Source organism: Notamacropus eugenii, chromosome 4, assembly GCF_028372415.1.
Source record: "Notamacropus eugenii isolate mMacEug1 chromosome 4, mMacEug1.pri_v2, whole genome shotgun sequence".
Classification (NCBI taxonomy): domain Eukaryota; kingdom Metazoa; phylum Chordata; class Mammalia; order Diprotodontia; family Macropodidae; genus Notamacropus; species Notamacropus eugenii.
This window is the reverse complement of record NC_092875.1, coordinates 120,998,405-121,253,432: the sequence shown is the minus strand read 5'-3', so window position 1 is coordinate 121,253,432 and position 255,028 is coordinate 120,998,405. Positions and strand designations below refer to the sequence as shown.

Below are 255,028 nucleotides of genomic sequence, written 5' to 3'. Positions count from 1 at the left end.
TGATACTTCTTAGCTGTGTGACCCTGGTCAAGTCACTTAAACCCAGTTTGCCTCAGTTTCCTCATCTGCAGAATGACCTGGAGAAGGAAATGGCAAACCATTCCAGTATCTTTACCAAGAAAATGGGGTCAGGAAGGGTCAGACACAACTGAAAAAAGACTGAACAGCAAAGTGGGAGTGATGATAGCACCTACTTCCCAGCACTGCTATGAGCATCAAATGAGGTAATATTCATAAAAAGCACAGTGCCTATCAGTAAATTATTAGCTAATATTATTAATAATGTTACTTATTGTTATCATATTACTCTTCCTTTGGAGAGTCTGATCAAAACCATAAGCATTTATTGACTTCTTACCATATGCCCAATGCTGTGCTAAGGGCTGGAGATGTAGATATAACCAGATAATCCCTGCCCTCAAGAAGCTTCCATTTTAATAGTGGAAATAATGCATAAAAGAAAGCTGAAGAGGGAAGAGGAGAAGGGGAGAGGAGGGAGTACCTGGCACAAGAGCAAGGCAGAGAAGGTCTAGAGAGTCAGGAGTGGAGCCCAGAGAAGAATGAAGATATGACTGGTGGTCTGGATGCTTCTGGTGTCCTGAATGTTCCTGTAATGAGACTTTTTTGTGATTTTATTTTGTCATGTGTAATGAGGGATAAGGAAGATTAGATTTGATCTCTATGGATTACATCAGGTTCTATGTCTTATGTAAATGTAACTAGACTTCTAGACAAACTTGGGGTGGAAGGAGACATGATTACAGATTGGCAAAAAAAAAAATGTATAATATGGGGCTATACACCTACCTGTGTGAGGGATGGCACTGATGCCAGTGCTTCTTGAGAAAGATATACAAAAACACAAGTGGTTCTAGAAACCCTCTGGATAAGAAAATGAAGTAGAAATGTAGAGGAAGCTGGTTCTTCAACATGTTCCTGATTTCCTCCTTGCCTCCCAATTGACTGTCAAAATGGACTCTCTGGGTAAGATTGTTTTGATCTGAGAAGTCATCTCCCTCCCAGCGACAGACCTTGTTTTTGTGCATTTTCTAATATATTCTAATGTATATAACTTCTCCAAGTTATGATAGGGGAGAGCCTTCCTTTGGGGCTGTGGGGTTTACTGGCTAGATGTCCTGATGCAAAATGAAGGCAGTAGAACCAGGAAAACATTGTACACAGTGATAGCAATATTGTAAGGATGGATGACCAACTGTGAAAGACTTCCCTATTCTTGGCAATACAATAATCTAAGACAATTCTGAAAGTCATGATGAAAAAAATGCTATCCAGGAAGGAGCCAAGATGGCAGAGTAGAAAGGCACATATACTCTAGCACTTCCCCCACAGCCCACAAAACACCTGTAAAAAAATGGCCCTCAACAAATTCTAGAGCAGTAGAAGCCACAGAACAACAGAGTGAAAGAGGTTTCCAGCCAAAGGTAACCTGGACGGCCAACAGGTAAGGTCTATCTCACAGAATGCTGAGCTGAGCAGAGCCCAGCTCTGGCCTCAAGGCACTGGGAGGAACAGGACCTGAACAGACCTACAGGGCAGAATTTCTAGCAGACAGTGTCCCAGATCCCTCAACTCACAAGCAACACAGAAAGCTTCAAAGGTCAGAGTGGGAGGACTTTCCCAGCTGGGAGAGAGGGGAACAGAGATCACCCAGCATTGGTTCTAGGCAGCGGTAGCAGCAGGCAGCAGGCCTGCTGTCCATTGTCCAGGCAGCTCAGCTTAAAGCCTCTGGTGGAATTGAGCAGCTGATCTGAACCTCAGCCCTCAGTGATAGCCCCACCCCACCCAAAGCCCCTGGGGTAGTTGAGCAGGTGATCTGAATCTCAGCCTTGAGCATGGTACTGGGGAAAGGAAAAGCACTAGGACCCTCCTCTTGACAAAGGATTCAGAAGTCAAGTAACTGGCTGGGAAAATGCTCAAAAAAGGGGAAAAAAATAAGACCATAGAAGGTTACTTTCTTGGTGAACAGGTGTCTCCTTCCATCCTTTTGGATGGGGAAGAACAAGGCATACTGTCAGAGGAAGTCAAGGCCTCTGCCTCCAGTACCTCCAAAATGAATATGAAATGGGCTTAGACCATAGAAGAGCTTGAAAAGCATGTCAGCTGCCTGCTAAAGGAGAACCAAAAAAATGCTAAAGAAAATAACACCTTTAAAAAGAGGCTAACTCAATTGGAAAAAGAGGTCCAAAAAGCCAATGAAGAGAGGGAGGCTTTAAAAAGCAGAATTAGCCAAATGGAAAAGAAGGTTCAAAAGTTCACTGAACAAAACAGTTATTTAAAAGAAAGACTGGAGTTCAAGGAAGTTAATGACTATGAGATAAAACAATAAGTTAGAAAACAAAACCAAAAGTTTGAAAAAATAGAAGATAATGTGAAATATCTCATTGGAAAAACAACTGACCTGGAAAATAGATCCAGGAGAGACAATTTAAAAATTATGGCATTACCTGAAAGCCATGATCAAAAAAGAGCCTAGACATCATCTTCTATGAAATTATCAAGGAAACTGCCCTGATATTCTAGAACCAGAGGGCAAAATAAATATTGAAAGAATCTACTGATCACCTCTTGAAAGAGACCCAAAGAGAGAAACTCCTAGGAACATTGTGGCCAAATTTCAAAGTTCTCAGGTCCAGGAGAAAATATTGCAAGCAGCTAGAAAGAAACAATTCAAGTATTGCAGAAATACAATCAGGATAACACAGGATCTGGCAGCTTCTACATTAAGGGATGGAAGGGCTTGGAATAGGATATTCTGGAAGTCAAAGGAACTGGGATTAAAACCAAGAATCACCTACCCAGCAAAACTGAGTATAATATTTCAAGGGAATAAATGGTCATTCAGTGAAATAGAGGACTTTCAAGCATTCATGATGAACAGACCAGCATTGAATAGAAAATCTGACTTTCAAACATAAGAATCAAGAGAAGCATGAAAAGGTAAACAGGAAAGAGAAATCATAAAAGACTTTCTAAAGCTGAACTGTTTACATTCCTACATGGAAAGATAATATTTGTAACTCTTCAGACTTTTCTCAGTACTTGGGTAGGTGGAGGGATTACACACACACACACACACACACACACACACAGTACAGGTTGAGTTGAATCAGAAGAGATGATATCCATAAAATTAAAATAAAATAAAATAAAATAAAAATTAAGGAGTAAAGGAGGAAAATACTTGGAGGAGAAAGGGAGAAATGAAATGGGGCAGGCTATAACTTGTAAAAGAGATAAGAAAAATCTTGTTCAATGGAGGAGAAAAGGGAGAAGGTGAGAGGGGGAAAAGTGAAGCTTACCCTCTTCACATATGGCTTAAGGAGGGAATAACATGCTCACTAAATTTGGTATGAAAATCTATCTTACACTACAGGAAGGTAGGGGAGGAGGGGACAAGTGGGGTGAGGGGGATGATAGAAGGAAGGGCAAATGGAAGAAGGAAGTAACTGGAAGTAAACACTTTTGGGAAGAGACAAGGTCAAATGAGAGAGGAAAGGGGGGATAGGGTAGAGGGCAATATAGTTAGTATTACACAACATGATTATTATGGAAGTCTTTTGCAAAATGAAACATATATAGCCTCTATTGAATTGTTTGCCTTCTCAGGGGGGATGGGGAGGGAGGGAGGGAGAAAATTCAAAGTATTAGAAATGACTGTTGAGAATTATTATTGCATATAACTGGGAAATATGAAACACAGGTAATGAAGTATAGAAATTTATCTTGCCCTACAAGAAAAGAGAGAAGATGGAGATAAGGGAAGGGTGGGGTGTGATAGAAGGGAAGGTACACTGAGGGAATGGGGAATCAGAATGCAAGGTATTGCGGGATGGGGGAGGGGAGAGATGGGGAGAAAAATTGGAACTTAAAATTCTGTGGAAATGAATGTCAAAATCTAAAAATAAATAAATACAATAAAAAAAAATGCTATCCACCACCAGAGAAAGAACTGACAGAATCTGAATGCAGATTGAAGCATACTTTTTTTACTTTATTTTTCATGGGGTTTCTGTTTTCTGTTCACAACATAATATGGAAATATATTTTGCATGATTGTACATATATAACCTATATCAAATTTGCTTAACATTTCACAGAGTGGGGCAGGGAAGAAGAGAGCTCAAACTCTAAAAAAAAAATGTTAGAAATTGTTTGTACATGTAGTTGGGCAAAAAATAAAATACTTAAAGAAAAGAGAATCCAAAAGATAACATTCCATGGGTGGAAATATCCTATCAAAGGAACTCTAGTCTCTGACCTATGCTCAGAAAAGGAAAAGAAAAGGCAGAAGACAGCCAGGAACTCAAAGTCCATAAATTCTCTGCTCCAGATATCCAGACAAACATAGACCATCATTTGCTTCTCCTTCTGGGTCACTCATACTGTTCCTTATGATATGATTATGGGAATAATAAGGCCTTTCTCACATTCCCCTCACTGCATTCCATTCTGTAAGTCAAAGGTGAAAAATAGTGTGCAAAAAGAGCTATTGTAATCCCCCTTTTACAAATGAGAAAATTGAGGTTCATAGAGGTCATGAGCAGCCAGGTAGCACAGTGGATAGAGGGCCAGACTTGGATTCAGGAAGACTCATTTTCCTGACTTCAAATCTGGTCTCAAACACACACTACCTGTGTGGCCCTGGGAAAATCACTTGCCCCTGTTTGCCTCAGTTACTCATCTGTAAAATGAGCTGGAGAAGGAAATGGCAAACCACTCCAGTATCTTTGCCAAGAAAATCCCAAATGGGGACACGAAGAGTCAAACACAACTGAAATGACTGAACAACAAAAAAGGTCATACAGCTAGCTATTGGGTCAGAATCTGGATTTGAAGTCAGTTTTCTCCTGACTGTAAGTCAGCACTTTATTCAGTCTGTCATGGCTTTAGATAAATGATATCTTGAGAAAGCCAAAAATTCTATTTTACCTATTTAATTTTTAACACTTTAAAATACCAATTAGGTCATCTTAAGACTAAAAGGCACTATAATGGTCCCTTGGTTTACATTCTGTGTGCCAGGCACTGTGCTAAGCTCTTTACCAATGTCTCATTTGGTCCTCCAAGCCACCATGCCTGGTAGAGGCTAGCATCCCATAGACTTAGAGCGCTTCCTTCTAAATTTCCCTGAACAGGAATTACAATCCCAGGTGGGACTGCAACTTAACCTGTGTTTGCCTCAGTTTCCTCAACTATGAAATGGGGATAATAGCATCTACCTTGCATGTTAGATTTGAGGACCAAATTCCCTTGACTCACTTCATAAATTGGCCTATTCACAGAATGGGCATTGCCTCACTCTAAGGGAGACCTGGGAAAGACCTTAGCTTAAAAAGGCCAAGGTCTCCCACTGTATCCTGGGCCATCTCCAGTCATCCTGATTCATATCTGGCCACGGGACCCAAATGGTTCCGGAGGTGAAAGTGAGGCTGGTTACCTTGTACAGCTCTCTCTCACTTGAATCCAAGTCAATTGCTAGTCATGTCATCATCTTCTTGATCTCATGGTCCTCTTCAAGAATGAAGGACAAACCACACAAGGCACATAGTTAGTGCTATATAAATGTCTCAAGTTAATCTTGGTGGTGCCTGTGACAAGAGCAATAAAACCTGACAGGCCTGTAGCCAGGGCTGAAGTTGCAGATGAATGAAGAGAAGGGACAAAACCAGTGGGAATCCCTATAGGTGCTGGGAAAGAGGTCAGGAGAGGGCTGTCCTTCCTTACATTCAAGTGTTGCCTAGATCTCCTGGACAAAGGGAATGGTTTGTCATTAGCCTTGCAGTCCTCTGTCAAGTTGAAAGCCTTTCTGAGTCTCTGTAAACATAATTTGTTCCTTAATTCTTCTTGGAATGGAAGTCATACATTTCATGCATATCATATATGAGTCAGTGGAGAATTCCAGACACAGGAAGTTAATCCTCTATACAGGAAAAACTCTGCAGCATGATAAATAAAATACCAGACTCAAATCTGTTTTCAGTCATTCAGTAGCTGTGTTACTCAAGGCAAGTCACTCTCACTTGAGGCAATCCTCTCAAATTTGCAAGGTGGAAAGAAGGTGCTAACCTGAGCTAGTACACACAAATATACTCACACACAAGAGGAAAATGCTTGATCCTGTCATTCAGGACCCTCCATCTCTGGCATTAACACACACACATACACACACGATGATTACAGTGGTCACTAATTTTGTATTGGGGCAGCTGGATGGCAAAGAAAATAGAGTGCCAGGCCCGGATTCAAGGAAAACTCATCTTCCTGAGTTCAAATATGACCGCAGAGACTTACTAGCTGTGTGAGCATGGGCAAGTCACTTAACCTTGTTTGCCTCAGTTTCCTTATCTTTAAAATGATCTGGAGAAGGAAATGGCAAACCACTCTTGTATCTTTACCAAGAAAACCACAAGTAGCGTCATGAAGAGTCGGGCACCAAAAGTGACTGAAATTTTGTATAACCTTCTCCCAGCTCTGGGCTTTTGCATAGACCATGCCCCCTGCCTAGAATGACCCTCCACTTTCCATCCCCATTGGTGTCTCTTCCCTGAGGAGCTACTTCTGCCGGCATAGCTCCAGTACCAGTTTATCCATTCAGTCTTTCCTCATTAATGTTCCCTTCATCCTCAGATCTCAGGCTTCTTTCATCCCTCCCATTAACTTGGTTATGTTCTAACTCATATGGTCATTATTTGGGTAGATATTTTAGCTCTCATCTAAACTATAAGTTCCTTGAGAACAGGAACTAGCTTTTTTTATCTTTGCATTTCTCCATCCACTCCACCTCCCCACCAACATTTTGTATAGTATATTACACCTACTGGGTGCATAAATGTTAACTAGATCAACAGATAGATGGATACAGATAGACAGAAGGGAGATGTAGTCTTGCTCCAGGATCAGAGACTCATCTTTTAGAGTGAAAGTTGGGATCAGGATCCTCAAAACTTACACCTGAAACACCAGTAAGACAGACTCTGCCTTCAAGGAGTGGGATAGATGGTTGTTCTTTTGTTTTTGTCTTTCACAAACAAAAAATGCAGCTAAATTTAGGAAGGAAACTGTTAACCCTGGGGAAAACATCTTTGCAGCTAGTTTCTCTGATAAAACTCTCCTTTCCAAGATATATAAGACATTTTTTTCAAATGCATATAAATAAAGCATTCCCAATTGATAAATGGTTAAAGAATGTGAATAAACAATTCTCAAGAGAAACACCTATAACATATCAATAGCCATAAGAAAAAATGCTGCATATCACTAAAAGTTAGTGAAATGCAAATTAAGGCATCTCTAAGATTCCATCTCATACCCCTCAGATTGACAAAAAAGGAAAGTGACAAATGTTGGAGGGAGTATAGGAAAAGAGGCACATTGATGACCAGTTGGTGAAGCTGTTTATCAGTCCAGTGATTCCAAGAAACAATTCGGAACTATGCCCCAAAAGTCACCAAACTGTGTACACTTTTAACCCACAATACCTCTACTAGGTCCATATGTACAAAATTATTTATAGCGACATATTTATAGTGGAGTTTATAGAAACTCCACTCCCACTTTAATTTTTTTGGTTAGGGTTAGTTGGGAAATGGCTACCTAAATTATGGTGTACTGGTGGAATGGAATACTATTCCTCAAGAAATTATGAATAGGATCGTTTCAAAGAAAGCTGAACAGAGTAAAGTGAGAAGAACCAGGAGAACAGTTAATACAGTAACAACATTAAAAAGACAAGCAACTTTGAAAGATTTTAGAAGTCTGATAAATGCAGTTCCGGAAGATTGATGATGAAGTGTGTTATCTACCTCCTGACTGAGAGGTCCCCGGGTCAAATATACGTTTTTGAACATGGCTCCTATGGGAATTGAATTCACTTGATTATGGTATGCATATTTTTGCATGTTTTTTTTCCTTTTAAATTGGGTAGAGATGAGAGAGGAAAAAATGAAACACAAATATATGAAATGAAATATAATGAAAAATAAAATGAAAAAAAAGAATTATAAAAAATTGACCTGGAGCTGAGGAGGTGACTAGAAATAATTTCTTGAACTTCCTGCAAGGTATTTCCTTCAATATCTGACTGTGTATTATATTATGTACTTTAAAGTTTAAATTATTAAAGTAGTTTATTGAAAAAAAGCTTTCTAATAGGGAGAGATAGCATATAAAGAAGTTCTGGTTATGGCTAGAGATATCCTGGAGATGTAGAATTGTGTTTTATGTCCTTTTTTATCCTAACACCCAGGGTGGTTCCAAGGGTGGAGTCAATGGAGGAGGAAAGATGTTAGCTTGAGTGGAGGGAACATGGCTAGAGATACCCAGGATAAATACTTATTGCAATAAAGTGAATTAACACAATCAATTGACTAAGGGCCAGAAGACCCAAAATATAGATTCACTTTCAACTCTAACTAGCTATGTAACAAAAGTTGTGTTATTCAGTCTCATCAGATTCTTCATGAATCTGGGATTTTCTTGGTAAAGATACTGGTTTGCCATTTCCCTCTCCAGCTCATTTTACAGATGAGGAAACTGAGGCAAATAGGGTTAAGTGACTTACCCAGAGTCATACAGCTCGTAAGTGTCTGAGTCCAGATTTGAACTCAGGAAGGTGAGTCTTCCTGACTGCAGGCCTGGCACTCTATGCACTATGGTGCCACCTAGCTGCTGCAAGACGTGTGCTGTTGTCCCTCCTTCCTTTATGAAGATAAACAGTGGCAACATGGGGTGATGTCTTGACTCCTGCATGAATTGGATTTAAGTGAAACAGAGCTGCACAAAGTCATCAGCCCCACTCTCTCTTCCAGAGTAACCGAAGTCCAGTGGTATGCGTCTTTGATGTCTGCAAACTCTCACCACTCCCCAGCACCTGCTTCAGCCATCTTCATGGACGTTGTAACATACTGTTCTCATCCACATGTTCTGCCAGGAGAAGTCTTCAAATGCTTGGGGTAGACAGCCTCCCCCCTAACTAACAGATGGGTCTGAAGCCCATCAGTTACCCTCAACCTGCTTTAGCCTGTCTGTGGAGATGGTTTCCCAGGGTGTGGTTGCTGCATATACTATGCCTTGGAGCCACAAGTGACAGTTGCATGATAGGTGGACACCAAATGTGGATAAGCAGCCCTAAAAAGGTCTTGATTGTCATCACATCAGAGGTGCTAATTCTCCCTGAACACCCCATACACCTCCTGTGTTAGGACAAAACTATAGCCCCAAATAAGTGACTATTAAGTCAGCCGTGAGTTTTAGTCTAATGTGTGATATAACTGCACACAAGCTTACCCCTGGATGGGAAACTTCACAGACAGAAATGTTACTACGCTGTTGAATAGAAAAAATGCACAGGACTGATCTTAGGCAAAAGGCTCAACAACTTGTTTGAGGACAAATAATGATGAGGACAATAATACCTGTATTGACTTCTTCATAAAGTTTTTATTAGGATTACATGAGACAGCAGTAGGTAGAAGGATGAACCTTGTGGAGACTCATCTTCCTGAGTTCAAATCTGGCCTCAGATACTTACTAGCTTTGTGATCCTAGGCAAGTCACTTCACCCTGTTTGCCTCACTCGGTCTCCTCATCTGTAAAATTGATTGGGGAAGGAAATGGCAAACCACTCCAGTATCTTTGCCAAGAACACTGCAAGTGGAGCCATGAAGAGTTGAACGTGATTGAATAGGAACAATGATGGGGACTTAACGTGTGATTTTACTGGCATAGAAAACTCCCTCTATCAACACAGGTTGAGAGCTTCTCTGCAATTCATCTTCTCAGAAAGTTACCTAGAGCACTGAGAGGTTATGATATATGCCCAAGGTTACAGAGCTGTGGCTGAGGTGGGATTTGAACTTATATCTTCCTGGCTTTGAGGCCAACTCGCTCTCCCTCAACTACAGCATGCTGCCTCTCCTTTAATCTAGGCAAAATGCTACGTAAACATTAAGATACCTTATAAGCTCATGATAATACTTGGATATCAAGAGATGGTATGTTGTCATTCATAGGGACTTGGTTTCAAAATCAGGAAAACTTGAGTTCAAATCTCACCCCTACCACATAATGGCTGTGTGACTCGGCAAAATATTCAACTTTTCAGTGCCTCTGACAACTCAGTAAGATTTTTAAATTTCAGGGAAAGTGCCAAGCTGTATTAGTTAGAGATGTTTCACTTTTGGAGATCCTTACACTGAAGAAATCACAGATTTGAGAGAGAGAGACAGAGAGAGAGACAGAGAGAGACAGAGAGAGAGAGACAGGGAGAGAGAGACAGAGAGACAGAGAGAGACAGAGAGACAGAGAGAGACAGAGAGACAGACAGAGAGAGAGACAGAGAGAGAGACTGAGTAAATGTCATCTACTCTGAAAGGAAGGCTTTAGGTAGCTGGAAAAGAATTGAATCCCAAGGGCCGTACTAGGCTCAGAAAAAGACTTGAACAAAGACATTAAGGCAGGAGTAGTTAGGGCACGTGTGGGGGACAGTGAGGAGTGAGGGTGGGGAGCGGTAGTAGAGAGGTTACCTCCCGCAGGCCTTAGGGAGAACACTCCTCTCACACACTGGCTCTTGACATTCCACCCTCTCTCCTGACACTTTGCCCTGGAGACATCCCCGCCCTGCTCCTCCTGAATCTGTGAGAACTTGCACAGAATACTAAGTCATGGCACTGTTTTTTCAGACTTACTACAGTTCTGCAATGCCTTCAGAAGGGTCTTTCAAGAGACTGTGAAACCCCAAGGTTCAGGTAATTCATCTCAGGCTTCAGGGAGATTAAAATATGAAATGAAAGGGAAGGCTTAATGTAATTACATGGAAAACACCATAGCAGAGACACGGACAACTTCGTGTACAATTTTCCACACTCCCTAGTTGTCCTGAATCCCAGATTTGCAGGGGTTGGTGGCCCTGCCATCTTTTCTGCTTTTCTTCCCTCCCTGGCCTCTGGAGTAGACAGTGTTTCCACAATCAGGACAGCAGAGGGGTTGATCTGTGGAGTCAGAAGGCGGCTGCTGCTGCCAGTATTGTTCATGAGGGCACCAGGCTTTTGTCCTCATCTCTGCTTTTCAGAATTCCTGGTTTCCATGCATGAATAGCTTAGGTCCCACTTCCTACCTCCTCAGTTATTACTGTAATGTGGGGTAAACTGGCGAGTAAGTACAGGTATTCCCCACCTGATTTCAGTTCAAGCATTTATGTGGAAACTTGGGGGAGAGGCAATTTCCATCCATGGTGAGTCAGGGGCATTTCCTATGTGATGATGAAAAGTTTTCTAATTGGCTGTGGAACTGAAAGAACTGATGACTTAGGAGCTGCTGGCCAGAAACTAAGCAGACACACAGAAGAGGTGATTTACTCCTTTCTCACTGTCCTTGGAAGCAGTGACAAAGCAGAACTGCTAAGCTGTAAGGAAGGTCAGATGGAGGCTGCCTTTTCTTCTGCTTTGCCACAAGACCTGACGACATGGCTACACCTATTTCTTCTTTCTTTCTTCTTCTTCTTCCTCCTCCTCCCTCCTCCTTCTTCTTCCTCTTCTTCTTCTTTCCTCTATATACAGGTGCCATCTACTGAGTTCAGGAGATAGAGATCCCATAAAGTGTTCTACTGGTGACCAGAGAGGTGGTAGCAGTAGCCACAGGATTCAGGAGGTCACTGAACAGCCATCTTGAGATGGATATGCCCAGACAGTGACCTTGTGAGCACAGTAAAGTCTGAAAAAACAGCAGTCTTCAGCAGCCTACCACAGCAGCACTAAGCCTGGTGAAGAGCCAGTATAGCAGCCAAGTGACCAGCCTGACCTAGCCCAGCAGCAGATTAATCCATCTATCTATACTAGATCCTACAAGGAGCAAGCCCAATTGAGTCTCCCATCCAGTGGAGATGCTGTACCCTGTGGAAAACCAGTCCAACTGAGCATCAGAGCAATAGCTATTATAAATGCCACTTTCTATACAGAATTTCATGAAGACTCCATGAAGGGAAGAAAGGAGCTCCAGGGCCAGAAGTCAAGAAGCACCCCTTTGCCACATGTATTCTCTACATATGCTCCTCAATACTACTATATTTTGAGTTTGAAACCAATCTCCCCAGGGACCTTGTAGGTGCAAAAATGGGATATACCACCACCACCTCACATTGGGGGGGAATATTTTGTATCATTTATTCTTGCTATACCTTCTCAGTAAATCTCTTCTAAAAGTTAATGGGATCTAGCTGACTAATTAGTAATGGGGAACACACCAATGGGGGTTCATAAACTTCATATATACATACATCCCCACATACATACATATTAGTGCCAGTGAGAGTTGGGAGCAGTGAGGGGACTTGAGCCCAGAGGTGGTATTCTATTACTGTCTTTGTTTTTTGAAATAATTTTGTATATATAATGGGGCTGTTCTCTGATTCTTTTGGACTAGTATACCTCCAATGAAGCTGGACATATACTTTGTCCTCCCTGCTGAAATGACCCAGCAACTCTTTGTTGGTGGTTCCTGTGACTGGGCTACTATGTTGCACATGGTTGACCACTGATATTAGAAGTTGTTCCCTCTGTGGTTTGTAAGAGTTTCTGAGGAGAAATTGCTCTATCTCTTCTGGTATACGTCTGGCTCTTTCTCTCCATTGGACTTTTAACCATCCCATCTTTCCTCCACCCAGGGACACTGACTGCTATACATAAATGGAAGCAGGAAAATGTACTAGCCTAGGTGGTCCTGCACCCCTGGCCACCATCCTCTTCCTTTCTGTTTCTTCCTTGAATATAATTTGTGACCAGAGACCATCAATTCTATTGAAAACAACACTTTCCCACCCCTAGCAGTGGCCCCATGGGTTGAAAATTTTAAGAGTTCTGGAGTTGAATCCCAGCTGGCCATTAGGGGTGATTTCTGAAACAGCACCACTCTTCAAGGGAGGGAAGAAACACCACTAGTAGGGTTCACAGTCACAGAATTTAAGAACTGGAAAGGATTTCAACTACTTTCTAGTCTAACAATCCAACTCTAATCAGATGGAATCCCCACTACAACATGTCTCAAAAGTAGACATTCAGACCTTGCTTGAAGACTTCTAAGGACGGGGAACCCACCACCTCTTCAAATAACCCATATTACTTTTGGATAGTTCTCATTGATAGAAAATTTTTCCTAATATCAAGCCTATATTTGTCTCTTAGTAACTTCCACCATTGCCCTTCTTTCTACTTGCAGGGGTGGTGGTGGTGGAGTGGATAGAGCACCAATGCAGGAGTCAGGAGGACCTGAGTTCAAATCTCACCTCAGACACTTGACACTCACTAGCTCTGTGACCTTGGGCAGGTCACTTAACCACAACTGCCTCATCCTGGGTCATTTCCAGTCATCCTGAGGAATATCTGGTCACTGGATTCAGATGGCTCTGGAGGAGAAGTGAGGCTGGTGACCTGCACAGCCCTTCCTCACTCAAAGACAAGTGCAAGTCATGTCATTATTTCTCTGATGGCATGGTCTTCTTCAGCAATGAAGGACAAACACACACCTGCCTGGGGCCAAATAAAACAAGTATAATCCCTCTTCTAAATGACATCCCTTCAAATACTTGAACACAGCTGTCCTACTTCCCCATCCTCCATCTCCAGAGCCTTCTCTTCTCTAGGCTAATCACTACCTTCATATGTCATGGATTCAAAGCCCTCCACCAGCCTAGAGTCATTCCTGTGGACACTTTGCAGACTATTAATGTCCCTTTTTGAAAATTCTTTTTTTTAACTTTTAGTTCCAAATTTCCTCTCTCTAATCTCTCCTCTACCCATTAGCAATAAGATGCCTATTATACATGTAAAGTGATACAAAACAATTCCCTATATGCCATGTTGCCAAAAAAAAGCAAAAAAAAGTGGGGAAACGCTTTAATCTGCATTGAGAGTTCATCAGTTGTCTCTCTGGAGGTGGATAGCATCTTGTTATCATGAATCCTCTGGAAGAGTCATGGATCATTGTACTGATCAGAGTAGCTGTCTTCTGCAGTTGATTAAGTTACAATGTTGCTGTTCTGCTCACTTCACTTTGCGTTAGTTCGTATGTCTTATCAGATTTTTCTGAAATATCCCTTTTGTCATTTCTTTCAACACAATAGTATTCCATCACAATGACATGCCACAATTTTTTCAGTCATCCTCCAATTGATGAACATCCCCTCACTGTCTAATTCTTTGTATTAATGTCTTTGATCATGGTGCCCCAAACTAAACATCATATTCTAAGTGAGGTCTATTGAGGGAAAAGTACAATAGGAGTAGACTATTACTTCCATATTTCCAGGAGATGTGACTCAATTAATGGAGTCCAAGATTGAATTAGCTTTTATGGTTGCCACATCACACTATTGACTCACGTTGAACTGGAAGAACACTAAAACTAAAAGACGTTTTGCTTACAACTTGCTTTCTATCTACACCTCTCTCATGCTGTACTTGTAAAGTTGATTTTTTTTATGCCCAAGTGTAAGATTTTACATTTATTCTTCTTGAATTTCATCATATTAGGTTCAGCCCAGTGTTCTAGCCTGTCAAGATTCTTTTGGATCCTGAATCAATCTTTCACAGTGTTTACTTTAATATCAAAAATATTAAACAACATAAGGCCCAAGCCAGGAGCTCTGGACTTTATGAGTTTCTTGGCAGATTCACTAAAATGCAAAATATATTTGGCAGTCCCATAAAGGGCCTTTACTTTTTGAAGGCAGTATGGCTATTTGAGAAGTTCTGTGTCTGTATTTTTCATGCATATTTTGAATTTTGGGGGGTTCTAAATATGTTCTGTGGCAGAAGAAATTGTTGGCTGTCCAATTCTTGATATTTAATGTACGTTGAGTTTGTAGATATAGGCAATACATGTTATTAGGGTGCGTCCCCAAGAAATTTTCTTTTTCTTTTTTTAAGGTTGAACTTTTATTGAACAATCATAAACAATGTTATTTTTATTTATCAAATTAAAGAAATAGAAACAGCTAAGCTGTTTTAAAAATGTTAGTCAAACTTTACCTAAAAATACAAACAAAAAACAAGACACAAAATATCAATTTTCTTGGAGAAACTAGGGTATTTCTGGGTACCTCTTGGCATTCCCTGTAGATATTTAAGATTTGACACCTTTTTCTAGAAAGAACCGTGTTACCGACTTTTGTAGTAGATCCTGTAGTAGACATGTGCCATGACTAGGTTTTTTAAACAATTCGCTTGAGTTATTCTGAGGTGGGAGAGATGATCCACTACCTTTGGGGGTCAGGTGCCCTGCAATGAATACTGGTCTACTTGAGCCCAAAGATGGAGTCCCTGGTGGGACGGGGCCCCTGATCTGTGAGTGACATATATGCTTTGTTTTTATTTATTTGTGTGCATATTGACTTCCCTAAGTAGAAGGTAAGCACCTTAAGGACAGAGATGGTCTCACTATTTAGTTTTTGTATTCCTGATGCCTAGCATAATATCATGTACACATCAACTGATAAGCATTTAAGTGTCTGCTATGTGCCTGGTACTCTGCCAGGTGCTCAGGCTAAAAAACCGAAATGAATGAAACCCTGCCCTCAAAAAGCTTACCTTCTGTAGGAAATAACATGTACACACAACATAAATACAAAGTTATTTGGGAGTGGAAGCCCAGAACCCATACATGTCTTTGATATTTTCTTTGATGTCTTTCCTTTGGTGATTTCATTCACTTCCATGAATGTTTCACCTTTGCAGATGAATCCCAAATCTATGTCTCCACCACCAACCTTTCCCAAATTTCTAATGACTTACTGTATATTTCTAGATGTCCTGCTAGCATCTCAAATCCAACATATCTAGTGCAAAACAGAATTCCTAGCTGCCCTCCAAAATCTTTCCTTTCCCCAGTTTCTTTTTCATGTGTTGATAGTGTCACAATCTCTCAGCTACTCGGTCTCATGACTAAAGTCATCTCTGAGTCTTCCCTCTCCCTTGCCCCTCATAACCCTCTACGCAGTTGTCAGGTTCTGTGGATTCTTCTTGCATCTGTTCTCTCCTCTTGATCAGATCTTCTTGTGGACATTATGAGAGATTCCAGACTAGGTCTTCTTGCCTCCAGTCTATTCCCACGTGCTTCCCCACTATTCATGGACTAATCTTAATGCACTGTATTTATCTCATTACTTTGCTAATCAAAGAACTTTATTGACTTACAATATTGCCTATAAAATAAAATACACACTCTTGATCTTGGCATTTAAGGTTATGTACAATCTGTTTCCATCTTACCCTTCTGGCCTGATCTCATCATATTCTTCATGTATACACTATGGTCTGGTCAAGACAGATTGCTCTTTTCCCCTCATTCTCATTCTGCCTTCTTGTTGTTTAGTCATGGATGACCTGTTATGACTTCATTTTGGGTTTTCTTAGCAAAAATACTGGAGTAGTTTGCCATTCTCCATCTCATTTTACAGATGAGGAAACTGAGGCAAATAGGATGAAGTGACTTGCCCAGGGTCACACAGTGTCTGTAAGTACCTGAAGTGACTAGTAAGTGTCTGAAGCCCGATCTGAACTCAGGAACATGTCTTCCTGACTCCAAGCCCAGCACTCTATCCACCACACCATCTAGCTTCCCCATTCTGCCATTTACCATCTCTTTGTTCATGTGGTCCCCCCATGCCTGGACATTTCTCTTGTAGTTATCTCACATACCTTTGTACTGATGTTACTCTTTTCTATCATGTTATTTGTGTATATATAGTCCCTTTCTAGTAGAATGTAAGTTACATGAAGACAGGGTTATGTCTGTCTTTGTGTCCCCAGCACCTAGCCATATAATAAGTACTCAATTAATATTTGTTGAGCCAATAAATGAGTGAATCCTTAGACTGCCTCATTTTGTAGACAAGCACATTATAATTGGCTGAGGAGGGAGAGGTGAGATTTCCATATGCTAAGACCCAAGTGATTTTCCCTTTGTGTCTCTCTGCTTCCTATGTTGTGTGTGTTACTGGGGGAATATGACATTCTAGTCTTTGCTTAGAGCTGCCTGAGGTCTTTGGCATGATGAACATAATAAAAAGGTTGAGTGAGGATGATTTTATGTTACAAGATCCACAAATGTACCTAACACTATTATTTTTCCTTTTTTCTTAGTCATCCTTATATCAATGGTCATTGGGAAATGTGACATTCTGCTTAACTTCACAATGGGCACCAAGCAATTGGACCCTGTGTGCATGACCTATTTTCAATAATGTTTATGAGGGTGGGGGAGGTTTGGAAAATTCTCTCCAGTGCCAGTTCTGGGCTTCTCTGTCTCTCCCTACTTTAATATATTGGTTAACATTAGTTATGTCATTAGATATTTGTGGTTTCTTTCCTCCTTCGTGACGTGATTCACTGAGAATTTATTATATCTTATACAGACCTACATCTTTTAATGTAATTCATTGCTTCCACTAACACATGGCATTAGATGAAACAATGTTACAGGGGAGTAGTTGATATCATAAGAATGCTAAAAATGGGAAATGTATTTCTAGGCAGTTAGGTGCAGAGTGCTGGGTCTGGAGTCAGAAACACCTGAGTTCAAATTTGGCCTCAGACACTTACTATCTGTGTGACCCTGGGCAAGTCACTTAACCCTGTTTGCCTCAGTTTCCTCATCTATAAAATGAGCTGGAGAAGGACACGACAAACCATCCAGTATCTTTGCCAAGAAAACCTCAAATGGGGTCACAAAGAGTCGGACATGACTGAAAACAACTGAAAAGCAATATATCAACACTAGTTATAAGCTCTTATAGGCAGAGGAGTCTGATGGGAGATGGGCCAGACTAGCCAATGTTCTTCAGCAAAACAAAGCCAGCTGGAGCATGCATGATAGCTGGCAGGAACCTTGGGGGTCATCTAGTCCAATCCTAATATGGAGAGTGGAGATATTTTACTCCCCTTCCCACGACCATATGTTCTAGATAAACTGGCCTTCCGTCTGTTCCTCACACATTCTACTCTGTCTCCCAACTCTGTGCCTTTGCATCAGCTGTCTCTCATGCCTGGCATGTTCTTCCTACCACCTCTGATTCATAGAATTCTTCACTCCCTTCAAAATGCGCATCAAGTACCCTCTTCTTCTATAAAACCTTTCCTGATCCCCCCAACTGCTAGTGCCCTCTCTCCCCAACTCCCTTGTGCACAACTATCATATATTTAATTTATACTTATTCTGTACTGATTTATCCTGAATCTCTTTATATACAGAGGGTGTCCCAAAAGCCTTAGAATAGTTTTAAGCCTATAGATAAGCTTAAGCTTATCTATAGTCATATGGAAAAAATGCTCTAAATCACTATTGATTAGAGAAATGCAAATCAAAACAACTCTGAGGTACCACATCATACCTATCAGATTGGCTAACATGAAAAAACAGGCAAATGATAAATGTTGGAGAAGATGTGGGAAAATTGGAACACTAATTCATTGTTGGTGGAGTTGTGAACTATTATGGAGAGCAATTTGGAATCATGTCCAAAGGGCTATAAAAACTGTGCATACCCTTTGACCCAGCAATACCACAACTAGGTCTGTATCCCAAAGAGATCATACCAATGGGAAAAAAACCCACATGTACAAAAATATTCATAGCAGCTAAGAACTGGAAATTGAGGGTATGTCCATCAATTGAGGAATGGCTGAACAAGTTGTGGTATATGAATGTAATGGAATACTATTGTGCTATAAGAAATGGCGAGCAGGAAGACTTCAGAAAAACCTGGAAAGACTTGATGCCAAGTGAAGCGAGCAGAACCAGGAAAACATTATACATAATAGTCACAGTATACGAGGATTGATTTTTGGTGAACTTAGCCCTTCTCAGCAAGGCAAAGACCTAACACATTTCCAAAGGACTCATACAAAATGCCACCCATATTCAGAGAAAGAACTATGGAATTGGAAAGCACAATGAAGCAGATTATTTTCTATGTTTTGTTTTGTTTTTCTCATGGTTTCTCCCATTGGCTATAATTCTTCTATGCAACATAAGCAATGTGAAAATGTGTTTAATGGGAATGTATGTGTAGAGCCCATATAAGATTGCATGCCTTCCTGGAGAGGGAGGAGGAGAAAATTTAAAAATTATGGAAGTGAATATTGAAAACTGAAAAATAAATTTGGAAAAAAATATAGCTCTTTTCGTGGTGATTAAGAATTGGAGACTGAGGACATGCCTATCAATTGGGGAACGGCTGAACAAGTTGTGGTATATGCATGTAATAGAATACTATTGTTCCATAAATGATGAGCAGGTGGACTTCAGAAAAACCTGGACTTATATGAACTGATGCTGAGTGAAGTGAGCAGAACCAAAGAACACTATACACAGTAAGAGTCACATTATATGATGACTTTGATCTTTTTCACAATGCAACGACCTTAAACAACTCCTGACAGAAGACTCCTGATAGAAAATGCTGTCCACATGCAGAGAAAGAACTTTGGGATCTGAATGCAGATTGAACCAGACTATTTGCTCTCTTTTTTTGTTTCTTCTTTCCCCTGGTTTCTCCCATTGGTTCTAATTCTTCTTTACAGTATAACTAATGTGAAAATGTTTAATATGAATGTATATGTAGAGCCTATATCAGATTGCATGCTGTGTTGAGGAGGGGTGGGGGAAGAAGGGGAGAAAACTTAGAATACAAAATCTGATGGAAGTGAATGTTGAAAACTATATATTTTTTTAAAAAATATCTTAAGCATTAATGACTTAAATCTGCACTAAGACTTTTGGGACACCCTGTGTGTACATGTTCCCTTCCTCCTCCTCCTCCTCCCTCCCTCCCTCCCCGCAAAAAAACCCTATAAGTTTGTTAAGTGTAGGGATTGTTTAATTTTTGTCTTTGTTTCACTGACTCCTACCCCAGTGCCTGGCATATAATGGATGCTTAAGGAAGGCTTGACTGATTTGTGTATGAATCCGATTTCCTTTACTAGGGTGTAAGCTTCTTGAGGGCAAGGATGAAGCTTCATTTATCATTTATTTTCAAAGAGAACCGTGACATCAGGGAAGTGATTCCACAAAATGCAAGTGAATTGGACTTAAGTGAAGGAGGGCTGTGCAAAGTCACCAGCCTCACTTTTCCTCCAGAGCCGTCAGGGTCCAATGACAAGATATAGATCAAGACAGTTGGAGATGGCCCCCATTTATCATTATACCTTCTCCCAGAACACTGGAATCAGGGAAGCAGAAGGGGTCTTAGAGATTAGCCAGTCCAAAACACCCAGATGAGAAGAGAGGTGATCTCATTTATCAGAGGGGTAATCTCATCTATCCAAGGCCACTCCTAGTAAAGGGCAAAGTCAGGATTTAAATCCAGGTCTTCCAACCACCAAATCCAGTGTTCTTTCCACTCTAGTGAGATGCCCAGGGCTCTAAGCATAATGGCCACTTAATAAACATCTACTGACTGTCCAATGAATCAGCCCATTAATACCTGTCAGTGACAGCTGGATTTGTAACAAAGGCCCGGGGGCTCTGGACTCAGAGATTGCCAGGCAAGTTGTGCAATAAGAGTTTGAAAGCAGGACTTGCTGCAAGTTTGGAGGAACAAGACAGAGGAGAGGAAATCATTCCATTACTAACGCTGACAGAGAAATGAAGACAGATTCACCCCTTTGCCCGCTGGGTAGGGTGTATGCCCTTTATTTGCAGATAAGGAAATCACTTGGCTCCAGATTTACGATCTGGAGCATTGTTTAAATGCATTGCTTAAATTCACTTCCTGGACCTGTGTGTGAGAGGGTTGCACGTCAGTACGTTCACCTGCAAGCCCTAGGAGTTTGTCTGCTCCCAGGCCACACATACATGCTAATTTTCAGCCCCTCCTTTTCTTCTTTCACTCCTGCCTGATCCTGCCTGGCCCCCACAGTGAACTCCAGAACTCTCTTTGCATGGGACCCAGTTGGAGAGTTTCAGTCTCCTTTGTCAAACCCTCAGCCTTTTGAGGAAAAATCTCGTTCTCTAAGTTAGAAGAATGCACAGGTCAAGACCCATGGGCAAGATCAAGAAACGCCTTCAAGAGGTTAAGAACCAATGGAGCCCGTTGGCCAAGGTTGATTTCAATCACAGTGAAAGTGCCAGGTTGGCCATGGATGCCCTTCTGGATGGTGGCCCAGAGTCATACCAGAATGCCTTGAGCAAAGAAGGGGAGGTGGACTTCCTGTCCTCTGTGGAAGCTCAGTATATTCAGGACAATGCCAAGATGCCCTATTGCACCAAGGAACCCCCCTTGGAGGGAGAGCCGGGTCTGAAGGTGAATGACTGCAGTTCTCTCCAGTCTGGTACCTATTTCCCCATGTTGTCTGAGGGCAGTGAGCCAGCCCTGCTACAGAGCTGGAGTGAGGCTGAGAAGCCTTACCTGAAGGAGAAGTCCAGTGCCACCGTGTACTTCCAGACAGACAAGCACAACAACATCAGAGACCTTATCCGCCGCTGCATCAGCAGGACCAGTCAGGTAGACAGGAGCCCAAGGGGGCCGGGCAGGGAGGCCAAGGACAGGGTATGGGGCTGGGGCTTAAAACTGGTGTCAGGTCCACTTCATACAGAACCCTGCTGATGCCTGCAGCTTCAGTCTCTTGCTATCAGTTCAGCTTGGTCTCTGACTGCTGAGGCTTCTCCTGGTAAGCTGTTCTCTTGACCTGATAAAGTATAAACTTCTGAGGGCAGGAATAGTTTCTTTTTTTTTTTTTTTTAAATTTCCTGTGCCTGGCACACAGTAGACACTTGTTTAATTGGTCTTAGTTGGTTGACTAGCCTAGGGGTCCTCCCTTTGTTTAATGGGGTAGCAGTAAAAGAATGCCACTACAAAAGCACTACAAATCAAATCTGTAGTACTTTGGACGCCCACAAAATACTTTATACGTATTGTACAATTTGACCCTCACAGTAGCCTTTGAGGGAGGCGCTGTGAATAGGAACATCCTCGATTTCTGACTGGAAGGGACTTTGGCAGTAACAGAGGCAAGGCAGGAGCTAAGGCCCCAGGGGAAGTGACTTGCACAAGGTCACACAGAAAGTAAGTGACAGAGGCAGGATTCTAACCCAGGTCCTCTGATGCCAAATCCAATATTCTTTCCATTGTGTGACAGGAAGCCGAGGCCCTGTGATTTACAGCTCATAGGATTTGAAACGTAGAGGAGAACCTTAGAGATCATTATTACAAACCCCATGTTTTACAGATGAGAAAACTAAGTCCTGGAGAAATTAAAGTCATATACCTAGTAAGTAGCAGAACCTGCACTTAGACCCAGGTCCTCTGAGTCTTTTTCAGGATAACACACTAGAGATTCAGATTAGAAAAATTATCCTTTTATGCTGAGTTAGTCCAAAGCCACATTCCCCCAAATTGTGGCTGGGATGTAAGAGCAGGTCTTGGATCCCAGAAGACCTGGGTTCAGTTTTGCCTCTGTCACTGAATGACTGTGTGACCCTGGGCAATTCACTTAAATTCTCTGGACCTCAGTTTCCCCATCTTTAGAATGGGGATAATGATGGCATCTGTTTCCCAGCATTGTTGCGATGATCAACTGAGACAGTATTTGTAAGGTGTTTTGCAAACCCTAAAGTGCTATACAAACGCTAGCTACAATTATGAGGTATCCACACTTGAGCAAGTCACTTCACTTCCCTAGCCTTAGTTTCCCCCAAAATAGAGAGGTTAATACTTGTGATACCTCACAGTCCTCGTGAAGATGAGGAGAGAGGATTGAAAGCACTTTGTCCACCTTACAGAAACATCAGCTGTTATTTATATATACACACATATGCATATACACACACGTGTGCATATGTGTATACAAGATATATGCATATACACATAACAGTGCACTTAAATACATATACATACATGCACATACATATAACACATACATATACACCTATAGACTCATACATGGATGTGCATATAACACACACATGTACACATGTACACATAAAACACATATAAACACACGCATATGTGCACATACACATACCTATACAACGTAAAAATATAGACATACACATGCATAGACATATATGTCTATGTCTCTCTCTCTCTCTCTCTGTATATATATATATATATATATATATATATATATATATATATATATATATATATATATATATATACACCTATACGTGTGTGTGTCTGTACTAAACCCTCTGAAGACCCAAAAGAATAACTGCTCTGATGGTGGCATTTCAAGACACCATGACAGGCAGGGGGGATGTCACTTGAGAAAAGTCATCCCTCTCAAATCACTAGACATCAGCAGCTGCTCACTGCTGGGGCCAGGTATGCACCCTGCCCTGTGCCCCGACATCCTGTCTATGGAATTAGTGATGTCAAGGTGACTGTCAGCTCCTTAAGGCAGGGACTGTCTTTTGTCTCTTTTTTTTGTATCCCTGATGCTTAGCATAGTGCCTGGCACATCCATAGTAGATGCTTAATGTTTACTGATTGATGGTTGTCCTTCCACATAAATCTAAACGAATATGATTCTGGAGAGAGTCAAAAGACAATCATTTCACTGGGTCCATTCGTGAAATATGTTTGTCCTTTTTAAAAAGGATGGGTCATTCTACATGTCTTTGCCTTTCCCTCCTGACTTTGTCCTTTGCCTGTCTGTGTGTCTCTGCTAACACTGGTGTAGAAATTGGTTTTAGGACTGGAAGGAGCCTTAGAAATCTTCTGGTCTGAGCCCCGCCCTTTAAATGATTGAATGAGGTTTACAGTAACTCCTGGGAAGCAGATTTGCTTCTTTGTCCCTTACGATGGTCTTTACAGATTGGTTTCTATGCTGAGGTAGGTCAGTCTTAGGTCTGAGCTCTCTCTCAGGGCAAATATTTGAAACCATTAAGGTCCTTCAGTTTTCTCATCTGTAAAATGGGTACCAAAGTACCTAAATCAGAAGGCTGCTGGGAGGCTCAAATGAGATCAAGTTGGGTTTTGCCAACCTTAAAATGCAATATAAAAGTCAGTTATTTGTTCATTATTAGAGAAGCTAGCTTAGAGGATCTGGAGGGGCGGGGGAATGGTAATGGAAGGTGGCTATTTGGCTTGTCAAGGCACCATAGTTTATCTCAGCTGTGTCTTATGTTTCTGTGACCATACAATTCGGTGCTGATGGATGAATACAAGAGTGATTCACTTGGGAGAATCTGGACCTGGGAGTCAAGAGGCTGACCTGAGGTTTGAGCTCTGGCTGTCACTAACTTTCTTGTATAACCTTGACCAAGTGCTTTAACCTTTCAAGGGCTCAGTTTCCTCATCTGTAAAATGGGGACTAAAAATCTTGTGGCACTGTGGGTGGTGATGAGAGAAGTACCTTAGGGAGACTTAGGCTCAGTAGGAGGACTTAGCAAACTGGATTTGGAGACCCAGGACCTGACTTTGAATAATGGCTCTGCTAATTATCATTCTTTAAGATTTGCAAATAATTTTACAGAAATGATAAAATTTTTTCCTCACAACAACTCTGCCAAGCAAAGCCATGCTTTTCAAAAGTGAGCTTTTCCTGATTTCTCTTCCTTACAGCTCCCAACCTGAACCTACTAGTGTTTGTAAAAGCAAGTACCCCGGCATACACAGGAGGGACTACTTCTTAGATCTGCTTTTCTGAAAGGAAAGGCAACTTTTGAGGGGTTAACAATCACTTTCACCAAGCACATATATATCATTCATCTAGTTCAGGGGGAAAAAGTCAGCACCCTGAACTTCAGAGAAACTACAAAGAAATAATCAACAACAGACAGGGCTTCCAATGGTCTTAGCATAAGCAATGCATACATCACAGATCAACGGACAGATCCAACTGTCTAACCATTACATACATACAGTTACCAGAGAAAGAAGCACCAACATCTGGGTTTTCAAAACTGGGGGGCTTCTGAGAGGCTTCCCAGAGTCTCATTTGGCCAAACAAACACTTCCAATGAGGAAGCCCCAAAGTAAAACCTCACCTCAGGGTATTTATACATTTTCAGAGCCAGAGGCCATCACAACCCTTAAGAACCCGTGCCTCATTAGAAAATTAACATAAGTTGTGGGCCTCCCCTAATCAAGCTTCCCTTAATGGGCAGGCCCATTAATGGGTGGGGAAGATCTTTAACTCTCTGATTGACATTGCAGTATCTTACCCTCTAAGCTGGTTTTCCTTCTACTCTATCACAGCATGTATCTTTATATAAATTTGTTAAGCTCCTTGATGGCAGGGATGGTTTTTTTTCTTCTTTCCATCCCCAGCTCTTTCTTGTTGTCCAGTTGTTTTCAGCCATGCCCAACTCTTCATGACCCCATGTGGGGTTTTCTTGACAAAGATACTGAAGTGGTTTGGAGCTCATTTTGCAGATGAGGAAACTGAGGCCCACAGGGTTAAATGACTTGCCCAGGGTCACACAGCTAGTTAGTGCTGAGGTCAGATTTGAACTCATGAAGATGAGTCTTCCTGACTCCAGGTCAGTTATGCCACCTTGCTGCCCTATCCCTAGCTCTCAGGTCTTGATAAATGCTTATTGATCCATTGATAGGTGCTATCATTATCCCCATTTTACTAGTGAGGAAACTGAGGCTCCCAGAAATTAGCTTGTTTTCACAGGTTGCAGAGTTAGTGTCTCAGGTAGAATTTTAACCCATGCCTTCCTGACTCCAAGTGAAGTGCTTTGACCACTACATTACCCTAGGCAAGTCTGTACCTATCTAGGTCTCAGTTTCCTGGTCTGTTGGATGAGTGGAGTAGACAACCTTCCAATTTTAAATCTCTGTGGTGGCCTATCACTGGAGGTGTTCAAATGGAGACTGATTGGCCACTTTGGGGTAATGCTGTGGAGGTAATTCTTGTTTAAGTTAGATCACATGAGGTCCTCCCAAATCTTCAATTCTGTGGAATAGAAGCATGGAATAGGGACTAGGAGCTGTGACTTCATCAGTTCGGGGGACTCCCAGGTGAGGAACCTCCCTCCACCAATGTAACTTCTTTGCAGCTCACAGCCTTAGAGAGCTGCCTAGGCCCTGTGGGAAGCCCTGGGAATACAGACGGAGGCAAACAATAGTCCCTGCCCTCAGGAGGTTCACAGTCTAAGGAAGGGGGGAAGGGGGGGCAATGATATATAAACAATCATGTATACTCAAGGGAAATACAGGATAAATTGGGGACAGTCCCAGAGGGAAGGATCAGAACAGGGGATTAGCTGGGATGTGAAAGAAGTCAGGGAATCCAAAAGGAAGAGATGAGGAGGGAGAACATCACAGTAAAGAGGGGCAGCCACATAAAATGCCCAGAGTCAGGAGGTGGAATGTGATTTGCTCCATGTCACTCTGGGTCACAGAACCAGAGGCCAGATTGGAACCCAGGTCTTCCTGATTCCCAAGCAGGTTCTTTCCACTCAGCAGCCACAATCCTCAAATGCTCTAGAAATGTAAGTCATTCTTATTGCTGTGCTCCCAAGGGCTGGCAGCATGGTATCAATACCAATCACTCAAAAAGCCCTGAATCCAGGTCTTCGGGCAGACCCTCCCTCTTCCTTACTGCGCTCCAACAAAAAGGGACTTTCTGCCCCCTGGGAAGACCTCTGAGGGGGCACCTATGGGCAGAAGAAGGGGCCCTTCTCTGTCTGACCCAAAGGCCAGTTGTGACTGCCCCTTGAACTTACCCAGAGCCTTGTTTATCTGGTCCCCTTGCACACTGTAACCCAGACACATCGACTGGCCTCCTGGCTAGTCCCTCATCTGCCAACTCCAGGAGTTTCCCCCTGCTGTCTCCCCACGGCCAGAACACTCTCCCTGCCCATTTCTGGGCTTCCTTCCAGCCTCAACTAAAAGCCCTCCTTCTGCAGCCAGCCTTTCCCAGCCTACCTTAACCTTAATGTCTCCGCTTTGCCATTACCCCCAGTTCATTCCAGGGGCATCATTTCTCCAGAGCTGCTCTCATGCTGCGCTCCTGTGCTCTAGTCAGCAAGGCCTGTCTTCTTGCCTTTCTTTGTATACCCAACTCTTAGCAGAATGTCTGGCTCCCAGCAGGCATTTCATAAATGCTTGTTGCCTTGACGACAGGAAGCAGGACCTCTGGTCACCTAGAGGGCAGAATCAGAGGGCACAGTCATGAGTGGGAAAACGTCCTGGAACCAGCTTTCTTCTGTCACAGCCGCAGAGCATTGCTGAGCTGGCATCGGCCTGGTGCCAACTGCCCAAGGGCAACTCAGCCAGGAGGTTACAAAATACCTCAGAGGAAACTAATGGAATCTTATGAATAATCTGTTGAGCTCTTAAAGAGCAATGGTGTCTTTGACGAGCAGAAGGCAAGGCCAGAGAGCCCCCATACCTACAGAAGAGCCAGATCCTCAAAGTGCCAGAAGGGCAAGGTTCCATGGGGAGATTCCTGGGAATTAGAAAGCACCCACACACATATCCCAAGTCCCCTTCCTGGTCTGAAGTACGCACCTCCTTGGCCTCAAGTAATACCAACTGATTCAAGTGTGTGTGGGGCATAATAATGAGAACTTTCATTTTTATTTTTTTAATCATATTTTTCCTTAACTACATGGGGTGTTTTGGGTGTTGTGTTTTCTTTTGCTAAGCAATTGGTTTTAAATGACTTGGAAGTCTGTAGTTAGGAAGCCCTGAGTTCAAATTGAGTCTCAAACCCTTTCCATGCTGTATGACCCTGGGCAAGTCTTAAACTTTAACCCTTTTTGCCTCATCTGTAAGATGAGCTGAAGAAAGAAATGGCAAACCACTCCAGTATCTCGGCCAAGAAAACCTCAGAGGGGGTCAGGGAGAGTTGGACATGACCGAAATGACTGGGCAACAAAAGAAAATACACACTGTGTGTGTACCTTTTAATGTCCTTCACAATGTAGCCCTAACTTACCTTTTAACTTTATTTTACAGGGTGTTCTAAAAGTGTTGGAGCCATTTTAAGCCTTAATGGGTTAAAGATTTTTAGGACATCTTGTATGTTAACTCTCCTTCCCTCCCTCCACAGTTGCACCAAAATGACCTTCTTACATGTCTTTGCCCAGAGAATTTCCTAAGTTTCAAATCCCCTCCCACCTCATCTCTGCCTTTTAGTAATCAATGCCCTATTTATGATTTATGAGACTTTTCCTGATCCCTCTGGCTATTAGTGCCATCCTCCTTCTCTCCCCACCCTAATTATCAAGTGTTTATTGTTATCCATTTTGTTTCTTGCATTTGAACCTATCATCCCTCCCATAGAACGTCTTGATGTTGTCCTGTGTGTGCCTACCAACGTATCCTTGCCTGTGATTGGTTGTCATTTCTTACAAAGTGAGTTCTGCCCTTCTGCCCCTACCTGTATGCATGGTCTATGCAGGGGTAGGGAACCTTCCGCCTTGAGGCCACATGCGGCCCTCTAGGTCCTTGAATGTGACCCTTTAACTGAATCCATACTTCACAGAACAAATCCTCTTAATAAAAGGATTTATTCTGAAAAACTTGGACTCCATCCAAAGGCTGCACCCAAGGACCTACAAGGCCACATGTGGCATTGAGGCTGCAGGTTTCCCAATGTTCTCTTCTACATTCTTGTCCTTTGACATGGTTTTCATTTTTGACACTGACCCCTACAGAGGCAGCAGAGCAGTGCCAATGAAAAACATGCCCCAGAACAGGAGGAAGAAAGTTGGAGGATACGCAAAAGAGACAAGGGGAGAAGGGAAGGGGAGGTAGAAAAGGAGGAGCTCCAGGGGAAGCTGGAGAGGGCGTGGAGAAGTAGACGGGCATCAGCAACTGCCCCAATGGCATTGGCAGTGTCAGCTCAGACTTAACCCAACCGGACCACTTCTGCTCCCTCCAGAAGCAGCCAATGAGTCCATTTCTGACATAACAAGGAAATCAAATGCAATCAGGAGGTACCTGGGGAGTCTTCAGTTTGGGGTCCCATGAATCCCATAACGGTGATGTTTTCGTGGTTGGTTATCTGGCAACAAACTGTCCCCCATCCATCTCCCAGGGCCTTCTCCCAGGTATGTCCAACTCATGTTGCAGAGACTCCCTAAAACAGTTATTCCAATATTAACAGAGCTTGAAGGTTTACAATCTCATTTGATCCTCATAACAACCCTAGGAAGTCAGTGCTATTATTACTCCCATTTACCAATAAAGCAATGGAAATGAAATGACTTGTCCAGGGTCACCTGGTAAGTATCTGAGGCCGAATTGGAACTTAGGTCTTATGGACTACAGGCTCCAGGCTCCATCCACGGCAATGCTGGTAGCATGGGCTGAGTGTTATTTCAAGCCACCTACCACTCTTCTCTTATACAGAATTAAAACTCCTTCTTCCTCCATTCATTAGTTACCACGTTATCAACTTGTTTAATTTTGAACTAGTCAACCTTCACTAGGTGTCTTCTATCTGTATATGTCCCTGGATCTGCTGGGGTTGCCAACAACTTCCATCAGGTGAACATGTTTAGGTGACATCACTGGTGGAGTATTCACCCTTAGTCTTGAGTCATGGTCATAAAAATCATCATTGTTTTAGTTGTATGGACACAATGAACATATGTTAAACAGAGAAGTTATAACTTTTAAAAAATGCCTTTGCATACATCAACAGAGAGAATTTATATACCTCTAAGGTTCACAAAGCTCTTATGCACACATATACATATGTGTGTACGTATAATTATATACATTTATATATTTAGATGTGTATATATATTTATATATCTATATGTACATATACATTTGTATGTACATTATATATACATGTGTACATATATTTATATACATTTATATAATTAGATGTGTATATATACATATACATTTGCATTTGTACATGTATATATACATTTACGTGTGTGTATACACACACATTTATTATCTCATTTGATCCTCACCAACAACTCTGAGAGGGGATGGTTTATCTTTATCTTGCAGATGAGTAAACTGAGGCAGACCAGGGGTAAGTGAAGTATCTGAGGCAGGAGGATTTGAAGTCAGTCTCTCTGACTGAAGCCCAGTGCTCTATCCAGCACCCTCCCAAGCTGCCTCTGACATTACCTAGGTAACTTGAGCCAATTCATTTCTTGATTTCTCTGAGCTTGTCTTCTTTGCAGCAAAAGAGAAATAGTAAACCTTGTATTCTCTACCTCCCAAGACTGTTGTGAAACAAGTATTTCAGGGAAACCATGAAGCACTCCAAATGGGGGCAGCATTTTGAGGGGGCTAGGGGGTGAGTTGGACCTGGAGTCAGGTAGACCCATGTTCAAATCCTGTCTTAGACACTGGATGTGTGACCCTGGGCAAGTCACTTACCTCCTCTAAGCCTCAGTTCCTCATCTGTAAAATGGGGATAATCATAGCCCTACCTACCTGGGTTGTTGTGAGAATTAAATGAGAGAATATAAAGAGTTTTGCAAACCTTGGAGCTATATAAATGCTAGCTATGGAGATATCTCTTTCCTGTGTGCAATAATACCACTCAATAATCCTACCATGTATTTAGGGCAAGTCTAATATCCCTTTTTATAGATGGAGAAGTTAGAAGACCTGCCCAACATCACACAATTAATAGCAGAGCTAAGGTCAAAATTCAATTCTGTTTAATTCAATAACCATTTATTAAACCCCTAATATATGTTAAGCATGGTACTAGGTTTATATTAAGAAAACAATAAAACAGTCTTTGATCCCAAGGAGCTTCTTGCCCTCCCCGCACCTCCAACCCTAACTAAGGAGAAATACATACACAGATAAATAAATACACAATGTATGCAATCAATCAATTCATATTTATTAAGTACCTACTATGTACCAGGCACTGGGGATAAAGGCAGTCCCTGCCTTCAAGGAGCTCTGGTTTAAGTGTGAATGGGCACTACCAAATGCCCCTGAGCCTTTCCCCATTTCGATACATTTAGCCATCAAAGTAATTTTCTTGAAATGTAGGTGTAACTATGTCAGTCTCCTGCTCTCCACGCCCATTCAATAAACAGTGGTTCCCTATCACCTCCAGGATAAAATACAAAAATTGTCTGACATTCAAAGCACTTCATAACCTAGTCTTCTCCTGCCTTTCCAGACTTTCTCACACCTTTCTCCCTTGTCCATTCTCTTCAGTCCAATGGCACTGACCTCCTGGCTGTTCCATGGAACCAGGCACTCCATCTTTGGGCTCCAGGAATTCTCTCTGGCTCTCCCCCCATGCCTGGAGTATGCTCTCTCACCTGCTCTGACCACTGACTTCCCTGGCTTCCTTCAAATTCCAACTAAAATCCCACCTTCTATGGGTAACTTTTCCCAGTTCCCCTGAACTCCAGTGCCTTCCCTCTGTTAATTTCCTAGTTACCTTGTATATAGCTTGGTATATATGTATGTGTGTGTTTGTATGTATGTAAGTATTTGTCTGCCTATTGTCTCCTCCATCAGATGGAGGAAGGCAGGGATTGTCTTCTGCTTATTTTTGTATCCCTAGCCTTAGCACAGTTCCTGACACGTAGTAGGGGTTTAATAAGTGCTAATGACTGATGGACTGATTCCGAAGAGCCTCTTCTCCTTGGATAGGGAGGCAGTGGACTGTCACAGGAAAAGCAGTGCACTTGGTCTCACAAGATGTTGAGTTCAAGTCCTGATGGTCATTTATTTACACATTAGGCAAGTGACTTAGCTTCTCTGGGCTTCAGTCTCCTCATCTGTAAAATGGAAATAATTAATAATAATGATAACTACTCTACCTTCCAGGATTGTGTGAGAATTATGCAATCATATATTTGAATTTGAATAAATGCAATTTAAATAAATGTTGGTAAACTTTACAGCACAAACTGTGCCTCCCTTCACTTATGGCTCCTGTTTCTGCCTTGGCCTTTATAGGCTTCCTCCTTTAGATTTAGAGGTGGAAGGAATCTCAGGGTTCCTCTAGTCCAGCCTCTTCAGGGTAAACTGAGACTCAGAAAGGCTAAGAGATTTGCCCACAGTCACACAGCTTCTAGGTATCTGAGGCAGAATTAGAACCCAGATTTTTTTTGACGCCAAGTTCAGCATTCTAGCCACTATACCACCACATCTCTCCAAATTTAGAGCGTAAACCCCTTAGAAAAGGGTTAGGCCCAGGAAAGGAGGGACCTAAGGAGTCCCCAATGGCCTAGGATTCTAAATGTCCAATAACCAAGTCTGGGCTGTTCCTTCTCTGTGCCATCTCACCAACCACAAGCTAAAGGCAAAGGAGATAAGGATTTGAATAACCCCATTTGTGTTCTCAGCTCTTTCTGTGGGCTAATGGGGCTTGGGATCAGAAAATATTTTTGCACAGACAGATCCTGTTTGGTTCCAGTAGAATATTCTAGGGTCAATTTGGGACCATTTTGGCGCTGGGCTCCTTTAGACATACCATAATCCAGGCCCATAGGGACCATCTAGCCTAACCCCATTTTACAAATGAGACAAAACTGACTGCCAACGCAATGGAAAAGCCAGGAAGTGTGAGGCCTAGGTCCTGTTGAGCAATGTGGTGTGGGTGGGGAAAAGGGAAGGTCAGAAGAGGTGAAAGAGTCCTTTTAGCTTTGTGCACTATAAATGTGGGCTATCATTAGGCTATTATTCCTCACCTTGACATCTACCTTGAGTTATATTCACCTGGGAAAAGTGGAGAGAAATCCCAATAATCTGGAAACCCGTCTGCATGAGCCCCATGGCACATAGTGGCTCTATGGGCCACTTTTCCAAATCTGTACGATTCTAACAGATCCCTGGAGTTCATGACTGACTGGGACACTTGTGTTTGTTGTTGCTCCTATAGCCATCATTCCAGCCTGCTCTCTGAGCAGATCCTAGCTTGACTTAGAAAGCTCTATCATTTTTCCAAGAGAAAGCTACTTTCTTCATCCAGTATTCTCCTAGAAGCCCCTCCCTTCCTGACTTCATTCCCTTCCTTCTTCCCTCCCTTCCTTCTTTTCTTCCTCCCTCCCCTTTCCCCTTCTGTAATGTTAATGGGATTTAAGATCTTCCCTGCACATTAAAAGGTCTCACATGGAGACCATTAAGGGGAACTTGCTTTGGGGAGGCTTGATTAAAGGAAGGCTTTCATACCTTTTGCTAATTTCTAATCAGGCACTGAGTCATACTCTGAGTTGGTATTTTACTTTGTGGGTTCTCTTATCAGAAGGATCTTTTCTTTCCCTGGTCGAGACCCTGAGTAGCCATATGTTCAGACCCCTGACTGCTCAGATCATAAAGGCTCTCCAGATCCAGGGATGTATGTAAGGTGTATAGCAATATCGCTTTGATTCAGGAAGTCAGAGCCCTGCCTGTTGGTCTTTATCTCTCTGCTTGTTTTTTCTCTGCCTGTATTTTCTCTGAAGTTCAGGGTGCTGACTTTTTCCCTGAACTAGTGAATGTAAAGAAGATTGTTGACTCCTTAAAAGTTGCTTTTCCTTAAGAAACACAGTTCCAAAAACTTGTGACAATAGCAGGTCATCCTGGGTATGCTAGGGAGCTTGCTGTTATATCTCCCTCCCTCCCTCCTTCCCTTTTTCCCTCCCTCTTTCCCTTTCTTCCTCCTTCTCCTTTCTCCCTTCCTTCTTTCCTTCCTCCCTTCTTTCTTTCCTCCTTCCCTTCCCCCCTCCCTCCTTCCTTTCTTTCCTTCCTTCCTTCCCTCTCTCCCTTATTTCTTTCACTTTTTGTCACTTTATTGTACTTTTGTCATCTGTAAAATGAAAGGAAATTGGACTAATGAACTCCAAGGTCCCTTCTAGTTCTAAATTTATGATCCTATAATCCCATCTATCCCCTAGGTATTATCAGATTGGGTGTGGCTGCTGTTTTTCCATCTTTGCTGTCCCAGCTTCTACTGCAGGGGTTTGCACAACTTAGGAGCTGCTTAGTAAATGGCTGTTGAATTAAATTAAGTTGAATGATGTTGTTGGGGAAGGAGTCTCTCCAGTCCTCTCTGCATTGGGACCCCAGCTAGACCAGGCCTACCCCAAACCCAACAAAATTGACCGAAACCAGAACCAGTGCAGAACTGCAATAAGGCAAACGTCCTACCCTGAGTCCTCTAGTGAGGGGTCTTGTCTGCCCTGACCCAGGTCCTGGTCATCCTAATGGATGTATTCACGGATACAGAGATCTTCTGTGATGTGCTGGAGGCTGCCAACAAACGGGGTGTATTTGTCTGCGTGCTCCTTGACCAGTGTGGTGTGAAGCTCTTTCGAGAGATGTGTGACAAGGCTGAAATCCTAGACAGTCATCTGAAGGTAGGAAGGGCCTCAAAAGGGGCCTGCTGGCTCTGAACCTTCAATACTCTGTCCCCTGAAAGGGAGCATTCCAGGGTCAGACATGGGTTCCAAAAAAAGGAAAAAAAACTAAGAAAGAAACAATGCAGATAGCCCTGCATTGAAGGATCTTCTCCTTGAATAAAACAGGTCCTCTCTCTGTTGAAGATTTATTTTTGCAGTTACAGTGAAAATCAACAGTAACTGTTTCTCTTTCCCTCCCAGCTTGATTTAGTTATTTTTTTTCTTTTGCTCCTTAAAGGGGCCATTCCTTGACTACTTCTTAAAGAGGCCTATTCGCTGAATGGGTGCTACCTCACCCTCAATGAGTACCTCAATAGGCCTTAGCCTAAAAAGGCCAAGGTCTCCCATTGCATCCTGGGCTGTCTCCAGTCATCCTGATGAATATCTGGTCACTGGATCCAGATGGCTCTGGAGGAGAAGTGAGGCTGGTGACCTGCACAGCCCTCCCTCACTCAAAACAAAGTCAAGTGCAAGTCATGCCATTCTTTCTCTGATGGCATGGTCTTCTTTGAAAATGAAGGACGAATACAATATTTTTGCAGTCAACAATCAGTAGGGGACCCTCTTACATTTTTTCTTGGGAGCCCCGAATATAAATTTGCATGGTTCGCTGCATGTAGTAGGTGCTCAATAAATGTTTCTTGAATGAATAGCCAAATGCCATCAATGAATGTTACAGAAATATTTGTTGGATATTTAGAGGAGCCCTCAAAAAATGGGTATATTACAGAAATGTACCCCTCTTCTCCAAAGGAACTTGTTTGGTAAAATGTCTTGGTGACTTCACAGGCCAAGTGAGTTCTGGTACACTCATCATCTTGAGAGAATCAATGGTCATTCAACAAACCATCCATCTATCCATTCATTTGTTCACCAAGCATTTATAAAGGTACTAAAGGTACTACTTTGCACAAGGAATCATGATCCTCATACCCAGCATATAGTTGATAAGACTTGGAACTATTTCCTCAAAATTTCTCTTTCCTACACCCTCAAATTTTGACTTAATACCAGTTATTTAGAAGCCATAGAAGGCATTAAAGCAATCATACATTATTATGTCTGGAAGAATTTGGATATAAACTGAGGTCTCCTGACTCCTCAAGCAGGGCTCTTTCCATTACATCAAGTTTGCTTGACAAATGGTATCCTAATCTTATAAATTTTATAGAAAGATTAGAGGAAGGAAAAAAAGACCCTGGCAGAGACTTTATCAATAATTAACTCCAACTTCTTCACTTTAAAAATGAGGAAATTGAGGCCTAAATTCACATAGTGACTTGCCCAAGGTCTCGCCACTAGCTATTGGTGGTTACTTTCTTAGCCTTTCTAGTGTTTCAGGTACAATGCCAGGAAATAGTAGGCGATTAGAGTTGGACAGTGGTCACACTCAGGATGTGAAGTTGTGTCCTGTCATGTATCTAGGACATTCTTCCCCACTACACATGGACCACAGTGTGGTTCCCAGGTGCCAGACTAGACACAATAATAATAAGGAGCATTTCTAAGCGCTCTAAGATTTGCAAAGCACTTTTCAGATATTAACTCTTGATCCTCACAACATCTTAAGGAGGTAGACACTTTTATTATTCCCATTGTACAGATGAAAAAACTGAGACAGGCAGGGTATAAGTAACCTGCCCAGGATAATACAGCTAATAAGCATCTGAAGCAGGATTTGAACTCAGGTCTATGCTGACTCCAGCTCTAGCATCCTGCCCACCATACCCCTTGGCTACCTGCTTCAATGATGTGATCTCTAATGCCCTTTAAATTTGACTTTTTATTAAAATTAGGATATTTGAGAACATCTAGTTCAACCTCCTCAGAGAGTCACAGAATCTCCAAACTGGAAAGCATCCTCCCCAGTAACCTACCATCCAGTCTTTGCTTAAAGACCTCCGGGGATAGTGAACTCACTACCTTAGGAGGCAGCCCATTCCATCTTTGGATAGCTCTGACATTAAGCCTAAATCAAATTCTATCCATTGCTCCTCCTTCTGTCCTGGGGGTCAATCAGTACAAATTTAAGTCTTTTGCTGGTAAGACAGGCTTTAAATTCCTGAAGGGAGCTATCATGTGCCCCCTCCCAAGTCTCCTTGAGTTAAAATTTAGCCTGAAGCTTCTTCTCCAGCTAATTATCCCAATGCCTTTCATTCAATCCTTACCTAGCATGAACTTGGGGCCCTATCTGGATGTTCTCTGGACATTCTCCAGATGACTAATGCTCTTTATAAGATGTCATAGCTGAAATTGAACACTAAAAGAAACTGAGCCCCCAGGAAGTGAAGCTATTTCCCCAAACTCAAATAGACAGTAAAAGGGAGAGCTTGTATTCACACCCATCCCCTCTAATTTCACATCTGGTGTTCTTTCCACTACATCATTTGGTGGCTTTTAGATTTGAGATTTTCATGAGAACTAAGGGATCATTCAATTATATCTTGAAATTCCTTCTAACAGAACATTTCAGTTCGGAGCGTGGAAGGAGAAACCTACTGTGCCAAGTCTGGCAAGAAGTTCTCAGGACAAATCCAGGAAAAGTTCATCATCTCTGATTGGAGATATGTCCTCACTGGATCATACAGGTGAGACCTATTACCTAGCATCCTCATCTTCTGTTGGGGGGTGAACCAGTGATGAGCCCAAACACACATTGAGCTAGGGGGACCAAGAAGCAGAAGCCAAAGGGAAGAGCATTCCTGGCATGGATGGCAAGTTGTGTACAGGGAACAGAAAGTAAGCCAGTTTTGCTAGAACAGGGAGTGCATGAGGGGGAGGAAGGTGAAATCAGTCTGTAAGGCTTACCTGGAGCCAGGTTGTAAAGGACTTTAAATGCCAAACAGAAGAGTTTTTATTTGATCCTAGAGGCGATAGGGAGCCATTGGAGCTTCTAGAGCAGGGGAGTGTCATAGTCAGACCTGAGCTTTAGGAATATCAGTTTGGCAGCTTTATGGAAGCTTGATGAAAGCACAATTGGGGGGCTACTACAGTAGTCTCAGGGAAGGAAGATGAGGGTCTGAACTAGGGTGGGAGCATGCCTCTTTAATCACTGCCTCTCTCCCTCTAGTTTTCAAAAATTTCCTTATTTATCGGCTCCTTCCTTGCTCTCTACAAACATACGCAGATTTTCTCCTTCATTTGGCTCTCCTCAAACTATGTTTCTAACTCTCTCTTCCCTTTCATAGCCAAACTCCTAGAAAAAGCTTCCTATAGTCTTTGGGACAACTGCCTCACTTCCCACTCTTTTCTATCAAATCTTTGTAACATCAGGCTTCCAACTCTGCTATTCATCTCAAACAGTTCCATCCAAGGTCTTCAATGTCCTTTACTTAGTCCTTATCCTTTCTGATCACCCTGTAGTACTTGGCTCTGTTGGTTTCCCTTTCCTCCTATATTCTCTCTCATTTCATGCTCCGAGGAAAAGAAACAAAATCATTCTGAGTCATGGCCACTTCTTAGGGTCAGTTCTACCCCTTAGTCAATTGCCCATAATTGTGACTGACTTAAGCGAAATATATATTAAGCATTCACTGTATGCTCAGTCTCATGGAAATTAAAAAAAAAAAACAACCAGCCATATGACCTAGTCCTTGACCTCAAGGAGTGTGCTGTCTAGAGACCCTCAGCACATACAGGACATAACTGGGAAAAAAATGCTACAAAGAAGTAACTGAGCATCAGATTGTGAGATACAGACTAGAATTTTAGTGAATGGATAATCATTGTGGGTCAGGGTTTAACAGGAAAGGAAGAGGATAACCTTGAACAGGAGAAGGAACATGAACCCAAACCATGAGATCTCCACGCCTATATCAGCTTGGCTTGGACAACTGGAAATGTTCCATTTTCCCTCTTAAGCCCTTTTATTTGCCCCACCTGTAAACCACCTGTCGAGATGGGATCATTGATAAGAAGGTCCTGGGACTACTGACACATTAGGGCATTATGGCAGATGCCAGCACTCATTTTCCCAAGTTGGACCCATAAAGAAGACCACAGCAGTAGGATGAAGTGACTCCTTAAGATGGTGGGAGGAGGGCCCTGGGGGCTCAGGCCAGGTAGGCTGCCAGGGAGATGAAGAGACAAAGTCACAAGCAGGGCCAGCCTCTACAAGTAGTGGCTGTTGTTACAAATCAGATGACAATCTTTTTCATGTGTTTTGCATAGAGAAGACTGGAAATACACATCCCACATTAAAAAACAACACAAACCCAGTCAGGGACAGCAGTCAGCCAGTATTTCCTGGGCCCCTTCTGTAGGGCCAGGTCTATGCTGGGCTTGGGAGCAGATAGAGAAGGTCTATAAACAGAGACCCCACCCTGCCAGGCTACGTTCTGGCTGGAGAAAGGAATCTTTCACGATGAAATGGATGCCAAGGATGTGAGACAGTATAGAAAAGTGCTGGACTTGGCAGTGGCCCTGGTGAGTGTGGAGAAGTTCCAACATGGCGCTCCATGTTGTTGTTGTTGTTGTTCAGTCATGTCTGAACCTTCAGGACCCCCTCTGGGGTGTTCTTGGCAAAGATACCGGAGGGCTTTGTCACATCCTCCCCAGCTTATTGTACAGATGAGGACACTGAGGCGAGCAGGGTGAAGTGACTTGCCCAGGGTCACACAGCTAGTAAGCATCTGAGGCCAGATCTGAACTCAGGAAGATGAGTCTTTCTGACTCCAGGCTCAACACTCTATCCAGCCAGCACCACCTAACTGCCCTACACAACCCTGGGAAGGAAGTGCTATTACTATCATCCCCGTTCTGCATATGAGGAAACTGAGATAGAGGTTACATGATTTCCCCAGAGTCACACTGCTAGTGCTTCTAGTAGGGTCTGAGGTCACAACTGAACTCACAAGTCCAGTGCTCTTAGCTATGGTGCTGCCTCGCCACCATTTTGCTCAAGGCCAGTCCTGGGTTAAAGAAATAACATCACAGAAAATGTTGAAAGGTCAAAGAGGAGACATCAAGAAAACAGGAGACCAAGTAAAGAACAGTTTCTGCTCAGTGACTCCCCCTCCCTTCCCGCAAAGACCCTGTTCCAACTGCCATGTGCAGTTCAAACTAACAGTTGGAATTGGAATTCAAAATTCTGTTGACTGGTCCTAACGGAGCCGGAATTCTCTGGTCTGTAGCTGCTACTTGTGAATCTGGGTCAGAGTCATTCCTACTCAGTGACCAGAGGGCACCCATCTTGCTATTCAAGCATTTTGGTTTCACTGAGACCTAAAAGGCATTTTGCTCTGGATTTATTTTCTCTTCATTTTCATCATCCCTGGTGTATTTTAAGGGGAAATGGAATCCACATGTTTCTAATTTATAGGCACTTCACTCATCTCAAATGCATCTGGGAAGGTCTCTAACCAAAGGGCCCTCATGTGGTGGTCCCTCTGCCTTTTTCTGCCTTTTGTTCATTTAGTGGAGATCAAGAAATGGTGAATCTTCATCACCTCAAAAGGTGGCAACTGCAGGAGGAAGCCTGCAAACTGGGAGATCTGCACTCAACCCAAACTTGATCCGAGCATTTCCTGGGCCCATATTTCTAAGACTGAAGGGAGTGGGCCTGTCCCTTGAGGTTGTGAGACTGAACCCAGGCACGGTCCAAATAGCTAATTTTGAAGTGAGCGTAACAGCAGAAAGAAACATGGGACAAAGAAAATCTTTCTCTCTGCAGATTCCCTTTCCAAATCCTTATTTCTATGCAAATGTTTTCCTCTTGGGACTCCAACCTTCTCTCTTGGCTAGGGAGAAGAGAGGGAGCCTGGGTCCAGCTGGAAAAACTTGACATTTATTGTGACTCAGGAAAGAAATAAACAATCAAGTGATCCTTCCCTCTCCCTTCCTCCCCTCCTCAGGAATTCTTACATCCCAGAAATATGACATGGGGATCAAATCTAGAATGCTTTACTCATTACTAGACCAAAGTTGCTGAATTCTTTTTGAAAATTATTTTTTCCTTGCCCAATATTTCTTAATACCAGAGCTTTGCCTCAAAGTTAGCAATTAGGCAAATGCTTTCAAGAAACTTTTGCAAGTTCCTGAGACAGACTAAGGGCTGTGGCATGAAAGTCTAGAGTGAAGTGATCCTAATGGAAAGAAATACAAATTCCCAAACCCAGCCCACCAAGATGGGGTGAGAGGTTTCCCCCGAGGCCTGGGAACACTGAGATTTGGAAATGCACTAATGAAATGATGTGGAGATAAAAGGCTAAATACAAGTTCCCACTATCATCAAGCATAATGAAGGGCAGTGATCCGAGGTGATTTCAGCATGAGGAAGCCCAGCTGCAGCCCCAGTTTCATATGGATTTATGATTCTCCTCCTCTTCAGTGCCTGGGGGCTCCCTTTCCTCCCCTCCCCTCTCTTTCCCTCCCACCCAGAGCTGTTTATAAAAGACTTAGGGCGAAGGGATTGTTTCATGGAAATTCAAGTTGGGTCTACTCTGGGATGCACAGGGGTCTGCCAGATCTGCTTCTCACACAGGGGCAGAATCTTTAAAAGACTTTGCTCTGTGTGGGCTCCACTCAAGTGGAAACACATTGTAGGCTGATTTCTGCCCCCTCCCTCACATTCCCCCGTCTTTTAGGGAAATCGACAGGCCTCAAACCCATGGGTGAGATGGGGGATGTCCTGCCCACACATGTGAAGACTTCCTGAGGCAGAATGAGTAGAAGAGAACAATTTGTCCCAAGGATCAAGAAGGCAGCTGAGGGAAGTACTGTGGGGTGCTAAGGGATTCATCAGCCATTGAAGATACTAAGGTCAACCACTGCACCCTGGGCCATCACCAACTGTCCTGACTTTTGTCTTGTCACTGGACTTCTTTGACTCTGGAAGAGAGAGTGAGGCTGACAACTTTGTGCAACCTTGCCTCACTTAAATCCAATTCACTTTCAAGTCAAGAAACCACCTCATGTCACTGGTCCTCTTCAAAAAATGAAGGACGAACAACAACTCAGGCTTGAGGTGCTTCTTTAGGGAAGGTGATTCTTGATGGACTCCCTTTATATTAAACTCGTCAAATATCCATTTCCCTCCCTCCCCACTAGGTCATGGGGTCAGGCTTTTCATTTGAACCCTCAAATGACTTTTGTTCCAAAGAGGACAGTTGTGGGAATCTTTGTCTGTGGATTTGTTTTGAAATTCCCAGTGGAAGATCTAGGGGCACCATCTTTAGAAGAATAAATCCTCAGCCCATGCTTGAAAAGGAGAAGCATGTTTGATTTTGTTACTGCTGATTCTCATCAGGGTAATTGTTGCTGTGGTTATAATCTCTGGCAGCAGTAGTAACAACAGCTCTTTGGAATAAGACATGAATCTAGCTGACAAACCTTATTAGCCACACAATGGCCCACTGGCTTTACCCATTACGGGGAACCAGATATTATCTTAGATTCACAAACCACCACTGTTTCAAGAGATTTGTTTCCAGTCTGGCCATGGCCAAATTATCCTTCACCAACATGAGCTTCCCTGTCTTTAACTTTAGGATGATCTTCACAAAGGTCATTGCATCCTTGAAACATATAAATTGGGTCAGCAGTTAATGGAAAGACTTGGAGTTGAGAAGACCTGAATTCAAAACCTACTTGTTACTTATCAGCAGTTTGACCATAGCCAAGACATTTAACCTCTCTCTGCCTATTTTCTTATCTGTAAAATGGGGATAATAATAGCACCTACCTTCCAGGGTCTTTTGAAAGACAAAATGAGATACTTGTGAAGTCTTATTCAAATCTTAAAACACTATATACATGCTAGCAATCATTATTAGAAAATCGCTAAAATGAAGCACTTACTTAAAATAAAAATCACAGATATGATCATTTAACAAATTATGTCAACCCCGTTCTCTGTTCTCCCTTTCCATTCTCCCCCCACCCCACACAAGGGAACCCAGAAAACTGCAGATAGAAGACTGGATCTTGGCAAGAATGCCCTTTTTAAGCTAGACACAGAGGGATGAGGATGAAGGCATCTTTGCCTAAGGAGGAGTGAAGATACATGGATAGGGGTTTGGAAGCGGGACGAAAGCCGCTTGAAGTCTTATTTTTACTATCATGATTAAGGACTCTTTCAATAAACTCCTAAAGAACCTAAGAACATAAATAATATCACCGATAGCCCACCCAGCAGTCTTTCTCTGACCATGGCAGCAAAGGATGGTTCCTTTCCAAACCAGATGGGAGCTAACCTCAAAGACTGGGGCGACCCCTAGCCACATACAAGGTCTCAGAGTTAATTTTAAATGAACTAGGGAGATGCCATAGTCTTCCAGGTAAAATATAAACTCCTTTAAGGTCAGGGATTGTGTCCTTCCATTGTTGTATCCCTAGCCCCTAGGAAGATACCTGGCATAGTGTAGGCATTGAATATTTGTTTAAATATCTTTTGGCATATTAGCTGTTTAGGCTGTGGCGCTTTTTAAGTTTTTTAAGAGGGAGAATATTTAGGATGTTCTCTCTCCTAAGCCCTGAGGACATGGGAAACCCCCTTCATCATACATATGTATGTATGTATGTATATACATATACATGAGAAGGTTTGATCAGTCATCAAAGGCATCTGTCTTGGCTTGTTAAATGAAACAAGGCCATGGAATAACCTCCTCTACTCTGGCAGGCTTTAGACACACCTAGTTCAATAATGGAGTGTGGGTCAAGAACTGGATGTTCCAAATGGCCTAGGAAGACTAAATTTAAAATACAAGAAAGAACATTAGAATTCTAGTGATTTTTTTTAACTTTCTACTATATATACAACCTTCTTCATATTCCTTTTCCTAGATTTAGAGCTGAAAGGGAAATTAAAGGCCAGTTACTACCACCTCTCACTTTTTTTTGGTATATTTTAAATATAACACAATAGCAACCAAACTGCCCTGTTTGTCTTGGTTTGCTTCTGAACTTTGCTCTGTTCTTTTCTTAAAGTTTTATTCATGCTCCTTAAGTTTCTTCCTTAGGGCAGAGGGCATCTCTATCACTACCTAAAAACCTCTGCCACCCAAAGAGAAGACTGTGACAAATATAACTGGGTAAAACAAATGGATGCATTGGCTGTATCTGAAAATATGTGTCTTATTCTCTATCTATTCTCTCCATCACCTTTCTGCCAAGAGCTAGGAAACATGCTACATCATGAGCCTCCCAAAGTCCTAACTGGTCACTGCATTGATTAGAGTTCTGAAGTCTTTCAAGTTTTCAGCTTCAATATGAGAGTCATCCAAACAGTTCTGGTTCTGCTCACCCTGCTCTGCTCTTGTGCTTGTACAAGCCTTTCCAGGTTTCTTGGAAACAGCCTCTTTTGTAATTTCTTATGGCATAATACTATTCCATTACATCCAATCCTCTCACTTTACACATGAGGAAACTGAGGCTCAAATGACTTGTCCACAGTCAGTGGTGAAGGGCATAAGCAGGACTCCAAAACGATCCCTACAGCGTACCATCCCAGTGCTGTCAGGAAGTAACTAGCCAATCATCATCTGGAACATGTGTTGTGGATTTCTAGGTTGATGCTAAATAGTAATAGCTAACTTTTATACAGTGGTTTAAGGTCTGCAAAGTGCTTTACATCCTTTGATTTGATTTCCACCATAGCTCCATGAGCTAGGTGGTATTAGCCCCATTTTATAGAGGAAGAAATTGAGTCTGAAAGAGGATAGGTGATCTGCCCAGGTTGTAAGGCAGGATCTGACTCCAAGCCTAATGTCTTACAGCTTCAGCCTAGGATCAGCACTGCACTGGGATCCTGCTCCCCTTTTCCCCTGATTTGACCTGATGGAACCGGAGAACAGAGTGTGGCTCAAAACTGTGGTGATAGTGAGGGTAGAAGTCTGGTAATAGTAGTAATGCAAGTTTAGCTCACCTGACCTTTTAAAGATTTTTAAAGGCTCATCTCCATCTTCCCCTAGCAAGCAGGCTGAGGGAAAGGAAAGGAAAGGAGAGAGGGAGAAAGAAAGGGAAGGAAGAAGGAAGGGAGAAATGGAGGTACAGAAGTAAGAAAGGAGGAGGAAGGAAGGAAGGGAGGGAGGGAGGGAGTCATTTTGCTTGGCTCCTACAGATTGAGTTAAAGAGCTCTCACATAATAGGAAGTCATAAAAATGTACTCTTGGGTAAGGTACCTAGTACCCTCTGTCTGGATTTAAATATAACCTTTTTAAAAACACTGCCATGGAAATCTACAGCATTTAAATGGGGAGGTGTGAACCTGTTCCTTTTTCAAACAGAAGGACAAACAAGCTGACTTCTGAGTGAGATCCTCCCTTTTCTTCCCAACCACCCTCCTCACTTGGGAGGCCAAGATCTTCTTCCACAGTCATTTTACCACCTCCCAGGGAGAGTGAGTAACTGCATTCTGGAAACACTTTGTTTCTTTTGTATCCATTGGGTCTTGTGTCACCTGGTACTGCCCCTGCCAGGTGACAAGGTGAAAGGGGAGGGAGGGCAGATATTTACAGATCAGGGGACGAAAATGTCAAGGAGGTCATCCAGGGGGGTAAGGAGGCTGGGCTTAGAGTCCCACCTGACTCTTCCTGCCCAAAGCTGTCTTCAAGGTACGTCGTGTGGTTAGTCTTGGGCTGAGGACCAGGAAGCCAGAGAAGACACAGCCAACATGTTTTTCTCTGATACTGTAACTGCAACAGCTGAAACTATTTTCCGAGGCCACCCCCCCCCCCCCTCCGCCCCAACCCCTTATGTAAGGTGGGACTGAACTGATAGAAATGGGAGGGCCACTTCATGGAAAGGTTGACTGACAACCCTCAAGCCTGGCCTTCTTCTTGCCAGTCTGTGAGGTTAGTTCTAAAATCCAGCAATGTTTGCTGATTCAGAGCTGCCTCTCCCTCCCACTCCCACACTGTCTCACAAACTTTTTTGTTCTCTCTGTCTCTGTCTCTCTTTCTCTTACCTTCTAGTTTCTCATGGCTCTGTGGCCAAGTCCACCGAAACTTCCTCTCCAAGTTCACAGGCCAGGCCGTGGAGCTGTTTGAGGAGGAGTTCCGCCACCTGTACTCTTCCTCTAAACCTGTGATGGGCCAGCAATCCCCTGGGCTGGTCAGGCCCCTCCAGCTGAGGGGAGGGTCCAAGCTCCCTCAGGACAGCTTCACTGAAAGCAGCTGTCCATCTAGTGACCACACAACCTCTGAACCCTTCAGCAACCCATCTACAAGCAGCAATCCCCACCACCAGTCTCATGCTGTATCTTCAGGGCCAAGTAGCCCCTCCACTCCAACCCCTCCACTTCCCAGGGTCCATTCCTTCCAGAATGGAAGGAATTATGTCCCCTGGGCACCTCAGTCTCCCCAGGCCAGCTACCAGTCAAGGCATTTTGTCACTGACTGCCCTATGGGCCTCTACAGCAATCTCAATGTCTACAGTAGGCCTGGAAGGCTGCGACTAGAGGAGTTGGGTCTAGGGGCCAGGCTAGCTCCTGGGTGGAGACCCTTTTCCAAACTTCACCAGGTGTCTGAATAGTCCCCTGAATACCAACTAGGGTGGGGACTGAGTTCTCCTGTATTCCTGGTAGTAGGACATTCTTCTTTTGGCCCTATATTCCCAGGCCTTGGACCCTACCTGAAAGGCTAATGGGATCTGATAAAGCCTTCAATGGAGGTATTACCTTGGGAAAAAGTTCCTGCAGAGATTTAATGACTCTCAGACAAATTCACCTCCAACCCCCTTACTCTCCCTTGGTCCCTGGCATTGCTTGATAGTCCCAATTCAGATGTGCTAAGCATATTCCAGGCCTCAGTTTGATTCAACAAACATTTATTGAAAACCCCCAGACCCTGAGACCACCACCGAGGTTGCAAAGACAAAAATAGTGAAAATCACCTCTGACCTCCCAGGGCTTATGTTTCCTGGGAGGGTTTGTTTTGAGGATGGGAGGTGATACACCACTTGATAATGGTGGAATTGGTCTCCTGCCCCCAGCTGCCCTATGACTGTCCAATCCTGAGCATTCAAGAAGAAAAATGCCCATGACTGGAAATCCAAAGCAGCATATGTAGGATTCTAGGAGATCTGAAATGGCCAACCTACTGCTGTCATAAACACAATTCAGGAGCATGAAGTTGGAGTACCCCTGAGAAACTAGGTTATAGGCAAGGTAATTTAGGGTCCAGGTCCCAGCAACTGTGTCCTTAAGCTGCCTGCCATTCTTAGATAATTTCAAGTATTAACCCTGAGAAATCAGTATGTGGTCTAGACAAAGGTTTACCAAGGGTTCAGGAGGGTTCAGGGTTGGTTTGGGTCAGAAGGTATACCAACTTTGAGAGGGGTTGATCCTAGGGGCTGGAGTGGTTACAGCTAAGGTGTCAGGGGACCCTATTATGCTACCACGATTCCTGTATAGACAATGCTATGATGAGAACCATGGGAAGGGAGAGGGGAGGGAAATGTCTCTACACATGAACTGCTGGAAGTACATAAAAGTGAGCATCTATCCACATCCTTCAGCGATGGCTGATGAATTGGCCATGTGGAAATGTCACTTCTGGATGTTCAGGAGCAGCTCCTTGGAAATGACTTCCTTGCTTGCCAACCCTGCCTCAAATCCCAACCTCCTCAACTCAGTTTGCTCTGGCCAGTTTCCTCTCAACCAGCAGTCAATAAACAGATCCTACCACTCAGAGCCTGAAAGCACTTTGTGCTGAGGCCAAGTGCCAAGGCCTTGGTGTCTTTTATTAGAGACACCATCCCTGGGGGCATAAGCCACAGTTTCCTATCACTGTTTACACAATGTTCCGGCCTCCATTTTAGGGAAGGCTGATGAATACCCTAACTCTCTTTTGTCTTGCATTTTCTTCTCTTTTCTAACAACAGTCATTCAAATGCTGATGGATCACTTGAATATGGATGTTTTCCCCATCAGAGCTTTGATAACTATCATCATAGCTGATGGAGTGAAAGTTGGATACTGGATTTCACAAAGATCATCTTAATGGGGTTGGTCCCACTGTCTCTGACAACACAGATGGGAAATCAGTGAAGCCCACACTGGCCATAAGGATTAGAAAAAGACTTTAAAAATCACTAAATTTGATCCATCAAGCTTACTCCTGGGCATTTATCCTAAGGTGGTCAAAGATAAGAAAGAAAGGTCTGACATACATCAAAATATTCATAACAATACTTTTGTATGTGTATGTGCACGCACATGTGTGCGTGTGTGTATGTGTGTGTCCGACAGCAAAGAAGGGGTGGGGTGGGGGGAGAAATGCACATGAGCTGGGGTAATGATTATACAAACTGTAGTATTGTAATATCATGGAATATTATTGTTCTATAAAAATAGACAAATATAAGGATCTCAGAGAAACAAGGGAAGACTTGTATGAACTGATGCAGAGTAAAGTAAGCAGAGTCAGAAACACAGTATACAGGAGAACTATAATATAAATGAAAACAACACCAAAAGACAACCAAACTCAAGATTAATTGAAATGACCAACTGAGGTCTTGGAGAACACGCTTCCCTCTATGCCTTCAGAAGTGGTTATTCTGTTGGTCTGGACTCCTTAACAGGTTTCCTTCATTTAAAAGGAGGGTTCAGTGGTAGGGGTTGGAGGTACAGTAGGAAATTACTGGGGTATAAAAAACAAAAAGCACCAATGTAACTTTTTACAATAGATACTCAATACAATCAACTTCACTGAGTTTAAGTCCTTCTCTTCCTGCTTGCCCTGTACTTCCTTTATACCCAAACATCCACCTTACACCCCAATCCTGGTTCAAAGCTATTTTGTCCTATGAAAATTTATTATTCATCTGCTATTAAGTCAGACTTCACCTCCTGGCACCCACAAACTATATCTGTATTACCTGAAGCCTTAGCAGGGCTGAATTCCTGAGGACCACACACACCTAGTTGCCTAATCCTGTGGCGGTTACTGAGGGGCAGTGGAACATCTTATTTTATCAAGCCCATGCACAGCTTCCTTATTCTCAGCTTGCTTCTTCAGAGTGGCAGGACTGTCCCATATATAGCAGAGATGAGTCCCGTACAGAGGCTCACTCCATTTTCCCTTGATCCTAGGAGCTGTTTGATGTAGAGAAGCTGTCACTCACTTTCACAGCTTCCTTCTGAAGAGCATGTGTCAGAAAAATGCCATGGAGAAACTAAATATTTCAGACACACGAATTTAAGCATCAATACAAACTTTTGTCTATCTACAAGACATGCTTACAGAGGGTTTCTAATAATGATTTCTCAGGTGAGGATATATAATAGAACAATGATAAACCAAGGCCAAAGCCCTGAAGAAAAGTGGGGAGAAAATTCTCTGTAGGTCCTTTCTTAATTTGGAGAGGAAGGAATCTATGGCAGTCCATCCTAGGTCATTGAAGTAGTTATCAGAATTCAAAGGTTTCATGACTTTTTTTCATCAGATTGAACAAAGAATGAATGTTCAGGGCATTGAGACTTTATTATGGGATGTTTTAACTCACACAAAAGAAAATTTGGCTAATAGTGACAACTCAAAGGCAGAAACACAGAGAAGGTGTTACAAGGGAAGGGTATAATCTGGAAGTCACAGGCAGCTCCACGTTAGAGCCATGACCAACCTCCCCAAAGCATGCCAGCAGCCAGGACCTATAAACCAAGGCATAGAAGGGATATCACCAAGGTGCTCAAGTTTTCTAGGGAAGGGGAAGGTCTCCCTTGAGGGCATCTAATCAGTTTTCTAATGTAATATTTCTAATGTAACAAGATAGGTGCTACTGGGGACTGAATAGTATATGGAATATTGGATGGCTGTGCTTCCAGAATGGAAGAGAAGATTCAGGAGGAGGGAAGGAAATTTCCCTGGAAGAGGCAGCATGGCATAAATCCCATAGGCATCAAATCCCAGAGGAGGAACTTTAGATTAGCAAATCTACCCATCAATAAGCTGACTATATCACAGAAAACTGGGTATGCATACCCTTATTGCCAACAGGGTGATTATTAAATTTTAAAATTCCAATAAAACAGGTCAGGAAGTGAATTTATGCTGAGTATGGGTTTCAGCACTCAAAAACTGAGTCTTGGGTTGTGTTGGCATGGCAGGAGAAATGGAAAAAAAAATTAAAGAATTAGAATATTTGGCTACATGTAGAGAAAGGTTCTTTGGCACACTTCTTATCCAGCCTTTGCATCCCTTCCCCATGCATCTGTACTATCAGAGATATGTTCATAAAGAGGTCTCTAATTTAGTTTATAATCAGCCTTCATGAAGAGAGTATCCCTCACACATACTTGGATTTCATCTTTGGTCAGTAATATCTTTCACCACTCCCTTGACTTAAAGTGACTTGTTACTTGGTTTGCCTCGGCTGAAGAGGAACTCTAGATCTAGAGTTTTGGTGAACCTTGTTTTCATTCACCCTGCTTTGATATTGTAAATCCATGTAATATGTCTTCATAGTACTCAAAGAGTACAATAGAGAATCCTGTGGTCAACCAGGTGGGGGCCGGGGAAGAGAAGACCCTGGATCAACACCAAAGCCGTTATTACTTGGTACCCACCACCTCCCTCACCCAATGGAAACCAAATTTGATGGAGACTTCTAAATAGCCTCCAATGAATTTAATAGGCCCCCATTCCCTCATGATAAAGATGGAGGAACAGAGCCACCAGAGATTTCCCTAGTTTGTGAATGGTTTTATGAGAAGTCTTGGAATTTCCCAAGACTGAAATCACCTTCTTGGTGGGTAGTGTCAGCAATCTTACCCCATTACTGTGTGGTAGGTTTAACTGGTTACTACCGAACCTAAAAGGGGAATTATCTTAGCAACCCTTAAGAAGGGTCAAAGGAATTGGAACATAAACGGGGGCACTCATTCTTCAAAAAATATGTATTTCAAATTTTTGGGTCCCTCAGTCTACCTAGCAGGATCACACCTTGAAAAAGGTTACCTGCTAATTGCTGTTTCAATTTAAAAGAAGAATGAGCCTCTTTTGGAGTTCCCCTCAATCAAAGTCTTCAAGCAAAGGCTGGATGTCCACTAGTCAAGTATATATTGTAGAAAGGATTCTTTAGGGGCATGGATTGCACTATATGACCTGTGAGGACCCTTCCAACTCTGAAATTCTATGTAAATTAGAAATATGCATAAGCCAATTTGTGAAGTACATTATGTAGAAGAATGGAAGAGGAAAGTGAAAATTTCAATTCAGCCTTTGTGGTCTATGACAAGGGCCTGGAAGCCTCATCTTTCCTCCCTGGATTTCCAATTGAGCTGCTCCTCATCTAAGGGATATTGGGGAATTCCAAAAAGAGAGCCACTGGTCTAATCCTTTGGGAAATTTACTCTGCTTCTGGTGTCAATGTCTGTCCCAGTACATTGGAGTAGTTTGGGGATTTAAAGGCTTCCAAAAAGAAGCTGGCCTTTTGTGAATGCTTAAAGGACCAAGGCTTTATTCTCACACATTTTTATTCATATGAGAGGGCTTGACTTAAGGAGATAGCTGAGGACAAAAACACAGGGGTAGGGGCAACAAGAGATGAATACAAAGGCAACAAGCAAAACCCCCAAACTGGGGGCAGGAAAAGGGATACCAGGACACTCCAAATGGGGCAGCTTAATGATGGAGGCTGTTCAATGACATAGCTGAGCACCATGGATTTTATAGGGAGGTCTAGCAAGTTTAATTGATTTCCTATCTCTGATGTCACAGGTAGAAAGGCAATAGGTATTGTCAAGGAATGCATTTCCAGAGTGGAATTTTCTAGGCATAGAAGATTCCAGAAAAGGGCAATGATACTTCCAGCAACAGGTAGTAGGATGGTGATGATAGTGCCTACCACAGAGACAGCTTGCCATAAGGTGGGACAGACTCCCAAAAAGAGAGGTTTGGGGTAATTTTACAGGCGTTTCCTAACTGAATGGCCAGAGTTTCCCACATCAAGCAGACTGCTTGCTGACCACATTCTGAACAAGTTCTCTGAAAGCCCTACACTTTTTTCCAGTATAACTGAAGCACTAGACTAGAGACATATCTTGTATCTCTGCTGAAAAACCTCCCAAGTCTTCTAGATTGGCAGCATGCCAACAGAGAACATTTCTGATGGCTGTTCCTCCATAATGGGATCTATAAAGGAAGAGACTCAGATGTTTTGTTCTTGCCATTTTTCTATTAAATGTCAACATAATTCTTCTTCCTAAGAAGGCTAAGGTGTATGGCTCTGTTGAATAGGAAGGCAAATAGAGAAATACTAGAAGGGGGACACCTAATTGGGGCGCAACATATAGGAATAATTGACAACTTAATCCTTTCCTTCCTTCAATCTCTGTCTTTCCATAACTAAGGATATAAACAGAAGGTGTGGAGAGGGTTCAGAGGGCTGCGGGAATGGAATGGGAACAGTTGACAGATAGTTGCTCATGTATCTTAATTATCAAAATGACATGGAAAAGTAGAGAAGGGTAGGTTTTGAGGACACTGTGACAGCAACATCATCAAATACACTTACAAAAGCACCTGGACCAAACTGGCCTCTCCCTGCCAGGTCTTCCATTTACAGTGGCTGCTGTGAGCATGTAAACACCCAGTAGGCTGCTGCAGAGCTGTTACAAAGATGACCTCTCAGACTCTGCCCTTGGTAGCCACTCCCCAGCTCCTGCCCTCTGTTCTAGGTGTTGCACTTTGAGGCTTCTATTGAAAAGGGGACAACCAAAAGAGGGAGAGTGAGGTATTAAAACCACACTATACAAGACTCAATGAAAAGAATGGTGGATATTTAAGCAAGACTTAAAGAGGCCATCAGAGCTCTCCTTCTGGAAAAGAGACTTGACTTATTCTGCTGGTTCCCAGATAACAGAAATAGGGGGGAGAAGTTGCAAGGAAGTAAATGGGTTAAAAATAAAGAATTGTCTAACAATGGTGGCTTGTCCAAACATCAATGGGCATCTTAGGTGGGCAGGAGGGAGACTGGTACAATTCAAGGTCTTCAGGGAGAAAGCCTGGATCATTGCTTCTCAAGGATATTGGAGAGGATAGTTATGCTCCAGGTGGCCTTGGAGCGGCTCCCTTCTAAAGCTACAATTCTAAAAGGGCTAGAAAAGAAGACCTATTACTGGGTGACTCCTTTCCCACTATAAAATGTTTTAGAAAGCAGTCCTGAGTAAATTAAATAAATATTGCCTGGAGAAAATTTCAGTGGACTGAGAGACACTTTGGGGTGCTCCCTCCATAGAGCCTCTAGACCAGTGGAGAGTGATGAATGTTCAAGAGCTACAACACCACAGCACTGAGGGAGAAAGGGCACATACCATCATAGGTACTAGGAGCCAACATGGAATTAAGGAGAGTGATCTGCTTTGAAGAAAGTGTGTGAACTCAGGGGGCTAGAAAAAGGCATCAAATAAATGCTTCAGAAAAAGAGGCACCCTTGTCTGGAGCTTTCCAATGGGCAGTGCTGGAGAATTTGTTCCCTGGAAATGGGAGTAAGTGGCATCATCTTGGGAGAGCTTCTGAATGAGAATAGGCAGAAGGAGAAAAAGAAGGCTAACATAAAGAACCTTCCAACAAACCACCTCCATCTTCTGAAAACTGAGGAGAGCTGAACTAAGCAGAACTTCAGTGAGGATCAACCAACAGCATCTCCAAAAGCAGTCCAGGGTGCAGTGCCTAAGCAACCTGATCTAGAGAAAAACTGTGAGACTGAAGGTTTCTGGGGGAAGGGTTGCTTGTTGGTGAGTATTGATATTTTTTATTGGCTCTCACAAGAGGACTATGGACTTCTATTAACCTCTAAACCTAGTACTATTTGGAGCCTAATGAATCCATGTACTTGTGTAAGAAACAAAAGAAGGAATTCTGTTTCCACAGAATTAAAAACTACACACAGCTTTGCAGGAATGATAACAGGATATAAGTCAGAAGTAACAGGTTCTAATCAGAGCTGTGACCTAGCAGAACCAGACTTCTGATTAAGTAAGAGGTCAGAAGCTCTCATGAATGCTTAATGAGCTGTTTGAGGGGGAATATGTCAAGGAGAAGAACAGAAGAGATGGTTCAGGAAGTTGCATCTAGACAACGGGGGAAAAAGGTGAAAATTCAAATTGGGATCAGGGCATAAATAGCCTTGCATTTGTTTGTCTGAGCAAGGGCACTCTATTAGGGAGTTCCATTCACAAGGAATGTAAAGCAAATGTAAAATAAAATAAGAGCTTTCCTGACTTCACAAAAAGTATTGTACTTTCTAGGATGAGCGCACTTCTCACACTTGTAAGGGAAGTCAGCAACTCTACGTCAGATGGGAGCCAAACAGTGAAGTCCCTGGATCATCTGGGGAGGGAGCACTAAAAGGTTTCCCAAAGTTTACCCAGGCCCTTCAGGTCGGGAAGGGAACTTCTGACACATGATCTAGACCTGGTTTGAAGAAAAAAATAGGGACTATTTGCCTGAAAAGGTGAAGGCTATGAAAAAAGATCGCATAACAATGGTCTTTCCACATGAAGGACCAGGACCTTCAACTCTACAGATCAGGAAAATATTTAAACTATCATTTAGTTTAATTTAGATATAAGGATTTTCACATAGTGAGAACTACTGAGCACTAATATGGGTTACTGAAGTTTGGGAATCTCCCTTTTTGGAAGTCTTTAAAAAGATATCCAATTCTCTTCTGCTTGAGGCAGATTAACACAGCCCTTCTTGGAGGTAGGAGAGGGGTTACATGACTTAACATCCCTGTTGGTCTTATGGCCCTCCTTCTCAGAATGGAACTTCCCTGTGTGAAAGTTCACCTCAGGTTTATTTAGGTGCACTGAATGAACCCATGAGGAAAATATTGACGTATTTAGCCTTTGGTGTTCGAATAAGAGTCTGAGCCTATTTCCTTATAAATGGTTTCAAGCTACTGGCTGAGGAAACAAGAAGGTGGTCTGGCACACTGAGTTCACTGCTTTGAAGGCAATATAGATAAATGTAGTGTGCAGCCTGGAATCCCCTAGCACCCTCTCAAGCTCACTCAGCCATATACATCATATCCAGTATCACGGATGAATCATTCCATTGGAGCACTATTATCTACAAAAGAGAAAAAAAAAGTCTGGTTGTTAGTAGTATTTTCCTCCCAACACACAAGACCTGGGCTTACATGTCTTCAGCTGGTGATTTTGAAGATTCCATTACTCCTTAGATCACAAGTGGAATCCAGAAGGGGAAGTATCTTGCTCATAATAGGTGCTTAATATTGATTACTGATATCATATTTTATTGATTGGCTAAAGGGCCAGAAATATGATTTGGTCCTGCAGAGAAGGTCCTTCACCACTATAAAAGGTGCTGAATTTAGGAATGGGTAAGAACTAAAGGAAAACAGTTTCTTGTCTGTTGGTGAGTATGCCCCCCACTGCCAACATTCTCAGGGCTACAAATAAGGTTGAAATTCAAGCTGGCCTAGATTCAGGCCATTACAGGAATGCCTCCAACTGAACATGTCTATCTTTTCTCTCAAACTTATTACTCTTCTCCCCATGCCTCAAACTTCATCATCATCTTTGACTCTTATATGATGCAATACAAAGATTACGAGATTTTAGAGACCCTGGTTTGAATCCTGGTTCAGCTACTTATTACCTGTGTGACCTCAGTGAAGTCACCTACTGCTTTTGGCTGAAGGGGGAGGGTTAGACAAGATAACCCTCAAAGGTCCCTTCCAACTCTAAATCTATAATCCTATGATCCTTCTGTCCTGCCCCATGTCCAATCAGTTACCAAGTCTTGTCAACTCTACCTCTTGCATTGACTCCCATTGCCATCATCCTAGTACAACCTGTTGCCTTTCTTCTAGACTATTTCAATATCCTAACTGGGCTCCTTGCCTGTGCCTCTTCCTTTGTAAACTATAATTTAATAGATCTGTAGAGTTATCAGTATGGACACTCCCTTCATCCTAACAGAACTGTATAAACAGCAACCCCTCTATGCCTTCTCATCCTATGCAATCCTTGTCCATGTTCCTCCAGACATCCTCCCTCAAGGAGCCAGTCAGTGCACTGGATCATCTGTAAGTAACTGTGGACACTTGGGCTGGCACCCCTTGCCTCTGCTACATGACTGAGCTGATTCTTTTTAGAATCACACGCCTCAGGATGTGGTGGTGGTAGTCACTATTTTCTCTGTCCCTCTTGCACATGACTACCTGCTTAATCTTCCTAATGCACAGCCCTGATTATATTCAAAAACCTACAAAGACTCCTTTCTTGTCTTAAAGACATGGTAGAGTTCACTTAGTTTAAACACATCCATGTTTTACTCATTGGACCCATTCCTGCTAACTAGCATCCTATACCTCTTCTCTTTTTGGGGGCCAAACTCATTGAGAAGGCCATCTACAATCACTGCCTCTATTTTCTTTCTTTCCACTCTCTTCACTCTCTGGCTGGATGCAATTCATCTGAAATTGCACTCTCCAAAGTATGTACCTCTTAATTGACAAATTTAATGACTTTTCTCAATCTTCATTCTTCTTAACACTTCTGCAGATTTTGACACTATCGATCATCCTTTTCTCTTTCATGACACTGTGTCTTCTAGTTTTTCTCCTATATGACCGTTTCTTATCTGTCTCTTTTACTGGACCTTCATCTGGGCCATGTCCACTAAATGTGGGTGTCCCCCCAAAACTGTGTCCTTGGCCCTTTTCTTCCTCTATACAATTTTTCTTGTTGACCTTGTCATCTCCCAAAGATTCAATGATCTCTAAGTGGATAATTCTCAGATCTATTTCTCTGATCCTGACCTCCAATCTCTCATCTCCAGCTGCCAAATGGACATCTTGAAACACGTGTCTCACAGACATCCCAAACTCATCACATCCAAAGTTGAACTCTTTATCTCTCCCTCAAAACTCTTCCAAACTTCCATTATTCAATTGTTGCTCAGTCCTGTTGACTGTACCTTAGCAATATCTCCTGAATATGTCCCTTTTTCTCCTCTGACACTGCTACCACCCTGGTACTGGCATTCATCACCTCACACCTAGAATATAGCAACAGGCAGCTTGCTGGTCTCCCTGCCTCAAGTCTCTCCCCACTTGGCAAGTCCACTTAGTTGTCAAAGTGATCTTCCTAAAGCATAGGTCTATTTCACCCCTCTATCCAAATAATCTCCAATAGCTCCCTATTATCTTCAAGATCAAACATAAAATTATCTGTTTGGCTTTTGAAGTTCTTCATAACCAGACCTCTTACCCACCTTATTCCAATGACTCTCACATCCTTATTTCACCCAACTCTGATTTCACTGCTTGTCCTTCCTGCCTAATGTGCTCTCCTTCCTCATCTTGAGCTTTTTCCAATTCTCATCTAAAATTCCACCTTCTTCAAGAAGCCTTTCCCAGTCCTTCTTAACACCAGTGCCTTCCTCCTTGAGATTTTCTCCAGTTTATCCAGTATATGTCCTGATTGTACAGAATCATCTCCCCTGGTTAGAAACTCTTTGGGGGGAAGAGCTTATTTTTTCCTTTCTTTGAATCCCCAATCCTTAGCCCAGTGACTGGCATTTGGAAGGTACTTAACAAATGCTTCTTCACTTGATTCTAAACCTTTTTTGTTGTTGTTTACATAAATTGGTCCAAACTTTTTAATTCCACATCATGCAAGGCCCACCATGAGGAAGACTCCACCTACCTTCCCAGTCTTTTATCATGCTACTCCTTCCTAGTCAAACAAGACTACCCAACATTTCCAGAATACTAGTCTACTTCATATCATTCACTTGGAATAGCCCCTCTCTCTAAACATAGCTGCCTGTTGAAATCCCACTGATCCTTCCAAGGCTAAATTTAAATATGACTTTCATTAGGAATCCATCCCTCTAAAATTATGGAAGAGCTTGTGAAAGGATGGTTTGAGAATCCTAAATAAGGGAAGTAGTGGTAGTCATTAGGCGCTAGAATGGGTTCACTATGTATAAAACATGCTAGATTAAGCCTATCTGATTTTTTTTTGGCAGAATTACTAGACTGGTACAAGAAAAATACCATAGACAACACACCTGCATATTTTAATTAGGAATCTGACAACTTCTTATACTACACTGAAAAGATGGAGATTTGACATGAATGATGAGTTCAGAAGCAACTGAACAAACACATCCAAAGAATTCTTATGAAGGGACTCACAGTTGCCTGGAGAGTGGCCTTTGGCAAAGGGCCTCAAGAGTTGGTGTTGGGGGTGGGGCGCAGAGCCAAGATGGCAGAGTAACAGCACACACTTTTTAGAGAGTTGCTCCCAAAGCCAGCCAAATACTTGTAAAAAATGGCTCTAAACAAATTCTGAAGCTGGAGAACCCACAGAATGATGGAATGAAGCAAATCTCCAGCCCACGAAAGCCTGAAAGGTCACTGGAAGTATCTATCACACCACACTGGGAGCAAAGTGCAGTCCAATGTGGGACAATGTGGCACAGATAGGACCTAAGCATGCCTTGGAGAGACTGAATCTCTCACATCTGTGGTGGGTTCCAGACTTTATGATCCCAAAATGCTGAGGATAAATTGGAAGATCAGTGGGAAAAGCCTGTGGGACCAGTGCAGGAGAGTGGAGTGGTCCAGCCTCAGCCCTGGGGCGATTGAGGGGGAAGGGGGCTGAGGAATCTGAGGCAGCCACAGCAGCAGCAGCAGGGGCAGCTACAACCACTGTTTCTAGAGCTCTAGGCCCACAGATTGTGGGGGGATCGGGTGGCTGACAGTATACCTCCCACCCCCACTGGAAGTGGAAAACTTCCTTGGCAAAGAGCTCAAAAGTCAAATAAATGGCTGGGGAAATGAGCAAAAACCGGAAAAAGAATCAGACTATAGAATCTTACTTTGATGACAAGGAAGACCAAAGCATGCAACCAGAAGAAAAAAAGGTCAAAGTTTCTTCATCAAAAGCCTCCAAGAAAAATATGAATTGGTCTCAGGCCATGGAAGAGCTCAAAAAGGATTTTGAAAATCAAATAAGAGAAGTAGAGCAAAAACTGGGAAGAGAAATGAGAGTGATGCAAGAAAATCATGAAAAATGAGTCAACTGCTTGCTAAAGGAGAGCCAAAAAAATGCTGGAGAAAAAACAGAATAATCCAAATGGCAAAAGAGAACCCAAAAGCCAATGAGGAGAAGAAAGCCCTAAAAAGCAGAATTGGCCAGATGGGAAAGGAGATCCAAAAGTTCACTGAAGAAAATAGTTCCTTAAAGATTAGAACGGAGCAGTGGAAGCTAATGACTTTATGAAAAATCAAGAAATTATAAAACAAAACCAAAGGAATGAAAAAATAACAGACAATGTGAAATATCTCATTGGAAAAACAACTGACCTGGAAAATAGATCCAGGAGAGGCAATTTTAAAATTATGGAACTATCTGAAAGCCATGATTAAAAAGAGTCTAGACACCATCTTTCATGAAATTATCAAGGAAAACTGCCCTGATGTAAAATAAATATTGAAAGAATTCACTGATCCCCTCCTGAAAGAGATCTGAAAATAAAAACTCCTAAGAATATTGTAGCCAAATTCCAGAGTTCCCAGGTCAAGGAGAAAATACTGCCAGCAGCCAGAAAGAAACAATTCAAGTACTGTGGAAATACAATTAGGATGACACAAGATCTAGCAGCTTCTACATTAAGGGATCGAAGGGCTTGGAATAAGATATTCCAGAAGTCAAAGGAGCTAGGACTAAAACCAAGAATCACCCACCCAGCAGATTAGTATATATGCTACTTTGTATAATACTTCATGGGAAAAAATGGTCATTCAATGAAATCGAGGACTTTCAAGCATTCTTGATGAAAAGACCAGAGCTGAACAGAAAATCTGACTTTCAAACACAAGAATCAAGAGAAGCATGAAAGAGTAAACAGGAAGGAGAATTTATAAGCGACTTACTAAAGTTGAACTGTTTACATTCCTACATGGAAGGATAACATTTGTAACGCTTGAGACTTTTCTCAGTATTTGGGTAGTTGGAGGGATTATATACATATAGACAGAGGGCACAAAGTGAGTTGAATAGGAAGGAATGACATCTAAAAAATAAGTGGTGAGAGAGGAATATGTTGGGAGGAGAAAGGGAGAAATGAAATGTGGCAAATTATCTCAGAAAAGAGTCAAGAAAAAGCTTTTTCAGTGAGGGAAAAGGGGGGAGGTGAGAGGGGAAAAGTGAAGCTTACTCTCATCACATTTGGCTTAAGGACAGAATAACAGGTACACTCAATTTGGTATGAAAATCTATCTTACACTACAGGAAAGTAGGAAAGAAGGGGATAAGTGGGGTAAGGGGGGGATGACAGAAGGGAGGGCAAATGGGAGGAGGGGGTAATTAGAAGTAAACACTTTCGGGGAAAGACAAGGTCAAAAGAGAGAATAAATGGGGAGCAGGATAGGATGGAGGGAAATAGTCTTTCACAACATGACTTTTATGCAAGTCTTTCGCATAACTACATATGTATAACCTGTATTGAATTGCATGCCTTCTCAGTGGGGATGGGTGGGGAGGGAGAAAGGGAGAGAAGTTGGAACTCAAAGTTTTAAAAACGAATGTTAAAAATTATTTTTACATGCAACTGGGAAATAAGAAATACGGTAATGGGGTATAGAAATCTATTTTGGCCAACAAGAAAATAGAGGAGATGAGGATAAGAGAAGGGAAGGGGTGTGACAGAAAGGAGGGCAGATAGGGGAAAGAATGCATGGTATCTTGGGGTAGGGGGAGGGAAGAGATGGGGAGAAAATTTGGAACTCAACATCTTGCGGAAATGAATGTTGAAAACTAAAAATACATAAATTTTAAAAAATAGTTGGCGTTCAGTCCTAATCTGTTCACCATTTTTATTGACTTGGATGAATCTGAAGGTAGAATTTCTCTGAAGTACTTGCATCCTTGGCAGCATCTGGTTGGGAACCATGAAATTTGTTTCTTTTCCCCCAATACTCATGCCATCTCTGAGATTTCCTCATCACCTCACAGGAATGGTGCTTAAAATTCAGCTCTTTATCCTCAAGTTCTACCAGCTCCTCCTGGTCCACCATGGCACGATTTTACTCTCATGTGCTTTCTTTCTACATTTTCCCACCCTAGGCAACATCTACTTTTTTCTATTATCTTTCTCCCTGGTCTCTGGATGTAGCTGTCACAAAGTACATGGGCTCATGCACATTTATTTGACCAGTTGTCCAGTGATAATGTCAAGCAGTAGGATAGCCAAAAGGATACATATGAATATCATGACACCATAAGATTCCAGCAATTATAAGTTAAGAAAGTAGAGTAATACTTTATCACAAAGGCTATGTTTCTATGATACTTTTTCAGAAACTTCATTATCAGAAATAAAAATAAGACACTGGAATGCAATCCAGGCTATCAAGTAGGGGTATGAAAAATGTTATTAAAAACAAAAATAGCATCAAATAGGCTAGAAAACAGAAGTTTCTTGTCTTCGGGACCCAGATGCTGGTATAGTTGGGGGAAGAGAAAGAGACCTTAGAAGGAAGAAGCCTCAACTGTGGAAGGGCATGGTGGGCTCTAGTCATAGTTCTTCTAGCCCCAGAATTTCCCAGGAATAAACTTCTAGCAGCTGCCCCCCATCAATCCTTCCTCTTCCCCTAGCCCTACCCACTCCTCCAAGAACAATGATCCTTAGTCACTTTGAAATAAAGCTTCTTAATCTTTTTTTTTTTATTATTTCACGGACCCTTTGCACAGTCTGGAGAAGCCTTCGGACCCCTTCTCAGAAATGTTTCTAAATGCATAACATAAAATACATGGTTGCAGAAAAAAACAATTGTATTAAAAAAAATTATCAAAATATTTTACAAGTTCCCGTATACCAGAGGTCAGGAAGTCCTGTCCTACAAAGGATCAAATCAGGTTTATTTTCAGGAGCAGCTTTAAGGGCAGGGCCTACAGGGATTTTAGAAAACCTCCCCTTGCCCTGAAAATATCTCTTATTAACTTATTTAATGAGGCAAATCAATTTATAGAGATGAGACTTATAATGCAAAAAACAAAAACAAACCTCACTCTAGGGAGTAATCAGTTAATGAACAAGTATAGATACCACCTACACCTTCCCTGCTTTGATGGGGAATAGGGAATTGGGTGTCTGAAGTAGAGCTGAAGCACCCAAACCGAGGGGGGAAGACAAAGATGGATTTTCCTCAGACCTGGCCTGTTTATATTCAACTGCCTAGAAATGGAAGCAATGCAGAAAGATGTTTTGTCTGCTTCTCATGATTTATAAGGCTTTTTTGTCTAACACAATTCTATCATAAAAAGTGCTCCAGTCTTGTGTGGCTGAAAGAAATCCTAAAGATGATAATCTTACAACGGTTTTCAATGTTGTGTTTCAGTTTCCCTCACTCAATGTTTCCTGGTTTGCTGAAGCCTAGGATCTTAAGCAATGCAGACCACCAAACTGCTGGCGAGGGCACAGGAACAGTTTTGAAAGAGCCTGCTGTCCAGAGGTCTTTTCTGAGTACAATAATGAAGATTAAAGATACTTCACAAAAACAAGCAGGGACATTTGCAGTAGAAGAAATTAAGTAATGCCTTGTCATGATCCTTCCAGACTTGGGCAGTACTGGGCACTGTCAGTTAACTCACTGGTGCCGAATAGTGAATTTTCTCAAAGTTTTCCATGAAGGGCTTAAAATTCAATACTTAATACAAGTTGAAAGTTCTAAAACAAACAAAAAAGGACATGAAGTACAACAGAAATAATCTTGGGGAGAGCTACTTTACAAAAAAGATAAAAAACCAAGTTAATTTGTTATGTTTCATTTTGTGTCACAGTCCCAGACGAAATAAAAAAAGATAATCCAGAACAAGATTTTTTGGTGTGATTTGTTTTAATGGACTGCTAAGGCGAGATGTGTATCTTTGTGTGAAACAGATTTTCAAAGGGACATAAATGGTCTTTGACCTTTCTGAACCATTTGTCTTCAAATTCTTTGGAAGACGAGATTACCAGGGCAGTCAAGGCTTCAGAGCCTACACATTTCACCTCTGCATGAACTTCGTCTTTTATTTTTTCTGGAATGAGGTCTTCTCTCATAACCTGCAGCAGAAAAAAAAAAAAAAATACCCACACATTCCCTATAAAACAGGCAGCAGGCAGACACAGGAGAGAAGAGAATGTGAGCTACTGGTTTAAATACTTCCAAATGGGAGCAGAAATGGGGACATTTCCAACCAAAGATGTTCATTCTTTTGTACTGATGGAAAGGTCCCTTTTTAGTTCCACAATGTTCTTGTTTACATCTCAACCTCACCTCCCCTGGCAAAGGGCCATTAAAATGGACCAGACCAGTACCAGGATTCAATTCTCATAGAATAACAGTCTAATCTTTTTGTATCAAGCACCTTCTGCTGATAGAAATACAATTCAGGGTCCTTCTCATACGCAGTCAAACCACGGGAAAAGCACTGATGGGAAGAATCTTGTTGCTTTTTGAGATTAAAATTTATTCTCAGGTGTTATTCTGTTAGGAGGTCAAAACGTGTAAGTGCTAGGGAGACAGCAACCCCTCCCAAGTAACTGCTGAACCCATGACAAGTGAAAAACAAGAGGCACAAGGGGATAATGTATATAATTAGGGGAAAGGAAAACAACAACAGCTATAATGAGGACACTCTACTGCTCCCTACTGGAGAGAAACAGGTCCACCCAAATGCTATATGGTCATGCCTTCAAAACTCTGGGTTGGATTTTAGAACACCTTCTCTGTAGGGCCTTTGTTGCAAAGGTAGTTAGTGGGAAAAAAAAACCTAGCCATAAAGTCACAGCTGTTGACTGATATATTTAAATTTGCTACAATGTGCAAAGAGAAATCTTAAACCATTTCATATCCTATGGAATCAACCAAGCTAAGCAACAGCAAGTAAAAAAAAAAAAAAAATTTTTAATTACCTTAATATATTCAATAAGCAGCTGTAAAACGAATGAAAATTCTAAAATAACAGTTGCATAAGCAACTCATTAAGAGAAATCCTTCAAATGACCTTAAACTATTATTTGAAGCAAAAGCAAGTGCAGGTGACCACCAGTGACTTTGTTTTAGTGAACGTCTAAATCCAGTATTAAATAATAATTTTCCCCTTCTAAAGAATGGGAGGTGAAGTACCACTTTTTAAGAAATCTTTGGAGAACTACAAGATGGTTTCTGCCTTCAAAAAGTTTAGAATCTAGTTTGGAAAACAAAATAAGCCTGCTCTTATACACAGACTCTCAAACTTTCCAGCTCATCCCTTTTACATATGCCCCAATAAACCCTTCCCATCCACTACCACTGACTCAAACACACCCCAACCTACACAAATCCCTAAGGATGCCCATGACCATACAGCTTCAACCTCAAGCCTTCCCCTCTCTCCTCCTCACCCAACCCCAAGAGAAATAACCAAAGTCTCTGATGACTAAGGGAAAATATTCATATGTGAAGCAAGGAGCTGGAGTAGATGATTCTATCAGGCCCCTTCCACCTTTAAGATATTCTGAGTCTACACCCCCCCCCCCCAACACACACAATATAAGTCAGCATATGCTAAATGCCAAATGAGTGGTATGGACAGTTAGTGCTGGAAATCACAGAGGAAGTAGAAATTACTGTGGGCTAAAGTTGTCAGGGAAAGTTTCATGGAAAAGATGAAGCTTGAAATGAACTGTGAAGACCAGGTTGGCTTCTGATATGTAGAGGTAAAGCTGGAAACCTACCAAAGGGAATGGCAATCAAGGGCCACAGAGAAGAAGGTATGAAGCACATCTGGGAAATCTATGGATTAATCTGTTGTGGGTAACATGTATGAGGAAAGTAGTAAGGAAACCAGGCAAGCACTGGATTTGGTGGTGAGGTAGGGCTTTGTTCCTGCAGATGATGAGAAGCCAATACAAGTTTTTTCAAAGGAAAGTAACTTGACCAACATGATCTTTTAAAAGATTCATTTGGAACAGTTTTCAGAATGGATTAAGCGCAGGGAGACTGCATATTATAACACATATATACATATGTTACAGGATGTTTTTATATATACATATATAAGAATAATAGGCTATTATAATAATCTAAGTAAGAGATATGAGGACCCAGATTAGGGAACAGGAGTCATGAAAATGGAAAAAAATGTCTGAGGAAGACAGACATTGGAAACAATTCATAATAATCCTTCATAAGAAGAAAAGCTCCACAATGACTGATTGGATAAAGGTGAGCAGACTACAGGAGAAAGCAGAGAGGACTCTGCAGTGCTAATAAGCTTGGGTGGCAGGAGATGCAAGGAAGCCAGGAGAAAGGCACACTTGTCTTTCATTCACTCAATACTACTGATCACCTACTATGTGCAAGGCACCGTCAGGGATATATCCTGGGGACGTCAGTTTGAAAAATTCTTACATTTAAAGTGATGGTGAGACATCCAAAAGGGAATGTCCTGCAGACAAAGCCAGAGGCAGTATGTTGAGGGATGACGGCTGAAGATGCTAGAGTTTGAGCTTTGTAAAACAACATGTAACAGGGAGGAGCAGAAAGCTGAACTCTGTGGACAGGAATCCTCAGGGCCCATATGGAAGGAAAGGAGGCTTGGTCTACTTACTTCAGCGATAAAAACAACAATAAAATAATTGACTTGCATACAGTGCTCTGAAGTCTGGAAGATGCTCCACACGCATTCTCTCATGTGAGATGACAACAGTCCTATCATTCATTATCGACTACAAAGACCACCACCACTTACTGAGAGCTTGCTCTTGTTCCCTCCTCGTCTCATGTCCTTTGGATACTTCTGCCATTATCTCCTCCTCCACTCTAATCTCACGAGGCGGTAGCCCTTCTCCCTGTACAAGTGATCCCACTCCATCCAGGCTCCTCCAGCAGGCTGCCCCCATCATGCCCCATCTCTCAGTCTTCTGTCTGCTCCCTCCTGCTTCCCCTATCCTCAGAAAACCCTCACGTGATCAACTTGTGTCCCAGATAGCTGTCACCACGCCTCTCTCCTCCCCTGTGCAGCTAAACACCTTGAAAAGGCCTTCTACAGTCCGTGTCTCCCCTTCCCTTCCTCTCATTCTCTTACTCCCCACACTCCAACTTCATCACTCAAACAAAACTGCTCTCTCCAAAATTACCAATGATCTCTTAATTACTAAAGCCTTTTTTCAATCCTCATCTTTACTGGTTTCTCTGCAACCTTTGACCCTGATGATCATGCTCTTTGCCCCATATCCTCTTCTTCAGATTTTCGCAACACTAGTCTCTCCTGGTCTCCTCCAACCTGCCTGACCACTCCTTATAATTCTTCTTTGCTGGATCTTTGCCTAGGTTATACTGGCTATGGCAAGTATCCCTCAAGCTGCTGTTCTGGGCTCTCTTCTCCCTCTATACTATTTTACTTGGCAATCTCAACAGCTACCATGGATTCAATTATCTCTATGCTGATAATTTTCAAATAGAATTATCCAGCTGTAACTAACCTCCATACTCACATTATCTTGGAACAGGATATCCCCTAGACAACCTAAACTCAACACGTCTAAAATTAAACTCATATTCTCCCCAAATTCTGTCCTCTCTCCCCAAGTTCCCTATTAACAGCATTCTTGAACACAACCTAAGCATTATTTTCAACTCTTCATTCTCTCTCCTCACCCCCCCACTTCCCCATATCCAATCTGCTGCCAAGACCTGTGCATTTTAACTTTGTGACATCTTTTTACGCTCCTAACTCCCTTCTCTGCCACTGTCCATACCCTGATGGGAGCCATCATCATCTCGGGCCTGGACTACACCAAGTCTGCTCATTGGTTTCTCTGTCTCAAGTCTCTCCCCACTCTAGTTCATCCTCTACTTGACTATCAAATTAATCTTCCTTCTTAAAGCTCAGGTTTGATCATGTCATCTCTCTATTCAATAAACTCCAGGAGCTCTGTATCACATCCAAGATTAAATATAAAATCCTCTGGGGTTCCAATCCTTCATAACCTGACCCCTTACCTAGCTTTCCAGTCTCTCAGAACTTAGTCACCCTGCATCCCTTGTGACCCAGTGATACTGGCTGCTCCTCCAACAAGACACCATTTTTAGACTCCACACATTTTCACCAGCTTTCCTCCATGCTTGAAATTCTCTTGCTCATCATCTCTTCCACACTTCACAAAGAATGTTTTCTGATCCCTCATAATGTTGGTGCCTTCCTCCCTTGTTGATGACTTCCAACTTACTCTATCTAGATCTTGTTTGTACATAGCAGTTCTTGAGTTGTCTCTCCCATTAGTCTGTGTATTCTTGGTGAGGAGACTGTCTCTTGCCTTTCTTTGAATCTCTACCATTTAGAACAGTATCTGGCACACAGCAAGTGCTTAAAAATGCTGACTCATTGACTGACCAAAGCAACTATGGCTCTTTAGCCTGGAAAAGAGAATACTTGGAAATGGGCCGAAGACTCCCTTCACTTGATCTAGTGGATGCTGTCCGAGGAAGACAAAACATAACATCCACAGCACTTCTGTTATATGGCATGGAAGTGGGAGACCCATGCCCCTCAAAGCAACTTCTTATTCCAGTACAAGTGAGAAAGGTGGATAACTTGTATCATTAGGAAAAGAGAAGCTAAGCACTAGATATGAGATGTACTAGATATAATGCACTGCTAGAGAGGAAGGGCAGCAGTGAAGAGGTAGATTTCTGTTCACTGTAAGGAAAATGTTTCTAACAAGAGCTGTCTACAAATGCAACACACTGCTTCATGAGCATAAAGAACCAACCCGTTTCCATCTGTTCATCCTGTAGGGAAAACATAAGCCTGAATTGGGGGCAAGGTCAGTCTAGTTGGCTTCCAATGCTCTTTCAGTGAGGACTGTCAGTGAAATTTACAAACTGTATTTCAGTCAATGGTCTCTGATGCTATTTTCCCAGACTTGTTCTGGAACTACCAAGATGGCAAGCTTTGCAGGACAGCCTGGGTCAGAGCAATAGAGGTAAACTGACAAGAGAAGGCTCCTTTCTGGAACTGAAATGATTGTGAGACACCTGTACTTCTCTCCCAAGGAGACCCCTTTACAACCCAATGAAGAGCAGCTGCCCCCATGTCAGGTGGACACTCACCTCAGAAATCAGCAGTAATGTTTCTTCTTCAAAGCCAAATCCTTTCAGTCTATCTTCAATTTCCTCCTGAGCCTTGAAATTCTTCTCTAAAGCAAAAGATGTTTGCTGAGACTGAGTGAGCTGAAGCAAAAGCCTGAAAACCACAATTGGTCAACAGACAGGTCAGAGGTTCTCTAAGGGGGGGGGGGAGCACAAAGAGTTCATTTATACTTTTAGGGAGTAAATCTGTTGTTGAGTGTTCCTTAGGAATCACCATCACGGGAATAGATGGATAGGTTAGATCTGAATGGTTTCCTACAGCTGCTTTTTCTCTTTTACTTTGCTGGCTGGCCTTGTAGAGTCACTGCCTCTAAACTGGATACACTATCATCTATCAGTGATACTATTTAATGGGGTAAATACTCTTACAAGAGCTCATTGCTATTTGGAAATAACATGGATTAATACCTATGAATTTAAGTAGTGTATTTATTTTCTAATATAGAAACCAGGATTGAAGAGAGCCCAACCCTATAAACTAAGAAACTCTGAATGTTCTAGGCTTGGCTCTGTGGAGGTAATATAGAATTTGCTAAGCAGATATATACTCCCTATAAAGTTCTTCAGTCTGTGTTTTTTCGTTTTTTGTTTTTAAATACTTCTGACTTCTTTTAGTTTTTTTTTTAAAAAGTATATTCTTGGATAATAACATAAATCTAAGAAGCAGTGTTTCTTTGCTCATAAAATGCACAAGTACCTAATTATCTTTTTTCTTCTGAATTTATATTATTTTAAGGAGACCAGAGGCTTGAATTCCCAAGGGATGGATCCTCTGACTCCTCTGTAGAGTGAGCTAAGTAAGGGTGATCTATTCCCATTATTGTGGATACAAATGACGAGAGCTGAGCATTTAATTTTCTTAAAAGAAGAGCACATACTAAAAAGAATTGCCTCCTCATAAAAACAATCCTTCATCTGCCTTCTCAAAGCCACTCTCAGCTGTATAATAGGATAAATTTGACAATCAGTTTTCTTTTCTCAATTTTCACAGATTTATCTCAGAGAGCAAGACAAGCTGCATTTTCTAGGCAGCTTATCCTTTCATTCTTATGGATCAAAATAACACTGGTGGTGTGATCTGTATAACAGAGGAGCATTTTACTCTCCCCCTTTCTCCTAAAACTAAACTGAATGTTCTTTTGAAGCTTTGCACTGATTAGAGCTAAAGCAAAAGTCTGAAAATCACAATGTGTTGACTGACAGGTATATACTTATAATGCAGAACAGAAAAGTCTTTCTCTGACAGTATTATCCTGCCCTTTTTCATTCATCCTTAGCTTACCTGGCTCTGACAAATGAGGCACAAGCCTTTATTTGAGTCTCTGCCCATACTGCGGGTGCCCAGGACTGAAATGCCAGATGAAAGGAGGTCTCTGGTGCCATAGGTCGCACATCACTAACAGAGTTTTCACTTTTCTGGATACAGCTACTACTTGTTCCCACAGAAAACCCAGAGTCTCCATTCAAAGTTTTGGAAAAATATAGAGAAGGCTCTTTTTTTGGTGAGGGGAAGAGGGCTTTGAATTCTTGGTCACTTAAGGTAAAACTGTTTTCTTTCTGAGATGAAGTAAATGAAGCTGAGAGAGCTAGTCCAAGACTCAGGTAAGCTTCTGCAAGCTTAGTCCAATTCCAAGGGTTAAAATGATGCAAAGAAATCAGTTTTTGTAGGCATAGTACTGTTTTCTCTATGTTTTTCAGACTTGAATAAATAGTGAGCTCAAGATAGAGCACAGTAGTTAAATGGTCACTGTTAGTGGCTCCACTGCCCTGAAAACCAAAAGATTAAAAACATTAAATTGCAGAATAGGCTTGAAACTGATAAACCGAGGCACATTTTTCCATGTAATAATATCAATCCATAATAATGAGCAGTCAAAATTTACAGGAAATTAAGTTACACATATTTCAACCATCCTACAGCATTTTTTTTTAAAGCTACAAGCTTATATGCTAGACAGCAGAATATTCACCAGCTTCCCCACATGTCCTAATGTCAGGAGAAGCCATGCAATAACTAGCATTAGTAACTTGAAGAAATTTAGTACTAGAAGTTGATTACAATTATGGCTTACAGTTTCAATTTCTACTATAATTCTTATCGATCAAAGCCTGATTTCTTGCAGACTTGGCCTAATTTCAGACCGTGGGTCACCGGTTACTTTGCACGGCTGTATTAAAACATAAATGGTTAATTCCTTGAGGATTTGAGCATATTTTAGTTTAAATTCTACTAGGCTTGCACTTCTTAAGCAGGAGAGCCCTGAAGCTCTCAGTGCTTCCCGATGCATGATAATTGAATCCAAATGACTTCCTGAGTAACAGTTATTGAGGTCAATTATTCTTGGCCAGAGATAGGACTGCTTGGCCTCCCCCAAAACACAAATTCTCTCCTAAGTTAGCCAACAGAAGGTCTTTCTAAGTTGGGGCTATCGCTTGATACCATAGCAGCTCCCATCTCTGCCTATGGGGGAAAATAAAAACTCTCTTCTTCTGTGATAAAGAAAATCTAAGCTATGAAGGTATGGATATCTGGCTGCAGTTACCTTTATATTGATCTTAGGTCTTAGAAATGGAGCTGGCTTTAAAGGTCCCCTTGTCATACTCTCACCCATAAAATGTGCATTGAAAAAGCAAAGCTGTGTAGGTAAGTAAAAGACCCAAGAGGTCTAAATTATGGATGTATGGGAAGATATCATTTTAAACTAGCTCCCTATGCCAGAGCATTCATTATTCTGGAATTCCAATCATGCCCTCCTCATATATAGTATGTGTACAATGAAGGAAGGCACCATAATCCTAGTACCCTGACACCAACAAGATGAGTCAGACCACACTTTGACCAGGAACTGAGCTCAATGATGTGGATACAAAGAAAGGAAAACCCTTAAAGACTTTGCATTCAGAATGGAAGGCTACATATAAATAAATATGTACATACAGGATATACACAAATTTGACAGAAAGTAATCTCAGAAGGTGCAAGCAATACAGGGGACTGAATAAGGATTCCTGCTGAACTTAGCACCAAAGGAAGTCAGGAATTGGTGAGAAGGGAGAACATTTAAGGGATGGCAGACAATCAGTACAAAGGCATGAAGGTGGGAGATGGTGTATTGTGTACAAGAAGCAGTAAGTAGATCAGTATAGACATAACAGGTCAGTATAGACAGACTACAGCCTGCACAGAGAGGTCAAAAAGGACCAGACTGTGAAGGGCTTTAAATGCCAGAGAAGTTTATACTGGATACTGGAGGTAAAAGGGAGACCCGGGAGATGATGAGGTCATACCTGCCCTTTAGCAGCTGGGCAGAGTGGAGAAGAATCTCAAGTTAGGGAGACACATTATAAGGTTATTGCAATGGACGAGCGATAAGTGAATGGAGAAAGATATATTAAAAACTGTCGTGAAGGTAGAAATAACAAGACTTGACAACAGATATGGGGTGAGCGGAGTTAAGGAACCAAGGATGACAAGAAGGTGGTGAGCCTGGATAACTGGGAGGATGGTGGTGCCTTCAACAGTAACACAAAAGTTAGGAAGAGGGGAAGGTTTGAGGCGGGAAATGAGTTCTACTTTGGACCTATTGAGCCTTCAAGACAGCCAGTTGAAGATCTGGGATTCATTTTCATAACTATGTTAATTGAAGCCATGAGCAATGATGAGATCACCAACCAAGACAGTACCGAAGAAGAGAAGATTGAGGACACAGCCCTGCACTCCACCCATGGATAGTGGGTGGGCAGAAGAAACAAAACTAGCATATGTATAATGTTTTCTACCTTTCAACACACTCCCATGCGCACCAAGCTTTCTGTGTGCATAAAGCATAACTAATTCTGATAGATTTTGGGTAAATTACTCTCTGAAAGGTTATATATTCCACTAGATGATATGGATACTTCATGGCTCTTAGTAATCCTACGAGTTGTACACTTTCTTGGAAAAATATTTGTGTACATAGAAAGTATAACATTTCCTGACAGTAGCTTACTTATCCCACCTCACTAATTAAAGCTCTTCAAAGTTCACTGGCACTAAGCACTTATAAAAACATCTAATTATATGTTGAATAGCAAAAACTTAAGTTTATTGTAAATCTTATCTAGAAATCAACAAATGAAGCTTTGTAAAAGGAAGATAAACAGGAGGTAGAGTGTCAAAATCTTACAACCTGATAGCCTTTATTAATACAATCAAGGTACTGAACTACCCCTACAGAATGTTAAAAAGGTCAGGAATTAAGGAGTAGCTTGCAACCAATGCAAAAAATAATAAAAGAGATTAAGAAATAGCAAACTGAAAAGGTCAGCATGTGCCAGTGCAACAGAGAATTCTGGGACAAAAGCAAAAAGAGTACCACAAAAAGAGATGGTTTGGAAGAAATAAGTAAATAAGAAGTAAAAATTGAAGAGAAAGGATTTGACCAAAGATGGCCAACTGGGCAGCATCTGCTGTCATATTCTGTACTCTTTCCAATTCACCAACTATCACTTAGCATAGAGCCTGGTGAGAAGTGACCATGAAGACTGACATTCCTGACATGGGTATCAGATTCTGGGTGGTCTTCTACCTACAGGGTGGCTGCTACCTAACGCGGACCAACCTTACACTGCCTTGATGCCAAGTGATCCAATGGAAAGAACCTCAGATCTGGAATGAGGAGACTTCAGTTTGAATTCTCCCTCCTCATCTGCAAAATGACAGGTTAAACCAGCCAACCATAAGAGCCTTGCCTCTTTTAACATCCTGAACAGTCCCTTGCTCCTATTTCTCTTCTCAATTCCAGGACTGCTGCAAGTGCTAGACATGGGCAGTCTAAGCATGAGAAAAAACTGGAATGGGCAAGTATTGACTGAAGGATAGAAAGGGAAATTTGGTAAGAGACTTGAAGAATGATGAGGGTGAGGAGCAGCTAGAAAGAAGGAAAAGGAAAAGACAAAGCAGTCTGCTTATCTGCAGGCTGATGCTTACATGACCAACATTCAGTGGACAAAGCAGACTAGGTTCCAACTTAAAATTAGCCCACAATTAACACAGACTTTAAAAGCTCAAGACACAGATGTTTTCCATATTTTGGAGTAAATCATTTGATCTAAGGTACTACCAAAACTTCCTCTGCCTCCAGAAGCTAAGATCTACACAGTAAACAAAACACAAAACCATTACCAGGGAATGGTTTAAAATTTCTTATTAATGAAGAAATAGGAGGGTTAAATCTGCAAGCAAACATCATGCTAATTTCAGGCCTGTTAAACTTGTCACAGTTATGATACCTAGTCCAAAAATCACAGCAATGTTTTCTCATGAACCTCTGGTGAAGGAGAAACAAAAGGACATCTATAAAATATTAAGTACTATTCTATCCTGTTAAATTTATTTAATCTCTAGACTCTAGATTATACACCAAAAGTAGTATTAAATCAGCCATAAATGTCTTAAAACCAAAATTGCACATAGAACTGTAAATTCAACAAACTTTTATTCAACATTCACATTAAATATAAGTCAAGAGTTATTTTGCCCCATTCACAGTTTTATTTAGGAATGTAGGGTAAGCTATACTTTGTGGGAGTGTTTGCTTTTAATGAGGGAAGTAGCTCGGCAAAGAAAAGGTTTTCAGAGAACTGAGGATTTTCAACATGATTCAGAAAAAAATGTTAAATGGAAACAATGGTATTTTGGGATTAAAATTCAACATAAAATCCTACAGTCCAAAACCCACACATTTCACTAACAAGGCATTTTCAGGAAACCGACTCATCAATTCTGGAGAAGGACTTAGGAAAGACATGAAAATGACTACATACAATACTCACCAATTTCTCAGCAATCTCCAGAGCTTCCATATGCCTTCCTAGGTGAATTAAACATCGAGCCTGCCCTTCTTGGACATCTCTTCTCATGGCAAAGTTGGTAGGTGACAACAGTTCAAAGCAGCTTGAGTACTCCTGAAGTGCTTTCTATGTAAGTATTTGTTTAAAAATTTTTTAAAAAAAAAAGGTATTGCAGAAAAGAACCTAGTAAAAGGCTGGTTGGTTTGTATGTTGTTGGGGTTTTTTGGCTGGGGTGAGTGTGCAGAGAGCAAAGTGTCACATCATTTTCATGTGACACTACCTCCATCCCTTTCTCCCACTCCAATTTGAAAGATAGTAAAAGTCCAAGGTTTAAAACACATAGGATGTCAGCTCTAATGGTTATTGGAGAAGGGATTGGAAAGAACACCTTGTTAGCATAGGGAAGACAGGGCTCCTCTATCTTTTGACTGTGCTTTACCACTAGAATACATCCATCTGTGCTGGAGGCACTCCTGCATTTGTGAGATGCAGACAGTCATGAAGTAACAAGAAGAACCAATTATATGTGGAGTTGGCTGCAGAAGACTAAGACCACTGAGAAACACCCAGATAAGGACTGGGATTCTAAGAACAAAAATACTTTACGAGAGGCAAATTTTGCTTTTGCACATACCAATCTTACACATTTTAGACATATAAACCTGTTAAATTTCCCAAAAGCATGGTTCCCCATAAAGTAATGATTTTCATTGGCTAGGAGATATGTACCTGAAATTCTTGTTGCCGGTATGCCAAGTCTCCTCTAAATTTCTTGATGGTGAGTATTTCAACTTCATCCTTGTTTTCTGTTTCCTCATAAAACCACTAGAAAACAAAAAATTTCACATTATAGAGTAAAACCATCAATTGTACCAACCACTTAAAAGAAAATATAACTTACAAAACTTAAAAAAAATAGTTTTTCAGACTAAGATTCACAAGAAAACATTAAGCTTTTATCTGAAGTCAAAGGCAAACAAGCATACAAATATATTGGTAGCCACTAAGTTAAAGAAACTTGGTACAAAACTATATATTCACCAGATACCAAGGCTTTGGGCTTATAGCATCTTCAGTAAAGGAACAGCCTATGGTTTTGGAGTGGATGAAGAGAGAAGGAGCAGGGTTGGCAGAAATCTGAGGGAAGGAGGCAATAAAGAACAATACAAGAAGGATTTGATTTGGATATTTTAGACAGGATTTCAGATTGGCATAAGGAACTTCCAGTGAGGAAACTGTCTACCAGTACAGATCAGCACTGATACAGAGTCTTCCAGAGCTGCCCTGGAGGGAATGAGAAATCAAGCAGCTTGTCCAAAGGACCAATGTGTGTCAGACGTAGGACTTCACTCTACCCACTACTCTATGGCTACTTCTGATACAAAATAAAAAACAGTAGGTAGTGCCATGGTGCACAGAGTACTGAGCCTGGAGTTAGGAAGATCTGAGTTCAAATCCAGCCTCAGACTCTTATGAGTTATATGACCCTAAGCAAGTCACTTAATCTCTGTTTGCCTTGATCCACTAGAGAAAGAAATGAAAGTATTCTTGCCAAGAAAAGCCCATGGACAGTATAGTACATAGGGTTACGAAGAGTTGGACTCAGGTGAATGACTGATCAACAACAGGAGGCTGAAGGAAGGAGAAAGATAAAAATTAGAATGGAACTGTTTTTAACTTCAGTCTCATACCAAAAGCTCCTGGGCTGAAAAAATCTGATAAACACAGGTTTTAAATATTTTATTTCTACTGAGCCAAAATTCACTTAGCCCTAGGACATTCCCTTTAACTGAAAGGCAATGTTGCTTTATTTTCATATCTCCCGGATCCTATACCTATGTTGAGGGTCCTAGCTCATCCAACTGAACAGGTAATTTTCCCTAGGCCAGGTGTGGGAAGCCTGTGGCCCTCTAGATCAAGTATGGCCCGTTAAATTCGTTCAGTCAAAAGGCTGCATTTGAGGACCTAGAGGGCCACAGGTTCACTACCCTGGCACATGCAATTTCCACAAGCGGAAATGTTCAATTCAGTAGAATCAAGGTAGCCCCCAAACTGGAAACAAAGGGGTACCCACCTACTGCAGAACTGCTAAACAAATTATGGTATATGAAAGGAATGAAATATATTGCATTCTATTTATGTCATATTCAAGTCATATGTAATATAGTGGAATTCTTTACATTATTCATATCATACAATGATGACAATATTATTTTAAAAAAAAACTTTGAAAGACTTTGCAACTCTGATCAAACTACAATTCCCTTAAATGGCAATTATCCTTAAGTATCCAGTCTTACTTCTAATTCCAGCATAAATACAAACTTTCAAAACAAATAGCTTGTGTACTAATAGAATTGTTTTCCCTTCCAATTTAAAGTCTACAAAACTATGAAGATTCACCTAAATTCTCTCTCTCTCTCTCTGTCTCTCTCTCTCTCTCTCTCACACACACACACACACACAACCACAAAAACCTAGCACTAAAGTTAGCCAGGGAAAATACATGGAAAGGACACTAGTGAACAGAAGGGGATGAAAAGATCTATAAGATGTCTAGAGAACAATTCAAAAATATGTATCTACAATGTATGCAGTACATTGTACTATGGAAAAAAACCACTGGATTTTAAGTTGGAAAACTTGGGCTGGAATCCTAGTTCTGTGAACCTTCAGAAAACCCCTTTGCTGGGTCTCAGTTTCCTCATCTGTAAAATAGAAGAGTAGCCTAGATCAGTGGTTCTCAAGACCCCTTTACACTCTTAAAAACTGAGGACCCCACCGAAAAGCTTTTGTTTTATATGGGTTATAGCTATCAATATTTACAGTATTAGAAATTAAAATAGTATTTTTATTAATTTAATGAAATAATGTAACTTAAATAGAATTATTAATGATATCAATAATATCAGTATTATTATGAAAATAGTTTTGACTTTTGAGGACCCCATAACAAGGGCTAGGGGATCCGAGCTTGTATGGCTTCTATGATAATCTCTGAAATCCCTTGCAGCTTTAAATTCAACAATCCGACAATATTTGTGGGATAAGTGGGGATTTTGCTGAAAGGAGGGCTTGGGGCCACTTGTGAAGTTGAATACCAGAGGATTTTGTATTTTGAGTCTGGAGACAAGAGGGAGCTACTGGTGTGCGTGTGCGTGTGCGTGTGAGTGAGAGAGACAGAGACAGACAGAGAGACAGAGGCAGAGACAGAGACAGAGAGAGATTACTGGATTTGGGGGAACATCCTCCCTTCAGGACTTTCTACCTGGCTAATCTCCTTAATTCTTAAAAAACAAACAAAAAACCCAAAAAAAAACCTCTCACGTGATCCCTTCATCTTGTCAATCTACCTGGCCTTTGTCTTCCTTTTACAACAAAACTTCTAGAAAAAGCTGTCTACACTTTTACTACCACTTCCTCACCTCCCACTTAAGTCTCAGCCTCAACACTTGGACTGATGACAACAGCATCTGGTCATTACTCATCTCGTTATTGCTTAACCCCAAGATGTTTCTTTCCTCTGTTCTCCTGAACCCCAGTGCAACCTCTGATGCTGCTGACAGATCCTGCCTTCTGGATAGTCTAAGTCTAGCTTCCCTGGCTTTCTGTGCCACTGCCTAGCCTGCTTCTCCTACTTTTCTGATTCTTCTCAGTCTCGTTCATGAAACTATTATCCATCGCCTTCACATTAGAAGGGCTGGAGTCCAGGGCCGGAGTCCTCTTCATCTTTCTCTACATTCTCCTTTGGTGAACTTATCAGCTCCTACAGGTTCAAATATTATTTTTTTTGCAGATTAATTCCAAGTCTACATATCAAGCCCCCATCTCTCTCTTGCTTTTCAGTCCCCAATAACCAACTTTCTCTATTGGGCACCACCAGAATGTCCCATAGGTCTCTTAAACTCATAATAACCCAAAAGAGGCCCTATCATCTTACTCTAAATCCAATCCTATTTCTAATTCTCTACCTACATTGCCCCATAAACCCTTCCCTGCTCCTGTCGTCTCAGTACAGAGGACACCACCATGCTCCTAGTACCCAGGCTCACAACCTAGGAGTCATACTGGACTCCTCAGTGTCTCTCAGAATCCATATCCAACCGTTGCCAAGACTTGTTCATTTCCCCTTTGCAATATGTCGTGAATACGCTCCTTTCTCTCCTCTGACACTGCAAAATCCTCTGGCATTCTGAGCTTTTCATAACATAGCTCTCTCCTATCTTTGCAGTCTTCTTATACCTTAATTCCCCCATAGGTATTCTTGGATCCACTGACACTGGCCTCTCGCGGCTCTGGCCATTTTCTCTGGCTGTCCCCCATCCCTGGAAAACTCTCCCTCCCCATCTCCGTCTCTTGGCTTCTTTGGCTTGCTCCAAGTCCCATCTTCTACAAGAAGCCCTTCCCAGGCCCTCCTAGTGTTAGTGCCTTCCCTCTTTTAACTACTTCCCATTTATCCTGTTTGCACTTATTTGTTTGCTTGTTTCCCCCATTAAGCTGTGAGCTCCTGGAGGGCAGGACTGTCTTTGGCTTCTTTTTGTATACTTAGTACAGTGCCTGGCACTGTACATTTAATAAATGCTTATTGGCTGACTACTTCCCCCCAGGGCATAACCATTCTTCTGGGTGCCCAAGCTTGCAACGTGGGCATCCTCTCTTGACTTTCGCTGTAATCACTCAGGTACTAGGCAATTTGATTGCACCTGCTCAACATCTCATCCATCTCACATCCATATCCTTCTCTGTACACACACTAACCGGTCTTCCTGGTCCAAACACTCCTCACTTCTCTCCTGCTTTGCTCCAATAACCCCCCCGCTGGCCTCTCTATCATCTTCTGTCTTCTCCAAACCATCCTCCATAAAGCAATAAAACTGATATTCCTAAGGTCCCATCCCCATGCCCCTTTTCAGATCCTTGTTATGTGTTGCCTTTCCCCATGAAAAGGTCAGATCACTAGGAGAGCAGAGAGTGGACTATATTTTTGTTGGTTCAGTCACTTTTGCTATCATGTATGTTTTGAAAACATGACTTTGTTCCGACTCGGTTGATATTTCAGGAAACATTTTATATATGTATTCTCCTTTAAGAAACATGGAGAATGCTGAAAACTGCCCAGCTTCATAGTGACTCACAATCTGCACCCCTTTGTATCCCCACTTCCACAAGCAAACCTTAGGTCTTTGTTGGGTAAAAGGCCAAGCTTACCATGTATCTTCTGAGGTAGTGGAAGCATGAACAAAGAAGGGCTAGTCCTCACAAACCCCCTCCCCAGGCCTAGGGATTCAACCTTCCCAACCTGCACATATATAACACCCCTTACTAGTTTTTAAAATTAAATTCCCGTCTTTTTTTATGTCACAGACTCTGTGCCCCAAGCCCACTTTCCCCATAAGCTCTGTGGGTTTTACTGCACAATGCGACATGGGGTAGTGATTCTGAGTATTCCTAAATCCCACCATTTAGCAGAACTCCCAGGGATCAGCACAGTGCTTGGCACCCAGGGAGCATTTAAGTCATGCTTGCTTCTCGGTTGCCTTTAGGACAAAACACACATTCCGTGGAGCATTTAAGTCTTTTGGGATCCAGCTCCAGATCATCCTTCCAGGCCAATGATACCCTATTCTTTTTCACACACTTTTCCTATCCAGTCAAACTGGCCGAGCTGTTCTTCAGGTAGAACATCTCATCTCCCGCCTCCACGCCTTTGCACGAGCAGGCCCCACACGTTTGCTCTCCCTCCCCACCTCCACCTCTGGAAACCACTCGCATCCGAGGGGGTCTTCCTGAGCAATCTTCAATCACTTGACTTTCACTGTGCGAACCCACCTTGCATCTCCGTCTGGCCGAGACCCGCGCCCCGCCCCATCCCCGCGCCAGGCAAACAGCAGGCGATCCCTAAGTGCCAGCGGCTGGCCGGACTGGTCCGTGGGGGACGTCCCGGGAAGAGGCAGGGGCTCGCGGGCGCCGCGGGGCGCTTCTCACCTGGGGCTCGCACCGCTTGGCGCTGTAGACCGGCAAGGGTTCGAGCTCCCGCGACCGCGGCCACTCCTCAAACACCGAGTCCTCGAACTCGCCGCCCAGCACCGGAAAGAGAGAGTCCGGCTCCATGGCCCGAGCTCATCCGGCCCCAGACAGGAGGCGAGGAAGGGGTAGGAGAGAAGAGGTAGAGGGAGGGGGCAGGAGAGACGCACATGCGCAGAGCCCCTCCAGTCCAGTCCTCGCGCCCCGCCTTCCTCCCCGAAGCCACCGCCGGGCATGCTGGGAGTTGTAGTCCCGCGCCACGCCGTTTTCACTCGGAAGCGAAGGGGTGGCGCTGGGCTCCGTGTCCTAAGTCAGGTCGCTCGTAGGGTTACAGATTCAGAGCCCACGGACGGCTCAGTGTGTGAGGGGGATCCAGCTTTAACACCTCCGCCCCAGAAGGCGCAGGCACGTAGGAAGCTGCTGGGGGGCAGGCCCGACCCGGGCCGTCCCCCCTCCCCCCAATCCTAGATCCCCTTGGGTCCGGCCTCCTCCCTCGTGGGCGCCCCGAAGTCCGAGCTCTCTGATGGCCAAATCCCGCGGCCTCCTCCCAGCCCTCACCCTGGACCCCAGTGACTTGGCCTCCAGGTCATCTGCCCCCCTCCCTCAACCAGAGGGACGTTTCCAGGCGGCTGCTGCCCTGCGGTTGCAGCCAGCGTTGGTGAAGGTGCGGTGCCAGCTGCGGCAGCCCCTTCAGCGGTTACCGGGAGCCTATGACATGACGTTTACCTTTTCTAAGATATGGCCAGGGCCTCCACTTCCTGTTTATTTCTGGGTGACCCCTGGCTAGCTCTGACGGCGGGTACACGGAGGCCCCTCTCCGGGGAGCTTTGCCCGCTGCTTCTGCCCTAACTCATTTCGCCGTTTCAGGGTTTAGATACCAGGTCAGTCAGTTCAGTACTGAAATAAACTAATCTCCTGTGGCACCTTTCGGTAAAGCGTAGTTTGTTTCTTGTAGTCGCCCGGTCTGAGCTCCCGGGGGCTCCTGATGAGGTTGGGGGTACAAAGTGAAGTCGCCTGGAGCGGATCCCCCTCACACCGTTCCGGCCAAGTGTCAGAGCTTGTTGTAAAGTAACGGGATCTGGCCAAGTTCCTAGGGATGAGGATGGTGCTGATGGACCTGGGCGGGCCAGATGCAGGGGGGAAAGGCAAGTCCGATAAACTCCTCAGGTGATCTAGGCTGAGGCAGAATAGATTTTTGTTCCAAAAGCCAAGGGAGTGATGGGGCCATGGGACCTGGACCCCTAAAGGGAAGAAACCGTGTCTTTGAAAGCCACCCAGCCCCTGAATTTTCCCATGCGTTTCAGTAGCCAATGTCATCATCTGTGAAGTGAGCTGGAGAAGGAACCACTCCACTATCTCTCCAGCATCTCTGCCAAGAAAACCCCAAAGGGGGCCCCAAGAAGTCAGACACAAAGCCAATGATCCAACAACAACTTTCCGACTCCAGACTCCAGCATGGTGACATCCTTGATCAGTCAGTTTTCCAGGTCAGTTGTTTTTGAGATGGATACCATCCATTTTTTTCTATTTTTAAAACAAAGGCACTCCTCTGACTTTAATATTTCTTGTTGCTTCATGGAGTCATTAACTTCATTTGGCCCATTCTAATTTTTAGGGAGTTTGTTACTTAGGTAATGTTTTATACTTCTTGTGCAAAGTTATCAGCTCCCTTTCCAAGTCTTTCCTCCCTGGTTCTCTTGGCTTCTCTAATTCTTCCCTGCAGCACTCTTATTTCCCTTTTATTTTTAACCTTAACAAAATTCTTGCTTCATTTCTCCTATGAATTCTAATTGCTCTGGTATACAAACCTTTCTTTGAAGTTTTACTTCTAGGTGTTTGGGGAGTTTTCTCCTGGATTTGTATCTTGAGCATGCCTGGCATCATAATGGTGATCTTTTTTGTTTGTTTCTTTTACTCATTTTTCCAACCTTTTTTCCATGATTGGGACTTTGAGTTAATGCCAAACTCTGAGGACTTCGGGTCAAATAAACTGCTGCGTTCTTTTGTGGTCCTGACCTATTCTATCTGGCGTCGGGTTGTGGGGTTGAACTACAGAACTCCAAGTCTGTTCTGCTCCCAGCATCTGACTTGCAGACCCTACCTCCTCTTGGTTTGCAGGGGTAGGGAACCTGAGGCCTCAAGGTGTAGCCTTCTAGTCCTTGGGTGCAGCCTTCTGACTGAGTCCAAGCTTTACAGAACAAAGCCTTTTATTAAAGGAATATGTTCTGTGAAGTTTGGATTCAGTCAAAGGGCTGCAAATGAGGACCTAGAGGGGCACATGTGACTTCAAGGCTGAAGGTTCCCCTACCCTGGTGTAGATGACAGAGGTACAGCCTTTGTTCTGCTTCTGGGACCTGGACCTAAGATCTCCTCTCCTGGGTTAAAATGACAGCATTCTTTCTTCTCCCAGGGTTAGAGTGTCAGTCTTGTGGCCTACTAATGTTCGAGGGGTCCGAGTCTGAGATTCCTTCACCTAAGTGACAGCACCTGCACTGGGTGGCTAAGGCATAGATTGACGATCACCTCTATGGCTTGAGTCTTTGCTTGAGGGCTGAGTACAACTTCCCTTCTCTAGGTTTAATACCACACTGCTGTCTGTAGGACGCTGGGAGCCAGCTGGATTGTTAAATTTTCATTGTGAGCATTTAAACTGTGGAGATTGACAACTGCTACAAATCAGGGCTGAATTTATCATTATGTTGATTTCTAGACTTAAGAAAGTGGAGAGAATAAGGCAGGTTAAACTTAAAAAGTGTGTTACGTATGTATTTTCCCCCCAGAGAGCTCCTTGTTAGACATTTACCAACACACCCACTCCTGTAGTGATGTGACCATGTATTTCAGGGGGTTGAGTCCAACATACTTGTTCCTCCATCTGGGATCAGTTACAGTATCACTGCATCCCTATTCTGATTCTGAGTTCAGGCTGCACAATCCAAACGCATCTGCCCCATGGTTTCTACTCCCATTACTTGCTTATTTTGATATTGTGCTAGAAAAAATGGCCTATTGTGGTTTCTCCTTAGTTCCTATCTACTCTCCTGAGATCTCTGTTGGAATATTTGTATGAGGTAGGGAGAAAGGGGAAGGGGATGTAGGTTATGTCATTTTTTCTCATTCTACCTTACTCATAAGTCTCATGCAATCTTTTAAGTGCTGCATTAGTTTATGATTTTTAAAAATCTGCGTCTCATGCCTTTTTCTGGTGCAAATACAAACTCTTGAAGGTGTGGGTCTCAACTTCCCCTTTTATCAGCAGTGTATCTCAGCATCTTTCATGGTGCTGACACACAATATTTACTATTTTTTTCTTAAATGGTATTAAGTACTTCAACATCAAATAGCCAAAACAAACCACACTTTTGCCCAGTTATGTACAAACTGAAACAATGGAATCTGGTTAATATTTTGGCTTTTTAGAGTAATTCCTCTTTAAATAATTAAAACAAACCATTCAAAAATGTACTTTGAAATATCTCTAATAACAGTGAAAGTCATCAACTTTGTTCTCTGTACTGAAATTGTGACAGTTTTTCCTTACTGGCTAGACATAACAGAAGAAACATTAATATGCTACAAAACTTTTAAACTAGTAACCAATCCTGGAAATAATCTGGGCCTCGAAGGAAGCCCAAGGAAACTAGGAGGCAGAGATGAGGAGGGAGAGAATTTCAGGCATGGGAGATGGCCAAAGAAAATGCTTAGAGTCAGAAGATGGAGCATCTTTTTTGAGGAAGGCCAGTGTTACTGAATTACGGAGTAAGTGGAGATGACTAAAATGTAAGAAGACTGGAAAGGTAAGAAGGGACTAGGTGATGAAGGGCTTTCAAAGTCAGAGGATTTTATATTTGGTACTGAACATCATAGAAAACTACTGGAGTTTATTGGGTAGGGGAGTGACATGGTCAGACCTTTACTTAGGAAGATTATTTTGGCAGCTAAGGGGAGGATGGATTAGAGGGGGAAGAGCCTTGAAGAGAGACTAATCAGCAAGTTACTCAATAGTCCAAGCATGAGGTGATGAGTTTGCAGAGGAAGCATATGTGAGAAATGCTATAAACTGATTTGAGAATAATTAGCAGAAGTGATCACTGAATCCATGGGAGCAGAGATCACCTAGAGAAACAGAATAGATTAGAGAGACCAAGACACTATGGGACACTCAGTTAGTGGGACATGACCTGGATGAAGGTCCAGCAAAGGAGACTGAGGAGTAGATAGGCAGGAGCACCAGGAGAGGATAATGTCATGAAAACCTTGAGATAAGAGGGTGTTAAGGAGAAGAGGATAACAATAGTGTTAAAACTGAGAGTATGATAGAGGGAGCAATCTGCTGCAGAAAATGGGATGTATGGTGGAGGTGTTTGCTGTGGCAAGGACAGAGACTGTCTTATGTGAGGCAGACACACTGAGGTGGATATAATCATAGAGGACATCTGGGAGACGTGAGTTTAGGAGAAGAGGAGAATAGGAAGCTCTTGGCAAATGACCTCATTTTTTTTCTGCGAAATATGAAGCAAGATCTTCCGTTGAAATGGTGGGGGAAAGGGTTGTTGTGAGAGGTTTAAAAAAAAAAAAAGATGAGAAATAGACATTTGGAACAGACTCTTTGGAGAGTGGGATGGCAAATCAGTTAGGAACAGACTGCCTTACTATTATATATATATATAATAGACTGAGAGAATATAAATTTGTGGTGGGTTTTGTGAGTTCCATACAGCAGCACAGGAGTAGAAATAGGCTGATGATGAGAGCTGGGAGTTGGCAAGGCATTCTTGTCAACAGAAAAAAGAAGCATGTGACTCATGAAGAGAACAGTCTGGAACTGAGCAGGCTCACCAAGAGGCTGAGCTAGGGAAGGGAGAGTAAAGATGATGCAGCCAGTGAAGGGGTGGGGGACAGGCTAAGAACAGGAGAGAGGTCATGGTAAGGGTGAACAGCAAGGTTAGGCATGGCAAGGCACAGGGAAAAATGGGATGATAAAAGATTATGATAATATGAACATTTTGGAGTTGGTGAACAAGGAAATGGAATTCTCATACACCATGATCATAGCAGGGGTATGGCCAACTCTGTATGCAATTGAACTAGAGTAGAAGAGGTTATGAAAACTGAGTAGGCTGAGGAACTGGGAAGTTAAGTTATTTAAGTAAATATGACTGAAAACAAGTCAGCAATTAACCACTTCATTTTTAAAAGTAAATTATATTTAATGTCCAACACACGCATTTCTGACTTGTGCAAGAAAGTGGGGTAGATATCTCTTGTGTCTCCTCTTTAGGGCTAAGTTGTGCAATTGTACAATTTCAGAGAACCGTTTCTATCATTCTTTCATGTTTGTAGTCATTACATATATTATTTTCCTGGTTATACTTACTTTTGCATCAATTCACAAATCTCATGCTTGCCTGTATTCATCACACTGAGCATTTAAAATGCAGCAATATTCTATATAATATACCACAACTTGTTTATTCTCAAATGGACAAGCATTTACTTTATTTCCAGTTCTTTGCCATTTTAAAAGATGCTGCTGAGTCTCTTGGTTTACAAATGGCCTTATTAAATTCAAATTTTCTTTTTTTATTAGCAACCTGACAAACATCAACAGACATTACATTTCCCTATACAAGAAAAAAAACCCAAAACAAAAAAAGAGAACTGTGTATGAAACTGTGAATCTCCACTAAATTCAGCTTGATTTTTCTTGTATGTTTATTTCCAGTTTAGCATGGTAGTTCCGAAATTCCCCTTCTGCATTTTAATTTCCTTTTGTTCTTTTCTGCTTAATTTTTAACAATTCATTAATGATCATTTCCTTTTCTTCCTTTAGTATTACTGTTACCTCCAAATCCCCCAAAAAAGTCCTCCTGTGTAGCAAACTAAGTACAGTCATGTAAAACAAGCTCTCACATTGGTCATGTCTGAAAATGTATGTTTCATTCTGCACCTCTAGTCCAGATGTGGGAAGCATGTCTTCTGGAATCATGATTGATCACTGCATGAATCAAAAGTTCTTCAGCTTTTCACAGTTGCCTTGATCTACAGTGTTATAGTTGCATAAATTGTCTTGGTTCTGTTCACATCACTCTGCAGCAATTCATATAATTCCCTTCAAATTTCTCTGAATCCATCCCCCTTTTTACTTTTATGGGACAATAATTTTTTATTATATTCACATATTATAATCTGTTCACTTATTCCTGTTTGTTTTCATTAGAAACTTTTTATCACTGACCTCCGTGGCATATACTCTTAGCAATACTCTTCTAGTTTTTAAAGCTGTCTTCTTTTTCAAATTGTCTTCTATTTCTTTAACCAATCATATGCTGTATGTATGCTCCACATCAGAGTGCAACTCTTTGGTAGCAAGAACTTTTTTAATTTTTTTTTTTAACAAAGTGCCTATGGTAGAATTAAATTTAAAGGAAAAACACTTTAAGGAGCACTTGTTGAAGGGTTGCACAATCCTTTCACAGAACAAAACGAACAAAAAACCCTGCTACAATTATGGATTGGATCCATTTTTGTATACTAGATGACAGTTGGTATAGAATGAACACCTTTACCTGATTGTAATCATAACCAAAGGTTTTCCAGCTTTCTAAAAACTCACAGGCTTGGGTTTATGTTCTTTGGGATACCTTTGAGAAATCAGCATTCCCCCTAAGTCAATTAAGAGAGTAGCATGTTAAATTTGTTTAAAAAACCTAAACCACCCAACACAGGTACAACTCATCATCCTTTCCCTAAAACATTCCCTTAGACACCAATTTCTCTGTTTGTTGAAGGTATTATGACTCTCAAATACATTTGACACTGATTTTTCTCATTGCCCACATCTAATTCAATTCAATAAACACTAAGTCTCTTTGTGCAAAGCACTGGGGATTCTAATATGAAAAAAGCTCCTATGGAATCCCTGTGTGCAATCTAAAAGGGGAATACAGAAGGAAGATTAAGACGTTTACACAAGTAAGCACAGCACTTTATGGAGTGATCTAAGGGCAAAAGAGGGGCTTAGACGAAGCCTTATAATGTGGGGAAGGGACCACTTTTAGCTGGTGCATATGAAGCCAAAAACTTTTTATGCCCTTGGGAGCAGGCTGTTGGGGCTTTGAGATCTGAGCAAGATGGGCCCTCCTTTCAGTGCCCATCTGTGCTTTCTCCTCCTACAAGATGCTGGTCCATATCTTCCTATGGACTGGGATAGAACAGTGGTAATGGAGGAAAGCAGAAGTGCTAAGAACCATAGTTTTTATATAAACATGACCTTAACTGTTGGTACTCAAAATGTGGGATCTTTGCCCAGTGACCAGTGAAAAGACATTCATCTAGAAAAATTGAACACTTCCCACAGATCAATTTAGAATTCTTCTCTAGATCTCAACATTATGCGGGAATCAGTGTGTCACTTGGGATGTCCTTTAACATGACCAGCCCACATCCTTTTCTGATCATAGATTTTCTGGATGATGATCTTTTGTGCTTCACAGTTACTCTCTGATGCCTCATCATACTGTGGAGTGACTGTGGGTTCTAAATTATCATGCCAGTAAAAGTCAAGATTTGGTAGGTTCTGTCATGCCAGAAATATTGAGTAGAGTTCCCCAGATTGTCTGATTTACAAGAGTCAGGTTAGGTACGGAAAGGCTCACCACTAGTAGGGTAGCCCTCTGGGAACTCATAAAAAAAAAGTACAAAAAGCCCTCCCCACCTTCCTCATTCCTCTGTTACACTGCAATGTCAGTTCTTCAGAAACAACTATTTACAACTACATGGTATGACTGGAAGAATAGTGATGATTTTAAGATGTTCATAGGTAAAATGGAAATTTTTTAAATTTCACATGTGTAATGGTATCATGTCTTGCCTTCTCAATGGTTGGGGGAATGGCTGGAAAGAGGGAAAAAATTTGGAACTCAACATTTTAAAAAAATGAATGCAAAAAATAATAAAAAGTGAATTAAAATTTTAAAATGTTGTTAATATTGGGCTTTTGTCCCAATCAGTGGTTTAGGATTGTTGAAAAGGCTATGCAATTTCTCAAATATAATTCAGTCTACTTTTCCCCCCATATTCCCATGGCCCCAAATCATGATTCATCTATAGCACCTGTCCAAGTATATGCACTAATGGACAATCATATAATGGGCTGCCATCAAATTACAAGCCACTTTCTAGACAAATTACTTATTTAGGTTTTCCTATGTGGATTGTTAAACTGTTCTCTTTTGAATGGTCATGAATTTTTTGTGAGAAAGCTTGAGAAGTAATATCAAAGTCAAATAGAAATGGGAACCACATAATAAATAGAAATGGGAACCATAATAAGAGCCACATTTGACTTAGAAAACCATTTATATTTTATTGTATTTTCATTAATTGTGTTAAATGTCTTAATTACATTTTAATCTAGTTCAGGATGTACTCAAGAATGTTGTAGGCCACATAAGGGCTGCAGGGCTGTATATTTGATACCACCGCTCCAGAGTACTGTGGGGCTTAATGCACTCAGTACAGTATACAGGGGACTTCAACATCTGTAAGATATCTGCCTCCTCCAATGACTCTACACTGGATATTGTCCCTAAGAGTGAACAGCTTCCTGCTTTATGCCGTACTTGATATACATAATCATAAATTGATTAAAGTTATCTTTGTGGTTGCATTTATCAGGAAATTTTTATTATCTTAACATATTCATGATATATCTTGTTGGAGAGGAGGGTTTTAAGACTGCATTTTGTTGTACTCAGGCTTTTTATCAGAAATAAACATGGCAGAATCTTTGCATTCTCTGCATCTTTTAATCAGTTGTATGACTGAAAATATGATCTGCAAAAAAAATACTGGTTGTTTCCTTGTCATATTTTTATCAAGGATTCCTTAATGTATATTTATGAGAATGGTCTTCATGTACGTCCTCTCTAGTGCCTTCTGGAGGTGGGGTGGTAATAATTCTGCCCATGATTTTTCCCACTCACTGTGTTCTCTTCAATCATAGACCCTGAAACTTATTTCTTAAGGCTTTTAAAACTGCATTGTTCTCAGCACAGATCTCTTCTCTATAGACCTGGTCTGACTCAACTGCTCTTCTTGTCTTCATTTTCCACTTCCTAATTCAATGTATCAGGGACTGGGATGTTAAGACTACAGATGTGGTAGAGTTAGAAACTGTCATCAATGATGAAAAGAAATGCTGACAAATCCATTCCATATTTCATCTCTTTGCAGTTTAATCTATTAATGCTATTTGGATGAGATAGTTTAGCTGCATGTCAGGCCAAACTTTTTCCAGAACCACCTGTGATTGGTTAAAGGGAACTCCCAAATAAGAATTGCCTTGCTACCACCATTGCAGGAGCTATAAGAAGGTTAAATGATTAGCCCAGGATCATGTAGCTAGTATAGGTTGAACTGAAACCCAGGTCTCCCTGGCTTTGAGTCTGAGTTCTTTTATCCCCTGTGCCATGATGCCTCTCATAGGGACTTAATGTTAGTTGAACTGAATAAATATTCTTAACTGACCAGGAGAGGATATAACATATATAACCTCTGAAACTGAATAGAGAGTTAGAAGTAACCTCAGCTGCCACTTACTTAAATCTGTATCTTAAAGCAAAATTCCCATCAAGCTGTCATATAGCCTTTATTTGAAGACTTTTAGTTAGGGAGAATTTGCTATCCCTTGAAGGCAGACTTTTATTTTTCATAATTCTGGTTATTAGGAAGTTTTTTTTTTATTTTCTAGTATTCTGTCTAAATCTGCCTCTTTAACTTCTACCCATTGCCTCCCAGTACTGCCCTCTGGGGCCAGTACTTTTCTCTTTTCAGGAAAAAAATAAACAAAGCTCTCTACTAAATTACTTACACACACTTAAAAACTACTAAGGATGGTTCAAATTTTAGGATACTAAGGGATTTTGTTTTGCTTTTAAATTTTTGGCTTAAGAAAATGGAAAAAAAATCACTGAAAGAACTAACTGCTAACTGCTGACTTTTATTATGTATGCAGACACATTTCAGCTAGGTGACTTTTTTTCTTTTGCTCTGCTAAATAATTATGTTGAAAAGCTAGCAAACATCAGAGCAATATCAAATGTTGAGCCTGTAAAGGACATGGGGCTGGAAAAAATAATTATTTACAACTATGTAGAATTAACGTTATTGAAATGGAAACAACAAATATGTTCAAAGGCTTAATTTTACAGTACTTGAAGCAGAACTCACTGCAGCAAGTGAAAACATTAAAAAAACCCTGCTGTCAAACAGAACTCAGACTACATTTAGCAAAGGTTAAAAAAGGAGCAATTTAATTATTACAGTTTACAGAGTGCTCTATGAAGTTATTAAAAAGTGAAAAAAAATAGTGCATTAAATTGCTGCAGTCTTTACATCGTAAAAATAAAAGTTAACAGTAGTATGAAAAAAGCCATCCACAAAGCCAGAAGTCTGTAGTGAACAGATCACCTAAATTGTAGTATTTTGGAAATACTTATAAAGCCATATTTAAAAAATAAAAAATAACCATTTATAAAAACGAAAGCAGCATGCATATCCAAGGCTCTTCCATAACTTTCTCTTAGTTGACAAATGTTTGTTAAAAATCAAAAGCTTAATGATCATCATTCATTAAATTAGGTAAAACAAACTAGCCAAGCCCACTAGGTCTGGTCACTCAGAAAAGCATTTTAAGAACAAAAAACTCAACTAAACTTTTCTTCCATAAAGACAGCACATTTTTTAAAATGGTCCTATAGTCACAAACAAAAGTGTCCCCCTAAATAGGAATGAAAAGCACCAGTCTTTGCAAATAAGTTAATATGAACTTTCAGTCTCTTGATGTGGCAAAATAGTTAATTCTACAATAATTTGAAAGGAAAAGCTAGCTTTTAAATGGCTAATGATACTTATTACTTTAGGAATTTTTTCTATAGCCACTGAAATTGTTATAGAAGGTAGAATTTGACTGGGAATTCTAGAAAATTCTGGACTGATGCATTATCTGTACATTATTTTACATTATTGTTAAAAAAAAACACTCATTACGCATGTATGTACTACATAATGCTTTTTCACATTTTTGGTACAAAGTTTATTTCAGAGATTCTCTCTGTAAATTCTTATGCCGGCTTTTCCCCGTCTTCAGTACATCATTTTCTTTAGTTTAATGAAAAGCAAAATCAGCCTTTTATTAAAGTAGAAACAGGAGTATTACAGATATTAATAGTAGCATCCAATGATGTCTTCAACTTGAAAAAGCCAATAACATAGGCCCTGTGGTTTAGGGATCAAAATGTATAAATATGCTGCATTTTTATTTACGTATAAGTTGTACAAGCACATGCACAACTTTTAACATTAGTGCAGAGCCTGATAAATAAGACACAGAAATAAATGTTTTTTCTTTTTTTGTTTCCAACTGTTTCTAAGAACTTTTACTCTGTAAAATGTTTGGTCACTCAAAGCTATAAGCTTAATCACATATCAAAGAACACAGGCAATAAAGCCCATCTTACTAGAACATACAGTATTAAGCTGGACAAAATGATAAGAGGACAAAATCTAGTGGTCACTTAATTCCCTCAAAAAAGCCTAAGAAACAGAATGTTTCCATCCTGTATCTGAATAAAAATGTACTGTATTAAAATCTGAATTTTTACAAGTTCTTTTAATCAGTGTTCTATTTACAGTGCAGAACTTCCGCCAACTGCAGTAGTTTAACTTTGGCACAACACTAAGTTCCATTCCTCTCGAGTATTCAATCCTATGTTATGAGAATGTGTATATGTCCAAAAATATTCTCAGTTTCATAAAAGATTAGGCCCATTCACAGTAAATCAGATATCTTGATTTCAAGAATTGAGTCCCCTTCACCACTGTAGGTAACTATAAAGGAAAAACATAAGACTGAAAAAGTCAAGAAAAAAGTGTTAGTCAAAACCATAACTGAATTTTTCTTAAAGCACTTTAAACATGATAACTATAGGAAAAACTGACTAAAAGTTAATATATCCTTTATTCTTTCTGGTTATTACTGAAATTACTTGCTACCCACAGTTTATAAAATGCATTAGATTTCATGCATAGCTAATATATGTATAAACTGTAGATATATATGTACCTTGTATATAACTTTTACTTATATGAGTAGGGCCTGTAATAATTTATCAATGATTAGTTAAAAAAAGAGGAGATTCTTTTTATTTACATGCTTTGTGACATGTATGCATAAATGTATGTGTGTATGTATATATATATATGGGGGGGCATTGTGGAACATAGGTACTGGTATGCTTTTTTATCTGCAAGGCTCACATACACATGTATGTATATATAAGTATGTGTGTGTACACATACACACATATATATACACACACATATATATACACACATATATATGTGTATATAGGTATATACAAGTGTACTTCCCTTTATGCCTTCTGGTATGATTAATCCATATTTTTACTACACTAACAGAATTGGCTATTTAACACAAAATTGTGATGTGTCCTTTTTTAAAGTGAAAAATTCTCTTATAATGTTATGTTTTGTAAATTCAGATTTATTTTAGAAGGTACCAACTTATATCTACATGGCACATAAACATACATACAATATACATATGTTTTTTGAAAACGTATAGGGTTGTCATGTGAATTTTCTGAATAAAATTAGTATTATTATATTTACCATGCAACATAAATACTGCCCATGCAAACTCGCTAAAGTAACATTATGCTTCAGAATAGTGCAGAGTTTCATGTTTTCAGTAGATTTCAACCCCTTCCTAAAAAGTACTGCAGGGTCTAAGATAAAGAAATCAACAGCAGCAATTCAGATGATTTATTTTGGCTGCATACATATTTTTTCTTTTTTAGAAATATGGGAAAAGAAAGGCTGTTAAAAGCATTTTGTGCATCTAGAGCAGAAGCAGGATGGCTTAAATATTTCTATAAAAAGGCAAAGGGAACTTTAGGATTAATCTATCCAAAATGTTTAAGTTATTACTTATAATGCTTATGTTATGCTTTATAATCAGAAATGGAGTTTATATTATTTAATAATGTAGTTGCATTTTTAGTTTCATCTGTTTTCATGGTTAAAAGTATGTTAAATTTTAAAAACTAGAAAAGGGACTGTTCAGTACTTGTAGATGGAATGCTTATGAATCTGGGAATAACATGAAAAGCAAGGGTAAAAAGGGGGAGAATATGCTAAGGAAAGAGACAACTATGTATACATGTATCATGTGTATGAGAGTGAGAAAAAGATCTTTTTCCTCCCCTACTTTATTCTGAAAACATTACAATATTATCAGACAGCATAATGCTACTTTATGTGAATGTCCAACTGTAGTCCTTGGTATTGATACACTAACATATTTCACAATTGCTATATCATTTTAAAATTGCATTTCTATCTTTGAAATAAATGAAATGTTTCAAAATATTAAGAAAAACTGAAAGACCTATTATAACTATATAGATGAATATTGACAGTGGCAACCTTTAAGCATCTATATTTCTAACCTGAAATAAATTTTCCGACTTAAAACTGCAGAAAAGTTATAAACAACTGAATTTTGTAGGGGAAACAGAATTTGGGAAAAATTCTTAAAGTTCTTCAAAAAATTCAAAGTTTTATTGGTCATGGGGCATTTCATTCTATGAGGTTCTGAGTTCACAGCTGGGCAAAGCCTTCATCTGGAGAGATAAGAGGACAAAAAGCACTGGAGCCAAAAGGCTCCAAGGCTCCAAGTTTCTGCTCTGTAATTTCCCAGGTGATTCAACACCTGCAAGCTTCGATCGCATCCGCAATACGAGAATAATAATAAGGCCTTACTTCCTAGGATCTTCACAAAAAAAAGTATTCTAAGCTGCTACACATTATATAAGTGTGAACTCTTCTTATGAGACTTTTAACCTGGTACTCTAGAGATTCCATTACAAAGAGAATTCCAAGTACTGATCTCCAAGACACCATGAACATTCTACTCAGCACTTCTTAAACTGTGGGTCCACAATGCTGAAGGAGTCATGAGTGGAAAAAGTTTAAGAAGCCCTGAAGTATAGACAATCAAAAACAAAACTGCCTAATCAAACATAAATTCTGATATGGAATGGAATAGGTCTGTCGGTTTTTAATTGAAGTGGTTACTAAACTAATCATCTTAACTTCTTAACTAAAAGGCTAATAAGTTTAGTGGGTGGAGGGAAAGCAACAGTTAAGAGTTCAGTAAAACCTGAATCACAGTAAGAAAAAAATAAACAAATACCCATTTTCACCTAGTTTCCTAAAACTGAGCAATTCTCACCCCTGCAGTTATTCTTTCCTTCGGATATACTTTTCCCCTTCTTTTTAGTTTTCGTTTTTGAATTCTTTCCTTAAATAGGCAAAAAATGAAGCTTTAGTGAAGGGTGAGTTGCAAAAAAAAAAAAAAAAAAAAAAAAAGGAAAACACATCTTAGTATTTCTAGTTTTGATCAAGTCCCCTCCCCCAAAAGAGTGGGTAAAAATCTAAAACAATTAAAATATATTTACATTTAATATTCAATATTATGGGAAAATTCAATATGGGAAAAGATGTACTTTTGAACAATATATACCACTGAATGGCACTGGGACCATTAATTGTGGACAGAATAGAAAACGCTCAGTCTTGGTATGAGAATAAGCATATTCTTTTTAGCTAATATGGGAACAAAATACTTATTGGCCATGCTAACAGAATCCGATCCCTTCATTAGATGAAGAAAAAGTAACCCTAGAAGCTGTTACATCTCAAAGTCATTTAAACAAAATAACATTTCCAAATGTATATAGCTGAAATGTGCATATACGCGTATTTAAAAAAAACTTACATTTTAATCATCTGATTTAGAGAGTTTCCGCTTAACGTGCCGTGGGGGCTCCCAGGTGTCACTGTCATCTGTTTCTTCATCATCTTCTTCCTGATCATCTATTATCTCTTCATCATCTTCATTCTCCTCAAACAGTTCTATTCCTAACTCAGATCTTCTTTGTCTTTCTGCAAACCACTCTCTGACCTGCTCATAACCCATATGTGATTTGGCAACAAGTTCATCAAGGTCTTGCTCATTAAGAAATTTGTGCTTCATATAATAATCCTTAAGTATTGCAGTTCCAGTTTTAAATTTTATGAGTGATGGTCCACGGTCCCAGTTGTTTATCCTTTTGCTTCCTCTAGGCCTCCCACGAGGTCTTCCCCTGCCTCTTCCCTTTGGTCTTCCTCTCCCCCTTCTCCTAAAGGAAGCCTGTCCATTCATACTATTTGAACTGGCACTCTGATAGTAATAGTACCATTTTAAATTCCCATTTTTCCAAGCGTATCGTGTATCTCCAAACCAACTAACAATATCTGTTCTAGCAAGCCCACTTTCCTCAGCCAGCTTGTCATATTCTTCTGGTGATGGCCACTGTGTTCGAACAAATGCACTTTTAAGTATGTGCAACTGCTCTGGTGATTTTTTACACACTTTGTTTGTGGTGGTCACTGACTTAGGTGCTGCAGATTCATCCTGAGGAGAAGCTTCTCCAGCTTCTTCTTTGGAACTACCTGGATTGCTTTCATCTATTTCTGTTTTCTCTTCCTTTGAAGTTTTGGATTTCTTCCTCTCTGTAAACCAGGCATCAATTTCTCTCCTGGTTAGTTTGGTTTGTGCTCTTAACCTGTTCAATTCTTCATCAGTAAGTATAGGGTTATTGAGGAAACTTGCTTGGAGGACGCGCAACTGCTCTGAAGTTTTCTCTTTAAATTTTTGTGGAGTAAAGTCAGGGAAAGAATTCCCTAGTTGTTTAGGCTGTGGAGCAACAACTGTTGGGGATTCTGCAGTCTCATCACTGGAGTCAATAACAATAGGGGTACAAGCTTCACTGTTGAGATGAACACACTGATTACTCTTCGAATTTCTCTGATTATACCTTGTGTCACTAAACCACTTTTTGATTTCGCCTTTAGTCAGGCCTGTTATTTTCATAAGCCTGATCACCTCCGAGTCATGAGGAAACTGATTTTTAAGGTAGCTAACTTTTAATTCTGCCAGCTGTTCTTTTGTCTTTTTTGCCCGGATACCAAATGAATCAGGATTCACCAATGCAGTTTCATGCTTGATTAACTGAGGAGTTGGGGTTGGGGTTGGGACTGGGGCTGAGGCTGGGGCTGAGGTTGGGGCTGGGGTTGATGCTGGCACTTGCGCTGGGGCTGAGGCTGGAGTTGCAGCTACTGGTTTTGTTTCTGCAATAGGCTGAGCACTGTGCACCTGACTTTTCTGCATATGAGTTTGATTTGGAACTCCTGCAACTGTCAAAGCTATAGGTGTTGTTACTGGCAACTGGTTAGTGCCAGCTACTTGTGTAAGGACCAAACCCGGCTGACCAACTATTTGGCATGTCTGCAAAATGGAAGGTAATCCATTACTAGCTGCTGAAATGTGTGTAGGAATCACTGTTATTGTTTGTGGTACAGTATGTACTGTTCCATTGAATTGTTTTCTCCTTGCCTCCTCTACTTCCTCCGGAGTCCAACTAACACCATGTTTCAGTCGCTGGGCTGAAAACCATATCTTGATCTGTTCCTCTGTATATTTTGCTTGAGCAGATAGAACGGTAATTTCAGACATTGTTGGATAAGGAAATTTGTTGTAGGTGTTGAGCAAAAGGGGATTGTTATCCAAAGCAGCATTATAGGTGGGAATGCTGTTAAGAGGGATTAAAACTTTAGGAATCAAGTTAGAATTCTGCTGAGCTGATACAGCTGCTGTTATCACCTGTGCTAGCCCAGGTTGAAGAACTGCTGCTGGAGTAACTACTGTGTTCGTGGTATTTGGATGTATACTATTTACAATAGAAGTACTTGTATTAGACTCAGATGCTGATGAAGTTGGATTTTTTACTACTTCTTCATGACCTGATTTAGTTTCATTCTCTTTCTCTTCTGGAATGTCTTCAGAGTTATGGAAAACTGCAATCCGTTTATTTTCTACTTTATTTTTCATCATTTTCATTATAGGAGTTTTGCTGATAGAAATCCCTGATGAGGGAGCTTCTATAGGTTCTACCTGATCTGAATTCTCCTCTTTAACAAAACTACCATCAAAAGTCAGATCATTAATTGTTTGCTCAAAGATTGTCTGATTATTTCGTTTCACCATAGTCAGCTTAAAATTCTCTTCTCCAGGATGATATTTCAAATTATGCTCTGAAAGCGCATCATATCTTTTGGTAAGAAAATTGCATTCAACACAAACATAAGATGAATTTAACACTATATTGGGATGCTCTGAATCTACATGAAAGGTAAACATGTTAAGATCTGGCGTTTGAAAAGTACAGTATTTACATTCATAGCCACCTTCAACTTTTTTATTTTGTTGATTGTCAGAATCTACAAGTTCTTGAACATCTTCATCACTTGAGACACTTTCTGCTGCTGCATTTTCTATTGGTGTAAGTACAGGGGGACCTTCATCCAAGTCTGATATCAATTCTAGGTCTGGATCCTGTTCACTGGCAAGGACCATGCAAGGTGTTGTTGATTTTCTTTTGCTTGCCATCCTATTTTTGTGGGGAAAATCTTTGTGATTACAAAGCAGTGAAGATCAAACTCCTTCAGTTATCTTCATTTGAAAAAAATGGCTTGTGGTTCTGTAAGTCCATCCCATTTGCAACTTTTTCATAGTGCAATCAAGAAAATAGCTTGTAGTTGGTAGGTGGAAAGCTGAGTTGCTGAAACTTCTGAAGCAAACATCCAATCACCTATATAAAAGAAAAACAAAAAAGTAAAACAAGTTTTACAGTAAATGATTATTTTTTTAAATGAAGTACATTAACACTACAGAAATCAGCTATAAAACACAGACAAAAACCAGAAACTATCAGTAATCATCATGTTTATAATAGCTGACATAGCACTTTAAGATTTGCAAATATATAATAACATATATATGTATATATATATATATGTTCAAATTTGATCCTTTGAGAAAATTTAAGCAAAATGGTTATCATAAAGTTTATACAATGTATTAGCGATGATGTACTTTCTTCAGAGGCAAACTCCTTTGGGGCCTCATTCGGAGTCCATCTGTCAAACTTGTTAGAATTTTGTAAAAATTTTATAAGAGTCAACTGGCTTCCTAGACCAAATAATAGGGTAGAGGAATATGAAGACACACAGACAGCAAATCAAATTATACCTGACTGTGAGGAAAAAGATTTAAAAAGTTTAAAAAAAAAACTAGCCATCACTCAGAAAGCTGAATCTAAGGTCCTTAAACAGAGGGAAAAATAGCTTCTCCATACCTCAAAAGGCCCTAAAGTAGAACACAGCAAAATACAAAGATGTTCATATTAACCACATTGAAGATTGTTAAGAACTTCAACAGTCTCTTTGGCTTTTTAATTGGAAAGGAAATCTGAGAAAAAGATTATTTCTATTTAAGTCTATAAATCTTATATTACACAGCTTGCTTTTCTTCTATGCAAAAGTGGATATTTAATTTATTATTTAAAAAACACATGTTTCTATATTAGTCATGCTGTAAAAGAATAAACAAATAAAAATGAAAAATAAAGAAAATGAAATAGTATGTTTAGATCTGCATTTAAACCCTGGATGCGGATAGTATTTTTCACCTATCTTTTGGAACTGACTTGGTCACTGTATTGCTGAGAACAGTTAAGTTATTCAGTTGATCACTGTACAGTATTATTGTTACTATGTATAATATTCTCCTGGTTTTGCTTGCTTCACTTTGCATCAGTTTGTCTAAGTCTTTCCAGGTTTTTCTGAAATCATCCTGCTCATTATTTCTAATAGCACAATAGTATTCCATTACTATCATATACCATAACTTGTTTAGCTATTCCCCAACTGATGGGCATCTCCTCAATTTCCAATTCTTTGCCAACACAAAAAGAGCTGACATATAAATATTTTTGTACAAATAGGTCCTTTTCCCCCTTTTAAAAATATCTTTGGGATACAGACCTAGTAGTGGTATTCATAGCTTGCTTTTTGAAGAAAAATGTAATAAATTAAACATGTTACTTTCAAGGCTGTCCTGCTTGTTTGTATTTTCTTCTGAATGTGCTTTTGTTCTCTTCTGAGAATTTTATTTTAAATGTTTCAGTGACTCTTGGAGTGCAACTCTTGCTTTTATTCACACTTCAATATTGTCCCCATTCAAAAGAGAAGACCCTTGTAACAAATAAGCATAGTCATGTAAAATCAATCCACACATTGTTCCTGTCTAAAAATGTACTTCTTTTTCTGTATCCTGAATCCATCTACTCTGTCAGGAGTAATTTTATTTATCATGTATCCTCTCAAGTTATGACTGGTCAATGCACTGATCCGAGTTCTTAAGTTTTTTAAAACTTCTTCTTTACAATGTTTTTTGTTACTGTCTTGGTTCTGTTCATTTAAGTCTGCATCAGATAATATCTTTTTCCAGATTTTTGTCATTTTCTTACTGTGAAATAATATTCCATTACATTCATATATTATAATTTTTTTAGCTATTCCCCAATTATTAGGCACCCTCCTTTATTTCTTCTTCTTTGCTACTTTAAAAGAGTACCTTAAATATTTCCATACATATGGGTACAGAGAGAAAACCACTCCAACAGATTGTTACAGACATTGTCAGATGAGATCACTGTATCGTAGTTTCAGGGGTTTTATTTTTTGTTTAATTTTCTTTGTTACAGGTCAGTTCAATTAGGAAGTGGTGGGGGGAAGGTACTAAGCAAAAGAAGTCTCTGAGGAAAATGAATGTCACCAAATTTACGTACGCAATGCACTAAAAGCTCAAGTACTTTCTTTAGGGGAGAACTCCTCAGGCCCTTATTCAGAGCCCATTTACCAAACTCTGCCAAGAGGTGGGAGTTATGTTTCCTTATCTGTTCTCCAGAATCATTACTGGCTTTTCACTTATGGCAAGTTTGGGTTCCTTAAAGTGGTTTTATCCATTACAATATAGTGGTCATTAGGCATATTATTCTCCTGGTTCCTTCTGCATCAGTTTAGACAAATTGTCCCATGTTTCTCTGAATTCCTCATATCTGTCATTTCTTCCAAACCAATAACATTCCCTTCTTTCAGTGCCCTGGGTTTTCCTCCCAGCAATTCACCCACAGATGGATATTTACTTGGTTTCTAGTTCTTTGCAACTACACATGTGCATAAGTACAGAAGGAATAGTAAGTATTTTCAGAAATGACTGTGATGTAACAAGAGAGCTTTTTGTGAATATGTAGAGAACAGGTGATATTAAACCTCTTCTTTTGGGGTATTAAAGTGGTACAGTGATCAGAGGAATGCTATATAGTTACACAGATTTTAGCTGAGCATTTTATTGTTTTATTCATGGGGAGAAAATGGAGAGATGTAAGCCAGACAAAAGTATAATGAGATGAATTAGAAAGTCTATAGAAAATAGCCTCTGAGGCAGGAAGATCTAGATTGGGAGATCTAGATTCAAGTTGTGCCTATGACCTCTACTGGGACTATGAGACCCTGGGCAAGTCATTCAGTCTCTCCATGCACTAGGCAGAAGTGTCAAACTCAAACAGAAATGGATCCCTTAGGTCACAGATTGACCTAGAAAAACATATAAACATGATCTGTGTTATACTGTATTTTTATTTATTTTGTTAAACATTTCCCAATTATGTTTTAATCTGTTTGGTAGCTACTTTGACACCTCTGCTCTAGGCAACTATGCAAGACTTTAAGTTGCAGAGAAGGTACCAATCCACAATGGTAGAGAGAGACAGAAATTCCCTATGCCAGTGAAATTACAGGCCCAATCCCTATCCCTATCCAAGGACTGAGATGAATAACTAGTCTCAGAGAGTGGTCATTAATAGTCCATTTCAATTCAGAATGTCTCCAGTAGAATGCCTCAGGAATCTGTGCTTGAATCCATATTAATATGTTTATAAATAACTTGCATAAGGGCACACAGAAAGCATCTTTATCAAACTTACAGATGACACAAGGCTTAGGTGAGATAGTTAACATGATAGATGACAGGATTTTAAAAAATCTAGGTAAGCTGTACAACTAGGCTAAATAAAAAAAATTAAGATTTAATAGGGATAAATGTAAAGTTTTATACTTCAGTTTAAGAAACTGACTTCATACATATAAGACAGGTAAGATGTAGTTAAAAAGCAGTTTATATTTAAAAAACCCCCAGAGAGTTTTAATGAACTGTTAGTTCAATATGAGTATACTGTGTGATATACAACCAAAAAAACCCTCAAAATCCCTAATGTAACCTTGGGCCATACTGAGAGGCAGTGTCCAGATATAAAGAGATGACAGTCCTGTCCTGTTCAGATCACATCTGGAGTACTGTCAGTGCTAGAGTACTAAATGTCACATTTTAGAAAGAACAATGGTAAGCCAAAAAGCATCCAGAAGGTTTTTAAGTCTAGGTAATATAAAGACTGGTTGAAGGAAATGGGGATGTTTAGCCTTGGGAAGAGAAGGCTCAGCAAGGGTATGATAGTATAATAGTAATCGCTAACATCTATATAGTGCTTCCTACATGCCAGGCATTGTGCACAGATATCTGCACACTGTGACGTGGAAGAGGAATTAGACCTGCTCTCCTTGGCAAAGCTAGGGCCAACAGAAGGAAGTTGTAAAACAGCAAATTTTGGCTTGACATTAGGTAAAGTTTTCTAACAATTAGAGATGTTCAAAACTAGAATGGGCTTCCTCTAGAAGCAATGGGTAACCCATCACTGGACATCTTCAAGCAAAAGTTAAATGCACATATGCAGCAAAAATGTACTGCAGCAAAAATGCTTTTCTGGCCAACACTGTTTCCAATAATGAAATCCTGTGATTCTGTGAAACCGTGGTTAAAAATCACCTCATTTTCTAGTTAGGGCTCCTTACTTTTCAACACTTTTGCTTGTAGATCATTATTTTAGATGGAGCTGAATATATAAAGAAAGATTACTATTGAAGGGAAAGATAAATTAAAACACGTGGAAAAAACATGGGGAAAGTTCATCAGTCAGTCAAGAAGCATTTATTAAATGCCTACTATATGTCAGGAATTGTGCTAATTGTGGAGAATACAAAGAAAGGAAAAAAGTTAATGCTCCCAAGGTATTCACAGTCTAACAGATAGCATACAAACAAATATGTATAAATACATCATGTACAGGATAAAAAGAAAATAATCAACAGAGGGAAAGCACTATTCTGTACATGGTGGAATTTCAGCTGAGACTTGAAGGAAACCAGGAAGCAGGGATGAGGCAGGAGAGGGTTCCAGACATGGGGGACAGCCAGAGAAAATGCCCAGAGCTGAGAAATGGAGTGTCTTGTTTGAAGAATAGCAAGGAGGCCAGTGTCACTGGACTGAAGAGTACATTGGATAGGGAATGGGGAGGTGTAAAAAGGTATAAGAAGACTGGAAACATAGAGAGGGCTAAGCCCTGAAAACCAAACATATTTTTTGAAAGACATTATCAAGAGTAAGGATTTGTGGGAAAAGCAGGTTCACTAAATTAATTATATAAGAGAATTTAAGTTAGAAGATATACAGTTCTATTATTATGGGCCATTTGCTGAGTCATGGAAATTGGAAATACTTTCATCAGTGAATTTTTACTTACAATGGAATTTGTAACATACAGTACATATTGTAACATAAAATTTATTAAAATAACTCTAAAATATGACTTGTGACTATGCATTATAGGAGATATTTTACTAAAAGCTGATGCAATGGGGGATAATTAGAGAAAATTCTCATCACTTTGATGAGTTCCCCCCACTTCCAATCAGCTTGACCTGCAGAGGAGCTAGAAATGCACTTTAACCACTTGCTGAGACATGCTCTCTAACCCCTGCCTCAAAGGTGACAAGGATGTCCCTGACTGGTTCCCCGGTGACTGTGAGTGGCTCTTTTTGATTGGTTGACTAAGGTCTAGGAAGCCAGACTCTTCTTGGAGGAACCAGTTTATGGTCTAAGAGAGAGCTTATCTAATTCTTTTCCCTGCTTGGACTTCCAGGAAGAGTACAGCAAGAGGGAGGGAGTTTTCTCCCATCCTCCCCTAAGAATACCTGGTATCCTTAGATCTACAGTTCCTGGATGCCATCTTTAGTCTGCTTCCTCTTCTGAGCACAGGAGAGAAGGCCTAAAAATTCTGATAACAGATTTTTCCAATCTTGGGGCTACCTAATGGGGAAATCTGAGCTAGAAAGTCCTAATCCTGTGAGTCTGAGAGAGGTGGTGCAGGCTGCCCAGATAGAGATTTCCTTAACAGTGCCCTTCTCAGAGGAAAAATAGATTGCCAACAGGAGGACATTATAGCTGAATGATTAAAATGGGGCCATAGCCAGGAAGAGAACCTGACTCCTCTGCTGTCAGAGTCCCATGAGTGAATCTGGTCCATATTCCTCAACATTACTTATATTCTTAGGAAAGGCCCTGGATCACAAGGTACAACTATTCAACCCTAAAGGTAGAGAAAATAAGTTTGTCTGCTTCTGGGGCCAAAATTAAGCAAATACCTTTAGTTGAGTAGTCCCAGATAGCTCCTACCACAGGTTATACATGGTATTTCTTTTGACTAGCCTGTGGTTTATCATGATTGAGATAAAACAATTAGCTTACAGTAATTCCCCTAATTTGGTCAGCCTCAAGGAAAGCCTGGAAATGATACAATAACTAGCAATCCTTAAGATCATAAATTCCTTAAGAGCAGGGAGCATGTTTTATTTCTCTTTATGTTTCCCCAGAATTTAACAGTCGTGCACATTATAAGCATTTAATAAATATTTTGTTGAATGAATGTGTTAAGAACATATGAAAACAGGTTGACTTAAGAAGGAAACAAATATTCATTAAGTACTTACTATATGTGCCAGGCCCTTTACTAATATTATCTCATATGATCCTCACAATAAGCCTGGGAGGTAGTTGCCATTTTACAGGTAAGAAAATTGAGACAGAAAGGTTGCATGATTTGTCCAGGGTCTCACAGCCAGTGTGTGAAGCTGCATTTGAATTCAGGTTTTCCTGACTCTAGGCCCAGCCCTCTATCCAATGTACCATCTCACTACCTCTCTTTAGAGGAGAATAAATAGCATAGTATGACTAAGAACCCAACATATCTTAATCTCAAATTTGCTTAACATAACCATAACAGTTGATAGTCCTATGACAGTCAAAAAAATTCATGCATCTCTAAGAAATGATAATGCAGTCACTGAAAATTCTCTTCTTCTGATTAATACACTTAACTTTTCTGGGATGAAGTTTTTTCATTTATAACAGAAGTTGAACTAATGATCCCTAAGGACCTCTCAGCTCTGAATCCTGTGGTTGCTCAGAAATTAACTGCTGCCTATACCTATAATAAAGTCTTGGTCATTAGCTTTAAACACCAGGAAGTACTAGCAAAGGAGAGGTCCTCAAATCTTGGACACTGCAGGAACATTACTAGAGAAAGAGAATCACACAATTATATAATCAGTTAGAAAGAACCTTAGTAAGTAAATTAGTAAGGATCTGGCTACACAAGTATCTAAATCATGAATTCTATCTACAATATCCCCATAACATGGTCACAGAGGCCACCTCTACTTTGATGATATCCAGTAAATAAGAATACACTACCCCCAAGACAAATGATTCCATTTTTTTGGTCGTGACTGTAAGGAAGTTTTTATTTTACCTACCACTCAACCTTTTTTTTGAAGCCCTCCAGTGATGGGCTACCCATTAACTTCTAATGCAACCAATTCTACTTCAGGACAACTATAATTCTTAGTAAATTTTTCTTTACTTGTGGTCCACCAAATCTGCCTCTCTGCAACTTATATGTACTTCTGCTGTCTGGGGACAAAGAAAACAAAGTCTAATCCCTCTTCCACATGATAACCTTTCAAATATTTGAACACCAGAATCATTCCTACCCCCACCCTCTCACTTAAGTCTTCCTTTTTCTAAATTAAACACACCCAGTTCCTTCAACTGATCCATGTATAATGTAGTTTTCAGTCCCCTAACCATCTCGATACATTGCTTTTGAAATCCTCTAGATTTTCACTGATCTTTCTAAAATGTGGCACCCAGCCCACAATAAGATCACTGACCTTGAGCTGGAGAGTTAAAAATAATTGACTATTATTATATTATATATATATATACATATATAGAATATATTATACAATAGGAAGTGAGGAATATGAGACAATCAAAGAAATGGGGAGATTTTATGAACTAATGTACACTGAAGCAAGCAGACTCAGAAGTCCAGATAAAATGACTATAAATATATATATATACATATATATATGAAACCATAACAAAAAATATGATCACTAAAAGAAATCCAAATTGAACAAATGAAAAACCAAAGAATGTCTTAGAGACTACATAATAAAATACATCTCTCTTCTGGTGACAGGCAGGTAAGTGGTGGGAGGGAGGGAAGGGAGACCAACCAGGGCAGAATGTTAGATATATTGTCAAATGAGGCCATTATACTAGGTGTTCTAATTAGCTGTTTTTCTTTGTTACAAGGGAGAATTCAATTGAGTGGGCCAAGGGAGGGTTTTTCCCACAAGAAATAACTGTGACACAGAGACAAATGGCACCAAAAAATTTTTTTAAAAATAAGGGGCCTAGACCTAGAAACAACATTCCAAATAATGAGTTGACCATGAAAGAGTAAAATGCGCAACTATCACTTCCATCCTTCTGAATACACTTCCAATAAAACAGCCCAGGATCATGTTAGCTTTTCTGGATGTGACATCACTGACTCTTATTAAGCCTGAAGTACGTAAGAACCCTTATATCTTTTCCATATGACCTACTTTCTATCAATGTCTCTCCCAAACTGTATTTATGTAGTTGTTTTTTTGAACCCAAGTACCAGACAAGTTCTATTCCATGTGTCGTATTTTAGAAAGAAAACTGAAACAAATCCATGATGTGGAAAGACAGGAAACCATGCTATTCACAACTCATCATCTTTTCCTTTAAACATGCCCTTCTTCAAACTTCCCTATTTCCTATTGAAGGCACCATCAATCTTCCACTAAGTAGTCTTTAAGGTTCATAACCACAGTACTTATCCTTGACTCCTGACTCTCCTTCACCCCACATATCCAAACAGTTGCTAAATCTTGCCATTTCACCTGCACTCCATCACTTACATCTGACTCTTCTTTCTACTCTTATAGGACTTGTTCAGATCTTCATGACCTTTTGCCTACATTATTTCAACATCTCCCTAAATAGTCTATCTGCCTTAAGTCTTCCCCTACATGGGTTTATCTTCCACTGACCTGCCAAAATTATTTTTCTAATTGCTGATCTGACCATGTCACTTCAATCCTCAATAAAATCGAGTAGCTCCCGTTCACAACCTTGCCTACCTGTCTTGTCTTTTGTGATCTAGCCACACTAGCCTTCTCATAGTTTCTCAGACATGGTATTCCAATCTGGTCTTCATGCCTCCAAGGCCTGAAAAGCACTCCCTCCTCCCCTGTGATTCATAGATTCCCTCTCTTCCTTCCAGACGCAGCTCTTGCACTACCTTTCTTTCTATATGAAACCTTCCCCAATCCCTCCAATTGCTAGTGCTGTCCCTCACTACATTCAGGCTTCAGAAGCCCTACCTTCTTTCAAAGCTTAGCTCAAGTGCCAATTCCTACATGGCATATCCAGCTGTTTGTTCTCCACCCAAAATTATCTTGTATTTACTTGTTTCCCCCAATAAAATGTAAGATCCTTAATATTAATAGGGATTGTTTGAGTTCTGTCTTTGTATCCTTAATACTTGACATAGTGCAGGTTATTAATAGACACAATAAATAAATTCCTATTGATTGACTTATTTGGGGGAACATGCTAACTATTTTCATATGCTTAAAATGCTGTTATGTGCACAAGCTATTTCAGACTTGTTCTACTTTGCTCCAGAGGGTAGAAAAAGGAACTACAGGTAAAAGTTTGAAGAGAAGGCTTATCTCCCTGCAATCTGAGGTACCTCTTCTCTTTCCAAGAATGCCTTAAAGATCATACAACAGTAACCACAGATCAGAAGTCATTACCACAATGTCTTTCATTAATGGGAGAATCTAGTCCCAGGGATATGAGCTCTGTGACAGTGGTTATCTTTTTACATATTGTGGATTTCGATTTCCTATTGACCACTTCTGTTCTATACTTCACAAATTAAAAACCATTCTCCTTGGTGGAAGAAAACACAGGCAAAGTAGTCTGTCAGTTCTGCTTTTCTGTCTTTGGTTATCTTCCCATTCACATCAAGAAGGTATCCTATTCAATTCAATTCCCTTCCTTGATCATCTTGCCTTTTTCCCTCAAAGCTTAAAATACTACCTTAAAAATAATTTTTAATATTCTCTGCAGGTCTCAAATCATACTCACCCTTAGTCTTCCTGAAACTAGTCTTACAGAACCTTTTCACATTTTTTGTCCTAATTCCTGATCCTTTCTTCCCTTTTATAAATCCTTTCAAAATCTGAATTCAGTGATCAACTCTATCTCTCCAGCCATATCCATCTCTGAAGACACCTCTACTTCTTATCAGAATCAACTGTAACAGTGTCACCAGAATTCCATTCTTGACAATATCTCATCATTCTTTGAGTCAGTTTCCCTTTCAGTCTTAGGCTATGGAGTCCTATCTATTCTATCTTTAAACTCTCTTAAGTCCATGCTTCCAAACTCTAAGAGACACATCAAATTATGCAGTATTCTCTTATCTATCACAAAATTCTAAGATGTACAATCAGGGCCTTTTGTCTTTTTCACCCACCCTGACCTTATAAAAGGTTATTTCCTTAACCTAAGACAGAAATTACCAACAAAGCAAGAATTTATCTACTTTTAGCAGAGAGAGGACACCGGCAGAGATCTGGATAGCTGAAGTCACAACCGTATCAACCTTTCATTCCCGACAATCTGCAACAGGAACTCACCTTCTACTAGTCTAGAAACCTATGCTTCCATCATGATATAACCATTTTGTCAATATGAAAACTTTTCCTACTATTTTTTTGCCTTCTCTCTTTCCTCCTCATTAATCTGCCTGCCCCTTTCTTTTCTCATTTCATAGGTATGACCTAACAGTACCCACAGCTGTTTAACTATTTATTCATTTTGGTTGCAATTTCGACAAAAGAAGTTGCAGTTGTAAACCAGAGAAGGGTTTTAGTGGAGAGGAGAAAGCATAAGGAAAAGCAGCAGAAGTAACCTATCTGCAAATACTATTTCTGCAATATGGTGTAAAGAGCATTGGTCTTAAAATTAGAAGATCTACATTCAAATTCTAATGTTAAAATCTAGTATTGGCGTATCCTAGGCAAGTCATATTCCTTCTTCCTACCTAAATTCATCCATCTAATATTTAGATTTGTGTTATCTACGCCTCAAACAGCTGATGAGGAAGGCACTTCATAAATCTCAAACTATTTGATAAATGTGATTAGTTATTATTCCCTTAATAAAAAAGTAAGATACCAATTCTGTGAAAGTCTGGAATTCTACTAATGTATAGCTCCAATGTCTTTTTTTGTGATAACACTGCAGTGGGGCAAAGGGCAAGAAAGCTGCCAGGTACAAATAGTTACTGGATGACAGCAATGAGACGTCATATCTGTGGCCTTGCTTTGCTCTAATAATTTAATAGATTAGCTAAAAACAACTCTCAATATTCAATTCAAAGATTTTTACACTATTCACCCATGTGTTTAAAGATCAACTACATTCCAGCATAGATAGGTGATACTGTAGTTACAAAATGCTTAGATTTAGATATATCAGTAAATGGAAAATGTTTACTTTAAAAAATATATTTGAAATGTAATTCCTCCACTAGAGTAATACTTTAACGTCTCACCCTGACATGGAGGTGACTCTTGGTATGCAAAAGTAATGTCAAGAATGCAAGTCCTGGCAGATCCTACCAAGCTGGAAAGGCCTCAAATATGGGCCTGACAAGAGACTATACATCTGTTACCCAAGATAGCCTAACTAAGTTTGGGAAGGTTGATCATCAATTAGGTCACTTGGCCATTTTTCACTTTTTTAGCTGCAGAAACGTACATAGACCTCCTACTAAGGTGTAACATGACTGTGATCAGCAGCAATAGAGCAAGTACTCATAGGAATGAAATCACAATATATGTCCTTGAAATAAATAGGTGTTGATATATTTACTTTCAAAATCATTTTTTGATTTCCTCCTAAAAGTGAACAACATTATAAATAGAACAGAATATTATCAATGTCATTTATTTGATTCATGCTGGGGTGGCACTTTAAAGTATAGGCATTCCCCTTTGCCCATAACATTGCCTCCCAAATAATGTCATTTTGTAGAAACGTCATTAATACATTATAAGCAAAGTCTATTCTTCAGGCTCACAAAAGCAGGGCGTTATAACACAGAACAAGATGGCAGTTCTTTCCCACCTGTCTCCAGGATTCCCTCTGACTGGTTGTACATTCAAGTTTAGCTGGTCAGAAAACAGTTGCTGAAGCATGACAAGGTAAAAGCAGCAAACCACAAGGAATAGATAGTTGAGAAGGTCTCCCTATATTTTAGCTCCTCAAAGGAATCACCCCTTTTCCATAGTACCTGGCCTGAAATTTGCGGAGAGTCTCTAGGGATCCTGATAGGAAGAAAGAAAGAAATTCTTCCCTATTGGGGGGAGGGTCCAACCTATCATCAACAGTGAGTGGGAATGGCTTTAAATGACATAACTGAAAATTGGGAGTGGTTAAAGAAGCAGGGATGGAATAGGCATAAACCTGTAGAGATGTGACAGGGCCATGGAGAAATTTATATGAACTGATATAGAGGAAAGACAGCAGTCACCACAAAAACAATATAGATAAGAAGTGCAATAATGTACAAAAAAAAAAATCAGCACTAAAAGGGAATTGAACTCAGATAATTGTAATCTTGGTCCTGGAGAACAGGTGTGAAACATACTTCCTTCCTCTAGACAGAGAGAGAGGAAGCCAGAACATTTCACATACTATCAGACACAGTTGCTTTGATAGTTGCTTTTCTTTTAATTGTCTTTGGGAGAAAAGAAGACACTATGGTGATAAGGTATAATGGGAAATAACTGACATAAAAAACAAAAGGTATCATTAAAACTTTTTTAATATAGAAAAACCCCTTTCAACTCTGTATCTATAAATCTATGAAGCAGCACAGTGCAAACATCTCCCCTACACTAGACCTGGACTGAAATCATGTATTCATGGCCACCTTTATCCCATAGACCAACTGAAAAAGCCCTGAGTTTCTGGGGTAGGGGAATGGGAAGCATTATAAAAAAATTATTTAGTCTCAGATCTCTGTATATAGCTTAAAACTTTATGATGTGAATTTTGGCTACGTAAGAATATGTGACATGTTTACAATACTGTTTTTGTGGAACTCTGCGTTTTGTCATTTTGCCCTTTGTATTTGCACAAATCTAATTAACATACTATAAGTTAAACTTTAATTCTATCCTATATAGCAGTATTCATTATAACATAAAGAAGTGCATTTATTCAAGAAACATTAAGTGCCTGTGTACACAGAACTGCAGCCAGTCAGTGAAAAAGATACTAAGTTTAGACAATTCCTGCCCTCAGGAAGTTTAGTCTAAAAAAGGTATGGTGGCTCTGTGGATACAGTGTTAGACTGAGAGGCAGGAAGACTTGGGTTTAAAGCCTGCCTCAGACACTTAATAGTTGTTTGGCTGTTGGCAAGTCAATGAACTTTTCTGAGCCTAAATTTCTTCATCTGTAAAAACAAAATGGGGATAACAGCACCTCCTTCCCAAGGCTGTTGTGAGGATCAAATGAAACAACAGATGTAAAACACTTTGCAAAACAAGTGCTATATAAATGCTAGCTATTATTATTAAAACACAGACAGCTATCATATGGCAATACTACTTGCCAATTAACCTCTCAGGAGACTCAGTGTCCTCACTACAAGATGAGGATAATATTTATACTACCTAGTTGTTATAGGGCTGTTGTGAGGAAAGCACTTTGAAAACCTTAAAGTGCCATATCAATTGTTATTAATAATGATAATTATACTATTTTACTATTACACGAGTACTAGAAAAAGTTGAGAATAAAATTGCTATGTAAGGACTAAGGAGAACAGTAATTATCAAAAGGGGAAAATCAAGAAAAGCTTTATGCAAGAAATATAATTTTCAGTTGGATTTTAGATGATAGATAAGAATTCAACAGGCAAAGAAAAAAAGAAGATCATCCAGTAAAGAGAACAATATGAACAAGAACATGATGGAGAAAAAGTCAAAAACTATGTTCTGGGACTAAAGAATAATCAAATTTGGTTGGAGCATAAATGCGTGGAGGGTCAGAGGAAACATAGTACCAAACTGTGAAAAGTCTTGAATGTCATAGTAGGCCACCGAAGAATCCTAAGCAGAAGTGACAAACTTGTAGAACATGAGCTTCTTGAGGGCAGGGACTATCGCATTTCTGTCTCATATACACAGAACCTACTACAGTGCCTGGCACATGATAGATGCTTAATAAATACTTGTTTAACTGAGCCATATCTCTGCCTAAAGAAAATTAATCTGACATCACCATCAGTAATGCAAGTGAAAATAGTCAGGAAAATCTATTAGGAGGCTCTTAATAATAGTCACGATTATAATAATGGGAAAGAAAAGCAGATGGATGTGTACAGAATTGATAGGATTTGATAAATTATTAGAAATAAGAGGACAGTGGAGTCAAAGGTAACTCCAAGGCTTCAAACATGGGACTATGTGAATGGTGGTGTCATAGACAGAAACAGAAGGAAAAGCATATTTAAGGGGAACGAAAAAGGATCTGAGAAGAAAATCTAGGATGTGGTATTAATAAAACAGGATTTCACTTTTAGGATCATGACATAAGATACAAAAATGACCAGGAATTGTATATATCTAACAAGGGCCTAGAGACTGGATAATCTGATTAAAGTTTTAAATTAAAAGAGACTCAGAAAAAGAAGGGAAAAACATACTCAGATATAAATTACTAATAAACCAGATACCAGACAGCAGTAAGTATGAAATAGAAATACCAGTAATTTACATGGAAATGATGATGTTAATCAAACAATGATACCTCAGATGTCAACATACTATATAGCTCTATTCACATAAAAAATAGATTTAAATGTGAAGAGGTAAGTATAACCTCATTAGGTATGCTTGAAACTATACAGGCTATTACTAGAATATGACTTATTACTAGAAAGAGTACACCTCATTCAAAGGACACTGTACATCAAGATCACAGGATAATAGTTTTAAAGTTGAGAGCTTGCAGCTAACAAGCCAATGGTCCAAACCATACCCCAAAATGAAATCTCATGATAATATATCTAATAATCCATCCTTTGTTTCAAGTCTTCTAAGGAAGAATCACCCACCATTTGTCAAGATAACTCGTTCTTTTTTGGGTCACCTCTAACTGTTAAGAAGTTTTCTCTGAAATCAAGTCCAACTTTGCTAATGTAACATTTTAACATCTGTTCTTGGTTCTGCCCTCTGGGATCAAACATAACAAGTCAAATCCTTCCTTTATACAACAGCCTTTCACATATGGTTGTTAACCGTTATGGTCTTCCTAAGTTTTCTCTTCTCCAAGATAAATATCCTCTGTTCCAAGGAACAAAGACTAAGGGCCATTTCACTATACTGGTTTTCCTCCCCTGGTCTCTAGCTTATCAATATCCTCAAACTGTGAGGCTAAAATTGATACTTTAGATGAGATCAGATCAAGCCAAATAGCAAGAGTACCTATCACCTCCTCATTCCTGGAAACTGAACCTTTCTTAATGCATTTCAAAATCAAAATAGCTTTTTAGATGCCATATGACATTTCTCACTTGGTGAGCTTCCAGTCAACTAAAACTTACAGCTCTTTCTTTGTACTGCTCTAGCCACACCTTTCCCATCCTGCATAGTGAAGCTGTTATTTTTAATATCCAAAAGCAAAGTTTTACATTTATTCCAAATGAATTTCATCTTATTAGATTCAGTCAAATGTTTCAGCTAGTCAAGGTCTTTTTGAATCTTTTCTGTTATCTGCTGTGCTAACTATCCCCTCAGCTTGGGGCTATCTGCTTAATAAGCATGCCATCCAGGCCTTTATCCAAGTCACTGATAAAAATATTTAATAGTACAAAGTAGATCCAAATGATGCAGAAGATAAAATGGACAAATATGATTACACAAAACACCCCCCCCCCCAAAAAAAATCAATGCCTTTAAAATTAGAAAGGAAACAGTTAATTGGGAAAAATCTCCGAAGAAAGTTTGTCTGATATCTTGGACACTTAAGGAACTGATTCAAATATATAAGAAAAAGAGCAATTCCTCAATAGATAAAAGGTCAAATAATATAAAGAGACAGTTTTCGGAGGAAGAAATTTGAGCTATCAATAGTCATTAGAAAAAAAAATTCCAAGTCACTAACAAGCTGAGAAAGGCCCATTAAAACAGGTTTTTGTCTCACAACTATCAGATTGGCAAAGATGATAAAAAAGAAAATGACAGTTGTTGGAAAGGCTTCAGTGTACATTAATACACTGTGGGTGGAGTTGTGAACTGGCCCAGCCATTCTGGAAAGCAATTTTGGCACAGGCCTCCTAAAGTCATTAAACAGTAGTTGACTTTGACTTAACAGTACTACTATTAGGCCAATACCTCAAAGAGATTAAAAAAAAATCCCAAATATTATTTTTTTTAAAAAACAGAGGACTTGGAACTCAGAAGACCTGAATTTGAATCCCTTTTACTAATTTACTAATCCCCATTTACTAACTGTATAACCCAGAATTGGACATCATACTCCAAAGTGTCTAACCAGTAGAGAGTAGAAGGGTACTATATTTCTTTTGTTCTGAATATTATGTCTCTATTAATATGTAATCTGCACTCATTTTAATTTTTTTGGCTGCCATTTCACACTGATAACATATTGAGTAGAGTCTACTAACACAGAAATCTTTTTCACATGAACTGTTATCCACCTTGTACCTCACCCATTTTATATTTAATGCAGTCATTTTCCTAATCCAAGTGTAGACTTTATACATTTATCCCTATTAAATTCATGTCATTAGATTCAGTCCACCATTTTAGTTTGTGAAGATCTTTGCAGATCTAGTATGTTACCCCTCTCCCAGAAAATTTTAGAGGCATGCCATCTCTACTCCTGTAACCTAAGAAAAAAAAAAACTAGAACAAAATGTGTATTTGGCCTGAAGACTAGAAGACCTGGGCAGGGAGCAAGTGAAGGGATATCTGCAAAGTATTCATGTAGACTTGACAGGTTTAGATATGTTCTTCTTGGCCTCAGAGGGCAGCACTAGGAGCACTGGGTGGAAACTGTAGAAATTAGGTATTGTGTTTGATAAAAGGATGAGACTGATTAACATTTAAAGCTATCTGGAAATGGAATGAGCAGTAAACAGAGAGATACAAGAGTTTAAAAAAATGTATAATCCAACTGCACTGGCCTACTTGCTATTTCTTGCATAAATAATCCATCTCCCATTTTCATGCCTTTTACAGGCTATCCCCCATATCTGAAATGCTCTCCATCTCCTCACCTCCACTTTGTGGCATGCTTCCATGTCTACCTTCAAGACTAACTTCAAATCTTACCTTCTTTAGAAGGACTTTTCTAGGCTGCCTTCCCCTGAAGGTCACTTTCTATCTACTCCACATATAATTTGTATGTATGAAAATGTTTGCATGTTGTATCTCTCATTAAAATGGGAGCTCCCTGAAGGCAGAAAATATCTTCTGCTTTTCTTTGCATTCCCAGTGCTTAGCATAATACCCAGCACACAACAGTAACTCCTCAATAAATGCTTGCTAAAAAATAATAAGTTGAACATTACAAAGTCAAAGATAAGTCCTCAAGGCACCCCATGAAAGATATCCCTCTAGGTTCACATTGATCCATTAATCACTACTTTCTTTGTGTAATCATTCAAGTAGTTCAGATCTACCTTCTAACCATAATTCAGTGAAGTACCGAGTCAGTTCCAAAATTCAATCATCAACTGATCCTGTAGGTCTATTTTTTCTCTCAAGAGTTATAACTCAGGGCAATAGATATCTTAAACTAATATCTTGTCACAAGAACCCATGTTTGGGGGCCCTTAAGTAAAAGCCCCTAACCCAAACAATCCAAAGGATCAAAAACACTGTACTCATCCTACCACAGTAATAATGTAGTATTATACTACATTAATGGGGTAATTTCATCCAGATATACCTGATCTCATCATGCAAAAGACCTAACTCCCTCCTCAAAAGGGGAATCCATCTGAGATCATAGTATTGGAAAGCATCTTAAGAGTCTTGCAACATCACTGTATTATATCTGGAGAAACTGAGGACCACAATTTGAAACCAGGTCCTCAGATTCCAAATTAAGTTCTCTTTTCCTTCATATCAAACTACCCCCTTTTTCTGCAAATGCATCCCACTTGTATGTGCCTCACTGAGCAAAACAGGTGGTGATTTCTGTTGTGCAAAGCAGTCAGTCACATGGGAAAATGTAGGATTGTTTTTTTGTGGTTCTGTGTCTAGTATCATGTAAGTCACTAAAATCAGATTTGTGCAACCTATATCCAGGCCAAGGACTGCTTTAGAAAGATTAAAGGAGTGTTGCAATCCCTCAGTATAATACTGTGACCTTAGTCCTTAGTAGCCCCTTTCTTCATTACAAACCTAGACTGATCCCAGGGATAGGACATCGTTACACTGTAGCAGTGGATATTTTGACAAAAATAATCTATTTCCTTGCCTGTGCCATATGCCCCCTCCTACCTACCTACCTGGAGACAGTACAAAAGTTTCTCTCTGAAAGAACCTAGCTTCTGGTAAATGGCCTACCCATTTACCTTATGTTTAAATGCAACTAATTTCCCAATTTTGGTCAACACTCTTGTCCATACTGCATGCCAAGAGCCACTTTTTCTCCTGTGTATTATGCCCAGAGCAGTGGCCAAATGGAAGAGAATCAGATTTCCATTACTTTAGTTAACATCAAATGACTGGCCTGTCTTAAGAATTAATTTAAAAAATTCTGCTTTAACACCTTCACCACTTCCACTCAGAACACATCAACAGAATTCTATCCTTGGCTTTTCTAACCCTTCCCATCACCATACAAGCAGTATAAAAGAGTTAAAAGCTGCTCAGTCAGATATATAAACTATCCTAGCTGCTGCATTCACCACCAGCCACCATCCAATCCCAAGTAAATCCCTGCAAAATGGTAATCAAGTCTGGCTATTGACCTGAAACCCCTCTGCTTACTAACCCTCCCCTAAGAGAGAAGTCAGGCACACTTGGTTCTTCAGTATAAAGGAAGTAGTGAATTTGAGGGTCTTTTGAATCCCTAACAATGTCTCTCAGTCAATCAGGCAGTCAGACAACAAGCATTTGTTACCTGTGTGCCAGCAACTGTGATAACTTCTAGGGATATACAGGCAAAAGCAAAAGCAAAATCCACTCTCAAGAAGCATATATTCTAATGGAAAAATATGTGAACGTTTAGATACATAAACATATGTACAGAATATATAAAGGTAATCTTAAAAGGGAAGGCATGAGCAGCAGGAGAACCCCCCCTCCACCCCCTACAAAAAATGAGTCATAAAGTAAAGCAGGAAAACTAAGGAGCTCTTATGAGAGGGCAGAACATTTCAGGCATAAAGGACAACCTTTATGTCTCTGTCAAAGACAGAGATAGAGATATGTATCTACCTAGTTTTCTTCCAATCACTGCTTTGGATTTAGTTCTCTAACAACCCCTTCCCCATGCCATGCTCTCCTCTCCAGTAATGACTAATGGTTAGGGCAGGACTGACAGGGACGCCTCTAGTACTTAGAAAGGTTATGCACTGGACAAGCACAAATGGGAGCCCACTAAGAATCTTGGCCATACCTAATAAATGTCTCCAATTTTCAGTATCTGCATAAAATATGACAACCAATGGAGACCCACAGAAACTAGAGGACGATGCCCAGACTTCACTGCTAATACAGCTTTGGAGTATTAACAGAAGCATAAATGATCCAAGGCCATGAATGTACCTAAGAATGGCCTATGGATCCTCAGTATGGAAATTCAGTTTATCAGCTATAATAACTCATAGTTCCTATAAAACTGATCTTGCCTTGTCTGACCCCAACCATTCTTTGTTGAAAATGCAGCAATCATATCCCCAGTAAAACCACTGCTTCAGCAAAAACTTGGTGCCTGCTATACTGTCCTACGCTGCACAAGTATTGCCCCTAATCCTACAATACTGGGAAGCTGACCCTAATAATTTCTTTAAATGATAATGGGAAAGTAGAAGAAAGGCAGAACTACTGCTGGACTCTCTGAACTCTTCCTTCAGGGGAACTATTATCTCTAACATACCATTTTTCTAACATATGATCAAGTTGACACATGTATGTATATATTTACACATATGTGTATTTAGGTAAACATGTGGCTAGAAATGTAAAGTTAGAAACATATATTTCTAACTACACATATATCCAACATTACTACAGTAATAAGTGTATATGGTGAAATATTAGTCCTAGAGTGAAAATCCTTACCATTATTAGAAAGTATCAAATTAAAAATTGTGGTATGTTTGAGTGTTACTGCAAAATTTGTGATAAAAATAAAATTTTCCTGCTTCTTTCAAGAAGGTGAGTTAAGTCTACCACAAAAATATATATATATAAATATATATATATATATATATATATATATATATATATATATATATATATATATAGTATCCCAGGTCTGACTCAGATTATCTGCAAAAGTGCAAAGAAACCACTTGCCTATGCGTTAGTAATTCCTAAATTCCAAAGCATAACATTTACATACTTTACCAGGGGTCATAAAGTTTAATTACTTTCAAGTTAAAAGTTATCAGTATCAATAAAGTCAAACAAGGTAAAACTCTTTTTCATTTTAGGGAAAAGATGAAAGCAGATCTTTAATATACCACTAAACAAATTCCTGTCTTATATGTTATAGGAACCTAAAAAATGTTTGCTAAATCATTGTAGTTTTAGGAGCTGAATTAAAGTATTTTGTAAATATACTAAATAACATTGTTTATAATGGCTGATTAACCAATATCTCCTAAAGAAGTTAGTGAATTAACAGATTAAGTCAAATTCTGATAATATGTAATACAAAAAATTATTTTGAAATTTATTTTTTTAAAAACTTACATGTTTTATTAAATATTTTGATTTAGGTAACTGTAAGAGAAACAAAACAACAACAAGCTTTAGCTTAATCTCTTGCTATCAGGGTATATATTTTGAGGAACTCTCTCTCCCGCTGTTTACTTTAAAAGTGTTCTTAATGAGTAAGCACAAGTAATCACAGTAAAATTTGATTACAGCAATTTATATTTGCATCAAGATATTAATAGTATGACATATTTTAAGTGTATTTTGAAATAATAGTTTATTTTAAAATCAAGTAACCAGTACCTTCATTGCTTTTAAAGTTATGAAAATACTTTTTAAATAAAGCTTTAATTACATACCAGCTCTGAGAACTTTGAAAGATTTGATCACCTACAGTATTAATCTCCTTAGGCTATAAATTAAGTATATAAATATCTAACATTCCCATTCCAAAACCAAGGAACACATACTTGCCATATTTTCTCCAGTACTCTATCCTTTGAAGAAGTAGGGAATGCCTTCCAGTTAGAAGAGTTTAGCTCAAGCCATTACTAACTACAAACGCCAAATTAGCCATGCACCTTTTCCTACAAAAAGAATAAAGACAGTTAGGTCCTGATATATTTCAAGTGTGTTTTTCATTCATGTAAGTTATATACAGAAGTTAGCAAAACTTTACAGGAGAGGTCCAGGCTTTTGCTAAAAAGAAACAGACCTTTTAAATTTCCTCATGAAAAACATCAGAATAATTACCTACAAGGCCAAAACTAACAGAATAATAGGTACACACTGTTTACAAATTTATAAGATTATATAATAAAGTGATGTAAAGCCACCAAATAAAATGTCTATTATGATGCAGTTTCCATAATGTGAATATTCTTGTAGTTAAGCAGTCGTTTTCAAACTTGCTTGTTACATGTTATTTGTGTAGTATAATTTTGGAAATTAAGATGCAAAGATTAACTTTTTAAAAATCTGGGTAGAATTTTAAAATTTAACAATAACTTTGGTGTAATGGGAAAACATTGGATTTGGAATCACTGGAACTGGGTTCAAATCCTAATCCTGCTTCTTTTTACCTGTTTGGCCTTAGCTTCTCTGAATCTGTCTCCTCATAAGTAAAAAATTAGATTATCCTCCACTGTTTCTAAAAACTATGATCCAAAAAACTAGATTATCTCCAAAGTTTCTAAAAGCTATGATCCAAAAAACTAGATTATCTCCAAAGTTTCTAAACGCTATGATCCTATGAATCTTTGCTAAAATTGGATACAGTATGTTTAGATTATGATTTTGGAAGTGTGTGTATTTAAACAAGCCAATATTCTTACCATAACACACCAGTGTGGATTATTTTAAAGTTAAGTTGTTGTTGCAGTCGTTTTTATTAGTGCTAAATCACATAAGCCAACAGTCCAAATTAAACAGGAAACCAGTGGTACCCAGTGATATCTCGTCCAATGGCAGATGGTGACAGTCTTAAGGAAACCACCTATTTATTTCTGCTAGAAAACTAGTAGCAAATGGCTTTATGATGATCATACCTTAAAACGAAGCATCCAAATATTTGTTGGATGAGCATTATCATCATTCCATCTAATAAATTGGAACTTTTTTCTCAGAAAAGGAAAAGATTTTTTCCAAAAATATGATGTATAAACCAGAGTATTTAAGATTTCAGAGGAATATAATATTTCAAATTATTTTCTCACCCTCACAGTAATTAAAAATCATATTTTAAAGTGTATATAAAATTGGATTTGTTTTTCATATGTAAGTCAGAGGTCTATCATATAGCAAGATAATTCTCCAAGACACATAATTTGTGCTTGTCAGGGAGCTTCCTCAGATATAGCAAACAAGTCTATATGACTTTTTTTCAAGTCATATAATGACAATTCTATTCATAGTTCTTACTATATATCATTCTGAACAGCATTTAATACTAACAATTAAGAATTATGTTGCACCATGACTAATATGAAAATGTGTTTAATAAGAATGTATGTGTAGGACCCATCTAAGATTGCATACCGTCTCAAGGAAGGAGGAGAAAGGGAGAGGAAGAAAATTTAAGACTTATGGAAGTGATTGTTGAAAACTGAAAACAAATAAATTAATTAAATTTAAAAAAAAGAATTGTGTTACACTCAGGAGAAAATAAACAGCATTTCCTGGTAGGTTCAGTGGATTACATTTTTGTCTATGGAATGTTTTTTAATTCTACAGATTCCATTTGATACTTTCTTGCTGTTACTCTTTAGCCTTCAACAGGATATGAACTAGAGATATTGATGGCAAGAGTTGCCAAATTTTAAATGTGTTCCAAAATGAATAATTGATATTGTAGAAAATCAGTGGTCTATTAGATTATGTTTTCAAATTGCACAGCATTTGCAAAATGCTTCACACAACAAGAGAATAATTAAAAACAGGGGAAGATGCTGGGGTGAATTTATACGGATGTTTCCACTGGTTCAAAATGTTGGTTTTGTTCAGTTTTTTTGAGTACTTTAATACTTTAGATGATAAAAATGATCAGACCTATCTGATATTACATTGATTCCTAAAACTAGCATCAATAATGCATTCTGGAACATCTTCTAAATTACCAAAGTAAATTTTTAAAAGCTGCTTTAAGATTTCTAAAATTTTAGTCATCTTTTTAATACACTTGAGAAAGTGTTTAAAAAAACTAAAAAATGGAATGTTACTGACATCTAATAGATGAATTTTAAGTATAGGAATTAACTGCACCGTTCCCATTTACATGAACAGCATTTCAGAACTATAATGGATGTTATAGATCATGCTATTTAACCTACTAAATTAAGGTTACATTGATTCTGGAAATCTGAGATTTCCAGAGTGTTGATAGAATGAGTTGAAAAGTTCTCTGAATAACCCAAAAAAGAGACTTCTTAAGTTTGCTGAAAATAAGTACCATACATAAATGAATCAGTGGTAAAACAAATTTTGTTTTTCATTTCATGTTATTACCATACAATATTACACCCAGTCAATGTTAACAACTAGAGACTAATGGATAATTATTTTCTCAGTGAAAGACAGAAGAGTTATTCTGTACTCCCTTCTTCAGGCTTTTTCTTGAAATGCATATTTTCTCTACAACTTTTTAAGTGTCATTTCACAAAACTAACAAGAAATCTCATATGAATATCAACAATAATGAGGAGAAAATGTTCTGAATTTTTTATTTTTTATTATGGCTTTGTTTAGGTATGGGTCACATTTTCCACAAACTTTTAAGAGGGCCTGTTGGGTTATACAAAGAACTTCAAAGGAGTACATCTGGGAAGGAGCAAAATACACAGAGACAAGAAAAGTATTTAGAGACAACAGTACCATCCCACAATCCCTTGTCCCAGTCACCAAAAGTTGAGGTGGAAAAACCACAGGAGAAAAAAAAGAGAGAACAAAAATGCCACATAGGAAATGTTCTGGTGCCAAACTTTAATAAACATGTTAAAACATTAATGATTTTCAAGACAAGTGCAAATCTATCATAGTATAAGAACATACAACTGCAATATTTTCCCCCAAATAATACTGTTTTCTTGATTTTGAAAGGCTTAGAATTATTTATCATGCCATCCTTTAAGCAATTTGAAATTAAATATATTCAAAACTATGAATATCACTGCTTCTGTGTAAGATAACTTTCAATAATTCATTTGACTGCCTAGGATAAAATTCAGTGTCAGCTGGCTTATACAGAGTTCTTTTCCAAGTCACATTAGTCCAGAGGCACTGAACACTGCTTTTTTTTTTTCTACAGAGCCTGATTTAGGATATTTGAGTTTTACAAAACTGATTTTATTCCCTCAGTCATACTGTAAAATAGACAAAATGCTACTGAGATAACATTTCCCTAAAAAACAAAAAAGCAATCACATACAAATTGATACCTATTTATTTTTCAAATAATTAGCTATAAAATATGGAAATCTCCAGGAAAAATTCTGTTTCTATCCTATTAAATCAGTTGCGTTAGTTATGTAAACCTAAGTGTTCATGATTGCATATGTAAATATAACTAAACCAACAATCACAAGAAAACATCTATTAATAATCTTACAGAAATATCTACTCTTATTTGAAGTCTCATAGAATACTCTTAACAATGACATGCAATTTGCAAAAATTCTGACATAAAATTGTATACTGACTTTATGATTTTAAGAAAAATCAGAAGCTCAACAATAACAGTGAAGCACTCTTACTACAAAGAGTGCTGAAGAAGATGCTTCTAATACTGAAATGAAGCTTGTGCTAATCATGAAAAACTAGCTTTTAAAACAGACTCACCACTTTAGCCTAAAATTTTCAGCACTTCCCAAATTCAAGTAAAGTATTTTATTCCAAATTTCCAATAAACCCTGAAACATTTATTGTGGTATTAATGTGGTAAGTGATTAGTTTACTAATAGAGAAAAAGAATGTACCAGCACTACTGTTTGAGTAGAGCACTTATTCTAAACTTTACTTATAATAAACATTATTCCTCTGTTTCTCCTTTTTATACTAATACAGTATAAAAACATAAAACATTAAAACACTTTGCTTTCACATGTTAAAATATGTAATAAAAGAGAGAAACACCCAATACAATCCATCACTTGTGAACTATTATGCTACTAAAACTGAAACTCTCTCCATTTTGAATGTATATATCTTTTACTTTTCAATGAAAATGTTAAATATAAAATAATTGTTCCATTATTAATACATTAGAATAATTGGCCCCCAAATCTAATGAAATGATAAAGTTCAGCTGCAACAGGAAGAAATCTACTAATGAGTGTTCCCCACCACAATCACATTTGCATTTTCCGTATTAGCATATTTTCATACCATCTGGCAATGGTGCTGCTCCTGGGTCTGCCCATCTTAATCTATTAAGAACCGAATATTAAACTAGAGATATATGAACCTTTCCAAAACTGAAGAACAGAACACACTCACAATGTTTTTTTTGAAAACTCTGCAATTATGGATTGTTCCATAATAATAATTGAAATTTATAAAGATACTTTTAACGTAAGAACTTAAAAGCTCCCGTAATTGGAGAACAGCTTAAGAAATCTGCATGAATCACAGCTGGCATTAGCTATTGATTCTTTAGCTTCATTCCTTAAAGCATTTGGTGAGAGACTGCTGACATAGAAAAGAAACTGATGAATGAAATAGTATTTTATATTTAAAGGATTCATAAAATTTAATTCTTGTTTTATATACACATTTACTTAACCCTGGAAAGGCAGGGAGAAAGAGAACAGAACATGGAGTGAAGAAATCAGTTTGAATGCCCTTTCTTTTTCATTTCATTAACTTATAATTGTCTTTGACAGCCCATATACAATTCTTTAGTTTAACATCAGTGACACAATTACTCTTTGAGAAATCAAATGTCTGGATTAATCTATTACCACTATCGTTCAACATCCACTCATCCTCACCTCCAGCCAAACAGTTTGTGAATAATTCTCTTGGAAAAAAGACATCTCATTCTCCTGGACATAATGTAACACTATCAGTGGATTTGAGCAGGAAGTGAGAAGGGGAGAAAACACAAAACCGTACCAAACAGGTCTAAAAACACCAAACATATCAACCATCCCTGAGGTTGTCTGCAGGAAGCTTCTTTCTCCACAAAGAAATAAGCCACCCACTGCTCGTCTCCTCCTCCTTTCTTGGCCCCAACTGAGACCTTCTTCCAGGGAATTTCAGGGTTCCTAACCCTGATATTTACCCAAAGATACATTTCACTCTAAGTAGCTCCTCCCTGACAGGGAGCATTTCATTTCTCACACAACTCCTCACACTGCATCCTCCGCCGTCACGCCCCTCCCCAAAGAGCAAACCTGGGGTGTCTGGAGGGGACACAAGGGCAGTTTACAGCCCTGTTAACGCTGCCCTGCTCCCCGTCCATCGCCGCCCTGACCACTTGGGCATCTGGCACCGCTCCCTCACCAAATACACGCTGTCTCCTAGAGAAGCCACCGGAGAAGCGGTGTGCCCATGCCTGCTGTAAGAAGGGCTGAAGTACTCTGACACAGGTCCTGACAGGACCTCAAGCCCTCCAGTCTCCCATCTGTGGGACCCCACCGCACCCTGGAGGATGGGGCTTCTGCCGTGCCCCGTCCCTCTCCATCCTCGCAATGCTGCCCTTCCCTCCCCTTCTCCCCGGGGCGTGAGGAGGCTGGGTACTTCCCCACACCCCCCCTTCAGCGTCCTGCCCTTCAGACTCCCCAGCATCCCCAGGGAGGGCAGGAGCCCGTGTCCTGCTCTCCCCTCCTCCTGTCACCCCCGCAGAGAGGAGAAGGCTCCATCCCCATCACCCCAGGGGAGGGAGGGAAAGAGGCTCGGTCTCCTCGCCCTCCGGGAGAGGGCAGGAATCTCCGTCCTCCCCTCACGATCCTTCCCATCACCCCCGGGGAGAGAAGGAGGCCCTGTTCGCTCCGCCCTCCCCGCCCCCAGTCCCGGGCGGCCCGGCCTCGAGCCTCCTCCCGCTAGCTACGAGGACGCTGGTTCTCTCTCCCCTTCCCGGAGCCCCCGGCAGCCCCAAGGGGTGAGTAGTAAGAATGGCTATTGCCCCGGGGCCGGGTGAGCGGGCGGCCCTCGCCCTCCGCCCGAGCGCCGCTACCTGGAGGGGCCGCCGCCGCCTCGGTGCCCTGGTCCCCCGCCGTAGCCGCCGCCGCCGCCGCCGCCGCCGCCAGGGGCTCGGGCTCTCCTCACGGCCCCGCCGCCGCCGCCATCTTGCATTTCAAACCAGCTGCACTTTTCAGGGACTCAACTCTGACCTGTGAACTCTAAACCCGGAACCATTCTGCGGGCCAGAGCAGGACCTCACATACTCCCGGGGCCCCGCCAGCCCGGGCGTCCCCGCGGCCCCCGACGGGAGGGGGCACGGGGAAGGAGGGGGGCACCGAGTTCGTGGTCCTGGGGCTCGAGACGCGGCGCGCAAGCGCGCGCAGGGATGCGGGCTGGCGGCCCGAGGGAGGACCCGCGCGCCGCGCGCGCCCCCCACTCCGCTCCGCACACCCAGTCCAGCCGGGGGCTCTGCTGGGGGAGCGCTGCGCCCGACTGTTTGACACACCGCAGGAGGAGCAAGCCCCGCCCCCCTGTCAATGCAAGTCCCGCCTCCTCTTGCGTCACCGCGTCATCGAGCCCATCGGCCACGCCCCCGTCCCCACGTGTTCCATTCAATTTCCCAGTCCCTCACGCTGCTTTTTGCCACCTCTCGGGGCCTCGTAGTTCTCCCCTTCCCGCCAAGTAGTACGGAGGCGCAAATCCGCTCCCCGATTTCGCAGCCAATAGCGTTCCACCCCACAAAGAACAACACAAGTCAATTCGATTCTTCAATTGCTTCCTCAGAGGAGGGAAGGGAAATCTGAATTGCCATAGTTAAAAACTCTCTCCCTGCCCCTGAAACGTGTATGAAGCAAGGGGTCCTCCAGAGACGGCCGGTGCGAGGCACACACGTGCAACACACGCGCGCCTCGCACCCCGGCAGCTCTCCCATTCACTTTGGTGGAAGGGGACGGTGCGCACTCGGGTACCGCCGGGGCTGTCCTCCTGGTGTTGGGTTGGTTTTTTCTTTAGGTTCAGTCTGCCCAAGCTCTCCTCACCTCTGCCAGCCGCTCTCGTTCCCCTGAGCCCTCCGAAGTTTGCTGAGAGACTGACAGGGGAAGCTCACAGCCCACCCCCAAAAGATGGCAGGACTGCAGGATCGTTGTTCACGTTTACTTGCCAAGTTACTGGATGATTTCCATTCCAGCAGAGTTCTTTATGATCATTGTTTTCCTCTTAAACCCTTATAGACCCTCGAGTTAGCAGCACACGTTAAGGTCAGCTGCTCAGAGGTCACCACTCCTGCTAAATTGTTGTGTCTTTGTGACGTTCGGCAAGTCATTGAGAATTCATTGGAAATTGATTCCAGTATCTGTAAAATGAGGCTGGCGGTAATTAGGGGTGGTAAGGTGGTAAGATCGTGAAGCTCTACAGCTGAGAGGGACCTCAGAAGTCATCTCTTTCAATCCCCTCATTTTACAGATAAGGAAACTGAGGCCAGGGTGATTAAGAAGTTTTCCTTCATCAAGCAGTTAGCACTAGAAGCAGGTTTAAACCAAAGACCTCCGAAGTCAGAGCCTGTGCTTATTCCACTCTACCAAGATGGTTCTGTTTCAATGGCAGGTTAGATTCCTTTTCTTTTTTGTATACTGAAGTTGCATACATAACAGATATAAGCCAGCTTTGCTCTGGTCCCAAACCGCATCACACTCTTCACATAGTTATCCAGGTATTTTCTTCAGGGTTTTTCTCCAGTGCCACTTCTTATCAGAAGCCTTTTCTAATCCCCCTCCCCAGGAGCTAGGAAACTCCCCCTGCTATTATATTGTATTTACTTCATATGAATTTTGCATTTGTTTTTCAGTGTGAACATTGTTAGTTGGAGAAAATGGACCACAGTCACAAAGAATAAGTAAGCATGAAGGGATTGACAGTCTGCATTATTGGAAAAATTCTTCAGTCTATGTGATCATAGACCATAGATATGGTATTGTAGTATACAGCCTTTCCAGTACTTAGCACTACTCCATAATTAGGTATTTAATAAGTGCTTGTTGCCTTGACTTTCCTCCAATGAATTGTATGCTCCATGAGGGCAGGGACAATTTCATTTGTTTTTATATCTTTAGTACCTAGTACAGCACCTGGCTATACATAGTAGACACCTAAATGCTTGTTGAATGGATGAAGAGGGCAGCCTGGAAGAGGTAAAGAAATAACAAAGAAACAATATAAAGGTAGAAGGAAGAGAAGCAAATTTTCCTCAGTGATAATACGCTTAGAACGATGGAATGACTAAGCCTCCGATTTTTTGTTTTTTCATTTTAGCCTCAGTTAGTGATCCCTTTTCTTCTGCAGCCCAGTGTCAGCCTTCATGATTCCAGTGCCAAACCACAGGGACTGGAGCGATAACTGGTTCTCCTTCCCTAGGGACTGTCCATAAAAATCACATTGAGATTAGCATCTTAAACCGATTGCCAATTTTTTGGTATGTTGGCACAAGTCAAGACTGTCATAATCACTACTCAAAAAAACTGGCTGTTACAGACCCAAGCAATATGAATATATGTTTAGCATAGCAGATTGTGCCAGCCCACATAAATCTGGTTTCAGATCATGCTTCAGAGTAACTTGTTTTTATTAAAATCAACTCATTTGTAAAAATTGTAAATATGTCTGAATTCAACAGCTGCGTGGCTACAAAAGTAAGGAATTTTAATCAGCAGATTGGCACATTGGGAGAGTCTAGAAATTTTTACATATAACTACTGGTTAAAACCATACCCCCTCCTTGGTTGATTGTTGTTCTTCATGCTAGAAAAGGACCAAAGTGATATCACTATGTCCAGGTTAAGGCATAGGTTGTCCAACTGTGGCTTATCAGACCGATACAAGTTTGAAAGGCTCTACCACAGATCAGACACAAATAATCCATATTTGGATAGACAAACAACATTTTACAGATATAAGAAACTGAGGCCCAAAGAGATAAATATGACTTACCTAAGGTCATAGAGACCCATTATAGAAGAGATATCTGGTCATATGACTTTAGTATATTTTAATATAGAAAACAGACAAGTTTTCAGAGACTACAAAACCAGAACTAAACACTGTGCTTGGTGCTAACTAGTGACAAGAGATCATTCAATAAGTTTTAAAAAGCAGTCTTGTTGCTGTTTATAGCCTGTTCTTCTTCTTTAGTGGTGAAGATGATTATGAGGAAGATTTGCTTTAGTGAAAAGCTTCCCAAACTTATTTGGCCTATCACTTCCTTTTCAAAGAAAAAAATTTACTTAGCACCTCTCTAGAAATCTACTTTCTCTAACCCTTTAACTTTCAAATAAAATTGTATCATTTCAAAAAATATAATTTTTTAAAATGACATCTTAAATTTAATAATTATTGTAAAGTTGTGGGTTTTTTCCTGCACTAAAATTTTGATGACACAGTATTGCATCATGTGGCCATACGGTACTGTATTGTAAAACAAGTCATTACATGTTCCTCCCGATGGGTGCTGGACTTCCCAGCAATGCTCAACATGCTTGCCTGCCAACACTTGCTTGCTAAAACCTGTCATCGGACTTGATCACTGATCATATATAACTTGCATTTTATGTTTTTTTGGGAAATAATGTAATCACTATGACTTTAATTCTGTTACACAATAGGTGAAATGTACAGTTTTTCAAAATTTTCTTCTTTTCTTTCCTTATGCTTCTACCACCCCCTTATTTTTATTCAACCCCCCCAATTGCACCTGAGGCTACTACCATAAACCCCCATTGTTTCAGTAACCCCTTGAGGCTGGTATAGCCAGCTTTGGAAACGTATGCTTTAATGTGACTAGAGATTGTCTGACATCTTTATGGACTGAAGGGCAAATAGTATATGTGTCCCTTGCTGATATTGACATCCCAAGTAACTCACTCCAAGTAATTAATTCCTTTTTGAGAGCCTGCTAACTCTACAAGACTTTTCTGAATTAATTTTCCTTTTAAGCTAACCTGCTTGTCCTAGTGAAGGGTTAGTTTGGACTTAGATTTGTATTATTTTGTGTTGAAAGGGTTGAAAGGGAAAATTTGAAGTGTCCTATGTGCTATGAGGGCCATTTGAAATTTTTTTGTCTGGATCACCACTTGGAATGTCCTATATGTTGCAGAGATCATTAGTGAAATTTCAGACACTCTAAGTGCTTTAGCAACTCAGAGGAATGTATACCTTCAGGAATCAACCTAGTTTATGTACCTGGGTCAAGAGCAGGGGGCCTCCCCTTAGTGGGAAAAGAAGAGAACGAGTTACAAAAGCCAAATTCTTCCTAAAAAGCTTTCCTCCAATAAGGTATCTCCCATGCATATGTCAAAATGTCAAAATCATATAAGATTGTTTGGAAGGGGTAAAGGGAGGGGAGGGAAGGGGAGAGTAAGGTGGGGAAGGGAAACAGCATTTATGTAGTGACTACTATCTATCAGGTACTGTGCTAAGCCCTTTTTACAAATATTATCTTATTGATCATCACAGGAGAAGAAGAGGTGTCATTATTATGTACCTATGAAAATAAAGTATTATTACCTGCTTGTGAATTAGGTGTTATTATTATCCCCATTTTACAGTTGAGGAAACTGGGACAAACAGAGATAAGTGATTTGCCCAGAGTCACACAAATAGTAAATGTATGAACTTGTCTTTGAACTCAGGTCTTCCTGACTTAGAACTAGAGCCCTATCCATCACGTCACCAGCTGCTGTTGAAAGGACAGAGATAACTTTGTTCCATGATCATTTGATTATTAAGGCATAAAGCAATGAGACGTTTCTCAAAAACTGTTATGGAGGATAGCCAATGCAGAGTCAAGATTGCAGAAGGATTTTCTATAGGCAATGACGTTCTGCAGATGATTTATAGATGACATTATGCTGATTGCATTGGGTCCCAGAACATGCAGAAGCTGCTTAATGAGATTCATAAGCTTTTCCATACTGGAAAAACCAAGTGGACATAGAACTCTAATTTTCCATATTATGAAATAGAGTTATATGGACAGTCCATAGAGTTCATCAATCAACACATACATCTTTGGACAGACACTGAAAGTAGATAGTGAGCTGGGCCCAGAATAAGGAGAGAGGGATGAATTGTCTTTGAGAAATCACAGTTTTTTGAATGTATCCAAGTTTCTCTCTGAATTAAAGGCTCCTCTTTCTGATATTAATATCCTTCTAATTGTGACACTGCATGGAATACCATAGCTTCCACAATGATGAAGCTGAGGATTACCTAAACGGGAAAGAGAAGTACATAGGGAGAATGAGAAGACTACGTTACTAATTACTACATTACTAATGAGGAATTAATTACATAGGAAAAGTAGTATAATTAATGCCATCACTAAAATATATAATCACAAAGATGGCCCACTCTCATGGTATATCAAAGATATTATCAGTAGACAGAATATCTGCTCCAGGTCAAGAGAATGTGAGTAAAGTCCTTAACATATTAGGCAGACCCTAATGGTTGATTTTTTAAAATTACTATCATAATTTTTACTATATTGTCAAGGTGCTCACGTGTATAATTAGAATTTATCCAATTGTTTAAGTCTGTATTTTGTAAATAGTATTTTATAGTTACTTTTGTAAGATGGGTTTGCTCCGGTACAAGTGTTTGAAAGCCAATTCTGTTACATCGTATCATACCCAGAGGTTTCTGCTACACTGTAGGAGTTGAAGGAGTCCCTGTTTTTCTACTGTTTACTTAAGTCCTCATTGATTGCGCTAATTACTTTTTAAAAAATATGCTTTGATCTGTATTCAGACACCATCAGTTCTTCCTCTGGGGATAGATAGCATTTTTCATCACAAGTCCTTCAGAGCTGTCTTGGATCATTGTATTACTGAGAAGAGCTAAGTCATTCACAGCTGATCATCTTACAATATTGCTGTTACTTTGTACACAATACATTTCACTTTGCATCAGCCCATGCAAGTCTTTCTAAGTTTTTCTGAGAGCATCCTGCTCACCATTTCTTTTAGTACAGTAGTATTCCATCATAACCAGATGCCACAACTTGTTCAGGCATTCCTCAATTGATGGGCATCCCCTCAATTTCTAGTTCTTTATCCCAGAAAAGAGTTACTACAAATATTTTTGTACATATAGGTCCTTTTCCTTTTTGTTTTTTATTTCAGATACAGACCTAGTAGTGGTATTGCTAGATCAAAGGGTATGCATGGTTTTATAGCTCTTTATGCATAGTTCCAAATTGCTCTACAGAATGGTTGAATCCATTCACAACTATACCAACAATGCATTAAGATCTCATTTTCCCCGTATGTTCCCCAACGTGGGACACTTACCTTTTTTGCCCTATAAGCCAATCTAATAAGTATGATACTTCAGAATTGTTTTAATTTGCATATCTCCAATCAATAGTGAGTAAGAGTATTTTTATATGGCTATAGATAGCTTTGATTACTTCATCTATAAATTATATCTTTTGATCATTTATCAATTGGGGAATGGCTCTTATTTTTATAAATTTGACTCAGTTCCCTATATGTTTGAGAAATGAGGCCTTTATCTGAGAAAATTGCTTCACATTTTTTTCATAGTTACAAACTATATTTCTCTCCATCCTATTGCCCCTCCCCATTTATTCTATTCTCTCTCTCCTTTTACCCTGTCCCTCCTCAAAAGTGTTTTGCCTCTGACTACCTCCTCCCCTCAATCTTCCCTTCCTTCTATCCCCCCTCCCTTCTCTTATCCCCTTCCTCTCTAAATTTCCTGTAGGATAAGATAGATTTCTATACCCAATTGTATGTGTATGTTATTCCCATTTTGAGTCAATTCTATGAAAGAAAGTTTCACTCATCTGCCTTTAACCTCTTTCCCCCCCCTTCCCTTCCACTGTAAAAACTTTTTCTTGCCTCTTTTATGTGATATAATTTATCCCATTCTACCTCTCTCTTTCCTTATCCCAGTATATTCCTCTCTTATCCCTTAATTTTATTTTTAGATATGATTCCTTCATATTCAACTCACACCTGTACCCTCTGTCTATATATACTCCTTCTAACTACCCTAATAATGACAAAGGTTTATGAGTTACAAATATCATCCTCCTATGTAGGAATGTAAACAGTTTAAACTTATTAAGTCCCTTATGATTTTGCTTTCCTGTTTACCTTTTTATGCTTCTCTTGAGTCTTGTGTTTGAAAGTAAAATTTTCTATTCTGCTCTGGTCTTTTCATCAAAAAATGTCCAATGAATGCCCATTTTTTTCTCCCTGAGTGATTATACTGCTTTGCTCAGTAGATGATTCTTGGTTGTAATTCTAGCTCCTTTGCCCTCCTGAATATAATATTCTAAGCCCTTTGATCCTTCAATGTAGAAGCTACTTAATCTTGTGTTTTCCTGACTCCATGATACTTGAATTGTTTCTTTCTGGCTGCTTGCATTATTTTCTCCTTGGCCTGAAAGTTCTGGAATTTGGCTATAATATTCCTGGGGTTTGGGATCTCTTTCACAGGGTGATCAGTGGATTCTTTCAATTTTTATTTTGCCCTCTGGTTCTAGAATATCAGGGCAGTTTTTCTTGATATTTTCTTGAAAGATGACATCTAGGTTCCTCTTTTATTCATGGCTTTCAGGTAATTTTTAAATTATCTTATTTCAAGATAATTTTAAAATTATCTTTCCTGGATCTATTCTCCACATCAGTTGTTTTTCCAATGAGATATTTCACACTGACCTCTATTTTTTCATTCTTTTGATTTTGTTTTATTGTTTCCTGATTTCTCACAAAGTCATTAGCTTTCATTTGTTCCATTCTAATTTTTAAAGAATTATTTTCTTCAGTGAGCTTTTGGACCTTGTTTTCCATTTGGTCAGTTCTGTTTTTTTAAGGCATTCTGTTCCTCATTGGTTTTTGGGAACTCTTTTTACCATTTGGCCTAGTCTGTTTTTTAAGATGTTATTTTCTTTAGTATTTCTTTGTGTCCCTTTTAGCAAGATATTGACTCTTTTCTCATGACTTTCCTGCATCACTATCTTTTCCCTTCCCAATTTTTCCTCTACTTCTCTTACTTGATTTTCAAAATCCTTTTTGAGCTCTTCCATGGCCTGAGGTCAATTCATATTTTTCTTGGAGGCTTTGGATATGGGAGCTTTGGTGTTGTTGTCTTCTTCTTCTGAATATGTGTTTTGATCTTCCTTGTCATCATAGTAACTTTCTATAGTCAGAGGATTTTTCATTGTTTGCTCATTTCCCCAGCCTATTACTTGACTTTTAACTCTTAGTTAAAGTAGGGCTCTGCTTCCAGGATAGGTGCACTGTCCCAAGCTCCACAGGTTTTGTGTTGCTGTTTTCAGAGATATTTCTAGGGACCTATAAGTTTTTAGTTCTTCCAAGGTATTATAATCTAATGAGAGGTATTTACTATTCTCCTCTTCTGTGAGTGACCACAAGTATTCTTCTTCCTTGGAACTGTGAGGAGCCCCCCCCCCCCCCCCACACACACACACACTGTGGCCACTAACCCTGCTGTACTAGTGCTCCCCCTTGTCCTGGTACTGCTACCCAGGACTACAACCCAGATCTGAGTATGGACAAAGCAAGAGAATCCTGCCTCAGTATTAGTAAACAGAACTCTGCATCTCCTTCTGACCAGTTGTTCAACCCCTTGCCATCTGTGGGATGAGAGCTCCAAAAGCAGCCATTGCCACTGCTGCTTCTGCTGCTAAATCAGTTTTTCCCAAGATCTGCTCCTGGTTTGCTGTGGCTGGGGTTATGCTGGAGTGGCCTGTGCTAGACTGTGCTCCACTTTCACTGAGGTACAACAGATCTTTCCTGCTGACCCTCCAAGTCATCTTGGGCTGGAAATTTGTTTCTCTTCATCTTTTTGTGGGTTCTGCTGCTCTAGAATTTGTTTAGAATCATTTTAGAAAGGTATTTAGAGGAGTTTGGGGGAGAACTCAGGTGAATTCCTGCCTTTACTGTACCATCTTAGCTCTGCCTGCCTAATGGTTGATTTTATAGGGAGACATGGATAATATTTGCACCTGATGGGCAAGCATGGATGGGATGTAATATGCATTATTAGTGGGGATTTTCACATCAATATGATCACAGATCCATTGGCTCATTAGTGATGATGGGATTATATTATTACATAGATTTAGAGCTGAAAAGGACTGTTTCATGTTGCAGATGAGTAAAGTGAGGGCCACAAAGTTTAAATAACAACTAAAATCACACAGGAAAGAAGTGGCAGATCTGGAAGTTGAATTCAAGTCCCCAAATTCTTAAGTTAGATGTCCTCTTTCCATTGTATCCCATTTCTTCTCAAGGTGTTTAAAAAATTAGTAGCTGTAGCACCAACACGATATACACAGCACCTATGGCAGCCATGAATATGTTGGTGCAATTCTGAGTTGTGAAATACAACAAACTCCCCATGTGGAAGGCAGAACCAAAACATTTATTCAGATATCAGAAAGCCAAATCCCAGCACCAGAAAGCCAAACCCATCGTAGTGACAAAGAAATCTATACACAATAACAATGCAAAGGGCAACACCATCCCCAAGCCTTCCCTCTCTTAGGCTTTCCACAAATCAGCTCCCATAAACAAATAACAAACAGTCTCCCTTAAACAAAATCACAAACAAGCTCTCTCACTCACACTAGCCAGCTGCCTTTCCCAGCTCTGATTGCTCTCTTAACTTCCTCTCAGCTCTGCTCTAGCTCTGCCTCTTCCTGTTTCACCCTTCCTGCTCTACCCCTTCCTGTTCTATGTGACTTAGACTCATGTGACCAAGGCTTCCATGGAATTTAAGCAGGACACACGGGCCTATTAATGGATGGGAAAGATCTTCCCATTAAGAAGCAAAATTACATTAACAATAAGCAAAACTGCATTATCAATACAGTAGCCTATATAAATAGTGAACCAATGTTGTAACTCAGTGCATATTACATTAAAACATATTGTACAAATTTATAGTTTAACAATTACTGTAGCATATTGCCTGTTTCTCCAAATCCCCTCACTATTAAATATTTTATATATATATACATATGTGTATGTATAAATATATTATGTATTTTTATATACATTGTATAGTGACTCCAATGTACCAGGCACTCTGCTAAACACTTTTGACAAATATTATCTTATTTGATCCTCACACTATACTAGTACTCCTCAGAAATATACACACACACACATATACATAGCACTATTCCTCCACAAATTGTCAACTCATTTTCCAAATCTGCCTTGCCTATCTGATGAAAATCAGGACAGTACCATTGATGACCACTCTATGCTTGGAATCCCCCATGGTTTTTAATTCAGAGAGCTCATAAAGGGAGATCCCACTCATCTCTTTGTGCCCCATTTTAATCAATCTCAATGCTTCAGGCACTATTTATGGTAGTAACCATTCTCTAGAAGTAAATCCGGCAAATATATGTTGAATGTCTTTCATATGTACAGCCTTGTATTAGTCACTGAAGATAAAGATGCATAAGATATGGTCCCTGACTATAAGGAGCTAACATTCCAACAGGGGAAATGGAGTGTGTGCATAATAACTATACTGCTAATACTGCCAAAACCAAAATACTGCTAAAATCCAGTACATTCTTCAAGTTCTGGCACAAATTCCGCATTCGTCTTTGAAACCTTCTTAACTAAATGTGGTTTCTACAATTAACCCATGCAATCAGAAGAAGAGAGAGTATCAATGAACTGAGAGTAACAAGCCTGAAGGATCTTGCAAGATGATGAGATTTCTTAATGATGAGTTTGCTAGGGGACTAGTGTAGAAGCCAAGCAAATTCAAAGCAAACATCCTATTGTCAGAGGACTGATAATGATCTATCTATGGATATCCTGACAGAGAAATGGTGGATTCAAGATGTAGAATGAGACATACATTTTTGGCTAACATAGGAATTTGCTTTGCTTGATCATGCAATTTACCACAAGGCTTTTGTTTTTCTTTTCTTCTCTCTTTCAAATCAGGGGTAGGTGGGAGAGAAAAAAATCTGGGCTTATTAATTGAAAAATAATTTTTTTAAGTTGAAAGAAATCACATTCCTATGTGCCCCATCTACCTTTTGTCTCTTCTCTTTCTGCAAGATTACTCTGTTTAAAAATGTTCAGGAAGCTTCTTACTGGGTAGCCATTTTTGTTAGGCAGGATCTGAGTGATTATCCTTTATATGACATCTGTGGGGGGAAGATGAAGAAGGAACCTGAGAATTAGCAAGCAGGATCTAATTTACATTCCCCCCACCATGAGGTGGAAAAATAGGCTTAAAAATAATAACCTTAAAAAGAAGACACCAGGCAGGCAAGACAGGGTTCTCCATCTAAAATACGTAACTGGAATTACAGGGTAGTTACAGGGTATTTACATAGGGTGGTACTTATTTTCTTTCCTAAATAGCTGATGTGAAAGCGTGAGCCTTGTCATTTTTAAACTGCATGATTTTCCTAAATATTCACCACAGTAAACAGCCATAATTAAGATTCATCACCCGTAATCAGATTCCAAATTATTTTGTGAATACATTATCTATGCCAATGAACCTTCCCCCACCCTCTAGTCAGTCTTCAAACCAGCAGAAGTTTCACAACAGGCCTTTAAACCAATACTCGCTCTCTCACAATGCCTACATGTCCAGGATATCATTTTGAACTTTCTTTGATCCATTAACTGTTTTAATCACGTACATTCAGAGCACTTAAACAAAAGTGCTGTCTGAAGGTAGAAGTACTCCAAGCGCCCTCACACTGCATGTTAAGTGCTTTTCTCTGAATCAGAGCCAGAGAGCAGTCATTGACACAGCAACTGTTTTCATGTAGGGATTTCATCTCCCAACCTTTGCTCACTCAAAATGCAAAACCAAAAGAATTCAGCTTTCTCATTTTTCCCCCTTAAGAAAATGTAATGAAAAGAGAATGCAGCAATCTACCAGGAATGAAAGAACAAAAGAGGTTAACCATGACAAGAAACTGTAAAATGAGTGAGGTGAAAGGGACTAAGACGCCCCATTATGGTATTAAAGAAGTGAGTGTTGGGTCAGCGTGAGACCCATTGCCCATTGCCCATTGCCTTAAAGGTAGCCCATTGCCTTTCCACTTTAGAGGCTTCATTCAGAGAAACAGCCTGCCATGGTGGAGAGAGGGCTGGCTTCAAGGCAGGAAGACTTAGGATCAGGTCCTGTCCCTGACACATTTTCAACGGGACCATAGACAAATTACAACCTCTTGGTGCCTTAGGCAGCCCTGTAAAACTATACATTTTGGAAGAAGTGCCAATTTCCAGTTCTGTTACAGATGAAACAATAAAACAAAACACATTTAGTTTAATAAATGCTTGTTGATTGATGGTTTGGTCCAAATGTAATGAGTGTATCTCGTACTTTTCAAATTTTGTTGGTTTTTGGGGTTTTTTTTTTGCAGATTCTCAAAACATGCACTCACCATCTGTCAGGTTAAAATGAAAAACTGTCTAATACACATGAATGCTTAGCAAATTGGTAGACTGTATCTGGGCTGCCCCTCTTGTTTTCTAACTAAATAATTTTAACTCTCTTCATGTGGGGCATTTAACACTGAAAAATATAATTTGTTTAATTTGTCAGTGATAAACTATGCTTGTACTTAATCTTCTCAGGTCTAGCTTTTTTTTTTTTTTTTGTGCAAATAATTCAACAAGTATTTATTACTCTCCTACTTTGTGCCTAGAACTGTGATAAGATACCAATACAAATAGTCATACTTGATTTTTTTAATCTCTGTTTCTGTTGTATACTCTTTTATGGGTGGGAATTGGAGCCATGATTTAATTGGTGTGTAGTTACCAACTGGGAAAGCTCCTCTATCAATGTAGATCAGCAACTGTTCTGAAATCTGTAGTCTTTGAGAACGTGTACCTAGGTATTAATTGGTTTGTCTGGGGTCACTCAGGCAGTAGTGGACAGAAGGGGAATTTGAACCCTGTCTTTCCTAAGTTAAGGCTTTCTTTCTATTCACTTTGCCACCCAGAATTTAGATTTAGTAATTTGTATTAATTTTGTATTCTACGTATACTTGTATGTATACCCATCTCCCCCATTAGAAAGTAAGCTCCATGAGGGTAGGAATTTTTTTTTACTCTTACTTTGTATCCTATACAGTGCCTGTGACATCATACGCACTTAATAACAAATGCTTGTTGATTCATTGATATGCTGACTACTTTTGTAGATGTGACCTAGTTAATCCCTTTTGGGTGGACTGTTGGCATAAGCCAGATTTAAGCTTTGTTTAAGATACTGCTCCCAGAGTTCCACTATAGTGTCATGTAGTGAGTATGACAAGATCTGGATTCCCCCTTTTCAAGGTCAGGATTCCCCAAGACCTGAACTAGGTTAGGGTGAAGGAGCCCAGGGCTGGGGACCCTTAGTGAGAGAGGGAGTCCTTACTGTCTGTGCCAGGAGATTTTTGCACTGAATTATTCTAAACTGTTTAAAAATCTTCTACACAAAGGGTTTGGAACCCATTTGTTAAAACCATGAAAATGGAACACCCTCTGAGAAGATGGAAATTCATGAGCCAAATTTAAACAAGAACCTTTGCCTAATTAATGGATGGGACAGAAAAAAGAGAGACATGATTTATTAAGGATACCCAGTGCTACACTTCTTGCTATTAGAACTATGTATCTTTGTAAGAAATGGTTTTTAGTTATGATAGCCATTAAAACCAACCAAGTACCAAAATAAAATTGAATGTCAAATCAAATCTTCAAATTACTATATCACAAAATGTTAAATCAAGACTTTCAAAAAATAATGAATTTCAATCCCATTGCTCTCATTAGAAATAGAATTACCAATAGTTTTAGTGAGAGGGGAAAAAAAGGTTTTTTTTATACCATTAATAAATAAAAATGAGAACTTCCTCCTAAGAGTTGTCTATAGAAATGAAATCACTCATCTAGTACCTAACCTTAATAAATAAAATAATTATTTAAAAAGTGTTCATTTCATCCTTTTAAAAGTTTTATGTTTTGTGAATATTTTACAGAAAAGATGAGTACAGTGGTGCATGTGATGGATACAGTAGTGCATGTATATAAATAAATTATATGTGAGAGGGAGAGATGTGACATTCCCTCTGCCACCAGTTCAGTGGTTGTAGTCATATGTGATCAAGTTTTTTTTTTTTATTTAGTATTTTATTTTCCCCCAGTCACATGCAAAAACAATTTTTAACATTCGTTTTTAAAACTTTGAGTTCCAAATTCTCTTCCTTCTTCCCTCCTCATCTCTTCCATCCTCCTCCCCTCGCATTGGGAAGGCAAGCAATTTGAGATACGTTATACATGTGTAATCATGCAAAACATATCCATGATAGCATGATCAAGTTTTAAGGAATCTGTGTTCTAATTCCTCTAGGAAGTACAAACCCTCCTGTAATTGAGTCAAGAAGAGTACAATATGATTGGCCAAGAAAACAAATTAGTCATGCCTCTAGGGACTTTAAATTGCTAAACCGTGAAGAGCTCAGGAAAGCAAGGTTCAGCTGTTGTGGAGTGAGACCTCCCTCCCCTCCTTTCCCTGCCCTGCCTCCCTCCTCCCCCATCCCGCCCCGAGGATGGGACATTTCGCTCTCCTTGCGCTCATCAGTAGAGATCTAGGTAGTGGCGTCTAGCAGCTGAGCGGAAGATGGCAAATAGTGGGAGACATTGCAAGCTGGAAGCTACCTGTGGAAGAGACTTCTGCAAAGGAGGTGAGAGGAGGGGATTTCTCTTCTATCCCCTCCCCATACACATCATCTCCGTAGTTTTTAAGCGGACCTACTAGAACAGTAGGAGTCACTGGATTCAATGAGGCGCACAGGCACACGCTCCTGGCTCCAGTGGGGGGAAGCAACTTTAAGAACTGTGACCCCGACAACTGAGAGGGGCACACCCTGGAGAACAGGCTGAGCTTTGTTTAAGATACTGCTCCCAGAGTTCCACTATAGTGTCATGTAGTGAGTATGACAAGATCTGGATTCCCCATAGAAATGCTACATTCAAAGGAAGTCGCATAAAGATTCTACGACGGAGAAAGCACTTCTCAATTTGCATCATTAGGATTTGCGAATTGCCCGATTGCCTCACTACCGGCTGTTTTATGTTTGAGCCCACTCATCCGACGAATGATGCGTATTTGTGGCAGCATGTACTGGATTTACGGGAAGAATGTCTTTTAACTATTGTTCTTGACACGCCATTTTAGTAATTTTGCTAAGAACTAATTGATTCTACTGGATTGACTCTTAATGGGAGGTTTACTGTTGGGAGCTCATGAGCTATAAGAATAGGGGCATAGCCCCACCTCGTTAGAAGAGCTGTTCATTTATAAGTAAATATGTACACATATGTATGTAGATAGTACATACAATATTTTATGGATATGAGTGAAAAAGTTGCATAGTCCTCATTTTATCCTGCTTCCTTGGACTTAAGAAGAGAAATTTGTGATATGAATCTTTTTATTATCCAGGACCATTTTTAGGTGAACGCTTTCCCTGCACTCAGTTTCTTATAATTTTATGTTTGTTGTATGTTGTTATAGTCAGTTGTGTCTGACTCTTCATGACCCTATTTGGTTTTTTGGGGGGTTTATTGGGGCAGGGCAAAGGTATTGTAATGACTTGCCATTTCATTCTCTAGTTCGTTTTACAGATGAGGAAACTTGAGTTAATTGACTTGGCCAGGGTAACATAGTTAATGTGTCTAAGTCCAGATTTAAACTCAGGAAGATGAGTCTTTCTGATTGCCAGTCTAGCACCAACTAGTGCAATTTAAGGTATAACAAATCAACCCCAAGAAAAAAGGGAATTAGCTTCCAATCAAACCCCAGACCCACTCTGCCCTGGAGTTTTTCTTTATTCAGTCTCTGATAGGCCATACTTCATAGGTTTGTGGTTTAAGGAAGGTTAATTGTCTTTCTGTACTCTAACATGGTCAGGCCACATCTGCAATAATGTTTGCACTTCTGGACATTGGATTTTGGGAAGGGAATAGAAAAGATGGAACATGTCAGAAGAAGGCAACTAGGATGATAAGAAGACTAGAAATCCTATATGATCAGTTGAAGGAAATAAGAATGTTTGGCCCAGAGGGAGGGAACAAGCATTTATTAAGCGCTTACTTATGTGGTAGGTGCTCTACAAATGTCATCTCATTTGATCCTCATGACGGCCCTGTGAGGCAGGTGCTGTTATTACTCCTGTTTTGCCGTTGAGGAAACTGAGGCAAACAGAGGTTAAGTGACTTGCCCAGAGTCACACAGCTAGTAACTGTCTGAGGCTTACTTGAATTGAGATCTTCCTGATTCCAGATCCAGTGCTCTATCCATTATATCACCTAGCTGCCTAATCACACATGGAAAACCACTTATTAAATGAAGGTTTTTAGAAGATCTAAGGGCTGTTTATTTCTTAGAACTTTTTGTCTCTTCTGACAGCATAGGAGAAAAAATAAGTTGTCTTTGGGATTGAGGGGCGTTTTTGTTTATATCATGGTCAAAGCAAATCATTACTCATCACTAACCTAGTAATGAGCCTCTCCATAACTTAGATATACTGGTCTTTGAACAGCAAATGAAATCTGCCATTAGGTTAGTACTGGAAGCTTTTGCAGCCTATGAAACCTGTTGGAGTTTGCACTAACCTGGCATCTATGCATAGCCTTTGAAAATCCAGGATCACTTCCATGCTAGGATGTGGGAATCTCAGGTACTTTGGGTTAGGGAAGACGTTGACAGCCTTGAGTGTAGCTAGAGAAATTGATGGTCTAGTTGGTGAAGATAGGTTGAAAAAACTGGGGATCTTTATTTAGCTTGGAAGAAGGAAGACTTAGGAGGTTAGAGAAAGGGCACATGATAGCTTCAAGAATTTTTATGGCTAACATATGGAAAAGGGGGATTAGACTTTGTCCTGCTTTGCCTTGGAGGGTAGAACTAGGGTAGAAGCTGTAGTCAGCTTCTAGTTAGGTGTAAGAGAAATTGGGGCTATCTGAAAGTGGAGTCACTTACATGTTAAACTAGTGGATTTCTAGGCTTGGCCTCTGAGGTCACTTCCAACCCTGAGGAACTGTAATTCTGATATATACTGCATCAGTTATATCTTATGTGCTAGTGTGAACTATGCCAGAGGAGTGCTGAAGCCAGCAATGGTGAGAGCTGATTGTTAAATTTCCAGTGTGAGCATTTACACCTCAGGAATTGGTTACAAATTAGGGCTTGGTTTACTGATTTATTATTGTTTATTGTCTAAACTTAATAAAGCATGTAAAAATGTTGACAATGCAGATTAAACTTAAAAGTGTGTCTCATACGTATTTTTTTCAGTCATTTGTTATACATTTACCAGCACATTCCAGCAGATGTCAACTGAAATCTGGAAACATTCCTCTAAACTCAGTTTTCAGTTGCTTGCTCATTCATACCCAATGTTCCATCAGAACTGATATTGTATTTGTGAAATCAATGAGTTCCAATTTCTATCTTTGTCCCTCTACACCCTCTAGTGGAGGTGCTAACAAGCAACAAAAGAGAGAGAGAGAGAGAGAGAGAGAGAGAGAGAGAGAGAGAGAGAGAGAGAGAGAGAGAGAGAGAGAGAAGAAAGAAAGAAAGGAAGGAAGGAAGAAAGAAAGAAAGATAGAAAGAAAGGGAGGGAGGGAGGGAGGAAGGCAAAAAAAGGGAGAGAGAGAGACAGAAGGGAAGAAAAAGAAAGGTAAAGCTGGCAGAATTTTAGGATGATGAGTGCATTGATAGCTCCACCCTGAATAATAAAGTATTAACAGTATCTACAGAAATGCTGTGATGAAAAAGGTGTGAGGTAGAGCTGAGAACTTTGAAAGGCTATGTACAAAACATAAAGTATTTATTAAAGCTAGAATCCCAAGGATTCCTCTTTCATCTGAATGAATGGAATCACTCACTGTTAGAGCTCTAGAGCACCTAGTATCATCCACTCGTTTGATAGGTGAAGAAACTAAAGTCTAGTGAAAGAAATGTCTTGCCAGGATCACATAGTTATTAGGTAGAAGAGATTTAAAACAAAGTGACAGCTAGGTGGCACAGCGACTTGAATGTTGGATTTTGAGTCAGGTAAACCTGATTTTGAATTCTGCCTCAGGCACATTTAGCTGTATAACCCTGGGCAAGTAACTCTTCCTTATTAGATTTTGTTTCTTTTTGTATCCCTAGCTCTTAGATCAGTGCTTAGAACATAGTAGGTGCTTAATAAATGTTTACTAGCAGCTAATTGGCACAGTGGATAGAGTATTGAGCCTGAAGTCAGGAATCTCACTTCAGACACTTACTAGCTGCGTGACCCTGGGCAAGTCACTTAACTCCGCTTCTCTTTCCCCATCTGCAAAATGAACTGGAGAAGGAAATGGAAAACCACTCCACTATCTTTGCCAAGAAAACCCCAAATGGGGTCATGAAGAGTTGGAAAGGACAGAAAAATGACTGAACAGAATTAATGTTTTTTGACTGACAGATTCAGTGACACTGGCCTCTTCTAAGTTCTCTTCCCTTATTTAGACATTCAGTTCAGTTCATTTTTCAGTCTGACAAGAGTCTTCCCCATTTTACAGATGAGGAAACTGAGAAATTAGGTGACTAGACATAGCCCTCATTTTAGAGATAAGAAAACTGAGATTCTTTTTGGAACCTTCAACTTGTCCAAGATCACACAAGTAGTGTCAGAGGTGGGATTTGAACCCAGGTGCTCTGATGCCAGTGTTCCTTCCATGATGCCATTCAGAACTTATAACAAGGGGCAGTGGATAGAGCACCCACCCTGGAGGCAGGTTCACTTCTGATCCTTTAACCTTGATTGCCTCAAGAACAAACAAAACCCCCAGAACTAATGACCCCATGAGGTTTCCCCCAAAAAATTAGGAAAGAAAACCTGGGATTGCCATATTAGTACAACTATTTTATGAAAGACTACACAGCAGCATGGATCGATTTATACTAATAATTAAGACCTGTCAATGCATTATGCAAAGGATAGCAACTCATTAGTCTTTGAAGTTATGGACATGAGCACTGCCACTGTCCATTTGCAAACACATTAAACAACACATGCACATCTAAGTTTTCTGACTCATTCTATAGTGTCATATTGCTTTCAACAAACATCCTAAACTATTCATAACTCTTGAGGTAGCTTGATGATACACTAGGTAGAGTTCTGGGCCTGGAGTCAGGAAAACCTGAATTCAAATTTGGCCTCAGATATTTACTAGCTGTGTGACCCTGGGCAAGTCGCTTAATGTTAAGGCAGTGCCTGATACATAGTAGGTACTTAATAAATGGTTATTTTTCTTCCTTCCTTCCCTTCCTCTTTCCTTCATTTTTTCCCTACAGCATAATGTGTGCCTGTCTTTCTACAAACTCATCAACACTGAATTTTGTTATTTTTAATTCTTTGTGGACTTATTGTAAGGAACTATCTCAGCGTTGTTTTAATTAACATTTCTTTGATTAAAGAGTTTTAACAGTTTTTCAGGCTGTTACTGGTAACAAGATATGCCTTTTCCGATCTTTAACCACTTACCTGTTAAGTAACAGAACATGCTCTTCTATTTTTCTTTCAATTCTTTATAGATTTTTGATGTCAGATTTTATGAGAAATAACTATGGCAAACATTTTCCCCCTCTGGTTTTTTTCCTTTTTATTCTGGATGCATTGCTGTTATGTTGTATGAAAACTAATAATAAAAACCATCTATTTTGTAAAATCCTGTAGATTCTTCCATCTATTGAATAGATGCTTTTTTCCTTTCCTCTTCCCAAAAGAATATCATTCTGTTTTTGAAAAATTATTTAAAATATATATGGAATCTGTTGGATCCTATTATATGGAATTAAGATCTAATTTCATTATTATTGTTTCTTTTGCCATGCTGCTTGCTATTCAATTCCTCAAACAATTTATACTGAATAATTACTTTCCCCAATTTTGTTTTATGATTGGGATTCATCAAACACTAAATTAACATATACCTTTGATCCTAGTTCTTTATGATCTACTTTATTCTAGTCATGTGTTTTTCTGTTAAAAAAACACAGCACTAACTAGTTTGAACAATTATTCTTGATTGTATGATTTTATGGTTTTTCATTTTTCCCCCTTATATTCTAATTCCTCTTCTTATTTTCACCTATTCATTCCTCTATAGAAAAATTTAAAATTCAATTCAACAAACATTTATTTATTAAGCTCCTACTTGACAAAGCACCATGTAAGACCCAGGAAATCCAAAATAGACACCTAAACCATTTGTGCCCTCAGGGAGTTTATATTCTGCTAGAGGAATATAGCACATATACTTAAAAAAGGTAATTGGAGAGAACTGAGTCTTGATAATCACAAATGTGAAAAAGCTTCACAAAGAAAGTAGCACTTGAGCTGAGTCTTGAAAGAAGATAAGGATTCTGAGAGGGAGATTTGAGGAGGGAATTGTGTTACATATTCAGTGTGCCTTTTCATTTTCTCAGAAGCTGAAGATTCTATGTGCTTTCTTTTCCAGTATGACCTCCTTGAAAGCAGGGATTGGTTTTTTTCTATTTGAATCTCTAGCATTCCATAAATGAAAGGAATCTTAACTATAATACTGTTGTTCATCTGTTTTCAAAGAGGACCAATAACTTCACAGGGTAATGTCTTAACTTGGGTGTGAATTGGATTTGAGTGAATCAGAGTTGCACAAAGCCATCAGCCTCTCTCTTTACCAGAGTCATGGAAGTCTAGTGGCAAGACAAAAGTCAGGATGATGGCCCTGGATGCAGTGGATGACCTTGACATTCCATGTCTAACCAAGCTCTAGACATTCCACGGCACCTGCTTCAGCTGCCTTCATGACGTTTGTAACAAATTATTCTCATCAGTCCATTCTGCCTGGAAGTCTTCACATGCTTGTGGTAGATGTCCCCCTAACTCACAAATGGGTTTGAAGCCTGTCAGTTACCCTTAACCTGGTTAAGCCCATCTACCAGGGTATGGCCACTATGCATGCTACAGCTTCTTAGAGCCAAAGGTGAGAGTTGCTCAGAAGGTAGATGAGAAGCCCTGAAAAGGGCTCAGCAAGCTTTCACACAATGGGTGCAAGTCCTCCCTGAACACCCCATTATAATACAGCTGACAAGTGGTCATCTATCCTCTGTTTGAAGACCTCCAAGGATGGGGGAACCCCTCGATCATTCAAGGTAGCCCCTTCGACTTTTGACTATCACTATGATCAGAGTTTTTCCCTATATCAAGCTAAAATTGACCTCTTTTCAACTTTCATCTATTGTTCTTGGTTCCCTCTCTTTAGGTCAAACAGAACAAGTCTAGCCTTTCATATATTTGAAGTTATCTTCCATCTCCTTCCATATTCCACAAATCTTTTCTTCTCCAGGCTGTCCCCAGTGCCTTCAACTATTCTTTTGTGATATAGACTCAGGGCCCTTCACCATCCTGCCCTCCCTCCTCTGGACCTCCAGCTTATCAATGTCCTTCTTAATTTTGGTACCCAGAATTGAACAATGTGCTTCAGATGAGATCTGAGTGGAAACTATCACCTCCTTATTCCTGGAAACTATGCCTCTTTTAATACTACCCAAGATCACATTAGATTTTTGGCTGCCACATTACACTGCTGACTCCCACACTGATTTTTCAATCCACTAAAATTCCTAGGTCTTTAAAAAAATACATTTTTATTGTGACCTTAACAATAAATTATCAACAAACACAAAAATTTCAATATACAAAGAATACAAAAGGACATTGCACAGGAAACTGAATTTGGTTAAATTGTTTTTTAAGGAAGTATGTATTGTTAAAGGGACCAACAGAATTTTTGTTTTCTCTCTGCACTTGTTTTCCTCTGTGTATTAAAAAAAAATGTTTAACTGCCAGTCTGTTTGTTCTGACTGTTAGCAGCAGTCTTGATTCTTTTTCTAGAGCAGGTAGATGGCACAGTGGAGAGAGTGCCAGACCTGGAGTCAAGGAAGACTCCTCTTCCTGAGTTCAAATCTAGCCTCAGATACTTAATGGCTATGTGATCATGGGCAAGTTACTTAATCCTATTTGTCTCAGTTTCCACATCTGAAAATGAGCTGGAGAAGAAAATGTGAAATTACTCGACCAGTATCTTTGCCAAGAAAGCCTCCCAAGGAGTCATGAAGAGTTGGGCATCATTGAGCAACAATTCTTTTTCTAGGATCATACCACTTTCATATTCATCCTTGTGTTGAGGATGGCCTTCAGTCTTCTATATATTTATTTCCTTTTAAAATCTAAGGTGGTTGTTGAGTGTCCTTTGAATCTACACTGGACTAGTAAAAAAAATCCCCCTTTTCTTCTCATTGAAATTGTTTCCCTTTGTGTTTGCTAACTTCATTTTTGAGCATCTACTGTCCTTCCAGGGCTGACTTGCCTTATAGCATTTTAGTTATCTAAACCTTAGACTTTATCTATCTTCTCTTTGAACCCTTTGAAATACACTTTCCCCAAATCTAGAGTGAATATCAGACTCTGCTTTGATTTCCTTATCTGTCACAGACCCTACAAGGGAATGGTCACTTCCTCCCAAGGTTCTTATGGTTTCTACTCCAGCAACTAGATCTTCGTTGTTAGTAAGACATAATCAAAGCAGAATTTCCCTTTGTTGATAGACAGTAGGCTCCCTGAGGTAAGTTAAGGAGCTTTTGGCTCAGAGGGAGCTCCACTGGATATCTGGACAACTAAAGTTCCCCATCGCTGCTACATCATGCCTCTGTGTCAGCCTTCTGATCTGTTATCCTATTTCCCCTTTCTTTCTAGGTAGTCTCTGGCATACTCCAATACTTTTTCTCCTTCCATTAACTTTCACTCAGATATTCTTGTCGTGCTTCTCCCCTCTGGTTCCTGGCCTTGCTAGCATTAAGATACCTTCCCCCCCATAAACAGATCCTGTCCGCCTTGCTGCCCTTTATTAAATTAAGAATTCCTACCCAGAAATACTGGTGAGGTCAAATTTGCCTCCTAGATCTAGTAACTAATTCTTGTTGCTTTTTGTCTAAACTTTGGGCATATGTGTACAGACATTTGAGGCCATGGGTGGTTTATTTCATGTATCATTTCCTATGAACTTCTGGGTGCAATCGTTATTCTCTTTCCTTCATTGTAGTTACTATGTATCTAGCTTGAGGGACATAGAGAAATAATCTCTCAGTAGTTACTATGTATCTAGCTTGAGGGACATAGAGAAATAATCTCTCACTCCTCTAATCTTTTTAAAGACATTTTGATAAATTTGCAAGACATGGCAAATATGTTACTAGCTTTTGTTTGGTGCACTCCATCTCTGACCAGGAATCTGTCATCTATTCTAGATATAGCTTGCCTTTGGGGAAAAAAGACTTGGAGGAGGAGGAGGAACCAATTTTGATTTACAGGCATTCCCTGCCCTTTCTTTGGAAGAAAAAAAAGTTATGGGAGAAAGACAGAGAACCATAGAGGCAGGTAGTATGCTTAGAGACAAGCTAGGTGGAGGAAAGGCCACTGCAGTCTCTTCCTTCTGTTTCTTGGCAGGATATTTTTTGGAGGAATCTCCAATTTTTTTTTTAAAGGAAGACTAGAGTGAGCCTGGTGTCAAAGTTGACCCCCTCCCCCAAGTCTTTATGTCTAAAGGCATACTATATGCATATATTAATCCATGGTTCAAAATCCTCACATACCTTTATGCCTGCTATTTACTTAACCACATTACTTTTTCTTTTGTGCATTCCTTGCTTTCAATGGGCAACAACGAGGAAAACACAACCAGCTTCCCATGGTCTTTTATCTTCTTACCCAAGATTTCATAATTATTGGCAATGCCTTCTATGTTCCATCTGGCAGTATCATTTGTGCACAAGTGAATCACCTTATGTCTTGGACAGACACATGCCCCAAGAAGACAACTGACCTCTTTGTTGTAATCAGTTCAACAAATAACTTTCTTTTTATCTCTGAGCATGTAATACTGCTGTTCAGTTCTTTCTCTAACCTTTATTGGACAGATGATCTTCAGTTCAACCATATGATTCTTTGACTAATCAGTCAATAAGCATTTGTCAAGCACTTGTTTTAATAAGCACAAGCCACTTTGCTAAGTACTAGGAGTACAAAAAAAAGCAAAAACAGCCCCAGTCACACACACACACACACACACACACACACACACTACACAAAGTGGCTGTAGAGAGAAAGGCACCTCTTTGGAGAAGTACATTATTTCTCTTCAAAATATCCAAGTTTCCTCCTCTTTAAGAAAAGCCTCAACTCCATTTTTTTGCATTTTGGAATATTGTATGCCAACCTCCTGCGATCCCCATCCTGTGTTTGTTTGGGGTTTTGTTTTTTTTTTTGGTAATGAGCATAATCTTGTGTAATACTGTGGTTCCTTGGTGCTTAAAATTCTTTCTAGATGCTTGCATCTATTTTCTCTTTAACTTGGAAGCTCTGGATTTTGGTTGTTATATTCCTTGGTGTTTTCAGTTTGGAGCATCTTTCAAGAGGTGATCCATGGATTCATTCTGTCTTCACTTTGCCCTCCTATTCTAATAGATCTGGGCAGTTTTCTTTTATGATTTCAAGTGTGGTATCCAGTTTTTTCCACTCCTTGGTTGTAATATTTATGGAGTCGCATGCTTAAATTCTCTCTTCTGAATCTGTTTTTCAAGTCAGATTTTTTTCAATACCTCATATTACTTTTTATGTTTTCAGTTGTTTAAAGTCATTGAAATATTTCTTGTAGTCATATAGAGTTGAATCCTCATTGCTCTAGTCTGCTTTTTTAAGGAGTTCATTACTTAGGTAAAGTTTTACACTTTGTGTTTTGAAATATTCATAAACAGCTTTTATTTCAGTTCCAATTTTTAAATTTCTTCCATTCATTCTTATAGCATCTGTGACCAAGATATTTTTCCTCTGTGTTCGTTGAGTTACTCTGTCAGGGTTTATCATATGGGTCCCTCTTAACTTGTGGTATTTCTTGTTTTTAAAATTTAAATTTTTAAAAAATTTACTCAGTTATCTTGAAGTTTTTCTACCAGGGATTGACCTTCTTTCTTCAGTGTAATTAAGAAGGGCTACCCTCTTAGCCTCTTCCAGTTTGGGGCTTTTTTTTTTTTTTTTAAGATGGAGGTGTTTATTTCTCTAGCTCAGTAAGTTTACTCTCTTATTCTTTTCAAGAGTGTCAGAAGGCTGGATTTTTCTACATTTCTTCTTGTGATCAAATCTGATACTGGGTCCTGGTAGATGTGGGTCTTCGAATAGTTGGGTCCCACTTTAGTCACTTAACTAGCTGTATTATCCTGACATAATTATCAGATATCCAAGAAGAAAAGGATTCATGCACAAAAGTAATTTTAGCATTTTTATTATAGCAAAAAATTGGAAACAAAGGCTGAATGCCTGTTAAATGGAGAAATGCTAAATTATAGAATAAGAATGGAATAACAGAATATTGTGCTACGAGAAAGAGTTGTCTTCACAGTAGCCTTAGAAGACTTAATATCTAGCATGTATACAATAGGTTTGTAAAGAACTTTACAAATCTCATTTTGTCCTCAAGTCTGGGTGTTAGTACCAATACTATCTTTTTTATAGACTAAGGAATTTATGTGGCTTGTCCTAGTTAAGTGCCTGAGGCCATATTTGAACCCAGGTGTAGTATGCTCCTCATGGTACCATCTCTGATGTCGTGAAGTAAGCAGAGCCAAAACAATCTATACAATAACATGATAAAAACTTGGATAGAAAATTAATCAGGAAAAAAAAAGGAATGCTCTGTAGGTATTTAGATACACTTGAAATTAGACATAAATTTGTAATGGACCTAGCTGGCAGGGTAATATGACTTCTAGAATAAAATACAAAATTTAACTTATGCTGACATTTAATATCCCCAAAATCTACTTTGTACCTACTTTGAAAAATCTCACCTATGCACATTCTCTTCTAGTTAAACTGGCCTCCTACTCCTCTCATCACAAAATTCCATGTATTCCCTATGTACAAGTAGTTTTCCATGCCTGGAGTGCACTGCTTTCTCGTCTGCCCTCTCAGAATTGCCTACACAAGGCCTTTCCTGATATTCTACAATTACCCGTATATAGTTTGCATTTTCTTCTCTGTCTACGTGTGCCTTCCCCACCGCCCTCGTAGAATGTAAACCACATTGAGGGCATTTTGGTCTCCATCCCAGTTCCAACACCACACCTCACACATATAGATACTCTAATTGGAAGTGATAGTTTCTTTCTAAAAATAGATTCTTTAATTGCTTAGTGCCATATTCTGTCTTGAGAAAATTCTGTTTCTGGTGCTACTATTCACATTGTTTCAGAATATTTTTTGTCTTTTTTGTTTCAATACATAAATATATATATTTTACTATGGTGTGGCAAAACTTTCTCAGTTTTTGAAAGTCGTCCCCCTTCATTTGAGGACCTCTAGTAGTCTGATTTCTTTTTGACATCTCGATCATGAATTTTAAAAGGAATAGTGAGAAAAGAGCCCCTTTGTAACCTACTACTTTATTCATCTTTTTGTAACTGCCCCATTGCCCCCAATCATTATCTTTAATATTATGCTTAAAATACCAAAGACATAAAAGCAAAACTCACACTGATTGTCAACTTGCAAGATTTATTACGCAAACTATACATAAAAATGAAGTGGTAAAGTTACAAAATATGTACCTGGAAAAGTAATAATTTATATATAAAATTTCACAGTACAAGCAAAATATTTATATTCAGGTACATACATTTTTTTTGGGGAAAACCTTTTCAGCTCTATAATACTGCTTTTAAAGCTGGTTATATAAATTAAGGCAGTAACAACTGATTTAAAGGTGATGCCCTGGTTTCTAGAAGGCTTTAAGAATCACCAGGTAGTTCAAATATGATATCCGAAGGAATGAAAGGCAGTATAACGTTGACCATTACGTAAAGAGTGACTAAAAAAGTTCAAATGACTCTCTCCTTACACAGAATAGCTTTACTAAAACTTACTTTCCTTACCCCCACAAAAACATCCAACACTACGCTACTCTGAACAATTTCAAAGCTTCTCACGGAAGCATCTTTGGGGATTACATTTTCAAAAAGTGAATATGCACTGCAGTATTTTAACCATTTAAAGATGCCCAGGAAATTTATTTTTGGTATAATACAAAATATCAAAATGTATAACATTTATACAACTGTATACAACAAAGTATCTTTATATGATGATGTCTAAACACAAATTTTGAAGGCCGCAAGCTTAATTTCAAATCTAACTCTCATGTTTTTTAAAAACATCAAAAATGTGGTTATCAATACAAAACATGACAAAGGTAAATACATAAGAAAATGTAAACATGGATATTTATAAAACCTAAATTAGAATTATGAAAATGCATATTTTACAAATATCTTAATTTTTGTGTTCAAGTTTAAAACTGTTGTAAAGCCTTTTGCCTCTTTTATATTCAGAGCTTTACCACAAAGCCTAAGCTTGAACATTAGTTCTTGGGTAATGAGGCAAAGAAAGGAGAGTAAAGAATGCAGAAGATGACAGAGATAAAAAAATACTAAAAAATGACAGAACAGAGGTCAATAATAGGCCACAGTGCAGCATTATATTTCTATTTAATTTACACTATTAAGGAAAAGAAAGGATAAAATTAACAGTGCCAAATGTAACCTGGGGAAATTTTAGATGCTGGCAACAGATCCGTTATTTAATGGATTTCCACCTTCAAATACTCTTACGACAAAAAGGCCGTAAATCTAGTGAACAATTAATGGCCTCTGACAAAGAAAGAAACAACTTTAATAGACCAGCAGAGTACTTGGAGTTTAAACATTACAGCATTAAATATTAAACAGTTTTGCTGTGACTTAGACTGTTTAACACTTGTCAAAATCAAATTTAAACATCCACCTCACACATACAAAATTAAAAGCAGTTTAAATATTTTATTTAGCAGTATTCTAATAATAATATAGCTTAAATATGTGGGAATTCAATTTTGCATTACCTATGCAGAGATAACAAAAGTGAACAAAATAAGATGTCAATTTGAAGAAAGCTGAACTTCACAACTTCACGATTTGGAACAATGAAAGTTTTTGATTTCTTGCTCCATTTTCTAGAGGATTAAGAGACAGAAAAAACAGTTAAGTTTAATGCTATTATTTTGAATCCAAGATTGATCATCTGATACCAGAGTCAAAAAGTTTTAAAGAATATTATGCCAAAATCTGTCTATTTACAGTAAATAAATACTTCACATTTACTAGTGCCCAAATTTTTCAAGATAACTCTTGTCAGGAAAAACCCCCCCAACAAAATTATAGCAATGACTTCATATAACTAGATTATCACAACCTTATCCACTATCACACAGAAGAGGCCACCCCGAAACCTTTCAAAGCGGTCACTGCTTCCTCAGATTGAAAAAAGGTTTCATTAAAAATTCTGATATTGTGATGGACGGCTCACTTCTTACAGAGGGAGGACCTGTAGCTGACAGACGAATCACAGCACTTCTAAGAAGACAAAGTGGAGGGCTGCAACAGCCTTGAAACAGTTCTATACGTAAGAAGTAGGCGGGGCTTCTCAAAAGCAAAAGTGAGGACTATTGTTATTATACAAGGGAAGTCTGGTGATTCTGAGACTGGACTAAAATGTGTCTCAAGTACCTTCTAAAGCTGAGACTGTAATTCAAGATAATCATCCTGTTCACATTTAAATGAATAAAAATTTTCAATGTTTATTACATATGCTGTCTCATTTGATCATCATAAAAACCTTATAAGGTGGGTGCTATTACTATCACCATTTTACAAAGGAGGAGCCAGAGTTAAAACAGGATAAATCACTTTTAGCAAAACTGAAGACCTCATTCTCCAAGTATGATGATTATTCAATTAAATCATCAAAATGAAAATGAAAAAGACATGTTTTAACTTACAATAAAACCAGGAGAAAGCTAGTCTACTTACAGAACTTGAGGAATGGAGTAAAATTATAATATGTATCTTTCAAATATCTGCAGTAACTCAAACTATTAAAATATTTCTAAGCAGAGTTACTGTCAGACCTGCTGTAATCATGGTAATGCTTACTTACATTTGGCAATTTATTTGCATGTCAACAATCGTGCTAAATTTTCCTCTTAGCAAGGTAAAAAATATTGTCTCCTATTAATATTTTTGCAAACTCTATAAAATGTCAAGAAAAACTTTAGTCAAGCTCAGGTCAAATAACTGCCAATTCTAAACTGAGTTTTTTGTTGTATTTTAAAAATTGAAAGTATTTCTGAAATCCAAAGAAAGCAAAGCATAAAAATTGTACTTGTTCTATCTATATGATTATTTTGGAATTTATAGTTTTAAAAAAAGGTTTAATTCCCAATTTGTAATTTGATTGTGTAAGACACATTGTCAGGGTTGTGACTGGATGGATAAGCTTTGAGGTCATGACGGTAGATCACGATGGTTCCAAATATCAATTGTAAAATGTAAATAATAACTCACCTGAATTAGATGTGTCTTGTCATAGTCTTTGCGATGCTGATAAATGCACTGGCTAATTATTGCATACAATTTTTCCAACTGAAATATATTATACTCTTGACTTTTCTTAATGGTAATCTTCAAAAGATTCTAAAAAGAAGAGATGTATTAAATATTTATCTGTGTTTGTGTGTAAGGAAGGAATTTTCATTCAATTAAAAAAATGACACTATGCTGGGAATACAAAAACCCATTCCCTCTAGAAGTTTACATTCTAATGTAAATGTATAGTTTACCTCTTTTTAAATGCAAAATTTACATATTTAATGAAAATAACCTTTGCAAACTGAGATATCCTTTGACTTTTCAAATCTCATATTCCAATTCTTATGAAGACAACTCTTAACATTCATTTTTAAAAACTTTTGAGTTCCACAATTACAAAACACTTTTCACATAAATCAGATCTAAATAACTGGAAAAATTGTCAGTTGCTCATGGGTAGGTCAAGCTAATATAATAAAAATAACAATTCTACCCAAATTAAATTACTTATTTAGTGCCATACCAAGCAAACTACCAAAAAATTATTTTATAGAGCTAAAAAAAACAACAACAAAGTTCACCTGGAAGAACAAAAAGTCTAGAATATCAAGGGAATTAATTAAAAGAAATGCAAGGAAGGTGGCCTACCTGTACCAGATCTTAAATTGTATTATAAAGCAGCAATCATCAGAACTACTTGGTACTGGCTAAGAAGCAGAGTGGTGATCAGTGGAATAGGTTAGGTACGCAAGACAGAACAGTCAATAAGTACAGCAATCTACTATTTGGTAAACTCAAAGACTCCAGATTCTGAGATAAGAACTCACTTTCACAAAAAATGCTGGGAAAATTGGAAAATAGTATGGCAGAAATTAGGCCTTACATCTTACACTCTATATTAAGAAAAAGTCAAAATGGGTACATGATTTAGTTATAAACACTGATAACTATAAGCAAAGTAGGAGAGCAAGGAATAGTTTACCTGTCAGATCTATGGAGAAGGGAAGAATTTATGACCAAACTACACAGACAACACCATGAAATGCAAAGTGGATGATTCTGATTACATTAGACTGAAAAGTTTTTAAAGCCAATACAACCAAGATTAGTTGGGAAGGAGAAGTCTGGGAAACAATTTTTATAACCAGTGTCTCTGATAAAATCCTCATTTCTAAAATATATAGAGATGCGTTAAATTTATAATACAAGTCATTCTCCAACTGATAAATGGTCAAAGGATATGAACAGGAAGTTTTCAGGGAAAGAAATTAAAGCTGTCTATAGTCACTTGAAAAAATGTTCTAAATCACTACTGATTAGAGAAGTGCAAAACTACTCTGAGGTACCACAACATACCTATCAGATTGACTAACGTGACAAAACAGGAAAATGATGTTGGAGAAAATGGGAGAAAACAGGGACACTAATGCAATGGAACTCCACTAATATGAAACTGTGAACTGATCCAACCATTCTGTAGAGCAATTTGGAAATAAAAATGTGCATATATCCTTTCTGATCCACCAAGACCAAGGAAAGGACCCACATGTACAAAAATATTTATAGCGGATCCTGTGGTGGCAAAGAATTGGAAACTGAGGGGACGTCCCGCAACTGGGGAATGGCTGAACAATTTGTAGAATTTGAATGTAATGGAACACTACTGTGCTATAAGAAATGATGAGCTGGCAGACTTCAGAAAAACCTGGAAAGACTTACATGAAGTGAAGCTGAGTGAAGTGAGCAGAACCAGGAGAACACTGTACATAGTGATAATATTTAATATAATTTTTGGACTTTAGTAAGGGCTAAAGCTTGAATTAAGAAGAGTCTGGACCTAATAGTCTCTTTTGTTGTCTTGAGTAAACTCAGAGAATGCCTCAAGGAAGCAAATGGGATTGACTTAGTAATTTCCTTAGGACACCCTTTTATGGCATGTTAGTGATAAGGAAAAACACAGATGTCCTGGGTCATAATTTCAATTGAAACTTTGTTAAAGGTACCCTTTCGTATGTCAGTAGGATGCCTGCCATCAGAGTGGTGGATTTTCTCCTTATTGTATGTCATAGAGACAAATGCTACAGGGAGGAAGTTTACCCAGCTTGGAACTGACACTACTTTGTTAGTTGTCTTGTCTTGCAAAATTTACAATTTGTTCAAGTAAGAGAGTTCCTTTCTCATGGCAAAATGTATTTAAGTCAGTCGATTTCTGTACTGAGTCAGTCAGATAATCTCTGGCTCCATAATATTATATAACTGTTACTTTACAGGGAACTGTTTAATTAATTAAATCTTAAAATGTATGCATTTAGCCTGTTGCCTTTTCTTTAACCAGAGTTTTCAGATTAACAATGGTAAGTCACATCATGCGGATGACTGTCCTTGATAAAGATCTAAGACAACTCCAAGATGGAAGCATGCTATTTACTCTCGTTTTCTTTTCTTGTTTTGTTTCTTCTTTCTCATGGTTCCTTCCCATTAGTTCTAATTCTTCTTTACATGACTAATGTGAAAATATATTTAATACTAAAGTATAAGTAGAGTCTACATTAGAGTTCCAAATTCTTCCCTTTCCTTCTTCCTTACCCCTTTTTACTGAGAAGGCAAGCAGTTTGATATAGGTTATACACGTGTAGTCACACAAAACATATCTATAATAGTCATGTTGTGCTATCTATGTATTTCAAGGGTTCAAATCTGCTACAAAGAACCCGTTTTACTTTGTCCATTCTATGTTTCTAAATAGACTCTCACTTCCCTTTCTGATTTCTTTTTATGAGCTCTGTCTTAAGTACTATCTATATTTCTTCTAATTCTTTCATTTTTCTGCTAAACCATTATGGGCCATGTAGTTCCACTATAATTTCTGATTATCTTGCTCTTCCTGTTATCAGAGATTTGGGTCAACTTAAGTTTAACTGTATAATATTTAATTTCTTGGGGGAAGAGGAAAAGAACAAGTAATTACTAAGTATCTACTTACTCTGTGTCAGGTACTGTGCTAAGCACTTCATAACTATTACCTTACTTTTATGCCTCATTTTCTTCACAGATAAAATAGCAATAATAGTACTTACCCCACAAAGATTTTGTGAAGATTAATTGAGATTACATGTAAACAAACCTTAAGGTACTATAATGCTAGTTATTATTATAGTTTAGAGGCCTTCCAGATCATTTAGTATAATCTCCAGCAGACAAGATCATCTGACTTGGCCAAATTGTAGAGGGAGTGAAGTGGCAGAGTGGGAAAGCAAGTCCAAATCCTCTGAACTCCCATCTACAAATCTGTGACCCTCGACCTAATGAAGAGGTGGGACTTTAAGAATAAGTAGGCATTAGAAAGGCAGAAAACACTGGAAACGGTATTTTTGGAGAAAAAGCAAAAACAATGCTCACAATGCAAGGAATGTGCTGTGTAGCAATGGTGATCAGATAAAATCCAGCTGCACTGGAGGCAGTTTTTTAGGGAGCAGCTACAGGGAAGGATGTGGTTATCCCTTGGAAGGGAATGATATAAAAGTGGTATTTTGGAAGATTAATATTGACAGCAATATGTTAGTACAGGTAGAAGAGAAGGAAGACTGTAGTTAGGAAGAACATTTAGAAGATTCTGGTATTAATGTAGGCATGAGATTATTAAAAAGGTGGTGAGATGCAAAGTATGGGGTTAGATCTCATGATCGATGACTAAAGAGTCAAAATGTCTCTTAAATTTTGAGCCTTGTGTGACAGAGAAGGGTATCATTCAAACAGAGAAGTTAAGAGGGGAAGCTGACTTTAGGCTACAGGATCAATGATTTAGAGCTGGAAGTAATTTCAGGTCACTTAGTCTGTCTATTACACCTTCATTTCACAGGTGAACAAACAGGGGGTGAGAACTTAAGTGACTTACTTATTGTAACAGTAACAAGTGGAAAATGTAGCATTCAAACCCAAATCCAGCATTCTTTCTACTGCACCACAATGATTTTTATTCAGTTTAAAATAAGCCGAATTAGATGTTGTTCAGTCATGTCTGATTCTTTGTGATCCCATTTGGGGTTTTCTTGGCAAAGATACCAGAATGGTTTTCCATTTCCTTCTCATTTTACAGATAAGGAAACTGAGGCAAACAAGGTTAAATGACTTCCTCATACAGCTAGTAAATGTCTGAAGTCAGATTTGAATGCAGGGAGATGAATCTTCCTAATTCCAGGCCCAGCACTCTATCACTTCACCACCATGTTGGGATGCTAAAATGGGAATAATTCGAAGAAGTTAAGAGTTGTAGTACTGGAGATTAAGAAAGAAGTCAGGGAGAAAGATTGGGTGTCACCTATCTCATCAACAGTGTGTCAAATATTAAATTGAAGCCAAAGGCAATAAGGGTGGCCAAGGAAAACTATTGGATTCTGAAGGTCATTAATAAAGGAGGAGATCCTTAAAATTCCACTGTAGAAGAAAGCCAAACTAAGGGGTCAGAGGCAGTTAAGGATATAACAGGTAGCAAGGAAATAGAGGCAGTGGGTACAGAATACATATTTGCTAAGTTTCATGTGAACTGAAGAAACAGAACAAGAGCCTGATAGGGAAGGGGAAAAAAAGGAGAGACAAACCCTATATAAATCTGAAAAAATAGCAGAAAAGACCAACAGGAGGATAAAAACTGAAAAAGCTGGAGAAGGGATAAATGATAGATCCCATAGAATGCTAAAGGGAATGAAATTTTATCACGTTTATAAAATGGAATCTAAAAGAAAGCTAAGTGCTAACATTTTAAAAATTATTTGTACATTAGCATTTAAAAATGGTTATTTACATACTTTTAGCTGTTCATGGTCCACAATAAGTGGGGGTATGGGTTCAGAAAGAATTGCCAAAGCCTTCTCAACACTGATGAGCTGCTGTTGCTCAACTTGGGAACGTCTGGCTCGAGTCATCCTAAGAACACAGGTTTCTAAAAACATCAATTAAATAACTGTCATTTAATGCAGAGATATGTGGAAATTAAACATCTAAGTTCAAATTCATACATTATTTATTAAGCAACTGTATGCAGAATACTGTACTAAGTGACAGGAGAGATATCAAGTTCAAATATAATACTGTTTCTGTCTCCATGGTACAGTCTAGTAGGGAGGTAAAATATTGATAACACACAGTAGTTATGAGTACATGCTAAATAAGTATACTAGAAAAGTATGTACAAATAGAGGGGAAGGAAGGGAACAAGCACCAGGAAAAGGGAACAATATAAACAAAGAAACAAAAGAGAAAGTGTAAAAGTATAGGGTAAGTAGGGGGACTACTCTGGCTGAAGTATGTGGAGGGAAGTAATTTGAGTTAAAGATGGGAAAGTAAGGAAGTGTCCAGCTAGAAAACTTGCAATGGAGTCAGTCAAGATTTTTGAATACAATTATCAGATCTACAGAGAAGATTATTCTGGTAGCAGTAAAGAAGGATTAGGAGAGAGAGGAAGATGAAAGTAGACTGGAGAAAAGAAAAGGAAATTTGAATAAGTGAATTATTCAGCATTCAAGAGAAATTGCAAGACACAATGGAATAGTACTTTTTAAACACAAAATAACATCCTACAAACTTGAACCTAGTAGATTCAACACAAGAGAAACACCTCATAATCAGGAAATTTGTTCTCCAAGACTGAATCAACCTTGAGATTCACTCCTAGGTAATCATTTCCCTCTGTTCCTATGGATGGGAGACAAGCTCATCCCCCATTAAGGAGGTACCCAGGCCAGCTATCTTTTTATTTCCCTACTCCTTTCAACTTTTTCATCATGCCTCTGTAACAGATACCTCCCCTTCCCACCGAGTCTGCTTCCTTTGTGTGTCATCTTCCTCTATAGGATTCTGGACTCCTTAAGGGCAGGGACTTTATTTTTTGTATCTCCAGAGCTTAGCATAGTGCCTGGCACATAGTTTGCGTTTAATAAATGTCTTACTGGTTGACTGGCATTTGAGGAATGAATGCCTACAAAAGTTTAAAAGGAAAAGCAGAGGTGATCAGATTACTTAACTTGAAAAATCAATAACTCAATCGGCACATTTACTAAGCACCGATGTAACTGGTAGTGTGCTAGATGCTAGTGAGAAAAATGTACACACAATAAACAATCCCTACTCTCTGGGCGCTTGTTCTAATTGGGAAGATATTAAGTACAATAGAAATATTCACAGCATAAATATAAAGTGAATAAATACCAATGTATACAGAATAATTAAGGAGGGCACCAGTAGTTAGTGAGATCAGGAAAGGTTTCATGGAGATGATACCTGAGCTGCATCATTAAGAAAAAGGTGAAGGTCAGGGGGAAATACATTCCAAGCTTGAGGGATAGCCAGTGCGAAGGCACAGAGATGGGAGATGGAGTGCCACACATATAAAAACAGAATGAAAGCCAATCTGGTTAAACTGCAGAACACAGGATGGGAAGCAACATCCAATGAGGCTGGAAAAAATAGCTGGGGTCAGGCTATGTAGGACTTTAGAATACAGAGAATTTAATAGGTTATTCTAGCAAGCCACTAGAACTGGATAGAAAGTATCACAGTCAGAACAATGTTTAAAGAAAATTACTGTGACAGCAGTGGCATTAGATAAAGTGGTAACTATATGAGTGAAGAGGAATTTGATGCAAAAGAAATTGTCAAAGGTAGAAATGGCAAGATTTGGCAACTGAATACAAGAGGTAAAGGAGAATAAATGAGTATATAAGACAGGACTAAATAATTACAGTCGTTTATAAATTAAAAAAAAAAATCTATGGGATTAAAAAAAGAACATTTTCATCACCCAAGAATAAAAAAGGACCTAAGGATCTATAGATTTAAGGCGAATTTAAACAATCAGAATAAGTGAAAGGGGATTAAATTCACTAACTACTTATATCAAGTTAATATCTTTTGTAGGCAAGAATACAAAGTAGGTAAGTATAAGTTAAGAGAGAGCAGGGAGTGGATTTACAATTCTACCAATTCCTTAGGATAGTTTCTATAAGTCTCTCAATAAGTGATAGAAAGAGAAGGAAAACACTAGGAAACAACATTCTTATAGTAAAGGTGTATGTCTGCAGTAAGAGATAGGGATTTAATAATTGGCTTCACAAGGAAAGGAATTTTCACATTAGTGAACCACTTTCTCTGGACAAGGATTGTACCTCCTTGAACAGCATTCCATCTAAAGGAAGGGAATTTAAGTTGCCAAGAGACACCAACACCCTGACTGATAGAAGATGTGGTACCAGAGATAAGCTAACATGGTATTAGGATCAGAAACTGATCATGGAAAGCAAAAAGGGAAGGATAGGAGACTGAGATCAACTACAACCACACAACACTTATTCTATGGAACGCTACCAGCATTTATGATCTATTATTTCTCAGAGTGAGTCTTAGAGGACAAGAACTCACTATGCTGACAAAAATTGCCAGGAAAACAGGAAATAGTTTGGCAGAAATTAGGTACAGATCAACATCTTACACCATATACCAAGATAAGGTTAAAATGGGTACATGATTTAGGGTGATACAAAAGAAAATTATGGGAGCATGGAATAGTTTACCTGTCAAATCTATGGATAAGAGAAGAACTGATGACTAGCATTACGGAATGTAAAATGGCTAATTTTGATTACATCAAATTTAAAAGGTTTTGTACAAACAAAAGCAACGCAGCTAAGGTTAGAAGGAAAGCAGATAACGGGGAAAAAAACTTTTACTGCAAGTTTCTCTGATAAAGGTTTCATTATAAGACTGAGTCATTCCCCAATTGATAAATGGTCAAGAGAGAAGCAGTTTTCAGAAGAAACCAAAACTATCTATAGTGACATTAAAAAATGCTCTAAATCATTGATTAGAGAAATGCAAATTAAAACAACTTTGAGGCAGCACCTTGCACTTATCAGATTGGCTAATACAACATACAAGAAAAATGACAAATATTGGAGAGGATGTGGAAAAAATTGGTACGCTGATGCATTGTTGGTGGAGCTGTGAAATGCTTCAACCATTCTGGAAGGCAATTTGTAACTATGCACAAAAGGCTATAAAACTACATACCTTTTGACCCAGCAATGACACTACTAGGTCTGTATGTCAAAAAGATTAAAGGGGAAAAAAAAAAGGAAAAGATTTATAAGGAGATTCAAGAAAATTGGAAGGGAAGAGAAATAAGGACAAAGCAAAACTTCTTAGAAAAGGGTTAGAAAAATAATAAGAAAGTTATTTAATAAAACTTGGATAGCAGATTAGATTTTGAATCACTTGCTTGACCTGGATGGAAAAAGAGAAGGGACAAAAAGAATGCATGAAATAGAGTTAGAAAGACAAATTAATCTCAGTAAATTAAAAGCTTGGTACAGGACAGGCAAAAGGAGAAATGAAGGTGGGGACGGGACAAGTTAGTTAATCAACAAATATTTAATAAGGAACCACTAATACCAGACACTATGCTAAGTACTGGGATACAAAGAAAAGCAAAATGTAGTGATTGCTCAAGGAGCTCTGTAATGAAGGAGACATGTAAAATCTGTACAAGATATATACAGAAAAAATGGGAAATAATAAACAGAAGATATTAGAATTCAGGGGAATGGGGAAAGGATTCCTGGTAAAGGTGAGAGTTTAGCTAGAAGTTGAAGAACGCAAGGAGGGAGCACATTCCAGGCATGGAGGATAAACACCAAAGGATTTTATATGACAGGGGTGTGTCTGTGTGTGTGTGTGTGTCTGTCTGTGTGTCTCCAACCTACGCTTTCAGGTAGGGCAACTTGAATCCTAGCAACTGTTACAGACCCTGGAGTCGGGAAAGACCCGAGTCTCATGCTGAAAGATTTTCTATTACTCCAGTCAAGCTCTCTCCAAGCTTTAATTTCTCCTTGCCTCTAAGGTCCCTTGAGGATCTGAAATCTATAATCCTATAAACTACAACAGAAACTTAGTTTTAGGTTTATAAATCACTTTCCTCACAAAAATGTAGACATAAAAAGTAATAGCATTAACACACTATTTTATTTTGTTTGAAGCAACTTTGATATATTAGTTGTTCAAACAAATACTGCCTTGTCTGAAATCATACTTTGTATTATTTCTGCCTTTTAAAATTTACTAAAGACTTCTTTATGATGAAATATGTGACATTTTTGTGAGAGCTATGAGTACTTGGAGACAAGTTTATTTCATTTTTTCATATGTTAATCCTTTCTAGCTTTAATAAAATGGATCAGATGTGTGAATTCTTTCTTGTGAATTTTATTGTGTAAGATCTGTCACATTCTGATACAGAATCTTAAATTATTTATAAAGGAATTGGAGACATGTAGGTTATATGATAATTAGATGGATACAGAACTGGCTGAATGGTCAGACAATGTAGTCATTAGTGGTTTAATGTAAAAGGAGTATGTTTATAGACGTATAGTTTTTCTATAGGTAACAATGAAGATTATCAATATGATTAATATCAATATTATTCAGAATGAATCCAAAATTTTCTTCCTTTATAAAAATAAGTATACTTTAAAAAACAAACCATTAAACTTATTCTTGACCTACTAGTAGTAGATAAAAGAAAAAGGCATTGTTGCTTAACAAAATAGTTAAAAGATTAAGTTTGGTAAAGTGAATTTAATGTGAATAATTCAATACTGGAATAATCATCGTAACTTCATAGCTGAATTTATTTTGTGGGGAAATTGCTGACTCTTTCTTAATTATGAGTCATTTTGCCTGAATCAACTATTTAATACTCTAAAACGTTAATTGGTATTTTCACCACAGAAATAAAATGGACGAAGTATATGTGAAATCACATCTTTTTCATTTCAGAATTCTTGGAGTCAAGGAGACCTGAGTTCAAATTCAACTTCAGGCACTCACTAGTTGTGTGACCTTGGGTAAGTCCCTTTAATCTGTTTGGCTCATCTGTAAAATGAGGATGACAACACCTAACTTCCAGGGCTAGTGTGGGAGTTGGGAGATGGCATGTTTTGTGTGAGGAAAGGCTTCCAGGATTATATGATAGAATAATTGCAAAGCACTTAGCTCAATGCCTAGCACACAGAAAGTGCTACATAAATGCTAATTATTGTTACTAGCAGATAGAGCACTGGGCCTGGAGGCAGGAAGCCCTGAGTTCAAATCCAGCCTCACCCACTAAATAGCTGTGTAAACCCTGGGATAGTCATTTAATCTCTACTCATTTTCCTTAACTGTAAACTGAGGACAGTAATAGCATGTACTTCCTAAGGCTGCTGTGAGGATTAAATGAGATAATATTTGTAGAGTGCTTAATATGGTATCTGGCATAAAGTAGGTGCTTAATATTCGTTTCTTCCCTTTCTTGGCTATTCCTGTTTTTGCTCTTAGTATCTTAAGAAGGGGCAGCTAGGTGGCGAAGTGGACATAGCACTGGACTTGGAATCAGAAAGCCTCATTTTCATGAGTTTAAATCTTGCTTTAGACACTTACTGTGTCTAAGAACACTTACCGTAGGCAAGTCACTTAAACTCTCTTTGGTACTAGAGCTTAAGGAAATGGTAAATCACTCCAGTATCTTTGCCAAGAAAATCCCATGGAGAGAGAGGTCCATGCAGCCATGAAGTTGGACTTAACTGAAATGACTGAACAACAACTTCTAATATCAGAATTACTGAACTGGGAGATCTGGGGAATACTCATTTTAAAATCTTTTTTTATTATGCCATTAACTTCCTTTATTAATTTACCATATCATATGATGCATATAAGTGAAACTGTCTGCTAATTATTTTTCTTTTTCACTATTATCTCACTTGTTTTTTAATTTTCATAATTTAAAAATGCTTAAATGGAAAACAACTTACCCTTTGCCTCAACATCTTCAGAATATTCTGTAATTTGACAGTTAGTAATTTCTCCATTGCAAGTTATCCTGTCTTTTCTCAATTCTGTATTTATTGCAGTCTTCTTAGTTTCCTTTTCAGGCTCACACACAATAATATCACAATGACTTTTATTTTCCATCTCAATTTTATTTTCAGAACCATTGTGCTGCTTTTCATTTTCTTCCATTGAAGACTCTCCTGTGACTTCAGCCTCATTATGATCTATACTAGTATCATGATTTTCTTGATCTCCATCACTTTCATTTTTGTCATCTTCTGTATTTCTGCTATCTTCTTTGGTTTGAGAAATCTTCCTTCTTTTTTTAATGGTGCCAAAGTACCATTTACTCTTTCTTCGAATCTTTTTCTTGGATGGAGCTAACAAAGACAAAAATGGGCATTAAAATAAAGCCATTGGCAAATATCAACTATTTTCCTCCAAGTCTAGACTGTCTCATCTACTCTCCATGGCAAAACTAGGAGTAAAGAAAGTAATCAAGTCACTTTACAAATAGAATTTTAATAATGTAATAGTAGAAAGATATCACTATGTGGGGTCCCACAATTATGTATATGAATGAATACTAAACATTTAATGAAAGGTAAGATGATATAGTTGATAAAAAGGTGGTCTTGATGTCAGGAGTGCATGTATTTAAGTCTTCTGGTGTGAAATAGCACAATTTGTTGCCCTAGACAACTTTAAGAATATAAATGGCAAAGAAGGTGCTCATTTGCCTTGGTAGAGGAATTTCTCACTAGGAGCTCCTTATACAAATAAAATCACAGTTCCCGCCCAAGGATCAAAACCAAACCAAACTTCTTCCAGCCACAACATCTAATAGCATGAAAGAACTTTAACTTAGAATATGACTTATGTTTCCAAATGGAATGGCTCCAAAGCTGATGAATCTCTTGCTACACCCAGCAGCCCCATTTCCTCCTCCAGCTCATCGTGAACTCCTATCCATCACTCTCATTCCTTATAGACATTCCTCCTTACAGCTTCTAGTCCCCATACCTACCATTACCACTCATCTCTGGCAGCTTCAGGCAACAACTTCTAACATGTATCTAACTAAATGGTTTAGTCAAGGTAGATAATTACATATCACTGTGAATGAATCTGAAAACTGGTTTTTATGCACTTTGATAACAATTGTTCATTATAATTAGTTTCCTTTGTAATTCTATGTTTTACACATTTAAAATATTATTCTGAGTTAAGAACCTCTGCTTAGGATAAACTGGAGTACTTTATTCCTTGACTTGACAGTTTTCAGTGTCTCCCCTGTGCTTTTTGTCCCCCATACCCAACACCTTCACATTTTACCTGTTATGATCTCAGATTAGTATAGGCCTGATCATGACATCTTTCTATTCAAACTCTAGTTGCTCCCTATTGCTTCTGGGATCAAATATGAAATCCTATTTGGTATTCAAAGCTTGTCACAATCCATCCTGTCCTACCTTTACAGTCCTAACACACTTTACTCCCTGACATGTGCTCTTCAATCTAGGGAAACCAGCCTCCTGGCTGTTCCACAAACAAGACACTTCTGTGGATTTTCTTTTGTTGTCCCCTACTGTCAAAGGTGCTTTCCTTCCTCATCTGTGCCTCCCAGTTTTATCTAACCTTCTATAGGAAGTCTTGCCTAATTTCCCTTAGTATTCCCTCTTATTTATTTCCCATCTTGGACATAGCTGATTTATACATATCTGTTTATTATCTCCTCTATTAGATTGTGAGTTCCTTTGCGGTTTGTCATTTTCCTTTCTTTGTACCCACAGTGCCTGGTAGACAGCATGTGCTTAATAAATGTTGATTCAATAACTGATTGGGAACCACCTTCCCTGATCTTCCCAGCTAGATGTGACCATTCTGCCTTGAATCTTTTCCATTATTTTATCCAAGTTCTTTTATGTAGTTATTCCTCTGATTTATATTGCACAGATCTCAACATCTACTACTGCATTGAGTAATTTAAGTGTCGGAACTACATTTTCTTGAATTCAAGTACAGATAGGCTGGTGTGCTACTATATCATCTCTAGGGGAAAGAGAAACTATAATGAGGCCATTATTTTTATTTAAATTCAGCAAGTATTTACTGAACACTTAGAAATATTCTGCTTTAAATGTTGTTTCTGATTTATGTGTTGCATTTTAAAACATCTTAAACTGCATGTTTCTTTTAGGATGTTAAAAAAAAAGACAAAAAGAGAAAAAATCCAAGAGTCTTTACCATTATAAAGTGAAGGAGTACTACAGGCTACAGGGGCATTGAGCATCTTCAGCTTTTCACTCTGTTCTGGGTCTGATCTTTTACCATCAACAGAAGTTGTGCTTTGCTTTGGCATCACATGATAGTAAGATGGTGCATATTTGGAAGAGCTGCAACCTAATTAAAAGAAAGAAATCAGGACCTTCAGCACTTTAACGCCAAGGAATATTCACAGCACCAAGAGCAACTATGAATATGCCTGCATAGTATATAAAGTATAACAGACTCTCCATATAGAAGGCAGAAGAAAAACATTTATTCAGATACCAGAAAGCCAAATTCATCACAGTACCCAAAACATCAATACACATTAGCACTGCAGGGGACAAAGCCATTCCCAAGTCTCCCAGCCCCCTTGCTGGGGCCTTTCCACAAACACAAGCCTATCTGTATCTGCCTGTATCCTCTCCTCCACCCTCACTGCTCTCACCAGCTTCCTCCAAGTTCTTCTCCACCCTTCCTGTTCTACTCAGTCAGCAAGCTCCTCCCACCACATGTAACTTAGACTTCCATGTGATTTAAAGCAAGTCACATGGATCTATAAATGAATGGGAAAGATCTTCCCATTTAAATTACCATTATAGGGACTAGAAAACTACCTAAAACCTTATTAGTGCATTTTTCTGATATAAAAAAAATTTCTTACCTCTCTTTTTTCGAGACTCCTGAATTTCTTCACATAGCTGTTCAAAATCTTCATCAAGCTCTTCTTTAATTATTGCATAGGCAGTATCTCTTAGAGTACAGGCTCTGTGTCTGATAAGTCGATCTGAAAAGTAAAGACAATCTTTAGTACTGCTTTCTATTTTTATTATTCACCAAGATCAAAATCTACTTGGATGATTTATTTCTGAACACTACTTAATTTATGGAATTTCACCTGGCCATGTCATGGGGTAAAGGACAGGTGTCAAAAATATCTGTCAATAAAATTTTAATAAATTTTAGAATGATGAATTTCCGCATTTTACTGTGAAAATACTAACCTCCTTAAATCTACTTTATCTTCATTTTCCCCCTATTTAGATATATCAATTTCAAAACTGAATGACCAAAGATTCAAATCCACTAAAAAAAAGTGAAAGCTAGAGAGTGTGTATGTACATGGAGTGAGGGTGTGGGAGAACTAAACTGTACCTACAACCTCTATGAACTTAAATCCTGAAATTCCTCTTTATAATTTTCTACTGTCTACGTATCTTTTCTGCTTCAGTTTTCTAATCTATTTTTCATCCTCAGTCCCTTTCATCTGATTCAGGACATGGCCAGGCCAGCTCTACCTTCACTTTATTCATTTCAGTCTTAACTCTAGATTTAAACAGATGAACCATGCACATGCAATGTGCTTTATCCTTGAATTATTCCACTATGCATTGCTCTAATTTCAACTTTGGGTCACCAACAGTATCTGCCTTTTTCTGGGTTGTGAAATAGATGGACTGTTACTCTTTGTTAAGAGGACCAAAATAACATTACTGTGTTAGAGTCAAGGTACAGTATGTTCAACTGTGGCTAATTAGACCAGTAAGAGCTCAGAAAGTTCTACCATAGGTTGGGCACAAATAGTCCATATGAATGTTTGGGGTGGAGATGTCTCTTAATTTGTGCATCTCACATTTTTTTGGAGCCACTACAATTATGCAATTGTATACCCAGAACTACAGTTAAACCCAGCACCTTCTTTGATGCAAGAGTACCATGCTCAGTGGTCCTTTGCCACTATCTCCCGGGTCATACAATTGCCAAAGTTCTTTATAAGGACCTTGAGAATGCCTTTGCATCGCTTCTTCTGACCACCATGTGAGCACCTTCCTTGTGTGACTTCCCCATAAAATTGTCTTTTTGGCAAATGTATGTTTGGTATTTGAACAACGTGGCCATTCCATCAGTTGCACTCTCTACAGAAGAGTTTGAATGCTTGGCAGTTTAGCTCAAGAAAGAACCTCAGTATCTAATACCTTACCTTGCCAGGAAATCTTTAGAATTTTCCTAAGACAATTCAAATGGAAGCAATTTAGTTTCCTGGCATGGCACAGGTGTACTGACCAGGTTCCACAGGCATTCAACTATGAGGTCAGGACAACGACTCTGTAGACCTTCTGTTTCATAGGCAGTCTAAAATCTCTTCTATCCCACATTTTCCTTCAGAGCCTCCCGAACAATAAGCTACCTCTGGCAATGCATGCACCAACCTCATTATCAATGTGTATACCCCTGAAAAATATACTGCCAAGATAAGAGAATGTCCACAGTATTCAAAACTTCCCCATTTGCTGTAACCAACAGTTCCATGCATGGATGGATGGTGTGATGCTGGCTAATGGAACACCTGTTTTTTCTTGGTGTTGTCAGGCCAAAATTAGCACAAGCATCAGAGAATCTATCCATATTCTGCTACATCTCAACTTCAGAGGTTGCACTGAGTGTGTAATCATCTGTGAACAAACAATCATGCACCAACTCTCCCTCCACTTTAGTCTTGGCTTGTGGCCTTTTCAAGTTAAGTAGATTACCATCAGTGTGATAGCTGACCTTGATGCTATGTTCTTCCTCACTGAAGGCATGTGACAATATTCTTGAAAATTTGCTAAAAAGGATGGGAGCAAGCCTTGCTTCACTCCATTGAAGATTGGGAAAGCTCAAGAACATCATACATTATCCACAACCTGGGCAAACCTGCTGTCATGAAACTAATGTACGATACTGATGAACTTGGGGGGGGCCCAAGATGGCGGAGTAGAAAGATACACATATGCTAGCTCTGAACCCATAGCCCATAAAATATCTGTAAAGAAGAACTCCCAACAAATTCTGGAGCAGCGGGAGCCACAGAACAACAGAGTGGAGATTTCTGTTCCAGAGAGCCCTAAAAAACAGACACCAAAGGTCTGTCGTGCACCGGACCCAGAGCAGAGCCCAGCCCTGCCTTGGCCGCGCGGCACCGAGATCAGCAGATCCCAGCAGGCTTCAGGGACGGAATCTCCAGTGTCTGCACAGGTCCCTCCACCTACAGGTGCCAGGGGTGAGTGAGAGAGTCTTTTTGGCTCGCCGAAAGGGGAGTGGGGTATCTCCATGGCTTGAGGCCCCTCAGGAGGCAGCAGCAGACAGGGGCTCCCGCAGCAGGCAGGAGCCCACATTCATTGCTGAAGGTCTCCACATAAACCCCCTGAGGGAACAGAGCCCCAAGTGGTGGCCCTGCCCCTACCTGAGCACCTGAACTTAATCTCACACTGAATAGCAGCCCCACCCCTGCCAAAAGCCCTGAGGCTGGGAAGCAGCACTTGAATTTCAGACCCCAAGCGCTGGCTGGGTGGATCTGGAGGTGAGGTGGGTGTGGAGAGGGCACTCAGAAGTCAAGTCACTGGCTGGGAAATGCCCAGAAAAGGGAAAAAAAATAAGACCATAGAAGATTACTTTCTTGGTGAACAGATATCTCCTCCCATCCTTTCAGATGAGGAAGAACAATGCTTACCATCAGGGAAAGACACAGAAGTCAAGGCTTCTGTATCCCAAACATCCAGAATAAATATTCAATGGGCTCAGGCCATGGAAGAGCTCAAAAAGGATTTTGAAAATCAAGTTAGAGAGGTGGAGGAAAAGCTGGGAAGAGAAATGAGAGATGCAAAACAAACATGTAAAGCAGGTCAACACCTTGCTAAAGGAGACCCAAAAAATGCTGAAGAAAATAACACCTTGAAAAACAGGCTAACTCAAGTGGCAAAAGAGGGTCAAAAAGCCAATGAGGAGAAGAATGCTTTCAAAAGCAGAATTAGCCAAATGGAAAAGGAGGTTCAAAAGCTCACTGAAGAAAATAGTTCTTTCAAAATTAGAATGGAACAGATGGAGGCTAATGACTTTATGAGAAACCAAGAAATCACAAAATAAAACCAAAAGAATGAAAAAATGGAAGATAATGTGAAATATCTCATTGGAAAAACAACTGACCTGGAAAATAGATCCAGGAGAGACAACTTAAAAATTATGGGACTACCTGAAAGCCTTGATCAAAAAAAGAGCCTAGACCTCATTTTTCATGAAATTGTCAAGGAAAACTGCCCTGAGATTCTAGAACCAGAGGGCAAAATAAGTATTCAAGGAATCCACCAATCACCTCCTGAAAGAGATCCAAAAAGAGAAACTCCTAGGAACATTGTGGCCAAATTCCAGAGTTCCCTGGTCAAGGAGAAAATATTGCAGGCAGCTAGAAAGAAACAATTCAAGTATTGTGGAAATACAATCAGGATAACACAAGATCTAGCAGCTTCTACATTAAGAGACTGAAGGGCATGGAATAGGATATTCCAGAAGTCAAAGGAACTAGGACTAAAACCAAGAATCACCTACCCAGCAAAACTGAGTATAATACTTCAGGGGAAAAAAATGGTCGTTCAATGAAACAGAGGACTTTCAAGCATTCTTGATGAAAAGACCAGAGCTGAAAAGAAAATTTGACTTTCAAATACAAGAATGAAGAGAAGCATGAAAAGGTAAACAGCAAAGAGAAGTCATAAGGGACTTACTAAAGTTGAACTGTTTACATTCCTACATGGAAAGACAATATTTGTAACTCTTGAAACTTTTCAGTATCTGGGTACTGGGTGGGATTACACACACACACATAGAGACAGTGCACAGAGTGAATTGAAGAGGATGGGATTATATCTTAAAAAAATGAAATCAAGCAGTGAAAGAGAAATATATTGGGAGGAGAAAGGGAGAAATGGAATAGGGCAAATTATCTCTCATAAAAGAGGCAAGCAAAAGACTTATTAGTGGAGGGATAAAGACGGGAGGTGAGAGAAAAACATGAAGTTTACTCTCATCACATTCCACTAAAGGACCTATCTTACAATACAGGAAAGTGGGGGAGAAGGGGATTAGCAGGGTGGGGGGGATGATGGAAGGGAGGGCAATGGGAGGAGGGAGCAATTTGAAGTCAACACTTGGGGAGGGAACAGGATCAAAAGAGAGAATAGAAGCAATGAGGGGCAGGACAGGATGGAGGGAAATAAAGTTAGTCTTACACAACACGACTATTATGGAAGTCATTTGCAAAAACTACACATATATGGCCTATATTGAATTGCTTGCCTTCCAAAGGGAATGGGTGGGGAGGGAGGGAGGTAAAGAAGTTGGAACTCAAAGTGTTAGGAACAACTGTTGAGTACTGTTCTTGCCACTGGGAGATAAGAAATACAGGTAAAGGGGTATAGAAAGTTATCTGGCCCTACAGGACAAAAGAGAAGATGGAGACAAGGGCAGAGAGGGATGACAGAAGAGAGAGCACATTGGTGATAGGGGCAATTAGAATGCTTGGTGTTTTGGGGTGGGGGGAGGGGACAAAAGGGGAGAAAATTTGGAACCCAAAATTTTGTGAAAATGAATGTTAAAAGTTAAATAAAATAAATAAATACTGATGAACTTCTCCAGGCACCTGAATTTTGCCTTAATATTCCATAAGCCCTCACGACTGGCAGTATCAAAGGCCTTGGGCAGGTTCATGAATGTTGAGTAGAGACCTCTGTTCTGCACCTAGCATTTCTCCTGGAGTTACTGGGCAGCAAACACCATATTGACCATTGCTCAGCCCTTTCTGAAGCCTCATTGCCTCTTGGGTAGATGACCATCTTCCCAGGTGAAAGATAAGAACTCTGGCAAGAATCTTGCTAGCACTAAGGAAAATAGACTCCACCCTGTGATTGTCACAAGAGAACATATTTCCTTTTCCTTTACTGAGGTGACAATAGAGGAGGCATCCTTGAAATCTTTGGGGATATCTCCTCTTGCCATACAGCCCAGAAAATTGTCAGCTTTTGAATGAGCAGCAGACCCCAGGGCCTTGTAAATTTCAGCTGGAAAAGAATCCCTACTAGAAACTTTGCCACATGAGAAGAGCCTAATGGCATTCAAAAACTCTTCCTCAGATGGAAATTCAGCCAGAGAGGGATTGACTTCAACTTGAGGTATATGGTCAATGCCTTTAGCACTGATTGACGACAGTCTGTTGAGAATACCTTTTTTTTTCTTATTTATTTATTTTATTTAACTTTTAACATTCATTTTCACAAAATTTTGGGTTCCAAATTTTTTCCCCTTTTGTCCCCTCCCCCCACCCCAAAACACCAAGCATTCTAATTGCCCCTATCACCAATGTGCTCTCTCTTCTGTCATCCCTCTCTGCCCTTGTCTCCATCTTCTCTTTTGTCCTGTAGGGCCAGATAACTTTCTATACCCCTTTACCTGTATTTCTTATCTCCCAGTGGCAAGAACAGTACTCAACAGTTGTTCCTAACACTTTGAGTTCCAACTTCTTTACCTCCCTCCCTCCCCACCCATTCCCTTTGGAAGGCAAGCAATTCAATATAGGCCATATATGTGTAGTTTTTGCAAATGACTTCCATAATAGTCGTGTTGTGTAAGACTAACTTTATTTCCCTCCATCCTGTCCTGCCCCTCATTGCTTCTATTCTCTCTTTTGATCCTGTTCCCTCCCCAAGTGTTGACTTCAAATTGCTCCCTCCTCCCATTGCCCTCCCTTCCATCATCCCCCCCACCCTGCTTATCCCCTTCTCCCCCACTTTCCTGTATTGTAAGATAGGTTTTCATACCAGAATGAGTGTACATTTTATTCCTTCCTTTAGTGGAATGTGATTAGAGTAAACTTCATGTTTTTCTCTCACCTCCCGTCTTTATCCCTCCACTAATAAGTCTTTTGCTTGCCTCTTTTATGAGAGATAATTTGCCCTATTCCATTTCTCCCTTTCTCCTCCCAATATATTTCTCTTTCACTGCTTGATTTCATTTTTTTAAGATATAATCCCATCCTCTTCAATTCACTCTGTGCACTGTCTCTATGTGTGTGTGTGTAATCCCACCCAGTACCCAGATACTGAAAAGTTTCAAGAGTTACAAATATTGTCTTTCCATGTAGGAATGTAAACAGTTCAACTTTAGTAAGTCCCTTATGACTTCTCTTTGCTGTTTACCTTTTCATGCTTCTCTTCATTCTTGTATTTGAAAGTCAAATTTTCTTTTCAGCTCTGGTCTTTTCATCAAGAATGCTTGAAAGTCCTCTGTTTCATTGAACGACCATTTTTTTCCCCTGAAGTATTATACTCAGTTTTGCTGGGTAGGTGATTCTTGGTTTTAGTCCTAGTTCCTTTGACTTCTGGAATATCCTATTCCATGCCCTTCAGTCTCTTAATGTAGAAGCTGCTAGATCTTGTGTTATCCTGATTGTATTTCCACAATACTTGAATTGTTTCTTTCTAGCTGCCTGCAATATTTTCTCCTTGACCAGGGAACTCTGGAATTTGGCCACAATGTTCCTAGGAGTTTCTCTTTTTGGATCTCTTTCAGGAGGTGATTGGTGGATTCCTTGAATACTTATTTTGCCCTCTGGTTCTAGAATCTCAGGGCAGTTTTCCTTGACAATTTCATGAAAAATGAGGTCTAGGCTCTTTTTTTGATCAAGGCTTTCAGGTAGTCCCATAATTTTTAAGTTGTCTCTCCTGGATCTATTTTCCAGGTCAGTTGTTTTTCCAATGAGATATTTCACATTATCTTCCATTTTTTCATTCTTTTGGTTTTATTTTGTGATTTCTTGGTTTCTCATAAAGTCATTAGCCTCCATCTGTTCCATTCTAATTTTGAAAGAACTATTTTCTTCAGTGAGCTTTTGAACCTCCTTTTCCATTTGGCTAATTCTGCTTTTGAAAGCATTCTTCTCCTCATTGGCTTTTTGACCCTCTTTTGCCACTTGAGTTAGCCTGTTTTTCAAGGTGTTATTTTCTTCAGCATTTTTTGGGTCTCCTTTAGCAAGGTGTTGACCTGCTTTACATGCTTGTTTTGCATCTCTCATTTCTCTTCCCAGCTTTTCCTCCACCTCTCTAACTTGATTTTCAAAATCCTTTTTGAGCTCTTCCATGGCCTGAGCCCATTGAGTGGGCTGGGATACAGAAGCCTTGACTTCTGTGTCTTTCCCTGATGGTAAGCATTGTTCTTCCTCATCAGAAAGGAAGGGAGGAAATGCCTGTTCGCCAAGAAAGTAACCTTCTATAGTCTTATTTCTTTTACCTTTTCTGGGCATTTTCCCAGCCAGTGACTTGCCTTCTGAATATTCACTTCACACCCACTTGGCCTCCAGATCCACCCAGCCAGCGCTTGGGGTCTGAGATTCAAATGCTGCTCTCCAGCCTCAGGGCTTTTGGTGGGGGTGGGGCTGCTATTCAGTGTGAGATTAAGTTCAGGTGCTCAGGTGGGGGCAGGGCCGCCTCATGGCCTCAGTTCCCTCAGGGGGTTTATGCAGAGACCTTCAACAATGGATCTGAGCTCCTGCCTGCTTGGGGAGCCCCAGTCTGCTCCCGCCTCAGCTGCTGCCTCCCGAGGGGGCCTGAGTTATGGAGGCACCTCACTCCCCTCTCGACCCGCCAAAGAGACCCTCTCATCGACCCCCGTCACCTGTGGGTGGAGGGACCCGCGCGGCCGCTGGAGATTCCGTCCTTGAAGCCTGCTCGGATCTGCTCCTCTCGGTGCCCGCTCAGCCACTGCAGGGCCAGAATTCGCCTGGGGTTCTTTTTTACAGATGTTCTATGGGCTGTGGGTTCGGAGCTATGTGTATGTGCGTCTTCCTACTCTGCCATCTTGGCTCTGCCCCTCTGTTGAGAATACTGTGGAAGTATTTAGCCCATCTCTCCAGGATCATGTCCTCACACATCAATGTGTGGTTCCATCAGCACTGAGTAGTTGAGAAGCACCATAGATCTTTGGCCCATACATAGCCTATTACTATCAGTGTAAAACTGAATTTCATCTACCTTTTTACTGAGCCAAGAATCCTGCTTCTCTCTAAGCTTTGCTTGTATCTTACTTTTGATGGAGTTAAATGCAGTCTTCTTAGAGATGGATGAACTATATTGCTGATAAACCCTATGGAGTTGTCATTTTTCATTTAATAGGTTCTCAATTTCCCTATCACTTTTATCAAACCGGTCTTGATGTTTGTGAATGTTCTGACCTAGATGAGTAAATGCAGTTCTGTACACCAAATCTCTAAAAACTGCACTTCTTTTTCTCTCCACTGTTGGATGTGCTGGCACAGCTTTCTCTCCAAGTTAGCAATGAACTACTCCCACTCAGAGAAGCACTCTGGTCTATTGACTTTAAGTCTTCTGATAGTTGTCTTGCCTTGGGGCTGCAGTTTTTACTGAATGGGAATATTTAGCTTGGAGAGGATAAGTCTATGATTGGTCTAGCACTCTGAGCCACACACTGCCTTCATCACTCTCACATCCTGTATGCTGTGAGGGTGCATCCACAAAGTTTTACCGCATTTAGATGTAAATGGAAGACTGTGTTGGTAATGAGATCACGAGATACAAGTCTTCAGTAGTAAGTGACCATTGTGTTGCTGATTCCATTCCTCCCAAAGACTCCCTGCTATGTCTGGTAATCTGTGCCTGCTCTTGCACTAAAGTCACTCAGAATTATAAGCTTATCTTCTAACAATGGTCTCCAGGTCTTCATAAAAATTTTTCTCTGATCTCAGCAGCATTCATTATGATGGGAGCATATGCACTGATGATGATACATTTTCCTGCAAGTGCCAATTACATTGTTAAGAGTCTGTTGTTCACTCCTTTTGGTAGGCCTATGAACTTGTTGACTAGATTAGTTTTGATTTCAAATTTGGTACTATTTTCATAGCACTCCTCATTTCAATAATCACTCCAAAAAAACTCATGTCCAGCCTCAACTTTAGTAAGCCGGACTTCATTTGCCAGCCTTGTTTCATTCAGGGCTGCTATTTGGATGCAGTACTTGCTGAGTTCTCTCACAATAGCTGTTCATCTTTCAGATCCACTGGATTTTTCTGTTGTCCATAAATGTGCACATTCCATATACTGATGGCAAGGGGAATCATCTTTGCACAAGTTTTTATACACATTTTTGTGTTTTGATCACATGGGGGGATCCACACTTTCTGCAGTAAACAGGGAAGATTTGGTAAAGCAGATAATTTTTAGGGCACCTTTTCTAGCCCCTTTTGCTACTCAGACACCCAAGGGGCTGTCCAATCCTACTGCTGCTTCAATTCAGTGAGAAGATGACTCTATGACCTGGGCCGCCTGTGTGCAAGGTTGTGATCACAGCTCCCAATATATCTGCACCTACTTTCTCACTTGCCTGTCATCAAAGGACGTTAAGATGGGTAAAAATGGTAAAATGGTATGGGTGATAATGTTTTGATTCATGCATAAATTGGACTAAGGCAGAGTCGCAAGAAGTTGTTGGTCTCACTCTCTTCCAGAGTCCTAAGTCCAATAGCAAGACAAAGTCAAGATGACTGATGATGGCTTGGGATACAGTGGATGACTTTGATATCTTTGATGTCTAATCACCCTATAAGCACTCCACAGCACCTGCTTCTGCAACCTCCATGGTTATTGGAATAAACTGTTCTCATCTGCCCATTCCACCAGGGGAAGTCTTCAGGTGCTTGGGGTAGACGTCCTCTCAACTCACCAATAGGTTTAAGACCCCTTGGTTACTTTACAGGTGAATGTGAGGAAGCCATGCTAAATAGGTTCATTACAAATTCATGCTATTAAATTTCAACTGGACAATGAGAAACAATCCTTTTATCTTTCTCTATCACTACTTCCTATAGCAGGTTTTTCAAATCTTTTCCTCAGTTCTCTAAGGCCACTCCTACTCCATCTTAGCAGATAACTTTACCAAAAAAGAAGCCATACATGTGAACTTCCTCATTTCTCCAGACCTAAAAACCCTTCCTCATGTTAATCCATCCCCTCAATCTTTGCTTCAATCTCTAACAAAGAGGTGGCATTTTTCCTAGCCACAACTCTCTTTCATATAAGTCTTTGATTGCATCATCCCTTTGCAGTCTTTTCTAGGAATTAGCCCCTTTCATCTCCTCCTGAATCTTCTCAATCGAGCAACTTTTCCCGTTGGATAGACACATAATCAGGTTTCCTGTCTTTAAACTTTCATGTGATGAGACATTCCTTCAAGTTATTACCTCCTAGCCCTTGTCTCTTTACTGACAAACTCCAGTAAAGAATCTACAATAGCTGCTTTCTCACTCCCTGCTCACTTCTCAGCCCCTTGATATCTGCCTTTTGAATCTACTGAAATTTCTCTCAAATGTTACTAATTATCTTTTAACTGTTAAACTCCATAGACTTTCCTCAATCTTCATCCTTCCGATCTTTTTGCAGCTTTTTTCCTGTTATCTACTCCCTCTAGACAGTCTTTTGTCCCATGGCTTATACGACAAAGAGCTCTTCTGATTCTGGCTCTCCTACTATCTGACTGGTCATGCTTTCTTTAATCCCTTTGACCAGATCATCAATGTCCCATCAGCCAAGTGCCAATGTCCCCAGATGCTCTTTTTCTCTCTAAATGTACCTTGACTTGATCAAGTTGACAATTATTTTTACAGAAATGACTGAGGTCTAGCTATTCAGCTTGAATCTATCTCTAGAGTTATACAGTCAGCTTCCTTCCATACTTCCCCTCAACACCTCTAATTCTTCATGTACATATTCCCCCCTTTTCCCTGAGTCTCCTTCCCACTTACCTAACCATCTCAGTAAGGCAGGTTCAGGAAGTTCAGAGACATCCTGTACTTATTTCTCTTCCTTCACACTACATGTCAATCAGATGCTAGGTCTTATTACTGAAACTCTGAATATATCTCTGTCCTTCTCCCTATACCATTTTAATTCAGGATCTTTACCAGTTCTCACTTGGACTATTGTAATTAACTTTCAATTATCTCCGTTTCATCTTTTCCCTCTCAAATGAATCTTCTACGTAGCTGCCAAAATAATTCTAAGGCAGAGAAGACCACGTAGTTCTCTTGCTCAAGAATGGTTCAGTAGTCTCCTAATAGCTCTAGGATAAAATGCAAACTCCTAAGTCTAGTACCTAAAAATCTTTTGCAGTTTTGACTCCAGCCTCCCTTTCTCTACCTTTATTTCATATTACTCTCTCAAATGGAACTACTAAGTGTTACTTGAATTTGACATTCCTTCTCCTGCCTCTGGGCACTCACCCAGTCTCCCATGCTTAGAATACAGGATTCCTCTTTTACTCTGGCTCTCTGAATACTTATTTTCAATCAATTGTTGACTCAAATGCTCTCCTTCTCCACAAAATTTTCTTAGTGTTTTTTCACTCCTTAAATGGATTTTCTTCCCCACCTATGCTGAATTCTCTTAGTGGAATGTAAGTTCCTTGAGGGCAAAGAGATTCACTTTTGTATCCCAAAGTGTCTTAAATGCAGTTAAATGTTTAATAAATGTTGAACTGAATTAAAATATCCTCATTTTAAATTTTAACTAACAAAAATAAAATTTCAAACAGCGCACGGTCATAAATGGTGTCTTATTTATCCTAAATTATTTTTAAGGGGAAAAACACTCACCTCCAGGATCTCTGTCAGGGTTATACTCTAAGGCATTACTACAGATGAGATCAATATCTCTCAGGTAATCCTTCACAGTCAGATATTTATGTAGATCAATCTTACTGATAACTAACGATAGGTCCATTGGTTGCTTTATTACAGTGACATAATCAGGAACCTACAAATGAAACAATACCTCTAGTAAACTCATCACTGGGTAGAAGCAGTTTTACCTTAAGACAGCTATATGATTAAAATCTACATTTAAATCTGGGTTACCTATCCAAACTGACTTTCAATTTCCCCCAAGAATGTTCTGCTTCCATCAAACTGTTTTTCTTATTGTCATTTTCAAACATGTTTTTTCCTGTCTGTGGGCTTTGGCCTGTGTTGCTTTGTCCACCCCCTCCATTTTCTATAATTCAAAGTTCACTCATCTTTCAAGGCTACATCTGAAGAATTCTTTGAACTATTAATATGCAGCAGGGCATACAAATTAGCATCTAATTGCTGAAGAATTATTTAAAAATAAATTCTTCCTTGAACTACTATCTATGCTTAATGAAGTCAGAATCCTCATCTTATTTTCTTCTGAATATCAAAGACTGCCGAGATAGTCAAATAGTTAAAAATATTAAAATATCAAAGTTTTCTCAAACTATTACCATATTTTCACTGTGTCCAACCAAGTACGTACTATCAAATTCAGACAAGTGACCTGAGCAATTATGAATATATTATTAGATTTAAACATATTCTAAAACTTCAAGGACCCACAATTTCACTGGAGTGGATAAAACCTTGACCCTTTTGGTCTTAAGCTTAACTAAATTTATTTAGGCTGATTCTCAGCCAGATAAAGAGTTCTTATTACTGGACTTGTATCTGGATATTTTCCAGCTCCCCATATTCTATGGCATACATGGCATATATTCTATGGCAGTGATATTGAAAAAACAGTATGAACTAGGATCCATGAGCCACTGAAGTGGGACTCTGGATCAGAAAATGAAAAAAGGACATGATTACTACTTTTATAGACCTTTGAAAAAAGCACCCTTAGCTTTATATTGTATAAGCTCATGTTAAGGTCCACTATTCTAAATAAGGATGCATATCTACATTTCTAAGAGGATTTATCTGTTGAACTAAAACCATACCTCATCAGGATCAACTGGCTTGGTAAATACTCTGAAGCGTTTGTCAATAGCGAGTCTATGAGTAACATTTCTTAAGAAAATTCTAAGTTCACGAAATGTATCCTCCTCTTGCTCTTCAAGTCGTTTTACTTCCTCTGCTGTCAAGGGTTTTGGCTCAGGTGGTGGAGCTACTGGTAGGACCTCGAGTGCCTGTAAAACTTCAAATGAACCAAATATTTTAGAAAATAACCTTTGCTTCTCACCTCCTGATACTAAATCATAAACCAGGAGCCAGAAACTTATGTGTAACAAAAGAAGTATACAGTCACAGTTTAAATATAATATGGGATAAAAATGGTATTAATTTTTAAAATGTACTGATAAACATTTTACCTAGCAAGTGCATAATTAAGGGAATATTTCCGGGGAAACTACAAAATCAAAATTTATGCTGATATGAAATAACGGTGGCATAAGAGCTAAGAGATAATGGAAGAAATGGGAGACAATAAATAACTGCAGCTCTTTCAACCAACCCTCATATGCTTGAGGGCCAATTACTACAACAGCTGTCCATATTCAGAAAATCTCCATACTTAATTGCATTGTAGGATAGATACTAACCTGCCTTTTTTTTGGATGCAGGAGGCTTAGCAGCTTGATTCAGAATTAAATCCTCAAAAAATTTTGTTCTTTCTTCGCCACTAGGTAATTGGACATTGTAAACCTCCCCATAATCACTAATAAATAATTCTTGTACCTAAAAAAAAAATGGAGAAATATAGTTTTGTAAACTAAAGTCAGTGTAAACTTATATTTTTACAGTGCTTTAAAGGTTTGTGGAAGTGCTTTAAAATCCTGTGATCCTCATAACAATTCTGAAACAGGTGCTAATTATTATCTTTTTCATTAGATGTGGAAACTAAGATTCAGATATTAAAAAGCTGGTGTAGGCTCACAGAGCTATTAAAGTGCCTGAGATGGGAGTGAACTCAAGTCTACCTTGACCTCAAGTTCACGTCTCTATCCATTACTATGTAGCAACATATACAGCAGTAGGATATAATACACTCATTTATGCAACTGGTGAGTCAACATAGCAGGAAGACTGTTTTTAACCTACAAAGCTAAAAAATTACAGCCAACGACGATGCATTTTAATGAGCAGTAAAAGGTAATTATGTTCACACTAAGCAACAGTTTAGCTTTTTTAACACGGATTAACAACCTTTTAAACCAAAGACTTAAACCACATAAAAATTCTGAACAAGAGTTCAAAAGACTGTCTTTTTGGCTGCCAAAAAATAATAGAATACGGATAATAGGATGAATATCTATTTTGTCCCTACACTAATCTCTCTTCTGAGTTTGACCCACCATACCAACATCTCAACTTGTATGTTCTATAAGCACCTGAAATTCAACATTCCAAAACCAAACATATCCATTTTCTGCTAAAATGTTTCTCCTTCTGACTTCCCTCTCACTAGCATCACCATTTGTATAATCAAAGTCTTTCATTTTTGGGTTTTTTTTCTCTCCCATATTTAATCAACTGCAAAATCTTGCTATTTCTACGTGTTCCTTTCTAAAAAGTCCTTATTAGCACCCAAATGGCGTCATATTTGCAACAACCACTGACTGATTCAGTTTCCAAGTGGTAGAGACTCATCCTCTAAACCATACTGTTCATTCCTGCAACTTATCTTCTTCATGTACAGATTTCAAAGGCTTCTCTACTTGAGGGCATAAAACAGGGATATGGCATACAGGCCAAGTTGGAAAAGGATTTTCTGTGAACAGTGAAGGCTTGTAGATGCTACTATTTCTGGATGACATGGTGCTGGCTGTATTAATTCCCAAAACATTCTGGAAAAGACTTATTATCACCTAGTAGAGTTTGGTTTCATCATCCACACATAAAAGAACAAGTGGATAAAATGTATACAGGCCTAGATTATTACACAGATTTGAATGGGCAATTCAGAGTTCACTTAGCGTGTAGATCCTGGACAGATGGTACAAATGGACAATACACTAAGCCTAGAGTTTAATGGGAGGAAAGTGAGAAGGACTGCCTTCAGTAAATTACAAAGCTTCTTTAATAACCCCATGTTTCCCATAGGAACAAAAGTTCACTTTTTTAATATCAAAATTCTTCTGGTGTGTAAAAGGATAGCAATGAATAATAGTTTTAGAAGAAACAAAATCAGTTCACTACAGAAGGCAATGGAAAAGTACGTAAAGGATGTGAGCAAGCATTAACACATAGCTGAAGAGGAACTCTGAAGAACAAGAATAAAAGATGTCACTGGGAAGATCTATCATAAGAAAGTGAGGAAGGTTTCTAACATGTTGGGTAGACACCCTGTGGTATATTTATGGGAGGAAAAGGAGAAGACTTGTATTGGATGTGAAGACATGGTTGGGTTGAGATCTGTATGGCTGGAACGGATTAACTAGTTGCTAAACATTCACCAGTGAACAGAAGTGGTTTTACCTTAAAATAGGTATATGATTAACCAGAGGCTGCCATCAATTGGGGAATGATTGAAAAAATTATGATATTGAAATGTGAAGTAGTATTTTATCAAAAGAAATGACAAAAAAGGAAAGACTCCAAGAAATGTGGAAGAATTGTATGAATTGATGTAAATGAAGTGAATGGAACTAGGAGAAAAATTTACATAATGACTTCGTAAGGCTAATGCTTCCTGTTCTCTTGACAGAAATGATGGGCTAAAGGTACAAAATGAGACATTTATTTTCTAACCTTGTCAATATGTTGACATATTTTGTCAGGGCTTCATTATTCTACAGTTGTGAGGAACAGGTGAAAAGACCATCAAGGAAACAATGATAACTTGAAGGGCAGGGGAAGAGAAGAATGAGAAAAGAACTAGGGAAAAAGAACTAGAAAAAGAATTGCAAAGGATGAGAAAATGTGAATTGTTTGCATTATGTAGTTAGGAAGAACACAAACACTGATAAGATCACAGATTCATTCAAGTACACATTATGGGCACTGGCCTAATTATAAAAACATTTACAATTTTAAAAGAAAAGGTTTAAGTTGGCACCAGTTATTTCATGATCACTGTGCTGACTCACAGTCACAAGATCAAAGAACTTCAAGGTAGAAGGATCTTAATCTAATCCCCTCATTTTTATGGATGAGGTCACTAAGGCACAAAAAAGAGAAATAACTTTCCAGTGTTCACATTGGCAGTTAAGTGGCACAAGTGGAATTCAAAATTAACTCCTATATTTCAGTGAGCTAAAGCACATAATTCTAAAGCTTTTATAATTTGGCTGTATTTCTAATTATACTGTAGGGTTCTAATACTTTGGTTTAGAATTAATATGAATACACATTCAATTATCCTTAAAAATAAAATTATGCCTGCAAATGGTAGTGGCAACTTTCTGGCAATGAATTCTAAAAGAATATTATAAAATACAAAATAAAATAAAAATAAAATAATATCTTTTCTGCTAAGGAAACAATATGCCTGTTGCTTCTAGCAAACTTTTTCTAAAAAACCATCACACTTGATAGCTGGTATTAAGAAATATCTCAATTATATTATTTGTAAGTTAAGAAAAGCTTTTTAGTCTAAGTTTCTTCTGCAGACCATAGCCTAATAAAGAATTTCTGGGATGGAAGGAACCCAGAGTGGCCATTTCTCCAGGTCTCTTATCCACTAGTCACTGAAGAAAAGGAAGCAATATTATTAGTAGAAATTTAATGTAAGATATCCTGTAGGAAAAGAGGATCTGTAATAGTTGGCAGAGATGATGTAAACTTACTAGAAATACTGTGTTTTCTCCAAATTATGTATGTAATAAGTATTCAATAATTATTTGTTAACTAAATTGTATTAGGATTTTAAAAGTTTCCCATTGCATTTTCACATTCTTGTGTACGTATGCTTGTGTAAATGTCTTAATTCCCCTACCAGACCATAAGTTCCTTTAGGGCATGATCTGCATAAATCATCCTGTTATTTCTTATTCCACCAACACTTATTAATATTATTAAAAACAAACTACTTCATATCAAAAACAAGTGACCTGAAAAACAGACTAAGGAGAGAAAATTTAAGAATCATGGGACTACCTAAAAACCATGATTAAAAAAGAAGAAGAACCTAGATATCATATTCCAAGAAATCACAAAACTACACAAGTCTCTTAAAACCAGAGGGTAAAGTGAAAATAAGAGCATCCTAAAACAAACTTCAAAATTAAAACTCCCAGAAACATTTTAGGCAAAATCTAGAGTTTCCAGCCAAAAAAATTTCTGGGCAGGCAGAAATTCAAGTACCTAGAAGCCACAGTCAGGATCACACATGATTTGGCAGTCACTGCTATAAAAGAATAAGAGCCAACAGTATGCCATTTCAGAAGGCAGGGGATACAGACTTATAACCAAAAGTAACTTAAGATGCAAAACTGAATATAATCAAATAGGAAATGGGCCTTTAATGAAATAAAGAATTTCCAAGACAGCAGCTATATGGAAAATTGAAAGTATCAATGTAGGAGTCAAGAGAACAAAAACATGAATGAACAACCGTAAGAGGCTAAGTAAGGATAAACTATTTATACGCTAATATTGGGAGATAATACATGTGTTCCCTCTGAACCCTATTATCATTAGGGGTCATAGAAGTAGTCTAGTTTGACAAAGGACTGAGAGTAATTCTGGTATGTTTCAAGATGTTCATGAAAACAATGGAAAGGGGTGAAGAGAGGATTATAGCAGGGGAGAAAGGAAGAGGAAGTTTAGGAAAAATTATTTCACATATTGAGGTGTGCAAATGAGGAGGAAGGGGAGGGGGAGAACGGTTGACTCGAATCTTACTCTTGTCTAAACTAGTTAAAAGAGGAAAATACACAATCACAGAGATGGATAGAGAAATGTATTTCACTCAGCAGGAACACAGGAGGGAAAAGGGTACAAAAGGGTATTACAGAGTAGATAAAGGAAGAGATTGGTGCTAAGAAAAACAAAATATAAGGACATAAAAAATATATCTGTTCTTGTGGTAGCAAAAAATGGGAAACAGAGGGACTGAGGAATGGCTATGAACAAGTTACAGTATATTCATAATCTGAGGGAACACTATTATGCTACAAGAACTGATAAAGGGGATAGTTTTAGAGAAACCTGAGAAAAACTGTATGAACTGATACAGAATGAAGTGAACAGAACAATTTATATAAACACAACAATGTTGCAAAGTCAAAGGACTCAAAAGATTTAGGAATATCAATCAGGATAATGACTAAGAACAATTTTGGAGACCTAATGATGACATATGCTAACCACCTCTCAATGGAAAGGTGAAGGATTCAGGTATGAGAATGGAAATGTTTTGCTTGATTGTACATATTTAAAACAGTTTTGCTTTTCTTTGTCAGTGGGGGTGGGGAAGGGAAAAAGTAGATTTTTGCTAACTGGAAAAAAAATTTAAAGAAAATTTAAAAGAAATTAAAAAAAAATCTTATGCCACATTTAACGAAGCTCTTCAGATTATATTCTTTGCCAGTATTAAGCTACAAGTTATTATAATTATTCACTGAATCAAAGAATATAAAATCTAATTAATGTCACTGAGTGATCAAATGAGATAATACATAAAGTGCTTTGAAAATCTTAAAGCACCATGTAAATGTGAGGCACTAGTTTCTTGGAGATGAAAAAAGCATATTTTTATTCATATGACTAGACCAGTAGTCTTCTAATGAACTAAAAAATTAATTCAGCTGACACATTTTATTACCAGCTGTCTTAAAAATAAAATTGTTTTTTGAAGCCTTAACACCAACTGTAAGAATTAGCACAAGCCTATGGGCTTTGAGCCTGGGGAAAAAAATTAGGGCAGACTGTGAGAAAATAATCTTGTAACAGTCCTCTGGAGTCTCAGTCATTTAGTTATCAGAGCCAATACACCTAAAAGAAATAATACAATTTGCTAATTTAATCGTTAACTTTCAATATGCTTTTTCACTACTCTTACCAAGTTGTTAAAAAGAAAATTAATGATTTGAATTTTATCTCATTTCTTTTCTTACCTTATAGTATAGGTACTAAATGTGCAGTAAAGGGTTCAAATGCTAGGAAATAGTAAAAAGGGAGAAACAAGAAACCGAAATATTTAATGTTTGACAATGCAAGGATTAGTCTTTTACAATTTCACCAAGCTACTGATAATCACTGTGAAATCAAAGTAGTGTAAACATACACACACAGATATAGAGATTATATAATCTTTTTAATATACATGATTAATTTAAAGCTTTTTAGTTTTAAAACAATTAGGCTACAATTATTAAGAAGATGGATTTGAGTATGGCTTATGGAAACAAATTCCCAAACCTAACTTTTACCCTAAAGCTTTATAATACTTCTTAGAAAAGAGTTTCTTTTCATCTCAATTAGAGAGGGAATCCCAGTTACAGACCCTGAACTCTGCCCAATTGTTTTTAAACTTGCAACTTGCTTCTAAAATGCATATACATATAACCCACATTTGTTAAATATAATTCAATAGTCATTTCTTTTTGGTGCAATGCTTTTATTTAGTCTTAATGATATGTACCTGTGTCTGCTTCTGAGTCTTAAATAAAAAGTTCATAGATGGCAACGATTACATTAACTATTGTGCCATGTTGTACTAAATCAGGCACTTAAAATTATTGGCTTTTAAAAATTATGGCCATTACCTCAATTCTCATGTTTTATGGATCATGTGACCTTTATTGTACCTCAGTTACACATAGCACTAATTATAAACTTGACCTTACATACACCCACTAAGGTTCTACCTCTATGATCCAGAATGCTGAAATTCCTACTTCTCTAATCACAATATTTTCATTGCTTGCTTTGGCTCAGTCACCCTGAAATCATACTAAATCATGTCTTCCCCACCTCCCATTGCTTCACTGCTTATTATTCTTCTAAAGTCATCAGCTAGGTGGCAGAGTGAAGACTGATGGGCCTGGAATCAGAAGACTCATCTACATTAATTCATATCTGGTTTCAGACACTAGGTGGGTGACCCTAGGCACTTAATCCTGCTTGCCTCAGTTTTCTCATCTGTAAAATGAGCTGGAGAAGGAAATGGCAAACTACTTCAGTATTTTTGCCTAGAAAACCCCAAGTGGGATCACAAAGAGTCAGGTCCAGCAGCCTTCACTCTGCCACCTAGCTGCTGAATGTCACTGAAGAAATCACATAATCATGTTGACTGGGTCCATTATGAATTTATCTAATTTCTTTTGGGTTTTCATTGCTGCATGACAACCCTTTTATTCTTTCCTAACAAATTCCTAATAATTAAGCTTCCCATAACAGCAACTGTTTGAAATTTTCTTTTCTCAACCTTCCTACACTATTATGTTGCCTCTTAAATACAGGACTTAACCTAAAAATTTTTAGAGAGAAATAAAACGCCATTTGGCATGAAATAATAATTCTTCCTCATTCCATAATGTAAACAACTGCTAAGCTATCTCCCATTCTCTCTCCTTCTTTGCTCCAGTTGCTGAAGGGGTGGTTTTATCCTTACCAAGGCTGTATTTTACTGTTTACTTGATCCCATCACCTCTGAGAATTTGCCCTCTCATTCCTTCTCTTGATAATCTTGAATCTCCTTGCTGCTCAGGTCTTCCCCTCATCCTTAAAAAACAAGCTTTCACCTGACCCTGTCATCCTCTCAAAGCTATTTTGGCCTATTGCTCTTCTTTCCTTTCATAGTCAAGCTATTAGAAAAACTTGTTTACTCTTGTTACTACCACTTACCACTGGACTGAGGCAATCCAATCTAATAAAAACCTAATAAAAATTAAGTACCTAACATGAGCCAGGCACTGTACTAAGTGCTGGGGATACAATTAATAAAAAGACAGTTCCTGCCTTCAAGGAGTTTACAATTTAATGGGAGAGGATGAAAGATAATACACAAAAGGAGAGAGGAAAAGAGGAAAAAGACACTATAGTGGGTTCTGTGGAGCTGAAACTAGGCAAAGCAGCAGATGCAAAGCCACTGCTGGTCATCAATCATTTCTTAACTGCTAGAGCTGAATTAATTTTTCCAAGTCCTTATTCTTCTTGTCCTTTTATCAACCCCTTTCCCTCTTGGATGTGCTCTTTTTTAGGCTTTTGTGGTATTTTTCTTTCCTAATTCTTTATCCCATTTGTCTGACCATTCCTTTAAAAAATTATTACACAACATGTCATAGTGATAAGGATTTAAAAATACAAATGGTGTCCACTTGAAATCCTATGTATACATATTTTTTCAATACATTTTCTGTGATAGTAACAAACTGGAAACAGCGTATGCCCATTGACTGGGGAATGGTCAAACAAATTATGGTAGTTGTAACAGAATACTGCTGTGGTGCACGAAATGATGTAGGATAGAGAAGCATGGAAAAATGTGTATGAACCGATGCAAAGTGAAGTAAACAGAACTAAGAAAATAATATGCAGTAGCTACAATGTAAACAGAAAGAATAATACACACCAAAATTATCAAAAGTTAATTTAACAGTGATAAAGATCCAGAAGGACTCAAATGAAGAGATATTCCAATTTACTCCCTTCATGGAGGTGAGAGGTCCACTGGCATTAGAAATTGCACATTTTAGGAGTTTTTCAAGCTATTAGTTGTATTGATGAGCTTTTCCTCTCAAAATGACTTTTGTTATGAGATAGCTCTCTGGGAGGGGAAAGATACTTGGAATAACTATGATGTAAGAAACAGAAAATATCAAAAACTAGTTTTAATAAAACCAACATATTACTGATTCAACATTCCAAACCACTTTGCTTTCTTCCTATTTTATATGTGTGAGTTCATGATCCATTCATAGTTGTGGTTGTGCATTTCCCTTCCTCCTGTCTCTTTGTACTTTCTTTTCCTCTTTGCTTCCTATTTACAAATAAGGTGACAAAAGAGAGGGACTGTGGCTGACACGTGATCTTAGTAACTATTTACTACTTCAGTAATAGGTCTTCTTTTGTCCTACCTAGCTCATGATGCTAAGCTTTTATACCTCCTTCCTTCACTTTAAGCCTCCCTGAAATATGTGAGTTTTGTTTTTCTTATGATTATTTCCTTACCTCTCCTGCCCTCCTATCTTTGATCCTTCTTTATCTCTCCTTTCTGTTTCCCTTTTGAATTTAATATATATTTCTCTCTGTGTGCAATTGTGTTCAATTTCCCTTAATCCTATTCAGATGAAAGTGAGGTTCTTGGGATGTTCTTCGCCTCACCCTTTTCTCCATGACTATACATTCATCATCTCAGGAACCTCTTTTAAACAGTGATTTTTCTTTCTTTCCCAATACAGTAACCACTCCACCTGCTTTTTGCGTTCTCCTAAGATCATTAAAACAAAACAAAACCACCCATAGGCCTTCTGTCATTTTAAGCTTTCTCTATGACCCTTATTAAAGATACTAGGTTTCTGAGAAGACATATTTCTTACCCCCATATGAGCATGTTACCCATTCCTCTCTACATATGACCTTCCAATTAAACAGATCACACCCCATCCATGTACCCAATGTTTCCACTTCCAAAAGCCTACTCAGTTCACGCCTTTTCATTAGGAGAGCTAGAAAAAAATCTCTATTAAAAATCCATTCCTCTCCCCACCCCACCTCCCAGGATTATTTTCAGCTTTGCTGGACAGGTTATCTTTAGTTGTAAATCTTTATATTCCAAGCTCTCTGTTACTTGAAACTGGAAGTTTCTAAGCCTTGTATAATCCTTATTGTAGTGCCTTTCTACCTGAACTTCCTTTTGGCTGCTAGTAGCATGTTTTCTTTGACCTGGAAACTCAGACATTCCTGAGAGTTTGTATTTTGCAGTTTTTTTCTGGAGGTGACTATGAAATTCTTTCTATTTTTACTCTGGGCTCTAGGTCTAAGAGTTCTGGGTAGTGTTCATTGATAATTTCTTGCACTATAGCATGCCTGACTTTTTCTGATCATGGATTTTATACCTCCATGACCTATTTTTCAAGTCAAATGTTTTTGATATTATATCCCTTATATTTTAATTCTTTCATCACACTCCCTATTTTTTTGGTTTCAGTTTGATATCCCTTCTTGTTTCATTGACTTCATGTTCTCTCATTGGCCCATTCAGATTTTCAGGGCATTTCGTTCACAAAGTTTTGGTTATCTTTACTGTTATACCACTGCTGTCTTTCCCCACCACTAAAAAAATAAACAAAATCAAACATCTTTGAGCTGTTGTTCCTATATACAGAGTTTCTCAAAAGTCTTAGTCTTAATGTTGACTAGCTTAAAGAGTCAAAGTAACGTTAAGTTTTAATAGCTTTAAACTTGAAGGAAACCATATGCTTAGTGTCCCTGTGCTCTTGATTCTTATCACCTTCTAGTTGTTCAAGACTCTGCTCAACTGATCTTTCCATCCTAACTCCTTCTCTAATGATACATTCTTCTTCAAGGAGAAGGTATACAGTTCATCCATGCTCAGGATTATTTTGGTTACCACTATGTAAAACTATTTTCTCTTCTCTCTCTTCTGGTGTACTACAAAGGAGTAGTCTATATCCAATGGTTTCACTTTCTCATTACTCATTTTTCCTCCAGTATGTCTGGCATCAGCCCCTGTACTGAAAATCCATCTCTTTAAATGATAACTGTTAGATTCAACCTTGTCCCATCTATAAAACTTGTCATCACCACAGAATACCTACTTCTTCTATTTCCACAACACCAATCTCTCTCCTGGTTCTCTTGATAGTTCTGTGGTTGTTCCTTCCCTTCTTCCTTCCTTTTTCCCTTTCCCTTCTCAATGATCTCCTGGATATTTCTATCTGAATATATACTGATTAATACCTCAAACAGAATACAGTCAAAACAAAACTTATTTTAATATTAACAAAAAGAGTACAGGATATAAAATCAGGATATGAATTCAAATTAAGGCTCTGCTACTATCTCTATGTTTGTGGCAAATCATTTCATCTCTGTGTGCCTCAGATGTCAAAGAAGAGGTAGGGTTCATTACCTCCAAGATCTCTTTTAGTCTAAACCCTGTGATTTTTGATCTTCCTGCAAAATATGCCTCTCCCTATTCCTCCATTTCCATTAAAGTGCACCATTATTACTGTAGGAATCCAACTCAAGGTTTCAGTCATCCTTAACTCTTCTGATCATTTTCTCCAGTGATTCTCCATAATGCCCTCCAGAATAAAATATAAATTCCTACTTGGTTTTTAAAGTCTTCAGTAACCTAGATCCTTCCTGCTTTTCCAACCAGTCTCCTTACTGCCTGCCCACCCCCCAATACTCTGTCATTTAGTGACACTGGCCTCCTTGTTGCTCTCCACAAAAAATACTCCATCTCCTGACTGGGTATTTTCACACACACTGTCACTTCATGCCTAGAACTCTCTCCCTCCTCATCTCCATCTCTTCCCAGCTTCCTTCCAAGCTAAAATCTCACTCTCTACAAGAAGTCCTTGAAGATCCCCCTTAATGCTAGTGCCTTCCCTCTGTTGATTATCTCCAATTTACTCTGTCTGTATCTTGTTTGCTTCCCCCATTAGACTGTGAGCACCTTGAGAGCAGGGACTGTTTTCTTTGTATCCCTAATGCTCAACACGATATCTGACATATAAGTCACTTAATACTTGATGAAAACCTGACTGACACCACATCTAAACAGCTGCTAAGTCTTATTAATCCTACCTCTGCAACATTTATAGCAGCTAGTCCACTTTTTTCTATTCCCACTGCTACCAGAGTAGTCCATGCCCCTGTTGATGCTAGTCCTGTTAATTAAAATGGACTTTCACTGGTTTTGCAGACCTCAGTCTCTCTGTTCTCCAATCTAATGTTCACACTATCTTAATGCAGAGGGTTTATACTTCCTGCCAAACTGTCAGCAGAAGCAGGGCAGAGATTTTATGGTGATTTTTTTTTTTGCACCTTTTTTTTGCATCTTTTGCACCTGGAAAACAAATGGCAAATGTTCCTTGAATATAACTTTTTCAATTCATAAATTAATGTGAACAAGGATTCCTCCAAATCATTCAATATATCAAAAATTTGGGGAAAAAAACCTCAACAATAGTGCTTCAAACCACCAGTGACTAGAGAAATGTAAATTCAAGCATCTCTGAAGATGACAAAAAAGAAAATGGCAAATGTCAGAAGGGCTGTGGGGATACAGGCATATTTATATACTGCTGGAAGAGCTATAAATTGTTTCAGGGGTTCTGAAGAGTGGGGGAGAAAAAAAATTAAAACTCAGAAAAAGTGCCTAATTTTCAATCCACGTTGTTTTGGACACTTAACAAATAAATACCTTGGTTCTCCCCTGAATTAGTCTATGGATGATCCTGAATTAGAAGGAAGGAAACAGATACTGATAGTTATGGATAAACAGAACAAGTTGCCAAAAGGGTAGAACTGTGAAAGGGGCAAAGCAATAGGATAGTGCTAGCTTAGAACCACCTTAAAACATCAGAATTCAGTCTAAGATATGTAGGTCATTTTTGCAAACCATCAAAGGGGAATTTAATTACAATGGAGCATCACCTTTAAGACAGGGTCATGACATTCATAAGTTAAACTCTAGGCTAGTACTGACAGAAATAAAGTTTTTGCAGACTCAAGACTCTGTACTTAATAAAAACTAGTCTGAAAATATTATTAAAAAAAGGTACCTCTTCTGGAAGAGCAGTATGTTGTACATCTGAAGTTGCAAGCAATAAAACTGGAGCAAATGAGGGAATATTCTGTAATAATGTGGTAAAAGTAGCTTTAAGTGTTAATCCAACTGTTTCCCACCACAAGTGGATATGAGGAACATATACTATACTTGGGGCTGTTCTTTTAGCTTCACGGATCACCTAACAGGAGAAAAATTATCATTTTTAGTTACAGAGACAGCATATTTAAAGTGTACTTAACCTTCCAGAAAAACCCATGAACTATAAAATCTTTAATTTTAGGAAATTTCCTCCAATATATTCACATGCAACCATAAATTCTGTCAGGTCTTATTACATAATGTCTTCAATTGCTGTCAAGGGAATAATAAATTTGATAGCAAATTTTAAAGAAGAAAATTCCTATTAAAACCTTCTTATTCAATTAGTTATTAAAATTTTATAATAAATCAAAGTTAGCTTTAACAGCTTTAAAAAGAAACTCAGATCCAAAGATGGAAATTACAAACAAAAAACCCCTATTCATTATTATAATAATTATAGCTAACATCTATAGAATGTTTTATGTTTTACAAAGCACTTATTTCACCATTGTAATAACCATGTGACAGAAGTGCTATTATTATCTCCATTTTACAAAAGAGGAAACTGAGGCTGAAGGATAAGTACTTGCCCAGGGTCACACAGTTATTAAGTATGTACGCCAGGACTAGCATTCAGGTCTTTCTAACTCCAAGTCCAACATTACCATTCCTAGGTGTCACTATGTCAAAGATTGAAATGTTCTAAATTTTTTTCTGCAAGAGACTACTTTAAACATAACACTTATTTTTTTTTTGGTTAACACTGAACTACCTGGGCACATGTTTCCTCAGGTGATGTGGTACTGACTCCAAAAAGAACAGGAAGGTCCAAGGTATATACTGTAAACTTCTCCAAAGCATGAATCACAGCAGGTGCCAAGTGAGAACTCTGCCCAAATCCTGGCTCTCCTACTATCAAGATTCTTGGTCGAAAAGATGTAGGCTGGTGATAAGCATTTCTAAAATGACAGTGAATGTATTCCATCTTTAAAAAATTGCTTCAGTAAATGTTCTAAAACAATAACCCCATCCCCAATTACTGATGTTTGAATATTTGTAATTCAAACGTTTAACTACACTTAGCCCACCTTGACAATTATCACTGCTATATTATCCTTCTCAATTTCTCTGATACAGAGTTTCTCAAAGCAAGCTAATATATAGAAATTTAATAACACTACTATATGTTACTGTATAAATATTGACAACCTTACCATAACTGAATGCATTTTCTAACAGAGGCTAAAAAAGTAATACGAAGTGTACATGATAGATGATATACACACAAGTTTGCATAAACACAAATTCAAGTAAATTCATTGGAATGTAGCTATAAATGGAAATGTTTATATTTAAAATCTATTAGATGTTCTTAGGGTTGCTTTACCATTTAACTTATCAGGTACTTAAGTCAGGTATCAAAGACTCCCTTTGATTTCAACTGAGTCTCAAGAGTGCTAAGTGCATCCTTAACACACAAAAAACCATACCTATTGAGGTGAAGGAAATTAGTATTTTCTTTTGTTTTATTGAAAGGTTTCTGAGAAAGTCCATTTTCATAAACTGAGAGAACTTCATCATCACTATATGCTATATCACTTTCTAGTAGAGGCCCAGGGACATCTACAAAACAAAATATCATATCTCACATTAGTGACTTTACTGGGTAAATTTCAACTGATGGTAAGGCAGACAGCTATTTAGACCAGAGGTTCCATTAAGTTAGCTAAGAATGACATTTAAATTTTAAAATAAAAACTCCAATTTTTATGAAGGCAATAGATGACAAATGATTTATGAAAACATACCACAAACTTTAAATCTGATGGACAGGATCAATTCACAGAAATATAAATCTATTGCACTTTTATACCTTCCTTAAAAAGTGTCATGTTTACAAACAACATTTTTAAAGAGGCTGAAAGGAATGCACTTCACTGGTCACTTAGGTTAACTCATACCTAAAAGAAATTCCTAACAGAACCATCTGATAAGTGGTCACCTAGCCTCTGAATGAAGACCTACAATTAAGGTATTCCATTCTACTTTCTTTGATGTTTTTCCTAACATCAAGCCTAAATTTTCTTCTTTGTAAACTTCCTCCCATTACCTTCTACTGTCAAATATGAGTCTAATCCTCCTTCCTCAGGACAGTTCTTATAATTTCAATACCTATCATGTCTTGATAGGTATTGATCGTGTCTTCTCTAGACTCCTTCTCCATTTCCTTCAACTAATCTTCATATGATATGAACTCAAGGTCCTTCAAATCCAAGACACTTGTTTAAGACTTCATACCTGACTTTGGTCCTTTATTTGCTCCAAGTTCTGCATGTGGAAATACTCTTTGTATGGCTCCTAAGATCTTATGAACAGTGCTTTCAAGGAGAGGTTTCACAATAGCAGACAGTGCCTGTCCCGGTGATGTCACAGCCCTTTGAGAAGCTGGTATTATCTTTTGCATAGCTACTACAAAATCCTTAGCCGAGATATTAATTGATGAGAGATCCAATTGTAGTTTCTCACTACTTGTATATATCTGAGGGTAACGTCTACGTAGAGCACACAGAGCAGCTTCAGAACATATGGACTTAATATCTGCCCCACAGTATCCTATTAAAAAATGTTATCATGAAAAGAGAATAAAAAGAGTTTAAGACAGTTCAATAATACTGTAGTAATATTTTAAGCATAAAAAACATTTCCCTATTTTCCAAGATGAAAGGCATGTGGATAGTTGTAAGCAAAGATTTTGGTTTAATTGTGAAAGAAACTAAATCAATTCCTTTATTTTATGAATGAGGTAAGTAAAGCCTAACAAACAGTGGACATATTCAAAGTCACACATATACAGTGAAACGAGAGCTAATGTTGGCAAGACAAGGAATAAAACAATAAATCGTCTAAAGTTGCCCTCTCATAAACCTTACCTATAATTCAATAATTTATTCTAAACTATATCCACATCTTGGGAAAGAAGGAAATAGCAAAAACTAAAAAGCAGATGACAAATGCAAAGAATCTCCAACACTTATTACAAATTCAAGGTTCAAACAAAATCCCAAAACAACTAAGTCAAAAAACCCAACTGTACAGTGTAATTTATTAAGTATTGTGGTACTCCTTAAAAAAAAAATGTTTACCAACACATTTTTCTGCAAGTTCTTCAAGAAACACATCCAATGGCTTGGGATTCCAATCTCTTGTGTGAATCTTTAGAATTTCTTTTCGAGCCTATAAATAAAACCACTCTTTAAAAAAACTTAAAAGAATAATATCACTTTTCCAAAGACTTTACTGCTAGACATTTTAGAATGGATCCCTTAAACAAAAAATGTTAACTGATGGCTAAAGTGAAGAAATGAAATTAAGGTGAAAAAAGGGGAGGCTGTAGGTATCATTTGTAGTTAATATTATATAAAGAACTTATCACACAGGCCTTCTCTCCATCCTAGTGCTTAATTTCTAATATGATTTTTCTACTAATTCATATTTTCCTCTCTATTTCACATATATTTCAGAGAATTTAAGGAGTCTATCAGAGTTTAAGAAACCTATTTTCACGTTTATACAGTATTTATGATACTAATATACCAGCAAAGTACAAAGATGATACTATTATTTTTAGGAGTGTATTAATTGTTAATCATTTATTCAAGAGTAATGGATTTGCTTTGTCCCCAGGCAATAGATACGTATTTCAAAATGGTTTGCTGAGTTTGATGACTATGTTCATGAAATACTCATTAAATGACTAAAGCCATGAATATGTCCCAATCCAAAGTAAAAAATAAAATTAAAAAAAATTTTAAAAAGAAATAGTCACAGAATCATAGGATTTTGCAGATAAAGAGATTGAAGTTTAAACTTCTTTGTTTTATAAATAAGAAAACTGAAAAAGTATTTCCCACTTTTCTCCAGCAAATTTTAAGTAATCTTAAGTAATTCAATTTTCTCCCAATTATTAGTATCTACTTAACTTAAGGTCATTCTCACATGTTTTTTAATGATCTCCACAATTCAATATCCCTTGTCATCATTTTGGGCAAAATTTTATTCGCCTTCATGACCCCAAGTTCTCAAATTCAGCAACCTCTATATCCAACCTCATTTCAGTGCTTCAGTGATATGGGTACACCTTAACTTCATTCAGAATGTGGACATCACTGGAATTCTGACAACAACCTCATCACGTCACCCCACTTCTCCTACTCTCCTTCAATCCCACTGAATGCATCATTAACTGATTCCTCAACTATTCCCTTCTTTCTCAGTCTATCATCTGTAATCTTGTCTTCACTTACTATCCTACCCTGACTTTCTGTTTCATTTCTCACAAATGTTTATCCCCTCTCAAGTCCTCAATTATTAATTTCCCTAATTAACTTGGCTTTTTGTTTTCTTGAGTGTGGTAGAAAGGATGTCCAGACACATGGTTTCATGTTTGGAAACTCCTACCAGATCAGTAAATCATGTGTAACTTATGAGTTGCATGAAGTTCTGAGAAATTAAATAACCTAACACAGTCACAAAACTGGTACAGTGTGTATATATATATTTATATCTATCTATCTATCTCTCACAACCTAGATCTTTCTTGACTCCTACAATAGCATTCTGTCAGCACACTATGTTGTCTCTGTTTTGCTTTTAACTTTAACTTGCAAACTAATATTAAAATCATTGTACTATATATTATTTGAGAAATCATAAACTGCTAGTTAGAATCACTGTTTTCCAGACATGTATTTTATGTGGGAATTGTTGCATGTTTGCGAAGTGTGCTGGAAATGAATATTGTATTGAAAAACATTTACTAAAGTGAAATGAAATTAATGTTAAGTCCTTACATCTTTATCAGGTAAGCTAAAAAGGAATTCTCTGTCAAATCGGCCAGGTCTTCTTAAAGCAGGATCTATAGAATCCAGTCTATTGGTAGCTCCAATTACAACAATTTCTCCTCTACTATCCAATCCGTCCATGAGTGCTAGTAAGGTAGATACAATGGAACTAAAAAAAAAACAAAATAAAAAGACACACAGAGTAGTATAAAAGTGGAGTAGTTATTAAAGTTGTATGAAATTTCATCTAACAAGTTTTGTTGTCCTTTACAGTTTTTAATCAAGTGTTCTATTTGAAAATTAGCCACTTTAATATATCATGAATTTAAATGAATATATTTTACTCTATAGCTATCTGTTGAATTTTCTAGTAAATTTATCACAATAAAAAACAAACTCTACAAAGAAACAATCACATTAAGAGAAAAACAATTTTTTAATTAAGAAAACATAAGTGAATTTTTTTTGACCAAAAAGCATTTGCTGAACAAAATTTTTTCCCCTCAACATGCCAAAAATACAATTCCTGATCCAGAACATGGTTTCAATTAAGTCATAAAAAGAAACAACAATGTTATAAAAACGAAGATACAACTATAAATATCTATAATAATTAAAGAGCAATTGACTGGGAAGAAGGAATCCTAGGATTGCTAGTTGTGGCTCTGCCAATTACTGGTTGCGTGATAGCTGGTAAACCACTTAAAATGTTCAGAAACGTCAAAGAAAGAGAACTTAAGAATCACTGGACTCTGAAAATCATGATAAAAAAAAAGCCTGGACATTACATTTCAAGAAATCATAATGAAAACTGGTCATTAAGACCAAATGGTAATGCAAAGGTAGTAAAAATCTACTTATTTTGTGAAATGCACTCCAAAAGTTAGTTCCAGAAATGTCACAAAATCTTAAGCTCCCCATATCAAAGAAAAGTCCAGAAAGCAGTTCATGTATCTAGACACTACTTTAAGGATCACCTAAGAATTCAAAACTTCTACTATAAATGAGTTATTTTAGAATATAGTATCATGAAAAGCAAAAGACATAGGCTTATAACCAAGAATAACTTACCCAGCTAAGTTGAGTATAATCCTACAGGGGGTGAAAACAGACTTTTAATGTAACGGACAGTTTTCAAGTATATTTGATGAAAACATGAGAGTTGAGTAGGAACTTTGATATACAAAAGAGTCCACCAAAATCTAGAAAGGAAATTTTACTTAAGCAACTGCAGGGAGCTGTATGATGATGCAGTGCTAACATTTTAATAGATGGAGATGAAATGATTGTTAATATTTTCAAAAGGTATCAGGGAATGGTATCAGGGAATTAAACAAGAAAAGTAAGTTCTGTGGGAGAAATGACTGCTCTGAGGTTTTAAACAGAAAGAAAAGGGAAGGAAAAAAGTCATATATTAGTATACAAATTAGACAGAAGAGGGGTAAAACCTACCTTTTGTCAAAATTGGAGTAAGAAGAATAATATACAAATATGGAGGAATGAGTGGGCAAGTGTTAAAACAGGGGGTAATATCGGGCAAGGAATAGTCAAATGCAAAACAAACATCCTGCCCTGGAGGGATTAAAACTTAAAAAAGAAAAGAACCAAAATCTAAGAAGGTTCCTTAGATGGTTACTTAACACAATAGAGGAATGGATAAAAAAGAACTCTGGTATATCAATGTACTATATATACTATATGACATATAATGTATTTTGTGTTTTTAAGAAATGACCAAAGAAATTATTTCAGACAATTCTGGGTAATACGAACTGAAGTAGAACCAGGAGAACAATTTCTATAAGAACAATATTGTATAAAGAAAAAGAAAACAACTTTGAAAGACTGAAGAACTCTAGTCAGTATAATGACCAACTGTGTCTCCAATGGGGCTGTGATGAAGCATATTGTTACTTCCCTCTTGACAGAAATGCGATGAACAACAAAGTGTAGAAAGAGACATATTTTTGGACATGATCATGCTGTGGGTTTGTTTTGCTTGACTATGCTTATTTATTACAAGGGTTTTCTTTCTCTCATTTTCTCAATTTTTAATTGGGAGGAACAGGAGGAGTAGGAAGACTGATGCCAAAAAAAGGCCATTGTAGTATTTTTTAAAATGCAAAGAAAAGAACAGAATGTAATTCAGAAGGGATTAGACAAGCAAGGAATTTGAAAAGTAATGAGTAGAATTTATTGTGAATGTGTATATTTTTAAAAGTTGTATAAAAAAAGATATTCATGGTATCATATAGAATCTTTTGTATTCTGTTATTTATGTGTAAATGCTCTTTGTATTCTATTTCTCTTCAGAATAATGTTTTAAAAAAACTAAAAATATAAAAGTGCTAAGACTAATTTGTATGGAAATGCTAAGGTCACAAGAGTATACTGGATGCATAAGCCTTACTGCCTTTGGACATCAGTTGACTGGGAATATGGCAATCAAATAAGGTGAGAAGTAATGGAATTCATTAGGCACCAGCAGAATACTAATGTAGACACTAATATATGAAAAGGTTTAATGCAGAAAATTCCTTGTATAAAAATCCTACCTGTGAATTTGATCTTGTCTGCTTGATCGAACAGGAGCCAGACCATCAATTTCATCAAAGAAAATAATGGAAGGACGCATCTGATAAGCCTACAAGGCAAATTCAGTATTATTGATGTTAACACAAACTATTAGGAACATATAAATATAAATTTAATCTCCATTTTAGTCAAATTTCTGCTGAGCTTTAATTTAGCACTGAATAATCGTATAAATCAAATTAAAATTCAAGAGCTTACTTTTGGTAAACAGGAAAAGATAGTCAGATTTCTAGGAAATGAATTATAAATACTTGTTCAATTTTATACGTACCACCCATTAATGATATATGATATTACTGTCTTCATGTAAAAATTCAGTTTCTATTTTGTTAATAATATATTCATTCAAATATTAAAGTATTCTACTATTTATCCAATTTCAAAGACTGTACGAAAGTCCCTCCCTCCACCCCCATGTAATACAGTACTGGATATAGATTAACCTAATTTTCTTACCTGATCAAATAATAAACGTAGTTGTCGTTCAGATTCCCCTACCCATTTACTCAAACAATCAGCACCTTTCCTCATAAAAAAGGCCACTCTTTTATCACCTTGACTGCATTCATTAGCTAGTGCTCGGGCAACAAGTGTCTTTCCAGTTCCAGGAGGGCCATAGAACAAGCAACCCCTATAAAACAGTATATTTTAAATGTCAAGACAAATCACAAATTGAAAATGTAACATGATGACAGACATTTCACGAGTTTACTTAATGAACAAGCAAATAATCAAAGAATTACAACTCAATTGTACTGAGCATTCACTAAATTATATGTAAACTTTATAAATCTATTTTTTTAGTTTTTGCAAGTATGCTTTATCGTAAGAGAGTGTTATTATTGTGAGATTTCAACCTGTAATTTACAGAAATTATAAATAACCAAACTGATATATATTGTGAATCTCTGAAAAATTATACATTCACATATCACAATTAAGCTGTCCTGAAAATAAAAACAACTACATAAGAAGTAGAACATATTCATAGCAATCAAGTGGAAATGCAGAAAGCTGTGCAGGAGTATAAACTATATAAATTAAGTACTATCACTTTGGTAGTACAAAAGCACAAATTTCAGAATGGAGCAAAATGTGATCATAAACTAAAAATGTCTTTCACATTGCACAGATTTTCATACTTTTTCAATGTATTGATCAGTTATGCTGATTATTTTCCTTTTTTTCTTTTTATTTTATGTGATGACTCTCTGGAAAGGGGAAGGGAAGGGATAGTGGGGGAAAGTATGATGTGAAAAAAAAGACATTAATAAAAGCTTATTAAAAAACTGACATAACCACTAGGAAATAAATGGCTGGCCTGGCCCTTGAATTCTTTTTTTAAAAGTAACAAGTCATGCCAAATGAACCTCATATCCTTTATGGCAATAACCCAAACTAATAGATGAGGGGAAAGCTATGGATATAGTTTCATTTAGATCTTAGCAAAAGCACCTAATTCAGGATCTCATATTCTTCTCATAGGGAAGGTAGAGAGAGATGGGTTAGACAATTATATGTCAGATTCATAATTTGTTTGATGGACACATTCAAAGAACAGTTAACAGTTCAATGTCAACTTGGCATGAGAACTTCAGTGTAGTACTCCAGGGATTTGTGCTTGATTTTGTACCATATAACATTTTTATCAGTAACTTACAGAAAGGCACAAATAGTATATGTTTATAACCTACTAGCTGTTAAGTTCTGTCTGACTTGAGTTTCCTCATCTGCAAAAAGATAACAATAGCACCTAGCTCCCAGGGCTGTTGTGACAAGTATTTGTAAAGCATTTTGCTAACCCCAAAGTACTATGAAAATGCTAGCATATTTTATGATAGAAAGGTAGTAGGGAAAGCTAACACACTGAATGGCAGAGATCAGAACACTAAGCTAAAAGTAAGATTGAAAAGGGAATAATGTAAAATCTCTTGAGAACCAAAAAATTATATTTCACAAGTAAAATATGGAGAAGGAATGGACAAAAGCAGATGTTTTCAGAAATATCTGGAGTTTTTAGTGGGAAGTGCAATATTTTTTTGTTGGTTAGTCATGTCTGACTCTCCATCACCCCTATTTGGAGTTTTCTTGGCCAAGATACTGGAACAGACTGCCATTTCCTTCTCCAGCTCATTTTACAGATGAGGAAACTGAGGCAAACAGGATTAAGTGACTTGCATAGTCAGACATCTAGTAACTGAAGTGGCATTTGAATTCAGGTCTCTTTCTGACTCTGGGGACAGAGCTCTATTCATTATGCTACTACCTAGCTGCCCAAGTGCATTGTTAATGTATTTCTGCTTAATTTGAAGATCTTTCTCACCCATTCATAGGACCATGTGACCTGCTTAAATAACATGAAAGTCCAAGTCACAAGTGGTGGGAGGAGCCTGTTGAATGGGTAGAACAGGAAGGGTGGAGCAGAACTCAGAGGAAGCTGGTGAGAGCAGATAGGGCAGAGGAGAGGACTCAGGCAGGCACAACTAGGCTTGTGAATGTTTGTGGGAAGGCCTCAGGGAGGAGGGGGGGGGGGGGGAGAGGCTTGGGAATGGTTTTGTTCCCTGCAGGGCCAATGTGTATCGACTTCTTAGTTAAAATGATGGATTTGGCTTTCTGGTGTCTGAATAAATGTTTTTCTTCTGCCTTCTGTATGGAGAGTTTGTTACACTTTGTGGTCCTGAACTACACCAGCATATTCATAGTCACGTTGGTGCTGTGAATACTGCCTTGACAAAACACCAAGTTCAAACTTACTCAGCAGTCAAACAAGGCAGCTAAGTCAACAAGCATTTATTAAGTGCCAGGCATTATGCTAAGTGCTAGGAATAAAAATGTAAGCATATCCACTGTCCCTGACTCCAAGAGGCTTACATTCTAATAGGGGATGACATGGAAAAAGCAAGCTGAAAAGGTTGGCCTGGGGGGTGGTGGAGAAGAAGAGAGAGACAGAAGGCAAAGATGAGGGGGAGTGGGTCTGCCAGCACAGAAGAGAGCCAAGAGCATACAGACTAGAGGGCAATGAAGATCTGGCTGACCTGAGCCTCCTACTTAAAATGGAAATTTTGAGAGAAAGTAGGGACATAGATCGAGAATAGCAGAGACAAGGGGAGAGGCAGAGGCTACTTCTAATGTGTGAAGTTCAGGGATGGACTGAGCTTTCTAGGGTAAAGAAGTTTCTAGGGCATTCTACAGAAAATCTGGGGAAGTCAGCAAGAGTACATACAACCAAAGAGAAATAAAATATAAATAGCATGGGTATAAATTCAGAATCTGTGGGAAACATGAATAACAAAGCTGCATGTGACTGAAGTCATGAGGACAGTCATAGGATCATAGATTCAGAGGTGAAAGGGATTACAAATAACCTAATCAAAGCCCTTCCTGAGGTGCAGAGAGGTTAAATGACCTGCTAAAGCCACCAAGGAAATAAGGAGGTATGCATTATATCATCTCTCCAAAAAGATAACAGATCCTGTCACAGAGGAGGTCTCAGTCTGGGAGTTTTAAAACAGCTGCTTAAGCAGGCTCCAACAAAAATACTTCAACCCCATAAAGACTTTAAAAAGAAGATGGGCACGGCCAAGGCTTAAATTATCTTGCTCCTTTCAGGCCTATGCACAAAGTTTCAACAGCAGTTCACTACCTTTCTTGGTAATATTATAGCAGTTTTCTTTACCTGAAAACACAAGTGTGAGAGAAAATTTCCACAGAGTTACTAATTGATGAAGTCACTGAGAATAAGTCAGATAATAAGAAATCTAGCAATCCAATCAGGAGACAGACAGTAGCCTTCAGAAAATTACAAAGTTCTTGATAAAGGGGACCAAATCTAAAGCTAGTCAGGGAAAATGACCTAGAATAACCGGGAGCAAGTTTTTCTTCACTGTGCTTGCTTAGCGAACCTCATGCATATAAACAGACACACCCCGCATAAAATTATTCCTCTATTTTCTGATCATGGGCCTTATGTTCAAGCATGTTTGGGAGAGGGGATCACAGTAAGGGTTATTACGTAATGGGAATGTAGGAAAGGTGGTGACCTAATGGAGAATGGACCAATCCATCTCCTAATGGGAGGATCTGTCCTGAACTAACACATTATAAGAATGCTTTCACTTCTGTATCCAGCACTCCCTCCTCCTGAAAAGGGGGTTGGAATGTGCTTTGGCCAAGGTGTTCAATTCCTCTGAACTCTACTGTAATAAATTTTCCTCCACACCTTTTTGTGTGTCAAGCGTGTTTCTAACACAAGCTAACAACATTACCTTGGGGGCTGAATTTTAAATCTTTCAAAGACTTCTGGATAAAGCAATGGAAAGACCACCATCTCTTTTAGAGCTGCAATATGGTTTGAAAGTCCACCAACACTATCGAATCGTACCTAAAAGGGAAGGAGTTCAGCAGTTAATTATACCCAAATTCCAAAAGAAAACAGAACAACTCACTGACACAAAATGTCATGTACTGGTCCTAATATACATAAATACCTCAGGAGCACTGATAGATTGCAGTACTAAAAACAATACAAATAAGTGGTGCATAAAAGTTTAAGTTGGTTTCTAGGTCAGTTCTGCTTTTTTTGCAACTATGTATTCTATGTGAACAGGCATATTTAAAACCAGAAGTTCTACAGTCAGTTCTGCAATAATGTCCATTTTGAAAATGTGAATTTGTTCCCAACACAATGGATACATTACAGAACTATTTTGAGTATAATTCAATTTAGAGTTTACTTCTGGGTAATTTCTTCTGTGAGAACCAGCAAGAAAATCAGAAAATTGTACCACTTCACAATAACCCACAAACTGCAATCTTCCTGACACCCACTTCCAGAGCAAACTCCAGGCTTTTATCAAGCTAAAGGGTTACTTTTATTATTTATCTTCTGGGATGGTAGGAGCTATGGGCAGAGAAGAGCTGGTGCGAGCCACCGTCATCCTACACTCTCCTGCACAATGGCCTTGTTGCAGTCTGCCCAACTCACTCATGCATCAGTCCAAAGTATAAGATATGGACACTACTGTAGTTTTTATATATTTCTTAATCATTTAAGACATCTAAAACTGTACTGCTTTTTAAAATTAGGTTATCTTTTTAAAAAATGTCACTGAAAGTTTACGAGCACTGTGAGCCCCAGCCTCATTTTCCCCATGAACTCTTGATTTTTATTGCACAATTTTGCATAGCATTGTTTTGGGTTTTTTTTGGTAGGGGGAACTACACAAGTTCCATTATAGCAGAACTGTCCATTTTATACATGTCGCATTCAACACTCACTGAAGAATCTATTTGCATTGGATCAACATCAGCCAAGCTTGCACCAATTTTCATTCGATCTTTATGAATTCCTTTTAACTCATCTTTTCGGAAGTTCAATGGAAGGCACCTATTTTAAAAAACAACACCATTATATAATAAAGTCATTGCTTAGATGACAAAAAAATTTTAAACTACACAAGATTATAGCACTTTTGAAGTAGATGGAATCTTAACCATTTAACCCCTTTATTTTACTATTCGGATATTAAGGCTCAGAGAAAATATTAATTTTTTAAACTGTATGATTAGATCATGGATAAATATCATTTCCTTCAGATATAATGATCCCAAGGAAGTTATCTACTACATGGAGACACTGTTCTAACTGTACTAAACCCTAGAGTTATTTTAATTAGTGTATAATTCATTTTATTCAGAGTATTCCTTAATTTAGAATTCCTGAAGATACACTCCTATTGATAAAACTAAAACAATTTTTTGTTATTCAACCGAAGGACAGTGTAGATATGAAATTTTAAAAATACTTACTCTGGCTTTGAAATACACACACACACACACACAATTGAATATAGAAAAAGTTTATTTTCTGACAAGTTAGTTAACCATATTATGTAAAATTATCCCAAACTGGCAATTTAATCCAATTTAACATTCACTTGGCACATCCTATAGTCAATCTCACTATCCTGTCCCCACTTTTTCCTTGAATTTCAAAGTACAACAATCTGGTATCTTTAAACATTAACTGGAACAGGGAAGTTAGTTTCAATTTTGCTTTTATAAAAGATCTTCTCAACAGAAAATAATGTTGAGCTCTTAATGAAACTATAATTAAGCAGATTAGATTTTGGTGCCAGCAAACTATAGTAACGAAAAATCTTGATGAGAAGCAGGGCATGAACAAGTCAAAAGTAACAGAATTTGGAGCTTCTGAGAATCATATCCAAACAACACTGTAACCTCCTAAAACAAAATGAGAAAAATATGAAGGTCATATCTGCAAACGAATCAATTTATTCTACTCCAAATCTACGTGCATTTCATGAGGTGATACTCTAACTTTGTTTTGTTTTCTTCTATACAAGGAGGCTTAACTGATGATGATTTAATACTTATATCACTTACCTTCTAATAGATATATTGCGGCTTCTTTTCCTTCGCCTCTCAAAATGTTGTTCATCATCAGAAGAGGAAGAAGATGTAGAATCACTATTATGGATTGCATGCCTTCGCCTTAAATATTACATTAAGAAAAAAAGACTGAAGTCATGTTGAATAAAGGGAAAAAAGTCAATCAATAAACTTTTAAGGGACTACTATGTGCAGGCATTGTATTAGATCCTGGAATCAAAGGTAAGGAAAAACCCAACAAAACTAGATAAGCCCTATCACAATCCAATAAAATGGAAACAAATTTACATAAACTTGAATATGTTTGTCAAATAAATTAAAAAACTTTCAATATCTGATTATCTAACATATCAAGATAAACTGACTTACCTTCTACTATAAATATATTCTTGCTTATCAAGTCATCATATTTGTCTTGGCATAAAAAGGTTTTCTGGGACATCTTCAAACTGAACATCTTAAATGTTACCGATATTTACTAATAATATTTAGATAAAAAATAAATTCTTTTTATTTGGGAAACTGCTGATTAGATTTGCTACAAATTTGTGTAATTAAATCTCAACAGGGTGCTCACTGTAGAGATCTCTCTATTCTATTCTAGAATACCTCCCTATTCGGGCAGCTAGGTGATGCAATGGATAGAGGAGTCAGGAGGACCTGAGTTCAAATCTCACTTCAGACACTTGACACTCACTAGCTGTCTGACCTTGGGCAAGTCACTTAACCTCAATTACCTCATCCTGAGTCATCTCTAGTCATCCTGACGAGTATCTGGTCACTAGATTAAGATGGTTCTGGAGAAGTGAGGCTGGTGACCTGCACAGCCCTCCCTCACTCAAAACAAAGTCAAGTGCAAGTCATGTCATTACTTCTCTAACGGCATGGTCTTCTTTGGCAATGAAGGACAAACACACCTCCCTATTCTATTCACTATTTCACTTGCCACAGTAGCCTTCCCAAACCTTTTAAATCCTCCTGAAACTTTCTGTAGCTTCTCTTCCCATTCCCCTCTAACCTGAGACTCTTGTCTTATATTTCCTTGAAAAACTTAGTAAGAACTGGAAATTGCAGGGATGCCCATTAACTGGGGAATGGCTGAACAAGTATATGACTGCAATGGAACAGTACTGTGCTCTAAGAAATGATGAGCTCAATGATTTTAGAAAAACATGGAAAGACTTGTATGAAATAATGAAGACTGAAATGAGCAGAACCATGAGAACACTGTACACAGTTAACAGCAATATTATTTTAAGAACTCTGAGCAAATAAATTATTTTATTATAAATACTCAAATTAGCTATAAAGAACATACGAAGAAAGATGCTACCTGCATCCAGAGAAAGAACCGATAAATAGAAGTATGCATAGAACTACTTTACACACCCACACACCCATTTGTGTTTAATGGTAGCCATCTCTAGGGTGAGGGGGGGAAGAAAAATATTTACATCATGATTTTGTTGTGTATTTGAAAGGAATAGCAAGTTGTGTGTAATAGATCTGCACTTTCATATGCAGCATTTTTTATTGTACGATGTTATGGAAATGCTTGCTTGTTTTACTCCAAAATTAAAAAGACAAATGCAAAAAAGGGAAAAACTTAGTAATTTGTTGAGAGCTTCCTCTTTTGCCTTGTTCCTCATCTCAAAACACCCTCTTCCCTTATCATCTCCTCCACCCACCTCAGGGGAAAAAGTGGTCCTTCTTGTCAAGATGCACATGCACAACTGATGCTATTCCACCCCATCTTGTGTACCTGAATATTCTGCTGAAATCATTAAATTAAAAAAAAATTTTTTTAAAGCTAAGTAAGATCATGTGGCAAGGAAGTCTAAAAGGAAGGATGGCTCAAATTATATTCACATAATATGTATACATACTGCATATGTATTACACAATAACAATCCATGGAATATATAATAATCAAAAAATATTCACAATGACAAAGGAGGAAAGGGAAGATACTTAAAGAAAACATGGCTACACAAGAAATTAGAAGGATAAAGTGCTAAGAGAGATGAAAACTGATTTTTTAAAAAGTTATGTTGGGTACAAGTAGGAGGAAAAGGACTATTTGGGATTGAAGGGATTAACTACAATGACATTAAAGAGATAGTACAACTTTATAACATTCAATTCCAATTTTGTTTTAGTCTCTTAGCAAGAAAGACTTTCTTCAAAAGATGACTAAAAAGGAATGAATTTTTCAAAATTATTAAACGTTTACTAAATTGCTATGCATTTTGCTAAATGCTAGGAATAAAAACCAAACAAAAACCCAATCCTCTCTACTAAAAAACAAAAATGTACAACAACATGATCAAAACACAAAACAGTATCTGCCTAAAGAAGTTTATCTTCTAATGAAGAAAGCAAATTATAAGAGACTGGTAACTAGGGAAGTGTTTTGGTGAGGTAAAAAGAAAAAGAAGAAGAGATAACAGGTTAAGAGTATGATGTTTTAAAGTATAGGCTGGGTGGTATGTGAAACTAATGAGTGGACTGCCTTCTCCAGAGACTGGAGGAGACCTGGAATTTAGAAGACTCAGATACTGTGGCCCAGGATTATGAAGATATTAAAAAAAAAGTTAATTTTAAAAAACTTAATGGTTAAGATTAGACAAATCACACAACATCCCAGCTTTGGCACTTCCTGAGTGTTCGAGTAAATCATCACTAGCTCCTGGGTCTCAGATACTCATCTATAAAATGAGAAGATAGGTATAGATGATGTCTAATGTCTCTTCTAGTACTAAGTGTATTATGTCTTAGGACACTGAAAATACTTGCACACATAAATGACATCACAAAAAATGGGATAAGTGTCTGGGGCCAAGAGAACAATGAATACCTTAGTTTTCAAAAAGTAAGAAAAGGTAAATTCTGACAACTAGATACTAGTGGATTTTACATATTCCCAGCAAAATTCTTGGCAAATTATTACAACAAATGATCTGAGATTGCTTGAATAGTGTGAATTTACTGAAAGTAAGTCGTGTCAAATTAACTTCCTTTCTTTTTATCTTTCTGAAAGATTTATGTCTGTGATTCCAATCAAGGCAATAGAGGAAGACCAATTTTTTAAAAAGCGGGGGGAGAAATAGAGAAAATAATCAAGGGACTAAGAAAAGTCCCCTTAACTCTTGCTGCCTGCCACTTTGAAACTTCTTCCTGTCTTCATCCATCCATACTATAAGAACAATGAAGGCTAGATGCAGAAGCACTGACTTTTAACCTCCGTTCCACCACTTAGCTGAATGTTCTTGGGTAAGTCATTTAATCTGAACTTCAGCTCTTCACCTATAAAATAAGAATATTCTTGAACTATTTTAGTTTAGTTATAACAATTATGAGAATTTATATAAAATGCACTGCAATAGATAACACAAAATTTTTAAAAATAAGCTACTCTGGTAACTATTCCCTTCTGTCTCAGCAGTATCTGCATATTCCCCAAACAAATCCCTCCATCTGTACCCTCAATTCTATCTCCTCAAACATGAACTCCATCAGTTGTTCTCTCTATAGCATCTCTAGTTTCTTAGTAACAGTGTTAGCAAAGTGCTTTAAAAATATCTCATTTGAGTCTCTCAATAATCCTAACTAGGTGCTATTATTATCTCCCTCTTACAGAAGAAACTGAGGGAGAGGTTAAGTGGCTTGCCCAGGGTGTCTGAGGCCTAATCTGGATTCAGGTCTTCCTAACTCCAGGTCCAGTGCTGCATTTGACACTGTAGATTCTTCTCCTCCTTTGGCTTCCTTAAAGGTATTTCCCAGTTTTCTTTTTATCTCTAATTGTTTCTACCTTAGTCTTCCTCAGTAGATTGTCTTCTTACCTCCTTAAAAGAAGCATTCCCCAAGGCTGTTTTGAACCTACTTCTCCTTTTATATCTTCTCAACTGGCTATCTCACCTACTTCTAAATATTCAGCAAATCCAAGGATTTTTAGCCTTGATTTCTCTTTCCTGAGCTTCATTTATTTCAAAATTGCCTGCTGGGACTTTTCTTCCTAGATGTTGCAGCAACATGTCTAATATTTTGTTAATTTCTTTCCCCAAAACTGTTCCCCACTTCCCTACGCTCCGACCTTGAAAATCTCTTTTAAACTCTCTCTCATTTGTCCTCTACACCTAGGTACCAAAATTCTTCTGATTCTACCTCTGCAATGCTACAGAATTGTTTTCTTCTCTCCTTTCCATTCCCAATGCCACCAACTGAATTCAAGTTCTTAGTTCTACAAGCCTAATCAATTTCAATTTTTTGCTAAGTTTTTTCCCCCTTCAATCCTTTTCTGACTAATTTTCCTTTTGCACAAATCTGATCATATTCCTCTACTTCAGAATTTTTTTAAAAGGACATTTTACTCCCCCTCCTCATTGTAAAAACAAATTTTAACATTTGTTTCTGAAAATTTTGAGTTCTAAATCTTTCCCCTCACTCCCTAAGACAGGAAATAATTTCATGTAGGCTATTCTCAGGAATCATGTTTGTCATGTTTCCTAAATAAAATCTGAACTCCTAAGCCTGACATTCAAAGTCATCTATAATCAGGTTTCAAAAACTACAAGCACTCAATACTATTCCTGTATACAACTCCAGCCAAATCATAAACATCTGCCATCCCAGAAGAAGCTCAAGTTGTTCAGATTTTTGCTCATACTATAACATCTCACCAATAAATTTCTACCTATTAATGTAATAGCCTATCCAAACTCCAGTTTTTTCCAGCCGTTAGTAATTTCTCTCTTGTCTATATTTATAATATAGTTCTTGTGGATCTTATTTATTCATTATATTTCAGCTTATATACTTATTTGGCTGAATCTGTCTTAGAAATCTTAACATGGTAAGGTCTTTGAGAGCAGGGACCATTGTATTTATGTACCTCTCCCAATAGTACCTAACATATTGTATGTTAAAGGTTCCTAAGACATTTTTGTTAAATGGGGCACTATGCCTATGGATGCAAATTACTTGATAAAGTATCTTACATCCTTACATGCCATATAGGTGCTTGTGGTCTGAACGAACCTACAGTTAAGGGAAATCATAGTTACTATTTTAAGCAGTACTGACAAGGTGACCAATTTCAACCTGGAAGGAAAACTCTAATGACCAATTTATCACATTTCTAGTCAATATTTCATTAACAACTTGGATGGAAAATACTGAAGATATCTCAGAGAAAACTCTGTTTGAAAGAATAACCAATATGTGAGTTGAAAGAATCAAAACTCAAAATTATCTTTAAAGGCTTAGACAATGGACAAAATACAATCCTTCATGCATCTCTTATTCTGCTAACAGAGGCACTTCCTGTAACAATGTGTAATGGTGTAACCTTTCCATTGCCTGTTAGATAGTCTTTGATATTTGCTGAAATAAAACTATCTCATTACTTTGAAGCCCATCTAGTCATAAGCCTCTCCAAAATTAGCTAGGCTGGTCCTAACACAAATGCCTTGTCACTGGAATTATATTCAAAGCTCATCCACCAGTTCAACAGGATCTACAAAAGCTTATTCTTCTTTGACATGGGAGTCAGCTCCCATAAGGAGGAATCACAGGAGTCCAAAACCACAAAGCGAAAACTTAACGAGCACAAAACTCAAGCTCTACATTTAGGTCCAAACCCTCCACTACAAACAGCTGTCACCTCTCTCCTTGAGCACTTGAACCCATTCCATCCTGTGCTCTCCAGGACACTATCACCACCATCCTCTCCCCAAAGCATCAGTTCCTCACCATCTAATGGCTTATCCCCAAACTCATTCAAACATACCCAAGTCTTCACTGTTCTTAAAACAACATTCACCAGACCCTCGTAATTTCTGCATCTTTCCTTTGTCAACAAAACTTCCTGGAATAGGTTATCTACACTCACTGCCTCAACTTCCTGTCCTTTCTCTCAACCCTTTGCAATACGGATTTTTACCTCATACCTGCTTCTTCTCAAGTTACCACTGTTTTTTTTGCTGATTAAACTTTATGGTCTTTCTTCAGTCTTTATCCCTCTCAACCTTCCTTCTGGGTCTGACAGTTGACCACTCTCTCCTGAATACCCTCTTTTCTTTAGGTGTTTGGGAAATTATTCTTCCCTTTCAGTCTCCCTTTACTGGCTTATCATCCATACCACAATCATTACATGGGTATTTGCTGAGATTCTATAGTATGTCAGTTTCTCTTCTCTAGACGTTCTTAACCTTTTTGTGTCACAGAACCCACAGGCTATCTCATTAAGCCTACAGATACTTCAAATTTCGTTGAGGTTAGCAAGAATAAAGACATAATTTTTCCTGGTCCAAGTTCACAAACTAGATGAAAATCTATCCACAGTCCCATAAGAAATCTGTGGCCAGTCCCCCCCCAGGTAAAGAATCCTTGGCTTACCTCAAGGCAAAATACCTTCCACACTCAGAGAGAGAAATATGGAAGTCACTCACATAATGTAGCAGATCATGTTTGTGTATGTGTATCTGTTTGTGTATCATGTTCTGATTTGTCATACGGATTCTTTCATTTATCTTAGTCTGACTACATAGCATGACTATAGTGAAAATATACTCAATAGGAAAGTATATGTAGAATCTATACAGAATTGTATGCAGTCGTGGGGAGGGAGGGAGGTAGTGGGGGGTGGGTGGGGAGGGATAAAATCGCAATTGTATGGCAGTGATTGTTAAACATTAAAAAAATAAAAAAAATTAAAAATTTAAAAAAAAAAAAATCCTTGGCTTTAGGCTCTCTCTCGATATTCCTGTTAGCTCCCACAGATTTATGCAGATGACTCCCAGACTTATATATCCAGTTTTCATCTCTCTGCTGAGCTTCTGTCTCATGCTACCAATTGCCCATAGTCCAAAACAGAACTCATTACCTTTCCTCTAATATCTCCCCTCTTCCAAACTTCCCTATTTCTATCAAAACCATTGCCATCCTTCTAGGTTCCTGGATTCACAGTATCTGTATTATCCTAGACCCCTTACTCTACCTCTCCTGTCAGTAGGTATACTTTAACATTATGTTATTTAAACTCCAATTCCTTTTAAAGTCTTTCTTTAAGGGCCCTTTTCTGAATATGATGTTACTGTATTGTAATTAATAAAGGATATGTTTAGTATTTTTGCTTTTCTACCTTTCTTTTTGGCTGAGGTCTTTATGCCCCAAACATAGATATTTTCCAACTTCTATGGATGTCTAAGTAGTATATAAATACCTTTTTACTCTTATTCAATAATAACCAGAGTGCTTATCATTTTTAAATTTTTTTTACTTTATTTTTCTTTCTCTTTAATATAATTAATTTAGTTTTAGTTTTCAACATTCACTTCCACAAGATTCTGATTTTTGAATTTTCTCCTCCACTCTCTCCTCCCCCCTCCCCAAGACAATGTGCATTCTTATATATGCTCTACTTATACATTCCTATTAAACATATTGACATTAGTCATGATGTAAAGAAGAATTACAACTATTGGGAAGAACCACGAGAAAGAAGAAACACATCTTTAATTTTTTTAAGGTTCTACTTAGATCCTTAACTTAATGCTAATTTTTCTTTGGGCTAGATTTGTCTAAGTCTCAAAGTGGTACATTAAAGCCCTCCACTACCATAGTTTTAGTGTCTATTTTTAACTTTTCCTTTAAGTATTAGATGCTATAATTATTAGTTATGTGTGTATGTGCATATGTACAATGTTTTTATACTGATTTGTCATCAGTCATGTTTGTCTTTGTCTTTTCTACATTAACTGCTGCCTTATCTAGATCATGATCACTACTCTGCCTGTTTTTTAGAGCTCAGCTGAAGCAATGTAGATTTTGCTCCAGTTCCTCATTTAAAGTCTATGTGAGTTAATGTGTTTAAAGTTTGTGTTTTTATAATTAAAACAAGCAAATGTGTTGTTGCTCTTTTTGCTCCCTTTTTCCATTTTATGGATTAGTTCATCCCACTCACATTTATAATTATGATTGTTAATTCCATGTTTTCCTTAGGTTTCCTCCCACCTCCCTCTTTCCAAATAAGAAGAAAGGAGAGTATTTGCCTGACAATGGTAACACTTAAAGGTTTGCAAGGCACTTTGCACATGTTAAGTCATAAGTGGGTTCTGACTTTTTCTTCCTTCCCTTTTAAATCCTCCCTTCAACCCTGGAGATTGTTTTGCTTCTAACCATCCCTTATCTGTGCTGTCCTGTCTGTTAGACCTCTCTCTGCTCCTCCCTTGCCCCACCTGCTCTGATTTCCCATTCTAGCTTAATATGTTTCTGTACTGACATCTGTGCACATGGAGAGAGGTGCCCAACCATGCATCTTCCTTCTCTTTCCTTCTCTGGCTGCATTTCATGTCCCCTGAGGTAAAGTGGCAAGGGGCCTGGTGAGATGCAGAACCACCTGAGGATCAGACCTGATCTCCCCACTGCAGTGTGGAGAGACTCCAGTACAAAAAGGAGCAGCCTCTGCTTTGACCTCAGGCTTTCCAACTCATACTGCTTTGTGTTAGGAAAGAGGAAGAAGAAAGTCCATGGGAGATGGGACTTCCATTTCCAGCTGCACCCGTTTCTCCCATCTTATCATATGCCTACCATCTCCAGCCTCTTGTGGGAAGGAGTGGTGCCTTCTACTTAATAATAAACACTGACACACCTGGTCAGACCCTGCACACGCAAACGATTCGGAGCTCCTCTAGTCATCATCTAAACCCCACATCCTTTTTTCTACCACCTGTTTGCTTATTTCTATCCATCTCAACCCTAACTCACCCCACAGTTCCCATTAGACACCACCCACCTCTCCCAGTGTCCTCTGGAATGCCTACTCTGTAAGCTACAGTCTGCCCTTCATCCTAAATCTTTTCCTGTCCTACAATCTTCCATCTGCTAGCTATTACTGCCTCCCTTTCCAGTACTGGTCTCACCAAATGAGGCAGAGGAGCTGGGATATTCCTTATTTCCAGGTTCTTTCCCCACCTCCAGCACTCAGTAATCTTTGCTAGTCTTTTCTACCACCCAGTGAAAATCCTTGTAGCTGTTGTCTACAGAGCTCCTGGTCACTCCTCTGCCTTCTTCAATAAGTTCAGTCCTACCTTCATAGTACAGGACTTCAGCATACACATTAACTCTCCCTCAAACACCATAACCACTCAGTTTTTCAATCTACTCACTGCCCATGTGCTGCTTCTTCAACCCCCCCTCAGCCACACACAAAAATGGTCACACCCTTGATCTTCTCATCACTCACAAATCTTCCACTTCTGTGTTCAAGAGCTCTAAAATCCCCTTTTCTGACCATAATCTAGTCGCTTTCCATCTCTCCCTCCTTAACAAAATTACTCTTCCTTCACACTTTCAGTCTCTCAATCCCTCAGTTCTCTCTCAGGCCATCTCCCCCATATTAATCACTCCTCTTTTTTCTATCTTGGCCCCTTGGTGAACCAATCCAATGCCACACTGTCTTGTTTGGAACCCCTATCCCCCTTATCAAATCACCAATTATGCCCAGCCAATGGTTCAGCTTTAGATCACTCCCATCACTTGTCAACTTCACACCTACATGTGCTGCTGAATAAAGGTGGAGACAATAAGACAGACATTGTGATCACTGCAATTTTATGTCACACCATGTCAGTTGGGCTCTCACTGATGCTAGGCAATCCTACTGTACCTCTTATAAACTCACTCGCTCTCCTACTCCACAGCAGCTCTTCAAACCTCCCACGCCTCACCCCTCCCTCTCAGCTGAGATCCTTGCCTCCTATTTTACAGACAAAAATTGGGGCTGTCTGCTGTGAGCTCCCTCTCATCTTATCACCCAGATGCCTTTTGCCACTCTTCTCCTTCACACCTCTCACATGAGGTGTCCCCTTCCAGACTCCTCTACTTGCTCGAATAATCCCATTCCATCCTGTCTCCTCTAGCAGGTTGGCCCCTCTGTCATCCCCATTCTGTCCCTCATTTTACTGGCTCCTCTCTACTGCCCACAGTCATGCTCCTGCCTCCCTATAATGAATAAATCCTCACTTGATCCCTCCCTGCTAACTATTGTCCTATGTTTTTTTGGCTTTATAGCTAAGCTCCTCAAAAGGGCCATTTATAATTGGTGCCTACACTTTCTCTCTTCTCACTCTCTTCTTAACCCCTTATAGCTTGGCTTTTGACCTTATCATTCCACCTCTCTCCAATGACCAGTGATCTCTTTGGGACAAATCCAGTAATCGTTTTTCTATCCTAATTCTTCACTGACCTCTCTGCAGGCTTTGATGTGTGTTCATCTGTTTCTCCTTGATATTCAGTATCTCCTTTCTAGATTTTCAGGACTCCCCCTCTCTTCCTGCTTCTCTGACCACTCCTGGATCACACCCTCTAAGAATAGATGGTATCTCAGGTTCTGTCCTAGGCCCTCTTTTCCCTCTGTCTTATTTTACCCAGTACATCCTGGGTCATCTCCGGTCACTGGATTCAGATGGCTCTGGAGGAGAAGTGAAGCTGGTGACCTTGGCACAGCCTTCCCTCACTTAAAACAAAATCAAGTCATGTCATCATTTCTCTGATGGCATGGTCTTCTTTGGCAGTAGGCATATTCTACAGTTTCTACCTCTACTCCCGCAACTTTCACCTTAGTTCAGGCCCTCATCACCTCATCTAGATTATTCCAATAGCCTTTTAATTGATTTCCATACCTTAAGTCTCTCACCATGCTAGGACATCCTACACAAATTACAAAGTAATTTTCCTCAAACACAGACCTTACCATGTCATCCCCCTACTTGTTTGTACATAGTTACTGACATTATCTAACTCAGAATGTGAATTCCTAGAAAATATCAACTGTCTTTTATCTTTTTTTTGCCATATAGTAGGCACCTGACAGACTACTCATGTAATTCTAGTGGCTTTCTACTGCCTCTGGGATGAAATATCACCTGTTGTTTAGATTTTAAAACCCTACACAACTTTGAAGTTTCAAATGGATATTATTCTCCCTTTCCTACTCTGAGACCCAGACAAACTGAATTCTGTTCTTTACATACAACCCTCCATTTCTGACTCTCTTGTCTTTGCATGAACCACCCAACATGCCTAAAATGTATTGATTCTTTACTTAAGTGTCATAACTTTCCTCTCTTCCTTTTAGGATGCAGTTCAAGAACCATCATCTGTATGAAGCCTTTCCTGATCTTTCTGAACTACTACTGCCTTTCCACCGAACTATCTTGCATTTAATTACTTTCAATATATTTGTATTTATCAATTTTATATTTATGCTATATATTTACTTTTCTCTCCTCTATCAGAATACAAGTTCCTCCAGAGTAGGGATTATTTCTTTGTACATGCATAAACACTATATACTTATTTACTGAACTGAGGAATGATGGCCCAGTAGACCTTAGGTCAATGACAGAGGACTCACTGAGTATCATGCTCCAGGAGAAAAGCTACTGCATTTACTATTAGCCAGCATTTAAAAAAATACTATATCCAAATTAAGTAAGGTAGTGGATGCCACGATACTTTATTTAGATCATACCCTGAATCTTGTCCTCCAATTCCTGAAGGCAGTTTTTAGGACAACCTGTACAATTTTAGAATGAATTAGCAACGGGACTAGTTACATCACACAAAGAAAGGATAAAGAACCTAAGATGTTCAGCTTGAAGAAATGAACACTTTAGAAGAATGCATGATAGTTCTTTGAATATTTGAAAAGCAGTCATTTTATGCCCTGAAAAAGAATAGTTCATACACTCTTCCAGAGGGCAAAATTAAAGGGAGGTAGACTTCTGCTCAACATGATGGCTTAATAATCATAGCTATCTATCAAAACAGCAAGCCTCCTTTGCTGGGGGTACAGAGGTAGGAAAAATAATCATCAGGAATTCTGCAGGAACAGAGGCTCTTAACCATTTATTGGGTCTTGTACCTTTTTAGATACAAAATAAAATAAATAGGACTACAAAGGAAATCATATTTAAAGGAAATTATACTTAAATATAGCTACTGAAATATTTTTTAAAACAACTTCACAGAATCTATGTTAAGAACTTCTGCTATCAGATAAATTCTTGCATAAAGAGTAATAACTGAACTAGATGACTCCTAAAATTCTATCACTTTTCCCAAAAATATGCTTTCATAGTTTTGGAGAGATACTGTTACCTGTTAATTCTTTTACAGTAAGGACTTCTTGGTCCTGCAGAACTAAATCGGTATCTTCGCCTTGCAGGAGAGGCAGGGCCACTATAAAACATGTTAGGTTTTCTCTGGTGCCGAGGTTCTATTTAAAATTTTAAAAAGTTACAACAGTTATAAAATATTTGGACTTGAAAATTCACAAACTGCTTCCTTAATTAAAAATAAACAAAACATTACTGCATAGGAGCATTTAATATTTTTATTTCACCTGCCTCAGAAGTTTTATCCCACAACGATTTAATATTTTAAGTACTGAAATATAATAAATGGAGGCAAAGTAGTTTTACTTATGCAAATCAAAAAAAGCACTTAAGCACAAACTCAATCTAAAATGGGTAAAAAAAAAAGTTTCAAAAGGTCAGATTATATCTCATACCATGTCCTAAAAATCAATCTGTTTTAGATTAAGATCAGAACTGAGTTTACATTGTAGCATCTAACTTACTTTGGAACAGATTCAATTGCTGGCTATGAAAGGCAATTTAAGTTATCAGCACTTATAAAAGAATAAAACCCACACAAAAAACTATTTGCCTAGAATGCGAGTCAGTGGGGAAAAAAAAACAAGAATGGCACTTGTTAACTACAAGCAAAAATAAAGTTAGTGAAAAATTTCCTTCCACCCAACAAATATATATAGCACTTACTTTCCAGGGGAGCCTGGTAATGTACAGCAGTCTTCCTCTGTCTAAGATCATAGCGTTTTTGATTATCTTCTTCTCCATCTTCATCTTCTTCTCCATCTTCATCTTCGTCTTCATCTTCCTGGTCTTCACCTTCTTCAGAAGATTCTATAATTAATAATACACAATAATAAATCAATAAAAATAACAAGAAATTCTATAATTAATTTAGAATAAAAGTATAAAGGAAGCCTTTTGGTGGGATGGGGGGGAATTGGTTGGATTATTGCCTACTCAGTGGTCTGTTAACACCAAAGGAAAAAATAAGGACTAGTCTGTATACTTAGTTATAAGTTCAAACAATGAAAGACCATGAGAGGGATATGGAGGCACCATAGCTAGTATATAACATGGCTGCAATAGAGAAATAGTGAAGGAGTTACCTTCCTACTTGTCTCCTACTTTGGAACTCTTGCTAGCTTTGGTTATCATCAACACTGTTCTGATTTTTTAGGCTTAAAGCAAACAGAGAGTAGAAGACAAAAATTTTAGAACCAATTAGCTTATAATCTGTGAAAGACTGTGATTAGGCCTTGCTGATACTACACTTATTTTTCAGCAAATTGGCTCATTCTCTACTGCCCTAAAAACATGCCCATGTCTCCTCCATTCTAAAAAATCCCTCATTTTCTGCCCCCAATATTGTCCTACATCTGTTTTGTCCTTTTAGCAAAACTCCTTGAAAAGGTCATCTACAACAGGTACCTATACTTTTTCTCCTCTCACTGGCTTCTTAATTCCTTAAAATCTGGCTTTTGATTCCATCATTCCATTAAAACTGTTCTCTCCAAAGTTATTAAAGATCATTTAGTCACCAAATCCAATGGCCTTTTCTCAATCTTCACTCTCCTTGACTTTTCTTGCAGCTTTGACACTGCTGATTACTTTCTCCTCCTCGATATTTCTTCCCTCTAGCTTTTCAGCATACCACTCTTTCCTGGTTCTCCACTTACCTGAAAACACCCCTTCTTGGATCCTCCTCCAGGTTATACCTTCTCATCATAGTGTCCCTCAGGATTCTCTCCTCAGCCTTCTTCTATTCTTCTCCCCCTATACTACCTTTGCTTGGTGATCTCATCAGCAACTATGGATTTAATTACCATTTCTATGCTGAAGATTCTTAAATCTACCCATCCTAACCCAAACTCTCTACTGATCTACAATGTCACATCTCCCACTGCCTTTTAGATACCTAGAACTCCAGTAGAGATCTTAAAGCAGAACTGAACTGAACTGAAGGTAACATTATCCTCCCAGGACCCCAGGCTTACAACCTAGGAAATCATCATGTATTCCTCACTTTCTCTCCCCCCAAACATCCAATCTGTTGCCAAGGCCCATGGATCTCACTTTTGTAACTAACATCTCTCAGATACACCCCTTTCTCTCTTCTAACACTGCCTACAACTCTAAGTGGAGGCCTTCATTACCTCATACCTGGATTACTACAACAGCCTGCAAGCTGGGTCTGCTTATCTCAAATCTTTTTTACATTTCATTCACCCTCCACACAGCCACTAATGTGATTTTTCTAAAAAGCAGGTCCAATCATGCCACCTCCCTACTCAATAAACTCCAGTAACTTCCTTCTTGCTTCCAGGAGCAAACACAAAGTGCCCTAGCATTTAAAGGCCCTCATATCCTACATCCCCTTCTACTTTACTCCCCAACATGTACTCTTTGATCCAGTGACACTGGCCTCCTTGCTTTTCCATGGAACCAGACACTCCATCTCTCTGCTCCAGGCATTTTCTCTAGCTGTCCCCCATGCCTGGAATGCTCTCTTCTGCTTCAACTACTGACCTCCCTGGCTTCCTGTAGTTCCAACTAAAAATGTCATCCTATCAAAAGTTTTTTTCAAACCCTCTTAATCCTAATGCAATTTGAAATTATACAATAAAGTGACTAAAATGTCCATATCCTTTGACCCACAGATTTGACTAACAGGTAGATACTCCAAGGAGGTCATTAAGAAGAAAGTCTCCAAATACAATAAAATATTTATGCTAACATTTTTTGCGGTAGCACCAGAAACAAAGAAAATGATCACAGACCAGGGAATAGGCTAAACAAACTGTGATACATAAATGTAATTCAGTATTACTGTGCTATAAGATAAATATGATGAATAAAGTGATGCAGACTGAGATAAGCAGAGCCAAGAAAACAAAAAACAGAATAGCTACAACAATTCATGGAAAAAAAGTCACATAACAAGCAAAAATGAATGTTGCAAAATCAAAAAGAATAAGCATGACTTTAGGTAAGAGATATGAGAATACCTCCACCTCCCCTTATTCCTTTGCAGGGGTGGGAATCTAAGAATTGTGAAATATTTGTTTTCAGATTTTTTCTGATATTTTGCTGTTTTCCTCCCTCTTTCTTTTTTCAAAGATATTCTTTTATGGGATGGCTATCTTTGAGAAGGGAAGAATACAGATACAGGAGGAAATCTGGGCAAAGTACATACAAAGACAAGAATTTTTTTAAAAAAGGGATTGTGCATGTGGGCGGAATGAGGAAAATAAAGCAATTTCCCAACTATTCCTAAGTTATATTTTCATAATCTGGCATGGCTATTTTGTACTGCTATAAATTCTCAGAATGACTCATTCTAAATGCAAACAAAAAAGTACACTAAAAAGGAAGTGTAAATAAATTTACCATTGTAAGGGAACATATGTTATTAGCATGCTAATAACACACACCTACAATATAGTCACTTAAAAAAAAATATTACTAAAGTAGTGTTCACAAGTTTACCAAGTCTTTTTGATCTACACATTAGATATTTTATTGAGTTCTTTAAAGTAGTTACAGTAAACCATGTGTCTAAATTTTAAAAAGAAGGTTTTAAGTTGAGTTAAACATTTAATTTTAAAGTTCATCATTTTTAGAGCCCACAGACACATACAATTACTTCAAGATACTCTGTCCACTATCAACTGTTTCTGCAACTGGTGTGCATAGTTTCTTTTTTCATCAATCCTGTTCTTACAGCATTAGGATAGTGTTACTTTAGAAGGTTATTACATTTTGCATGTGTCTTGAACCACTCACCCACCTGAAGGCAAACCTACTTTTTTCTGCCTTTAAAATTAACTGCTTAAACAACTGTATATTAGACTACTCAATAATATAAAAAGATTCAGCTATTAAGACAATCAAGAATGAATGTTCTATCTTATTCTATCCACTTACGAAAGTGATATCCAAAATAAAATTTCATTGTTCCTTTAGTAACTTCATCTGAAAAACTACATTTCACATACTAGCTTCTGTATGACAGAAATTAAGTTTCCTTTTAAACTTAATTCTCAAAAATCCAATTATCAACATTACTTTACTAAAACCTAAAAGGCAATACCATATACTAATTCACTGCTGAGGATAGAGGAAGGCAAAAATCAGTTTATTTAACTTAAGAACAATTTTTAAAAAATCATCCTATTATTTAAGTGATGAAATAAAGTAATCTGTGTCTCAAGTATGTTTGATGCCAAAGCATTTTTTTAAGCAACTAAGTGGTATTCCTATAGAGCTCTGTTTGGTTTGTATTATGATGAAAAAAGTTGTTTGGTTTTTTTTTTGATATCTCCAAGGGTTACAAGTGGTATAATTTCCCCACAAAAAAGCAGCTTCCTATTGAACAAAGATATTTCAACAGGCTATTAAAAGAGCTCAAAACCAAAAGAGCACTCACCTACACTGCCGTCTTGATTATCAGTGGTTTCCTCATCAGTTCTTTGAACATTTTTTTGCTTTCCTCTGGAGTACATGTCAAGATTTTCCTGAAATTATTTAAATGAAAACTATTAACACTTTTTGTGCATTTACGTATGAGCAGATCAAAGTAAGATTCTATAAAACTATAAACCTTACTTAAAAAGGAAGTGTAAGAAGTATTTTAAACTTCTCACAAATTTTAAAGCATACACAAACTTTCTCATGTCTAGGTGATGTCATTTTTGCATTCAAGTTTTATAAGACAAGAGCTTCGTTATTGAAAAACACTTCACCAAAGCCATTTTAGAACACTGTAACACCTTGAATTTGTATTACAAAATAATAACCACTGCTGTGAGCAATAGCTACTAATTCCCCAAACCCAACTTTTCCTCAAGTAAAATAATACTTTGCAATTATACAGCACTTTTGGGTTCACAAAGCAGTTTCACATGCACTACTTCATTTGTTCCTCACAATAACAGGATAAAACAGGTATAGGAGGCATCATTATAGTTATTTTAAAGCTCAGAAAACTGAAGTTGACAAAATGTAAATGACCTACAAAGGAATGGATAAACAAGAATGTGGACAAACTCAATTCATTAAAGACTGATTTTGGTTAAACCTATACCTCAATTATTTTTTGCAATAAATAAGGAATTCTTGACACCCTTCCCACAGGAAAGTGATGAGTGATTAAGTCAAGAATCTTAAGTAATGGACACTGATCAGGGATTTAAATAATTTTATCCAAAAAAAAAAAAAAAAAGACTGGTGATGCAGAAAATTAAACTGAGTATACATAAAGGGGGAATGTAAACATTAATTACTTCTTCAGCATCATTAAATACTCCCAGGTCTTCCAAGTCAATCATTCGACGTCTGCGCATCTTTTTCATATCATCCATTTTCTGTAACACAGCTTCAGCAGTGCTAGTATTAAAAAAAAAATTATACCTGATATAAAAACAGGCTGGCACAATTACTAAAGCAATTGCAAAGTACATATGAATGTAATGGAACATTACTATGGCACAGGAAATGAAAAAAAGTGAGTTTCAGAAAAATATAGAAACACTAATAAAAAAAAAGCAAACTGTAGAGAACAATTTATATAACAATATGGTAAAGAAAAATCTCTCTAAAACACTTAAGAACTATGATCAATACAATGATCAACCACTACTCCCGAAGACATTGATGCAACATGCCAGTCATTCTCCTGACAGAAAAGTGATAAACTCAAGGTGAAAAATGAGATATTTTTTTAGATATGGTCAATGTAGGAATTTGTTTTGCTTGATTGCCTATTTATAACACAAGTTTTGTTTTTTATTTTTTCCCAGGGCATGGGAAAAGGGAGGTGGAAAGGAGAAAAAAAATATTTGTTAATTGAAAAATTAAATTTAAAGTATACGTGAAAAAGTATTTAAGAACACCATTGGTGAGATATTAAAGTAACCAAAAATGTTAGAACACTAAATATCTTCTCATATGATGCTTAAAAAAAAAAAAAAAAGGCAAACCTTTCATACCCCTCTCAGTTAGGTATTTACAAAATGCCCACAAGATTCCACAGCAGTGAAGAAGGTATAAGATGATGGATGCTATCATACAAGTTTCAGATAAAACCAAAGTGTATTTTAACTAAGAATTTATTTGATCATTTTGTCTTCTTATTTACTGAGCGCTCCAAAACCTCAAGGTAACACAAACAAATTCATGAGTTGGGATAGACTAAGAGGTAAAAATACTCTAATTGTTGTTAAGTCTAATATGGTAATATGGAACCAAGTTTCACAGGATGTATATAGTAATAAATCAAACTCTTACAGTTTATTTCTTTTCTTAGTCTAAAAAAATAAATTACTTACTGTTCTAAGTAAATTTATATGCAACTTTTGCACCTTCATATTTACTTACTTTGTTATAAGTTTGTCAAACAGTACAGACTGATTCACTGTGCTGTAACGACTTCTGATCCTACAACTTCGGCGAACTTCTACATCACCATTCTCTTCATGAAGATGCTCTGTAGTTTGAACAGAATTTCTAGTCCTCAGTGACCGAGTAACTGGAATCACTTTGTCTATAAAATACATGCATATGATATAGGTACATAAATGACATACACATCTGTGGATATATAATACTGAATGTAAAAAATTTTGCCCTAACTTTTGTTTCAAAGAAACTTAATTTTTTTATGTATACATAGAACAGAGAGAACAGTAGCTGTCCTGAAATGAATGGGCAACTTTAAAAGTTGTACTTTAGAATATTAAAATCACAGTATCTCATTAAACCTATACTAGAAAAAACACAATTCCTAATTAGTAAGACAATTTTTATAATAATTTTTTAGTCAATTAAAAAATTAATCCTCTAGCATATTCAATCTTTGATTCTCAAAATGACACAACGGATAGGTTTTAATAGCTGGTAATGCACTTCACGTAAATTTAGCATACAGTCACTGGAAAGTACAAAAAGTTTTTTAAAAACCTTTCAATACCATCAATTCATACATACCTGCATTAGCCAAAGAATTATCATGTAATGTTAATAGATTGTTTCTAAGTAGAAAAATATTGTACATCCAATATTAAATATGCCAATACTGCCATGCTTATTACTGAATACAGTACAGGCAGATTCTAAGTGAAGTATGTAAAATTACATACATTTAACACTAAATTCAGGAAACAAGCTTTCTCTTTAATATTACCTTCTTTGCAATCTTCATTTTTTTTATTATCAGCCTGTTGTCTGGCCAACTGCCTATGTGAGAAAAATGTATTAGAACAACACAAAGTAACTATATATATATGTATATATACATATATATATATAAATAAAACCTTAATACCATTTAAAAACTTCCGTTTTGCTTCCACATCCAACTATCAAAGTTACTAAGGATTAGTATTATGTATTAGCGCCACTATATGAAAGACCAAAGGTGAATTATGTAGGGGGAAAAAAATCACCAAAATCCAATTATATCTTTTGATCCAATGCTCTATTGTATTTAAATCTTGAGGAAAACCAGTCAGTTAATCAAAAAACATTTATTAAGTAAGTAGGTAGTATGTGCCAGGTACTGTACTAAATATGCTAGGGATACCAAAAAAAAAAAAAAAAAGAGAGAGACAAAAACTCAGTACCTACTATTAAGAAGCTCACATTCCAATGGTGGAGACAAGATGCAGATAGCTATGTATACAATCTAAGTGGAAGATGGTAATCTCAAAAGGAAGGGAGCATTAGCAGTACGGAAGAACCCAAACTATACTGGTATGTCTGGGCTTCAAGTCAGAAGACCTGAGTTACATTTCAGCTTTAGATACTATCTTTGGGCAAATCATGAATGCCTCTGCTTCTTCAAATGTAAAATCATAACAACAGTACGCACTTCCCAGAGTTGCTGTAAAGATCAAACAAGATATCTATAAAGTGCATAACACATAGTGCCTGGCACAGAGTAGGGTTATAATGCATGCATGCTTGCTTCCTTCCTTCCTACTAGGATATAAGGAAGGGGATATATGAAAGGGATGTTGAGAAGATATGCTAACAGACTGGATCTGATGACTGTGAGCAGCTAAGGACAATATAAGGACTGCAAATTTGGGTGATTAAAGATGGTTGTGCCCTTGACATAGAGAATGGGTTGGAGTGGGAGATGTTCTGTTTTAGACATGCTTATGGGACATCCAATTAAAGATGTTCCAAAGGCTGCTGGTGATGAGGAAATAGAGTTCAGTTGAGAGACTAGGGTTCAATATATAAATATGGTAATTATCTGCATCAGGATAACAGAACCAATGGAACTGATGAGATCATCAATGAGATAGTATAGAGGGAGAAGAAAGCATAGGATAAAGAATTTTTTGAGGGGGTAGGGAGATAAGGAGTAGGGTGGAGGCTGTGTGTTATCTAATGTTAGTAGATGTGATCTGAAGGATCAGGCTGTGGGATTTAAGTAGATTAAGGAAACTGGAAGTTAAGGTATTTTAGGGAACATCATTAGGTATGGTAAAACTCCCTATTAAGAAGGCCCGAGTTAAGGTAGAAAGAAAAACTAAGCCAGGAAGTCAAAGACTTCCTGAATGTCGTATAGATAAATAGAAGTCTCAGAACATTCAAAATAATGTGCGTGCATGCATGTGTGTGCGTGGTAGCAAAGTAATCCTGAAATAAAGTAGGTCAAACTGAAGATGGCCCAAGCCCATTTGTGAGTTATTGCATTTTTTGGGCCAAGGATACAAATATAAGCAAGAAAGACACCAACCTCAAGGAGCTTACATTCTAATGGGAGAAGATAAAATATCAATCAATAAATATTTATCAAGAGCCTATGTGTCAGGCACCATTATATGACATGTTAAAATAGAGATAAACCCTCAAGTAGGCTAGGGGGAAAAATACATTAATTATTAAGACATAATTATTAGTAATGATATATATATATATATATATATATATATAGTGAGAAATTCCTGAATACAAACTAATTTGGAATAAAAATTTTGAATAAAGGTGGTGATGAGGCAAAGAAGCAGAGGTAAAAACTATAATCAGCTCCAAAAACGTAACTGCTACAGCTACTTACTCACACTCCCACTTTGGAGAAAAAACAATTAATTCTCCTCTAGATGGTAATAATAGAAAAGAATAGGTTACATATCAATCTTGTCAGTCACATATACATATCACTACCAAAAGAAAAACATGAAATAAAAAATTTTTTTCATTTGATAAAGTTCACAATTCCAGTATGGAAGCAGTTCAAATTACTAGTGCCTTAGTAAAGCAAGCATTTGAGAATATATCACAGAAGCCATCATTTTAAATTAGTTTTTATTTAACCATCTTTGGAGGGTACCTTGTAAAATGTCTTCCATTAGTTGTATCACTTGATATTTCCATATTCTTGTCAAAACTAGAGTCTGAAGAATGCTGTTCAGTTTTCCTCAATGATCTTAATGCATGCGTACTGAAACTTTCAACTTCCTTAACTGAAGAACGAGTCTTAAGAAAAATTAAGAAAAGTCTTTAAGTTCTTCTCCAACAAAACTAAATTGGTTAAATTCACTTGAATTTTCAAAAAATAAAACAATCCTCCTTCCCCACTCATTAATTTTCACTTTCAAGAAACAATACCATTATTTTTATGCATTAAGAACCAATATAACAATTACTTTAACAATTAAATACCACCATTTCATGACAAGTCTCTAGAAGTTGTCCCTCAGAAATATTAAAATAGTTTATAATTACTTAGTTCACTGTCTTCACTAAAAATATCATTGAAACTGAAATGTTTTTTAAAAAACACTATCAGCTTTTATCAAGCAACCCTAAAATACTGGAAAGATCAACTATGACATAAACTAAAAGCAATATTCTTATCATATCCCCACAATCACACAAAGGAGCTTACGCAACTGCTCACCCTTTTAATTCTATCCCAAGATTTTTAACATTTCAATTAAGCTAACTGCATTCATGTTCCACCTGAACATTTTGTAAAAAAAAAAAAAAAAAAAAAAAAAAAAAATCTCATCAATGAACAATTTTATTTACCCAAAGCTGCTTATACAAATTATTTTGTGGGGCACCTAGCTTATGCAGCAGGGCCTTACTTAGTACTCTTTCTTCTATGAGATTAACTGGCATACTTTACAAAGATGTGTCAGGCCCTTCCTTTATGGAAGAGAGATTAGAGAAGTCACACTGTGTCCTTTTATAGTCAAGAGTGGTATACTGCCTGTAAACACCCAAACAGCATCATAATATTTCATAGTTAATAGGGACATTCAAGAAGCAGGCCATTTAGTCTAAATAACACTGGATTACATCTGGATTTTCTTAGGATATTCTAGTAAATTTTGCATGTTATGATTAAAAATCAAGCAAAGTACAATAATGGCATACTTTCCAAATTTAGGGTTCAGTTTTACCAAGTTTAAAGAAATTTTTATTCGGTTCTGAATATCAAATTTGTAATAGGTTAAATGCTGAAATATCTTCCAACAACACGTTTTAAAAAATTTATATGCCATATCTAACCTTCTTTCATAGTGTAACAACCAGTCTTCTAATATGTGGCCTGATGTAGCACTCCTTGACTCTAAGATGTAGTCTGACATTTTAAAAACCCCCATCAGCTAACAAGATGGGATAGGGTTCTAAATGAACACACCCCATAACTCAATAATTTTACAGTCTCTTAAAGGTCAGTTATCAATGACCAATCAAAGCTTAACAGTATGCTTATAATTATTTCTGCAAGATAAATTGACCAAAATGTTCTTTTGGCTTGGGAGTAGATGTATTTTTAAATGGTCAAGAGACTTAATTTTTTTTCATGTATCCTTATATACATGGATTTGAAATAAATGGATACCACTAGTTTAATCTACCAAACTAGTACAAAGGTGGGGTCATTTTCCCCACATATGAAAACAAAACCCTCCCTCAAAAACACCTCTATGATCTTCTGATTTAACCACTGTTATGAACAAACCTCTTGATCTAAAAGTTATGTCCTGAAGCATTATCCTTACAAATCGTAAGTTTAAGGAATTCAGGGCATAAATGCTCTCTGGAGGTTAGTCATTCACCTGAAGCTTTTCCCTTTAGGGAGGATACTGTTTTTTTTGTTTTGTTTTTTTTTACAATCTTCAGTTATATCACAAATATTGTGACTTCCTTTAGGAGGATGACTAATCAGAATAACTGACATTTATTATAATGATTTAAAGCCTGTCTACAAAACAGGAGCCCTCATCATCTCATTTCATTTGACCCTCACAACAATCCTTTTAACTATGTATTAAAGACATTATAATCTCTATTTTACTTGTTGGGCAAATGAGGCTCAGAAGTAAAGTGACTTACCCAGGGTTATATAGCTATCAAGCTCAGGTTTCTCCTTACTCCACACCTCTAATGCTTTTTTTCTACTACATTGTCTCTTCTTCATTTATGTTTTAACTTAATTATATATTAAAAGCAGCTGGTAGTGCGGTGAATAAAGTGCTGGGCCTAGAATTAGGAAAAACAGTGTCTACGCTGACTAGTTATAGTCAGTGTAGTATTGGCACAGTATATCACAACTTGTCTGCCTCAGTTTCCTCAACTGTGAAATGGGGAAAATAATAGCATCTACCTCTCAGGATCATTGTGAAAATTAGACAAAAATTTGTAAAGTGCGTGCCACAGGATCTAGCATACAAGTAAGCACTATAAAGTGATCATTCTCTACTCATTTCCCCTTTAACATAGAACTTACCTCTCTCAGCTTGTTTTCTCATCTCTAAAATGGGGATAACACCTTACCCTATAAAACTGCTGTGAGGATCAAATGAGATATGTATAGCACTTTGCAAACCCTATATAAATGTTGGCCACTGCTATTACTAATTTTTTGGGGGATTATTTTATTTTTGGATTTATGAGGTGAAATATGTCTTCTAACAAGGCAGAGATAGAACTGGATTCTGGTTGGCCTAACTTCTGAGTTAACTGTTTTGTCCTTGTCATACTGTATCTCATAAGATTGTACATTTAAGAGCTAGAAGGAATGTTAAAAGCCATCTAGTTCAGTCCTCTCATTTTACAGACAAAACCTGAGGCCCAGGGATGATTAGGTTAAGCAAACTGCTCAGGGTCACACAAAGAGTAGTGGCAAAGAGGAGGATTTACACCTCAGGTCCATCTATTCTTTCCTAAAAGCCCTGCTTTTAGAAAGTAAGCAACAATGGAAAAATGTATTTAAAAAGATGAAGGTACCAGTGCTGAATCTGGAGAAATGAGACCACTATCTTATTATTACAATTTTTCCTTAGGTGAGGATAAAAATACAAATAATAGAGAAACTCTGAAATAAAAAGCGTGGCACTATATATACTTCACAAATTTTATGTGATCAAAACACCACCTTATCTGTGACATAAACTATTTAGTTTAATGGTTTAATAGTAAAATAGCTCAGCCAAGAAATGAAACTGAACCTATATGACCTGATGCTGAGTGAAAGGAGCAGAACCAGGAGAACTTTGTGCACAGCAACCACCACAGTGTGCGAGAGGTTTTTCTGGTAGACTTGGGATTTCGTAATAACGCAAGAACTTAAAAAAAAAAAAAATTCCCAATGGTTTTCTAAGGGAAAATGCCTTCCACACTCAGAGAAAGAACTACGGAATTCATCCACAGAATGTAGCAGATCATGTTTGTGTTTGTGTGTGTGTGTGTATTATGTTTTGATTTGTTATATGATTTTTTCCATTTATTTTAGTCTGACTACTTAGCATGACTATAGTGAAAATACACTCAATAGGAAAGTATATGTAGATCCTATATAGAATTGTATGCCGTCTTGAGGAGGGAGGGGGGTGCTGGTGGGGGTAAAAATCTAAGTTTTTTGGTAGTGATTGTAGAACATTAAAAAATAAATAAAATAAAAATTAAAAAAAAAATGAAATTGAAAAACTTCTTTTCCCAACTTGTTAAGTTAGTATATTTAAATCTTGTTCTCTTAATTTACCAAACTTGGTCCTCTGAGAACTCTGATAAAAACAAAAACACCATTTTGTGAAGTCAACTAGAATCTTGAATCAATAACTGAATCCTAAATTCAAAAATTTAACTGGAAAAAAAAATTTAACTGGAATCCCAATAATGACTAGAATAATCAATTAAGACTCAATGTCAATGGCGCTTCCAATTAGAATTGTTTTGTTACATACACAGTTATTGTATTCCATTTAGTATAGGGCACAAGTAGCTGCACTCAGTTAATGTGGTATATCTAACTATTAATAGATTAAGAACGAGCTCTAGTGACTCATTTTAAAAGCCATATTTATTTTTATTCTAATTCAAAACTTGAGATCATGGGTTCTCAACCTTTTTTGGTTCATGGACTTCTGGCAGTTTGGTGAAGTCTCAGGAACCCTTCCTCTGAAGGTTTTCAAAGGCATAAAACACATAGGATTACAAAGGAAACCAACTATACTAAAAAACACAGTTATCAAAATATTAAAACAAGTTTATAGACCTAGGGTTAAGAATCTAAGTAGCATTAGCATTCTGGCTAATGTTGGTATTATTTAAATTTTCAAACTCTATTGTGGAAGTCACCTTTTACTGACTACTTTAAAGTTTAGTTTCTAAAATGAATTTATTCAACTATTTAAAATTGACAATGTGCAATTCACTTCAGTAGGTTACCTTCATGCCTACCATATCTATATAAAGTAATGCTAGGCTCCTTGCCAAAAACTAAGGAAAAAAAGGAAAAATTTAAATTGTTGGGGTTATTCTACTTTAAGGAACTCAATACAGAGCTCTTTGTAAACTCTGATCAGTTAAGCTAATTTTGTTAAACACTCATTATGTCACAGCACAATCCTAGGAGCAGGAATACAGAAACAAATAAAAGTTGTCTCCCCCCCCCTACTCCTTTGTGGAGTGATAACAACATGCATTTAAATATGCTAAATATATAAATTATATAAGTTAAATAGAAGGTAATTTGGGGCAGGAGGAAATTGGGGCTTCAAGCAAACCTTCATGTAGGAGGTAGTCTGAGTTAAGCTTTGAAGGAAACAAGGAATTTGATTAAGAGGTAAAGATGAGGTGATCAGCCTGTACAGAAGCAGCAAGATAGGAAATGGCACGTTTCTATAGGAGGAAGAGAAAGAAGGCCTATTTGCCAGAAGCCACAACAGTGCCTCGATGGAAGTAAAGTATAAATTAGTTAAGTTGAAGCACATGGTGAAGGGCTTTAAATGACAGTTTTTAATTGATAAATGGGAGTCCTAAGAGTTTATTAAGCAGGACAGTGCCAGAGAACTATGCTTTGGGAATACCACTTTGGTATTTGAGCTGTGTCTATCAGTTAGAGTAAAGAAGCATACAAGTGGAAAGGGAGTAATGGAAGGGACCAATTACAGTACAACAGATTTAGAGCAGGAAGGGGCCTTAGAGGTCACCTAGTTCAATTTCTTTCAGAAGAGCAAAGTGAAGGCCAAAGAAGTTAACATGGAGGGACAGATATCACATACACATCCAAGATCATAGGATAAAAACAGAAGACAAAATAGTTTAAGGAAGGAAAACATCAGCAGGTGAGGAGAGATGTCAGGAAATGCTACAAGTGTAAAGTATTTGAGCTGAGTCTCGAAGGAAATGAGAGATTCCACAAGTTGAGGAAGGACACTGGTATCACAGGTACCGGGCCAGTGCAAGAGCACAAAACCTGTGAGGAACAAGGAAGCCAGTTTGTCTAGACAGCTCAGAAAAGAAAAGTGGAATAATATATATTAAGGTTGTGTAAAGAAAGTTGGAGGAGAGACTGTGAAGAACTTTAAAAGCATGGAGTCTATATGCCATCCTGGAAAAAACAGTAGTTTTTATTGAGTAGGGAGTGCATGGTCAGCTCTGGAATGAAGGAAAAATCACTTTGGCAGTTGAATGCAGAATAGGTTGGAGGCAGCAGATCAGTTAGGAGATCAATGCAATAGTCCAGGTGAGAAGTAATAAGGACCTGACCTAAAAGGCAAATGCAAGAGATGTTATGGAGACAGAAAAAGCATGACATGACAAATGACTGTTTACATAGGGTGAAGAGTTTAAAATGACAGAGGTTGCGAACCTAGGTAACTGGAAAGATAGCAATGTCTTTGAGAGAAACATCTAAGTTTGGAATAGGCATGTATTTTGAGAGATAAGTTCCACTTAGAGCAGGCTGAGTCTGAAATGTCTACAGGACAAACTATAGGAGTTTGAAAGGTATGAAAAGCAGCTAGCTGGTGATAGGGGAATGGACCTCAGAAGAGAAAACAGGGCTGGATAGAAAGGTCTGAGAATCCAAAGAGTTAAGTTAACTTGTAAAACTGATGAGATCAACCAAGTGAAAGAGATACATGTACAGAAAGGATAGAACCAGGAATGGAGTACTAGGATAAAAATTCACTCAAGGGATTAGGTGACATTTTATATTTTATTATCTGAGTTTTTCAAATCACTTTCCCAGAATATTTTCCCCCTTCCTTCTTCTGTTAGTAGAAGTATATTGCCAACTTTCAATACCCATGCTAATGGACAGGAGCATCAGTACAGATAATTAACAGTAAGCTACTTGGTTAATTAATGAAGTTGGCTCCAAATGAGCTGGGAGGCAGGCTGCCAGGTAAAAACAACCAGCTGATAAGATCCTAGGCCTTTTATTCCTCTCTAATTGATCCCCTATTTCACTTCCCACAGAAGCTATTTCAAACTTCCCTGTTCCTCCAGCCTCCTAAATGTCTCTAGCCCTCCTCTCTTTCAGCTAAGGACTCTGAGAAGCCATTTACTTTACTGAGAAAAATGACATCATTTACCTTGAGCTTCCTCCTCTCCCATTCTCTTCACCGCAAAACTCCTTGGCATCTCTCATTCTCAAAAGATGCAGGACAAAGAGGCCACCCTTCCCTTTGACAAGCAACTCCTATACACATGCACTTGACCCTCTGTGGTCTTCTCCAGTAGGCTGCATTCTCAACTCTCCTTGAATCAACTTTTTTCCAACTAGTTTCTTCCCCACTGCCTTTAAAAATACTGAAGTCTCTTTCATCTTGGGGGCAAAAGCTTTCACTAGATTAGGGGTGGGGAACCTGTAACCTTGAGGCCACGTATGGCCCTCCAGGTCCTCAAGTGTGACCCTTTGACTGAATCCAAACTTTACAGAGCAAATTCCCTTATAAAAGGATTTGTTCTGTAAAACTCGGCCTCAGTCAAAAGGTTGCACCCAAGGACCTAGAAGGCCACATGTGACCTAGATGTCAAAGGTTCCCCACCCTCATACTAAATACTACCAATATTCTTGGATTAACCCTATATCTCCTCACTTTCTCATCCAAACTCCTTGAAAAGTTTGTCTATGCTCTACCTTCACTTCTGCCTCTTCACCCTTTGCAATCTAGTTTCTGACTTCACTCACCTGCAACTGCTCTCTCCAAAGTTACCAATTATTTCAATTAACAAATCTAAGGGCCTTTTCTCAAACATGGAGCCAGTGCAAGATCACCTCTGCTTGGATGACTCCTCAGTCCAGAATTTAACTTAATTTTCTGCCTAAAACCTCTGCTCTTTCAAACTTTCCTATTTTTGTCAAAAGCATCATCATACTTTGTCACTTTGGTTACCTAGTTATTATATAACAATAACATAACCTTGTTATTATCCTTGATTCTTTACTCTCTTTACATATCCAATTAATTGCCTTATTCTGCTGTTCCTACTTTCATATCTGACCTCTTTTCTCATCACTTCTCGACTAGATTACAGCAGCCTCAAAGCCTCAAGTTTTGCCAACCCCAGTCTATCTGACATCCTGCTACTAAAACAGTTTTCTTTAAATGCATATCTACTTCATCCCTACTCAGATTAATTGCACTGGACTCCCCCTCCCCCCTAGTAAAAATATAAATTTTCCTATTTAGCTTTTAAAGCCTGAAACCACCTGGCCCCAATCTATATTTTTCTAGTCTCACTGATCTTTTACTCACTCTCTCACACTCTGTAATTCAGCCAAATTAGTCTTCTCTCTCTTCTTTACCTAGAACACTCCACATCTCCCCACTCTGACTTTGGATGGCTGTCACACGCTTAGAAAGCACTCCTTTATCTTCACCTCATGGAGTTCCTCCTTCCCATTAAGACTCCGCTCAAGCACCATCTTCTATATGAAGCCTTTCCAGATTCCCCCAACTGCTAGTACCCTCCCCCTCAGCAAGTTATACTGTACATATTTTGACACATACTTTTGGTCCACCCCATTGGAGTATGAACTCCTAAGTATTGATCGTTTCATTCTTACTAATTTCTATCTCCATTGTCTAGCACAGTGCCTCACACTTAACAAGTATTTTTTAACTCATGCTCTACCATGGCAAATGAGGTTCCCATCTACTGGTAAATTGGAGACTGTATTATCCTGAATTTCCCACGCCTAAAGAGATGACACTTCTGATTTCACAAAGATCCAGACCATCCTACAAGAGCTTTCTCAACCCTTCTCAAAGCATACCAAGATGACCAGCCATCTCCCTAACCTGTACTTTCCCAAGGCAACCCTTCTACTGTCCCTCCGCTCGCTGTCATCTCTAACACAACCTCGGGTCGCTCTATTTCTAGAAGACCCTTCCTTGACCCTTTGTGTTTTTATTCTTTATCTCTGCTATTAAACTTCACGCCTAAACTTCTTCCCCACCGAATTCTCTCGATCCAGTCTCTACCCAATCCAGAAGCTCTTTATTCCTGACACCCTTTCCTCCCCGGGCTTTGCTGGTGTTTTTCTTTCCCGGAGGCCGGGCTTTGCCACCCTCAGGCCCAGAGCTGTGCCCCAGGATGGCCGGCTGCATTTTCCTCTCCCCACGTTCCCTGCTCCCCGTTTTACAGGCAGGGAGACTGAGGCACTTGGTCGGGGTGACCCAGCTCCTCCGAGGCCGGGGAGGGAAGGGGCTCTGGAAGGGACTCGTCGGTTCGGGGGAGGGTTTTGGCCCACGGTCCGCACCGCGCCGGCGCCCCCTGCCCATGCCCGAGCGAGCGGCGCCGCCCGCCGCGCGAGACTCGAAGGTGCGCGGAGGGGAGGGCGGCGGGGCCGAGGGCCAGACCGCGGGCCTCCGCCGGGCTCCGGACACGTCCCGGCCCCGCCCCCCGGCCCGGCCCCGCCCCCCGGGCCTCCAATCCAGAGCCCGCCTCGCACTCACCTCCTCCTCCCCCCGCGGCTCCGAGGCACCCCCGCCTCCTCCTCCAGCGCCGAGACCCCCTCTCCTGGGGGGCCGCGCCCGGACCCCACCCCCTTCCCGCCCAGGCCCCCCGGCCCCGCTCCTCCTCAGCCCCAACCGCCACCGCGCCCCGCGACAGACGACGGCATGGCCCCGTCCCCGCCGCCCCAGCGGCGCGTGTGCCGGCCGCCGGCCTGCCTCCCTCCCGGGCCGGAGGCGCCAGCGCCGCACTCACCACGCAGGCGGGAGAGGCGGCCGAGGCGGAGGCGGCCGCCTTGCCCAAGGCGCTGCTGTAGCGCAGTTGTCTCCTCCGGCTGCCCAGCGGCTCCAAGGAGAGGAACTCGGCGCTCGAGTCCAGGGGGTCCGAGAAGTTGCCACCGCCCGCGGCCGACCTCCGCGCAGCCGCCGAGGCCGCGGAGCGGCCGTGCAGCTCGGCGCTGCTCCGCAGGATCACCATCTTCCTCCCCTCCCGGCGGGCGAGGGTCGAGAGCGGGCTAGGAGGAGGCGGCGGCCGCTCCGGCTCTTCCGCGCTCCGAATTCTGGCGCCACAAGCTGCCCGCCGAAGCCGCGGGGCCCGCCCCGGATCCCTGCGCCACAGACCCCGCCCCTCCCCCGGCGCTTCGGGACGGCCGGCTCTGGCCTCGCCTCGGTCCGAGGACTGCGGCTGGAGGAAGCGCACCCCCGCGATCTGGGGGCACTGGCCGGGCTCGCAGGGGACTTCTTCTTTCCGTTGTCCGTAGTTCCGGCGCCTCGGAGTCGGCGGAGGGAGCGGGAATGGAGGTGAAGCGGCCTGTTTGGAATTTTGGCGCGTGGAAGGCGGGGGAGGGGAGCCGGGCTCCCCCTGTGATTGGCAGCCGGGCGCCGGCCCCTCAGGCTGCCCTCTTCCCGCCAAAAATTCAAATGCAAACCGCAGGCCCTTCCCGGGATGGAATCCGAGCACTTGGCGTGCTGTGGTCCGGAGGAGCCGGAGATCCGCGGAATAAGACACCCCCCCACCCGCCAGCTGGGGCGGGTGCGCAGGTCAGCGTTACGGGATGAAGGCGGAGAGGTGCGGAGGCCTTGGGGTGCGCGGTGCGGGCGCTCCAGGACGGCCTCCCCTTCGCCGTCCCTGACTTCCTGTCTGAATCTGACGTGCAGATTTTTATTCCGTACTTTCCGTTTTAATGCTGGACGTCTTGATGAAGAAGAAACTGAAGGAGAAAGACGCGGCGGTTAAAGCTTGTGCTGAGTGGCGTGGCCGATATCTTTTACGTACAGTTCACCTTAGGCAGGAGAGAAGTAGGTGACTGTTACGGCGACCTTCACGCACGAAGCAGTAACAGATGCTCGCACCGTACACGGTCAAAACGGTTTCCCCCAACATCCGTAGCTTGTTGAAATTCTGCATTTGGAACAAAATCCTAAAACTTTGCCTTTAGAAAATTAGAACACATGATTCTACGCAGAGAGATTTAAGGCCTGCACTACGGCCTGAGAGGTAGGCGCTATTATCAGCCCATTTGAGGGTGAGAAGCTGAGGCAGACAGGGTAAGTGCGGGCTGAGGCTGGGGAGCTAACGAGGGTCTGAGGAAGAATTGGACTTTCTCTGACTAGAGCCAACCCTCTCATCCACTGTGCCGCCTAGCAAAATAGTTTACTTTCTAGCTCTTGCTTTCTCATTTGCTAGCGTAAAATAAAAATTTTTACTAAGGTAAAAATCAATTTCAGGTATGTACCAAAAAAAAAAATCTTAAAACACCTTTCTGATTTATGAGACCTATAGTAGATGACAGAGTTTCTAATTGGTCTCCCTGTCTTTTCTTATCTGCTTACTCCAGTCCTTCTCCAGACAGCTATCAGTTATTACCAGGTCACCCCTGCTACTTAATAAACTCCACTAAACCCCAATGTAAACTGCGTAACTTAAAGTGCTTCCTAGCCTGGCCCCATCCTACTTTTCCAGCCTTCTTACACATTATTCTTCTCCACCTATTATTAAGGCTGAGCCCCACCACTCATAGACTCTCCCTGTCACTTTGCCTTTTCGCTGGCATGCCCATGTGTAGGAATGTTTCACCTCCACCTCTTGGAATTCCAGATTCCTTCAAGACTCAGCTTAAGCATCACCTTCATGTGGATCCCCTTTTCACACCCCCCCCAAGATAACCTTGAATCTTGTAGGTGTCTTGTATACATCTCTATGTGGGTATGTTGTTTTCTCCCCTTTTAGAACGTGAGCTCACTTTGCTTTGGTCTCCTCACTGTCCCCCTTAGCACATGGTCCCAGCCTTCAGTCCACCTCTCCTGCTTGTTGCTGTATAATACTGATGACTGGACCTGCTGGGTGTTTGTAAGGCTGTCTTGGTGATACAGTGGAAAGAGGATGTGGAATCTGGAGAGCCCTCCACCAAAATCCTGTATGACTACAGGAGAGTCACTGAACCTCAAACTTCTTCATCTGTAAAATGGGGATAATACTACTTCTAGCACTTAGTGCATAGGGTTTGTGTGAGGTTAAAATGAGATGATATATGTACCATGCTACATAAATGTCATTTGTTCAATTCCATAAACATTTATTAAGGGCCTAAGTGCTACGGACTGTGCTAAGTGCTGAGAATACAAATAAGAAAAAGCCAGTCCCTGCCCCTGAGGAGATTACAATCTAATGGGGAAGCTGAAAAGCAGGGGAGATAGAGAGAAGGACCCCCTAGAGAGTATGATAGTCCCTGGAGTCAAAACCAAACAGCTACTGATGGAAAATTCGTGTCTGAGCCTTCTATACAGGAAGGTTTGGGAGGAGGTTAGTGCCTCACCCTTCAGTCCTCCAGCCAGATGGTTTGTGAGATGCAGGAACTGAGAAGGTGTCAATTATCCAAACTTGAGCCAATCAGCATGGTGATAAGGTTTCAGGGGATCGACTTATCCTGGGGAAGACACAATGCTCCATGGAGTCAAAACCAAGCAGAACCACTGATGGAAAGTTCTTATATACATATATGTGAGAAAAGATGAGAATTAGACATGAGTTTTTATTGGTATGGATGTCATCTAGTATGAAAACCCCTTCCACCCATGCAGAATAGCAACTCACCTATAACATACAGCAATAATGACTTTCCTGGAGCTGAGAGAGTTAATCACTTTCCAGTGGTGGCCCAGCTACTATATTGAAGAGGCAGGATTTGACTTCAAGGCTGCTGACATTCAGGACAACAGGTCACTTATAATGTACCCTCTGTCCAGAAGGAAGACTTGAGCTGAATTTGGCAATGCATTTTCAAAGCCCCTAAAATCATGAGTTTTATGCACATCTTAAGAATTGAAATCAGATGATTCAAGTCTGCTTCTAATTGCTTAAACAGGTGTTCCTATCAGTAGATAGGAACTAGCAGATCTTTCTAAGCCAGAAAAACTTTTGATTTTGAAAAATTTGGGGGAGGGGGGAAAAATTGAAGGGGTTAACCCATATGGAGTGCAATGGCTAAAGCTTGTCCTGGAGAAATTACCTTTATGATCAGTATGAGCCAGAAATGTTTTGAGCCCAGCTGAATAGCAGACATTCCCCACTTCCCCCCTGTTGGAGAAACAGCTTTGCCGGCCTTGAGAAGGCACATCCCTGGCAGGTCAGCCAATAGGCCATTCACAAAAGCTTCTAAGACATAGAATGTGTCTGACCATCCTTTGTAAACTAGTACTGCAGCCTGGGAAATCAGGAATCACAAAATGCAGTTAATTTTGCTTCACAACAATATCATGTTAATAATGAGCTGTTTGCTCCTTGCATTGTCTCAGTCCTTGCTTTCTATATTTTAACATCACTGATAATTATTTAAAAACATAGGTGTATGTGAAGTGATTCATAGAGACACAAAATCTTTTTCTCCCAGTCAGCACTGCAGTGCAGTGGAGAAGGATGGGGGTGAAGGTTGAATTTGGACCAAGAAGATTTGAGTTCAAATCCAGACTTACCAGTCACAAGCAGTGTTAGTCATTTTCCTCATCTAGAAGGTGAGGGGGTTGGAGTGGTCCTGTTCTGAAGTCCTTTCCATATCTAAATTGTTTTTTCTATCCATAGGTGTTGCTGAACTATAAATTGCTACCTCAGCCTGCCTGGTGCCTTAGATGACCTGCCCAGGGTTACACAGCTAGAGAAGATTGAAAAGGGGGAGGGAAGGGTTCTACAGCCTGCAAGACTACCTGCTTTACCTTGGCCTTTATTAAACCCAATTGATGCACAAGTCAAATGTGATGGCATGGGTCGTCTTCGAGGAAGAAAGGTGAACAACGCGAACAAGAATAGGCAGACAGCGGCGAATCAATCTCTGAACAAACCACCAGATGGTGCTCAGACCTCAGGCTGCTCCAGCTCCTTCCCTTTGTAAGCAAGAGCAGGAACTGGACCTTTCTAGGTCTTTTGTTGCTGTTGGGTCGTGTTCGGCTCTTCCTGACCCCATTTGGGGTTTTCTTAGCAGAGATACTGGAATGGTTTGCTATTTCCTTCTCCAGCTCATTTTACAGATGAGGAAATTGAGGCAAACAGTTAAGTGACTTGCCCAGGGCCACGTGGCTAGTAAGTATCTGAGGCCAGATTTGAACTCAGGAAGATTAGTCTTCCTGATCCCAGTTACTAGTTATAGCAGGCCATTGGACAGTCGCTGATCACAGTAGGGAAGGAAAGAAGCTTTTATAAAACACCTATCATGTGCCAGGCTGTGTGCTAAGCACTTTATAAATATTATCTCAAAGGCCCCTGGGAGGAAGTTCCAGATCAGAGAGGATTAAGTCCATTAGGGCTTATTCTGTTTCCTGTTTGGAGAGTACAGTAGCATATTGGATGTCAAGGTCTGCTATCTAGAGGATTCAGTGGCAAGGAGGGCAGATAACAAGAAGATGTCCAGGGTGGAATGACATTCTAATCTTCCTAATTTCAAGTGACCAGAAAGCACTATCTGTCTCTCTGCTTGTGTGTGTATGTACACACGCATACACACACACACATATACATATACACATATGTATATGTATACATAGATGGTCATTTTAGTGGAAGAAATTTTTAAAATGTACAGCCTTAAAAATCCCTCTTTCACTGAGACCACCCCAGACCAACATAATAGGCACATTCTTGGTTCTTTTATATCAGTAATAGAACACACCCAGCTAATGCACCGAAAATTTTCTTTGGGATATCATCAAGGTATGAGTTAACGACACACCAACCCCACCACCTTGGGGAAATATGCCCAGCTTTCACTCGTACCTGGAGTAGGAGAGCATGCCTCTTTCTTCTTCCTTGCCCAGGTGCAGGTTGAGTGTCCTTTACCACAGTCTGTACCGCCTGCTGAGTCTTTCTGGAATAAACACACACACTGATTTTCATTTGCCTTGTCAAATCTTGTCATACCTCGGACATCTAGCCCTAGGACCATGTAAATTACCTTGAAGCTTGGAGAAATATTTGTTAAAGGGGCACATAACGCTAAAGAGGGAGGACGGATCTGGCAACATTTCTCCTGCATTTCTGCTGTTTTGTCCACCTGATACCCTATACCCCCAGATGCTCCTGTTTTCAGACAAAATGTGTTCATTGCATCATACAACATCACAATCTCTAAAGAATCAAAATTTTAGGTAACATAAAGGATGAAGAAACTTAAGTCCCAGAGGTGAAATTAGCGATCTGAACCACATGGTTCACAAGTAGCAGAGCAAGGCTTCTATCCAAGGTCTTTGGCTTTCCAATCTATGGTTTATCTACACTTGCAGAGACTGCCACTTTAAGTGCCAGGAGTCAGAACTCTGACACGGGCGAGGAGGCAAGGTAGTAGAAATAGCATTGGTTCTGAAGGCAGAGGATGTAGATCCAAATCCTTTTACATCTAAACTAAAACCTCATCTTTTACTGGGAGTCTTTCCTTAACTCCTCTGAATTCTACTGCCTTTCCTGTTAATTTTTTTTGGTATACTTTGTATAGGTTTGTACATTGCCTCATTCATTATTGGTAAACTCCTTGAGGGCAGGGACTGCCTTTGCCTCTTTTTGTAACCCCAGCGTTTAGCATAGTGCCTGGCAAATAGTAGGTACTTAATGAATGTTTATTGATTAAAATTTTGTCTCGGTAGCTTACTACCTGTATAACCTTGGTCAGGTTACATCCCTTCCTGGGTATCAGTTTCTCAGTCTATAAAGTTAGAGGGTTGGACTAGACCGGCTTTAAGTTTCCTTTAAATTCTAGACTTAAGCTCTAGCTTGCTTATCCTAGTATGCTAAGTGCAATAACAGGATTTGAACAAAGTTTATGAGGCTCCAGGCAAAAGTCTGGGAGAGGAAGGGAGAGGAGAAGGAGAGAATAGGCATTTAAATAACAATCACCTTGTGTCAGGCATGGTGCTAAGTGCTTTACAAATATTTGATCCTTAAACAACCATAGGAGGTAAGGAAACAGAGGCAAATAGAAAGTAAGTGACTTGCCCAGAGTCACACATCAAGTGTCTGAGGTCACATTTGAACTCAGGTCTTTCTTACTCTGGAAAACTTATCTTGCTGAGTTCAAATCTGGCCTTAGATATTTCAGTATTTTCTGTATGTTAAAAGCACCAGAGGCAGGCATTTTGCATGTTAAGCTGAATTTCCTTGAGATGTTTATGGAAAAAATATGACTAAGAATCACACAGAGTAAAAATAGATGGAGGGTCGGCAGTCTACACCCACAGATCCACTGAAGTAAATAAGTATATTATTTATCATTAAATGTATTTCTATGTTGTAATTTTAACACGCATTTCCTAATTGCTTACTACATGTTAAGCATTTTACATATATTATCTCATTTGATCCTCATACCAACTCTGAGACATAGGTACTGTTTTATTCCTATTTTACAGGTGAGGAACCTGAGGCTATCAGCAGTTAAGTAGCTTGTTCAGGATCATACAGCTAGGCAGTATCTAAGGCCACACTTGAATTCTTGTCTTCTTGACTCCAATTCTGGGGCTCTATTCACTATGCCACCTAGTGGAGGGAATTCAGACCATTTTCATTAAACATGATAAATATTCAATTTGATATTTTTTCTGGCATATAAGATTTGTTTTCTATATTTGTTCTTAATATTTTTTGAGGGAATGCAAAATAATTTATTTTAATTAAATGATTTCCATAACTAAAACTAAATTCATCAAACAAACTATTGTCTTTTCAATTTCAGACTTTGTATGATTCTCTAAAGTTTATCCTTTTTTTGTTGAAGAAAAAAATTGTTTTAAGAATCTCCAACTCCTTTCCTTCCTTTCCTTTTCCTTATGTTGCTGTTTCATGCCTTATTTCTTCTTGAAATACCACTATTCTTGAGTCCTATAAAATTTTATAACACACTTCTGGAGCACTTTAAGGTTGATAAAGTCCTTTTCTCAGACACAATCCTGTGTAATATGTACTACTTATTTTCACTATTTTATAGGTGAGGAAACAGATGGGGTAAGGGACTTGTGCATGGTTTTCCTAATAGTATGGAAGCTGGAATTTGAACTCAAATCTCTCCTGAGTCCAAGTCGAGAGTTCTTTCCCCTACCACATACTAAATGAAGTTGTGTAGTAACCATAACTATTTAATATTTATAAGTCTGGGTTACAGTATATCTTTTTTGGTCTGAACTATTCAAATGACCATTTCTGTCTAGATCTCAATCACAAAACAGTATTTCATAACAGAACAGGAGAGCAGTTCTGTTTAGACAGGATTTTTCAAGTTAATAATTTATGCTTCTCAATTTAGTTTATATTTTATATTTTATATTTCAATTTTATATACCAACATAAAGGTCTTAAATCAGGGAGTGGAATAATTACAATGTACTTAAAGATGTTGATACTTGCCTGCTTTGTAAACGTTGCCTCTGGAAACTCCAGGCTAAAAAGTAATACTGCATAAAATAGAACCTTTATTCTTTCTTCCCAGCTCCGTTCCACAGTACTCTTCATGTACTCTATGTTCCAGCCAAACTGGACTAGCTGTTCTCTCATCTCATCCTGTTTCTTCCTGTCCTCCCCTGCCCTTTTATACAATCATGGATTTAGAATAAAAAGGAGGTCATTATATTCAGCTCTTTCATTTTATAGATGAGGAAATTGAGACTCAAGTTAAGTGATTTACCAAAGGTCATCCAACTAGTTAATGTTCAAGGAGGGACCCAGTTTTTCTTGACTCCAACCTCAGCACTCTTCTTATTGCACCATATTGGTTCCAGGCATTTTTCCAGGTCCTCTCTTCTTCCCTCCGACCCTAAATATACTACCTCCTGAAGACATTTTTGCTTGAAAGTCTGGGTCAAATGCCACATGGTTCATAAAAGTCTTCTGTGCTCTAGGAGAAAAAGGACTGGATGTGGAGACAGGAACTGAATTTCAATTCTGGTTCTCTGTGTGAGTTTGGGCTTCTTCTGGGCCCTCCATTTCCTTATTTGTAAAATGAGGGCTTGGCCTAGACCAGGGGTGGGGAACCTCCAGCCTTGAGGCCACATGTGGCCCTCTAGGTCCTCGACTACAGCCCTTTCCACTTGGTTTCCACTTGGATTCAATCTAGGGGCCACCAAAAGCGAACAATCTCACCTCACTTATAGTTTATTAGAGCATATTCTCAGGACCTCTCCTTTGCCCCTTTTACATTCTACTTTTATTGAATTTATTTGTGTTGTTGTATTTGTCCTTTGTTCTCGAAGAAGACCATGACATCAAGATGATAACATGACTTACACTTGACTTTGATTTGAGTGAGGGAGGATGTGCTATGCTGCCTCTGCAGGAGAGAGCCACCATGGGTCTTGAGACTGGAGAGTGATATACTTAATGTACTTTTATGTTTTACAATCCCCACATTATAGCTAATGACACTGGTTTCCTTTCTGTTTCTTGCACAACACACTCCATTTCCTGATTCTGGACATTTTCACTGACTGTCCCCATGTCTGGAACTCTCTTCCTTCTCATCTTCACCTTCTAACTTTCATTTCTTCCTTCAAGTCTCCAGTCAAGTCACACCTTTTGTAAGAAGCCTTTCCTAGTCCTCATTAATGCTAGTGTCTTCTCTCTGTTGATTATCTCCAATTCACCCCATGTAGATCTTGTTTGTATATAGTTGCTTACTTGTTGTCTCCCCCACTAGATTGTGAACTCCATGACAACGGGGACTGTTTTTTGCCTTTCCTTGTAACTAGTGCTTATCACAGTGCCTGGTGCACAAAAGGAACTTCATGTTCCAAAAGCTTGGAGACTGACTGGCATGCAGTAATTGCTTAACAAATGTTCTTTGATTGAGTGACAGAAGTTTTAAAGAGAATTGAGTTTTGGGGGAAGATAATGAATTCAGTTTTGAACATGTTGATTGGGTTTGAACTGTTTCTGGGATATTCCATTTGAGATATCGAACAGGGATTTGGTGATGTGAAACTGAAGCTTGGCAGAGACCCTAAGGTTGTAAATAGAAATCTTGGAATCATTAATATAGAGATGATAATTGAACCAATGGAATCTCCTGAGTCAGTCAGTCAACAAGTATTTATTAAACCCTTAGTATATACTAGGACCTATGCTACACACAGAAAAGCAAAAGGGACAAGTCCCTACTCTCAAGGAGCTCACAGCCTAACAAAGCAGAGTCTACATGCAAACAACTATTTACAGACAAGATATATATGAGATAAACTGGAGATGATCAATAGAAGGAAGGCACTAGCACTGACAGGTATCAGGAAAAGCTTCTTGTAGAAGGTGAGATTTTAGCTGCAACTTGAAGGAAGCCAGGGAAGCCAGGAAATGATGAGGAGAGAAAGAGTTCCAGGCCAGGGGTAGGGGTGGGGGTGGGAAGGAGGGAACAACCAGGAGAAATGTTGTGGGGAGATAAGGTGTCTTATGAGAAGTATAACAAGGAGGCCAAGGCTGGATTGCAGAGTACTTGAGGGAGAGGGCAAAGGTATAAGAAGACCCAGAAAGGTAGTGAGAAGTCAGGTTATAAAGGTTTTAAAAGCAGAATAAAGGATTTTATATTTGATCCTGCAGGCAATACCAAGATACTGGAGTCTATTGAGTAGTGAAATAACATCTTTTTGCATGTCTGCACTTTGGGAAGATCAATTTGACAACTGAGTGGACTGAATAGACTGGAGTAGGGAGTTCTTGAGGCAGGCAGACCATTCAGCATGCTATTGAGGCTAAACAGAGGCAGCTGGTGGGCAGTTAGGTAGTACAGGAGATAGAGCCTAGAATCAGGAAGACCTAAGTTCAAATCCAGCCCCGGACACACTTGCTAGCTGTGTGTCCCTGGGCAAGTCACTTAACTTTACCTCAGTTTCCTCATCTGTAAAATGAGCTGGAGAAGGAAATGGCAAACCACTACAGTATTTTTGTCAAGAAAATCCCAAATAGGGTCACAAAGAGTCAGACGTGACTGAAATGACTCAACAACAGCGAGACAGTTGGCAGCACCATGAATAGAGAACTTGGTCTACAGTCAGGAAGACCTTAATTCAAATCCTGTGTGAAGACACCTACTAGCTATGTAATCCTAGGCAAGTCACTCAACATCTGTTTGCCTTGCTTCCAGCAACTGCAAATGGGGATAATAACAGCACCTAGTTTGAAGTGTTGCTGTGAGGATCAAATAAGATAGTGTTTGTAAAATGCACTTTGCACAGTGCCTGGCACAGGTACTTCTCTGTTGCAATATTCCAGGTATGAGGGAATAAAGGTGTACACCAGGTTGTTGGCAGTATCTGAGGAGAGAAGGGAATGATGTTATGAGATATTATAAAGGTAGAAACTACGGACCTTATAACTGACTGGAAATGGGGGAGTAAGAGTGAGGAGTAAAGAACAACTCCTAGGTTGGAAGCCTGGGTAACTTGGAGGACAGTCATGCCTTGAACAGTAGTAGGGAAGTTTGGAATTGGGGAGGGTTTGGGGAAAAGATAATGAGTTCAGCTTTGGGTGTATTAAGTTTAAGTTGTCTAAGGATAGGAAAGAATTGGAAACCTTTATAGGCATTATAAAAGAAACTAGTAGAAAGGGAGAGATTGAATCTTAAGAAGGGAATCATTGATGGAGTAATCACCTGGAGACGATGAGAAAATTTGGGATCAAGTGTACATGTAGAGGAGTTGGCCTTAGCATGGAGAATAATCCTCTCTTCAACAGAGGCTAGAGCAAAGGAGAAGAGAATGGGGTAAATGTCAATGGTTTATGAAATGAATCAAGGGAAGAGGAGGGAACTCACTGAGCATAGTTTCTTTTCTCATCAGAGTATGATGTGAGTTCTTCAGCTAGGAGGGTGAGGGAAGAGGTATTGTGTGTGATTTAAAGAGAAACAAGAATGTTTGAAATAATGACTGTGAGGAATAGGATATAGAATTAATTAAGAAGGAAAAAGATTGACTTACTACAACCTCAGGTTTGTTTTGATTTGACTTTATATTATTATTAGTGGTTTGGAGTATTCCTAAGTATGATTGTTAATAGTTTGCAATTTTTCTTTTCAGAACTGTTTGTTGATCCATTCTATTGGGGAATGATGGAATGAATGGGGATTGAGTTGGGAATCAATTAAGCAAGAATGAAAAGATCACCCTGCTGCAACGAGTGCTCAGTTGTAGTTTGATAACCTGAATTTGTAAGGTATTCAGCCAACAACAGTTGTAATAGTTCCTCTGGTTGTATTGAGGAGTTGGTAATTAGAAATGGACTCAGATGGTGGGGGTTAAGAAGCTAATTAAGAACCAATGTAAAACAGAACCAACAAAAGGACCATCAACAACTCTTAGTTGCACTTACTACCTGTTGGGTTCTGTGTTAGGTGCTGGGAGTACATAAACAAACAATGAAATGATCCCTATTTGTAAGAAGCTGGCATTCTAATGAAGGAAGAAAAGAAGTATATATTTAAGGACATACAGATAAATACAAGTAGTTAAATGGCAACTAGTTAGGAAAGGAGGTCACTAGCATTTGGGAGGATCAAGAAAGGCTTCATGTAGAAGGCAGTGCTTTAAGGAGAAGAGGTATTCTATCAGGTAGGGGTGGGACAGCTAAAGGAAAAAGTATGGAAATGAAAGATGGCATGTGTGAGGAAGAAAGGAAAGAAAAGCTTTGTAGAATTATAGAGTAGGAGATGGAGAGGCTGGAATATGGGTTGGAGGTGAGCTTCTACTCACCATCATCTACAAGTCAAGCAGAAGTTTATATTTGAGTCTACAGACAATCAAGAGAATAGGACCTTGAAGAGAGGGCTGAACAAGATTCTAGGGATATCAGGAAAAGAGGAGTAGGCCTCCACAAAGGCCACAGGAAGATCAAATCCATGCAGAACAGATTGAGTTAAAAATAATGATAACTAAACATTGTATTCTATTGTTTATAAAGTACATTGCATATATTATCTTATTTAATTTTTACAACAACCTTGCAAGGTAGCTGCTATTATCCACCCTCATTTTACAGGTAAGGAAACTGGCAGTGAGATGATTAGGGATACACAGCTAGTAAATATATGAGGTGGAATTTGAACTCAAGTCTTCCCAATTCCATGTCTAGCTCTTTATTAAGTCTACCAAGCTCCTTTATTATCTCTACCATAGGATAAATTGAGCTTTTGATATGCAAGCATTCCAAGACAGTTACAAGCCTGACACTATTGTCCCTATTGGAGATGGACTGGGCATGTGCACAGCTATGTCAGAGTATACCAGTGATATTATGAGTGTGAACAAGGAGAAAGGCATGGCCCTTTATATTCATATTTGAGTAACATATGGGGAGGAAAAGAGGGTGCAGAGGATGGACACCTTTAAATGCCAAAGGAATGGGAGGAAAAGATCTGCCTTTTGAAATATCAAGTCATATTTCTAGGGGAAGAGGGACTCGGACCATATATGCACTAGTTCATTCCCTATAGCTACAGCAGGAACTATGTGAGCTCACTAAAGTATTTAGGGAAATCCAGATTTCCTCTGCGTTATAGTCCTAGAAGGTCATGACAGGTGGAAGAACAATAAACCAGTGAAAGAAAATGCAGAGTATTCAGATAGGTTTGAGTATAACCAGAGAACCAGGAGACAGGAATATCATGGAAGCCAAGGAGTAGAAGACTATACAGAAAGACAGCCTGATCCAAATTGTCAAATGCTGTAGAAAAGTGCAAGATGAGAACTAAGAATGATGGGGACAGACTGCCAGTGGTTGATAAATGGGTAGTGAAGAAGAGACTTTAAGTGTAGATTTCCTTTCGTTATAGAAAGGATGAGTATTTCAATATAAGGTAAAATGTGTTGGATTTAGAGTCAGAAATTGAATTTAAGTCCTAGCTCTTTCAAGGCCTGTTTCTGTGACCTTAGGCAAGTTACTTAATCGTCCTAAGTCTTATTTTTATTATCTTTAAAATAAGGGGTTGGACTTAATGTCTTCTAAGACTCCTTTTATGCTCTAAATTTATGATCCTAAGTTTAGTAGTGAAGGCGAAAAGAGATATAGGGTAATTGCTTGAAAGAATGTCAGGGGGATAATTTCATGGTTTTTTTGGTAAGAAGAACTTGAACATATTTGTAGGCATCTGGGGAATAGTCCGTAAGATGAGTGGGAATGAGATCAAGGGCACAATCAAAGGGATTAATCTTGGCAAGGAAGAGGGGCTGATTTATCTGGATCTGACAATAAAAGAAAAGAGAGTAAGTGAAGATATTGAGGTCTTTTGAGGTGTTGCAGAAATGAGATGATAGATCTCATGATGAATGGTCTCAATATTCTCAGTAAAGAAAGAGGTGAAGTTGTCTCCTGAGAAAAAATAGTGTAGTGGTGTAGATGGGCACTTGAGGATAAAGAGAAATGTTTGAAATTCAACAGGTGTGGGAGAGAGGCTGCATGAGCAAAGGCATGAACGCAGAATAATATGGGATGTGTATGAATATTGTGAGTAGTCTAGGGTATTTGGAGTATATTGTATAAGAAGGACCATTGAGTAGTGGAACCGAGGGGAGATAAGACTATCCAATGAGGTCCCAGTCTTTAGAACATATCCAATATATTCTGCCTTGCATCAACCCATGTGGAGACTTGATGAGCCTGTTCTAGAAATTCATGATGGAATGAAGTAGCCCTTTCCCTCTCCAATTCAGAGCATGTGTATACATCCTCTATTTCCTGTTGGCTTTCTGTATAGCGATGAAGTCTTTTAACTGGTTGCTAAGGTGGAACTGAATGTGCATATAAAAAGATGGACCACTTAAAAGCTTTCTCTCTTCCCAAATATGAGATAAGTTTAGAGAATTAAAATGGTGCCATATTGTGGAGAACCTGTGCCAGGTTAAAGAGATTGAACTTGTAGTGGGCAATTGGAAACAGTTGTCTGATTTTGAGCAGAGACTTGATATAACTAGATTTGTATATAAGGAAGATAAGTCTAGAAGTGGTGTCATGGATAGATTAGAAGGAAAAGAGAGTGGAGGCAGAAAGATGTCTTAGAAGGCAGTAGTGTAAGTGGGTGATAATAAGAAGCTGGATTAGATTGATAGTGGTGAAAATAAAAAGCTGTGGTTAGATATGGGAGATATTGTAGAAGTAGAATCACTGGGATTTTGCGACTAATTGGATATGAAAGGTGAGAGAGAGGGAATAATCAAAGATACTACCAAGGTTTTGAATACAGGACAATAGGTGAATAGTGGTGCTACTGACAGAACTGGTGAAACCCAAAGAAAAAGCAAGTTTTGATGAATAGATAAACTCAGCTTTGGAGGAGGTGAGTTTGAAGTACTAGGGAGGCATTCAGATGAGGAATATCCTGCCGGAATGGGGAAAAGCGAATCTGAGACCTTGAGAGAGGTCAAAGCTGGAGGCCTTATGGTTTCAGAGACTATCTGTATTAAGGTGATAATTGAAATCATGGGAGCTAATGACATTTTTAAGGGACAAAGTAAAGAACAAAGGACTGATAAAATCTTTTGAGATCCAAGAGAGGCTAAGGAGTCAGCAAAGGAGGAGAAAAAGAAGATATGGTTGGAGGGGTAATGCCAAATGAAAGAGTGAGGTCAAAGAACATGAGAACTGGGGTAAAGATGATTTGATGTCACTGGTGTGCTTAAAATAGTTTTAGTAGAGAAGGAATAGAAGCCTTGTTGACAGGGATTGAGAAGAGAGTGGGTAATAAAGAAGTGCAATTGGAAGAATTGAGTTCTTCAAGACTACTTCAAGAAATTCCTACTTGCTTGGGGGAGTAGGGTCAAGGAAAGGGCTTCTTTTGGGAATGAGGAGACCTAGATATATTTGTATCTACATAGGAAGAAGTCAGTGAAGCATGAGAGATAACAGACTCAAACAGAGAATGGATGATTTTTTTATACCCAATATTCCTTTCCTTAAATTACCATGAATGCTAAGAGATTTTCACTTTTTGCCAAAGTTTTCTAGGTTTCTATTTCACTATTCAGATTTTCCTTGTTGATTACAATTAGTGGCAAAATAGCAGTTTTCTTCACTGTATTCTCAGTACTACACTAACCCTCTGCTTGGTTTCCCCATATGCTCTTCCATTTCAATGCCTAGTCATCACTCCAGATTAGGCATTTTAACATTTACCCTTCAAGAATATCAATACCTTACTATAATATTGAGTGGGATAGGTTTAGTGAAGACTTCTCAGATTGTAATTCTTCTCCCAGGGGTGAGGTAAGACCTAGAGGCTCAAGGTTACAATATTTTTAGAATAGAATAGTTCCATATAAGGATATAAAACTGTGTAGTATATTAGGGTCTCAATGATTGGATAAAACTTACATAATTCCTCGATGTCTTCATTTCAAAAGGGATTGGTTAGATTTTGTGTCTAGAATGTAAGATCATATTCTCAGCTAATGAGGATAATGGTCAGTGGGGGAGGAGGGACTTGCGTTAGGGTCTATATAAATCACTGCCTTTTCTTTGTCTTTGTCTTTCCTACTCCAGATGAACTGGTGTAGGATTGTCCCGATTCTCGAGAATCTAGTAAATAAACTTTCTGTCATCACTTTGAGAGGCCTCTGAGTAACTGATTTAAGTAGGGACCTGAGCCATCCCACACAATATCAAGTCAAACTTCTCATTTCCTAGAATTCAAGTTTTTCCTTAGAGGCTCTAATTCTTATCAATCTGACTTAATCTCCCACTTTTTTTGGAGGGATCCAAAACTGTAATTTCACATCTTTGATAATTCTTGGCAACTAGAACTCACTGATGCAGATTGGAATAATTTTGTAACTTATAGGCTAAAGTGTGTGGACACAGGCCTTCCAAGGTAAAGTGACTCTCCCATCCATGGTCACATTGCTGGTATATGTCAGAGACAGATCTTAGACCCAGGTCTTTCTGACTCCTCTATTAAATCTCTATCCAGTAAGTCACATTGTCTCTCATTTCCCTTGGTTCCCACTTTCTAGTTTTCATAGCACTTTCTTTACAACAGCCAGATAAGGTGGGTAGTACAGTTATTATTATCCACATTGTTTTTTTTTTTTTTTAGAAAAGGGTAGCTTGTAAGTACCAGCACTTTGATCATATTGACTTTTTCCCAGTTTTTTTGTCCCTTTAGCAATCTGAATGGAGTGTGGAACTATCTTTTTTCTTAAAGTTAGCAGCCTAAAGACTAGTATCTCTTTTCTCATAAGTTCTCATCAATGCTTTCCGTGATATAGGTAAGGAGTATTGAATAATTAATCTCCACCAACGAAGAAAGACTTACACTAATGACTTTGAGCCACGTTACTTTATCAAAACATTTTGTTTTAAGAAAATTTCAACAAACTCCTCATATAATTTAAGAAAACCCCCCAAACCAGTCCCCCCAAATATTAAGAAAAATAATACCAAAAAGTACAAGATTGGACAAGCAGCCATGCACTTGTTTGCCATTTTAAAAAAGAAAGGGGAGATGCATGCTGCTACTGACAGAACTGGTAAAACCCAAAGAAAGAGCAAGTTTTGATGAATAGACAAGGAGGAGGTGAGTTTGAAGTGCTAGGGAGGCATTCAGGTGAGGAATATCCTATAGGCATTTGGAAAAGTGAGTCTGTGATCTTGAAAGAGGTCATAGTTAGAGGTATTATGGTTTCAGGAGCCATCTGAATCAAGTTGATAAATGAAATCATGGGAGTTAATAACATTACCAAGGGAGAGAGTAAGGGTCAGTTTTCTAGACAGGAATCTCAGGGTTCAAGCTCTCTCTATGACACATACTAGCTATGTGACCATCTGTCCATTTCAGTGACCATCAGTAAGTCACTTATACTCAGCGAAACAGGAAATTTTCTAAGATTATAAACATACATTTTTGTAGAGGAGTGGCCAGTCTGAATATGTGGAAGGAGTTTCCACACTAACAGTTTAGCACATTGATGAAATCATTGGTTTAGATAGAAAAAAGAAAGAAAAGTAGCTT

The 255,028-nt window shown here is 38.9% G+C and overlaps 4 protein-coding genes and 3 long non-coding RNA genes across 14 annotated transcripts; 2 read left to right on the top strand and 5 right to left on the bottom strand.

The window, feature by feature from the left end:
- Positions 1-20,944: 20,944 nt before the first annotated feature.
- FAM83A (family with sequence similarity 83 member A) lies at positions 20,945-62,103 on the top strand. Of its 3 annotated transcripts, none has more exons than XM_072603166.1 (4): positions 20,945-21,514; positions 34,093-34,260; positions 36,766-36,890; positions 61,630-62,103. In XM_072603166.1, exons 1-4 carry the CDS (start codon positions 21,035-21,037, stop codon positions 61,823-61,825), a joined length of 969 nt encoding a protein of 322 aa, XP_072459267.1. In that variant the 5' UTR covers positions 20,945-21,034; the 3' UTR covers positions 61,826-62,103. The 3 variants fall into 3 exon arrangements, with proteins under 3 accessions (XP_072459267.1, XP_072459266.1, XP_072459268.1); XM_072603165.1 differs by lacking the exon at positions 61,630-62,103 and adding an exon at positions 45,216-45,872; XM_072603167.1 differs by lacking the exon at positions 61,630-62,103 and adding an exon at positions 40,887-41,016.
- On the bottom strand, positions 30,780-34,138 carry LOC140500545 (uncharacterized). The gene is made up of 2 exons (XR_011965783.1): positions 34,052-34,138; positions 30,780-31,698 (listed from the first exon to the last, which is right to left on the bottom strand). It is a non-coding gene; the product is annotated as an uncharacterized lncRNA (long non-coding RNA).
- A 5-nt stretch (positions 62,104-62,108) lies between the features above and the next one.
- Positions 62,109-79,507, bottom strand: C4H8orf76 (chromosome 4 C8orf76 homolog). Of its 2 annotated transcripts, XM_072603168.1 has the most exons (6): positions 79,231-79,507; positions 73,975-74,070; positions 73,228-73,371; positions 68,693-69,177; positions 67,372-67,504; positions 62,109-62,336 (listed from the first exon to the last, which is right to left on the bottom strand). In XM_072603168.1, exons 1-6 carry the CDS (start codon positions 79,354-79,356, stop codon positions 62,139-62,141), a joined length of 1,182 nt encoding a protein of 393 aa, XP_072459269.1. In that variant the 5' UTR covers positions 79,357-79,507; the 3' UTR covers positions 62,109-62,138. The 2 variants fall into 2 exon arrangements, with proteins under 2 accessions (XP_072459269.1, XP_072459270.1); XM_072603169.1 differs by lacking the exon at positions 73,228-73,371 and having other exon boundaries at positions 79,231-79,493.
- A 10,056-nt stretch (positions 79,508-89,563) lies between these two features.
- Positions 89,564-124,385, bottom strand: ZHX1 (zinc fingers and homeoboxes 1). Of its 5 annotated transcripts, XR_011965780.1 has the most exons (5): positions 124,253-124,385; positions 118,053-118,169; positions 94,136-97,049; positions 93,590-93,658; positions 91,094-91,182 (listed from the first exon to the last, which is right to left on the bottom strand). XR_011965780.1 is itself a non-coding variant. In XM_072603160.1 (4 exons), exon 3 carries the CDS (start codon positions 96,845-96,847, stop codon positions 94,139-94,141), a length of 2,709 nt encoding a protein of 902 aa, XP_072459261.1. In that variant the 5' UTR covers positions 96,848-97,049; positions 118,053-118,169; positions 124,253-124,385; the 3' UTR covers positions 89,564-91,182; positions 94,136-94,138. The 5 variants fall into 5 exon arrangements, 4 of the variants coding, with proteins under 4 accessions (XP_072459261.1, XP_072459262.1, XP_072459264.1 ...); XM_072603160.1 differs by lacking the exon at positions 93,590-93,658 and having other exon boundaries at positions 89,564-91,182; XM_072603161.1 differs by lacking the exon at positions 93,590-93,658 and having other exon boundaries at positions 89,564-91,182; positions 118,057-118,169.
- LOC140500546 (uncharacterized) lies at positions 124,065-200,594 on the top strand. Its single transcript, XR_011965784.1, has 3 exons — positions 124,065-124,177; positions 163,651-163,718; positions 200,513-200,594. It is a non-coding gene; the product is annotated as an uncharacterized lncRNA (long non-coding RNA).
- On the bottom strand, positions 150,897-238,724 carry ATAD2 (ATPase family AAA domain containing 2). The gene is made up of 28 exons (XM_072603154.1): positions 237,832-238,724; positions 228,704-228,849; positions 226,544-226,596; positions 225,739-225,904; positions 224,646-224,748; positions 223,790-223,877; positions 220,051-220,194; positions 219,368-219,485; positions 207,200-207,307; positions 206,072-206,180; positions 205,060-205,175; positions 201,251-201,425; positions 200,755-200,843; positions 198,209-198,368; positions 196,502-196,592; positions 195,657-195,971; positions 194,849-194,981; positions 194,131-194,317; positions 193,270-193,455; positions 181,168-181,303; positions 180,565-180,761; positions 179,423-179,582; positions 167,618-167,740; positions 166,933-167,088; positions 164,667-165,065; positions 158,628-158,761; positions 153,799-153,927; positions 150,897-152,408 (listed from the first exon to the last, which is right to left on the bottom strand). The coding sequence occupies exons 1-28, from the start codon at positions 238,051-238,053 to the stop codon at positions 152,364-152,366; spliced, it is 4,188 nt and encodes a 1,395-aa protein (XP_072459255.1). The 5' UTR covers positions 238,054-238,724; the 3' UTR covers positions 150,897-152,363.
- Positions 238,725-240,127: 1,403 nt separating this feature from the next.
- Positions 240,128-240,864, bottom strand: LOC140500544 (uncharacterized). The gene is made up of 2 exons (XR_011965782.1): positions 240,670-240,864; positions 240,128-240,502 (listed from the first exon to the last, which is right to left on the bottom strand). It is a non-coding gene; the product is annotated as an uncharacterized lncRNA (long non-coding RNA).
- Between the last annotated feature and the right edge of the window lie 14,164 nt (positions 240,865-255,028).

Coding starts and splice junctions, on each gene's coding strand:
- ZHX1 (XM_072603160.1), bottom strand. CDS start 96,847: ATGGCAAGCAAAAGAAAATCAACAACACCTTGCATGGTCCTTGCCAGT.
- ATAD2 (XM_072603154.1), bottom strand. CDS start 238,053: ATGGTGATCCTGCGGAGCAGCGCCGAGCTGCACGGCCGCTCCGCGGCC. Junction 207,308..219,367: donor TACTGTAAAAGAATTAACAG/GTAACAGTATCT, acceptor GTAATATTTAAG/GCGAAGGCATGCAATCCATA. Junction 193,456..194,130: donor CTGAGGAAACATGTGCCCAG/GTAGTTCAGTGT, acceptor TTCTCCTGTTAG/GTGATCCGTGAAGCTAAAAG.
- C4H8orf76 (XM_072603168.1), bottom strand. CDS start 79,356: ATGGAGCCGGACTCTCTCTTTCCGGTGCTGGGCGGCGAGTTCGAGGAC. Junction 74,071..79,230: donor CCAAGCGGTGCGAGCCCCAG/GTGAGAAGCGCC, acceptor TTTGTTTTCTAG/TGGTTTTATGAGGAAACAGA. Junction 69,178..73,227: donor TGGAGATTGCTGAGAAATTG/GTGAGTATTGTA, acceptor TTTGGTTTTCAG/GGCAGTGGAGCCACTAACAG.
- FAM83A (XM_072603165.1), top strand. CDS start 21,035: ATGCACAGGTCAAGACCCATGGGCAAGATCAAGAAACGCCTTCAAGAG. Junction 21,515..34,092: donor GCATCAGCAGGACCAGTCAG/GTAGACAGGAGC, acceptor GCCCTGACCCAG/GTCCTGGTCATCCTAATGGA. Junction 34,261..36,765: donor TCCTAGACAGTCATCTGAAG/GTAGGAAGGGCC, acceptor TCCTTCTAACAG/AACATTTCAGTTCGGAGCGT.